Consider the following 288,358-nt stretch of genomic DNA (forward strand, 5'->3'; position numbering starts at 1 on the left):
AAGAAAGAACTCTCTGTGAACAGCAAAGGTTGAGGGATATGTTTAATAATTAATAACTCATGGTGTTGTTGTAACAAGGTACAACAACTAAAGACCTTTTGCTCTCCCAATCTGGAATCCAATGTCGACACCATTACTTCTCAAAAGAATTCTCATCGTTTATTGTCATGGCCGTTTACATCCCCCTCAAGCTGACATCACGGTGGCACTCAAAGAACTATAAGGGACTTTTATCAAACTGGAAACTGCATATTCTGAGGTCGCATTTGTTGTAACTGGGGTCTTAGACAAAGGAAATCTGATAAAAAATTCCACCAGCACTTAGGCTGTGCAATGGGTGAAGAGAAGACGCTTGACCATTGTTATTCTCCCTTTCCGGGACGGCTACAAGGCCCTCCCCCGCCACCTTTAGCAAATCAGATCGCGCCTCCATTCGGCTTCTCCCCATCTATAAGCAAAAATAAGAGCAGGAAGCACCCATGGTAAGGTCTATTCAACACTGGTCTGACCAATCGGAATCCATGCTACAAGACTGTTTTGATCACGTGCACTGGGATATGTTCTGGGTGGCCTTTGGGAATAATATCTGCGAGTACACTAACTCTGTCTCTGGGTTCATCAGGAAGTGCATGGAGGATGTTGTCCTATAGTGAGGATTAGAAACCGTGGATAGATAGCAAATGCAAATCATTGCATTTAACCACAGTAAAGTGACTGGACATGGACGAGGACAAACAGACCAGCTATGACTTCCGTAAGTCAATCAAAGAGGCAAAAATACATTACATGGATAAAGTGGAGTCGCATTTCAATGTTTCAGACATGAGACGCATGTGGCAGGGACTTCAGATAATCACAGATTGTAAAGGGAAAACGAGCCAACTAGTGAACACTGACACCTCAGTCCCAGACAAACTTAACACATTCTTCACCCGCTTCGAGGAAAACAACACGCTGCTCACGAGGACTGCAAGCTCCCGATCTCTGTAGCCGACTTGAGTTGGACTTTGAAACGTGTTAACCCTCGCAAGGCTGCTGGCCCAGATGGCCTACCAAGCAGAATTCTCAGTGCATGTGCAGACCAGCTGGCTGGACATGTGACCAACCACCTCGATTCGGTCTTATGTAGCAACATTTGAAATTGACATTTTATTAAAGTAGACTCGGTGCTACAAAATGGTATATCATACACTGCAGTTGAGGAACAATGGGAAAGTAATTCTGCTTAGAAAGTTGATAAACTTGAAACCCCACTTTTGAGAAAAAGTACACCTACCGGAGAGCTCTTCTTTGTCTTCACCTATTCAGCATCGTTCACACCCTCTTAAGCCTTAGCCCCACCCATCTCTCTTTAACGATTCACATGTGAGGACATGTGCTAAACAGAATGAGTAAGGTAGTGTAGTAAACAACTAAAGATTTCAAGACTAAAAGTGATAAAAGTAGTAGCCTACAACTCATCTCTCGGCATGTGCAGCCCATTCATTAACTCAGCCAATCATGGCTAGTGGAAAGGTTCCTGCCTTTTTCATATTTTTTCGTAATTTAACAATTCTATTCAGATTTACTGGTGGCACACACATTTGTTATTAAGACACATGAAAGTTCACATGTTTCTGCCAAAAAACGAATTTGATTAAAAAAAACAAAATTATGTTCAATTGCCTCTCCTGTGAAGTAGTGACGTGCGACATATGCCTAGCTTCCTGAAACGGGTCACATATTCAACCTCTCCCTATCGCAGTCTGTTGTCCCCACTTGCTTCAATTGATCCTGTACCCAAGCAAGCTATGGTAACTGAACTAAATGACCCTCGCCCCGTTGCACTTGTAGTGGAATAATGAGATACGGTGAAACTCGCGACCAGCAATTGGTTGGGGTGGGAGTACGGCGTAATGATTCAATCACAATTTATGACATTGTTTGGATGGCAGACTATCTGTGGGCTATCACAGGGATAAAATACATCTTATCTGTGTCCATTTTGATGAAGAGATGCTCTCACTGAAGTCCTGGGGTCGCTGATGCCAGGAAAGGTGTGACAACTGATAGAAACTTGACATGATGAAATCGGTGGTACTGTGTGAATTAAATTGTCATGTTTGGTTTGTTTCAAAATCTAATAAATAGTATTTTTAAAGTGACTCAATTGTATGTTGGGTTTACTGGTTATCAGGCACATTCTTGTTGTCTGGTCATAACAACCAAATCGAGTTTATTAGATTAGAATCTGGGTGTGTTGTTCATACCTTTGGTTTTCACTAACAAAGTGTTAAGAAATATTAATTCAGGTTGGGGGTGTGTTCCTGCTTGAATTTGGTTTAAAGGGCAGTGAATTCGCTCATACTTTGAGAACTTGCTACCAAGCTCCTGTGTGTATCAGACGCACAGTTTTTTCTCTCAGACATTATTCTGAACTGAACACGTGTAAAACCATGTTAAATCGTGGCCTATTGGTAATAGTAATTTACTCTGTGTTATTCTGTAATGTGTCATGTATTTCATGTACAATGTAATTGTTTGTGTCAATTAGTGACTAGTACATTCTATTAGTTGAATTGTGTAAATGTATTCCTCGTTTTACAGAGTCATTATTTGATTGACTATATGCCTATAATTTAGTAGTTCTATTGACAGTTGTTCACTGCACTATACACATAGCACATGTTTGGGTACCAACTTGACATCTCTGATCTGCTTTCCTCAATAAATTAACGCTAGAATATTGGTTGTCAGGATTAGCTATATTTATCTAGCTTCTTAATAATTGCATAACATAGCAAGCCAGACACATGTTCATTATAGACATACTGAGACGGTGATGCAATGATTCACTATCTTGCTAGATCCTCCAGAGACGCACAGGGCCTGTTGCATTTATTCACATAATGGAGTCAGATTGATAAAAGTAGTTTATTATTATTCAACATAATTTCTACACAACTACACACTCACCTATGTCATCATGAAGTGCTTTGAGAGGCTAGTCAAGGACCATGTCACTTCCACCTTTCCCAACGCCCTAGAGCAGGGGTCTCCGACAGGAGCTAGCAGCCCATCTAGGAGAATCTCAACAAGCAATTCTGAAAGTACATGCATTTTTTTATGTGTTCCATCACAAACTGTCATAAACATAAAGCTCCCAGCTACTATCCAATCAAAGCTACCATGACATTATCCCTCCCCTGGATAGCCACTATTGTAAAAAAGCCAAACTTAACCCCACTATCTGCCAATTAATTTCAAGCAATATTGCCCCCGTCTGTCAGTTTGGTTTGCGCATTTGTCTATCTCTCCATTTTTAGCCAGTTAGCATGCTAGTAATGATAACCGTCTTGTGGGTAGACAAAGCTTTCCCCAAAAACCTTCTTGATTATTGTTAACTGCAAAGTACCTGACAGAAATATATCAATTGGGTGTCCATTGTTTGCAAACTCTTCCATGACATGTGCTGCAGCAGTAGGCCTGACAGCACAAACAGAGCAACACATTCCTCTCTTTCTTAATACACAATTAAAGGGGTATTACACTCTAAAATCGAAATGTGTTTATTTTTTATATACCGCAAAATTGGTCTCCTGATGTGATTTAAGCATTGGCAATGGCTCAGAATAAATTACCATTGTTTTGCTATGAAAAATTGTAATATTGAGAGTAAAAAAAATGACAAAAATTCTAAAACCAGGTTTAAAAGTGTCTCTAATGCTACAAAAGGTTGAAGACCCTTGCCCTTGACCCACTACAATTTGCATACTGCCCCAACAGATCCATGGACCATGCAATCGCACTGCTCACTGCCCTATCCCACCTGGACAGGTGGAGGAATACCTATGTGAGAATGCTGTCACGTTTCTTCAAAATTGAACCCAGAAGCAGACCAGGACAAGGAGAGTAGGAAGAAGGTGAGTATTTATTTACAAGTGAATGTGAATGGGTAGATATATCCAGGTGGCGTAGCGGGCAGCGGTGGTGAGTTGATGGGAGTAAATAGGTGGATCCAATGGGGAAGCGGAATCCTCCTCCGACCAGGCGGGAATGGGGTAAATGATCCAGGTGAGTAACTGAAGACAGAAGAAACGGAGGTAAGTTTAAGGCAAGCAAGACGTACAAAACAACAAAACAAATTCTATCCAACTTGAGGCTGATACTATGGCACAACATACTGTTCATGGCTAACGATCCGGCAGGGAATGGTTGTCAGGTCCGGGCTTATGAAGAGGAGAGATGATGATCAGGACCAGGTATGCAGATAGCTGATGGGATACAGGTGCGGGTAATCAGAACTCCCAACTGGCTACATTGCCCGGCAACCAGACAGGGTGCGTTCCAGGACGCCGGAAAAAACACTCCAGGACAGAACACTGGCAAAAAACAGACTCAGGAAACGGGATTCGTGACAAATGCTGTTCATCGACTACAGCTCTGCTTTCAACACCATGTTGCCCTCCAATCGTGTCACTAAGATCATGGCCCTGGGTCTGAACTCTTCCCTGTGCAACTGGGTCCTAGACTTCCTGACGGGCCGACCCCAGGTGGTGAGGGTAGGCAACAAAGGAAAGAATGAATGGGGCAATGTATCGTGAGATTTTGAGTGAAAACCTCCTTCCATCAGCAAGGGCATTGAAGATGAAACATGGCTGGGTCTTTCAGGATGACAATGATCCCAAACACACCGCCCGGGCAACGAAGGAGTGGCTTCGTAAGAAGCCTTTCAAGGTCCTGGAGTGGCCTAGCCAGTCTCAAGATCTCAACCCCATAGAAAATCTTTGGAGGGAGTTGAAAGTCTGTGTTGCCCAGCAACAGCCCCAAAACATCACTGCTCTAGAGGAGATCTGCATGGAGCAATGGGCCAAAATACCAGCAACAGTGTGTGAAAACCTTGTGAAGACTTACAGAAAATGTTTGACCTCTGTCATTGCCAACAAAGGGTATATAACAAAGTATTGAGATAAACTTTTGTTATTGACCAAATACTTATTTTCCACCATAATTTGCAAATAAATTCATTAAAAATCCTACAATGTGATTCCCTGGATTTTTTTTCTCTAATTTTGTCATAGTTGAAGTGTACCTATGATGAAAATTACAGGCCTCTCTCATCTTTTTAAGTGGGAGAACTTGCACAATTTGTGGCAGACTAAATTATTTTTTGGCCCACTGTATACATATATGTACGAAAAAACTGAAATGTAATATTTGCATACAGTGCTGTGAAAAAGTATTTGCCCCCTTCGTGATTTCTTATTTTTTTGCACATTTGTCACACTTAAATGTTTCAGATCAAACAAATTGAAATATTACACAAAGACAACCCAAGTTTTTAAGTGATGATTTTATTTATTAAGGGGAAATCCATCTACGGACTGAACATACTCTCCTGCAACCCGCCTCACCCATTGTGGTACGATCTGCTACTTTTTATACTTTAGATTCGGAACCCCCATCAGAAGCTAGCCAGCAAACTAGCTACTAGCTAGTAGTCTGTTAGCTATTGCTAGCGGTCATCACCATTAACTCGGATATCAGCCAGCCTCAGCCCGGTCAATTCCTGCCAGTCTACACAGCGCGATATCGACCCAGAGCATGACGGACTGCTTTTTCTCTACCACATCTCTGGATTCCTACCGCAAGCTCTGAACCTTTACACCGGATCATCACAGCTAGCTAGTTGCTATCCGAGTGGCTACTCCTGGCTAACGTCTCTGTCCCGAAGCAAGCACCAGTTAGCCTGGAGCTAGCCTCGAGCTAGGCCCATCTCCCGGCTAACATCCAACACTCTACTCAGCAAACTGGATGTAGTCTAGCACAGTGCCATCCATTTTTATCACCAAAGCCCCATATACTACCCAACACTGCGACCTGTATGCTCTCATTGGCTGGCCCTCACTACATATTTTCGTTGCCATAGCCACTGGCTCCATGTCATCTATAAGTATTTGCTAGGTAAAGCCCCACCTTATCTCAGCTCACTGGTCACCATAGCGGCACTCACCAGTAGCAAGCGCTCCAGCAGGTATATTTCACTGGTCATCCCTAAAGCTAATTCTTCCTTTGGCTGCCTTTCCTTCTAGTTCTTTGCTGCCAATGACTGGAACAAATTGCAAAAATCACTGAAGCTGGAGTCTTATATCTCCCTCTCTAACTTTAAGCATCAGCTGTCAGTGCAGCTTACCGATCACTGTACCTGTACACAGCCAATCTGTAAATAGCACACCCGACTACCTCATCCCTATATTATTACTTACCCTCTTGCTCTTTTGCACCCCAGTATCTCTACTTACACATCATCATCTGCACATCTATCACTCCAGTTTCAAGTATTTCACCTCTATGGCCTATTTATTGCCTCACCTCCCTACTATTCCAAATTTGCACACACTGTACATAGATTTTTCTATTGTGTTATTGACTGTACATTTCTGTTGTTTTTGTCGCACTGCTTTGCTTTATCTTGGCCTGGTCGCAGTTGTAAATGAGAACTAGTTCTCAACTGGCCTACCTGGTTAAATAAAATAAAAATAAAATAAAAAATAGGCACCAAGTAATACTTTAAAAAATATGGAAAATAAATTAACTTTTTGTCCTGAATACAAAATAATTATATTTGGGGAAAATCCAACTGAAAACATCACTGAATTCCACTGTTCATATTTTCTAGCATGGTGATGGTATGCATGTCATCGGCAAGAACTGGGGAGTTTTTTAGGATAAAAAGAAACGGAACAGAGCAAAGCACAGGCAGAGTTCAAGAGGAAATCCTTGTTCAGTCTGCTTTACAAAAGACACTGGGAGAAATCCACCTTTCAGCAGGACAATAACATAAACCACAAGGCCAAACACAGTAAACATGGCAGTTATATTGAAGTGCCTAAGTGGCCTAGTTACAGTTTGACTTAAATCGGCTTGAAAATCTATGGCAAGACCTGAAAAATGGCTGTCTAGCAATGATCCACAACCAACTTGACAGAGCTTGAAGAATTTTGAAAAGAATAATGGGCAAATATTGTACAATCCAGGTTAGCAAAGCTCTTAGAAACTTACCCAGAAAGACTTACAGCTGTAATCACTGTCAAAGGTGATTCTAACATGTATTGACTCAGGGTGTTGAATACTTATCTAATCAAAATCAAATCAAAGTTTATTTGTCACGTGCGCCAAATACAACAGGTGTAGTAGACCTTACAGTGAAATGCTTACTTACAGGCTCTAACCAATAGTGCGGAGGAAAAAAAGTGTGTGTGTGTGTGTGTGTGTGTGTGTGTGTAGGTAACTAAAGAAATAAAACAACAGTAAAAAGACATTTGAAAATAAGAGTAGCAAGGCTATATACAGACAAGCTGATTGAGGTAGTTTGTACATGTAGGTATGGTTAAAGTGACTATGCATATATGATGAACAGAGAGTAGCAGTAGCGTAAAAAGAGGGGTTGGCGGGTGGTGAGACACAATGCAGATAGCCTGGTTAGCCAATGTCGGGCCAATTGAGGTAGTATGTACATGACTGTATAGTTAAAGTGACTATGCATGTAAGATAAACAGAAAGTAGCAGCAGTGTAAAAGAGGGGTTGGGGGAGGCACACATTGCAAATAGTCCAGGTAACCATTTGGTTACCTGTTCAGGAGTCTTGGGGGTTAAAAAAAACTGTTGAGAAGCCTTTTTGTATATTAATATATTAGTGTTTTATTTTTCATTAAAAAAAACATATTTTGAGTATATTGTTTGACAAAAAATTACAATGAAATCCATTTTAATCCCACTTTGTAACACACCAAAATGTGGAAAAAGTTGAGGGGTGTGAATACTTTCTGAAGGCACTGCACATACACTACCGTTCAACAGTTTGGGGTCACTTAGAAATGTCCTTGTTTTTGAAAGAAGAGCAATTTTTTGGGTCAGATAAATTACTTAAAAAATAGAGAACAGAGTACAGTGTAGTTACTATTGTAGCTGGAAACGGCAGATTCTTAATGGAATATCTACATAGGCGTACAGAGGCCCATTGTCAGCAACCATCACTCCTGTGTTCCAATGGCACGTTGTGTTAGCTGATCCAAGTTTATCATTTTAAAAGGCTAATTGATCATTAGAAAACCCTTTTGCGATTATGTTAGCACAGCTAAAAACTGTTGTCATGAGTTTGAAGGTAGGCCTTGAAATACATCCACAGATACACCTCCAATTGACTCAAATTATGTCAATTAGCCTATCAGAAGCTTCTAAAGCCATGACATCATTTTCTGGAATTTTCCAAGCTGTTTAAAGGCACAGTCAACTTAGTGTATGTAAACTTCTGACCCACTGGAATAGTGATACAGTGAATTATAAGTGAAATAATCTGTCTGTAAACAATTGTTGGAAAAATGACTTGTGTCATGCACAAAGTAGATGTCCCAACCGACTTGCCAAAACTATAGTTTGTTAACAAGAAATTTGTGGAGTGGTTGAAAAACAAGTTTAATGCCTCCAACCTAACTGTATGTAAACTTACTACTTCAACTGTATATGAGAGACCAATCCAAACTCATCTCTCAGGATGTCCAGCCCACTCATTATCTCAGCCAATCATGGCTAGTGGGAAGGTTGCTGACTTTGTCTGTGGGTTAAACCAACAAGGCTCATAATTTAACTATGTTATTCGCATTTACAGATGGCATACATGTTTGTTATTAAGGCACATGTAAGTTTACGAGTCCAGAAGGCATTTCCGCATTTTAATAAAGAAATAAAATTACGTTAAAATGCCACTCCTGTGAAGTTGTGACTTGCGACAAATGCCTAGTTTCCTGAAGCGGGTCACATAGTTGTTTGGAGATAAACTCATTTGGCAAAATGAGATGGCGACCCCAGGATGCTGGCCCTCAAGGCAGAATTCCTCTGTCCAGTGTCTGTGTTCTTTTGCCCATCTTAATATTTTATTTTTATTGGCCAGTCTGATATGTAGAAAAATCTTTGCAACTCTGCCTAGAAGGCCAGCATCCCAGAGTCACCTCTTCACTGTTGACGATGAGGCTGGTGTTTTGCGGGTACTATTTAATGAAACTGTACTTCTGGCCCTTCCTTGGACACTGTGCTATCTAACCTCCAAACGAGCTTCAACGCCATACAACACTCCTTCCGTGGCCTCCAACTGCTCTTAAACGCTAGTAAAACCAAATGCATGCTTTTCAACCGTTCGCTGCCTGCACCCGCACGCCCAACTAGCATCACCACCCTGGATGGTTCCGACCTAGAATATGTGAACATCTATAAGTACCTAGGTGTCTGGCTAGACTGTAAACTCTCCTTCCAGACTCATATCAAACATCTCCAATCCAAAATCAAATCTAGAGTCGGCTTTCTATTCCACAGCAAAGCCTCCTTCACTCACGCCACCAAACTTACCCTAGTAAAACTGACTATCCTACCGATCCCTGACTTCGGCGATGTCATCTACAAAATAGCTTCTACTCAGCAAACTGGATGCAGTTTACCACAGTGCCATCCGTTTTGTTACTAAAGCACCTTATACCACCTACCACTGCGACCTGTATGCTCTAGTCAGCTGGCCCTCGCTATGTATTCGTCGCCAGACCCACTGGCTCCAGGTCATCTACAAGTTCATGCTAGGTAAAGCTCCGCCTTATCTCAGTTCACTGGTCACGATGGCAACACCCACCCGTAGCACGCGCTCCAGCAGGTGTATCTCACTGATCATCCCTAAAGCCAACACCCCATTTGGCCGCCTTTCCTTCCAGTTCTCTGCTGATTGTGACTGGAGCGAATTGCAAAAATCTCTGAAGTTGGAGACTTTCATCTCCCTCACCAACTTTAAACATCTCCTATTTGAGCAGCTAACCGATCGCTGCAGCTGTACATAATCCATCGGTAAATAGCCCATCCAATTTACCTACCTCATCCCCATACAGTTTATATTTATTTACTTTTCTGCTCTTTTGCACACAAGTATCTCTACCTGCACATGACCATCTGATCATGTATCATTCCAGTGTTAATCTGCTAAATTGTAACTATTCGCCTACCTCCTCATGCCTTTTGCACACAATGTATATAAACTATTTTTATTTAATTTTTTTATATTTTTTTTATTTCTACTGTGTTATTGACTTGTTAATTGTTTACTCCATGTGTAGCTCTGTGTTGTTGTCTGTTCACACTGCTATGCTTTATCTTGGCCAGTTCGCTGTTGTAAATGAGAACTTGTTCTCAACTAGCCTACCTGGTTAAATAAAGGTGTTCTCAACTAGCCTACCTGGTTAAATAAAGGTGTTCTCAACTAGCCTACCTGGTTAAATAAAGGTGTTCTCAACTAGCCTACCTGGTTAAATAAAGGTGTTCTCAACTAGCCTACCTGTTTAAATAAAGGTGTTCTCAACTAGCCTACCTGGTTAAATAAAGGTGTTCTCAACTAGCCTACCTGTTTAAATAAAGGTGTTCTCAACTAGCCTACCTGGTTAAATAAAGGTGTTCTCAACTAGCCTACCTGGTTAAATAAAGGTGTTCTCAACTAGCCTACCTGGTTAAATAAAGGTGTTCTCAACTAGCCTACCTGGTTAAATAAAGGTGTTCTCAACTAGCCTACCTGGTTAAATAAAGGTGTTCTCAACTAGCCTACCTGGTTAAATAAAGGTGTTCTCAACTGGCCTACCTGGTTAAATAAAGGTGTTCTCAACTAGACTACCTGGTTAAATAAAGGTGAAATAAAATAAAACAATAAAATCAAAGCTGCCAGTTGAGGACTTGTGAGGCGTCTGTTTCTCAAACTAGACACTTTAATGTACTTGATGTTATTTTAAATGGACAAAAAGTTTCCTTTTCTTTCAAAAACAAGGACATTTCTAAGTGTCCCCAAACTTTTGAACGGTAGTGTATGTGTTTCAATGACATTATCAGTGTGAATCATGTGATTTTAACCAGTTAGGAGTAGATATTGCCTAATAATTATCTACTCATTGGTTGATATCATTGGGAACACTTGTCTTCCTGTATCCTTTTTACTACAACACTTAGAACTGCACCATTTTCACATAATGTTGATGTTGGAGTGGTTCTGGAGATGATATATATGAAGTTAGACATTTTAGAAATGTTCCTTTAATGAAAACTACAACTCCCTTGAGCCCATCGTCCAATATACTTAATGACTTGATTTCTCTCGTGAATTATTTGATGCCTCTCTAGAGAAATGGCGTGTTGGGCTCACCCCCCCAAAAATGAACTATTGTAAATGGTATACTCCCCAAAATATAATTGCTTAGTGAAAGAGATATTGTTTAACAAGTAATCATTTATTTTCCCCCCTCCTGTTTTCAATACCTTTTAATACCTCACCTTGCAAGGATAATGACACTGAGCCTTTTTCTCAAATGTTTTATGAGTTGTAGAAGGGAGGAATCATAAAGGGATCTTAGACCATTCCTAAAATTAACAATCTCTTTGTGGATTTTGACATGTGCTTGGGGTTATTGTCTTGCTGGAAGATCTACTTCCGGCCAAATTTCAGCCTCCTGGCAGAGACAACCAGGTTTTTGGCTTAAATGTCCCGGTACTTGGTAAAGTTCATGATGCCCCAGTTCAAGGGCCCCAGGACCAGTAGATGCAAAATAGCCCCATAACATCAACGATCCACCATCATATTTTACAGTGGTTATGGGGTTCTTTTCTGCTCATGCATTCTCATGCAAAAATGTTTTGGTTAATTTCTGTGTCTTTATCTTTTAGTAAAAGGGATGCAAATACAAAAGCTATTGTAAAATGGTTATTGATGTATGGGCTGTTATTCTTTGGACATATGACAATGCATTCTTTTGCAACTTTAGAAATACAGCTACACACAATTCCATTGATCAAGGCTACGATAATGTGTTTGAGTCACACAATCTGACAAGCTTTCAAAGGAACATTGTTGAATATAGGATATTTAATTAATGGACTAAGCATGTGAAAGCAACCAAGGACTTCGATTCAAGAAAATAAAAATTGGCCTTTTGTCCATTGACCATTTTCCTTTGAATGTTTCATTTTTCAATTGAATGAATGTAAGTACAGAATTCTATACAGTGTTTTGGAGACATTGAAATATGGGCATCACCAAAGCCTGTCTTACAAAGGCAATGTTTTAACATTTTATTTGATTTGTGTAACTTGCATTTAGTGTTTTAGGATGTCCAAGGTTGACACTTGGTATTTTAATTACTAGTTTTCCTGAACTGAACTTTTTTTAAATGTACATTGCTACTTTAAAACTTTACAGGGCGATTTCATGCCAGCGTGAGTGGAAAATATTTTTGGTATCTCAAATTGTTCTAGCAATCTTCACTTAGATACGCAATTGGGAGTAAGGATGTTTGACATGCTTTTTAATTTTGTATCAAAAAACATATTTTTTAAAAATCATGACGAAAGTGGTAATTTTATGCAATGTTTAGACATGTACATGCCCCCTTTAAGACCTTATGATCCATGAACTGTACATGATAGACAACTTTTTGGTGTCATTATAGTCAGTTCGTAGACATTTGTGCCCTAAAACTTTGTGCCCTTAACTAAAAAAATGATCTGCAATGTGAAAACGCCTTATTTTGTAAATGTTTTCATTTTCTGCAGCCACTGAAAAAAAACTGAAAATGTTATCTCACTTTTGCATATAAACTAAAAAACAACTTACTTGATATTTCGATTTTTACAAGTGGGTGGGTTTAAATGTGTAATGCCTGTGATTGGCCAAATACTTATTGACCCTACAAAATAGAAGTTCACCCTTTCTTTTAATGTAAAGATAAAGTGATATTTCTCAATTCTATTTTATACTTAAGATGATGATAGTGTTTATTGACCTATTAATGAACTGATGTTACTGTGAATGGTTAGGTAACTGATATATGCTATCTCCCTAGATAACCATTGGTAATCTGAGCATCGTAGACTATATCATTGCTGAATCATTTCAGATTGAGGGGTGCTATAACTCTGCGGTGCTATAACTGCTTGAATTGCTATTCTGTCTTGAGGGCATGAACTCAGGAAAGGAGGAGAGTGGAGGTGTCAGAGAATTACATAATTTAACAGAGGGACAATGAAGAGGAAGTGAGCAGGGTGGGAGTTTCAGATTAAGAACCAAAGGTCTGAGGCTACAGAGACGACCCACAAATAACTGGCCAGGCCACCACACATACACCTGCAGTACACTCCTTTCCCCACCACGCACTCACTCACACACCTAACATTTTGGGAAGATCTAGGGATGTATTCAAAAAGTGTCTCAGAGTAGCATTGCTGATCTAGGATTACTGATCAGGGCCCTCTTGCCCATGTAATTAGCACCAAGGCTATCAGATGGTTCTTACCATGTCACCACCCATCAATCCCTCTCAGGTTAGGGGCTGTGTCTGGACAGGGCCTGGTTAACACGGCTACCCACTCACTCACTCACTTACTCACTCACTCACTCACTCACTCACTCACTCACTCACTCACTCACTCAGGCACTGTCTAAAAATGTTTACTAGCGGTCAAATCCTTGCTTCCTCTGTCCTTCTTTCCTTCAGTCCTCACCTCCCTCTCTAAGCATATTAGGGGAGAGGATTGAAGGTTCCTCCCCTTAGGCCTCCTCCTCCGATGTGCTTTAAAGCGAGGCGAGGAATGGAGGAAACAAAGGCATATGAAGCAAGGATTTGACAGCTAGTGGGTGGGTGGACAAAATGTAATACAACCATAAAGAAAGCATAGTGATACAAATGTATTTATTAAATGGGCCTTTTCCTATAATGACATCGGCTAAATTAGGGGACTGAATTAGGGGACTCAATTAGGGGACCCATTCTGACTTCTGAACAGTGCTGAATCTGCTAATTACGTGGACAAGGGGGACCTGATCAGTAATCCTAGATCAGCAATGCTACTCTGAGACACCTTGTGAATACAGGCCTGGATCTTACCTACATTTGAGTACTTGGCAGGCAGGGGAAGGAGGCGGGGAGAGGAGTGAACTGCAGGAGTGTGTGTGGTGGCCTGGACAGTCATTTGTGAGATGTCTCTGTAGCCTCAGGCCTGATGTCATTCTCTGACCCCTCAACTCTCTTCCTTACCTGAGCTCATGCCCTCGACAGAGAGAATAGCAACACCAGCAGAGCTACAGCACCTCTCATTTTGAAATGACACCTCTTCAGAAATAATGCTCTGACAACCCATGGTTATCTAGGGAGATAGCATATATCAGTTACCTAACCATTTACAGTAACATCAGATAGAATAGATCAATAAACACTATCATTTATGTGACTATCTTATAATATTAAATCTAAAATAGAAATTGAGAAATATCACTTCATCGTGGCATTGTTGGATAAGTTAATAGATAGTGGATAAATACAATGAAGGGTGATCTCCTTTTAACTTCATTGTGCATTTGGCCAATTCCACATTTAACCCCACCCACTTGTGAAAATGTAAATTTCAAGCCTTTTTGGGTTTATATGCAAAAATGATATATACAAATTTGAAAAAGCAATTTTTGAGTTTTGGGTTCTTCACATTGCAGATTTTTCCATTTTAACTGGAAAACAATTGGCAAAAATGTGCACGGACCATCCTCCTTATAGTGTGCTCTAACATATGGAGTATGTCTCCATTCTGAAATACACATTGTCACATACATTTATTCAACATTAATAACATTAAAACTACTATTTTTGATTGTGTTCATTTTAAGACATATTGTTTGGAACTATATACTCTACTACAAGTACATAACAATTCCAGAGTGGGCTCTGTTAATTCAAATTCTGAAGTACTAATCCATTTTAGGAACATCACCAATGGGGAGAGGATATACAGACAAGCCTGGTGCTCAAATTGATGACGCGCACCTGAGAGTTGAGTGGAGATTAATGGATTTGGTTCAGTCAGTCGTCCTGCCCAGCTCTTCCCAGCTTGCTAGTTTATGCTGGCTAGCTGGCAACAACAGCAGCATGGTGCTAGTTAAAACTTGTTAAAGAAAGTGATGTTTATTTCGATGGGCGAGGGAGAAGTAACTTGTAGTAGGCCTTCTGGATGTCACCATGACATGTCAATTAGCTAGCATAACAACAAGATGTTGCGAATAAGCAGTGCAACAGTGTTGAATCGAGGTGTTTGCTAGCTTATTCACTCGGGCAACATGTCTCCCAGCACGACCCAAGATGGTTGGGTGAAGAGGCTAATGTTTCCCACTGGGGAGCGCAGTTGTTTCTCATTGGGGAGCGGTATCACAAGTCGCCAGTGGTGCTAAAGTGGCCAATTTGTTCCATCCCACTTGATTTTACTTGGAGTAGGATAATAGCCTACAGGAGAAATAACTTGTAATATTGGTATTTGGTACTAGTAACCATCTGCATGTCACCGTGATCAGGCATAGGCAAAAAATAAAGATTCAAAATATCATAAAGATCAATGTATCAAAATAAAATACTTGTATTTTTTATGTATTTAATTAGCCGACCCGAAAAACATGTACAAAACATTAGGAACATCTTCCTAATATTGAGTTGCACCCCCTTTTGCCCTCAGTACAGCCTCAATTCAGCAAGGTATGGACTCTACAAGTTGTCAAAAACATTCCACAGGAATTCTGGCCTATGTTAACTCCAATACTTTGCACAGTTGTGTCAAGTTCGTTGGATGTCCTTTGGGTGGTGGAGCATTCTTGATACACACGGGAAACTGTTGAGCGTGAAAAAACCAGCAGCGTTGCAGTTCTTGATATACTCAAACTGGTGCACCTGGCACCTAATACCATATCCCGTTCAAAGGCACATACATATTTTGTCTTGCTCATTCACCCTCTACATGGCACACACACAGTCCATGCCTCAAGACTTAAAAATCCTTCTTTAACCCGTCTTCTCCCCTTCATTACACTGATTGAAGAGCTTTTAACAGGTGACATCAATAAGGGATCATAGCTTTAAGTCTATGTCATGAAAGAGCAGGTGTTCCTAATGTTTTGTACACTCAGTGTATAAAAATAATTTTCAAACATCCTTCCTCTTACTGAAGTTTCTATGTGAGAATTGCCAGAACAATCTGAGACAGGCCAACCAAAAATAGTTTCCGCTCCCGCTGGCGTGGAATCGCCTTACAGTGGCCTTATTGTAGGCCTTTCTATTGTAGGCCTTTCAGTTATTGTAGGCCTTTCAGTGGCCTTATTGTAGGCCTTTCAGTGGCCTTGTAGGCCTTTCTATTGTAGGCCTTTCAGTTATTGTAGGCCTTTTAGTGGCCTTATTGAAGGCCTTTCTATCAAAGTTGATGATGATTGCTAGTGTTATGCCAAGGGGACACTAGATCTACAGATGCAGTTTGTTTTGGCACACAGCACAGCATGTCACACTCACCTGTGTCAAGATACAGGAGAGGAAGGCAGACACAAAATAATCTTATACCTGTGGCATTTGTAATTGAATGAAGTAAAACATCGATCCCTGCAGGTGAGTGGGGCATGCTGTGCTGTGAAAAAAAGACTGCATTTGTATTTGGACCTACTTGGACTGAATTGATGAACTAATAGTTGTTTATTGTACTTCACCTTCTAGCAAAGACATCTAATGAGACAACATTGGCTTGCGTGTTAGCATGACCAAACCGTCTACTATAATAACCTCCCTCGTCAGATACCACTACCTTTGATGTTTCTTCGGGAAGAGAGAGCCTCCCTGAGATGCTTGGACAGCCTGCCTTTGTAATAATGATCTATGTTTCTTTTGATCTGAAGCAAACATTTCAGAGAAAAACATATATTATTTTGTACTGTACATTTAAAATGATTTTTTGAAATTGTGCCTTGAGGGTCTATCTTCAGGAGAGTCTTTCATAAGAAGATCACCCAAGAGCAGAGCATGTGATTATGGCACAGTTCCTCTGTAACCATAGAAGAAGAAAGGTCAATTCAAAGTCTGTGTAATTAACGTCAGTTTATTAGTATATCAGTCTTTCTCTTTGGCATAAGAACCAGTGTTAGACAAGAGTAGAACTCGTCGGCCTTTTTAGATGTTTGATTCATTTGAAGATAGTGGATTTGTACTCAAGTGGTGTATTAGAAATCCCTCAGCATATTTCCAAGTGAGGCACCAGGTAAATGCACAAACATTATTTCTCCACTTGGTGGGTTGAACATGCTGACCTGTGTCAAACCTGTAGACAACAACAAAAAATTTTCAAGTACATTTTTCTGTAGTTCTAGCACTAAACATTATTGGTAGCTTTACTTTTGACACCTGCTCTTTGCCAAACTTGGTTATGTTTGTATTTACAGTTTCCTGTCTCTGTTTAACAAATGCAATTGTATAAATCAATCAATTGGTCTCAAAAAACATCAGAATTGGGCTGCCTGTCTAAACATAGCCATTACATATTGTATAAAGGTGCATCAACAATTGCAGAAAATTACAACTCCTTGGGCCCTGGTGTCAAATTATTAACCATTTTGCTTAACACTTTATGACTATTGCCATACAGTAAAGTGAGGCATACGAAAGAAAGTCATACATGCAGGATTTATTCTCAAGTGGGGGCAGATAAGACTCTGGAAATGTCATTCTCAGTCGTGTTCATTAGGGAAAACAAAGGAAAAATTGAAGATTTAAAAAATTGAAGATTTGATAAAAAAAAGTACATTACCGTGACTTGGAAAAATAATGTCACGTCAAAAGGAGGAAAATAATCAGTATGAAAAACATTTGTCAACATGTTGCCAGATTGACTTTAGATGCCGTATAATATTAGGTAGCTAGCTAAGATTCAGGTGAGACCAACAGATTTTAGCTAGCTGACATTAGCATTGGCAGGTATTTTTGACAAATTGTGCCAATGATAATGATAGCAAAGTTGTTTCCTGCTAAATGTTTGCTTACTTTAGCAATGTCATTGTATTTCCAGGCCACTATATTGTAATTTAGTTGAAACTGTAATTACCCACTGGGCACACAGTGGTTGAATCAAAGTTGTTTCCACTTCATTTCAATGAAATTACGTTGAACCAACTTGGAATAGACGTAGAATTGACATCTGTGCCAGTCGGTAGCCTCAGTTCAGAATGACTGGGCTTATCACGACTTTTGGCCACCACTATAGCAGGGTCGGATTGAGAAAGTTCCTAACAATGGCATGATGCGTTCGAGTGACAGAGGTGCAACCTATGAATTGGTCTATTTTCATCTGTTTGGTGCCTAATGAACACAACCCAGCTCTGTCCCACTCAAACTTGTCTAGAACTCTCCCCTAACTGTGTAGTCAGTACATGGGATTCAATTGTAGAGGCAGAGCGATGCATTCATGTTAATGATCTGCAGCCCAGACATCCAGGACTTTGTGCTAACATTAACTTTACTAGGCAATCCAAAGACTAAACTTAAGTTCTAAGTATTCATTCCTAGTATTTGGAACACTCAGGGAAAGCACACACACTACTGTTAAAAAGTTTGGGATCACTTAGAAAAGTCAACAACAAAAAAGACTGGTGTTTTGCGGGTACTATTTAATGAAGCTGACAGTTGAGGACTTGTGAGGCGTCTGTTTCTCAAACTAAACACTCTAATGTACTTGTCCTCTTGCTCAGTTGTGCACCGGGGCCTCCCACTCCTCTTTCTATTCTTGTTAGCGCCAGTTTGCGCTGTTCTGTGAAGGGAGTAGTACACAGCGTTGTACGAGATCTTCAGTTTCTTGGCAATTTCTCACATGGAATAGCCTTCATTTCTCAGAACAAGAATAGACTGAAGAGTTTCAGAAGAAAGGTCATTTTTTTTCCTGGCCATTTTGAGCCTGCTAACATAATTGCAAAAGGGTTTTCTAATGATCAATAAGCCTTTTAAAATGATAAACTTGGATTAACTAACACAACGTGCCATTGGAACACAGGAGTGATGGTTGCTGATAATGAGCCTCTGTACGCCTATGTAGATATTCCATAGACAATTTGCTGTTTCCAGCTACGATAGTCATTTACAACATTAACAATGTCTAGACTGCATTTCTGATCAATTTGATGTTATTTTAATGGACAAAAAATGTGCTTTTCTTTCAAAAACAAGGATATTTCTAAGTGACCCCAAACTTTTGAACGATAGTGTATATATATACATACAAATTATCCTTTTCTATAGATCTGGCATACAGCAAACTGTTTATCCTATTACAAACTGTATATCCTATTACAACATAGAAAAGGAAGGGGAAATGTCAATTATTATGACTTATTTAATGAGATTAAGATGGCGACGGCACAAGTATGATTTCAAGCAGGCTCGTCTCCTGGGAGCCACACACACAGACACACTCTTACACACGCAGAGCAGTGTGACAAACTTCCCAGCGCCCCTCTTAATGTGACGCTACAGTCAATTTGGGAATTGCAATAAGATTTATTGTGTGGCTGCATATGGCAAATTCTTCCGTCTCCCGCTGGATGTCTGGGACTCTTATGTAGCAAGCACCGGCGCCACGCGTACACACCACAGCGTAGTGAGAATATGTGGCGGTCCCATGCACGCGTGCGCGCACGCACATACGCGCACGCACATACGCGCACGCACATACGCGCACGCACATACGCGCACGCACATACGCGCACGCACATACACGCACGCACATACACGCACGCACATACACGCACGCACATACACGCACGCACATACACGCACGCACATACACGCACGCACATACACGCACACGCAGGCAGGCAGGCAGGCAGGCAGGCAGACACACAACAGGGTTGGGCTCAATTCTGAATTTTGGAATTGACTTCCATTCAACTCATAAGTTGAAATTAAAATTGAATTGGCCACACCCCACAGGATGTAGAATTTGAATTTGCATTTGAGTGACAGGAATTAGAATTAAATTCAGTGCAATTCAAAGAAATTCCACTCAGAACATGAGATTTGAATTGAATCTGACAGATCACACATCCAGACACCAAAGAATATATCACTTTTCTCGGGGAATAATGTTCTTAATACTCTTTTACCCTTAGTGCTAAAATAGCCAATTATATTTCCAACAAACATTTCATCTGTTTGGCTTCTTTTTGAAGGCCTCAGGGTCAATGAAGGTTAAACTAATGCATTATGGGAGAAGTAGTATTTTCCCCATATCTGACTCGTTTCAGGAAATTTGGTGTGTCGCACATCACTACTTCAAAGGAGGCATTTAAATGTAACTTTAATTTTTTTTAATCAAAATGCATTTTTTGGCAGAAATGCCTTCTGAACCATGTGAACTTTCATGTGCATTAATAACATAAATACAAATAAAATTGTTAAATTACGAGCTTAGTTGGTTTAGCCACGGAAAAAGACAGGAACCTTCCCGCTAGCCATTATTAGCTGAGACAAATGGATGGGCTGGACATGTTGGGAGATGAGTTTGGATTGGTCTGCCATGTAGCATGCTTCTGTTTATAACGTGAGTTGCTCAGTATGTGTTGATAGTCCTTCCTACCGTGCTGTTTTTGACAGATATAATGTTAGCCATTGAGAACAACAAATGTTTCGCTACTTTTTCAACAATGTTGATATGCTGTTTACCAGACGCTATCGAAAGATCCGTTGGGAAAAGTGATGGGCTACTTTCTGCACACACCATGGTCAGTATGAACCGGAGTGACTTGACACAACTCTGGCCCCCAAAAAATGTAGTTACAAACGAAACGGAGTTAAAGGTTATAGTCTGCCGTGAAGTGTTCAGCCATGAATACAGGTAAGAGTCTGGGTACGTGTTCGTGGCTCACTAGCTAATGTTACGTGTATAATCTGTGTAGTAATATTATTCAAATCAAAACTCCATTTGCATTGCTAGTTATAGCCTAATGTTAGCTACATGTAGCTAATATTGAACCTAGTTGTTAGCTTTAGCCACCTGCAGATTCATACTACAGCTATGACAATGTTTGTATTGGTAGTAGTATGAGTTGGGATTATGTGGGTTTATTGTTTAGCTAGCTAGCTATATGTCTCAAGAAAAGACTCCACTTCACCAGATGATTACAATACCCATCAAGTTAGCCAGGTGTGTCTGGGGGTGATTACAACCATCTATTGTATTTAATGAACATGTGTACATCTCTAGACAATAGTGACTCACCCACTTAGCTAGATGTGACTGGGGGGTGGTTATAGCATAGTGTCCACTTAGCTAGATGTGGCTGGGGGGTGGTTATAGGATAGTGTCCACTTAGCTAGATGTGGCTGGGGGGTGGTTATAGGATAGTGTCCACTTAGCTAGATGTGACTGGGGGGTGGTTATAGGATAGTGTCCACTTAGCTAGATGTGGCTGGGGGGTGGTTATAGGATAGTGTCCACTTAGCTAGATGTGACTGGGGGGAGGGGGGTTATAGGATAGTGTCCACTTAGCTAGATGTGACTGGGGGGTGGTTATAGGATAGTGTCCACTTAGCTAGATGTGGCTGGGGGGTGGTTATAGGATAGTGTCCACTTAGCTAGATGTGACTGGGGGGTGGTTATAGGATAGTGTCCACTTAGCTAGATGTGGCTGGGGGGTGGTTATAGGATAGTGTCCACTTAGCTAGATGTGGCTGGGGGGTGGTTATAGGATAGTGTCCACTTAGCTAGATGTGACTGGGGGGTGGTTATAGGATAGTGTCCACTTAGCTAGATGTGACTGGGGGGTGGTTATATGATAGTGTCCACTTTGCTAGATGTGGCTGGGGGGTGGTTATAGGATAGTGTCCACTTAGCTAGATGTGACTGGGGGGTGGTTATAGGATAGTGTCCACTTAGCTAGATGTGGCTGGGGGGTGGTTATAGGATAGTGTCCACTTAGCTAGATGTGACTGGGGGGTGGTTATAGGATATAACCATTTCACTGTACTGTTTACAACTTCTGTATCCTGTGCATGTGACAAATACACTTAGATTTGATAGTGAGTGTTATAGTGAGTGTTTACCAGAGACGGTAATGTGAACAACAACATGACCTGCACCTAAGTCAGATTAGGATACATGGCTAGAAATGTTTTATTTTTACCTGGAGTTTTTCCTTTTTGTAGTCTACTAATTTTGCCACTTTTAGTCTTGAAATCGTTGGTTGTTTACTAAACTATGGCCTCACATGTGAATCCTTAAAGAGGTCGGTGGGGTTAAGGTTTAAGAGGGTGTGAATGATTACGGAATAGGTGCAGACAAAAAAATAACTCTCCAGTAGGTGTACCAAAATATTCAAGCACCTTTTTCTCAAAAGTTTATCAACTTTCAAAGCATAATTACTTTCCCATTGTTCCTCAACTGCACAATATGTACATTCGTTTAGACTACACATAATATATCCTGAACTAAAATATAAACGCAATATTGAGCGGTAATAAAATGTTCCATATGCACAAAAAGCTTATTTTTGTTATATTTTGTGCACAAATTTGTTTTCATCGATGTTAGTGACCATTTCTCCTTCGCCAAGATAATCCATCCACCTGACAGGTGTGGCATATCAAGAAGCTGATTAAACAGCATGATCAATACAGAGGTGCACCTTGTACTGGGGACAATTAAAGGCCACTCTAAAATGTGCAGTTTTGTCATACAACATAATGCCACAGATGTCTCAAGTTTTGAGGGAGCGTGGACAGCTGATGCAACTGTGGGTTTGCCCAACCAAAGAATTCTGCAAAAACTATCAGAAACCGTCTCAGGGAAGCTCATCTGCGTGCTCGTCATCCTCACCAGGGTCTTGACTTGACTGCAGTTCAGTGTCGTAACCGACTTCAGTGGGCAAATGCTCACCTTCGATGGCCACTGGCACACTGGAGAAGTGTGCTCTTCACTGATACATCCTGATTTCAACTGTACTGGGCAGATGGCAGACTGGTTCTCGTCAAGGTATCACGGTATCTCTGTGCATTCAAATGGCCATCTATAAAATACAATTGTGTTCGTTGTTCATAGCTTATGCCTGCTCATACCATAACCCCACCGCCACCATGGAGTACTCTGTTCACAACATTGACATCAGCAAACTGTTCGCCCTCACGATGCCATACATGCTGTCTGCCGTCTGCCCAATACAGTTGAAACCAGGATTTCCCCACTGAAGTCGGTTGGCCTATGGTTCTTTTTAGTGCATTCATATTTTTGTTCAGTTTAGAAATTAGAGGGATGTGAATTTGACTTTATAATTGGCCAGGCCGTCTTTGTAAATAAGAATTTGTTCGTAATTGACTCACCTGGATAAATTAAGGTTAAATAAAAAAATATATAATCCGAATTGTAATTCTGTATCCTGTTTAGTACTTCAATTCAAATTAAAGCATTGAATTGGAATTGATGAGACACACACACACACACACACACACACGGGATAACTCATTATGAAGGAAAAGAACAATAGGCCATGTTGAAATCGGTTCCCAAAATTATACGAACAGAAAGGGTAATTACCAAATATTATTGGACGGCGGGTGACATGGATGGGAGATGGTATACAATTGGAATGTATTATATACTTCTGTCGGATCACCATCGAAAAACAACCAGTTTTGAAAGCAGTTCCTCCATGAAAACCCCAATTTAACCATTAATATATTGTGTTTGTGTCAATACTATTTCTGAGAAACCACCTTTTAATCAACAAATGTCAAACATTTCCTCTGATCTCAATTAATAAACACTGCACTGTTTTCTTTCTCATCACATCATATTGAAAAGGGAAGATGCTTTATGTGGCATGTTCCTTCTTAGTAAAATGTATGCATGGACTCAGTTGCTGCAACTACCTTCCTACTGTGTGTGTGTGTGTGTGTGTGTGTGTGTGTGTGTGTGTGTGTGTGTGTGTGTGTGTGTGTGTGTGTGTGTGTGTGTGTGTGTGTGTGTGTGTGTGTGTACTTGTTTAGATCAGGTTGGTATTAGTCTCTTGTTGAAGATACTGCTTAAGTGTTATAATCTCTAATAAACAAGTAAAAACATACAACAAAATGTACATGCTGTCTTCTGTCCACTGATAAACACCTAATACAAGTCAATGATTCGATTCTGAATTTGTAAGGAAATCTCAGTCTTTATTTTTTTCTGATTGTCTGTCTCACCAAGTTGTACTGACACTTTTAGAGCCAACACCGGCTAATAAATACAATGAAATGTTAAAATGCACAATTGAATTTCAAATACAATACTTGACACAAAATGTGTGGGGCCAGGAAAAATGACGTCTGCTTCTGTAGGTTGAAACTGACCGGTGGTCTGAGTGACCTTTGAATTTGTGTCAAAGGTCAGAGCACTTCAGGCAGCACTGAAGCTAAAACAACTATTTCTGCATAAATAATACAAATGTTACTAAACTGGAAATGTACTCAAATCTGGCGTCCACACAGGTGATGTTTTGTTTGTCAGAATTTTGTCATTGTTGTTTTCTAACGACAACTTCACATTAGACAGTACTGAAAAAATACCACTCATATCCAGTGCCTGTGATGCTTATAAAACTTGAAACAATGTCTTTGCATGAGGTGAACAGTACAGCTCTCCTTTTCTCTGTATTGCAAGCAAAATCAAACTTCAGTCGTAACAAAAATGTTATTTTCTACCAACCTACAAAATATAATTCGACATGGTCGTAAAGAGACACAAATCACATACAAATCAACCAGAAAACAGAGTAACCTAAACCCGCCTAAAATAGAGGTTGTAAAAGTATACATATTTTCAAAGTAGAGATGGGCATGTGAAAACAGGACTTATGGGTATATTTTAATTTACCTGAAATATCTATTTCAAAATATTCTTGCACTACTTTTTTGAAATGCTAGAGCTAATATTGACCAATATTGATGTTTTTGTTTTCTTTGCCAATGTACCAATTTTGAAAACCATCTCTGGCTACATAATTGTATACTGATCAATTCACATAAACAAATCTGATCTTCTGAATCTAGGTACAATAGAGTAAATAAAACCTACATTAAAAAAAAACTAAATATATGGTGGCCCTACCATATAGATGACTGTCGGGACCGCTCCTCTGCATTTTCCTGTATGACAAATAGAACTAGAAGAGTTCAACTTTAAGACTTATTGTGCCTATTATGATGTCCTGTGTCTTTATCAACATTTGCAGAGTCTATACAACATGTTTTATTCACAACCTCTATAGTCAAACAAAAGAGATTTCAAACCTAAAAGCCACTCCAGCTGAACGTCAGTGTACTGTAACAGTTGACCAAAATAACGAATTTGATCGTTTTTGGCCCCTTTGCATTATGGATGAATTAAAGGGGAAGTTCAGGATTGTACAACTCAATGTTAGATTATTCCTCACCCTGAAAATATTCTATGGGCCAGGAGGAACTGTAACCCATTGTTTTTTGGTTTTCTCTAAACAGCCAATACAAAATTAGGCTAGATTCAAATCAGGTTAAGTGTTAACCAGCGATAGGCAACACCCGCATGTGTGATGTTTTGTTGGTGTTGGAGCTGTCAAATCAGTGTGCAGCTGCTCTTGATCATTGTCACGAAGTCACACCCATCCCACTCGCGTTAGAAGTTCAGAACGAGAAAGTGCAGGCTATATAGTGTAGAAATAATGGTGCTCAAACTGAAAATCATTCAGTGAAAAGATGTGGATTTCTATCAGCCTAATTGAGGTGTAAATTACATCTCACATTCCAGTGTTCCAACTTGTAAACAAAGCTGCATGGGATTTTTCTTAATGCGACTCCGTGCAGCCAATGGCAATGTCTGCTTTAGGTATAATGCCAAGACCTTCTTGTGGATTTGACAGCGCTAACGCAGTTCTACCTCCGACACCACCAAAACATCCGCAATGCAGATGTTAGCTAAAGCGGCAGCTTTCTCCTAATAGGGACACCTCAGCAATAAAAACTGACTGTATAAGACTTATTGCAGCATCAGCATTAAGACTAGAATATTTCTGAGTGATGTGAATGTAGGTTTGGCACATTTGAAGAAAAACTGTACAATATCTCAGAAAATAATAATTATAATAATAGGTATTTTCTCCTCTGTTTCATTGTCAGTCTGAAAATGTCTACCACTCACTCGTATGAAATCAAAACACATTCACAAGCTGGCACAGCATACCTGAGCAAGGATATAAACCCCATCATGAACAGTAATGTAACATATTGTAAGCATTTGTGGAGAAAGGTGTAGATGTACTGTACTCATAAGAAATAATAAGGTACGATGAAAGCTAAGGATTTATATTCACTTTCAAATGTTAAAGTCCTGACAGTCCAAGGTTTTACAGGCAGTAAGTAACCTGTCAGGAAAGTGTCCATGGAAATCCAGAAACCCACAATCAAAGGAAACATATCATAAGAACGTAATCACACTTAAAATAAACATTTAACACCGATAGATGTTGAAGACTAATTTCTGATGTCTCAGTCAAGTCCATGGACTCTCCTGTAAAAAACCACACGCAGCAGAAATGTGTCAGTTATCTCTTTGTTCGAACATTCTCTTCTCATCGCCCTGACTCTTACTAGCTCTTGTCTGTGTTGGATTGTCTTGTTCACTGTCTATCTGTCTGGAGGTTGTCTCAGCCCAATCACTTGGTACGGGATTGTTCAGAAAAAGTGTTCTTGTCCAAAATGGTAGTTTGAGAAACATGGGCGGTCTGTGAGATCTTCAAATGCTCAGTGTATGTCACGACCTGTCCAGAGTCAATCAGGAGAATGCTCAGTGTATGTCACATCCTGTCCAGAGTCAATCAGAGAATGCTCAGTGTATGTCACATCCTGTCCAGATTCAATCAGAGAATGCTCAGTGTATGTCACGTCCTGTTCAGAGTCAATCAGAGAATGCTCAGTGTATGTCACATCCTGTCCAGAGTCAATCAGAGAATGCCACATCCTGTCCAGAGGCAATCAGAGAATTCTCAGTGTATGTCACGTCCTGTCCAGAGTAAATCTGAGCATGCTCAGTCCGTGGTGCATCAAATCCCGGACAAACTGTTCCGCCCCCCTTGTACTGTTGAAAAGTTGTTCTGAGCCAAACTCAGTCTCTGTCATATTGTCCTGCTTAATTTTTTTTCAAAAAGTTCAGAAGTTCTTCTGAGCAGGTTCAGTTGGCACTGACAGGCTCCCGTGTCTCGTGGTCGCTGCTGTAGTCCGATTTGTCCTCAAAGTCTTCGTACATGTCTATCTCGTCCTCCCCGTTGACCGGGTGGTCACCGGTCACCATGGCAACCGGCTCTGGCTTGACTACGCCGAATGTGCTCTGGATGACAGGGATTGCGGGCTCGGGGCTGGCCGACGCGCTGGAGCAGTCTGATGTTAGGTGTGGTGAAGGCGTGGCTGTCGCCATGGTGATGGCGCCCGGGTAGAGGCCTCCAGCGCTGTTGCTGATGGGGATCTGAGGCTGTGGCCTGAGGTAGAGAAGAAAAAAGAAAGAAAGAAAGAAAGAAAGAAAGAGAGAGAGAGGGAGAGATAAGGAAGGAAAGAGAGAGAGAGAAAGAGAGAAAGAAAAAGAGAGAATGAAGAGAGAGAGAGGGAGAGATAAGGAAGGAAAGAGAGAGAGAGAAAAGAGTGAGGGGGAGATTGAGTGAAAGAAAGAGGGAGAGAGAAATAGGGAGGGGGAGATAGGAGGAGAGTGAGCAGAGAGTGAGAGACAGAGAAAGAAAGATAGAGTGGGAGGTAGAGGTAGCGAGGGAATGAGAAAAAGAGAGAGCGACAGAGAGGGTGTATTAGAAAAACAGATTCATTCTTTACCAGACTGATTTTGAACGGTGCATTAATTCTTCAGCTATTTAAAACAAGTTGAACAGTAGCTCACTCTCTTCTTTTGGACAAGCCTTAACACAGAGCTACTGCCAGCACACAGTAATCCTGTGAACGTCAGCTAAATAACCTTTCCATAAATGGATGGAATGAAGGTAAACGCATATCACTCAATCAAGCCCTCTGGCTCCTCAAATGAAGCACATAAACCAAGAAAATTGCTGTCAGTTTCCTCACCTAACAGTTCCTCCTCCCCCTTCCAGAAAACAATTACAGCAGAGAACAGACTTAAACTACTTAAAAACAACCCGCTTTTCATTATACGGTGAGCCTGGTTGAAATTGGTTATACCTCAACTTATAGCCAAGTTATTTGATTTAGTCATGAGTGAAACGCCAGCCGCTACAGCAAATCAGGCTTTGCCTTCGCTTGACCACACACAGTAAATGACAGAGTTAAGCCTGTTACATCTACCTATACCGCCACTCTCCCCAGTTAGCACATTTGGCTCCTTGGAAGATTTGGGAATGTATGTTTTTTGTTTCACATTGGTTTATGGGAACAAAGCCATAATTTTCCTGACTGGTAAAATTGAACGTTTTTAAACGTTCTGAGAACAGAAGGGAACATTTTGCCTGTTCTGGGACTGTTTATTTTTAGGTTGCAGTGAGGTTCTGAGAACATTTTACTCTGGTTCCTTAAAAGTTTTCATGTGAGGTTTTATTAATGCTCTGAGAACGGAAATTGTAAGTTATGAAAACATACATTTTATATATATTTTTTTGTATCCTTAACCCTTTACACAAATATGAAATGCATATGCATGAGCATGGCAGCAATTGAAAGGGAACAATTTGGAGATTATGGGAAAATTATTAGACCAAAGTTCACCGTACACAAGACTGAATCCAAACATTACACAGTTGATTTTATGTGTATTTTACATTTACTGTACTTTTCACTGCATTTGTTGATAACGACATCTGAAAATAACCTGGACACATTCAGTAACATGATAAGAAAATAGAATGTGGGGTAGGTGCAACATGAGACAAAACAAATTGCCCAAGTGGCCACAAACCTCTCCAAAGTGTGCACAGTTCCTATGTCATTTCAATGCACTTTAATGACTCAAAGAAGAGTCATCAACTATCATGTGCTTTTTTGAGCTCTCCTAGCTGTGCCATTGAGGAACAAGAGCAAGCACACAATTACTGTTGTTGTTTACGTAATCCAAAAACAGACCATTTAAAATCACAATCTGGGTCAGGTGGGCATCAATTGAAAGCTTGTTCTATTGTTCTATTGTCAACATCTTACGGTATTAGGCTTTCACAAGGGAATTCAGAGAAACAGATCATCATTTTGATGCACATAGAAAGGAGTGCATTCAGGTGCGTGTTCCGTGGGGAATCTTCTTCGCAATAGACAAAGATAGGCTCATTCTCTTCAGGACAACCCAGGATATGACACCATCTCATCTTGTACATTAAACATAGTGATTATAAACTTTGACACTGTATATGACTTTTATGGTATGGAAATGTGAAGTGCACATTTGGACTCACGGGTGTTTGGTTTCCTTGTATGACATCAAATTAGTATTTATTTTAACCCTCAATGTCTCATCTTTCAAAATACATTGAGTCCTCTTAATTTACAGCATTTCCCTCACTCAGACAACAAAGGTTGGCCAAATAGCGGGAGGGATGGGGGTAACTTCTTCTCAAGGTGCTCAAGTTCAGAACAGCAGTCAGTCAAAACCCATACAGCAAAGCCTGAGCTCTGACATCATTTACTGTACAGCCAATGCATTCCAATTTAGGCACTTATCAATGACAAAATCTACCATTTTCAACCCACGCATACAGTGCATTCGGAAAGTATTCAGACCCCTTCCCTTTTTACACATTTTGTTACTTTCAATCTACACACTTACTCATCAATCTACACACAATACCCCATAATGACAAAGTGAAAACAGTTTTCAGACCCTTTGCTATGAGACTCGAAATTGAGCTCAGGTGCATCCTGTTTAAATTGAGCATCCTTGAGATGTTTCCTCAACTTGATTGGAGTCCACCTTTGGTAAATTCAATTTATTGGACATGATCTGGAAAGGCACACACACCTGTCTATATAAGGGCCCACAGTTAACAGTGCATGTCAGAGCAAAAACCAAGCCATGAGGTCGAAGGAATTGTCTGTAGAGGTCCGAGACACAGATCTGGTGTAAGGGTACAAACAAAATGTCTGCAGCATCGAAGGCCCCCAAGAACAGAGTGGCCTCAATCATTCTTAAATGTAAGAAGTTTGGAACCACCAAAACTCTTCCTAGAGCTGGCTGCCTGGCCAAACTGAGCAATTGGGGGAGAAAGGCCTTGGTCAGGGAAGTGAACAAGAACCCGATGGTCACTCTGACAGCACTCCAGAGCTCCTCTGTGGAGATGGGAGAACCTTCCAGAAGGACAACCATCTCTGCAGCACTCCACCAATCAGGCCTATGGTAGAGTGGCCAGACAGAAGCCACTCCTCAGTAAAACGCACATGACAGCCTGCTTGGAGTTTGCCAAAAGACACCTAAAGGCTTCTCAGACTATGAGAAACAAGATTCTCTGGTCTGATAAAACCAAGACTGAACTCTTTGGCCTGAATGCCAAGCGCCATGCCTGGAGGAAAGCTGGCACCATCCCTATGGTGAAGCATGGTGGTGGCATCATCAGGCTGTGTGGATGTTTTTCAGAGGCAGGGACTGGGAGACTAGTCAGGATCGAGGGAAAGATGAATGGAGCAAAGTACAGAGAGATCCTTGATGAAAACCTGCTCCAGAGCACTCAGAACCTCAGTCTGGGGTGAAGGTTGACTTTCCAAAAGGACAACGAGCCTAAGCACACAGCCAAGACAACACAGGAGTGGCTTTGGGACAAGTCTCTGAATGTCCTTGAGTGGCCCAGCCAGAACCCGATCGAACATCTCTGGAGAGACCTGAAAATAGCTGTGCAGTGACGCGCCCCATCCAACCTGACAGAGCTTGAGAGGATCTTCAGAGAAGAATGGGAGAAACTCCCCAAATACAGGTGTGCCAAGCTTGTAGTGTCATACCCAAGCAGACTCGAGGCTGTAAACGCTGCCAAAGGTATTTCAACAAAGTTCTGAGTAAAGGGTCTGAATACTTATGTAAATGTGATACTTCCGTTTTTTTTTTTTATAAATGTGTAAAATGTAAAAATAAAAATAAACTGTTTTTGCTTTGTCATTATGGGGTATTGTGTGTGGATTGATGAATAAAACAACTATTTAATACATTTTAAAATAAGGCAGTAACTAGGATTTCAAAATTAACTTTCAATAAATTCCCTGGTTTCCCATAATCCTGGTTGGAGGATCCCGGAATCAGGAGGAAATAAGTAGAAAATCTGGAACTCACCAACCAGGATTTCTGGAAAAGTTCCCAGAATTTTGCAACCCTAGCTGTAACGTAACAAAATGTGGAAAAAGTCAAGGGGTCGGAATACTTTCCGAATGTACTGTAGGTACGAGTGTAAAGGGCTACAACTTTCATTTAATGTTTCAATAGGACTTTCAATAACACTGCTAGTTTATTCTGGGTTAACTATTTGGAACTCCAACCACAGATAGGAAACATGGAAATTCATTTCCTTGGGTATTAATCATGCCAACACATTTTTATTATATTGGGACATGGCATCAGTGAGATTCAAACCTATGATCTTCTGTTCTCTATCCATTCAATAAGTCCACTGCGCCACCAGGATGAACCTAGCATGCCATGTTTTTTTAAATGAAAATAATGTTCATTTATTTGTATTTTTTTAACCTTAATTTAACATTTTAGTCTATTCAAAAATACACATTTTAAAAGAAACAAGCACTCATTAAGATCAGTGTTACTGGGTCACACACATGAACACACTTAACAAGATAGAGGATAGAGACAGTTTTGTTGATGCTGAGAAATAATATTTTAAATAACATTCTCTTCATGTTCTGAGAATGGATTTTAGAACATATGATGTTAATGTGTACAATTCAATTTTTTTTACATTCCCAGAATATTGCCAAGAACTGACATAAAAGAGAAAAAAAGAGTCATGTTTGAGAACATGACTTTAGATGGAAACCTGTAGGAAACGTTATCCTGAAGTACTGAAATTCCCACAGAACAATGTTGTTTTTTTAACGTTTTTGGAACAATTTGAGAACATGACTTTAGATGGAAACTTGAAGGAAAGGTTATCCTGAAGTACTGAAATTCCCACAGAAGAACATTGTTTCTTAACATTCTCCAAACTATTTGAAAACATTCCCAATGTCAAACAAGTTGGAGAACGTTCCTAGAACATTATGAAAATTGAAATGAAATATAACCATGCATGAACTTTTAAGAAACGTTCTGTTAAAGTAATGGAATACCATTTTTTTTCAAAAGTTCCTTAACTAACTATCATGCACCATTCCCAGAAAGATGTGGGGAGGTTGTATGCAAAATAATCATAGGATGACCACGCTCTCACCAAGCGCTAAGAAATATGGTTCTCAGAACATTGTGTGCTAGCTGGGTCTCTCTCTCAAACATCTGCTTACGTTTTATATCCTGGTAGTGTAATGTCTGTGTCCAATTTCTACCGCCCGCAAGCGCCCGCCATTGTCCTAATTTAATAAATGACAACTATTAAAAATCGTTCCAATTCAAAGCTGTGCCCCTGGTAAATCCATTGAAACGAGGCCCGCCGTGATGACTTAAAACACATCCATGCCTGTTTCCTATTAAGACCAAGCCACTAGTTTTGTCCAAAATGGCATCCTTTTCCCTATATAACGCACTACTTTTAATCAGGGTCCCGGGTCAAAACTAGTGCACTATTTAGGGAATAGGGTGCAATTTGTGACACTATCCTTGTTCTCAGCGTTGCCTACAGTTTGACAGAAGAGGATGAGAAAAGCATAATGATAAGAGACCTCATTATCGCTAAACTAGTAGATTGGATAACAAATTCAGCTCACAGCTCAGCACTATTGCTTGAGGGACATGGTCAGTCAGTACTTGGTACACTGGGAATTAGCCAAACAAAGAACAAATTCCCTTAACAAAATGAATAGGACCAGTTATAGGGAGTTTTTCCTAGCCACCGTGCTTCTACACCTGCATTGCTTGCTGTTTGGGGTTTTAGGCTGGGTTTCTGTACAGCACTTTGAGATATCAGCTGATGTACGAAGGGCTATATAAATACATTTGATTTGATTTGACCAGTTGACTCAAGTGTACCATCTGAAAATGTGAGCATGAAAAAATATTAAAGGGATTGTTGATCCCAGGATCACTGTTTACTTACCACTTTAAACTTAGTATTAAATGGGAAGGTTCAGTTGCTACATCCACTTTTGGACATATAAATTAACTATGTGAACCCAATGATTCTTGACTAATATAACTTCTAAATTCCTCATGAGCTTAGTTCAACTGTCTGTCATACCCCATCAGAACCCAGAATATAAGCTTGTTTAACTCCAACGTTTGTAAACAAAGTAAATGTCAACAAAACACTATGCAGCCTCAGAATATGGTTAAAACTATACTTATGATATCATGGATGGTCAGTCCTAACTCGGTCTATGAATTTGAGAATGGCGACAAATTTTGTCCAGCTCATCCGTAAGCTGTTTATCTAAAACAGGGGTGAGGAGAACACTTCGTTATAGTTTGAACTGCTGATTGCTGCTTTAAAGGCTAATTACACTCCAAACAGTTTTCTGACTTCAAAATAAGTCTAATGTCGAGATGAATTCACATACCACTCCATCGGTTATGTTTTTACATCTATATTCAAATGATTGAACAATATCTCTTTGTTATAGAAATGGTGCTTATCTTTTTCCATTTTAGATTGTGGCATAGAGCTGAATCTACACAACAGATGACCTGGGACATGGATTTATGTCAACAGAAGACCATTTTGAGGTTTGAAAATATCTGACACAATTGGATTATGGAGTGTAATGTCCCTTTAAGTACACTATCAGTTAGCCTAAAGAGTTTGTCCCAGTAGTTGAGTTGGAGTGTCTCTCTCTTCTTACCCCACACTGAAGAACTGCCTCATCTCCTGTCGCCGCGAGCGCATCATCTGCTTGTACTCCCCGATGCGCAGCTTCTTCCCGTCGATGATGCAGGTCCTCTTGGGCCGGGGCTTGTACTTGTAGTTGGGGTACTTCTCCAGATGGTTCTTACTGAGACGGGCCTGTTCCTCATAGTATGGCTGCTTCTCCTGGTTGCTCATGGACTTCCAGCGAGAGCCTGGACATGGATAACGGGACACACGCACCAAGAGTCAGGGTTGAAACACAAACTACAGCGTAAGGACGAACGCACACACAAACAAACACACTCACATGTTCACACACACACACACACACACTCAACGACAGCATGATGGTATTGGTGTTTGAAGAGTGTATTGGAGTCAGTTTGTCCAGTATGGTCCTGTAAATATTTTTTCACCGTTTAGTGGATTACAATTTTCTGTAAATTGATTGTTTATGTTCTAATAATGGGGTTAAATTAGCCATTGAACAGTATGTGTCAGTACTTCCACTGCACTGAATCTATACTGTCTTACTTCAATCATAGCAGGACATCTCTTCAGGTAGGAGCCTCTAATAAGAGAACCTACTCGTTTGAAAAAACAGTCTTTAGGATTGGCAGGGGATCTCTGATACATTGTGTTCTCAACATGTCTCTCCTATAAGCACCCAGCTGACAGAACAAGTGGACAGGTCCGTTACCGCAGGAATGGAGCACATCTGCTTTCTGACAACCCATTATACACACCGCAGATAGGACACACACACAGAGGAATCTAGGACTGCGTCCCAAATCGCACCCTATTTCCTAGTCAGTGCACTACTTTTGACCAGGGTCCACAGGGCTCTAGTCGAAAGTAGTGCTCTATATAGGGATTGGGGTGCCATTTGGGATGCATGTAGGAATCTGTTTACCAACGTTTATCGAAACTCCCTTATTTTTTTTACTAAGGAAACAGGAAACAGTGAGGACACTCCTTTTTTTCATCATGTCCCTCGTCTCCAGCTGTGTTATTGTCTGGGCAGCACACACTCCATCCTCTCCTGATCGCCTCTCAGGTCTAGCGTTTCCCTGGTGTCACCACAAGCAAACCGCTAGCTAGGTAAATATCCGGAATGTTCTGTCGGATAGGTGAACCCTGACCCTCAATTTATTACCCCAACTTCGAGTGATGAGGTTTGAGCTATCCAATTCTTTAGAATGATAACTTCAGTGATATTGAACAATGGTCTATGGATGAGAAAAGTGCAAAGATTGTATATCTTTAATTCAGCGTTCAGTTTGCATCTAAAATATTTTAGCAAACAAAGTCACTTAATACCATTTGCTCAAAGCTAAACATTTTAGCCTAGTGGAACACCAATTCACGACAGAAAACTATTTTCTCTCTAAGTATATACAAAGCTGTAGCTAAAGACCTAAAGACCAGGCACATAGTCCCCCTTCTAAAAAACAGCTCCTACACATTGCCAAGCAACATTCCAAGTTCATTCATGCAGTCTATGAACTATGAGGGCTGTCTCCCAAAAAGCACCATATTCCCAATATAGGAATATGGGCCCTGGTAAAAAGTTGGGCACTGTACACTGTTTGAAGTAGGCTGCCATTTGGGATGTAGATCCGACTTAAGTCTCAAGACAGTGGAGCCCTTCAGCCATTCTGTGTACAGCAAAGTTTAGTGCTCTGTGAATAGCTATCTGTGTTAGTTAGCTAGCTAGTATCAACACAAGAAGCACTTTTCACTGCATGCATCCATCACCCCAGTTGGGGTCTAAGTGGAGTGTATGTGTGTGAAAGAGAGAGAGTTCAATGTGAATACTGTATTTTGTAAGGGAAATATATCATTTTTTCCAATATAGTGTTTGCATTATTAAATTAGATTGAATAAAATAAGGTCAGATAAATTGATTGATTCATCGATCGATTGGTAGTTGAGTGATGTACAATATTTTGAATATATTATTGAATGTTTAGGTGGAGGTGGGGGGGGGGAGTAGTAGTAATGCTCTGTTTCTGTCTCATAAGCACACAGTCTGCACAGTTACCTCTATAAAAGAGCATGCCTGCAAACTATCTATTTAATGGACCACCATGTTTTGTATTTAAGAGGCCACCAACAATTTCCTCAAGGCGAGACAACAGTTCCTATTGGACAAATTCAGCTAGGACCCTCCCCATTTCTTTCCGTTTGATTCTGTTTAAGAAACATTTTGCAACAGAATTGGCGTAATGAATATGCCCCAGTGGGCAGCCAGTATGAAATGCCCTCTTGCACCAGCAGCATAGTGCAGATGCCAGCCTATAGAATAAAAGTTAGAGGGAGTTCCCCCTTTTGAGGAACTCCCCCGTGGTGTTGTGCTCCATCCTGTCAACACCAAAATTAATTTAAGAAGATCATGAGTGGGGCTTTTATTGCTCAATCTAATTCATGCTGATTATAAAAATTAAAACAGATATTCTCAAACTCGCAAACTTTTGATTGACTTAAACAGCTGCTTAAACAAAGCAAGAGCATCATTTATTTTTAAACTCAAAGCAATGAGACCCAATCAGTCCTCCACGACAACAAAATAATAAACAACATAGTAGGCTAATTAGTCCTTCGTTTTTGGGTTATGCTTAGCCCAGAAGACGGTGTGAGTCCTCAGACTTGGAGGGAAGTAAACGTCATTCCGCCACCCAAGAATAGCAGAGCACACTTTAATGATTCAAACAGCTGATCAATCAACCTAGTGCTTAGCAAACTGTAGAAGTGCTTTGCAAACTTATTTTTTTTGTGTGTTTGATAAAATATAAAGTTATTTTACAACAACAAAAAATGTAAAACAGACTTACAGCATGCTTATATAGAGAAGTGCACTCAACATGCTCGGCACTGACACAAATGACAGATTACAGGCTGAAAGAAATTGATAGTAAGAAGATTGGGAGCTGTTCTGTTAGAATTCAGCGCAGCTTTTGATGTCATTTATCATAACCTTTTGCTGTAAAAACGTAGGTGTCATGGATTTGCATCCTCTGCCTTATTATGGATTGAGAGTTACCTATCTAATAGAACACTGAGGGTTTTCATTAATGGAAGACTCTCTCATGCAAATCCAGTTGAGTGTGGTGTACCGCAGGGCAGCTGACTAGGGCCATTATTGTTTTCTGGTTTTACAAATGACCTCCACTGACCTTAAATAAAGCCTGTGTGTCTATGTACGCTGACGACTCAACAGTATACACGTTGGCGGCTACAATAAAATAACTAACGGACACCCTTAACATAGAGCTCCAGTCAGTTTTAGAATGGGTAACTAGCCATAGGCTGGTGGTAAATATCTCAAAAACAAAAAGCATAATTTTTGGGACAAACCACTCGCTCAATGCTAAACCTCGTTTAGATCTATTATTGAATAATGTGGCTATTGAGCAAGTTGAGCAAACTAAACTGCTGGGTGTAACCCTAGATTGCAAGCTGGCATATTCAAAACATAGACTCGATGGTTGCTAAAATGGGAAGAGTTCTGTCCATGATAGGGTGTTGTTCTGCCTTCTTGACATCTCAGCCGACCAGACAGGTCCTACAGGCCCTAGTTTTGTCACAGCTAGACTACTGCCCAGCTGTGGTCATGTACGGCAAAGAAGCACATAGGTAAATTGATGTTGATCCAGAACACCAGGAGCACATATTGCACTTAGATGTATAAGGAAGGAAAGTGTCAGTAACATGCATGTCAGTCTCTCCTGGCTCAAAGTTGAGGAGAGATTGACTGGATCACTATTAGTCTTTGTGAGAGGTGTTGATGGTACCGAACTGTCTGTTTAGTTGGCACACAGTTCGGACACTCATCGGTACAACACAAGGCATGCAACCAGAGGTCTCTTCACAGTCCCCAGGTCCAGAACAGATCCTGGAAAACACACAGTATTAAATAGAGCCATGACTACATGGAACTCTTCCATCCTAGGTAATACACAGCAATAAACAGCTTCTACCCCAAGCCATAAGACTCCTGAACAGCTAATCAAACGGCTACCCAGACTATTTGCATTGCCCCCCCCGCCACGCTGCTGCTACTCTGTTATTATCCATGCATAGCCACTTTAATAACTCTACCTACATGTACATAATTATCTCAATTACCTCGACACCTGTGCACCCACACATTGACTCGGTATACCCCCTGTATATAGCCACACTATTGTTTGTTTAATTCTGCTCCTTAATTATTTGTTATTCTTATCTCTTACTTTTTTGGTATTTTCTTAAAACTGAATTGTTGATTAAGGGCTTGTAAGTAAGCATTTCACTGTAAGGTCTACACCTGTTGTATTCGGCGCATGTGACAAATAACATATGATTTGATTAAAAAACAGATAAAATAACACCTTACTGCACAAAGGGGACTGAGACACAGCCATTTTATATATATTGTATTGTAATTTGCACTGTACTATGTATTACACCTAGATATTGCGTGTACTGATATGTAGGCTGTGTGTGACACATTTTAAATGTATGTAGATCGGTCCTTGACTAATAATGTTCTGTACTATGTATGATGTCATGTTTCATGTGGACCTCAGGAAGAGTAGCTGCTGCTTTTGTAGCGGCTAATGGGGATCCGAATAAACATCCATACTAAATACCAAACAATTTGACAAATCTATTTTTCCATATTTCCAGGTCCTATTCTTGAAGATAAAGGGGTACTAAATAATTGGAATGACTGGAAATCTGACAGATTGTTTTTTTAAAATGGAAAGATATTGTCACGATCGTCGTAAGGAGCGGACCAAAATGCAGCGTGGTATGTGTTCATGATGATTTTTTAATTAAAGAAAGCCCTGAATACAAACTATACAAAACAATAAACGAATAACGACCGTGAAGCTATAATGAGAACTGTGCTGACACAAGCAACTAACATAGACAATCACCCACAATGACAAAGCAGGCTACCTAAATATGGCTCCCAATCAGAGACAATGACTAACACCTGCCTCTGATTGAGAACCATATCAGGCCAAACACAGAAACAGACAAACTAGACATCCAACATAGAATTCCCACTCAGATCACACCCTGACCAAACAAAACATAGAAACATACAAAGCAAACTATGGTCAGGGTGTGAAAGATATAGCCTAATCATGGATGAATCATATTATTATATGAAGTAGAAATGGGTTAGAACATACATACAGAACCATACAGAACCAACACAAAGTACGCTCTCGTTGGCTGGCCCTCGCTTCATACTCACCGCCAAACCCACTGGTTCCAGGTCATGTACAAGTCTCTGCTAGGTAAAGCCCCGCCTTATCTCAGCTCACTGGTCACCATAGCAGCACCCACCCGTAGCACGCGCTCCAGCAGGTATATCTCACTGGTCACCCCCAAAGCCAAATCTTCCTTTGACCGCCTTTCCTTCCAGTTCTCTGCTGCCAATGACTGGGACAAACTGCAAAAATCTCTGAAGCTGGAGACTCAAAGCTCCCTCACTAGCTTTAAGCACCAGCTGTCAGAGTAGCTCACAGATCACTGCACCTATACATAGCCCATCTGTAAATAGCCCATCCAACTACCTCATCCCCATACTGTATTTATTTATTTATCTTGCTCCTTTGAACCCCAGTATCTCTACTTGCACATTCATCTTATGCACATCTACAATCCCAGTGTTTAATTGCTATATTGTAATTACTTCGCCACCATGGCCTATTTATTGACTTACCTGCCTTATCCTACCTCATTTGCACACACTATACATAGACTTTTTCTACTGTATTATTGACTGTATGTTTGTTTATTCCATGTGTAACTGTGCTGTTGTATGTGTCGAACTGCTTTGCTTTATCTTGGCCAGGTTGCAGTTGTAAATGAGAACTTGTTCTCAACTAGCCTACCTGGTTAAATAAAGGTGAAATAAAAAAATATTACATTTTTTAAAAAAGTCAAATGAAACATCTATTTATGGCTATGAAAACTCTAACATTGATTTATCCTGCAATAGATGTATTTCAATTAGTAATATTCATTTGTTTTCTTCAAATGCCTCTTAAGCAGGTTGACGTTAAGCAGGTGAGTCTTGTCTGAGGCAGAACTGAGCAATTTCCGCTAGATGGGCCAGCTGCAGAGGCAAAATTGCCTATGTTGTACATATTAATGAAAACAAAAATAGCTTTTTGGTCTTAATTTAAGGTTAGAGGTAGGCATTAGGGTTAGCAGTGAAGTTAGGGTTAAGGTTAAAATCGTACTTTGTGGCTGTTTCAGCTAGTGACCACTCTGAAGAGCTGCCTCAACAAGATTCATGATGAAAAACGCTAATTTGCGCCTTTTACGGGGTGAGTAATCTAAAAGTACCTGATTACCTTACTGAGATTTGGTAATCCCAAAGTTACTTTACTGATTACAATTTTATACAGGTAACTAGTAACAGTAACGGATTACATTTAGAATGTAAGCTACCCCAGGCTGTGTTACAACTGGCCGTGAACGGGAGTCCCATAGGACAGAGCACAATTGGACCAGCATCGCCCGGGTTAGGGGAGGGTTTGGCCGAGGGGGATATAACTTGGCTCATCGCGCTCTAGTGACTCCTTGTGGCGGGCCGGGTGCTTGCAGGCTGACTTCCGGGTCGTCAGTTGAGTGGTGTTTCCTCTGACACATTGGTTTAGCTGGCTTCCAGGTAAAGCGAGTGGGTGTTAATTAAGAAGCGAGGCATGGTGGGTCATGTTTTGGGGGGACGCATGTCTTGACCGATGCCTCTCCGGAGCCGGTTGGGGAGATGCAGTGATGAGACAAGATTGTATTGGTTCGCAATTGGATTTCACGAAAAAGTAACCTACCCAACCCTGATTATTGGGTCGCAGCCTTTTTTATTTGTTAACTATACACCCTACCGGACCGTGTCCCAGTACAGGATGATTTGCTATGTTTTCACACTCAAAACCGCTAAATTGGTTTCTGTGGTATATCAATCCACTTAATTTTTGCAAATGAAAGGCCCTGTATGAGCATAGCCTTGGATTCATGCATGTTAACATTAGAAGCCTACTCCCTAAGTTTGTTTTACTCACTGCTTTAGCACACTCTGCCAACCCCTATGTCTTAGCTGTGTCTGAATCCTGGCATAGGAAAACCACCAAAAACCCTGAAAACTCCATCCCTAACTATAAGAAATTCTGCCAAGATAGAACTGCCAAAGGGGGCAGTGTTGCAATCTACTGCAAAGATAGCCTGCAGAGTTATGTATTACTATCCAGGTCTGTACCCAAACAATTCGAGCTTTTAGGTCACCTTTCCAGAAACAAGTCTCTCACTGTTGCCGCTTGCTATAGACCTCCCTCTGCCACCAGCTGTGCCCTCGACACCATATGTGAATTGATTGCCCCCATCTATGTTCTAAGCTCGTGCTACTAGGTGACCTAAACTGGGACATGCTTAACACCCCGGCCATCCTACAATCCAAGTTTATTGACCTCAATCTCGCACAAATTATCAATGAACCTACCAGGTAGAACTCCAAATCCGTAAACACGGGCACCCTCATAGATGTCATCCTAACTAACTCGCCCTCCAAATACACCTCTGCTGTTTTCAAACAAGATCTCAGCGATCACTGCCTCATTGCCTGCATCCGTAATGGTTCTGCAACCAAACAACCACACTTCATCACTGTCAAACCCCTACCCTGGTCAACTGCCCGGCACCCTCCACAGCAACCCGTCAAAGCCCCCACCATTTCTCCTTTACCCAAATCCAGATAGCTGTTGTTCTGAAAGAGCTGCAAAATCTGGACCCCTACAAATCGGCCGGGTTAGACAATCTGGACCCTCTCTTTCTAAAATGATCTGCCGAAATTGTTGCAACCCCTATTACTAGCCTGTTCAAGCTCTCTTTCGTATCGTCTGAGATTCCCAAAGATTGGAAAGCTGCCGCGGTCATCCCCCTCTTCAAAGGGGGTGACACTCTAGACCCAAACTGCTACAGACCTATATCTATCCTACCCTGCCTTTCTAAGGTCGTCGAAAGAGAAGATAACAAACAAATTACCAACCATGTCGAATCCCACCGTACCTTCTCCGCTATGAAATCTGGTTTCAGAGCTGGTCATGTGTGTACCTCAGCAACGCTCAAGGTCCTAAACGACATCATAACAGCCATCAATAAGAGACATTACTGTGCAGTCGTATTCATCGACCTGGCCAGGGCTTTCGACTCTGTCAATCACCACATTCTTATTGGCAGACTCGACAGCCTTGCTTTCTCAAATGATTACCTCGCCTGGTTTACCAACTACTTCTCTGATATAGTTCAGTGTGTCAAATCGGAGGGCCTGTTGTCCGGACCTTTGGCAGTGTCTATGGGGGTGCCACAGGGTTCAATCCTCGGGCCGACTCTCTTCTCTGTATACATCAATGATGTTGCTCTTGCTGCTGGTGATTCTCTGATACACCTCTACGCAGACGACACCATTCTGTATACTTCTGGCCACTGTTTGGACATTGTGATAACTAACCTCCAGACGAGCTTCAAAGCCATACAACTCTCTTTCCGTGGCCTCCAACTGCTCTTAAATGCAAGTAAAACTAAATGCATGCTAGTCAACCGATCACTGCCTGCACCTGCTAGCCCGTCCAGCATCACTACTCTGGACGGCACTGACTTAGAATATGTGGACAACTACAAATAACTAGTTGGCTGGTTAGACTGTAAACTCTCCTTCCAGACTCACATTAAGCATCTCCAATCCAAAATTAAATCTAGAATCGGCTTCCTATATCGCAACAAAGCATCCTTCACTCATGCTGCCAAACATACCCTCGTAAAACTGACCATCCTACCGATCCTTGACTTCGGTGATGTCATCTATAAAATAGCCTCCAACACTCTACTCAACAAATTGGATGCAGTCTATCACAGTGCCATCCGTTTTGTCACCAAAGCCCCAGACAATACCCACCATTGCAACTTGTAATAAAAACAAAAAACAAATAAAAACAAGGCCACAGTGTATGGGGGCCATCTTTAAAAATATATATTTGTATATTGTTAGGTGTTTTATACACTTTTTTAAAGGGATACTTCATTATTTTGGCAATGAGGCCCTTTATGTAGTTCTCCAGAGTCAGATGAACTTCTTGATACCATTTTTATGTCTCTGAGTGCAGTTTGAAGGAAGTTGCTAACTAGCACTACCACAATTGCTAACTAGCATGCTAGCAGATACCCATAGACTTCCAGTAATTTTGCTAACGCTAGTTAGCATTGGCTCATGAAAGTACCTTTATATTCCTTCATACTGGAAACAGAGACATAAAATTGATATCCACCAGTTCATCTGACTCTGGGGAAGTAGATAAAGGGCCTCATTGCTAAAATGCCGAAGTATCCCTTAAAGACCGCTAGGAAATTAGAGGGTGGGACAGGCAAGTGGGAGAAAGCGTGAGAGGGATGGACGCATGGATTGGAACCTGGTCTCCAGTGGGGAGTTTTATTTGTAACATGCCAGGGAGTTTTACCACTACACCACGGCTCTGAACGAAAGAGGTCATCTTACCCAGGATCTTGCTGATGTTGGAGTTATGCATGTCGGGGAAGGTCTGCAGGATCTTCCTCCTCTCATCCTTGGCCCACACCATGAAGGCATTCATGGGCCTCTTGATGTGGGGCTCGGCACTGTTCCTGCCCCTAGCCTCCCTGAAGACCCGTGCTTCCGTAGTGCTGGCACCACCTGTGGGATGGGAGGGACATTGCGTTACTTACTCAATCATTCACTCGTTCGTGCAAAAAAAGCCACAAAATGTCACAAGTACATGTACTGCACTGTATGTCCAAGAGCTGGGACGACGCTCCGATTATCAGCCAGATAAGATCTCCATTTATTCTCCCGTGTTTACAGCTCGGATTTCAAGCTATAGCGTGATGAATGCTTCCCAATCCACCGTAGCCTGTAAACACTGGAGGTTTATGGAAAACAGGTGGGCTTCTGGGCCAGAAAAGAGAAAAGTCCCCAATCTGTTTTAACTGCTTTCCTTCTGCTTGCATACTTCGGCAGGGTGGAATTGTCTGAGACACAAACAGTACTAGTGGGTTGGAAAGAGGGGGAGAATATAGAATACCGTTTCTAGTTCCCCGTAGACATAAATCCTTCATTTGAAAAACAACAAAACGGAAACCCTGCCACTTTATTTGTATTTAGCTGAGGGATTGTGATGGGGTTATTTAACAAAGCTCATTAGGCCTTAAATTATCAGAAACAGCTGTAAATATCATAGAGTGGGCCTTTAAATGGGCAATCTGCAATTTCTGCATCACTTTTTGGAGTGATATGCACCCAATGTTTCTTGACTAATACAACTTATAAATGCCTCATGAGCTTAGTTCAACTGTCATACCCCTTCAGAACCCAGAATATAGGCTTGTTTAACTCGAAAGTTTGTAAACAAAGTAAATGTAAACAAACACTGTATAGACTCAAAACATGGTTACAACTATACTTTTGATATCATGGATGGTCAGTCCTTGCGTCTATAGCTCTCTCTTTGAATGGTGACATTTCTCCAGCCCTATCCCTCAGCTTTTTACTGAAACCGTGGTGGGGATTATGTTTTGTTATAGTTTCAACTGCTGATTGCTGCTTTAAGTGCAAGGCATCTGGTTGGAGAACATTTTGCTTGGACTGTCAAGTGTCCACTTCCGAGGCGTTCCGAGAGGAACACAATACATATGTGTCTGGTGAATACCTGTGTTCAGAGCAAACTCTCTGTCTGTGTCTATTCTATAGGGAACACAGTTGAAAGAGGCCCAAAAAATGTGGCGCCACCTCATGCATGTTAACATTAGAAGACCACTCCCTAAGTTTGTTTTACTCACTGCTTTAGCACACTGTCAACCCCTATGTCTTAGCCGTGTCTGAATCCTGGCATAGGAAAACCACCAAAAACCCTGAAATCTCCATACCTAACTATAACATTTTTCACCAAGATAGAACTGCCAAAGGGAGTGGTGTTGCATCTACTGCAAAGATAGCCTGCAGAGTTCTGTCATACTATCCAGGTTTTTACCCAAACAATTCGAGCTTCTACTTCTAAAAATTCACCTTTCCAGAAATAAGTCTCTCACTGTTGCTGCTTGCTATGGACCACCCTCTGCCCCAGCTGTGCCCTCGACACCATATGTGAATTGATTGCCCCCATCTATCTTCTGAGCTCGTGCTACTAGGTGACCTAAACTGGGACATGCTTCACACCCCGGCCATCCTGCAATCTAAGCTTGATTCCCTCAATCTCACATAAATTATCAATGAACCTACAAGGTACAACCCCAAATCCGTAAACACGGGCACCCTCATAGATATCATCCTAAGTAACTCGCCCTCCAAATACACCTCTGCTGTTTTCAATCAAGATCTCAGCGATCACTGCCTCATTGCCTGCATCCGTATTGGGTCTGCGACCAAACGACCACCCCTCATCACTGTCAAATGCTCCCTAAAACACTTCAGCGAGCAGGCCTTTCTAATCGATCTGGCCTGGGTATCCTGGAATGACATTGACTTCATCCCGTCAGTAGAGGATTCCTGGTTATTCTTTAAAAGTGCCTTCCTCACCATCTTAAATAAGCATGCCCTATTCACAAAATGTAGAACTATAAATAGATATAGTCCTTGGTTCACTCCAGACCTGTCTGCCCTTGACCAGCACAAAAACATCCTGTGGCGTTCTGTGTCAGCATCGAATAGCCCCCGTGATATGCAACTTTTCAGGGAAGTTAGGAACAAATATACACAGGCAGTTAGGAAAGCTAAGGCTAGCTTTTCAAACAGAAACTTGCATCCTGTAGTACAAACTCAAAAAGGATATGGGACACTGTAAAGTCCATGGAGAATAAGAGCACCTCCTCCGAGCTGCCCACTGCTCTGAGGCTAGGAAACACTGTTACCACTGATAAATCCACTATAATTGAGAATTTCAATAAGCATTTCTCCATGGCTGGCCATGCTTTCCACCTGGCTACACTTGGTTAGTCAACTGCCCGGCACCCTACACAGCAACCCGCCAAAGCCCCCACCATTTCTCCTTCACCCAAATCCAGATAGCTGATGTTCTGAAAGAGCTGCAAAATCTGGATCCCTACAAATCATCCGGGCTAGACAATCTGGAACCTCTCTTTCTATAAATTAACTGCCGGAATTGTTGCAACCCCTATTACTAGCCTGTTCAACCTCTCTTTCGTATCGTCTGAGATTCCCAAAGATTGAAAAGCTGCCGCAGTCATCCCCCTCTTCAAAGGGGGTGACACTCTAGACCCAAACTGCTACAGACCTATATCTATCCTACCCTGTCTTTCTAAGGTCTTCAAAAGCCAGGTTAACAAACAAATTACCAACCATTTCGAATCTCACCGTACCTTCTCCGCTATGAAATCTGGTTTCAGAGCTGGTCATGGGTGCACCTCAGCCACGCTCAAGGTCCTAAATGCCATCATAACCGCCATCGATAAGAGACATCACTGTGCAGCCGTATTCATCGACCTGGCCAAGGCTTTCAACTCTGTCAATCACCACATTCTTATTGGCAGACTCGACAGCCTTGGTTTCTCAAATGATTGCCTCACCTGGTTTACCAACTACTTCTCTGATAGTGTTCAGTGTGTCAAATCGGAGGGCCTGTTGTCCAAACCTCTGGCAGTGTCTATGGGCGTGCCACAGGGTTCAATTCTCGGGCCTGACTCTCTTCTCTGTATACATCAATGATGTCTCTCTTGCTGCTGGTGATTCTCTGATCCACCTCTACGCAGATGACACCATTCTGTATACTTTTGGCCCCTCTTTGGACACTGTGTTAACTAACCTCCAGACGAGCTTCAATGCCATTCAACTCTCCTTCTGTGGCCTCCAACTGCTCTTAAATGCAAGTAAAACTAAATGCATGCTAGTGAATCGATCACTGCCCGCACCTGCTCGCCCGTCCAGCATCACTACTCTGGACGGCTCTGACTTAGAATACGTAGACAACTACAAATACCAAGGTGTCTGGTTAGACTTTAAACTCTCCTTCCAGACTCACATTAAGCATCTCCAATCCAAAATTAAATCTAGAATCGGCTTCCTATATCGCAACAAAGCATCCTTCACTCATGCTGCCAAACATACCCTCGTAAAACTGACCATCCTACCGATCCTTGACTTCAGCGATGTCATCTATAAAATAGCCTCCAACACTCTACTCAACAAATTGGACGCAGACTATCACAATGCCATCCCTTTTGTCACCAAAGCCCCATACACTACCCACCACTGCGACCTGTACTCTCTCGTTGGTTGGCCCTTGCCTATACTCGTCGCCTAACCCACTGGCTACAGGTTATCTACAAGTCTCTGCTAGGTAAAGCCCCACTTTATCTCAGCTCACTGGTCACCATCAGCACCCACTCGTAGCATGCGCTCCAGCAGGTATACCTCATTGGTCACCCCCAAAACAAATTCCTCCTTTGGTCGTCTTTCCTTCCAGTTCTCTGCTGCCAATGACTGGAACGAACTGCAAAAATCTCTGAAGCTGGAGACTCATATCTCCCTCACTAGCTTTAAGCACCAGCTGTCAGAGCATCTCACAGATCACTGCACCTGTAGATAGCCCATCTGTAAACAACCCATCGATCTACCTCATCCCTATACTGTATTTATTTATTTTTCTTGCTCCAGTATTTCTACTTGCACATTCATCTTCTACACATCTACCATTCCAGTGTTTAATTGCTATATTGTAATTACTTCGCCACCTTGGCCTATTTATTGCCTTAACTCCCTTATCTTACCTCATTTGCACTCACTGTATATAGACTTTTTTGTTTTCTTTTGTTCTATTGTATTATTGACTGTATGTTTTGTTTATTCCATGTGTAACTCTGTGTTGTTGTATGTATCGAATTGCTATGCTTTATCTTGGCCAGGTCGCAGTTGCAAATGAGAACTTGTTCTCAACTAGCCTACCTGGTTAGATAAAGGTGACATGAAAAAATTAATTAAAAAAATTAAACAAGGGCCCCAAGTGAAGGGTCACTGGCATCCATTTAGCCTGAGCAGGATGTGCCCACTTTTAGCTCAAACCTAACTTCTTCTACTGTCCATAGTCGCTGGATGAAGTTTTGGAGTGGGTGGGGTCAGGGGTGGGGTCTTTACCTGCGCTGCAGACGGCTGTATCGGTCCGCTAATACAGGACTATTAAAAGGCCCAGTCCACTACTTTTGTGAAGAAGAAATATATATAGAAAATAAAAAAATAAAAACACACATACATACATATACACTCAGTACCGTGCAGAAGTTTTAGGCAGGTGTGAAAAAATGCTGTAAAGTAAGAATGCTTTCAAAAATAGACATTAGTAGTTTATATTTATCAACTAACTAAATGCAAAATGAGTGAACTGAAGAAAAATCAAATCAATATTTGGTGTGACCCCTCTTTGCATTCAAAACAGCATCAATTCATCTAGGTACACCTGCACACAGTTTTTGAAGGAACTCAGCAGGTAGGTTGGCCCAAACATCTTGGAGAACTAACCACAGTTCCTCTGTGGATTTAGGCAGCCTTGGGTTCTTCTCTCTATTCATGTAATCCCAGACAGACTCGATGATGTTGAGATCAGGGCTCTGTGGGGGCCATAGCATCACTTCCAGGACTCCTTGTTCTTCTTTACGCTGAAAATAGTTCTTAATGACGTTCACTGTCTGTTTGGGGTTGTTGTCATGCTGCAGAATACATTTGGGGCCAATCAGATGCCTCCCTGATGGTAATGCATGATGGATAAGTATCTGCCTGTACTTCTCATCATTGAGGAGACCATTCATTCTGACCAAATCCCCAACTCCATTTGCAGAAATGCAGCACAAAACTTGCAAGGAACCTCCACCATGCTTCACTGTTGCCTGCAGGCACTCATTTGTGTAACACTCTCCAGTCCTTCGGCGAACAAACTGCCTTCTGTTACAGCCAAATATTTCAAATTTTGACTTATGAGTCCAGAGCACCAAATGCCATTTTTCTACACCCCAGGGGCCGGATTCACAAGACTTTACTTACGAAAAAAATAGGAAGTTCATAACATAGTTCATAAATGCAATTTAAAAAAGATTTGATGTAGATTTTTCTTCCGTTCACTCACTTTGCATTTTGTTAGTTGATAAATATAAACTATTAACATGACTATTTTTGAAAGCATTCTTACTTAACAGCATTTTTTCACACATGCCTAAAACTTTTGCACAGTACTGTATATATGGGGCGGCAGCGTAGCTTAGTGGTTAGAGCGTTGGACTAGTAACCGGAAGGTTGCGAGTTCAAACCCCCGAGCTGACAAGGTACAAATCTGTCGTTCTGCCCCTGAACAGGCAGTTAACCCACTGTTCCCAGGCCGTCATTGAAAATAAGAATATGTTCTTAACTGACTTGCCTGGTTAAATAAAGGTAAAAAAATATATAAAAAAAATTAAAAAAAATATATACAGTGGGGAGAACAAGTATTTGATACACTGCTGATTTTGCAGGTTTTCCTACTTACAAAGCATGTAGAGGTCTGTAATTTTTATCATAGGTACACTACAGCTGTGAAAATCCAGAAAATCACATTGTATGATTTTTAAGTAATGAATTAGAATTTTATTGCATGACATAAGTATTTGATACATCAGAAAAGCTGAACTTAATGTTTGGTACAGAAACCTTTGTTTGCAATTACAGAGATCATACATTTCCTGTAGTCCTTGACCAGTTTTGCACACACTGCAGCAGGGATTTTGGCCCACTCCTCCATATAGACCTTCTCCAGATCCTTCACGTTTCGGGGCTGTCGCTGGGCAATACAGACTTTCAGCTCCCTCCACAGATTTTCTATTGGGTTCAGGTCTGGAAACTGGCTAGGCCACTCCAGGACCTTGAGATGCTTCTTACGGAGCCACTCCTTAGTTGCCCTGGCTGTGTGTTTTGGGTCATTGTCAACTGGAAGACCCAGCCAAGAACCATCTTCAATGCTCTTACTGAGGGAAGGAGGTTGTTGGCCAAGATCTCACGATACATGGCCCCATCCATCCTCCCCTCAATACAGTGCAGTCGTCCTGTCCCCTTTGCAGAAAAGCATCCCCAAAGAATGATGTTTCCCCCTCCATGCTTCACGGTTGGGATGGTGTTCTTGGGGTTGTACTCATCCTTCTTCTTTCTCAAAACGCGGCGAGTGGAGTTTAGACCAAAAAGCTCTATTTTTGTCTCATCAGAACACATGACCTTCTCCCGTTTCTCCTCTGGATCATCCAGATGGTCATTGGCAAACTTCAGACGGGCCTGAACATGCGCTGGCTTGAGCAGAGGGACCTTGCGTGCGCTGCAGGATTTTAATCCATGATGGCGAAGTGTGTTACTAATGTTTTTCTTTGAGACTGTGGTCCCAGCTCTCTTCAGGTCATTGACCAGGTCCTGCCGTGTAGTTCTGGGCTGATCCCTCACCTTCCTCATGATCATTGATGCCCCACGAGGTGAGATCTTGCATGGAGCCCTAGACCGAGGGTGATCGAACGTCATCTTGAACTTCTTCCATTTTCTAATAATTACGCCAACAGTTGTTGCCTTCTCACCAAGCTGCTTGTCTATTGTCCTGTAGCCCATCCCAGCCTTGTGCAGGTCTACAATTCTATCCCTGATGTCCTTACACAGCTCTCTAGTCTTGGCCATTGTGGAGAGGTTGGAGTCTGTTTGATTGAGTGTGTGGTCAGGTGTCTTTTATACAGGTAACGAGTTCAAACAGGTGCAGTTAATACAGGTAATGAGTGGAGAACAGGAGGGATTCTTAAAGAAAAACTAACAGGTAAGTGAGAGCCGGAATTCTTACTGGTTGTTGGTAGGTGATCAAATACTTATGTCATGCAATAAAATGCAAATTAATTACTTAAAAATCATACAATGTGATTTTCTGGATTTTTGTTTTAGATTCCGTCTCTCACAGTTGAAGTGTACCTATGATAAAAAATACAGACCTCTACATGCTTTGTAAGTAGGAAAACCTGCAAAATCGGCAGTGTATCAAATACTTGTTCTCCCCACTGTATGTTTTCTATTATTATGATTGTTCAGGGGCTGCTGCTACAACCTCAGCACCCCTACTTCCCGCGGCTATGCTAATGTATTATAAATATCCATTTGACCTCTCTCTTCTCTTTTCCTCTGTTCTACTATTATGCACCAAGCTACATACATACGGGTTGTAAGCATACACACAAACATCAACAGAATGCACTTACATAAAAGTATTGAGAACTGAAAGAGATAGATGCGGAAAAAGAACAACAGAAATGTAGAAAGAAAGAAAGAGACAGACAGACAAAACCCACCATGAAGATCCTCAGGTCTGGTGAGGTCAATGACCCTGTGGCCCATCTTTCCATCCTCTCCCAGGTTGCCCAGGTGCTGACTCAAACTCTCAAAGTGCATCCGCTCCTAAAATACAAAGAGGTCAAATGTCAATCAGGGTTGAGTACAGTTCGAGTCTGCCTAATAGTAATAGATAGATAGATAGATAGATAGATAGATAGATAGATAGATAGATAGATAGATAGATAGATAGATAGATAGATAGATAGATAGATAGATAGATAGATAGATAGATAGATAGATAGATAGATAGATAGAAAAAAGAGGGAAAAGAGAGAGAGCGGCCCCCAAAAAAGTATGTTTAGCCACTAAAAGAGACAATACGCCAGATCTACCCAGCGCTACCATGTAAGCTGACTCAGTGCTCCCCACCCATCCTGCCTACTGTCTCTGATTATTCTGCGCTGCCTGCCCACCATCCCGCCCTCTCCCTCAAATGAGTCCAGCATGCAGTCTGTAGCCCTCCAGCTAAAATTACCCTGCCACGCTCCCGAACTGTGCTGGAAAACAAGGGCCTCCACAATCACCACACATCCACTCATTCCTCCACCTCTCCTCCTCCTCTCCCTGTTTTCTGGTGACAAAGGCATTTTGTTTGATGGAGGGAATGGTTGCTGGATGAAGTCATGCCGCGGTAGACGCTGGCAGCGCCGATGGAACTTGGGGCCTTTTGTTTTTATATATATATATATATATGTAGGGAGCCAGGGAGGGCCAATGTCAGCACGACGTTAAGGGCTGTAATCAGACCACCACAGAACATGTGCCTGGGCAGCGCTGCACATACCACAGAATCTGCTCACAGAGAACTAAGAGAGAGGACTAACACTGGACGACCTACTGAGAACTAACACTGGACCAACAGAGGACTTACAGAGATGACTAACACTGGACCAACAGAGGACTTACAGAGATGACTAACACTGGACCAACAGAGGACTTACAGAGATGACTAACACTGGACCAACAGAGGACTTACAGAGATGACTACCACTGGACCAACAGAGGACTTACAGAGATGACTAACACTGGACCAACAAAGGATTTACAAAGAGGACTAATTTAGGACTCAGTATGACAGCAGGCCTAGAGTCAGTCCAATGTGGTCGCTTGTAAATGACAACAATGACTAATCAACATTAGCTACATAGTTCAAAGCTATAGAATACCATCTTAAAATATACTATTATTACTTTACAGGAATGGGGCTTGTCCAACATTCAACTCAATCTACATTTCGGAACTTAAAGAGACACACAAAGCTCCTCTATTGCCTGGGCTCTCCTGAACTCGATGGCTGGGCACACATTTTAACGGGTTGCTATGGCAGCGCTATAAACACTGCTCCGGCCGAGCAGTTTTATCAGCGTCATGTTCAGCTCATTACTGCGTCGACGTGTACCCTGCTCTAACTGACCCACAACATTTACTGCCTTCTCCAGGAGCTATGAAGTCCCTCACTCCTCCTCCTCCACCTCTCCCCCTTCCTGCTTTCACTGTGCCTGTCATCTCTCAATACAGATGCCTTGTCCTGTTGTCCATGGAAAGTGAAGGAGCTCACACCCTGTTTCATCCAGTTGTAGCAGCAATAATACATATTTATATCTATAAGGCCTTGATTTTGGACGCAAAAGTACTTGTATATGACTTTGCTCAAAAACTATAAGGTGCATACTGACAATGAGAATGCACACCAGAACAGCCAGTGAATACCACAACACATTTCCTGTTGGGACTGACAACAGAGACTGCTGTGTGGTGACTGGCCTGGCTTGACTCAAGTCATCCACATTTCTAATGTTCTCCTCAACGGTCCCTCCTTTCCCTGCAGTGTGGCACACAAAAGAGCTGGTGTAACGTAGTTGAGTAGTCCCGACAGCTGATGTCAACTACTGACAGAGTTAAGTAGGCTTAGTGACAGGGACGTTCTATAAAGTACCAGTGCTCTGCTGAGTAGGACACACTGAATGCTCTACGTGAGGCCAGCTCACTCAAAACTGGAATAAACTTACTCCACACACACACACAGTCACACACACACTAGTATAGACACACACACACAAGCACACACTAATATACATGTAGACACACACAAACACACACATGCACACAGAAACACACAGGCACACAGGACAAACACCCACGCACTCACACTCTGTGGCTATTTTAGTGTGCTTGCTTGGCAGCTGCGGGCCTTGTTGGAAGCAGCGTAAGCGTAACGCGATACTCAACAATGCCACTTGCTGGCCAGAGCTAGTGTCTGGGCGCAAGGCGAGCTATAATGACATTAACATGGCCAAGGCCAGCCCAGTGCCAGGACACGGCAGCAGAAAGAGGACTCCTGGATCACCGCCAGTAGTACAACTTATAGCAAAGGGAATCTTGCTAAAATTGAAGGATGACTAAGGTTAAGGCCTGCGCGCACGCGCACACACACACACACACACACACACATACACACACACACACACACACATATATGCATGCATACAGACACACCACACACACACACAGACCATCAGCATAGCTCCATATGAAGTTACACCCCACACCCTCTTCACCCCGTGGTGTATCCTTAGAACACAGTCATCTGTGTGATACCCCTTGTAGCAGAGATCAGATTAGGATCAGGTGTTTCAGTAGTTTCATACTGCCTAATCTAATGCATTTCTAAAGAATGTCCCAAAAATAGATATGAATATTGCTGGAAAAAAATGATTTTCATGAAAGCATGACGCTCAGACTCAAATATAATGAATACAAAGTACAAAGTGTAGCATCTCCATTTGATTGGATTAGTTCCATTAGTTATCTGCAGAATGGAGGTGGTGAGTCATGACAGCTTTCTCTATGAATTGACTAGGACAGAGACAATCCTGTGAGTGGCAACAACAAAAAAACTCCCTTCTACAGAAAAATAATAGATTTAAAGCTAAGAAAAGCGTGTTTGAGGAACCGTTGTTAGGTAACGAATAACACTGAACAACAAACAGTGGCCTGTGGTGTTTTAGAACCCGGAAACAATAACTTTGAGAGTTTCCAAATGAGCTTTTTATTAGGAGGAAAGGAGCCATAAAGTAAATTGCTTGCATTGCTCGGTTTGTCCTTATAAAGTGGGAAAATATAGTGTTGGTACATGTGAGAACCTATTGTTCACAATATACCAGGCTTCGTTTGATCATTTAAAATCATTGACACATTTAGACGTTTTGATTAGGATCACGTCAACCCATCTGCAAAGAACACATTCAAAACAATGATAAATAGCAGAATATCTTTCTCCACTTTATGCTAAACAACTCCCAATCAAAAGTAATGTTTAATATATACAGGAAACGTGGCCTCTAGTTGGAGCGTGGCTTCTAGTTGAAGCTGTGGCCTCTAGTTGAAGCTGTGGCCTCTAATTGAAGCTGTGGCCTCTAGTTGGAGCTATGGCCTCTAGTTGAAGCTGTGGCCTCTAGTTGAAGCTGTGGCCTCTAGTTGAAGCTGTGGCCTCTAATTGAAGCTGTGTCCTCTAGTTGAAGCTGTGTCCTCTAGTTGAAGCTGTGGCCTCTAATTGAATCTGTGGCCTCTAATTGAAGCTGTGTCCTCTAGTTGAAGCTGTGGCCTCTAGTTGAAGTTGTGGCCTCTAGTTGAAGCTGTGGCCTCTAATTGAAGCTGTGGCCTCTAGTTGAAGCTGTGGCCTCTAGTTGAAGCTGTGGACTCTAATTGAGGATTGTGGCCTCTAGTTGAAGCTGTGGCCTCTAGTTGAAGCTGTGGCCTCTAGTTGAAGCTGTGGCCTCTAGTTGAAGCTGTGGGCTCTAGTTGAAGCTGTGGCCTCTAATTGAAGCTGTGGCCTCTAGTTGAAGCTGTGGCCTCTAATTGAAGCTGTGGCCTCTAGTTGAAGCTGTGGCCTCTAGTTGAAGCTGTGGCCTCTAATTGAAGCTGTGGCCTCTAGTTGAAGCTGTGGCCTCTAGTTGAAGCTGTGGCTTCTAATTGAAGCTGTGGCCTCTAGTTGAAGCTGTGGCCTCTAATTGAAGCTGTGGCCTCTAGTTGAAGCTGTGGCAGAGGGGATTCAAAGTATTCATCGCTAAAATATTAATGATTCCTCTGACTTTGTCCTTCCCCCCTTTCAAAATGTATTTTCCCTTGAGTCTATCCATGATTGACTGATCTGATTTATATTTTGAAGATCTTTTTTTAACATGGGGGACCCCGTGGGTATAGGAGCTCCTGCTACAAAGTGGCCCATCTCCTCTCAAAGTGGCCCACCAGAGGGGCAAGGGGGTCTGAAGGCCCTCTGCCTAGACTGTGGTTCTAATTGGGTATAGACCCCCAAGTCTCTCTCACACACACACACACACACACACACACACACACACACACACCAAAACCATCACTGTCATAGACTCAGCTGCTGTCTGTTCAAAGCAGTCGACTTCTGGGTGGCCGTGGATATGAAAGAAGAGAGGATCTCGAGAGCACTGGCCAGGGTTCCAGAGAAAAAAACCAGACGCCACTATTTCCCTTCAACAGTACATGTATGAAATGAGAAAGTGACAGAATTGGGCTTGCCCCGTGTCAATAATTAGAGCGAGTTTACATTGTTCAGGCATCTGTCTGCATTTTCTTACCTTGTCTGTTGAGGCTAATGGTGCTCATTGAAAATATGTAGCGTTTGTGTGTGAGTGATCATTTTTGTTTATTTGTTTATTCGGATCCCCAGTAGCTTTTGCAGAAGCAGCAGCTACTCTTCCTGGGGTCCACAAAAAACATGACATGTATCAAAGCACGGATAGACAAGGCCAGTCACACAAAACACTGATATGCTGATAGACAAGGACATTCACACAAGACACTGATATGCTGATAGACAAGGGCAGTCACACAAAACACTGATATGCTGATAGACAAGGGCAGTCACACAAAACACTGATATACTGATAGACAAGGACATTCACACAAAACACTGATATACTGATAGACAAGGCCAGTCACACAAAACACTGATATGCTGATAGACAAGGACATTCACACAAAACACTGATATGCTGATAGACAAGGGCAGTCACACAAAACACTGATATGCTGATAGACAAGGGCAGTCACACAAAACACTGATATACTGATAGACAAGGACAGTCACACAAAACACTGATATGCTGATAGACAAGGACAGTCACACAAAACACTGATTTGCTGATAGACAAGGACAGTCACACAAAACACTGATATGCTAATAGACAAGGGCAGTCACACAAAACACTGATTTGCTGATAGACAAGGACAGTCACACAAAACACTGATATGCTAATAGACAAGGGCAGTCACACAAAACACTGATTTGCTGATAGACAAGGACAGTCACACAAAACACTGATATGCTGATAGACAAGGACAGTCACACAAAACACTGATATGCTGATAGACAAGGACAGTCACACAAAACACTGATATGCTGATAGACAAGGACAGTCACACAAAACACTGATATACTGATAGACAAGGACAGTCACACAAAACACTGATATGCTGATAGACAAGGATAGTCACACAAAACACTGATATACTGATAGACAAGGACAGTCTGTCAGTCTGTCTGTCTCTGTCTGTGTGTCTGTCTCTGTCTGTGTTTCTGACTCGTTGTGTGAGTGTGTCTGTCTCTGTGTGTGTGTCTGTGTGTCTGTCTGTGTGTGTTTGTGTGTCTGTCTGTCTGTGTCTGTCTGTGTGTGTGTGTGTGTGTGTGTGTGTGTGTGTGTGTGTGTGTGTCTGTGTGTGTGTGGCTGTCTGTGTGTGGCTGTCTCTGTCTGTGTGTGGCTGTCTCTGTCTTTGTGTGTCTGACTCTGTCTGTGTGTCTGACTGTCTGTGTGTCTGACTCTGTCTGTGTGTCTGTCTCTGTTTGTGTGTGTCCGTCTCTGTCTGTGTGTGTGTCTCTGTCTGTGTGTGTGTATCTCTGTCTGTGTGTGTGTGTCTCTGTCTGTGTGTGTGTCTCTGTGTGTGTCTCTGTCTTTGTCTGTGTGTGTGTGTGTCTCTGATCTGTGTGTGTTTGTGTCCCTGGCTGTGTGTGTATGTGTCTTTGTGTGCGTGTCTCTGTCTGTGTGTGTGTCTCTGTCTGTGTGTCTCTGTCTGTCTGTGTGTCTCTTTCTGTCTGTGTGTCTCTTTCTGTCTGTGTGTCTCTTTCTGTCTGTGTGTCTCTGTGTGTGTCTCTGTGTCTGTGTGTGTGCCTGTGTCTGTCTGTGTGTGTCTGTTTGTGTGTGTGTTTATCTGTGTGTCCTCACAGTTCTCGAGTTCTTGTCTAATCTGTTGTTTCAAGGTCATTTAGCTGTTTATTTGAGTAATAGTAGATGGAAGGGAGTTCCATGTGATCATGGCTCTGTATAATACTGTGTTGCCGTGAACTCATTTTGGACTTGGGGACCGTGAAGAGACCCCTGGTGGCATGTCTGGTGGGGTATGTATGGGTGTCTGAAGAGACGCCTGGTGACATGTCTTGTGGGGTATGTATGGGTGTCTGAAGAGACCCTTGGTGACATGTCTTGTGGGGTATGTATGGGTGTCTGAAGAGACCCTTGGTGACATGTCTTGTGGGGTATGTATGGGTGTCTGAAGAGACCCCTGGTGGCATGTCTTGTGGGGTATGTATGGGTGTCTGAAGAGACCCCTGGTGACATGTCTTGTGGGGTATGTATGGGTGTCTGAAAAGACCCCTGGTGGCATGTCTTGTGGGGTATGTATGGGTGTCTGAAGAGACCCCTGGTGGCATGTCTTGTGGGGTATGTATGGGTGTCTGAAGAGACCCCTGGTGACATGTCTTGTGGGGTATGTATGGGTGTCTGAAAAGACCCCTGGTGACATGTCTTGTGGGGTATGTATGGGTGTCTGAAGAGACCCCTGGTGGCATGTCTTGTGGGGTATGTATGGGTGTCTGAAAAGACCCCTGGTGACATGTCTTGTGGGGTATGTATGGGTGTCTGAAGAGACCCCTGGTGGCATGTCTTGTGGGGTATGTATGGGTGTCTGAAAAGACCCCTGGTGACATGTCTTGTGGGGTATGTATGGGTGTCTGAAGAGACCCCTGGTGACATGTCTTGTGGGGTATGTATGGGTGTCTGAAGAGACCCCTGGTGGCATGTCTTGTGGGGTATGTATGGGTGTCTGAAAAGACCCCTGGTGACATGTCTTGTGGGGTATGTATGGGTGTCTGAGCTGAATGTTATTTGATTATTCAGACAATCTGGAATTTCCATCAAAGATATATTTCTCATAAAAGCTAGAGAAGAAGGTAATCTCTCATCAACCCTCAACCAGGAAAGACATGGCATGCATGTCTTTCCTACATGCAGGTAGCCTAGTGGTTAGAGCGTTGGGCCAGTAACCGAAAGGTTCCTAGATCAAATCCCTGAGCTGGCAAGGTAAAAATCAGTTGTTCTGCCCCTGAACAAGGCAGTTAACCCGCTGTTCCTCGGCCATCATTGTAAATAAGAATTTGTTCTTAACCAACTTGCCTAGTTAAATAATATGTTGATGGGAGTTCTGTATGTGTAGTTAAGGGAAAGGTGTGCTGCTGTGTTTTGAGCCAGATGCAGCATTGCTAGGTCTTTCCTGGCTGCACGTGACCATTTTACCAGACAGTAATCAAGAAGGGACATGATTAGAGCCTGAACAACTAGTACAGGTGATGTTTGTGTCAAACACAACATGTTTTTAGAACAGACATACTGTATTTCTCCCCATTTCACAACAACTTTCGCAATTTTCTATCTATTTATTTAACTCGGCAAGTCGGTTAATTAAGAACACATTCTTATTTACAATGACGGCCTGATAATGGACGGTCCAATGTGTTACCTTGGAGTTTAGCTTCCTCAACTTTCTCAATGGTCTTTATGTACAACTCCAGTTGAAGTTAAGGTCATAGAATGTTTATTAAACTAAATACAATGATTTTAGTATTAGATGCATAAACACACATGTGCATGTGTATATGTGTGTGTATGCATTTGCGTGTTTGAGTGTGAGTTTGTGCATGCGTTCATGTGTGTGGGTGCATCTTTATGTGCGTCGTGACTATCACCTTGTTGCCATTGCTGAGGCTCATGCCGCTCAGGGCTGTGAGCTTGGCCTCCAGGCTCTGCTGCTGCTGATGATGAAGCTGTTCTCTCTGGATCTGCTCCCTCATCTTCCTCGCCTCCTGGATGGCCTTCATCACCGCGTCCTGGTCCCCAAACAACGCTGTGGAGTTCAGGCTGGATAGGATGTCTGTGGGTAGAAAGCATCATCCCGTCAGTGTCTGACTGTTGACGGGCACAGCAGTAGACCAATCAACATTGTTGCTGTACGTGACCTCACAGGAAAAGATCTTGACACGACTGATTCCAAATGGACCACTAGCTCCTCCTCTCTAGATATGTGTAGAGCTGAGAGGATTGGTTCCTCCTCTCTAGACATGTGTAGAGCTGAGAGGATTGGTTCCTCCTCTCTAGACATGTGTAGAGCTGAGAGGATTGGTTCCTACTCTCTAGACATGTGTAGAGCTGAGAGGATTGGTTCCTCCTCTCTGGACATACGTAGAGCTGTGAGGATTGGTTCCTCCTCTCTAGACATGTGTAGAGCTGAGAGGATTGGTTCCTCCTCTCTGGACATACGTAGAGCTGTGAGGATTGGTTCCTACTCTCTAGACATGTGTAGAGCTGAGAGGATTGGTTCCTCCTCTCTAGACATGTGTAGAGCTGAGAGGATTGGTTCCTACTCTCTAGACATGTGTAGAGCTGAGAGGATTGGTTCCTCCTCTCTGGACATACGTAGAGCTGTGAGGATTGGTTCCTCCTCTCTAGACATGTGTAGAGCTGAGAGGATTGGTTCCTCCTCTCTGGACATACGTAGAGCTGTGAGGATTGGTTCCTACTCTCTAGACATACGTAGAGCTGAGAGTATTGGTTCCTCCTCTCTAGACATACGTAGAGCTGAGAGGATTGGACAGGTATAAGCAACATAGAAAAAAGGTGGAGTTGTTACCATATTGCTTTTAGATCTCCAGCTCATTGAGATCTACACAGGTGCCTAGCGGGTAGGGGTGACGCCTTTATTTGTGGTTAGACAATGAAAGACTCATCTGTAAATTACATTTTTCCAACGGCAGTTTCTCTACAAGCACCCAATGTTCCCCACCGGGAGAGCAAACTTTACTCTACCTTCCTTGTCTAATTATCAGATGAAGAGGAAGTACTGTATGCTTGGGTGGCTGTTAAAAAAAGGCATAATATAGCACACAGGAAGGAACACACGTGAAGTGGTACGTCCCCAAAGACACTCTAGAGGAGCTAACGAAATTGTTTTGGTGTAAGGCAATGATTTAGATTGGGCTTAATCACAGATAGCAGAGGTAGAGAACTAAGGTTTATGGTCCAGGGCAGACAATGATGTGAGAGATCTCTTTAAACCAAATAACGTGTGCTGGGTTTCACTGGTTCCGCTGCCTGGGTTTTCATTGGTACTAAATACAGGGCTTTGGGCACTCGTAAAAAAATATAAAAAACTAGGTCTCCTTTGGAGTTGACTTGAACTGGAGGTGGATGCTAGGAATGTTTGTGTGCAATGTGAAGGTGTTTGCATGCATTTTGTTTATTTGTACCTGTGAGTGTGTGTGCAGGCATGTGTGTGTGTTCACTGCACCCACCCAGTGAGCCTCTGCCCATGTTGGAGAGAGGGCTGGGGATGCGCCCCTTCCCCATGGTGATGGGGCTGGTCTTGTTGCTGGGGAACAGGGTGTGTGAGGGCGAGGACGGGGAGCGGTCGCCAGTCTTGGATCGGGCTGAGAGGTTCAGGGGCTGCGTCGACCCTTCCTCCTGTGGAAGACGAGGAGAAAGAGCAGGCAAGAAAAGGCTGAAAACACCATGGACCTGTTAAATGGGCAAACAATTATTTTGACGTTGTTATGATGGCATTATGACAGACTGCTTCATGTGAAGACCTGGTGAAAATGTAGTTGTCAGTTGAAGTGTGTATACACTGAGTGTACTAAACATTAGCAACACCTTCCTAATATTGAGTTGCACCCCCTTTTGCCCTCAGAACAGCCTCAATTCATTGGGTTATGGACTCCACAAGGTGTCGAATGTGTTCTGCAGGGATTCTGGCCCACGTTGACCCCAATGCTTCCCACAGCTGTGTCAAGTTGGCTGGAAATAATTTGGGTGGTGGACTATTCTTGATACACACAGGAAATTGTTGAGCATGAAAAACCCAGCAGCTTTGCAGTTCTTGACACAAACCGGTGTACTACCATACCCTGTTCAAAGGCACTTAAATCTTGTGTCTTGCCCATTCACCCTCTGTATGGCACATAAGCACAATCTCAATTGTCTCAAGGCAGCAGGTGTTCTTAATATGTTGTACACTCAGTGTAGCTGTCGTGGTGTAAACTCTGCTGAGGAGGATCATTTCTCTATCCAACTGACTGAAGAGTCTGTCGTCCTGATTCAACCTGACTCCTCTATTCAACTGAGCCTCTGAATTATGTTGAAGCATGTCTGTCTGGGAGTTCAGATTGACAGAATAAAAACATTTGAAGCAGACAGAAAAGTTGTGTTTGTTTATACTCAGTGTAGACCAGTGTGAATGATGTGTTTGAGAGTGCAATATTGCTTTAATACTTTGGTCGTGTTCCCCAGGGCACCGTGTTGAGACCGCACATTATTCAGAAGCTGGGAAAAATAAGGCTTTGACCCTCAGATTGCTGCCTAAAAAATGTATTCACTCAATTATCCCGCTCTCAAGTTGTGGCCATTTATAAATACATTTGATCAACAAAAACTTTTGCCGTCTCGTCTCCTCCTCTCTTTCCTAATCAAAGGTTCATGACCACATCGCCGCACATTGAGTTTGTGAGGAATCCCTGGAAGGGGATAGAAACTGGAAGAGAATTCGTCAACACCACCTGACTGAGTCGTGAAAGGGAACGCTAACAAACATGGATTTAATTTGGAACCAGTCTTGGGGAGAGGAGAAAGAACATGATTTGGGAGGCTGGGAGGACATTGGGATGCCAGTGTGGAGGGTAGAGAGAGTGGAAAGGGGTTGGGGAAGGTGGACGTTTCAGGGTGGAAGTTTCAAGTTTCAAGGGAAGAGTACTACTGTAGAGCTGTGGTGAGTTCTGACTCCAGTCTATTGTGATGCTGGTTGAGCAGTATTGTAGAGCTGTGGTGAGTTCTGACTCCAGTCTATTGGGATGCTGGTTGAGCTGTATTGTGGAGCTGTGGTGATTTCTGACCCCAGTCTATTGTGATGCTGGTTGAGCAGTATTGTAGAGCTGTGGTGAGTTCTGACTCCAGTCTATTGTGATGCTGGTTGAGCAGTATTGTGGAGCTGTGGTGAGTTCTGACTCCAGTCTATTGTAATGCTGGTTGCAGTGGTGGTGAGTTCTGACTCCAGTCTATTGTGATGCTGGTTGCAGCTTTGGTTAGTTCTGACTCCAGTCTATTGCGATGCTGGTTGAGTAGTATTGTGGAGCTGTGGTGAGTTCTGACTCCAATCTATTGTGATGCTGGTTGAGCAGTATTGTGGAGCTGTGGTGAGTTCTGACCCAAGTCTATTGTGATGCTGGTTGAGCAGTATTGTGGAGCTGTGGTGAGTTCTGACTTCAGTCTATTGTGATGCTGGTTGCAGCGACCCCACATAGACACATGGCTCTCATTATTGCCTCGTCGAGTCAAGATGAGGCGTATGCTCTCGAGCTCACTCCAGTAAAGAGGTCTGGGCCCATGCCAAACAGCAGCCATCGCCAATGTGTGTGTGTGTGTGTGTGTGTACGTGTACACACGTGTGTGTTCATTCCCTTTCACTTGAATCATTGATTCAGTCAGTGAGTTATATACTGTGTAACCAAGGTCCAAAACAAAAACACACAAAGTCAATCATAAAGAGAAGGCTCACCTTAACATGAGTGACAGGACTCAACACTCTCTTCTCACTCTTCAAGCCGGGGGGCGATAGGGGGTCTGAGGAGTTGGGAGGCTGTGGCAGTGAGGCCATTTTGGCTCCAGGTGAGATCTGCATGCTGGCCAGCTGGGCGGCGTACAGCTGCTGCAATGAGAGGAAATAGGGAAACTGACAAGCTATTAACATCAGCAGCCAGCCGCTAGAGCTGGCTTAGTTCCCACCTCCCTCGCTGTGTGTCACACGCCCACACGCACTTCAGAGAAAAAACACAGAGGCCCTGTCTATAGCTGGTTGTGACTTAAAGCTAAAATGAAAAAGACACCCACAACTATGAGCATTGTTGGAGGCATGTGTTTGTTTGTCAAGGTTCAGATCCAGAGAAAACATATTTAACTCAAACCATCGCCAATCTATCTACAATTCTGATTCATTCAACAGATGGTGGTGTTCAGAGCGGCTTGCTCATCGATTGATATCAATGCTTGGATCCAGTTTGAGGTTTTGAGTGTTCCTCAAAACTTCAAGTCAGAGAAATGCTTCAAGTTAAATGTCAGAGTAAAGTTTCAGAGAAATATATTTTTTAACTCTTTCAAAGAATTAATGGAGAATAAAACCTCAATTTCAGAGAAATCCTACAAAGCTTCAGCCAGTCCAAGACACTTAGTAAATATTAAACAACCCAATCTAGAAAAGTGAAACACAGTCTCTGTCTGAGGTCCAGCAGTCTGAATCAAAGCTCTGACCACTGCCTGAAACCACTGTCAACCTCCGTTTGAGGACTTGACAACATATCAAAGCCCCAATCCTGCATGAAAACCACCCAGACATGGCTTGTGTTCAGTAAGACTTGGCCTGCCTCTCTTCCTCCTCCTCTTCTCTAATATCTCCATTTCTACACTCTTCTTTTATCTTCTCCTCTCCTGTCTCCTCTCTCACCGTTCTCCACTCTTCTCTCCTCTCCCTCATCTCCTCCCCCCTCTCCTCTCCTCTGACCTCAAGCTCTCTCTCCCCATGTCCTCTCCTCTCTTTCCCCTCTCTACCCCTCTCCCTCTCTCCCCATTGTATCATTGCCCCAGTGTTGTGAGATCTGATTTCCTCTCAGTCTAACCGCTAGGCCTCATGAGGACTCTGAGGTCCGTGGAGGAGGGTGGCAGACACACGAGAAGCAGTGCAGACGGGAGGAAGGCTGCGCCGTCTCATTCTGTGGTTCAGGCAGCGAGTTGGACAGCCTCTCTCTCTCGAGCCAATATTAAACACAAACAGAAGGGGCCCTCGCCGCGATGAAACAAAGCCCTGGTGTCACGGCGCTTATTTTCCTTGGCGAGTATGAGGAGTGCCCGGGCCAACCTCTGGCGATATGAGATCCGCTCAAGAATGTGCTTTGAATGACTGGTAGGGCCTCGCGCGTCTATCATTCACGACCACAAGAGTAACTTGCTGTGGTGATGGCTGTTGTTCATACAACTGCGGAGAAGAGGAGAGCTGAGGTTGAGGTATACACCTTGAATGTCTCCGAGGCCCAAGCACACGTACAAACACCCACACCGTCTCTCTCTACTGAGTAAGGATTATGTATGGGAATGATTTAGACAGATAGACACTGGTAGACTGAGCACACGAGCCCAAGCACACTCACACAAACTTCAAACAAACAAACAAACATTCACATTCATACCCCCACACAAACTAAAACAGAGATAGCCCCCCCCTTTCAATATGGCTGCCAAAATAACATCAGAGAAGAGCTTTGCACAGAGAGCTGACAAAAAGCGACCAGTCGAATGTAAATAGGGAGTCAAACGGTGCACCTTTCTAGTAACATAGTAAAAGACTGCAACAGTCATTTTTAGCCCCATTGAGCCTTGGAAATGTATAATTTCATAATTTTTTACTTGACCCTGACCTTGCCAACTGGCATAATGCTTTTTAAAGTCAAACAAACAAAAGCATTGAAGACAGGCCTTTTTCTCCCTTTTCCGCCCAAAAACCTGAGGGATCGATGGCCGGCTAGAAGCCAATGTGCAACGTAAACAACGGCAATCTGACCTCTCGCTGTTCAGTAAACCCTGAGGGAAGATAATGCAGTGATTTTTTTTAAATTACAAATTGACAAACAGTCTTTAAAAACAAAACTCTCTATTGGACGGGGGCTCTGGCTGTTAGTGCTAATTTGACTGAAACTAAATGATTAGTCTGTAATTTTCCTCCATCAGTGCTGGTTTTGATAGCCATGTTAGCACAATAATATGCTAAGAGAAAGGTATGATGTGCTTTATAGGGGGCTGAGTAGGAGTGCTGACCTAGGATCATTATGGGCTTTAAGATCATAATGAGTAAGTTAACATGGATTCTATACCTGCCCCTAGCGGGACTGGTACAATCCCCTTGGCTAGCTTCTTTTAGCCTCGGCTTTCTATTGATCTCAGTATCAGGAAAACACATGGGGGTTGGAATTTCTCAGCAGGTTAGCAGGGAGAGAAAGGAGAAAAAGGGACTGACTGACTGATGCTTACCAAGAAAAGGCTAAATTAACAACTTCTGGTGTGTGTGTATTCTTATGTATGTGTGTGTTTGTGTGCGTGCGTCATGCGTACTCACACAAGTTCGTGTGCGTGTGTAAACGTACATATGTGTAAAAGTCACAGTAAGCGTGTCTGTATATATAAACACAGCAAAAAAAAGAAACGTCCTCTCACTGTCAACAGCGTTCATTTTCATTTTTTTTCATGTGTAAATATTTCTATGAACATAACAAGATTCAACAACTGAGACATAAACTGAACAAGTTCCACAGACATGTGACTAACAGAAATTGAATAATGTGTCCCTGAACAAAGGGGATTCAAAATCCAAAGTAACAGTCAGTATCTGGTGTGGCCACCAGCTGCATTAAGTACTGCAGTGCATCTCCTCCTCATGGACTGCACCATATTTGCCAGTTCTTGCTGTGAGATGTTACTCCACTCTTCCACCAAGGAAACCTGCATGTTCCCGGACATTTCTGGGGTGAATGGGATTGACGTGCTCAATAGGATTGAGATCTGGGCTCTTCGCTGGACATGGCAGAACACTGACATTCCTGTCTTGCAGGAAATCACACACAGAACGAGCACTATGGCTGGTGGCATTGTCATGCTGGAGGGTCATGTCAGGATGAGCCTGCGGGAAGGGTACCACATGAGGGAGGAGGATGTCTTCCCTGTAACGCACAGCATTGAGATTGCCTGCAATGACAACAAGTGCAGTTCGATGATGCTGAGACACACCGCCAAAAACCATGATGGAACCTCCACCTCCAAATCGATCCCACTCCAGATTAAAGGCCTCGGAGTACCGCTTATTCCTTCAACGATAAACGCAAATCCGACCATCACCCCTGGTGAGACAATACTCGTCAGTGAAGAGCACTTTTTGCCAGTCCTGTCTGGTCCAGCGACGGTGGGTTTGTGCCCATAGGCGATGTTGTTGCCGGTGATGTCTGGTGAGTGACCTGCCTTACAACAGGCCTACAAGTCCTCAGTCCAGCCTCTCTCAGCCTATTGCGGACAGTCTGAGCACTGATGGAGGGATTGTGTGTTCCTGGTGTAACTCAGGCAGTTGTTGTTGCCATCCTGTAACTGTCCCGCAGGTGTGATGTACCGATCCTGTGCAGATGTTGTTACACGTGGTCTGCCACAGCGAGGACGATCAGCTGTCCATCATGTCTCCCTGTAGTGCTGTCTTAGGCATCTCACAGTACGAACATTGCAATTTATTGCCCTGGCCACATCTGCACATCTGTATGTTCACCTAGATGAGCAAGGACCATGGGCATCTTTCTTGTGGTGTTTTTCAGAGTCAGTAGAAGGGCCTTTTTAGTGTCCTAAGTTTTCATAACTGTGACCTTAATTGCCTACCGTCTGTAAGCTGTTAGTGTCTTACAACCATTCCACAGGTGCATGATCATTAATTGCTTATGGTTCATTGAACAAGCATAGGAAACAGTGTTTAAACCCTTTACAATGAAGATCTATGAAGCTATTTGGATTTTTACAAATTATCTTTGAAAGACAGGGACCTGAAAAAGGGACAATTCTTTATAAGTTTATACATACAGTCGTGGCCAAAAGTTTTGAGAATAAAACAAATATAAATTTCCACAAAGTTTCCTGCATCAGTGTCATTAGATATTTTTGTTGGATGTTACTATGGAATACTTAAGTATAATTACAAGCATTTCAAGGCTTTTATTGACAATTACATGAAGTTGATGCAAAGAGTCAATATTTGCAGTGTTGACCCTTCTTTTTCAAGACCTTTGCAATCCACCCTGGTATGCTGTCAATTAACTTCTGGGCCACATCCTGACTGATGGCAGCCCATTCTTACATAATCAATGCTTGGAGTTTGTCAGAATGTGTGGGTTTTTGTTTGTCCACCCGCCTCTTAAGGATTGACCACAAGTTCTCAATGGGATTAAGGTCTGAGGAGTTTCCTGGGCATGGACCTAAAATATCAATGTTTTGTTCCCCGAGCCACTTAGTTATCACTTTTGCCTAATGGCAAGGTGCTCCATCATGCTGGAAATGGCATTGTTCGTCAGCAAACTGTTCCTGAATGGTTGGGAGAAGTTGCTCTCGGAGGATGTGTTGGTACCATTCTTTATTCATGGCTGTGTTCTTAAGCAAAATTCAGCCACTCCCTTGGCTGAGAAGCAACCCCACACATGAATGGTCTCAGGATGCTTTACTGTCAGCATGACACAGGGCTCATGGTAGCATTCACCTTGTCTTCTCTGGACAAGCTTTTTTCCGGATGCCCCAAACAATTGGAAAGGTTCATCAGAGAAAATGACTTTACCCCAGTTGTCAGCAGTCCAATCCCTGTACCTTTTGCAGAATATCAGTCTGTCCCTGATGTTTTTCCTGTAGAGAAGTGGTTTCGTTCCTGCCGTTTCTCGACACCAGGCCATCCTCCAAAAGTCTTTGCCTCACTGTGCGTGCAGATGCACTCACACCTGCTTGCTGCCATTCCTGAGCAAGCTCTGTGCTGGTGGTGCCCCAATCTTGCACCTGAATCAACTTTAGGAGACGGTCCTGGCGCTTTCTGGACTTTCTTGGGCGCACTGAAGCCTTCTTCACAACAATTGAACCGCTCTCCTTGAAGTTCTTGATGATCCGATAAATGGTTGATTTAGGTGCAATGTTACTGGCAGCAATATCCTTGCCTGGGAAGCCCTTTTTGTGCAAAGCAATGATGACGGCACATGTTTCCTTGTGGGTAACCATGGTTGACAGAGGAAGAACAATGATTCCAAGCACCACCCTCCCTTTGAAGCTTCCAGTCTGTAATTTGAACTCAATCAGCATGACAGAGTGATCTCCAGCCTTGTCCTCGTCAACACTCACACCTGTGTCAACGAGAGAATCACTGACATGATGTCAGCTAGTCCTTTTGTGGCAGGGCTGAAATGCAGTGGAAATGTTTTTTGGTGGATTCAGTTAATTTGCATGGCAAAGAGGGACTTTGCAATTAATTGCAATTAATCTGATTACTCTTCATAACATTCTGGAGTATATGCAAATTGCCACCATACAAACAGAGGCAGCAGACTTTGTGAAAATGTATATTTGTGTCATTCTCAAAACCTTTGGCCACGACTGGACATATACAGTTGAAGTCGGAAGTTTACACCTTAGCCAAATACATTAAAACTCAGTTTTTCACAATTCCTGACATTTAATCCTAGTAAAAATTCCCTGTCTTAGGTCAGTTAGGATCACCACTTTATTTTAAGAATATGAAATTTCAGAATAATAGTAGAGAGAATTATTTTCAGCTTTTATTTCAGCTTTTATTTCTTTCATCACATTCCCAGTGGGTCAGACATTTACAGACACTCAATTAGTATTTGGTAGCATTGGCTTAAAATTATTACCCTGGTCAAACGTTTCGGGTAGCCTTCCACAAGCTTCCCACAATAAGTTGGGTGAATTTTCCCTTATTCTTCCTGACAGAGCTGGTGTAACTGAGTCAGGTTTGTAGGCCTCCTTACTCACACACGCTTTTTCAGTTCTGCCCACAGATTTTCTATGAGATTGAGGTCAGGGCTTTGTGATGGCCACTCCGATGCCTTGACTTTGTTGTGCTTAACCCATTTTGCCACAACTTTTAAAGTATGCTTGGGGTCATTGTTCATTTGGAAGACCAATTTGCGACCAATCTTTAATTATCTGACTGATGTCTTGAGATGTTGCTTCAATATATCAACATACATTTCCGTCCTCATGATGCCATCTATTTTTTTAAGTGCACCAGTCGCTCCAGCAGCAAAGTACCCCCACAACATGATGCTGCCACCTCCGTGCTTCACGGTTGGGATGGTGTACTTTGGCCTGCAAGCCTCCCCCTTTTTCCTCCCCCTTTTTCCTCTCCCTTTTCCAAACATGTTCATTGTGGCCAAACAGTCCTATTTTTGTTTCATCAGACCAGAGGACATTTCTCCAAAAAGTACAATCTTTGTCCCCATGTGCAGTTGCAAACCGTAGTCTGGCTTTTTTATCGCGGTTTTGGAGCAGTGGCTTCTTCCTTGCTGAGCGGCCTTTCAGGTTATGTCGATATCAGACTCGTATTACTCTGGACATAGATACTTTTGTACCTTTCAGGTTATGTCGATATCAGACTCGTTTTAGTCTGGACATAGATACTTTTGTACCTGTTTCCTCCAGCATCTTCACAAGGTCCTTTGCTGTTGTTCTGGGATTGATTTGCACTTTTCGCAACAAAGTACATTCATCTCTAGATACATCCACAGGTACACCTCCAATTGACTCAAATGATACCATTTAGCCTATCAGAAGCTTCTAAAGCCATGACATAATTTTCTGGAATTTTGAAAGCTGTTTAAAGGCACAGTCAACTTAGTGTATGTAAAATTCTGACCCACTGGAATTGTGATACAATTAATTATAAGTGAAATAATCTGTCTGTAAACAATTGTTCAAAAAATGACTTGTGTCATGCACAAAGTAGAAGTCCTAACCGACTTGCCAAAACTATAGTTTGTTAACAAAACATTTGTGGAGTGGTTGAAAAACGAGTTTTAATGACTCCAACCTAAGTGTATGTTAACTTCCGACTTCAACTGTACATAGCATAGGAATGCCCTCTAATAGATTCACAGCTGAGTCTCATTGAGAACACGGCCATCACTAGTCCTCAAGCCTATGCTCTAATCTCTTCAATGGGTCAGATGTTCCTTAATGTCTGCCCCAAAACATTTTGATTTGATTCTCCTATTAAACTCGGAAGTCACACAAATGTCATGCAATGAATGAAATCACACAGGGCAAAACAAATTTGCAAACCCCTATATTTAGCAAAGTGGTGGAAAACCCTTGATTCTCCGTATATCAGTGTTGCGTCAATACCTCACCTTTAGAGCTATGAAACAGAAATAGCTAATTGAGCCGGAGAGGAAAAGAGTGAGCGACGTCTTGTGATGACAAGAAGAATGTCTGCTAAGTAACTGTATTGCACTCTCATTAATGGGACACAAAGGGGGTAATTCTTCAGTTGAACTGAACTGCAGATGCCAGGCACCGGCCATAAGGACTGGAAACAATTGACCGATGAAGTCCCAAATGGCATTCTATTCTCTTTATAGTGCACTAGTTTTGATGTGAGCCGGTGCCATTGAAACACAGCCCCTGGCTCCTAAAACATTCTGCCGCTTGTTGTGCTGGTCATTATTATTTTTTTTACCTTTATTTAACCAGGTAGGCAAGTTGAGAACAAGTTCTCGTTTACAATTGCGACCTGGCCAAGATAAAGCAAAGCAGTTCGACAGATACAACGACACAGAGTTACACATGGAGTAGAACAAACATACAGTCAATAATACAGTATAAACAAGTCTATATACAATGTGAGCAAATGAGGTGAGAAGGGAGGTAAAGGCTAAAAAGGCCATGGTGGCAAAGTAAATACAATATAGCAAGTAAAACACTGGAATGGTAGTTTTGCAATGGAAGAATGTGCAAAGTAGAAATAAAAATAATGGGGTGCAAAGGAGCAAAATAAATAAATAAATAAAAATTAAATACAGTTGGGAAAGAGGTAGTTGTTTGGGCTAAATTATAGGTGGGCTATGTACAGGTGCAGTAATCTGTGAGCTGCTCTGACAGTTGGTGCTTAAAGCTAGTGAGGGAGATAAGTGTTTCCAGTTTCAGAGATTTTTGTAGTTCGTTCCAGTCATTGGCAGCAGAGAACTGGAAGGAGAGGCGGCCAAAGAAAGAATGGGTTTTGGGGGTGACTAGAGAGATATACCTGCTGGAGCGTGTGCTACAGGTGGGAGATGCTATGGTGACCAGCGAGCTGAGATAAGGAGGGACTTTACCTAGCAGGGTCTTGTAGATGACATGGAGCCAGTGGGTTTGGCGACGAGTATGAAGCGAGGGCCAGCCAACGAGAGCGTACAGGTCGCAATGGTTGGTAGTATATGGGGCATGGGTGACAAAACGGATTGCACTGTGATAGACTGCATCCAATTTGTTGAGTAGGGTATTGGAGGCTATTTTGTAAATGACATCGCCAAAGTCGAGGATTGGTAGGATGGTCAGTTTTACAAGGGTATGTTTGGCAGCATGAGTGAAGGATGCTTTGTTGCGAAATAGGAAGCCAATTCTAGATTTAACTTTGGATTGGAGATGTTTGATATGGGTCTGGAAGGAGAATTTACAGTCTAACCAGACACCTAAGTATTTGTAGTTGTCTACGTATTCTAAGTCAGAGCCGTCCAGAGTAGTGATGTTGGACAGGCAGGTAGGTGCAGGTAGCGATCGGTTGAAGAGCATGCATTTAGTTTTACTTGTATTTAAGAGCAATTGGAGGCCACGGAAGGAGAGTTGTATGGCATTGAAGCTTGCCTGGAGGGTTGTTAACACAGTGTCCAAAGAAGGGCCGGAAGTATACAGAATGGTGTCGTATGCGTAGAGGTGGATCAGAGACTCACCAGCAGCAAGAGCGACCTCATTGATGTATACAGAGAAGAGAGTCGGTCCAAGAATTGAACCCTGTGGCACCCCCATAGAGACTGCCAGAGGTCCGGACAGCAGACCCTCCGATTTGACACACTGAACTCTATCAGAGAAGTAGTTGGTGAACCAGGCGAGGCAATCATTTGAGAAACCAAGGCTGTCGAGTCTGCCGATGAGGATGTGGTGATTGACAGAGTCGAAAGCCTTGGCCAGATCAATGAATACGGCTGCACAGTAATGTTTCTTATCGATGGCGGTTAAGATATCGTTTAGGACCTTGAGCGTGGCTGAGGTGCACCCATGACCAGCTCTGAAACCAGATTGCATAGCAGAGAAGGTATGGTGAGATTCGAAATGGTCGGTAATCTGTTTGTTGACTTGGCTTTGATCCAATACACTTAGTCAATATATTGTATTCTAGTTTCCCTCTTATGACTATACTGTAAGTGCAACATATTGTTGAGGTAAAATAAATTGAAGGTGTAGAATGTAAGAGATTTGGAGATCAAGCTATCCTGTCTTCCATCTTTAGAGTGTTATAAATAGATGCATCATTTTATAGGATTGTAATGGATTTGGGATTCCCCTCCCTCTCACCCTCCTAACCAGATACATTCTCCTCTCTCCATTACCATCCCTCTCCTCTCCATTACTATCCTGTCCATTACTCTCCTCTCCATTACTCTCTCTCTCCTCTCCATTACCCTCTCCTCTCCCTTGGGGAAACGACCTGCTGAACTGTGGTGGCCGTGAGGGAGGGTGCCACTGGGTGGCCGCGGGTGTTGGTATACACCCAGGATCCGTGTTGACTCCCGGGGCTGGTAGGGCCGTCTCAAGCGGGGCAAAACTGTTTGATAGCTGGGTCAGATCTTCTCGGATAGATGGGAGGCCAAACTGCCTCCCCGACCTCCTACGCCTTGCGAGTGTCCAGTCTCCCATGGGCCGCGAAGCTGAGCTTAACATCTGTCTGTTGGATTGGGACAGATCAATGCCGCCCTACTCATCAACAGCTCAGCTGTTGAGATTGGGTTTGACTGGGTTACAGCAAGGTCGGTGTACTTAGAAAGCAGGTTTTCCTTTTCTCGCATTCGAGCTAACAGACGGAGGATCTCTTCCCTAAGATGCTTGATGGTGGTGCATTTAGGGCAGACAAATGCCTGTCCATTTTCCAGGTCCACCTTATCTTCATCTTGTGTAAAAATCATCTCACATCTGAAGCACTTGTGGGGTGTCTCACCATGTGTCTCGACGTGTGTCTCGCCGTGTGTCTCGCCGTGTGTCTCGCCGTGTGTCTCACCGTGTGTCTCACCGTGTGTCTCACCGTGTGTCTGACCGTGTGTCTGACCGTGTGTCTCACCGTGTGTCTCATCATGTGTCTCACTCTGACTCGTCTACAGTACATATGAAGCAGAGCCTGACCTGAGAGAGGGAGAACTTCTAAAGCACTACAGCGTACACCCAATGGCCACACACAGACGAGATTATTAATAATACTGCATAAGGCCAGGATACCATGATGCTCATTGAGACGTAGACATATATCATGCCACTACTTTTCTATATGATTGCGTTATTTTTGTCAAGACAAACTGAAAACTGTGTACTGTAGCACTATAACCCATATGGCCACACACAGACCACAGGGCTTAATAACAGTGCCACTTCTCCACATACATTAGCACTATACGCTTAATCTTTAGATGAGGTTAGACGTATGTCATTCTACTGAACTCTTATGTCATTTTTGTCATTACAAACTAAGAAAATGATTTTGTATCATTTTTCCAGCATTCCTAACCTTCTCTTTCCTTCAATGACGCTTACCCTATCTGTCTATAAATCTCAACCACTCCCCTTCACTTTGTTTTTGTTCTAAACAAGCGGTATAATGAGCATCTTTCTCTTTCATTCAGGTTTTCCTTCTCTCCATCTCTGAGATGTTTAAATATGAATGATTACACATGTCACGGTGCATTCATCCTCTTCGTTCTACCTCACAAATGAACACGCACACACAACACCACTGTGAGGTACAGATGCTTTGATCATTTCAAAGGCACACGTGGAGATATTCTGTCTGACTGAACAGCAGGTTCTGTTTCCCAACGACACCACACAGTGCTTTGTTAGGTCAATAACATTTAATGAGAGCTTTGCTAGGGGAAGCCATATTACAGCCTGAATAACCTGAGGCAAAGCTGTTATGTTTAACAGCTGACTGCAACGATACCAGAAATAATGATTGACGCCGGAAAGTGATAGTTTACCTACGAATATAACAATTTGAGACGTTCTGTTATTTTCCAATATGCTGTAGAGGAGGGGTGGACGACAATGTTGTAAAATTGGGGTACGCCCTTTGGGGTAAAGGCATTTTTTTTCTTTTTTTTTTGAAGCCATGTTCAATGATAACTATTATCTATAAGCTAACCATAAGTGTCAAGCACCAATAAAAATATGATACATTGCCTAGGCCAGGTGTTGTGCTAGTGGGTTGGAATACCAAAGAGATTTATCATATTGGCCTTTGTTTGACTCAGTCAACATATTTCAGATAAGGGAAGTGGTGGGTTCAATATCTAGGGTATAGAGTCTATAGGCTTGGTAAACATGGGAGTCTATAGGGGGCTTGGTTAGTTAGCATTGTTGCTAATGCCGGGCTAGTATTTTGTGGTTAGGCTGTTTAACAACTCTCATTAAGGACTTAGTGGACTAGCATGTTTCTGATAATATGTTTGTCTTATTGGGATCTACCCTCAAGACAAAATTTCCTCTGGAAAAACAATAAAAAACAAAACTGGTTCCAAATTTGGGGCAGATACTTAGTAGGCCTAAATCTGGTACTGTAAATGCTTGTTAGCATGTCAGTACCTTTCCTTTGTGAAGCAGCACATGGCGATGTAGGGTGAAGTGGCCTCTAGACGCTGATCTTGGGTCAGTTTTGCATTTCCAATTCTACTGGTTTAGGTAAGGATTGGGGTAGGGAAGCTGATCCTAGATGTGTAGCTAAGTGAAATGTTTCCCTGAAGAAGCACATGGGCCTACCTGTAGTTGTAGCGGGCTCAGTCCTGACGCGGCTGCAGCTGCCATTGTGGATGGAATGAACTGCATGGGGTAGTTATCACCTATCAGGAGAGAGACAACAAAACATACAATGAACTGCATGGGGTAGTTATAACCTATCAGGAGGAGAGAGACAACAAAACATACAATGAACTGCATGGGGTATCAGGAGGAGAGACATGGAGTATAGTTATCACCTATCAGGAGGAGAGAGACATGGGGTATAGTTAACACCTATCGGGAGGAGAGAGACAAAAAAAAATGCATAGCCCAGGCTGAGATGAGGGAGTTTACCACGCCAAGAGTAAACCTGCCCCCCTCCCCTCCAGATACTTGTTTGCTCACTCTTGCTCTTTCTGTCTCACTCTCGCCCGGTTCTAGTCTCTCTGACTGTTTATCACTCTCTGGTTCCAGTCTCTCTGACTGTTTATCACTCTCTGGTTCCAGTCTCTCTGACTGTTTATCGTTCTCTGGTTCCAGTCTCTCTGTCTGTTTATCACTCTCTGGTTCCAGTCTCTCTGACTGTTTATCACTCTCTGGTTCCAGTCTCTCTGTTTGTTTATCATTCTCTGGTTCCAGTCTCTCTGTCTGTTTATCGTTCTCTGGTTCCAGTCTCTCTGACTGTTTATCACTCTCTGGTTCCAGTCTCTCTGTCTGTTTATCGTTCTCTGGTTCCAGTCTCTCTGTCTGTTTATCACTCTCTGGTTCCAGTCTCTCTGTCTGTTTATCGCTCGCTGGTTCTAGTCTCTCTGTCTGTTTATCACTCTCTGGTTCCAGTCTCTCTGTCTGTTTACCACTCTCTGGTTCTCTCGCTCTGTCTGTTTATCACTCTCTGGTTCCAGTCTCTCTGACTGTTTATCACTCTCTGGTTCCAGTCTCTCTGTCTGTTTATCGTTCTCTGGTTCCAGTCTCTCTGTCTGTTTATCACTCTCTGGTTCCAGTCTCTCTGACTGTTTATCGTTCTCTGGTTCTCGTCTCTCTGACTGTTTATCGTTCTCTGGTTCCAGTCTCTCTGTCTGTTTATCACGCTCTGGTTCCAGTCTCTCTGTCTGTTTATCGCTCGCTGGTTCTCTCGCTCTGTCTGTTTACCACTTTCTGGTTCTCTCGCTCTGTCTGTTTATCACTCTCTGGTTCCAGTCTCTCTGTCTGTTTATCACTCTCTGGTTCTAGTCTCTCTGTCTGTTTATCACTCTCTGGTTCCAGTCTCTCTGTCTGTTTACCACTCTCTGGTTCTCTCGCTCTGTCTGTTTATCACTCTCTGGTTCCAGTCTCTCTGACTGTTTATCACTCTCTGGTTCCAGTCTCTCTGTCTGTTTATCGCTCTCTGGTTCTAGTCTCTCTGTCTGTTTATCACTCTCTGGTTCAAGTCTCTCTGTCTGTTTATCACTCTCTGGTTCCAGTCTCTCTGACTGTTTATCGTTCTCTGGTTCCAGTCTCTCTGTCTGTTTATCGTTCTCTGGTTCCAGTCTCTCTGTCTGTTTATCACTCTCTGGTTCCAGTCTCTCTGACTGTTTATCGTTCTCTGGTTCCAGTCTCTCTGTCTGTTTATCACTCTCTGGTTCCAGTCTCTCTGACTGTTTATCACTCTCTGGTTCTCTCGCTCTGTCCCTCACACTCTCTAACTCTGTTTTTCTCACCCACAAGTTATGGTAGATGTATTCCTCATGTCTATTTCCTCCATACAAAAACCCACAGCCTACTAGCCTCTCGACGAACCCGCCCAGGCCTATAATGAATTGTGGCATGAGCGTTTGTCAAAGGTTACTAATGTGTTATGTCTGTACTCATGGATCCCAGTAGAGTCCATGCACCTCTGCTCTCTCCGAGCAGTACGACTTCTAACTTCTAACAGTAAGATTCCTGATTGCGATGCACTCATGAATCCAGCAGGCTTTTAACAATCTAGCACCAGAATGTTCTGCAGAAACCCCACTGTTTGTCCTAAAAGGCTTTCCATGTCCGCCTCAATGTTAAAATAAAAATACTGTAAACAAACCAAAAAAAAGTTATAACCATTACCACAGCCATACTTCTTAGAGGGATAACTTTGTTACTCTATTTTATGGTTTTATTTTTTTTAGAGTAACATAAAAAATAAAAAAAATTAAGATATGTTATGTTCTTGCTCAAAAACAAGGACTGGTGCACTACTTTTGACCAGAGCCCTATTCCCTACATAGGGCTCTGGTCAAAAGTAGTGCACTATGTAGTGAATAGTGCTCTGTTCAAAAGTAGTGCACCATGGGAAAATAATGTAATGTGGGAAAGGAGGAGAAAAGATAGAGCAGGTGGTGATTATAGTTCCTGCCTAGAAAGGGAGTCTGTGAGTGTGTGTGTGTGTGTGTGTGTGTGTGTGTGTGTGTCTGAGCAAGTGTGTGAAAGAGTGAAATTCCATGTTGCAGATGTGCTGTGTAACTGAAATGCTTTCAGAACATCATAAACAATAACATTCCACCGTTAGTTATCTATTGTTCCTTAAATGACTAACCAGGAAGTTAACAATTCTTGGTTGAAACTATGTCACAATGTTGCAAATGAACTAATAATGATTCACAAACAAACTCATTTCTACAACACATGATTTGTTTGTGAATCATGAATCGTTCATTTACAACATTTTGACAGCAGTATATATGAAACCTCCAACATTCTCAAATTGACACACTTCATAACGTAGACAAGAATGATCAAATTGGACACGGTCTATCACAGTGCCATCCATTTTGTCACCAAAGCCCCAAATATTACCCACCACTGCAACCTGTAAGCTCTCGTTGACTGGCCATCGCTTCATAGTCGTCACCAAACCCACTGGCTCCAGGTCATCTACAAGTCTCTGCTAGCTATAGCCCCACCTTACTCAGCTCACTGGTCACCATAGCAGCACCCACCCGTAGCACGCGCTCCAGCAGGTATATCTCACTGGTCACCCCCAAAGCCAATCCCTCCTTTGGTCGTCTTTCCTTCCAGTTCTCTGCTGCCAATGACTGGAACGAACTGCAAAAATCTCTGAAGCTGGAGACCCATATTTAAGCACCAGCTGTCAGAGCAGCTCACAGATCACTGCACCTGTAAATAGCCCATCTGTAAACAGCCCATCTATCTACCTACCTCATCCCCATACTGTATTTATTTATCTTGCTCCTTTGCACCCCAGCATCTCTACTTGCATATTCATCTTCTGCACATCTACCATTCCAGTGTTTAATTGCTATATTGTAATTACTTCACCACCATGGCCTATTTATTGCCTTAACTCCCTTATCTTACCTCATTTGCACATGCTGTATATAGACTTTTTGTTTTCTTTTGTTCTACTGTATTATTGACTGTATGTTTGTTAATTCCATGTGTAACTCTATGAGAACTTGTTCTCAACTAGCCTACCTGGTTAAATAAAGGTTCAATCTTTTTTTTTTTATGACTACAACACTGTTTTGTCCTAAAATATGAAAGACTCCCTATTCCCTATTGTAGTGCACTACTTTTGACCACATTTGCCTTTTAGGGTACCAACACAGTGACCAAGCAGTTTGTTCCTTTTATGTGGCAAAAATAAATAAATTGTGTGTTGTTTAACACTGTAGGGTGTAAAGCCTTATTTGCATATTTCCCAGAGCGCCTTTCAAGTGGATTTTAGAGTTACTAGTACCACCCATGACTGTTGCATTAAATGAGTTTCAGTCCTGTAGCCGTCACCAACTAATGGCCTAGGTGAATATTTTATCATAGACAAACTCTTTATGACAATACATTACATATATCATAAGGCCATACTTTGGCAGCCTAGTTAAATCCCAACAGAGAAGTCTAAAACTCATGGTTTGCAGGCCACATTGGACAAGTCACATCATGCTGGTTTGCAGAGTGATATGCAATTCCTGTTGGAATCCAGTCAGACTGGAGATACATTTCAAATGTGAACTTTTAATCACCTGCAACCTGCATTTAGAACGACTGCCAAGGTAGGGACACTAGATAAATGAGACTACCGAAAGTATTGAAACTGGAACAGCCAACAGGGTGCAATAATTCTAACTACTAACAGAATGGGTTCGTTTAGAAAAATGTATGTATGTTATTAAACAAACAATTCAAATAATTGCAATAGAGCATGCTGGGAAATATGATAATGATTGTTTTTGAGAGTGTGATGATTGTACCTTTTATATTCAAAAATTGGCAAAGGAATTGACCATTATACTAGATTATCCACACATATACCCTAAAGATATCGAACAGTACCATGTGAGGACATACAGTTGAAGTGGCAAGTTAACATACACTTAGGTTGGAGTCATTAAAACTCATTTTTCAACCCCTCCACAAATTTCTTGTAAACAAACTATAGTTTTGGCAAGTCGGTTAGGACATCTACTTTGTGCATGACACAAGTAATTCTTACTGACAGAATATTTCACTTATAATTCACTGTATCACAATTCCAGTGGGTCAGAAGTTTACAGTACATACGCTAAGTTAACTGTGCCTTTAAACAGCTTGGAAAATGCCAGAAAATTATGTCATGGCTTCTTTAGAAGCTTCTGATAGGCTAATTGACATAATTTCAGTCAATTGGAGGTGTACCTGTGGATGTATTTCAAGGCTTACCTTCAAACTCAGCGCCTCTTTGCTTGACATCATGGGAAAATCAAAAGAAATCAGCCAAGGCTTCAGAAAAAAAACTGTAGACCTCCACAAGTCTGGTTCATCCTTGGGAGCAATTTCCAAATGCCTGAAGGTACCACGTTCATCTGTACAAACAATAGTACGCAAGTATAAGCACCATGGGACCACGCAGCCGTCATACCCCTCAGGAAGGAGACTAGTTCTGTCTCCTAGAGATGAATGTACTTTGGTGCGAAAAGTGCAAATCAATCCCAGAACAACAGCAAAGGACCTTGTGAAGATGCTGGAGGAAACAGGTACAAAAGTATCTATATCCATAATAAAACAAGTCCTGTATTGTCATAACCTGAAAGGCTGTTCAGCAAGAAAGAAGCCACTGCTCCAAAACCGCCATAAAAAAAGCCAGGCTACGGTTTGCAACTGCACATGGGGACAAAGATTGTACTTTTTGGCGAAATGTCCTCTGGTCTGATGAAATAAAAATAGAACTGTTTGGTCATAATGACCATTGTTATGTTTGGAGGAAAAAGGGGAACGCTTGCAAGGCGAAGAACACCATGCCAACCGTGAAGCACGGGAAGGCAGCATCATGTTGTGGAGTTGCTTTGCTCCAGGAGGGACTGGTGCACTTCACAAAATAGATGGCATTATGAGGACGGAAAATGATGTGGATATATTGAAGCAACATCTCAAGACATCAGCCTGGTCGCAAATGGGTATTCCAAATGGACAATGATCCCAAGCATACTTCCAAAGTTGTGGGAAAATGACTTAAGGACAACAAAGTCAAGGTATTGGAGTGGTCATCACAAAGCCTTGACCTCAATCCTATGGAAAATTTGTGGGCAGAACTGAAAAAGCGTGTGCGAGCAAGGAGTTCTACAAACCTGACTCAGTTACACCAGCTCTGTCAGGAGGAATGGGTGAACATTTACCCAACTTATTGTGGGAAGCTTGTGGAAAGCTACCCAAAACCTTTGACCCAAGTTAAACAATTTAAAGGCAATGCTACCAAATACTAATTGAGTGTATGTAAACTTCTGACCCACTGGGAACGTGATGAAAGTAATAAAAGCTGAAATAAATAATTCTCTCTACTATTATTCTGACATTTCACATTCTTAAAGATAAAGTGGTGATCCTAACTGACCTAAGACAGGGACTTTTTACTAGGATTAAATGTCAGGAATTGTGAGAAACTGAGTTTAAAATTAAATGGCTAACCTGTATGTAAACTTCTGACTTCAACTGTATGTACCTCTGAAGGTATTTTATGTGTATTTTTGGACCCCTGGGAACAATATTGTACCCTAACCGTACCCTTTTTTTCTGAGCATGTATGGACCCTGGTCAAAAGTAGTGCACTATAAAGGGATTAGTGTGCCATTTGGTTCACATCCTGGGCTGTTCAGTGTATGAAGTGAATGTGGGGAATCCTGTCAGGACCTTGTTTGACACAGCACAGTGACAATAGATATGGAGGTTTCTGCAAGAGGAGCACGATACAGAGAAAGGAAAGAGAGTGAAATACTGCAGAGAGGGAGACAGAGCCAAATCTTTACTTAGACACATGTAACTCAAATATTTGATGTGTGTGTGTGTGTGTGTGTGTGTGTGTGTGTGTGTGTGTGTGTGTGTGTGTGTGTGTGTGTGTGTGTGTGTGTGTGTGTGTGTGTGTGTGTGTGAGTGCGTGCGTGCGTGCGCATGTGTGTGCGTGTGTGCGCGTGTGCGCGCGTGTGTGTGTGTGTGCGCGCGTGCGTGCGCAGGTGTGTGCGTGTGTGTGCGCGTGCGCGCGCGTGTGTGTGTGTGTACCTGGTTTGTAGGACATGTTGTGTGGGAAGAGGAAGCCCTGCTGTGCAGCAGCGGCGGCAGCGGCCAGAGATCGCTGGTCATGAGGAAACACTGGGATCATCAGAGGAGGCATGTGACCCTGCACCTGAGAGAAACAGAGTGAGTTCAATAGTTGTCCTACTTATACATTTTCTGATTAATATTTCTAAATGTTTTTTTTCTTCTTTTCTCTTTGTTCTTCTGTTTCTAATGAATGATTCTTAGTGTATTTATGTAACACTTCCTTTAGATAGTCCAGCTGTTGATGCTCTATGGCAGGGTTCCCCAACTGGTGACCCGTGATTTAAAAATATATATATATATATTATTATTTCCATTAAATCTTTATTGTTGGACATAAAATACTGTGATATTAATTTAGGAAATCTGTTCCCAAGTATATCACCACGCACAATAGAGAGATACGCTACATTCAGAAAGACCCCTTGACTTTTTACACATTATTACTTTACAGCCTTATTCTAAAATTGAACTAATAGTTTTTTTCCCCTCATCAACCTACATACAATACACCATAATGAAAAAGCAAAAACATTTTTGTGTGTGTGTGTGCAAATGTATTAGAAATAATAACTGAAAAATCACATTTACACAAGTATTCAGACCCATTACTGAGTATTTTGTTGAAGCACCTTTGGCAGTCTTCTTGGGTATGATGCTACAAGCTTGCCACACCTGTATTTGGGGAGTTTCTCCCATTCTTCTCTCCAGATGCTCTAAAGCTCTGTCAGGATGGATGGGGAGCATTGCTCCACAGCTATTTTCAGGTCTCTCCAGAGACGTTCAATTGTGTTCAAGTCTAGGCTCTAGCTGGGCCACTCAAGGACATTCAGAGACTTGTCCCGAAGCCACTCCTGCGTTGTCTTGGCTGTATGCTTTGGGTCGTTGTCCTGTTGGAAGGTGAACCTTCACCCCCAGCCTGAGATCCTGAGCACTCTGGAGCAGGTTTTCATCAAGGATCTCTCTATACTTTGCATCATTCATCTTTCCTTCGATCCTGATTGCTCTCCCAGTCTCTGCCGCTGAAAAACATCCACACAGCATCATGCTGCTGCCACCACCATGCTTCACTGTAGGGATGTTGCCAGGTTTCCTCCAGATGTCACGCTGCACATTCAGTCCAAAGTGTTCAATCTTAGTTTCATCAGACCAGAGAATCTTGTTTCTCATGGTCTGAGAGTCTTTAGGTGCCTTTTGGCAAACTCCTAGTGGGCTGTCATGTGCCTTTTACTGAGAAGTGGCTTCCGTCTGGCCACTCTACCATAAAGGCCTGATTGGTGGAGTGCTGCAGAGATGGTTGTCCTTCTGGAAGGTTCTCCCATCTCCACAGAGGAATTCTAGAGCACTGTCAGAGTGACCATAGGGTTCTTGGTTACCTCCCTGACCAAGGCCCTTCTCCCCCGATTGCTCAGTTTGGCCAGCCGGCCAGCTCTAGGAAGAGTCTTGGTGGTTCAAAACTTCTTCCTTTGAAGATGGAGGCCACTGTCTTCTTGGGGACCTTCAATGTTGCAGATATTTTTTTCTACCCTTCTCCCAGATCTGTGCCTCGACACAATCCTGTCTCGGAGCTCTACGGACAATTATTTTAACCTCATGGCTTGGTTTTTGGTCTGACATGCACTGTCAACCGTGGGACCTTTATATAGACAGGTGAGTGCCTTTCCAAATCATGTCCAATCAATTGAATTTACCACAGGTGGAATCCAATCAAGTTGTAGAAACTAGAAAGGCTCTGAATACTTATGTAAATAAGGTATTTCTGTTTTTTATTTTAATACATTTTCCCAAAATAATAATACCCTGTTTTCGCTTTGTCATTATGGGGGCCTTGTGTGTAGTTTTTCAAGGATTGTAATTTATTTAATCCATTTTAGAAAAAGGCTGTAACGTAACAAAATGTGGAAAAGTCAAGGGGTCTGAATACTTTCCGAAGGCACAGTATGCGATCATATAAAATGTAAGCAAGGTTTGAAATTATCATGTTTTAGTCAAATGTTATATCTGTTCGGGCTTCTTGCGGTCAATTTGCAGTCTACAAATGATATGTAATAATGTTCCGGCCACCTGACCATCCGCTCAAGAGAAAAGCGTCCCACGGCTGAATGTAGTTGATGATCCCTGCTCTACAGACTATCTACTAACCCTAGCCCTGACCTTTATCCTTTCCCTGACCTTTAACCTTGCCCTGACCTTTATCCTTACCCTAACCCTTATTCTAAACCTAACTGTAACTTTAGCAAGCAGTTGCTTATCAATAGTTTGTTGATAGTATGACCATGTGTAGAACATCTACAGCTGGACTATCCAAATAAAGTCTGACCTTGAATGGTTCAACATTGTCTTTATTGTCAATACAAGAATTATTTATTATGCCAATAAAGCATTTAAATGGAAGAGAGAGAGAGTGAGAGAGAGATAAATAGAGAGAGAAAGAGAATTTAGATCAGGTGTGTCAAACATACAGTTTAAGTTTAAAAAACAAACAACTAAATATACTTTAAAATGACTAAAACCTAATCAAAACAGTGTAGAAATTATAATGGACGAACATTTATACAGTTTCTTGACTGTGTCCAGCTCACTAATAATCACTGAAATTAAAGCTAGACAGTCAGGGAGTATCGAACATTTCAAAAAGAAAATGATGGAAAGAGCACTATCTTTTGCAAATGTTTACAGTGAGGAAATAACAAATTTTCAGTGTGGCCCTCTGGACCTCGTTGCAGACCGAACCCCAGGGGCAAAATTAGATATATATCCTGTGGAACTAGCATCACATCAAAACAGCCCACAATTCACAAGCACATATCTTCCAGAGTGATGAGAGAGAGCGGTAAGAGAGTAGATACACACACACAAACCCACCTACCATGTGTATGGTTTCAACAAAGCCTATATCATTTTATCTGAGCCTGGAAGCTCTAAAAGTTAACAGCTGAGTAGTTAAAGCAATGAAGTCTCTCTCTCAAATGAAAGCTGAACCACTGCATCTCGGTCACTTCCTATTTCCCTCTTTCTTTCTCTGTCTCCCCTCTCTCTTTTTGCCCCTTTTTTTGCCCCTCACCTAGACATCCCTAATAATTGCACATTGATTATCTGATCTCAACTATTTAACAAAATATTCAGTGGAAAAGGTAACATGGTGGTCTGGTCAGATAGCAGTAGAAGTTGAGACTATGAGGGGAATATGTGTGAGCGCAGTTCAACTGGTTAAATGAGTAGTCTCTAGAGTGGGAAAGAGCATGGGTAAAGGGGAGCACAGAGAGGAAACACAAACATCCCAGCCTTCCGTACTGTAAAACTTAAATTAATAGCCCAGGAGTTTATTTGCTTCAATTGCTGAACTCAACAGGCGCTTATTAGAGACAAGCTTCTATTTGAGCCAGGCGTCTATTTAATGCACACAGCTTTTATGCATTTGCTCTCTGTTTAATTCCAGCATTCACTTCCATCAGTCTTAATTTAATACTTCCGGCGCTGACAGAGATGGCCGCCTCGCTTCGCGTTCCTAGGAAACTATGCAGTATTTTGTTTTTTTACGTGTTATTTCTTACATTAGTACCCCAGGTAATCTTACGTTTTATTACATACAGTCAGGAGGAACTATTGGATATAAGAGCAACGTCAACTCACCATCATTACGACCAGGAATACGACTTTCCCAAAGCGGATCCTCTGTTTTGCCCACCACCCAGGACAATGGATCGGATCCCAGCCGGCGAACCAAAACAACGACGCAGTAAAAGGGGCAGACGAAGCGGTCTTCTGGTCAGGCTCTGGAGACGGGCACATCGCACACCGCTCCCCAGCATACCATTCGCTAATGTCCAGTTTCTTGACAACAAGGTAGATTAAATCCGAGCAAGGGTAGCATTCCAGAGAGACATAAGAGACTGTAACATTCTTTGCTTCACGGAAACATGACTCACTCGAGACACGCCATCGGAGTCGGTACAGCCAGCTGGATTCTTCACACATCGTGCCGAAAGAAACAAGCATCAATTCTCTTCAATTATAATCACAGCCTGGTATATCCCATACCTGGTTCAACGCTGGTCCGACCAATCTGATTCCACGCTTCAAGATTGCTTCGATCACCTGGACTGGGATATGTTCCACATGTTCCACATCAAACAACAACATTGACAAATACGCTGATTCAGCGAGCGAGTTTATTAGCAAGTGCATCGGCGATGTCGTACCCACAGCAACAATTAAAACATTCCCAAACCAGAAACTGTGGATTGATGGCAGTATTATAGCGAAACTGCGCGAACCACTGCTTTTAATCAGGGCAAGGTGAACGGAAACATGACCGAATACAAACAGCGTAGCTATTCCCTCCGTAAGGCAATCAAATAAGCTAAGCGTCAGTATAGAGACAAAGTAGAGTTGCAATTCAACGGCTCAGACACAAGAGGTATGTGGCAGGGTCTACAGTCAATCACGGATTACAAAAAGAAAACCAGCCCCGTCGTTGACCAGGATGTCTTGCTCCCAGACAGACTAAACAACTTCTTTGCTCGCTTTGAGGACAATAGAGTGCCATAAACACGGCCCGCTACCAAAACCTTCAGACTCTCCTTCACTGCAGCCGACATGAGCAAAACAGGTCCAGACGGAATCCCCAGCCGCATCCTGAGAGCATGAGCAGACCAGCTGGCTGGTGTTTACGGACATATTCAATCAATTCTTATCCCAGTCTGCTGTTCCCACATGCTTCAAGAGGGCCACCATTGTTCCTGTTCCCAAGAATGCTAAGGTAACTGAGCTAAATGACTCACTTTCGTCATCATGAAGTGCTTTGAGAGACTAGTCAAGGACCATATCACCTCCAACCTACCTGACACCCTAGACCCACTCCAATTCGCTTACCGCCCCAATAGGTCCACAGACGAGGCAATCGCAACCACACTGCACACTGCCCTAACCCATCTGGACAAGAGGAATACCTATGTGAGAATGTTGTTCATCGACTAATTCTAGTCGATGAACAACATTCATCCCAATTTCTAGGGAGTTTTTCCTAGCCACCGTGCTTCTACACCTGCATTGCTTGCTGTTTGGGGTTTTAGGCTGGGTTTCTGTACAGCACTTTGAGATATCAGCTGATGTACGAAGGGCTATATAAATACATTTGATTTGATTTGATTTGACTACAGCTCAGCATTTAACACCATAGTACCCTCCAAACTCTTCATCAAGCTCGAGACCCTGGGTCTCGACCCCGCCCTGTGCAACTGGATACTGGACTTCCTGACGGGCCGCCCCCAGGTTGTGAGGGTAGGTAACAACATCTCCACCCCGCTGATCCTCAACACTGGGGCCCCACAAGGGTGCGTTCTCAGCCCTCTCCTGTACTCCCTGTTCACCCACGACTGCGTGGCCATGCACGCCTCCAACTCATTCATCAAGATTGCAGACGACACTACAGTGGTAGGCTTGATTACCAACAGCAATGAGACGGCCTCCAGGGAGGAGGTGAGGGCCCTCGGAGTGTGGTGTCAGGAAAATAACCTCACACTCAACATCAACAAAACAAAGGAGATGATCGTGGACTTCAGGAAACAGCAGAGGGAGCACACCCCTATCCACATCGATGGGACAGTAGTGGAGAGGGTAGTAAGTTTTAAGTTCCTCGGCGTACACATCACGGACAAACGGAATTGGTCCACCCACACAGACAGCGTGGTGACCTCAGGAGACTGAAGAAATTTGGCTTGTCACCAAAAGCACTCACAAACTTTTACAGATGCACAATCGAGAGCATCCTGTCGGGCTGTATCACCGCCTGGTACGGCAACTGCTCCACCCATAACCGTAAGGCTCTCCAGAGGGTAGTGAGGTCTGCACAACGCATCCCTGGGGGCAAACTACCTGCCCTCCAGGACACCTACACCACCTGATGTCACAGGAAGGCCATAAAGATCATCAAGGACAACAACCACCCGAGCCACTGCCTGTTCACCCCACTTTCATCCAGAAGGCGAGGTCAGTACAGGTGCATCAAAGCTGGGACCGAGGGACTGAAAAACAGCTTCTATCTTAAGGCCATCAGACTGTTAAACAGCCACCACTGCTGCCAACACACTGACTCAACTCCAGCCACTTTAATAATGTTTTTTTTCTTTTTTATGTATCACTTAGCCACTTTAAACAATGCCACTTCATATAATGTTTACATACCCTACATTACTCATCTCATATGTATATACTGTACTCTATACCATCTACTGCATCTTGCCTATGCCGTTCTGTACCATCACTCATTCATATATCTTTATGTACATATTCTTTATCCCTTTACACTTGTGTGTATAAGGTAGTAGTTGTGGAATTGTTAGGTTAGATTACTCGTTGGTTATTACTGCATTGTCGGAACTAGAAGCACAAGCATTTCGCTACACTCGCATTAACATCTGCTAACCATGTGTATGTGACCAATAAAATTAGATTTGAGTTGATGTAATTTCCTGAACTAATACATTGTCATTTACACACTGTGTTACATTTATTTTGTCTTCGTATGCTTCCATAAAAACTTTTTTTTTTACTTTTCCTTGACAGAATAATTATTCTCTTCTTTGATTTTGCCTTTTCGGGACAATTTCTGGGGGTCTCTTTTCCCAAAGTTGTTGACTTGTTGTGCTTGCTAGTTAGCTAGCAGCAGTTCTCAGCTGTTAGCAGTTTGACAATAAAAGTTTCTTACTGGCAATGCCATCATTTTTTTTTGTCATTACAGAATTACTTAATGTAACAAATCAAACATTAAACCTCAAACAATTCATGTTAACCTCGTAAACAATTCATTTAGACACAGAGTTTATTTGAAACAGGGGTTTATTTCCCAAAATGTTGCCCGGCTATTAAAAGGGACAGGCGGTTATTTGAAATTCAGCGTTTAATTTCAGTTTTACGGTATGCTTCTTTCAAATACTCTTTCTTGATTGCCATCGCATGGAAAGGGAAAAACATGTTCTTTCATATTTCTACATGTGTGTGTGTGCGCGTGTGTGTGAGTGAGAGAGAGAGTGTGAGTGTTTTTCTAAGAACACAGTCACCATCAGATTCCACTGAACACTGTGAATCGAGATCCTGGAGGTTCTATAAGGTTCACACACACACACACGGGAGGCCCAGACACACACACACACACACATGTCTTGTGACACCACCGAGAGACTAGGGCAAGAATGAAGGGAGAAAAAAAAGTCTGTGTGTCCAAGCGGAGGGGGGGGAGAATGCTCCATTCATTGTGTTCCTCTGGGAATACCTTCCCTCCACCAAACACAAAGCACAGGCCTTCTCCTAGAGGAGAGGGATGAATGGACTGGCCTACTCTCCCCCAGCCCTAAAAAAACATAGAGCCCCCTTCCCCAACTACCCACCAGACACACACATACTCAAACACATGCGCATGCACAGATGCATTTAGGCACACACAAGTGTGCACACGGTATTAATGGTCCTACTGTGTAAAGACTGGGGTGTGGTGGGCACAGTAAAGGCTGTGGATGAGAGAGAAAGAGAGAGAGAGGGGGGGGCAGAGAGAGAGAGAGAGAGAGGGGGACACAGAGAGAGAGAGAGAGAGAGAGAGAGAGAGAGAGAGAGAGAGAGAGAGAGAGAGACAGACAGACAGACAGACAGACAGACAGACAGACAGACAGACAGACAGACAGACAGACAGACAGACAGACAGACAGACAGACAGACAGACAGACAGACAGACAGACAGACAGACAGACAGACAGACAGACAGACAGACAGACAGACAGACAGACAGACAGACAGACAGACAGACAGACAGACAGACAGACAGACAGACAGACAGAAAGAGCAAAAGAGAGAGAGAGAGAGAGAGAGAAATGAAGAGAAAGACAGAGGGATAGTGGGAGAAATAGAGAGATTCCTGTCCGTTCCCATTTGATTTATGTGGCTAGTTTAGCTTGGTAGGCAGAGCTACAGTTTGTATGCTTTCAAACCACAGATTATCATCATCTTTTAAATCATAATACACTAAGCCAGTGTTTCCCAATCCTGGTCCTGGGGACCCAAAGGGCACGCGTTTTAGTTTTTGACCTAGCACTAACACACCTGATTTACATATCCTCTGTCACTGTGTGCATTGACAGCAGCATTAGCTCTAGACAAATCCCTTACAAGCCCATTACCATAATGGTTCACACCATTCTTGTCATTTTCCATAGTTGCTGAATTTGTTTCAACATTGCAGTTGGCCCAACGGCTTTACGAGCCATTGTGTCCACTACTGGTTGCTGAGGTGGCATCTATTGGTCATTTGTGTGCACTATTAGGTCTTAATGTGGCTTTAGTGGACTAACAGCACAGACTTCACCTCACGGCAGCAATTCTTATACTGGCTATTGACAAGAGAGCTCACTTCATTTTACACCTGATTGGTAAGGAGCGACGACATTACCTACTGGGTAGAATGGACAAGGTCAGGTTTAAGGGCAGAAAGAGAATAAAACTATTCTACATATGAGGAAATAAAATAGAAAATACAAGGTGAAGATGAAAACATTTGAAAAGACTGATGAGAGCGAGAGAGAAGAGAGACGAGAGAAGAGAGAAGAGAAGAGAGAAGAGAGAAGAGAGGGTCTTAGAGAGGGTGTTAGAATAGGGAGGCGAGGAAGAAAAAAATAAGCTATTTAAAAAATATCAAGAATGGGAACAAAAAGAGATGAGAAAAAGCAACGCGAAGGGAAGAGGAGGAGCAGATGAAGATCTTCCAAGAGGAGGTGAAGAACAAGGGAGGGATGAGGAACACACAAAAAAAGTGAGCAAAAATGTAAGCAAGAGGAGGTAGGTGAAGAACAGAGAGAGGGCAGAATGAAGCGATGAAAAGAGGAGGTAGGTGAAGAACAGAGAGAGGGCAGAATGAAGCGATGAAAAGAGGAGGTAGGTGAAGAACAGAGAGAGGGCAGAATGAAGCGATGAAAAGAGGAGGTAGGTGAAGAACAGAGAGAGGGCAGAATGAAGCGATGAAAAGAGGAGGTAGGTGAAGAACAGAGAGAGGGCAGAATGAAGCGATGAAAAGAGGAGGTAGGTGAAGAACAGAGAGAGGGCAGAATGAAGCGATGAAAAGAGGAGGTAGGTGAAGAACAGAGAGAGGGCAGAATGAAGCGATGAAAAGAGGAGGTAGGTGAAGAACAGAGAGAGGGCAGAATGAAGCGATGAAAAGAGGAGGTAGGTGAAGAACAGAGAGAGGGCAGAATGAAGCGATGAAAAGAGGAGGTAGGTGAAGAACAGAGAGAGGGCAGAATGAAGCGATGAAAAGAGGAGGTAGGTGAAGAACAGAGAGAGGGCAGAATGAAGCGATGAAAAGAGGAGGTAGGTGAAGAACAGAGAGAGGGCAGAATGAAGCGATGAAAAGAGGAGGTAGGTGAAGAACAGAGAGAGGGCAGAATGAAGCGATGAAAAGAGGAGGTAGGTGAAGAACAGAGAGAGGGCAGAATGAAGCGATGAAAAGAGGAGGTCGGTGAAGAACAGAAAGAGGGCAGAATGAAGCGATGAAAAGAGGAGGTAGGTGAAGAACAGAGAGAGGGCAGGATGAAGCGATGAAAAGAGGAGGTAGGTGAAGAACAGAGAGAGGGCAGAATGATGCGATGAAAAGAGGAGGTAGGTGAAGAACAGAGAGAGGGCAGAATGAAGCGATGAAAAGAGGAGGTAGGTGAAGAACAGAGAGAGGGCAGAATGAAGCGATGAAAAGAGGAGGTAGGTGAAGAACAGAGAGAGGGCAGAATGAAGCGATGAAAAGAGGAGGTAGGTGAAGAACAGAGAGAGGGCAGAATGAAGCGATGAAAAGAGGAGGTAGGTGAAGAACAGAGAGAGGGCAGAATGAAGCGATGAAAAGAGGAGGTAGGTGAAGAACAGAGAGAGGGCAGAATGAAGCGATGAAAAGAGGAGGTAGGTGAAGAACAGAGAGAGGGCAGAATGAAGCGATGAAAAGAGGAGGAGTGGGAGTTTGAGGTCATTAATTAGTCTGGTTAGTTTTGCCCGGCCTCTGAGGTTTGGGCCTGACTTTGTGGCCCTGAGGAAATGTGTGCGTGTGTGTGGCTTGAGTGTGTAACCGGGAGGCTGTCGGAAGCTTTCTTTTAACCCTTGGAAGTTCCCTACTGTTTCTACAGAACATTTAAAACCACATGACAGGAAACCGGTGTCACTTTGAACTGGGCACTCCCTCACAATAAAACACAGGACTGACAAACACTCATTACACCCAGAGAAAGAAAAACAACATATTCTACGTAAACGGTTGTACGTTTGGATTCATAAAAAGGAAAAAGTTTGGTCATTTCCATTCATCCAAATTGCTATGAATGAAGGACTTACAGTAAATGCCTCTAATCATCTTTCATCTGTTTAACAAGTTACTTCTGGGAAGTAAAGATCTGAACGGGGGTACAGAATTTAACACAGGATCATGCTGATGTCATCTGGATGGCCCCAAGGTACAGTACAGGCCAAGACTGAATCCCAAATGGCACCCTATTCCCTATGGAGTGCACTACGTTTTTCTTTCTTTCTCCAAAGTAGTGCAAAATGTAGGGAATAGTGTGCCATTTGGGATACAGCCCAGGGTATGAACCCCAAACAGTAGCCCTTGGTCAGTCCCTTAGAGCATTGGGCCCTAGAATAAGTAGGTCTGGAGGTGATAAGTAGTAGCAGACTGGCTGTTCTTGTGGTGCTGCGCTGCCAGTGTGTTTAACCCTTTACACTGCTGGAAATTAGCCTAAAGCATTTATATTATATATTTACTGTACTTTTCACCACTTTGGTTGATAATAACATCTGAAAATACTCCGGATACATTCAGTAACATAATAAGAAAATGCACTGACATTTTGGAAGACAGGAAAGAAACTATTACAACGGTTTGAGTGAGAGGTTTAACTGCTGTCTCTTCTGCACAACATCTAGTAAAGTCATTTCAATGCACTTTTATGACTCAAGCAAAGATCCAACTATAAGGTGCTTTTTTTGAGCTCTCCTAGCTTTGCCATCGAGGAACTGAAGCAAGTACAATTGTAGGGTTTTTGTTTGGAACACAGTCCATTCAAGTGTGTGTTACTCAGCAAATTTTCTTCAAAATAAGACACACATTGTGTTCAGGACAACCCAGAGTATAACATGTGCCATCTTGTAACTGTACATCAACATAGTGATCATAAACGTTCATACTGTAAATGGCTTGAGTTCTCTCTTGTTTACTTGTATGACATCAAAGGTATTTATTATAATCCTCAACGTGATTTGGACACAGAGGAACAAGAAGCTCTCAATGCAGCGCCGTCGATGTGGATGGGGGTGTGCTCGCACAGTTGCTCCTGCACCACACCGCCAGTTCTCTAACAGTTCTCTGACCTCCTCCCTGTAGGCTGTCTCATTGTCGTTGGTGATCAGGCCTACCACCGTCGTGTCATCAGCAAACTTGATGATGGTGTTGGAGTCATGCGTGTCCACGCAGTCGTGGGTGAACAGGAGGGGACTAAACACACACCCCTGTGGGGCTCCCATGTTGAGGGTCAGTGTGGCGGAGGTGATGTTGCCTACCCTCGCCACCAGGGGGTGGCCCGTCAGGAAGTCCAGGATCCAGTTACATAGGGAGGTGTTCAGTCCCAGGGTCCTAAGCTATGTGACAAACTTGGAGGGGACAATGATGTTGAAAGCTGAGCTGTAGTCAATGAAAAGCATTCTCATATAGGAATGCCTCTTATCTAGGTGGGTGAGAGCAGTGTGGAGTGCAATTGAGATTGCGTCTTCTATGGATCTGTTAGGGCGGTATGCAAATTGGAGTGGGTCCAGGGTGTCTGGGATGATGGAGTTGATGTGTGCTCAATGGCATTGTTCAATGCAATCTAAGTTTACATAGCTCTTTCAAATGACTTAGCATGTTTAAGAGCGTTAGAAATGCATTGAGAGGCACTGTATGACACACCTGGTTGAAAATACTATTTGAAACTATTTCAAATACTTAATCTGTGCTCGATTGAGCTTGCCTGTAACAATAGAGAAGATAGAGTCTGAAGTCTGAAAGGTGTAAAACCCCGCCCACCTGACACTCCAGGGAGGCTAAAGGAAACGCTGAAAGTATTTCAAATAGTATTTGAACCCAGGTCTGCTGTATGCACTTCTTGACAGCTGCAGACGTGCCAACACCAAACTTCTCTCAACAACATTAAAACACACCGTAAGGCAGTGTGATCATAGAGAGTAGTATTTTTACTGTCTCACACACACACACACACACACACACACACACACACCCTCTCTCCCCTGAGGCCCGGTCCTAATGAACTCAGATCTGTGGTTTATTAAAAGCAGAGGGGGGCATTGTAAAAGAAAGTCTTGTTAAAAGCACAACACCTCCAGAGAACAGGGGCCCTTGCTCACTGCCTCCCCCAGCCACAGTGAGCCTGTGGCTGACTCTCTGGGTCAGTGTCTTTACAACCAGTCAGAACCAGTGGTGAAGACGGATCAGTTGGAAAAGTTAATTTTGTGAAAAGGGAGAATGAGAGAAAACTCTGCAGCAGTTTACGATAGAAGGAATGAGAATGAAAGAGACAAGCGGGAGATATTCGTAGGTGAGTGTGAAAGAGTGTGAGAAATGGAGTGGCAGCAAGTACTGTAGCAAGAGGCAAATAGATGAACAGTATGATTGAGCGAACTAGAGGAGAAAACATGCGGAGAAAGGAAGGAGACGGGGTTGATAAATAGAAGAGGTAATAGAGAGAAGCTGATAGTAGGGATTCAATAGTCTATTGATCAAGACATGATCAATGACCCAGCAAATGAAGCCCCTATAAACAGGTCAATTACAGGGATTAGTGTGTGTGTGTGTGGACATTTGTGAGTGCTTTCTTGATCACCAACGATGATGAGACAGACTATAGGGAAGAGATCCGTGACCTGGCAGTGTGATGTCAGGACAACAACCTCTCCCTCAACATCAGTGACACAAAGGAGCTGATCATGGACTACATGAAACTGAGGGCCGAGCCCACCCCCATTCACATCGCTGGGGCTTATAGTGGAGCGGGTTGAGAGCTTCAAGTTCTTCAGTGTCCAAATCACTAAGGAATTAACTAAGGAGTGTCCGCCATAAGAGTGGAAGATTGTGAGTTCCATCCCTGGCCGAGACATACCAAAAACTATAAAAATGGGACCAGGCACTCAGCATTAAGGAGATAGATTGGAGGTAAGGCTGCCTCATACTACAGAAACAGGATTTAGGCTCCTCCTCCATTCCGGCTCACACAAGGCAAGGCTACTTACTTATACACCAACACAGTCGCGATGTAGGCACGTCAATGCCTCTTTCCCCTCAGGATGCTGAAAAGATTTGGCATGGTCCCTCAGACCCTTAAAAACGGATATAGTTGCACCATTGAGAGCATCTAGACTGGCTGTTTCAGCGCTTGGTATGGCAACTGCTTGGCATCTGACCCAAAGGCGCTACAGAGGGTAGTGCATGAGGCCCAGTACTTCACTGGGGCCAAGCTCCCTGCCATCCAAGACTTCTATACCAGGTGGTGTCAGAGGAAGGCCCTAAAATTGTCAAAGACTCCAGCCACCCAAATCATAGACTGTTCTCTCTGCTACTGCACAGCAAGTGGTACCAATGTACCAAGCCTGGAACCAACAACACCCTGAACAGCTTCTTCCCCCAAGACATAAGACTGCTAAATGGACAGCTAAATAGCTAACCAAATATCTATCAGGACCATCTGCATTGTCCCTTTTTGCACTAACTCTTTTGACTCATCACATACGCTGCTGCTACTATTTATTATCTATCCTGTTGCCTAGTCACTTTACCCCTACCTACATGTACATATCTACCTCAATGACCTCGTACCCCTACACATTGACTCTGTACTGGTACCCTGTGAATATTGGCCAATTATTCATTTCTCATTGTGTATTTATTCCTCGTGTTATTTTTTTTCTATTATTTAAAAAAAAATGTCTCTCTGCATTGTTGGGATGTCCCTTAAGTAAGCATTTCACTGTTCGTCTACACCGGTTGTTTACGAAGCATGTGACAAATACAATTAGATTTGATTGATACACGTGTGTGTGCATGTGGACGTGTGTGTGTATGAACACATGACTAAGATAAGAGAGAATTAATAGGTACAGTGAACAGTCAGCACTGACCTGTATCTGCTGCTGTAGAACGTTAGTCAGCACTGACCTGTATCTGCTGCTGTAGAACGTTAGTCAACACTGACCTGTATCTGCTGCTGTAGAACGTTAGTCAGCACTGACCTGTATCTGCTGCTGTAGAACGTTAGTCAACACTGACCTGTATCTGCTGCTGTAGAACGTTAGTCAGCACTGAACTGTGTCTGCTGCTGGAGAACGTTAGTCATCACTGACCTGTATCTGCTGCTATAGAACGTTAGTCATCACTGACCTGTATCTGCTGCTGTAGAACGTTAGTCATCACTGACCTGTATCTGCTGCTGTAGAACGTTAGTCAGCACTGAACTGTGTCTGCTGCTGGAGAACGTTAGTCAGCACTGACCTGTATCTGCTGCTATAGAACGTTAGTCATCACTGACCTGTATCTGCTGCTGGAGAACGTTAGTCATCACTGAACTGTGTCTGCTGCTGGAGAACGTTAGTCAGCACTGAACTGTGTCTGCTGCTGTAGAACGTTAGTCATCACTGAACTGTATCTGCTGCTATAGAACGTTAGTCAGCACTGACCTGTATCTGCTGCTGGAGAACATTAGTCAACACTGACCTGTATCTGCTGCTATAGAACGTTAGTCATCACTGACCTGTATCTGCTGCTGTAGAACGTTAGTCATCACTGACCTGTATCTGCTGCTGTAGAACGTTAGTCAGCACTGACCTGTATCTGCTGCTGTAGAACGTTAGTCATCACTGACCTGTATCTGCTGCTATAGAACGTTAGTCATCACTGACCTGTATCTGCTGCTATAGAACGTTAGTCAGCACTGACCTGTATCTGCTGCTATAGAACATTAGTCAGCACTGACCTGTATCTGCTGCTGTAGAACGTTAGTCAGCACTGAACTGTGTCTGCTGCTGGAGAACGTTAGTCAGCACTGACCTGTTTCTGCTGCTATAGAACATTAGTCAGCACTGACCTGTATCTGCTGCTATAGAACGTTAGTCAGCACTGACCTGTATCTGCTGCTATAGAACGTTAGTCAACACTGACCTGTATCTGCTGCTATAGAACGTTAGTCAGCACTGACCTGTATCTGCTGCTGTAGAACGTTAGTCAGCACTGACCTGTATCTGCTGCTGGAGAACGTTAGTCAGCACTGACCTGTATCTGCTGCTGTAGAACGTTAGTCAACACTGACCTGTATCTGCTGCTGGAGAACGTTAGTCAGCACTGACCTGTATCTGCTGCTGGAGAACGTTAGTCAGCACTGACCTGTATCTGCTGCTGTAGAACGTTAGTCAGCACTGACCTGTATCTGCTGCTGTAGAACGTTAGTCAGCACTGACCTGTATCTGCTGCTGTAGAACGTTAGTCAACACTGACCTGTATCTGCTGCTGTAGAACGTTAGTCAACACTGACCTGTGTCTGCTGCTGGAGAACGTTAGTCAGCACTGACCTGTATCTGCTGCTATAGAACGTTAGTCAGCACTGACCTGTATCTGCTGCTGGAGAACGTTAGTCAACACTGACCTGTGTCTGCTGCTGGAGAACGTTAGTCAGCACTGACCTGTATCTGCTGCTGTAGAACGTTAGTCAGCACTGACCTGTATCTGCTGCTGTAGAACGTTAGTCATCACTGACCTGTATCTGCTGCTGTAGAACGTTAGTCAGCACTGAACTGTATCTGCTGCTGTAGAACGTTAGTCAACACTGACCTGTATCTGCTGCTATAGAACGTTAGTCAGCACTGAACTGTATCTGCTGCTGTAGAACGTTAGTCATCACTGAACTGTATCTGCTGCTGTAGAACGTTAGTCATCACTGAACTGTATCTGCTGCTATAGAACGTTAGTCAGCACTGACCTGTATCTGCTGCTGTAGAACGTTAGTCAACACTGACCTGTATCTGCTGCTGGAGAACGTTAGTCAGCACTGACCTGTATCTGCTGCTGTAGAACGTTAGTCAGCACTGACCTGTATCTGCTGCTGGAGAACGTTAGTCATCACTGAACTGTATCTGCTGCTGGAGAACGTTAGTCAGCACTGACCTGTATCTGCTGCTATAGAACGTTAGTCAACACTGACCTGTATCTGCTGCTGTAGAACGTTAGTCAGCACTGACCTGTATCTGCTGCTGTAGAACATTAGTCAACACTGACCTGTATCTGCTGCTGTAGAACGTTAGTCAGCACTGACCTGTATCTGCTGCTGTAGAACGTTAGTCAGCACTGACCTGTATCTGCTGCTATAGAACGTTAGTCATCACTGACCTGTATCTGCTGCTATAGAACGTTAGTCATCACTGACCTGTATCTGCTGCTATAGAACGTTAGTCAGCACTGACCTGTATCTGCTGCTGGAGAACGTTAGTCAACACTGACCTGTATCTGCTGCTATAGAACGTTAGTCATCACTGACCTGTATCTGCTGCTATAGAACGTTAGTCATCACTGACCTGTATCTGCTGCTATAGAACGTTAGTCAGCACTGACCTGTATCTGCTGCTGGAGAACGTTAGTCAACACTGACCTGTATCTGCTGCTGTAGAACGTTAGTCAGCACTGAACTGTGTCTGCTGCTGGAGAACGTTAGTCAGCACTGACCTGTATCTGCTGCTGGAGAACGTTAGTCAACACTGACCTGTATCTGCTGATATAGAACGTTAGTCATCACTGACCTGTATCTGCTGCTGTAGAACGTTAGTCAACACTGACCTGTATCTGCTGCTGTAGAACGTTAGTCAACACTGACCTGTATCTGCTGCTGGAGAACGTTAGTCATCACTGACCTGTATCTGCTGCTGTAGAACGTTAGTCAGCACTGAACTGTGTCTGCTGCTGGAGAACATTAGTCAACACTGACCTGTATCTGCTGCTGGAGAACGTTAGTCAACACTGAACTGTATCTGCTGCTGTAGAACGTTAGTCAGCACTGAACTGTGTCTGCTGCTGGAGAACGTTAGTCAGCACTGACCTGTATCTGCTGCTGGAGAACGTTAGTCAACACTGACCTGTATCTGCTGCTATAGAACGTTAGTCATCACTGACCTGTATCTGCTGCTGTAGAACGTTAGTCAACACTGACCTGTGTCTGCTGCTGGAGAACGTTAGTCAGCACTGACCTGTGTCTGCTGCTGGAGAACGTTAGTCAGCACTGACCTGTATCTGCTGCTGGAGAACGTTAGTCAACACTGACCTGTATCTGCTGCTATAGAACGTTAGTCATCACTGACCTGTATCTGCTGCTGTAGAACGTTAGTCAACACTGACCTGTATCTGCTGCTGTAGAACGTTAGTCAACACTGACCTGTATCTGCTGCTGGAGAACATTAGTCAACACTGACCTGTATCTGCTGCTATAGAACGTTAGTCAGCACTGACCTGTATCTGCTGCTGTAGAACGTTAGTCAACACTGACCTGTATCTGCTGCTGGAGAACATTAGTCAACACTGACCTGTATCTGCTGCTGGAGAACATTAGTCAACACTGACCTGTATCTGCTGCTGGAGAACATTAGTCAACACTGACCTGTATCTGCTGCTGGAGAACGTTAGTCAACACTGACCTGTATCTGCTGCTGGAGAACATTAGTCAACACTGACCTGTATCTGCTGCTGGAGAACATTAGTCAACACTGACCTGTATCTGCTGCTGGAGAACATTAGTCAACACTGACCTGTATCTGCTGCTGGAGAACGTTGATCTTGTGCTGCTGCTGCATGAGCTGCTGCTGTTGCCTCGCAATCTGAGAGGGCAGGAGTGAGAAAAGAATGAGACATGAATGAGAAAAGGAGATGTGAGATGTTGAGGAGACAAAGACAAACCACAGAACAAAGGGAATGCCATGCAAACATTCTTTAAAGTTTGAGTTTTGAGTTTGAACACAGCAAGCTAAGGATACAAGACCGACAGAACAGAGTGAGAAAAGAATGAGACAAAAACAAGACATTATAAAACAAGAGAACGACTAAAGACAAGATGACGTGAAAGAATGGAGAACAAAGAGATGATATGAAAGAAGGGCATTTGAGCTTAAACAAATATAAATTTTTCACATTTAAGGTGATAGAACAGAGAGAGCAGCAACAGGAGGGAAAAGAGAAAATCAGGGGAAAGGGCTGAGTCAAAAATGAGACAAAGATGTATATATTGGGGGACGAGAGTGAACCTAGTGGATTATGTAACACTGGCAGTAACACGTATTCAAGAGACGCTATCGGCAATGAGATTGACATGTTTACGGCTGACTGGCACAAGCCTGACTCCCCCTCGGCTACCTGTCATCAGGGGCAATGACTGACAGCTAGAATTGCCCAACCACACAAGGTGGAGTGTTTACTCCAGCTACTCAGTGAGAAAAAAATAGAATACAAACTGCTGGCCCATTGTTTATATTTATTGTGATGGATTTAATTACAGGCTGTTCATTGCGGGACGTCACCCACCCAAACATGTGTCAGGATTCATTTAGGCATGCCTTCTCAGTGGCGTCAATATAGGTCATTATTCCATCATGTCTGAACAGCTAAATAACAGGCTAATATTGGAATGTGTCCGTCTACTGCTCATGCTCACTTTTCTTTTGTGATGTGATGGAATGTGTTGTCTCATAATAGGGTGATGGGAATAAAGAACTTGTCCAAACATAATTTGTCAACACACATGTTCAGACTCATCGCACGCACGCACGCACGCACACACACACACACACACACACACACACACACACACACACACACACACACACACACACACACACACACACACACACACACACACACACACACACACACACACACACACACACACACACACAAACAGTACACACACACACACACACACCTGGTCCTGCTGCTGGCGGGCCAGCTCCATTTGCTGCCTCTGTTTCTCCATCTGTGACGCAGCCATCTTCTTCTGCTCGTCGTGGGCCGCCAGGAGCTGCTCCCGCAGGCTGATAAGCTGGCCGATCATGGTGGACAGCTGCCGCTCCTTCTCCTCCAAACTCTCTGGGGTACCTGACGGAGAGAAAAAAGTGAGAGCGAGAGAGAGAGTGGGGGGAGAAGGAGGGAGGGAGGGGAAAGAGAGAGAGAGAGTGGGGAGGAGAAAGAGAGAGAGGGAGGATGGAGAGAGAGAGAGAGAGAGAGAGAGAAGGGGGGAGAAGGAGGGAGGGAGGGGAAAGAGAGAGAGAGTGGGGAGGAGAAAGAGAGAGGGGGAGGATGGAGAGAGAGTGAGAGAGAGAGAGAGAGAGAGAGAGAAGGGGGGAGAAAGAGAGAGGGGGAGGATGGAGAGAGAGCGAGAGAGGGGATGGAGAGAAAGAGGGGATGGGACAGAAGAAAGGAGGGTGAGAAAGAGAGGGCAGGGGAGAAACAGAAAAAGAGAGGGGGGAAACAGAAAGAGAGAGGGGGGAAACAGAAAGAGAGAGAGGGGAGAAACAGAGAGAGAGAGAGAGAGAGAGAGAGAGAGGAGAAACAGAGAGAGAGAGGAGAAACAGAGAGAGAGAGAGAGAGAGAGGAGAAACAGAGAGAGAGAGAGAGGAGAAACAGAGAGAGAGAGAGGAGAAACAGAGAGAGAGGAGAAACAGAGAGAGAGAGGAGAGAAACAGAGAGAGAGAGGAGAAACAGAGAGAGAGAGAGAGAGAGAGAGAGAGAGAGAGAGAGAGAGAGAGAGGAGAAACAGAGAGAGAGAGAGAGGAGAAACAGAGAGAGAGAGGAGAAACAGAGAGAGAGAGAGAGGAGAAACAGAGAGAGAGAGAGGAGAAACAGAGAGAGAGAGAGGAGAAACAGAGAGAGAGGAGAAACAGAGAGAGAGAGAGAGAGAGAGAGAGAGAGAGAGAGAGAGAGAGGAGAAACAGAGAGAGAGAGGAGAAACAGAGAGAGAGAGGAGAAACAGAGAGAGAGAGAGAGAGAGGAGAAAACAGAGAGAGAGAGGAGAAACAGAGAGAGAGAGAGAGAGAGAGAGAGGAGAAACAGAGAGAGAGAGGAGAAACAGAGAGAGAGAGGAGAAACAGAGAGAGAGGAGAAACAGAGAGAGAGAGAGAGAGGAGAACAGAGAGAGAGAGGAGAAACAGAGAGAGAGAGGAGAAACAGAGAGAGAGAGAGAGAGAGAGAGAGAGAGAGAGAGAGAGAGAGAGGAGAAACAGAGAGAGATGAGAAACAGAGAGAGAGAGAGAGGAGAAACAGAGAGAGAGAGGAGACACAGAGAGAGGAGAAACAGAGAGAGAGAGGAGAAACAGAGAGAGAGGAGAAACAGAGAGAGAGAGAGAGGAGAAACAGAGAGAGAGAAAGAGAGAGAGTGAGAGAGAGAGAAAGAGAGAGAGTGAGAGAGAGAGAGAGAGAGAGAGAGAGAGAGAGAGAGAGAGAGAGAGAGAGGAGAAACGGAGGGATGGGGGGATAGAGTGAGGAGAAAGAAATAAAGAGAGAAAGTAGTATGAAAGAAAGAGGGGGGAGGAGAAAGAGCAAGAGAGAGAAAACATACATCTATGACTCACCTCACATAAGTGAGATATGAATGTATACATGATCATTTTCTATCTGCTATATTCCATTCAAGGTCTCCCTTCTCTGAACTGTGCCACTTTTGTTGCCGAGATGTCTCCTTCCTACAGTTGGTATAGAAAAGGGTGGACTGTATCTTAGACTAGGTAAAAGAGTGATATTAGTGCATCTGTAGGGATGCATCCAAAATGACACCTTATTCCCCACGTAGTGCACTACTTTCGACCAGGGCCCATAGGGCTCTGGACAATTATAGTGCACTATATAAGGTACAGGATGCCATTTGGCATGCATCCAGATCTGGTTAACAATGGTTCACTTTTCCATTCCATTGATCCATTCTCCACTGCATGTAAAGAGTAATACATTTCCCATTATACTGTACATTATAAATATATGTTATTAAATTAAATAAGAATACTTTATGAATCCATACAAGACAGATATTTTCTTCAAGGGCACAACAGCAGCAGATCTTTCTATGATTTGTATCTAGCAACCCTCTAATAGCTGGCTCAAAACTTCTCAGATTCTTTCCACCCGGTCCTGGAATCAAACCAGCAACCTTTCAGTAGCAACCCTGCCCCTATTAACCTAGGCTAACTGCCACTCAAATTGCAGATGGTCAAATACATTAGACATCATCCAATGTTCACCGGAATTGCGGTGTGCTTGTTAGGCATTCGGGAATCAACGATGTCTCTCTCACCCGTTTTCAGTGGGAAGTGTTGGCAAAAAGGATTTCCATACAGTAGCTTTCAGTAGCTTTCAGTAGCTTTATCCAGATGGATTCTTGTAACTAAGAGAACAGTGTATCTACAATAAGTGCAAGAGTGGAATACACTTGAAGACTCTCTGTTCCATCTATTGACTATGATGGTCCAAAAGTAGTGCACTATGAAGTGGATATGGGGCCATTTGGGATACCACCTTTATGAAACTCTTTCTGTAACGATAAAAGCCTGAGGATGGATGAAGCCCAGGGGAAATTGACATAATCCTCTACCTTCCTTCTTCTATAAGTGCAATGAGTAATAGCGTCGGAGGGAATGGTGGCCATTTTACGGGCTTGTATATTTTTCTTAGGCTATCGTAACTTTTTTGTACACATTGTTTCCGCCATCATTTCCTATGACCGGAAAGAGCTTCTGGACATCAGAACAGCTATCACTAACCTCAATTTGGACAAGGAGTCAGAGGCGAAAGACACATTGATTATCGCGGACCAGGCCCAAATCCCGAGACTCGAATGAGGAGACGGCGCTATAGAGACCGGCGTGCGGGATACCTGACAAGACTACATCGAATAGTGAATAAATTGCCTCTAACCCCCGTGCTATTGGCGAACGTGCAATCACAGTAGAACAACCTGGATGAGCTCCGTTCGAGACTATCCTGTCAACGTGATCTGAAGAACTAATATTCAATGTTTCTCTGAGTCGTGGTTGAAAAAGGACATGGTAAATAGAAATCTAGATGTTTTTTTCAATTCATCGGCAGGACAGAACGGCTGTGTCGGGGAAGCTTAGAGGAGGGGTTGTGTGTCTCTTTGTTAACAACAGCTGGTGCACAATCTCTAATATTAAGGAAGTCTCGAGGTTCTGCTCGCCTGAGTTAAAATACCTCATGATAAGCTGTAGACCACACTACTTACCAAGAGAGTTTTCATCTATATTTTTCATAGCTGTCTATTTACCACCTCAAACCGATGCTGGCACTAAGACCATACTCAGCGAATTGTATAGGGTCATATGCAAACAAGAAAATGCTCACCCAGAGCCGGAGCTCCTAGTGGCCAGTGATTTTATTGCAGGAAAACTGAAATTCGTTTTACCTCATTTCTACCAGCATGTCACCTGTGCAACTAGAGGTGAAAAAACTCTAGATCGCCTTAACTCTATACAAAGAGATGCATACAAAGCTCTCCATCTCATTCCATTTGGCAAATCTGACCATAACTCTATCCTCCTGACTCCTGCTTACAAGCAAAAATTCTAACAGGAAGTACCAGTGATGCACTCAATACGGAAATGGTCCGATGAAGTGGATGTTAAGCTACAGGACAGTTTCGCTAGCACAGACTGGAATATGTTCAGGGATTCTTCTGATGGCACTGAGGCGTTTACCACATCTTTCACCGGCTTCATTAAGTGCATCGACGACGTTGTCCCCACAGTGACGTACGCCCATATCCCAACCAGAAGCCATGGATTACAAATGACATCCACACTGAGCTAAAGGCTAGAACTGCCATAACCCGGACGCTTATAAGAAATCCTGTTATGCCCTCCAACGAACTATCAGACAGGCAAAGTGTAACTACAGAACCAAGATCAACTACACTGGCTCTGACGCTCGTCGGATGTGCGAGGGTTTGCAAACTATCGCAGATTACAAAGGGAAACCCAGCCGCGAGCTGTCCAGGGATGAGAGCCCACCAGAATATCTAAATACCTTCTATGCGTGCTTCTAGGCTAGAAACACTGAGCTATATATGAGAGCACCAGCTGTTCCAGAAGACTGTGTGATCACGCTCTCCGTAGCTGACATGTAACCTTTAAACAGGTTAACATACAAGGCAGCAGGGCCAGACGGACTACCAGGACGATTACTCAGAGCATCCGCTGACCAGCTGGCAAGTGTCTTCACTGTAATACCTACATGTTTCAACCAGACCACCGTAGTCCCCGTGCTCAAGCACGCCAAGGTAACCTTTCTAAATGGCTATCGCCCCGTAGCCCGTTCTGGTCGTTCTGTTGCAGTCCGTTCTGTAGCCATGAATAACTTTGAAAGGCTGGTCAGGGCTCACATAAACACAATCATCCCAGACACCCTGGACCCACTCCAATTCGCATACCATCCTAACAGATCTACAGATGACGTAATCTCTATTGCACTCCACACTGCCCTTTCCCACCTGGACAAAAGGAACACCTATTGGAGAATGTTGTTCATTGACGACAGCTCAGTGTTCAATACCATTGTGCCCTCCAAGCTCATCACTAAGCTAAGGACTCTGGGAATAAACACCTCCGTCTGAACTGGATCCTGGACTTCTTGACGGGCCACCCCCAGGTAGTGTGGTTCGGCGACAACACATTCATCATGATGACCCTAAACACAGGGGCCCCTCAGGGGTGCGTGCGTAGTCCCCTCCTGTACTCACTGTTCACCTACAACTGCGTAGCCATGCACAACACCATCATTACATTTGCAGACAACACAAAGGTTATAAGCTCCATCACCGGCAACAATGAGACATCCTACAGCCTACAGAAAACGGAGGGCTGTTGTGGAACGGGTCGAGAGCTTCAAGTTTATCGGTGTTCATATCACTAAGGAACTATCATGGTCCACACATATCAACACAGTGGTGAAGAGGGCACAGCAATGGCTCTTCCCCCTCAGGAGGCTGAAAAGATTTGGCATGGGCCCTTAGATCCTCAAAACGTTCTACAGCTGCACCATTGAGAGCATCTTGACTGGCTGCATCACCGCTTGGTATGGCAACTGCTTGAACAGTTTATTTTATGCTAGTGGTTGTATTAATTTGGGATCTATCGCATCCCACAACTGTCCCAGACTATGAGAAAGACCCGAACACATGACGGAGAGCCAAGTGAGTGAGAGTTGGGTGCTTCGGCATGCAGCAGGGAGAAGGGAATTGTAATTATTATAGTCAGCCCAAGGGCACAACGACCACTAGCCTCAAAAGACATGGATTTTTTTTTAAGGGGCATTACGGCCACACAAAGGGGATGCAGCCAGGAAATTGTGAAATTGTGAACTAAAGACTGATGAAGTGTGCAAAGCCTGCGCAAAAAAAAAACAAAGCAGAGCTCATGCCTTTCATGGGACTTTTTTCAAATCAGAGTCAAATCATCTAGCTTTAGAATGTATTAAAAATCTAAACATATAGCATCACAACTAAAGTTACATAAATAACTCTAAATTAAGCATATAGGGGTACCTATTTCTTTGTTAGCCGCTCAACACTGAATAGCAGCATGTGCACACTCCCTCAAATCGATTGGAGAAGATATCCTTTCTATTTCATTCAGCTATCTTCAATTGTATTCTTCAAACTATAAAATAATATAAAATAATGCCACAGAATTCTACACAAATCTTGTCTGCTAAATTAACTAGTGTAGCCCACAGCCATAATGCAAAGCCAGATCAGGGCCTTACAAGGACAACATTTTCTTCACATCATATTTATTTAGACCAGTTTAAACTGGTCACGGCCGGTTGTGGCACAGCCCGGGAACAAACCCGGATCTGTATTAACGCCTCTAGCACTGCTTGCGATGCAGTACCTTAGACCGATGCGCCATCCGGGAGGCCCTAAAGGTGTTTGTTAATCAACGGTTAATTACCGTGAGACCTGCGGTTATTTGCTTGACAATCACCAGCTGACATGACCACCACAGCCCTAGGTCCGACCCGGTACTAGATGGGTGTACCTAATAAACTGTCAAAAGATGATAGATAGTCAATGAACCTCAACTGCTTCTGTATATTAGGCTGGTTCCTTCCCTAAACCTTTATCAATTAAAAATCTAAAAAACGGCACAGATTCAAACCCAAGACTGGTACACTAACGTTACCGAACACTCTATTACACAGGTTTTCTCAGGCCAACGGGAGGAAAAATCTGGGAGAATATTGTAAGATTCGTCAAGACTAAAGATAACTGTGAATGAACAAATATGTTGATGGTGTTGCGTGTGATTCACAGCAAAACAGTCCTATATCTATCCATCTATCTCTCTGTGGTTAGTCCCCGTTCCATGTCGAGCATTAAGAAGTGTCGGCCGTTTGAATTGAATCACAGTGTTTTGAAGTGAGGACACAGCTGGTGGAACAGAGTGCTCTGTGTGTAAGAGAGAGTGAGTGAGAAAGAGAGAGAGAGAGAGAGAGAGAGAGAGAGAGAGAGAGAGAGAGAGCGAGAGAGCGAGAGAGAGAGAGAGAGAGAGAGAGAGAGAGAGAGAGAGAGAGAGAGAGAGAGAGAGAGAGAGAGCGAGAGAGAGAGAGAGAGAGAGAGAGAGAGAGAGAGAGAGAGAGAGAGAGCGAGACGAAGAGTCGGAGAGCGAGACAAAAAGAGAGACGTAGAGAAAATTAATACGAGAGAGAGAGAGCGAGACGAAGAGTCGGAGAGCGAGACAAAAAGAGAGACGTAGAGAAAATTCATACGAGAGAGAGAGAGCGAGACGAAGAGTCGGAGAGCGAGACAAAAAGAGAGACGTAGAGAAAATGAATACGAGAGAGAGAGAGACAGCTCCAGCTGCTTAAGTATGAGAGTTGAAGTGAGGAGGCTCAATGTCAATCCTGTTCCAATTTGTGTTTCTGTGTATTTTTTACGTTATCTGCAGAGGAAATGCTGCCCTTTCTAAGTGGGCAATCTAAATGGCATTTTCAGAGCGCCGCTAAGAAGGAGCAGATTGATGAGGAATGAGAGGGTTGGATTCAGAAAGCTCATCAAGCGTGAATCCCAAATGGCACCCTATTCCCTATATAGTGCACTACTTTTGTCCAGGACCTATTGGGCTCTGTTCATAAGTAGTGCACAATGTAGGGAATGTGGTGCCAGTTGAGACGTAGTCATAATGTTATCTCCCTCAATCGAACTTTCATCCTAGCGGCTAGAGTGTTGGGGCAGTAACCAAAAACAATCTGTCGATGTGGCCTTGATCAAGGTATATAACCCTACTTTGCTCCAGGGGCGCCATACTACCATGACTGACCCTGTAAAACAACACATTTCACTAAAGGCTTTTTTTTCTTTTTCTTTTTTTACAATGCCAGGAGGATTTTCTTTAAACCAGCGCAAATTCTGTATGAAACATGTTGCGTAAGATGTTTTTAGATTCTTGGATGATTTTGCAGCAGGATATCAGTTATTAATGATCTTTTTTTATTGTTTTATCAGATATAATAAGCCTGTGCCGTTGTTACTCAGACACTGAGGAGGACTGAAGTATGGTGAAATTAACTGGGAAATGTTTCAAATAAAATAATTCCCATTCAGTGTGTGTATGTGTCTGTCAGTGGAGGCTGGTGGGAGGAGCTATAGGAGGACGAGCTCATTGTAATGGCTGGAATGGAATAAATGGAATGGTATCAAACATATGGTTTCCGCATTATTCCATTCCAGCCATTACATTGAGCTCGTCCTCCTATAGCTCCTCCCACCAGCCTCCACTGGGGTGTGTGTGTGGGTTTGTGCGTGCCCATGGTGGGTATGGGTAGGAGGTAAAGACAGTCATCTCTGAAAGTCAGCTTTCATACAATATACAGCCTCACGGCCAATCCTAAAAGCATGCATAGAACTGTATAGATGTTAACCACACTAAAACACTTGTTCATTCATCATTCAACACGCTGTGGGTCTTAATGCGTTTAAGCCTCCTAGTTTGCATGCTAATGAAGCAGTAGACCTAAGCAGTAGACTAACGGATGAGACTTTTTCTCTCTCTCTCTAAGTGTGTGTGTGTGTGTGTGTGTGTGTGTGTGTGTGTGTGTGTGTGTGTGTGTGTGTGTGTGTGTGTGTGTGTGTGTGTGTGTGTGTGTGTGTGTGTGTGTGTGTGTGTGTGTGTGTAAAAGCATAATTGATGTGATATTCAAGTGTAAACTAGATCCAGCTAAAACATGCCTGTGTGTGATTCTATGTAACCGTCCTCCACCTGTGTCTATTCACAAGCTATTCCCAATGGGAGTTTGAATTGAATTCAACACACTGAAATCAGTTAGCTTTCCTAACTACAAATTCAGATTGGCTTACTTTGCACATAAGAGCATTTACCCCACCTCGTGTATAGGCTTGTCAAAGTTACTTCTGAGGAATACACACATTAGAAAGTGGACTGATTTGACATACATTTAATCAAAGTTATAATTTCAACCTGGACATGAAAAGAATGCTTACACAAGTATTCAGACCCTTTACTCAGTACTTTGTTGAAGCGCCTTTGGCAGCGATTACAGCCTTGAGTTTTCTTGGGTATGACGCTACAAGCTTGTCACATCTGTATTTGGGAAGTTTCTTCCATTCTTCTCTGCAGATCTTCTCAAGCTCTGTCAGGTTGGCTGGGGAGCATCGCTGCAAAGCTATTTTCAGGGTTCAAGTCCTGGCTCTGGCTGGGCCACTCAAGGACATTCAGAGTCTTGTCCTAAAGCCACTCCTGCGTTGTCTTGGCTGTGTGCTTAGGGTCGTTGTCCTGTTGGAAGGTGAACCTTCACCCCCAGCCTGAGATCCTGAGCTCTCTGGAGCAGGTTTTCATCAAGGATCTCTCTATACTTTGCATCATTCATCTTTCCTTCGATCCTGACTGCTCTCCCAGTCTCTGCCGCTGAAAAACATCCACACAGCATGATGATGCTGCCACCTCCATGCTTCACTATAGGGATGTTGCCAAGTTTCCTCTAGACGTGACGCCTGGCATTCAGGCCAAAGAGTTCTATATTGGTTTCATCAGACCAGAGAATCTTGTTTCTCATGGTCTGAGAGTCTTTAGGTGCCTTTTGGGCAATTCCTAGTGGGCTGTCATGTGCCTTTTACTGAGGAGTGGCTTCCGTTTGGCCACTCTACCATAAAGGCCTGATTGGTGGAGTGCTGCAGAGATGGTTGTCCTTCTGGAAGGTTCTCCCATCTCCACAGAGGAATTCTAGAGCTCTGTCAGAGTGACCATTGGGTTCTTGGTCAACTCCCTGACCAAGGCCCTTCTCCCTCGATTGCTCATTTTAGCCGGGCGACCAGCTCTAGGAAGAGTCTTGGTGGTTCCAAACCTCTTCCATTTAAGAATGATGGAGGCCACTGCTTCTTTGGGGCCTTTGATGCTGCACAAACATTTTGCTACTCTTCCACCAGATCTGTGCCTCGACACAATCCTCTCTCAGAGCTCTACAGACAATTCTTTCGACCTCATGGCTTGGTTTTTGCTCTGACATGCACTGTCAACTGTGGGAACTTATATAGACAGGTGTGTGCCTTTCCAAATCATGTCCAATCAATTGAATTTACCACAGGTGGACGCCAATCAAGTTGTAGAAACATCTCAAGGATGCTCAATGGAAACAGTATGCACCTGAGCTCCATTTCGAGTCTCATAGCAAAGGGTCTGAATACTTATGTAAATAAGGTCTGTTTTAAAAATATATAAATTAGCTAACATTTAAAATAAAATAAAACGTTTTTTGCTTCATCATTATGGGGCATTATGTGTAGATTGATGAGGATGTTTTTTATTTAATCTATTCTATAATAAGGCTGTAACGTAAAAAAGAATGTGGAAAAAGTCAAGGGGTCTGAATACTTTCCAAATGCAGTGTAACTACAAGAGAGTGTGGGATACCCCATGAATAACGGCCATCTTTGATGCAAAGTCTCACCTTTGACCTCTCCTAGGAGTTTGCTGGCATTCAGTCTTTCCATCCTGTCTTTCCAGTCTTTAGACAGAAGTCTCTCCATACAGGTCGTCTCTACAGGAGGAGAGAGGAGAGGATCACACAAGATAGTATCCTGGTTCTGTCACTCAAGGTACATGTTATTGGCTAAGCAGAATGCGATGGAAACCACTCCACTAAATCTCTCAATGGGTCTCTTTAGATTCTCTGAATATTATGTTCAGCATTCATCTCTATGCCCCCAGTGTGTATGAGAGAGAGAGAGAGAGATACCGGAGACGTCAAGCAGTCAAGACGGCATTCTTCTCTTCCAGTATGGAAACCCCCCAAAGGGATTTTCTAGATAAAAAATGGTTAAGTGGACAATGGCTCATCTGTGGGACTAGATCCTAACAAAAGGACAAGTATTCATAAGCACATGGGCATTTGAATGGCTTAATTTTTAGTTTGAGAGGTCTGCGCATAGGCTATTGTGGTCATGAGGCTCTCAAAAGGCTTGAATACAACTAACTTGGAGTGTGTCCCAAATGGCACCCTATCCCCTATGTAGTGCACTACTTTTGACCAGGACCCTATGGGAATAGGGTGCCATTTGAGACACAAGTTATTCAGCCCCATTAAAGCCTAGCATGTTAACACTGGATTATGATTATTGTAAATAAGTTCATGCTGTGCGGGATCACATGGGATGAACACGAACAATGGTCAATTAAAGGGAGGCAATGGATGCGTTCCCAATGGCACCCTATTCCTTATGTAGTGCACTACTTTTAACCAAAGTAATGCACTACTTTTAACCAAAGTAGTGCAATACTTTTAACCAAAGTAATGCACTATGTATGAGATGCAGCCCATAAGAAACAAAATGTAAATGCTTACAAAAGAGGCGAACTTCAAAACATATTTCAAATTCCAAAAGGCCTTTCCCACCCTGTGTACTCAAAACATGGAAGTCCAATTCCTAATAACAAGATGCAATTTTGCCGTCAAAATCCCCTGTAATTTGTTGATAATTTGTCTTCTCAACCTGAAAGGACGCCTAGCTTGACATATACTGTATATATTTGGTAGACTATTTACAACCAAGGGAAGAGTGTCTTTCTCCCACTATGAGAGCTAAACATACAGTCTGTTAGGCCTCACATAAAACACAATTAGAGGGAGGATTTATAGACGCACTTAGGGAAAGAAAATACAACCTGTATCTCTACTCTACGTCTGTGCTTTGGCGCTGTACGAGGGAAACGTGGGTGTCTGTGAGTGTGGGGGGGGTTTATACGATTTATACCCCCCACGCTGATGAACATCTGAAGAGAGGAGGAAGAAGGGAGAGCGAGACGCAGGAGGATGGAGAGGAGAAGAGAGGAGTAAATGAGGATGGAGAGGAGAAGAGAGGAGTAAAGGAGGATGGAGATGAGAAGAGAGGAGTAAATGAGGATGGATAGGAGAAGAGAGGAGTAAAGGAGGATGGAGAGGAGAAGAGAGGAGTAAATGAGGATGGAGAGGAGAAGAGAGGAGTAAAGGAGGATGGAGAGGAGAAGAGAGGAGTAAAGGAGGGTGGAGAGGAGAAGAGAGGAGTAAAGGAGGATGGAGAGGAGAAGAGAGGAGTAAATGAGGATGGAGAGGAGTAAATGAGGATGAGAGGAGAAGAGAGGAGTAAAGGAGGATGGAGAGGAGAAGAGAGGAGTAAAGGATGATGAGATGTGTTTTACCCTAGATGGGTTTCTATCTCTCCCTCCTTTCTTAACCCTACAGAGTGAGGATCAAGTGATGTTTAGATTGGGGAATGGATAAAAATACCACACTGTCCACACCTTCCCAAAGTAGAGGAGCTATTCAGGTGATGAACGACTTGCGAACAAAGTCCAGAGAAGGGGAGAGAGGGAGAAGGGGAGCGAGAGGGATAGAGGGAGAAGGGGAGAGAGAGTGAGAGAGAGGGAGAAGAGGAGAGAGGGAGAAGGGGCGAGAGGGAGAGAGATAGAAGGGGAGAGAGAGGGGGAAGGGAGAGAAGAGGACAGAGAGGGGGAAGGGAGAGAAGAGGACAGAGAGGGAGAGAAAAGGAGAGAGGGAGAGAGAGAGAAGGGGAGAGAGAGGGAGAAAGGGAGAGAGAGAGGGAAAGAAAGAGGGAGAGGGAGAGAAGAGGAGAGGGAGGGAGAATGGGAGAGAGTGGGAGAAGGGTAAAGAGAGAGAGAGAGAGTGAGAGGGAGGGAGGGAGAGAAGGAGAAGGGGAGAGGGAGTGGGAGAGAGGGAGAGGGGAGGGAGAAGGGGAGAGAGAGAGGGAGAAGGGGAGAGAGAATGGGAGAAGGGGAGAGAGAGGGAGAAGGGGAGAGCGAGGGAGAACGGGAGGGCGAGGGAGAGAGAGGGAGCGAGAGAGAGAGAGAGGGAGCGAAGGAGAGAAAATGAGGGAGGGAGAAGTGGAGAGATAAGGGGAAGGGGAGAGATAAGGAGAAGGGGAGAGAGAGGGAAGGAGAGAGAGAGAGGGAGTAGGGGAAAATGGAATGAAGAAGGAAGAAACGGAGGGTGATGAAGAGAAAGAGAAGAAGGAAGAAGAAGAGATAGGAGATGAGTGGGGGAGGAGGAAGGAAATAGGGAGGAGAAGAGGAAAAAGAGGAGGACCAGGAAGAGGAGATTGAGGTGGGAAGAAAGTCCCAAAGTGCTTCTATTTTTCTCATACACACACACACACACACACACAGACACACACACACACACACAGACACACACACACACACACACACACACACACACACACAGGCAGAGCTGTCATTGTAAATCTGTTGGGCCCGCCAAGTATCAGAGATTGTGCTTGGTGTAAACAGACTTTTTATCACCTGGCTGCCTCAGCGTTGTGCCAAAAGCACGTGTTTATGGTGTTTAACAGAAACCACAGACGTGTGACGGTGTGCAGCAGGCAAGCATCAACAGTCCTGGAGGGAGGACACTGCCAGGAGCTTAGAGCCAACCTTAACTGCCTACAGCAGCCTCCCATGAGATCACCACTTGTAGAGAGGAGAGATATCATCCTTGTCTTTCTCTTGCTCCATCTCTCACATACACACCTGGTAGCAAGCACGCAACACACAGCAAACACACACCAACAGTTGACCTAAACACTGATTTAAGGATGTGTGTGTGTGTGTGTGTGTGTGTGTGTGTGTGTGTGTGTGTGTGTGTGTGTGTGTGTGTGTGTGTGTGTGTGTGTGTGTGTGTGTGTGTGTGTGTGTGTGTGTGTGTGTGTGTGTGTGTGTGTGTATGCTAAAGAGTGGATCTCTCCTTTCCTCTCTGACCTAACTCCTGGTGTTTCTCCTTTCCTCTCTGGCCTGACTCCTGGTGTTTCTCCTTTCCTCTCTGGCCTGACTCCTGGTGTTTCTCCTTTCCTCTCTGGCCTGATTCCTGGTGTTTCTCCTTTCCTCTCTGGCCTAACTCCTGGTGTTTCTCCTTTCCTCTCTGGCCTAACTCCTGGTGTTTCTCCTTTCCTCTCTGGCCTGACTCCTGGTGTTTCTCCTTTCCTCTCTGGCCTGACTCCTGGTGTTTCTCCTTTCCTCTCTGGCCTGACTCCTGGTGTTTCTCCTTTCCTCTCTGGCCTGACTCCTGGTGTTTCTCCTTTCCTCTCTGGCCTGACTCCTGGTGTTTCTCCTTTCCTCTCTGGCCTGACTCCTGGTGTTTCTCCTTTCCTCTCTGGCCTGACTCCTGGTGTTTGGGCATACAGTATGTTGAGTTTTATGCTTTCACTCTGACATAAACCCTCTGTCCAGTTGTTCTTTCTCTCCCTCTCCAACTGCACTATTGGGTACTGACCCCCTCCCACCTCTAAATAAAGTATAGTGTATGTTTCTGACACCCTTCTGCAATAGAAGTGGGGCAACAGTAGCTGGAGTAGCTGGGGAAACAGTAGCTGGGGCAACAGTAGCTGGGGAAACAGTAGCTGGGCCAACAGTAGCTGGGGAAACAGTAGCTGGACCAAAAGTAGCTGGACCAACAGTAGCTGGGGCAACAGTATCTTGGGCAACAGTAGCTGTGGAAACAGTAGCTGGACCAACAGTAGCTGGACCAACAGTAGCTGGGGCAACAGTAGCTGGGGCAACAGTAGCTGGGGCAACAGTAGCTGGGGCAACAGTAGCTGTCGTTGTCATTTCATTTCTCTACTCAGTCCATTTGATGTAGTAGGGGATGAGAGTTGATTTGGCTGGTGGATCCTGACAGCTCTCTAGTTAGGCGTCAGTGCTCTAGGCATCATGCATTAACCATGGTGAGGAAAACATGTGCGAACACACACACATGAACACATAAACAAACAAACACACACACACACACACAGTCGCACACACACACACACACACACACACACACACACACACACACACACACACACACACACACACACACACACACACACACACACACACACACACACACACACACACACACACACACACGCGAGTAAAACAGGCCGGGTGTGTACTGTAGCCAGCTAGCCATTACAAAATCTAAATGCTGTAAAACCATTAGAGGCCCAAGTCAGATGTGTGTTGTGTGTGTTAGCACGGTGTCCGTTACTGAGACACTATTTTCATCTGTCAGATGACACCTGCTCTGCATCTCGCTTTTGTTGGATCTAGCGGCCACGGGCTCCAGGGTGACGTTTCCCTTAGGTACAGATCTAGGATCTGCCAACCTTACCCGATCTTACCCTTAACCATTAGTGGGGTAAATGCAAAATTGACCCAAGATCAGCATCTTGGTGCAACTTAATCCTGGCCACGGTTGGACAATGCCTGCAAGCAGCTATTTTACAGAGGGTGGATGGGGGCTGGCTGAAGGGTGTTGTAGCATACTAGTCTCTCTGTACTACTGATCAACCATTGACCCGCAAGCTTCCAACTTTCTACATCAATTTTACCAACACGTCTCCTGCACACTAGGGGCAGTAAAACTGTAGACCACTTTTATTTTAGTCACAGAAATGCATCCAAGGCCCTACCTCATCCTCCCTTCGGCAAATCTGACCACTATTCTCCTGCTTCTTGTTTACAAACAAAAGCTCAAACAGGAAGTACCAGTGATGTGCTCAATACGGAAGTGGTCTGATGAAGCAGACGCAAGGCTACAAGACTGTTTTGCTGGTACAGACAGGGATATGTTCTGGGATTTTTTTAGATAGCATTGAGGAGTTTACCACATCAGTCACGGGCTTCATCAATAACTGCACAGATGATGTCGTCCCCACAGTGACTATACGAACGTATACAAACCAAAAGACATGGTTCACAGACAATATCCATGCTGGGCCAAAGGCTAGCACTACTGCTTTCAAGGAAAGGGACCCAGAGCATTGACGCTTACAAGAAAGCCTGCTATGACCTCCGACGAGGCATCAAACATGCAAAAGGACCATTTTGGAGGACGGCTCCAACGCTTGCAGACTATAACGTATTACAAAAGGAAACCCAGCCGTGCCCAGCGATGCAGAAATCCCAAAAACCTATGTTTCTTTTCATTATATTTGTTTAATTCTGCATCATTGTGAAGGGCTTGTAAGCAAGCAATTCAAGGTAAGTCTAAACCCATTGTAATTGGTGCATATGTCAAATACAATTATATTTTAAATTCAAAACCATTGGATTGGTGTATGAAGGGAAGAGAAGACGCCTAGAATTTTACAGAAGGGTAGAAGTGTAGAGAAGGGTAGAAGTGTAGAGAAGGGTAGACGTGTAGAAGTGTAGAGAAGGGTAGACGTGTAGAAGTGTAGAGAAGGGTAGAAGTGTAGAAGTGTAGAGAAGGGTAGACGTGTAGAAGTGTAGAGAAGGGTAGATGTGTAGAAGTGTAGAGAAGGGTAGAAGTGTAGAAGTGTAGAGAAGGGTAGAAGTGTAGAAGTGTAGAGAAGGGTAGACGTAGAAAAGGGTAGAAGTGTAGAGAAGGGTAGACGTGTAGAAGTGTAGAGAAGGGTAGAAGTGTAGAAGTGTAGAGAAGGGTAGACATGTAGAAAAGGGTAGAAGTGTAGAGAAGGGTAGAAGTGTAGAGAAGGGTAGACGTGTAGAAGTGTAGAGAAGGGTAGACGTGTAGAAGTGTAGAGAAGGGTAGAAGTGTAGAAGTGTAGAGAAGGGTAGACATGTAGAAAAGGGTAGAAGTGTAGAGAAGGGTAGACGTGTAGAAGTGTAGAGAAGGGTAGAAGTGTAGAAGTGTAGAGAAGGGTAGACATGTAGAAAAGGGTAGAAGTGTAGAGAAGGGTAGAAGTGTAGAGAAGGGTAGAAGTGTAGAGAAGGGTAGACGTGTAGAAAGGGGTAGAAGTGTAGAGAAGGGTAGAAGTGTAGAGAAGGGTAGACGTGTAGAAAAGGGTAGAAGTGTAGAGAAGGGTAGATGTGTAGAAGTGTAGAGAAGGGTAGAAGTGTAGAAGTGTAGAGAAGGGTAGACATGTAGAAACGGGTAGAAGTGTAGAGAAGGGTAGAAGTCTAGAAGTGTAGAGAAGGGTAGAAGTGTAGAAAAGGGTAGAAGTGTAGAGAAGGGTAGACGTGTAGAAGTGTAGAGAAGGGTAGAAGTGTAGAAGTGTAGAGAAGGGTAGACATGTAGAAAAGGGTAGAAGTGTAGAGAAGGGTAGACGTGTAGAAGTGTAGAGAAGGGTAGACGTGTAGAAAAGGGTAGAAGTGTAGAGAAGGGTAGACGTGTAGAAGTGTAGAGAAGGGTAGAAGTGTAGAAGTGTAGAGAAGGGTAGACATGAAAAAAGGGTAGAAGTGTAGAGAAGGGTAGAAGTGTAGAGAAGGGTAGAAGTGTAGAGAAGGGTAGAAGTGTAGAAAAGGGTAGAAGTGTAGAGAAGGGTAGAAGTGTAGAGAAGGGTAGACGTGTAGAAAAGGGTAGAAGTGTAGAGAAGGGTAGACGTGTAGAAGTGTAGAGAAGGGTAGAAGTGTAGAAGTGTAGAGAAGGGTAGACATGTAGAAAAGGGTAGAAGTGTAGAGAAGGGTAGAAGTCTAGAAGTGTAGAGAAGGGTAGAGGTGTAGAAGTGTAGAGAAGGGTAGACATGTAGAAAAGGGTAGAAGTGTAGAGAAGGGTAGAAGTCTAGAAGTGTAGAGAAGGGTAGAAGTGTAGAAGTGCAGAAGTGTAGAGAAGGGTAGAGAAGGGTAGAAGTGTAAAAGGGTATAAGTGTAGAGAAGGGTAGAAGTATATAAGAGGGTAGAAGTGTACAAGGGTAGAAGTTTAGAAAAGAGTATACCTATAGAGAAGGGTAGACATTTAGAAGGTTAGACGTGTAGAAGGGTAGAAGTGTAGAGAAGGGTAGAAGTGTAGGGAACAGAAGGGTAGAAGTGTAGAGAAGGGTAGAAGTGTAGGGAACAGAAGGGTAGAAGTGTAGAAGTGTCGAGAAGGGTAGAAATGTAGAAGTGTCGAGAAGGGTAGAAGTGTAGAGAAGGGTAGAAGTGTAGGGAACAGAAGGGTAGAAGTGTCGAGAAGGGTAGAAGTGTAGAGAAGGGTAGAAGTGTAGGGAACAGAAGGGTAGAAGTGTAGAGAAGGGTAGAAGTGTAGAGAAGGGTAGAAGTGTAGGGAACAGAAGGGTAGACGTGTAGGGAAGGGTAGAAGTGTAGGGAACAGAAGGGTAGAAGTGTAGAGAAGGGTAGAAGTGTAGAGAAGGGGAGAAATGTAGAAGTGTCGAGAAGGGTAGAAGTGTAGAGAAGGGTAGAAGTGTAGGGAACAGAAGGGTAGAAGTGTAGAGAAGGGTAGAAGTGTAGAGAAGGGTAGAAGTGTAGAGAAGGGTAGAAGTGTAGGGAACAGAAGGGTAGAAGTGTAGGGGACAGAAGGGTAGAAGTATAGAGAAGGGTAGAAGTGTAGAGAAGGGTAGAAGTGTAGGGAACAGAAGGGTAGACTTAGAGGGAAATGGGGAAAAAATGGTTGCTGTGCTACATTGGCAGTTGCAGATAGAAACGTATTGTATAGAGCTGACATTAGTCCTTAGTCTACGTGACATAGGCATATCAGTTATAATACTGTACAATACATTACTCTATGAATGTTCTGTAACTTTGAATCCCACTGAACGAACATCATCCTTTTCTGCGTAGACCTCAGTTAAGTGTTACAGTCATGGGGTCCGTTGTACTGTAGCACAATTAAGTACAAAGAAACTTAACACTAAGCTTTAAACCGTGGGTTTAGATTCACTCTCGACTTGCTTATTTCACCTGACATCTCCCAATGCAAATACAGACAGTACAAGGAAAGAGAACGTCTCATCGTCATCTTTCAGAATAGATCACATCTCCGCACCCCTTCAATATGGGTCCTTTAGCTTCCGTTTCCACTTTAGTTGTGATTTGAGGAAACCCTATAGAGTCTCGCCTCCCCCAATGCCATGTGAGGCAGAGATACAATAGAAGTCTTGTTGTGGGAGGCCATAGGGTAACAGGGATTTGGGGTGGTGGTGGTTCAGATCACAGGTGGTAACAGGGTGTTGGGGTGGGTTGTTGGGTTCACAGGCGGTAGGAGAGGTGGGGGAGTTCAACAACTGAGTGCAGCACAGTGTTACTGATGTTAACACGTACAAATAGGAGCCCACCAGAACAGCACAGAGAGAGAATAGCCCACCAGAACAGAACAGCACAGAGAGAGAATAGCCCACCAGAACAGAAAGCACAATAGTCCCCTAGAACAGCACGGAGAGAGAATAGTCCACCAGAACAGAACAGCACAGAGAGAGAATAACCCACCAGAACAGAACAGCACAGAGAGAGAATAGCCCACCAGAACAGAACAGCACAGAGAGAGAATAGCCCACCAGAACAGAACAGCACAGAGAGAGAATAGTCCACCAGAACAGAAAGCACAATAGTCCACTAGAACAGCACAGCACAGAGAGAGAATAGCCCACCAGTACAGCACAGAGACAATAGCCCACCAGTACAGCACAGAGAGACAATAGCCCACCAGTACAGTACAGAGAGACAATAGCCCACCAGTACAGCACAGAGAGAGAATAGCCCCCTAGAACAGAACAGAGAGAATAGCCCCCAGAACAGAGAGACAATAGCCCACCAGTACAGCACAGAGAGAGAATAGCCCCCCAGAACAGAGAGACAATAGCCCACCAGAACAGAACAGAGAGACAATAGCCCACCAGAACAGAGAGACAATAGCCCACCAGAACAGAATAGAGAGACAATAGCCCACCAGAACAGAACAGAGAGACAATAGCCCACCCGAACAGAACAGAGAGACAATAGCCCACCAGTACAGCACAAAGAGAGAATATCCCCCCTAGAACAGAACAGAGGGAATAGACCCCAGAACAGAACAGAGAGAATAGCCCCACAGAACAGAACAAATAGCCCCCCAGAACAGCACAGAGAGAGAATAGCCCCCTAGAACAGAACAGAGAGAATAGCCCACCAGAACAGAACAGAGATAATAGCCCCCCAGAACAGAACAGAGAGAGAATAGCCCCCTAGAACAGCACAGAGAGAGAATAGCCCCCTAGAACAGAACAGAGAGAATAGACTAGAGACCAGAACAGAGATAATAGCCCCCCAGAACAGAACAGAGATAAAAGCCCACCAGAACAGAACAGAGAGAGAATAGCCCCCTAGAACAGAACAGAGGGAATAGACCCCAGAACAGAACAGAGAGACAATAGCCCACCAGAACAGAGAGAATAGACTCGAGAACAGAACAGAGCAAATAGCCCCCCAGAACAGAACAGAGAGAATAGCCCCCCAGAACAGAACAGAGAGAATAGCCCCCCAGAACAGCACAGAGAGAGAATAGCCCCCTAGAACAGAACAGAGAGAATAGACTCGAGAACAGAACAGAGCAAATAGCCCCCCAGAACAGAGCAGAGAGAATAGCCCCCCAGAACAGAACAGAGAGAATAGCCCCCCAGAACAGCACAGAGAGAGAATAGCCCCCTAGAACAGAACAGAGAAAATAGCCCCCAGAACAGAACAGAGAGAATAGCCCCCCAGAACAGAACAGAGAGAGAATAGCCCCCCAGAACAGAACAGAGAGAGAATAGCCCACCAGAACAGAACAAAGAGACAATAGCCCTCCAGAAGAGAACAGAGAGACAATAGCCCACCAGAACAGAACAGAGAGACAATAGCCCACCAGAACAGAACAGAGAGACAATAGCCCACTAGAACAGAACAAAGAGACAATAGCCCACCAGAACAGAACAGAGAGAATAGCCCACCAGAACAGAGAGACAATAGCCCACCAGAACAGAACAGAGAGACAATAGCCTACCAGAACAGAACAAAGAGACAATAGCCCACCAGAACAGAACAGAGAGAATAGACTCGAGAACAGAACAGAGCAAATAGCCCCCCAGAACAGAACAGAGCAAATAGCCCCCCAGAACAGAACAGAGAGAATAGCCCCCCAGAACAGAACAGAGAGAATAGCCCCCCAGAACAGCACAGAGAGAGAATAGCCTCCTAGAACAGAACAGAGAGAATAGCCCCCAGAACAGAACAGAGAGAATAGCCCCCCAGAACAGAACAGAGAGAGAATAGCCCCCCAGAACAGAACAGAGAGAGAATAGCCCACCAGAACAGAACAAAGAGACAATAGCCCTCCAGAACAGAACAGAGAGACAATAGCCCACCAGAACAGAACAGAGAGACAATAGCCCACCAGAACAGAACAGAGAGACAATAGCCCACTAGAACAGAACAAAGAGACAATAGCCCACCAGAACAGAACAGAGAGAATAACCCACCAGAACAGAACAGAGAGACAATAGCCCACCAGAACAGAACAGAGAGACAATAGCCTACCAGAACAGAACAAAGAGACAATAGCCCACCAGAACAGAACAGAGAGAATAGCCCCCCAGAACAGAACAGAGAGAATAGCCCCCCAGAACAGCACAGAGAGATAATAGCCCCCTAGAACAGAACAGAGAGAATAGACCCCAGAATAGAACGAATAGCCCCCCAGAACAGAACAGAGAGAATAGACCCCAGAACAGAACATAGAGAATAGACCCCAGAACAGAACAGAGCAAATAGCCCCCCAGAACAGAACAGAGAGAATAGCCCCCCAGAACAGCACAGAGAGAGAATAGCCCCCCAGAACAGCACAGAGAGACAATAGCCCCCTAGAACAGAACAGAGAGAGAATAGCCCCCTAGAACAGAACAGAGAGAATAGCCCCCCAGAACAGAACAGAGAGAATAGCCCCCCAGAACAGAACAGAGAGAATAGCCCCCCAGAACAGAACAGAGAGAGAATAGCCCACCAGAACAGAACAGAGAGACAATAGCCCACCAGAACAGAACAGAGAGACAATAACCCACCAGAACAGAACAGAGAGACAATAGCCCACCAGAACAGCACAAAGAGAGAATAGTTCCCAGAACAAAACAGAGAGAATAGCCCACCAGAACAGAACAGTGAGAATAGACCCCAGAACAGAACAGAGAGAATAGCCCCCCAGAACAGAACAGAGAAAATAGACCCCAGAACAGAACAGAGAGAATAGACCCCAGAACAGAACAGAGAGAATAGACCCCAGAACAGAACAGAGAGAATAGACCCCAGAACAGAACAGAGAGAATAGACCCCAGAACAGAACAGAGAGAATAGACCCCAGAACAGAACAGAGAGAATAGCCCACTAGAACAGAACAGAGAGAATAGACCCCAGAACAGAACAGAGAGAATAGACCCCAGAACAGAACAGAGAGAATAGACCCCAGAACAGAACAGAGAGAATAGCCCACTAGAACAGAACAGCACACAAGCAGCTGGCTTGTTCTGTAATCTGTAAGTGGATCATCAAACCCTCTCACAGCTACTGTCACAGTCTCCTGCTTTCAAAACTACATTTGAACCACTTACATTGTGTATTTTACGCCACACACTGGGGCCTGCTAATCACGGCTACAAAATGTATTCGGTAAATAAACATTAACATTTGTTTGAAAAGAGAAAAACATGTTTGGTGTATTTGAGGGAGTTGTGATCTAGTCTAGCTGGTACTGCAGGGAGGTGTGTTCATGTGTGTGGACTGAAGGGGATATGGAAGAGATAACCATATACTCGTTTGGTCAACTGCCAAGTCATGGAATAGGCTACTGGGCATCCCATGTGGCTTGATGTAATTAAGGCCCTCTGTCACAAATCATTACAGCAGAGATCCCTATTCATGACAGGGGAAGACAGGGAACCAGACCACAAGACCACCAAACAGAAAGGTGGAGGAGGCTGGGGGATGTTCAGTCACACTTGTAAAATACACACACTCAAATGTACACACACACACACACACACACACAATCACTCAAGCAGCCAGTCCTATAGGGAAGGGCAAACAGACTGGCAATGCCAGGCCTCGATTCAAATAGTCAGTTTAATTATCCTCTAGGCTTAACCCTATTCTTATCTGTACCATGTTGACCACTGTACCTCTACCCACAGTACCACTACTATCACCTCCCTGCACCCAGTAAAGGCCGACACACACAAACGCACATGTACGCTCACACAAGCACGTTAACATACGAGCGCACACACAAAAGTCCCTTACCGAGTAGAATGGGATATGTCACATACTGTGGGTTCCACAAAGGCAGAGTGTGATTATATCATGACATTTAAACAAATCACCTCAGGAAGGTAGGCTAACTGCGAAAGTTGGTCCCCTCCAAAATGACTCCAGCATCCAAAAAGTGCACTGTGCCCTCGTGCCATTAGATGAATGGAAAGAGACAACTGTTACAAAACACCAAGAAGTTTTGGCGATTGTCATTGGGTCTACAAATCAAATCAAACATTATTTGTCACATGCGCCAAGTACAACAAGTGTAGACCTTACCGTGAAATACTGAATACAACAGGTGTAGACCTTACCGTGAAATACTGAATATAACAAGTGTAGACCTTACCGTGAAATGCTGAATACAACAGGTGTAGACCTTACCGTGAAATGCTGAATACAACAAGTGTAGACCTTAACGTGAAATGCTGAATACAACAAGTGTAGACCTTACCGTGAAATGCTGAATACAACAAGTGTAGACCTTACCGTGAAATGCTGAATACAACAAGTGTAGACCTTACCGTGAAATGCTGAATACAACAAGTGTAGACCTTACCGTGAAATGCTGAATACAACAAGTGTAGACCTTACCGTGAAATGCTTACTTACAAGCCCTTAACCAACAGTGCAGTTCAAGAAGAGTTAAGAAAATATTTACCAAATAAACTAAAGTAAAAAATAATAAAAAGTAACACAATAACATAACAATAACGAGGCTGTATACAGGGGTACCGGTACGAAGTCAATGTGTGGGGGTACAGGTTAGAGGTCATTTGTACATGTAGGTAGGGGTGAAGTGACTATGCATAGATATTAAACAGCGAGTAGCAGCAGTGTACAAAACAAATGGGGAGGGTCAATGTAAATAGTCCAGTGGCCATTTGATTAATTGTTCAGCAGTCTTATGGCTTGGGGGTAGAAGCTGTTAAGGAGCCTTCTGTTCCTAGACTTGGTGCTCCGGTGCCACTTGCCGTGCAGTAGCAGAGAAAACAGTCTATGACTCGGTGACTGGAGTCTCCGACAATTTTATAGGCTTTCCTCTGACAGTGCCTATTATATAGGTCCTGGATGGCAGGAAGCTTGGCCCCAGTGATCTACTATGCACTATCCTCTGCATCGCCTTACGGTCAGATGCCGAGCAGTTGTCATACCAGGCAGTGATGCAACCCGTCAGGATGCTCTCGATGATGCAGCTGTAGAACTTTTTGAGGATCTGGGGACCCATGCCAAATCTTTTCAGTCTCCTGAGGGGGAAAAGGTTTTGTTGTGCCCTCTTCACGGCTGTCTTGGTGTATTTGGACCATGATAGATCATTGGTGATGTTGACACCAAGGAACTTGAAACTCTCGACCCGCTCCACTCTTGAAACCAAAAATAATTGATGAGTCTTGCTGACAAAATGACTTTTTTTTGTAGAAAGTAACGTTGGGACACCTAAATTAAAAAGGGGGTGAGATACGGGACGGTCCCGGGATGACAAGTGCAGACAGATGGATGGATGTTTTATTAAACCATGACACAGAGGAGGGGGTGTTCGTTTAATTTGAAATCAGCTTTTATTTGAACATTTACCACTGTAGCAGTACAAACTGCATTTAAAAACAGAGAACAGTTAAATAGCATTATTTGGAGACCACCACCAAGTTTGACTTTGTTGCATTTAGGGGGGACGCATGTCTCTAATTTGCACTCTGCACAAAGGACTATTGTACACTGACACATACCCTCTGGATTACCCATCCCCCTTACGGTTAGGCTGTGTCACAAATAGCACCATATTCTCAATATTGTGCACTACTTTTGAACCAGAGGCCTATGGACCCTGGTCAAAAGTAGTGCACTACATAGGGAATAGGGTGCCATTTGAGATTCAGACTCAGCGTGTAACCGACATGACCTGCTACACTCATAATGTACTTTAAAGGAATCCTTAGCACCTAAACGGGGATTTGGTTAGACGGAATGCTAAATTACTCAAATGTGAATGTAAAATGCAGAAGCACGCCTCTTTTTAGAGAGGTATTTCCAGTTACACTGAAACATACAAAGTGCCTTCTGAAAGTATTCACACACCCTGACATTTTCAAAATTGTGTTGTTTTACAAAGTGGGATTTAAATGGATTAAATTGTCTTTTTTGTTGTTAACGTCTGCACAAAATACTCTGGAATGTCAAAAGTGGAAGACCAATGATAACACTCATATATTTTGATTAGATAAGTATTCAACCCCGAGTCAATATATGCTAAAATAACCTTTGGCAGCGATGACAACTGTGAGTTTTGCTGGTCCAGTTCTGAAATGTGCAACAGTTGCCCATTATTCTTTTCAAAATTCTTCAAGCTCTGTCAAGTTGGTTGTTGATCATAGCTAGACAACCATTTTTAGGTCTTGACATAGATTTTCAAGCAGATTTAAGTCAAAACTAACTCGGTCACTCAGGAACATTGACTGTCTTCCTGTCAAGCAACTCCAGTGCAGATTTGTCCTTGTGTTAAAGGTTATTGTTCTGCTGAAAGGTGAATTTATCTCCCAGTGTCTGGTGCAAAGCAGCCTGAACCAGGTTCGCCTGTGTTTTGCTCCATTCAGTTAATTTTTTATCCTAACGATTACAAGCATACCCATAACATGATGCAGCCACCACTATGCTTGAAAATAATGGAGAGTGGTACTCAGTAATGTGTTGTATTGGATTTGACCGAAACATAACACTTTGTATTCAGGACAAAAATATAATTGCTTTGCCATATTTTTTGCAGTATTTCTTTAGTGTCTTGTTGCAAACAGGATGCATGTTTTGTAATATTTTTATTATGTACAGGCTTCCTTCTTCTCTCTCTGTCAATTATGTTAGTATTGTAAAGTACCTACAATGTTGTTGATCCATCCTCAGTTTTCTCCTATCACAGCCATTCAACTCTGGAAAACCTCCCTGGTCTTTGTGGTTGAATCTTTGTTTGAAATTCACCTTACAGATAATTGTATGTGTGGGGTATAGAGGTGAGGTAGTCATTCAAAAATAATATTAAACCCTATTATTGCACACAGAGTGAGTCCATGCAATTTATTATGTGACTTGTTAAATTAGATTGGGTATGTCATTTTAGGCAAAAATTGAAAAAACGGGACCAATCCTTAAGCAAATTGTTTAGTCCTGAACGTATTTAGGCTTACCATAACAAAAGAGTTGATTAATTATTGACAAGACATTTCAGCTGCAGATGTTTTATTAATATGTAAAATGTTATGGGTTATTATGGGTTATTATGGGCTATTATGGGTTATTATGGGTTATTATGGGTTATTATGGGTTATTATGGGTTATTCAGGGGTGTGAATACTTTCTGAAGGCTCTGTATGCCAAATGGCACCCTATTCCCTGTATAGTACACTACTTTGATGAGGATGGAATATGGCTCTGGTCAAAAGTAGTGCACTAGATAGGGAATAGGGTGCCATTTGGGACGTAACGTTGGACTGCAGGCAGAGCTAGCCTTGGCTAAACTAGCTGTGGATGTATGAGAGGTTGCTGGACAACACAAGCAAAACCATGGCAGGGGCTAGTGCTAGTCTTATACCACTAGTGGTGCACTACTGTATTTAGCCTACTCTGCACTTCACTCTCTTCTGTGTGTTTTGAAGGTTAAGATACACTATTTCTCCAAAACTGAATAAATCATTTAGCCTCTAGCCGAAAACGATCTGGTGTGAATCGGTTGTGTTCCATGTCAACAGTCAAACCAGTTGTTGGGAGATGCCGTGTAAAGGTTCTGTCCAAAACAGCGGTGAACATTGCCAATGAGAGCCCATACTACCATTGCATGTGTGTGACTGTGTCAGTCCGAATTTTAGCAAAACATGAGAGATCTGTCTTGCTATATCGCTACATCTGAGAGATGCATGTGTCAACCCCCATAACTCTGCATGTCATCAACTAAAGGCTGCAACGAACCCCCGTTCTCATTTCTGAAACTGACTGAAGGGACTTAAACCCGCATTGCGTGAAAGAATTTAGTTATTTTTATAGAACAATTATTTTCTACATATTTTTTTTAACTGAAATATAGTTTATTCAAATCATTTATAGTGATAAGGTTAACCCAAGGCAAACTAGGACTCGTTCCTGTGTTACAAAAATAATTTATTGTAGTATAAGGAGTGACTATACTTTTAGTCAGTAGCCGAGCTGCTACAGAGCCACACTGGGGTCAGAAAGGTTTTTAATTCACTACAGTAAGTCAGACTAGGCAGGGTCTAAGCGTAGATAGAAAGATCAAGTGCTTGCCAGGCGCCAGAGCTGCTCTGGGCACGTTAGATGGCTGACAAAATTGGCACAGGGGCACTGTGCTGATGCCAGGGCCACTGGAGGCTGTGGCTATACTATTCGTAGTAATCAGCAACGACACAAGATGAGGGTTTAATGACAGTTCAATCTTGTTCAGACTTGGGCCCTGTTCAAAAATAGTGCACTATTTAGGAAATAGGGTACAATTTGAGATGCGGACATTGATATGTGTTCACCTGGTGACAGTGTCCTCACGCAAAATGCTCAGTCATACGGGCAGGCTAGAGGAATGCAAATCCATGTGGATTGAAGCGCTGTGTAAACTCTCTTGACTGGAACTTGATGTATGCAGTAGGTTTGTCAGTTTCTTTTCACGTAAGTACATTTCTTTCCTCTGTTTCTCTCGTGTCATTTATTTCTCTTTCTTCCTTTCCTTATCCTCCATCTATACGAAGAACCACTGTTACATAAGTTCCATGCTTTCTTCTCCCATTCAGCGTGGGACATTTGTACATTCCAAACCCTCTTTCCCACCTGTTGTTCAACAATGTAGTTTTTGTCAATGTTAAGATCAATTTGATAGTAGTGTGTCTCTTGTGCTTTTTCGAATGCTGGCATTTCCAACATAAATAAAGACTTGGATATATTTATGCTAGGTATATCGTTCACCGAGTTCTGTGGATAAAAATAATTCACTTACAAAAAAACATAAACCAACTGTACAAATCGGGTAAACGGACACAGTTTCCTCAGGGCTAATAGAGCTTTTACAGCTGAAGTGGCTAGTCTGTGAAGACCACTGTGAAGACCACTGCCTCCTCTACAAGGGAAGGCCATTTCCATTCATTAGAACTGACACAGGCACTTAAGGCACTCTGAGAAGCTGACGGCTAACAGTGAGCTGAGAGGAGGGTAGAAGCTGATGACTAACAGTGAGCTGAGAGGGGTAGAAGCTGATGACTAACAGTGAGCTGAGAGGGGTAGAAGCTGATGACTAACAGTGAGCTGGGAGGGGGGTAGAAGCTGATGACTAACAGTGAGCTGAGAGTGGGTAGAAGCTGATGGCTAACAGTGAGCTGAGAGGGGTAGAAGCTGATGACTAACAGTGAACTGAGAGGGGTAGAAGCTGATGACTAACAGTGAGCTGAGAGGGGTAGAAGCTGATGACTAACAGTGAGCTGAGAGGGGTAGAAGCTGATGGCTAACAGTGAGCTGAGAGGGGGGTAGAAGCTGATGACTAACAGTGAGCTGAGAGGGGGTAGAAGCTGACGGCTAACAGTGAGCTGAGCTATAGAGACCGCACTTTAACCCCTGGCTACGGATTACACTGGGGTCAGGTCAGTTAAGCCAAGTGAGCGCTTGGTGGCTAATAGGGTTTATTCCATTTGATCATAGCAAATCCCACCTCAGGAAGACACCCTTGATGAGCCTTTTTAACAGGAAGAGGCGCTATAAAGAGAATAGGGCGCCATTTGGGATGCAGCGGAGCTGGACAGGGCAGGCTTAGAGGGAGGAGGGAGGATTTTATTGTCAAAGAGATAACTGACTATTTCTAATATCACCAAGAACACAGACACTAATGTTTTTGAAAGTGGTGGGCTGCTCACCCACAAGTCCACAGTTCTCATACAACTCACCTCATGTCCTGTACCCACAGTGACCCTCTCACTACAACACACCTCATGCCCTGTACCCACAGTGACCCTCTCACTACAACACACCTCATGTCCTGTACCCACAGCAACAATCCTGTACCCACAGTGACCCTCTCACTACAACTCACCTCATGTCCTGTACCCACAGTGACCCTCTCACTACAACACACCTCATGTCCTGTACCCACAGTGACCCTCTCACTACAACTCACCTCATGTCCTGTACCCACAGTGATCGTCTAACTCACCTCATGTCCTGTACCCACAGTGACCCTCTCACTACAACACACCTCATGTCCTGTACCCACAGTAACCCTCTCACTACAACTCACCTCATGTCCTGTACCCACAGTGATCGTCTAACTCACCTCATGTCCTGTACCCACAGTGAGCCTCTAACTCACCTCATGTCCTGTACCCACAGTGAGCCTCTAACTACAACACACCTCATGACCTGTACCCACAGTGACCTGCTAACTCTATGGGGTGGCAGGTAGCCTAGTGGTTAGTGCGTTGAGACAGTTACCGAAATGATGTTAGTTTGAATCCCCGAGATGACTAGGTGAAAAATCTGTCAATCTGCCCTTAAGCAAGGCACTTAACCCTAATTGCTCCAGGATCGCTGCCAATAATGGCCCAGACCCTACTCTCCAAGGGAGTGGGATATGCAAAAAACACATTTCCATTTCACAGCACACACTTGTGTACAGGTTACACAAATATAAGCACCCCCTATTTGACCTCTGACACGCAGCAGTGAGCTGACAAACAGCAGCTCACTAGACACACCACTAACCCACTCTAGGCAGTCTGTAAAAGCAGTGCACGCCACAAAACCATAAAGTAATAGACAGTTCAGTGGTGCTAAACGTTGTTTCATTGGTTCATCACTAGGGGAGAGTGGGGTAAGTTCGGCATCACTCCGTCAAGGGAAATATAGTATTCTTTCTAACAAAGATATCTACATACAGTGCCTTGCGAAAGTATTCGCCCCCCTTGAACTTTGCGACCTTTTGCCACATTTCAGGCTTCAAACATAAAGATATAAAACTGTATTTTTTTGTGAAGAATCAACAACAAGTGGGACACAATCATGAAGTGGAACAACATTTATTGGATATTTCAAACTTTTTTAACAAATCAAAAACTGAAAAATTGGGCGTGCAAAATTATTCAGCCCCTTTACTTTCAGTGCAGCAAACTCTCTCCAGATCAGTGAGGATCTCGGAATGATCCAATGTTGACCTAAATGACTAATGATGATAAATACAATCCACCTGTGTGTAATCAAGTCTCCGTATAAATGCACCTGCACTGTGATAGTCTCAGAGGTCCATTAAAAGCGCAGAGAGCATCATGAAGAACAAGGAACACACCAGGCAGGTCCGAGATACTGTTGTGAAGAAGTTTAAAGCCGGATTTGGATACAAAAAGATTTCCCAAGCTTTAAACATCCCAAGGAGCACTGTGCAAGTGATACTATTGAAATGGAAGGAGTATCAGACCACTGCAAATCTACCAAGACCTGTCCGTCCCTCTAAACTTTCAGCTCATACAAGGAGAAGACTGATCAGAGATGCAGCCAAGAGGCCCATGATCACTCTGGATGAACTGCAGAGATCTACAGCTGAGGTGGGAGACTCTGTCCATAGGACAACAATCAGTCGTATATTGCACAAATCTGGCCTTTATGGAAGAGTGGCAAGAAGAAAGCCATTTCTTAAAGATATCCATAAAAAGTGTTGTTTAAAGTTTGACACAAGCCACCTGGGAGACACACCAAACATGTGGAAGAAAGTGCTCTGGTCAGATGAAACCAAAATTGAACTTTTTGGCAATAATGCAAAACGTTAAGTTTGGCGTAAAAGCAACACAGCTCATCACCCTGAACACCATCCCCACTGTCAAACATGGTGGTGGCAGCATCATGGTTTGGGCCTGCTTTTCTTCAGCAGGGACAGGGAAGATGGTTAAAATTGATGGGAAGATGGATGGAGCCAAATACAGGACCATTCTGGAAGAAAACCTGATGGAGTCTGCAAAAGACCTGAGACTGGGACGGAGATTTGTCTTCCAACAAGACAATGATCCAAAACATAAAGCAAAATCTACAATGGAATGGTTCAAAAATAAACATATCCAGGTGTTAGAATGGCCAAGTCAAAGTCCAGACCTGAATCCAATCGAGAATCTGTGGAAAGAACTGAAAACTGCTGTTCACAAATGCTCTCCATCCAACCTCACTGAGCTCGAGCTGTTTTGCAAGGAGGAATGGGAAAAATTTTCAGTCTCTCGATGTGCAAAACTGATAGAGACATACCCCAAGTGACTTACAGCTGTAATCGCAGCAAAAGGTGGCGCTACAAAGTATTAACTTAAGGGGGCTGAATAATTTTGCATGCCCAATTTTGGCATGTTGGGTTATTTTGACCTAGTCAGTTGGGTTGCATGAATTACCCAAAATGCTGATTTGTTGGAATTACCCAAACATGGGTTAATGTAACACTCAGTTGGGTATTTTTTTACTCTCATAATGGGTTGACCGAGCAGCTGGGTCTTTTTTCACATAAACATTAAGGTTCTAGATCTTATTGGCCAACTGTGAATGTAAATGTCATTCATGTTCTTCATGTCAAGTTTACATGCAGCAAATTCAAATTTCAGATTTTTTTTTTTACACATTCTTCTACAATATTAAGATGATTTATTGCATATTATAATAAGGTATACCATGTTATTGCCTAATAATGTATACCACCTTATTGTATCCCAACAATGTGATAAGCATAGGCTTTTAGAAAACTCATACACTTCTGTAAGCATCGTCAAAGTTACAAAACTTAAATGTTTAACCTTAACGTCATAACTATGAAACAAAACAGATGAACATGAATGGCATTTACTCTCATGGGTGGCTAAAAATAATTATCTGAGAGCCACACCCCTACAAAACTACACCTCCAGTCTTCTGATCTGACCTACTGGATCATATCTCAATACCCCAGCTCCAAAAACCCAACATCCAGCATCCATAACCCAACACCCAGCATTCATAACCCAACACCCAGCATCCATAACCCAATACCCAGCATCCATAACCCAACACCCAGCATCCATAACCCAACACCCAGCATCCATAACCCTCCATAACCCAACACCTAGCACCAAAAACCCAACACCCAGCATCCATAACCCAACACCCAGCATCCATAACCCAACACCTAGCACCAAAAACCCAACACCCAGCATCCATAACCCAACACCTAGCACCAAAAACCCAATACCCAGCATCCATAACCCAACACCCAGCATCCATAACCCAACACCCAGCATCCATAACCCAACACCCAGCATCCATAACCCTCCATAACTCAACACCCAGCACCAAAAACCCAACTGTTTTTAAAGAAAATAACCCAGCTAAGTGACCCACCGCCTGCAACCCAGCAATTGAGTCAACCAAACAAGCCCACATTTGTTTTAGTGCAAGGCAAACATTTTGACCTGGTCAGCCCACACAGCTACAAGTATGCCCTTTCCCGCTGGGTTTAGAACCTCATATTGAAGCTTATAGAGATCCTAATGGATGTATAAAAAACGTTAAACGTTAAACACAATATCTTCATTTGACTTGGTGAAAATAAGTCTGCTTTTTTCCATGTGGTTTCTTCCTTCACATACTCCACGGGAAAAAGGACCTCTTCCTAAATATTTCGTAAAATAATTACTTTTGTATATGGTTTCCGAGAAACAAGGGAGGCTCAACTTACCCCACTCTCCCCTACCAGATCTGCCTTTTTACAATGATGCCTCTGCACACCCAGCTAGAAAGACTCCCTCGTTCTCTGTCTTTCCAAACATGTATGAATAAGGCCACAGTAATGTACGAGTAGAAGCAATATAAAAGCAAAATAGAACCATTGCTGCAAAATGATTGTCCTTAATATTGTTTTTATGAATAATCGCAGAACAGGTCAAGGGCAATGGGTCAGAATTGAGAAATCGCTCTGAGTGGGAGAAGAATGACAAAAGCGTAGGTGGCCTAAAAAAGTGAACCCTTGAAAAAAAGAATAAGGAAGAAAAAAGGGTTCGGTAGTTTTAGAGATGTGTTTCTGTAAAGAGACAGCACTTCAATCTGGATCTACAGTTTACGTTTATGGCTGCATTTGCATTTGTGGAGCGATGTTCGCAGAGCCAATCAATTCATTAATGTAGAAGTCTCTCAGCCTTAGTGATTTATTTATTGATCTCCTGCTATCTTAAGCCAAACACATCACATAAAATGAACCCATCTGCTAATCTCACTGGGCAGGGTCAAATGCCAAAAACGTCAACGAAACGCATCATCCACAATATATAATATACAACGCATAAAGGGCTGAAATTCTAAAGGTTAGAATGAAGTGCAATGAGGAATCATCGCTGTCACTGTAACTCATTTAATCCTGATCGTAGACTTCACACAGAGACATGTGACTTATAGCCAACGGATGGATGAATAGATGGATGGATGAATCCTAATCTACACTGCAGTGTTTGGGTTATTGTTTGTTGTGACTGGTGGGTCCTTGGGGAGTGAATAGAACATGTAAAAAAGGATAACTATTGTACATTTCACCATTGCCATTAAAGAATGTATAGGAACAAAACAGAGTCATTTGGGAAGCTACAGTAGATTAGTGTTTTGATGATATTAATTAATATAATTTTACACCTATGAATTCTGTTGACTACTATTTCTATTATAAAAACACATATATATATATATTTAAGCAGGTATTCACATTGAGGTCAGAAGACCTCTTCCCAAGGGAGACCTGGCCAAGAGGGGCAGCTCAGTCAAATGTATCCCCTATATGGGAGTGGAAAAACTTAAGACACACAAATTGACTAAAAACAGATGGGGGAACGCTGACACTGCATCAAGACACTCTCAGCTCTGTGTGCTTTGTCTCCCTGCCTTAGCATCGATGTACATCACTTCTGTTAGACAGGCAGATGACACACACACACACAGACACACAGACACACACACACACACACACACACACACACACACAGAGAAAGTGGCTCACTCACAGTAAACCAAAGACTATCTACAGTAAAGTAGAAGCTGTGATGAAGCGGTGATGCCTGTGGCTATTTGGCTCTAGAGATCACTACTCTACACTGCACCATATCAATAACAAAGTGAAGCATTAGGACGATACATCAGTGGGGCCTCTGATATCATGACAATTACCATGTGTAGCATAGCAGTACAGAGAGATGTAAGATCTCCATAGCTGTGGGGTATAGGGGCATGCAGGAGCATGCAATGGGAGTCAACCACTGGCCTGATGTGAGGAGACAGATCTGAGGGGGAGAAAAGGGAAACTAGCGATTTCACTTCTCACAGATCTGTGATCTATGGGTGGGGGATTTGGCACTTGTAATTGAATGGTTCAAAGTTCCTCTGAAGAGGATATAGACACAAAGGAAAAGCTAAACATACTGTATGTACGCAGTACGCACACACACATACAGGAGAGCTCACACACACACACACACAGTCTTGTTTAACTAACCTTGTGGGGACCCACAGTTGATTCCCATTCAAAATCCTATTTTCCTTAACCCCTAACTCTAAACCTAATTCTTACCCTAACCCTAACTCCTAACCCTAACCTTTAACCCCTAAACCTAACATTCTAACCATAACACAATAGCTTTTTTCCTTTTGGGGACCGACAAAATGTCCCCAGTTGGTCAAATGTTTGTTTGTTTACTATTCTTGTGGGGACTGCTTGTCTTCAAGTATAGTTAAACATGTCCATGTACAGAAGAGCACACACACGTACAGAGGGGAGTAAAGGCCTTCTCCTACCGTCCTGCTCGGTCTTTGTCAGCTCCACCAGTTTCTTTTGTTTCAGTGTGTCCACCACGTCGGCCAGGCTTCCTTTGCGGCGCTCCAGTGTTCCGAACGTCGATCCGCCTAGCTGCTCGCCCCGCTCCCGAGAACACTCCTCGGGCTTTGGTGGAGAGGTAGAGTTATTCCGGTAGGAGTACAAGGAACAGCCCTTGCTGCTACCATTGTCCTATAGGAACAAATACAACATGGGGCGACAGATAGCCTAGTGGTTAGAGCGTTGGACTTGTAACCAAAAGGTTGCAAGATCAAATCCCCGAGCTGAAAAGGTACACATCTGTCATTCTGCCCCTGAACAAGGCTCTAGAGTAACCCACTGTTGTGATTGAAAACAAGAATTTGTTCTTAACTGACTTGTTTACTTGAATAAAGGTCAAATGGGGGTTTGGAAATTCTCTGACTTCTTAGTTTACCTCATCTAAATATTAATGGCCATTATTTAAACGAATAACTAACTCACCACCAAGTAAAGTGTAACTTAAACTACAATCACTATTTATATAATTGCTTTTTAAATGTGACTTTTCACCACCTCTCTATTGACTAATGTTTGTGGTTGTTGCTGTTGTGGGTGTTGTTCAAATCATTTAATGTTTGTGGTTGTTGCTGTTGTGGGTGTTGTTCAAATCATCTAATGTTTGTGGTTGTTGCTGTTGAGGGTGTTGTTCAGATCATCTAATGTTTGTGGTTGTTGCTGTTGTGGGTGTTGTTCAAATCATCTAATGTTTGTGGTTGTTGCTGTTGTGGGTGTTGTTCAAATCATCTAATGTTTGTGGGTGTTGTTGGTAAAATCATCTTCTTCGAGCCGAATCTAGACTCCTGTATTGGCAGCCAGAGTATGACACCTTGGCACGGCAGTGGGGAAGGGAAAAGGTGATATCTACATCCCATGGCTGCCTTTTCCCTATGTAGTGTACTACCCATAGGGCCTTCAGTCAAAACTAGTGCACTATATAGGGAATAAGGTGCAATTTGGGACAAAGGCCATAACTCATGGGTTTCGCAACAAAGGCAGTCCCCTTTTGGGCCTGTGCCAAGAACACAGATATCCACTCCCTCCATCTTGTGATTGACGAATTAAACTCAACGCAGAAGAATGCCACAGGTCATAGCCTGTGTGGCAAGGGTAAGAGGTACACACCTGTCATGCATGGAGATAGTAGTGGTTTTCAGGTTAAAAACAGCCAACTCTATACAGCAAAGACAAATCCCACAGGACTGACTATGGCCATTTTTTGTGTGGAAATGACAAACTTCAAAAGCCTTTTTAAACCACAAATACACTACAGGTTTTACATTTTCCCGCAACAGGGTGATCCAGTTAAGATCCTACATCTGTACACTTATGACATCATAGGTCAAAGGGCATTCATGGGGCCAGTAATACTGTAGCTCAGCGATAGAATGGTTCCCTACTCCATATAATCCACTACATTTGACCAGAGCCCTATGGGTCGTGGTAAACAGTACTGCACTATCTAGGGATAGGGTGCAATTTGGGACATAACCATACTGTTTTTAATAGTGAACCGACATTGTCCCTTAGCACACACTCTAGCACAGGTGGCCCGACGAGAGGTTTATTTCTGAATGTCGTCTCCTCCTCTTACAGAGTGAGGGGATCTCCAAGAACATTAGATGGCTTATGTTACAAACACAAGGGGCTTTGGCATCTAAAGACGTCCTTGAAACTGTTCCAAGAGGCATTTGTCTTAAAGAGGAAGATTCCTCTATAATGGGGATCAGTGACAGTGTCAATCTTATGAAGAGTGTGTGTGTGTGTATGTCTCACCGTCTGAGTAGAGCCTATACTCTTCCACGCCAACTCAGGCTGGCTGTCTCTGATTGGCTGGTGCTCCTCTGGGAGGGGTTTGCTGTGCAGAGTGGGTGAGGCCGGCTGGTCCTGGCTTTCTCTGTCCTCATTGGCCCAGCCCACATCGTCCAGACCCATCGCTTCCTCTTCCTCCGTCGCTGGGGGAAACGGAGATGTGGCTTGCTTGGAAGACATCATTCTATAAAAAAAACAATGAAAAAATGTATGACTTTTTCTTCCACATTCATTCATATCTGTATCTTGTTATGCACCTGTTGGGGAAAAACCACAAAACACTCCTTAACACTGAATATTCAGGATTAGAGTGGATGTTGGGATGATACTGTAGAATCCTCTCACACTTGAAGGGAAAGACAAGAAAATACCCTTTCTTCTACATTACAATCACACTGATGGACAGAAGTGAACCACAGGAAGACTTCCTTGTTTTTATTTTCCTCCCCTTGTGTTGTTTTATTTGTTAAGCACTTTGAAATGCCTGTAAGAAATGTGCTCTATAAATATAGTTTGCTTTGATTCATCTTATGTTGCCGATGGCAGATGGAATTTTATCAGTGTTATGACTCCATCACCTACTGATTCCTAGAAGTTCGAATATTGAGGTCAATCATTAGGAAGACAATCAAGCTTACACTGCAAATCTTCTCCAGCGCCTGTCTTTCATTTATTATTTTGTATTTTTGTATTTTACCCCCTTTATCTCCCCAATTTCATGATATCCTATTGCGATCTTGTCTCATCGCTGCAACTCCCGAACAGGCTCGGGAGAGGCAAAGGTCGAGTCATGCGTCCTCCAAAAAGATGACCAGCCAAACTGCGCTTCTTAACACCTAATCCAGAAGCCAGTTTGATCAATGTGTCAGAGGAAACATCGCCCAACTGACGACCGAGGTCAGCCTGCAGGCGCCCGGCCCGCCACAAGGAGTCGCTAGAGCGCGATGAGCCAAGTAAAACCACCCCGGCCAAACCATCCCCTAACCCGGACGACGCTGGGCCAATTGTGTGCAGCCCTATGGGACAGAGTTTTCTCTATGTTCTTCTCCAGTGTTACCCTTTCTCCAAAGGCCATTTTGAACATGATACATTCCCCCCCATCCCCACCCACCGGCACGCACACACACACAGTAATACACCCATTTGTGGTAGGATAAGCTATTAGACAGTGTACAGATGCAGGATCTTAATATAGAATAGAACATGGAACTGACAGAGATGGTCGCCTCGCTTCGCGTTCTTAGGAAGCAGTATTTTGTTTTTTTATGTGTTATTTCTTACACTGTTACCCCATGAAATCTTAAGTCTTATTACATACAGCCGGGAAGAACTATTAAATATGAGAGTGTAACAGTATAACTTTAGTCCGTCCCCTCGCCGGGCTCAAACCAGGGACCCTCTGCACACATCAACAACAGTCACCCACGAAGCATCATTACCCATCACTCCACAAAACCCATAAAAGCCACGGCCCTTGCAGAGCAAGGGAAACCACTACTTCAAGGTCTCAGAGCAAGTGACGTCACCGATTGAAACGCTATTAGCGCGCACCACCTCTAACCATTTCACATCCGTTACACTCACCCCCCTTTTGACTTCCTCCTGCAGTGATCCGGATCAATGCATCATGGTAACAGTATAACTTTAGTCCGTCCCCTGGCCGGGCTCGAACCAGGGACCATCTGCACACATCAACAACAGTCACCCACAAAGCATCGTTACCCATCACTCCACAAAAGCCACGGCCCTTGGGGAGCAAGGGGAACCACTACTTCAAGGTCACAGAGCAAGTGACGTCACCAATTGAAATGCTATTACAGCGCACCAACGCTAACTAGCTAGCCATTTCACATCCGTTACAATCCACTTTGTCTCTATACTGACACTTTGCTTGTTTGATTGCCAGTGGGTCTGTGGGTCTGGCGACGAATAGGTAGCGAGTGCCAACCGACTAGCGCATACAGGTTAGTTAGCACAGTGTCCAAGGAAGGGCCAGAAGTATACAGAATGGTGTCGTCTGCGTAGAGGTGGATCAAGGAATCGCTCGCAGCAAGGGCGACATCATTGATACTATATACAGAGAAAAGAGTCGGCCCGAGAATTTAACCCTGTGGTACCCCCATAGAGACTGCCAGACATCCGGACAACATGCCCTCCGATTTGACACACTGAACTCTGTCTGCAAAGTAGTTGGTGTCCCAGGCGAGGCAGTCATTAGAAAAATCAAGGCTATTGAGTCTGCTGATAAGAATACGGTGATTGACAGAGTCGAAAGCCTTGGCCAGGTCGATGAAGACGGCTGCACAGTACTGTCTTTTATCGATGGCAGTTATGATACCATTTCGTACCTTGAGCATGGCTGAGGTGCACCCGTGACCGGCTCGGAAACCAGATTGCACAGCGGAGGGATAGGGTGGGATTCGAAAAGGTCAGTGATCTGTTTATTAACTTGGCTTTTGAAGACTTTAGATAGGCAGGGTAGGATGGATATAGGTCTGTAACAGTTTGGGTCTAGGGAGTCACCCCCTTTGAAGATGGGGATGACCGCGGCAGCTTTCCAATATTTAGGGATCTCGGACGATACGAAAGAGAGGTTGAACAGGCTGGTAATAGGAGTTGCAACATTGCCGGCGGATAGTTTTAGAAAGAGAGTGTCCAGATTGTCTAGCCCAGCTGATTTGTACTGGTCCAGGTTTTGCAGCTCTTTCAGAACATCTGCTGTCTGGATTTGGGGGGGGGGGGGGCTGTTGGCTGGATTTATCAGTGGTGACCGTGTTATCTAGCCTCAGTGCAGTGGGCAGCTGGGAGGAGGTGCTCTTGTTCTCCATGGACTTTACAGTGTCCCAAAACTTTTTGGAGTTAGAGCTACAGGATGCAAATTTCAGCTTGAAATTGAAATGAAATTGAATTGAATATGATGTGTTAGTGCACGTTTTCAGAAGAAGTTCAAAAGAAAATGAGAATGTGTTCTCAGTCAATTTACCTGGTAAAATAAAAAAACATTTTATTAATCTGCTGTGCAGGAAAAGTCTTAGCAACAAAAGAGCGATCAAATTAAGATCCAACATCTGTATCACTTGTCGATCACTCATCACCTTGCAGCAGTGAAAACACAGTAGGCTTAATTCAAGTGGGTTTCTGTGGAAACCTGTATTTCCTAAAGCAAAGCCTCAGACCTGCAGCATTGAAAATACAGTAGGCTTGATTCAAGTAACCCTGTACTTCCTCCACCTGACCTTACCACATCAATAAAGAATTTGCTGTAATTAATTTACACACAAAACCCCTCAAATCTCCATATTGTTTAGTGTTCCTTGCCAAAACAAAAGTTGAATGCCGATTCTCCACTTCTCCCAAAATGTACACTTGCAAACTTCCTGTCATGAATTTGACAATGGTATGATGGTTACACCGATCCTATGATATTAAATTAATGACAGAGTGTGTGCAAGTGCACGCTTGGGGAGAAGTGTGGAGAATCAGAACTCAAATGGGATTAAAAGGTGGGAACATGAGAGTTGTGTTTTACACCAAAGAGAACCAACCTCAGTTTCTAAAATGTAAAGCAGATCGCCACTTCAGTATTAGCACCCCATCAATCACGCAGGATGGTTTATGTCTGAAGTATTCCATCTCCTGGGCCACCTAATACCTAAATCTAACCCTTACTCAACTATCTAAGAGAGAGAGAGAGAAAGAGAGAGAAAGAAAGAGAGAGAAAGAGAGAGAGAGAGAGGTTGAGAAAGAAAGCTAAAGAGAGAATGTGATCAAATGGGAAGGAAAGGGAGAGAAAGAAATGAGAGAAAGAGAGAAAAAGAGAAAGAGAAAAAGAGAAGGGGGGGGGGTCCTTGAGACTGACTCCCGCAGTAGCAGGTGTCCACAGTGATTTGATAGGAGCATATACAGTGGATCAGAGGTGGGGGGTCTGTAACTGTCAACTGGAGAACATTATACATCATAAGTGCTGAAAGGAAACCTGGGGAGCGGGGACAGTGTCAGCACTAGCAGTGTGTGTGTACTTGTGTTTGTGCACGTGTGTGTATGTATGTGTGTGAACGTGCGTGTGCTTACGTGCGTGTTTGTGTGTGTGTACGTGTATGCTTACATATGTGTATGTGTTCAAAGGGTGTGTAATGATTGTGTGATTGTGGGCAAAGCCAAACTTAGACAGAAGTCCATTGCAAAGATGACATCTGACACCAGTCCTGACCCTACCGTGACACTGACGATAGCATCATTGGTTAATTACACCACCAAATACCTCTACTGTTTTCATCTAAATTGCTGCCATGCTTACTTCCAACTTAATATATTGTTTTTTTTTTGTTTTTTTTTCATTCGTCCATTATTGATAAAGTCCCACATTTTTTTGCATGTCAGCAATCAAGTTTTCAAAATATATAACTTTCCAATTACAGAACTACAGCTGGTATGAGATTAATGGTATGATGCATTAATCTCAGCACCACTACAATGTCAACATATGTGACCCGATTCAGGAAACTAGGTTTACGTCGCAAGTCATTACTTCACAGGAGAGCTATTTGAACGTTAAAAAAAACTGAAGCATTTTTTCACAGAAATGCCTTCTTGAACATGTGAACTTTCATGTGCCTTAATATCAAACGTGTATGCCATCTGAAAATGCAAATACAATTGTTAAATTACGAGCCTAGTTGGTTTAGCCACAGAAAAAGTGAACAACCTTCCCGCTAGCCATGATTGGCTGAGATATTGAGTGGGCTGGACATGCCAAGAGATGAGTTTGGATTGGTCTACCATATAGCACATGTCTGTCTATTGGAGCTGGTCAGTATGTTTAGGTAATCCTGTTGAAAACTGCTTTTAAATATTTTTTAATTGCGTAGTAAAACTGCATACACCTAATGTCAAGTTATAGTGTACTGTTAGCTTGCTAACGTTATGTGTATGCTCTTCACTTTCTGGAAGACCGAGTTTTGAAATCAGTGTAATTTGAGTATGATAGCTGAGGAGATGGAGAAAAGACAAGTTTGGAATACATCGTCAAACTAAGGCAACAATGCATGGCATCAGACAGGAGATGTGTCCAACCATGATTTATACTGGTAAGATTTTCCGATATTACACATTTCTAATTTTGACAGAAAGTGGTTTGATTTCAAGTGTACTGTTAGCTAGCTAACGTTATGTGTATGATCTTATTATTCGTATCTCAGACACATTTGCTTGACTAGTTATAGCCATAGAACCTGGTGGTTAACTACCTGCAGATTCATGCAGGGTAGTAACGTCATGAGTTGTGATTATGGTCCATTGTTTAGCTAGCTAGCTAGCTACATGTCTTAACAAAATACAAAGTATTTTCCTTTCAAGATAATGTGTACTATTAGCTAGTGTCGTGATGTTGCCCTCTTTGGGTACAGCAAGCCCTATCCCCCTCTCCCTGCCTCCCCCTTGCCTCCTTCAACTAACTGCTGTGGTCAGAGAGAGGTCGTAAATTCCTGAGGAAAGGATCTCCTCATGGCCACACAGTATAGAGATAGAGTGAAGTTTCATAGAGAACAAAGGAATTTCTTCCACCTCACAGAACTTGAGGTCCGAAAAACGTTTACGTTCCGGAGAAGGTATAAAAGATTGGTGAGGAATCCAGCTACGAACTGGTCCGTTTGGTACAACTTGGGGAAGCTCATGGGAGACGGTGTTGCCACATTACCGTAACGGTGTTTATATAATAGCCTCAGATATGAGATTTACATCTAATTGTTGTATGAGATGAATGAGTGAGTATGATACTGTTTGTAAAATTGTGTAATGTGATTTTGGACTGTATAATGAAGGAAACTCCAATTCCCTTTTGAGTTTAACTAAATCAGAGGACCGCCCATGAGCCCAGTTAGGGTCAGGCATCCTGCGACAGATCCTTTTCTGCAATTTCCGAATAAAACCCAACATTGAGAAATTCTCAGTAGACCATGATTCTCTCAATCACGGGAGGACGAAGGTTGCAGACCATTGCTGAATCTTTTAAACATACCACGTGGTTAAACTCTTAAACTATCGATACCGAGAGAATAAGAACAAGTCTTTGATATTAATTACTAGTCTGCAACTAGGAATTTGGTATCATTGAACGCGAAGAACAACAACCGCCGAAACATCCATTCTACAACAACATGAATGAATGTCGCTCTGAACAAAGCACTCTAACCACGACAGAGAGAGCGAGAGAGAGAGAGAGAGAGAGGATGAAAACTCTCCAACAGAAACTAACTTTTCAACAAAGATCCCGACGACACACTGAGCGTAAATATATATATTGATTGCAATTGTTCCCGAATGAGTGAGCGTTCATATGCAAAGGATTAGCATTTCAATTGTTATGATTATCAACTTTGTAGGGTCTCATCTCAGTCAACCCCCACTTCCCTTTGTGTCCACCAAGCCGCGATACCGGTTTATCCCACTAGGGAAATGCCGTTATCATTTCCTTGTAACTATATCTAATGTTTGTTTATGCCTTTCTGTGAATTACTTAGTTAGTAATAAATACATGATTTAAGACAATTGATGTATGGATGACTCATAGTGAAGATTGGGTTCATGCAGATAACCAACAATTGACGACATTTGGAATGAGACTAACGTGAGGTAAAATAAATAATTCATTAATCAGAAGACTATTGATCAGATATGAAAATATCTGAAAGGTTATATTTGGGAATTATAACTTTGTAATCTGAATATTTTCCTTGGTGCCCCGACTTCCTAGTTAATTATGGTTACATGATTAATCAGTTTGATCGCGTAATACTAATTACAGAGAATCTTTGATAAAAACTAAGTCTTCAATTTAATGATAGTAAAGACACGACACTAGCTAGCTAACATTAGCTGGCTGGCTCACAAACTAATGTTACGTCATGCGTTGGGATTCATTGCTCACCTAGCTAGCTACATTTCTTAGCAAAAGTCTTAGTGTGCCAGAGCGCAGAATAACTGATGCATTTTTGAACACTCAACACCCGTTGAATCTGTCCGGTGTCAGTAAACATCAGCAACAAAGCGTAATTCAATTATTGCCAGCAGCACAGTTACAGTCACTAACACTCTGGATAACATGAAAAAAGCCTAACCTACCAAGCCTAACTCTACCAGGGCGAATAAAATGGTCAGAGTGGGTGTTCTCTCATTATGTGTCTGGAAGTAGCTAGCCAATGTTAGCCAGTTAGCTTGGGTGCTTGGTTGTAGTTGTGAGGTCAGAGGTTTCGGAACAACCCTACTTATTGGCCAGAGCGTCCAGGGTGCGCTCTGAATGCGAAACCACAGATAGAGCGATAGGGCGAGTAATGTTCAGTGAGCTGTTCTCTCTCTTAGATGTCTGGAAGTAAGATAGCAAGAACGGTTGGATCAACCATTAAAGAGATGGGTGGGGATAAGGCTTAAGAGGGTGTGAACGATGCTGAATGTGTGTAGACAGAGAAGAGCTCTTCACGAGATACCAAAACATTCAAACACCATTTTCTCAAAAGTGAGTTTACAAGTTGATCAACTTTCAAAGCAGAATTACTTTCCCATTGTTCCTCAAATGCAGTGTATGATATACCATTTTGTAGCTCCGAGTCTCTACTTTTATCCAATGTAAAAACAGAAATTGAAATGTTGCTACATAAGACCGAATCCAGGTGGTGAGTCTGGATATGTGTCTGGATATGTGAAAATGGCGGGTTTCTATGTTTTGTAGTCAAAGAGATAATACGTTTATCTGATGCATTTGATGATGACATCATCCAACCGTGATTGGGAGTCCAATAGGGCGGCGCACAATTGGCCCAGCGTCGTCCGGGTTTGGCCGGGGTAGGCCGTCATTGTAAATAAGAATTTGTTCTTAACTGACTTGCCTAGTTAAATGAAGGTTAAATTAAATAAATACAAAAATGTAATCCCGAGACACTGATGACATCATCTGGTGTGTATCATATTTTATTTTTTTAAATATATGAGCAGGCAAAGGTTAAGTAACTGATATGGAATATGCACTGAATCCAGGCCCATAGACTAGCACATAAACTGTACAGAAACAAAAACAAAAACCAGAAGTATGTGCCAACTGCCAATGCGATTCCATACAAAATCACAATCCTTCATGCAAGGAGCCAGATAGTCTGGCCCACCAGTCAGAGTTAGCTATATGAACTTTCATGCCCCCTGCTTAGCAGAATAGAGATGGCAGACAGACAGACAGACAGACAGACAGACAGACAGACAGACAGACAAACAGACAGACAGACAGACAGACAGACAGACAGACAGACAGACAGACAGACAGACAGACAGACAGACAGACAGACAGACAGACAGACAGACAGACAGACAGACAGACAGACAGACAGACAGACAGACAGACAGACAGACAGACAGACAGACAGACTAGAAGAGTTCACATACAGACCCATATGGCTACTGACTACAGACAAAAATCATAACTTGCTACAACGTTTCGTCGGCTAACACACTTCGCGAAACTAAGCCTTCCTTGACCCAACAGTCCCAATCTCACAACCACACCCCCCAGGAGAAAGACGAAGAAGGGGGGAAGCAGAAGGGTGGAGGAGAAAGAAGGGGGGTTATATTTAGCTGACAATATTGCTGCCTGTTTATGGGAGCTTAAGAGCTTCTTAGAACTGAGATCTCATATGGCCCAGAATGCCTGGACCTCATAAATCGCGGCCACTGATAAAGTTTCATCACGCAACAGACCCCAAGCTGTTTGTTAGCGTTAGCGAGACCATCAAGCCTCATGTGATTAGTTAGCATTAGCCAGACCCCATCACAGAAAATAGACATTTTCATTGGCAATACAATAGTGGCAAAAAAGAATACAATATCAAGAATGCATTGCTGTTTAGTCTTCAAATGGACACTAAGGTCATCTAGCTATAACAATTGCAGATAATATGTGATGAAAGATGAACAGGAAATCAACAGTTCTACACAGTATCTACATCTGAAGTAAACTCCCATCTACACACACCTCTACTCCACTTAGCTTGGTGAAACGGCTGTTGATATACATCTGATGAGACACACAGATAGAAAGAGACGGAGAAACACCCTGAGACGTCAGCCATTATTTCACTGTAAACTAAATATTACTACACTTTGCCTGGAGGAAGCCTCGGGAGAGGAAAGTAGAAATTGAGTGATTACAGTCGAGGCGGCGGCGGACATTTTCCCTGAAGTAGAAATCATTCCCGCCGGGAGCCCAACTAAATAATGAGCCTTGCTTCCTGGAGGGACTGATGAGACCATGATTAGACAGTGGTCCAAACAAAACACTCTATTCATCTTTTTCACATGATTACCGACTAGGCCAACCTTGGCCAACATTCCCGAACGGCCACCGCACCTTTCCAGTCGATACACTATTAGAGTATTGGAACAAATTGCTTCTAGGAAGTTTCTTGGAAGGTCGAGCCAATGTATCAAATGCATTGTATCTTCATGACATGAGATGACAAGAGTGATAAGGAAACCAGAACACTGTGAGACAGAGTCAAATGTTAAGAAAAATGACTACTGATATTCCACGAAAACAAGGAGCTGCCACAAAACAATCTAATTTCATTGCTGGATAAAGAAAATGGGGCATATTTTCTACTCACAGCTCTACATTATGGATGCTTCTGGTTAATGTAGTTTTTTACAACTCCTGCCATAGAAAATGTCTAAATGTCTATATCAATGGATATTGTTTGCTGTAGGAGATGACAGGGGAGCATTTTAACTCCCCACAAAAAGTCCAGGGTAATTTATAATCCCTTTGTGAGGGAAAAAAGCGAAAGAAAAAGGGGGTGGGAATTTGGCAAGAGTTCATCATTCACTACTTCTCCTCTCCTGGAACCTGGAAACCTGGCTATTCTGGAGAAACAATTGGCCATTGTGGACCATGGAGACAGAGGGACCTGTCTGTGACAGAAGAGAGGGAGAGCGAAGGCCCCTCTTAGGAAAACACAAAGTGCCATTCAGCCGCCGGAGTCCCTTCTGCCACTTGTGGAGCGACGAGGGTGGCAACAAAGGCCTCTGATTCACCCAATTGGGTGTAAAATCTTCAGCAATTCCCGTTGAAGTGAGCTGAGTAAGTGGGAAATGTCAGAAAGAGAGGGAGCTAGAGAGAGAAAGGAGAGGATAAAAAAGAGAGATATTCTTGGTCTCCTGGACAATCCCAATAAGCATGAGGTGAGTCGGGAGAATGAGGAAAAGGAGGCCAGTACAGTGAGTTAGGAGAATGAGGAAGAGGAGGCCAGTACAGTGAGTTAGGAGAATTAGGAAGAGGAGGCCAGTACAGTGAGTTAGGAGAATGATGAAGAGGAGGCCAGTACAGTGAGTTAGGAGAATGAGGAAGAGGAAGCCAGTACAGTGAGTTAGGAGAATGAGGAAGAGGAGGCCAGTACAGTGAGTTATGAGAATGAGGAAGAGGCCAGTACAGTGAGTTAGGAGAATGAGGAAGAGGCGGCCAGTACAGTGAGTTAGGAGAATGAGGAAGAGGAGGCCAGTACAGTGAGTTAGGAGAATGAGGACGAGGCGCCCAGTACAGTACCAACATGAACTCTACAGACCATCCCAACACAGGAGGTTGTTGGCACCTTCATTGGGGAGAACGGGCTTGTGGTAATGGCTGGAGGGGAATCATTGGAATGGTATGAAATAGATGAAACACATAGTTTCCATGTGTTTGATGCCATTCCATTCGCTCCGTTCCAGCCATTATTGTGAGCCATCCTCCTCTCAGCAGCCTCCACTGAATCCCAAACACAATAGGTTCTCTTCCTATTACAGTGTCCAATAGAGAGTCCATCCAAAAATGGCATCCTATTCCCTATATAGTGCACTACTTTTCCCCAACTATAGTGCGCTATAAAGGCAATAGGGTGCCATTGGGATGCAAAGATCTATAAGTTTTTCATTGGTCAGTCTGGGCCCTCTTTAAATGGTCATTGATCGGCCTAAACAGAGGTTACTGTCATTCAGACATGTTGGAACGCAGACACACACAGGCCCTGCTTTCTCCACAGAGATTACCCCATTCCTCGCCCTTTTCCCCAAATAGAAACCTTCACTAGCAACCTGTCAGTTGCACCGAAAAATGGGCCAGTTTTGTCAGCCAGAGGCGGTGCACCAATGACAAGAAAAGCAGTTGTATTTCCTGTCACACCACCCTATAAATTGTATTTGTGTGGGGAGGGAATGAGGAAATGAACTTTAGCACTTCGTCCATTATGGGGCTACTCTTAGGGCGGTTGCAAGGTGGCTAACAAATAACACCACTAATTCACTGCATCATGGCATCGCATCAGATGCAACTGGGGCTACTTTCATGATCTAATGAAGGAACTTGTGAAGGAATTGGATATTGTGTATGGTGGCTACGTCAATTGTGCGTATATTGTGTGTTTGGTGATTCGTCAATAAAACACTTCAAAACCAAAGGAGCTGCATTCATTATTCTACAGGTCAATAGAAAGTTAGTGTATCGTCAACAGTGTGTTGCAATGGGACCTCTATGTATTTACCTTATTGGTAAAGGAGTCCCGACCTATCGCAAGGACCAATTCATCTGGCCCCTAGTGAATGGAGGGCCTGGTCGACAGTGTGTTGAAAGCTGACCGCTTGCGGGATGGGTGGCAGGGGAAACTTAATCAAAACTTACTGAATCAATACTTGGTAGCAAAGTCCACATCTTATGTAGAGTACTGTACATCTATTGTAATGAGACTGGGGCCGTATCAATCATCTCAGAGTAAGAGTGCTGAGCTAGGATCAGGTCCCCCCCCATCCATGTGATCTTATTCATTGTGATCCAAATACAAAACTGATCTTAAAGGTCCTGTGCAGTCAAAAACATGATTTCCTGTGTTTTATTTATATATTTCCACATGAGGTTGGAAGAATACTGTGACATTTAGACAATTATGATAATGCCCTTTCAGTGTAAGAGCTGTTTGAAGACCACCTGTAATTTCAGCCTGTTTTGGTGGGTTGGATTTCCGTCCTGCTTGGTGACGTCACCAGGCGATAAATTCGTTTACAGATCAATAAGATAGTTCCAAACCTCTGTGCCAATAACAGCTAGTTTTCAGTTTTCCCCTCCCCGCTCAGACCATTCCCAGACAGTCCGAGCTAAATTCTTGCTTGAGGACTTGCTCTTGCTAAGAAGCCATTTTTTTTTAAACAATCACAGTAAGGTACTTAATTGTTACCCAAAAATGATTTGATATTGAGAGAAAAATGCTTGCATTGGACCTTTAAATCAGAACTCCAATTCAGAGATGATTGATACATAGGACCCCTGGCATTGATAAGTTACCAATCCCCCACGGCTGCCATCTTTCTTGAACAGATCCAGCTCAGGCCCTCAGGAAGACGAGGTCCAATCCCACCTCAGAACCTCGCTCCGCCCACCAGAGACTCTTTACTCTGTTGCTCTGCATTTCTCTCAAAACTGGCATCCTGCATGTTTGCTTTAGCATTTGTATTATATTGTCAAAACACATTTCTATAAGTATAATTCCAGGTTAAAATGTGCGCGATGCCACGAAACAGTAAATCACAACAGATGGACACCTTGATCTGGTACGATCATGCTGATGCATAGTCATCTAAAAGGAAAATCTCAGTGAAAATGTAATGGAACCCTCGAAAATGTTAAAAGACTGAATCTGGTTTTTTTTTCTCTCCACACACACATGCACTCTTATGCAGGGTCTCTATGTGCAGGTCCGTCCCCCAGGAACGGTCTTGTTGACCAACACCTTGCCTTGCGCTTTTATTTCCCTGGCATTGGAACACACCCAAGTTAACACAGACACAGCATACAGTATATCTGCTTTATGGTTTTAGAGTAAAACCATTCAAGACCAAAGTCAACACGCAACGGCGCTAAAGGGCCGTCTGTCTGTCATTCTCTATTGCTGTAGTCAGTAGCCTTAGTAGATGGCAGAATATTATACAACACTGTATTGTGGCAAATAACATTTGATTTGATTTGAATATTGACTCCTAATGTCAATGTAGCCTCCAATGCCTGTGCTTAGACATCCTTCCATTAAACACAAATTGACAAAAACTTGAGAAGATAGAAATAAACGCTTTAGGGATTTTGCTACGATCACAAAACACAGCAGAAAGAGAAATGCTATGTTTTAATCTTTGGTCAGTTTGCTCATTTCAGGCTAAAATATGAATACTTTAAAATAAAAAATAAATTGCATGTGAGAGTCATACAGATATTGGATAAGTCATTGATACTACTGTGCTGGGAGTGTACCCAGTCATTACGCAACTGGTCTAACACTCACCCAGTACCTAGTCATTAGGAATCTAATCTAACACTCACCCAGTACCCAGTCATTAGGCATCTAATCTAACACTCACCCAGTACCTAGTCATTAGGAATCTAATCTAACACTCACCCAGTACCCAGTCATTAGGAATCTAATCTAACACTCACCCAGTACCCAGTCATTAGGAATCTAATTTAACACTCACCCAGTACCCAGTCATTAGGAATCTAATTTAACACTCACCCAGTACCCAGTCTATAGACAACTAGTCTAACACTCACCCAGTACCCAGTCATTAGACCACTAGTCTAACACTCACCCAGTACCCAGTCATTAGACCACTAGTCTAACACTCACCCAGTACCCAGTCATTAGACCACTAGTCTAACACTCACCCAGTACCCAGTCATTAGACCACTAGACTAACACTCACCCAGTACCCAGTCATTAGACCACTAGTCTAACACTCACCCAGTACCCAGTCATTAGACCACTAGTCTAACACTCACCCAGTACCCAGTCATTAGACCACTAGTCTAACACTCACCCAGTACCCAGTCATTAGACCACTAGTCTAACACTCACCCAGTACCCAGTCATTAGACCACTAGACTAACACTCACCCAGTACCCAGTCATTAGACCACTAGTCTAACACTCACCCAGTACCCAGTCATTAGACCACTAGTCTAACACTCACCCAGTACCCAGTCATTAGACCACTAGTCTAACACTCACCCAGTACCCAGTCATTAGACCACTAGTCTAACACTCACCCAGTACCCAGTCATTAGACCACTAGTCTAACACTCACCCAGTACCCAGTCATTAGACCACTAGTCTAACACTCACCCAGTACCCAGTCATTAGACCACTAGTCTAACACTCACCCAGTACCCAGTCATTAGACCACTAGTCTAACACTCACCCAGTACCCAGTCATTAGACCACTAGTCTAACACTCACCCAGTACCCAGTCATTAGACCACTAGTCTAACACTCACCCAGTACCCAGTCATTAGACCACTAGTCTAACACTCACCCAGTACCCAGTCATTAGACCACTAGTCTAACACTCACCCAGTACCCAGTCATTAGACCACTAGTCTAACACTCAGCTGTCCTTTATGTCCTGTAGAGGCTTCTTCCTCTCTTATCAGCTCTCACCTCTGACCCGTGACCCCTAGTGCTCTGCCCAGGGTCAACACAATGTCACTCGGAGGCGCAATTAAGCTCGTTACACAAGTTTAAGCCTGTTGGGCGACCTTAACTTACCTTAACTTAACAGTGGAGTAAACAATCCTATTACTCTAATAATATAGACGAAGCCAAGAGCCCTTTTCCATTCTTAAATAACCCTGTCAGGCTTTGCTGCTGGTTGCTGGCTGTCAGACACTGTGTAGCCAACAACAGTACAAAAGCCTTCTTAGAGGGATTGAACTAGTGATTCCAGGAACCTTTATTGGAGCATCTGTTAAATGACCGAAATGTAAATGTACATTTAAAGATACAAACATTTTATATTAATATTAAATCCAAGTTTGTTAACAAAAACCCTTTAAAAGGAGTCTAAAATGTGATCTATTGAAAAGTGTGGATGGTTATACAATTAGAATAAAACTTGGGTCTATACTGTATGTTATATGGTCCAATGGTAAATGTGTTATTAGATCATTCAATTTGGGCTAGCGACTGATATAGAGATGAGAGCGTGAGTACAGACAGGGACTAGGAGGCTGACTGCAACAGCTGCCTCCACACATATTTCAGAGCGACTGCATTAGCCCTGAGGCTAAAGCCTAGACAAAGTGAGCTTTAATAAATTATTAGACCTTCCCTAAAGTTAAAACAATCACCAAGTGTTCATAGTGAAGCTAAGTCAAAGATGCTATGTGGTGCATTTTGCATTTGTTTTCGTCAGACACACACACACACATCCATATGTATCATTCAGGACACATTGAGTAGAGCTGACATGAATGCCACAGAGGGCCCAAATCTCTTTCAGTCAAGAGAGGGTCACAGATAACTGAAGTTGAAATATGTCCATTCTCACTGCTGTTGGGTTCCAGCTGCTGACAGGTGTACCCAATAGGGCCGGGACAATACCAGTATGGCGATACTCGTTTGTATCGTGGCAAGGAAACAAAACACAAAGCGGATTTAACTTCTTTAGGGAAACAGCCCTAATGTTGGAAGCAAACATCATTATGTTGTCATCCAGCCAAAATTGTTTTCCAAGCTAAAGCACACAATATTTTACATACAGCAGGTATTTAAAGGACCAAGAGTTTGGTCTGTTTCAGATTTTCATTTTTGCCATGGAAAGAATATTGCGATACTTGTATAATCCCAGGCCTAACACCCAATATATTCACAGACGAATATACTGTTTCCATAGCCTGAAAAACACTTCCATTACATTATCATGACAAAACAAGCTGAAGGTCAATGGCTATGGCAATATAGCAGTGATGCTTATGCATTTTCCCCACACCATGTAGATGTATATTTACACAGCGCCTTCGGGAAACAATTCACACCCCTTTACTTATTCCACATGTTGTTGTGTTACAGCCTGAATTAAACATGGATTAAATGTTGTGTGTCACTGATCTACACACAATACCCCATAATACCCCATAATGTCAAAGTGGAATTTTGCTTGTAGAAAATATTTGAAATTAATTAAAAATGTAATGTTGAAATGTCTTGGCTCAATAAGTATTAAATCCCTTTGTTATGGCAAACCAAAATAGAGTAAGTTTAGGAGAAAAAATGTGCTTAACAACTCCCACTCATTCCATGTTCAATAATAGTGGTTAACATGAATTTTGACTACCCCATCTCTGTACCCCAAACTTAAAATGTAAGGTCCCCCAATCGAGTACTACATTTCAAGCACAGATTCAACCACAAAAGACCAGGGAGGTTTTTCAATGCCTCACAAAGAAAGGCACCTATTGGTAGATGTTTTTTTTAAATGTTAAAGATACAGGTGTGCTACCTAACTCAGTTGCCAGAGAGGAAGAAAACTGCTAATGGATTTGACCATGAGGCCAATGGGGATTTTAAAACAGTTACAAAGTTTGTTTAATGGCTGTGATAGGATGGAATGGATGGAAGGATGGAAAAACAACATTGTAGTTATTTCACAATACATGACAGAGTGAAAAGAAGGAAGCCTGTACAGAATAAAAATATTCCAAAACATGCATCCTGTTTGCAACAAGACACTAAAGTAATTCTGAAAAAAATTTCTTTTTGTCCTGAATACAAAGCATTAAGTTTGGGGCAAATCCAATACAACACATCACTGAGTACCACTATTCATATTTTCAAGCATGGGGATGGCTGCATCATGTTATGGGTATGCTTGTTTCTTAGGATAAAGAGAAACGGAATACAACTATAAGCACAGGCAAAATCCTAGAGGAAAAACTGGTTATGTCTGCTTTCCAACAGACACAGGGAGACAAGTTCACCTTTTAGGATAATAACTTTAAACTAAAGGCCAAATCACTGGAGTTGCTCACCAAGTGGCATTGAATGTTCCGGAGTGATCTAGTTACAGTTTTGACTGAATATATTGGCTTTAAAATCTATGGCAAGAACTTGAAAATGTCTGTCTAGCAATGATCAACACTCAACTTGACAGAGCTTGAAGAATTTTTAAAAGAATAATGGTCAAATATTTAACAATCCAGGTCTTAGTCCAAACACGACTCCAACACCATCATTAAGTTTTTGACGACACAGCAGTGGTAGGCCGGATCACCGACAACGATGAGACAGCCTATAGGGAGGAGGTCAGAGAACTGGCAGTGTGGTACCAGGACAACAACCTCTCCCTCAATGTGAGCAAGGCAAAGGAGCTGATCATGGACTACAGGAAAAGGAGGGCTGAACAGGCCCCCATTAACATCGACAGGGCTGTAGTGGAGCGGGTCGAGAGTTTCAAGTTCCTTGGTGTTAACATCACCAATGATCTATCATGGTCCAAATACACCAAGACAGCCGTGAAGAGGGCACAACAAAACCTTTTCCCCCTCAGGAGACTGAAAAGATTTGGCATGGGTCCCCAGATCCTCAAAAAGTTCTACAGCTGCATCATCGAGAGCATCCTGACGGGTTGCATCACCGCCTGGTATGACAACTGCTCGGCATCTGACCGTAAGGCGATGCAGAGGATAGTGCATAGTAGATCACTGGGGCCAAGCTTCCTGCCATCCAGGACCTATATAATAGGCACTGTCAGAGGAAAGCTCATAAAATTGTCAGAGACTCCAGTCATCCAAGTCATAGACTGTTTTCTCTGCTACCGCAGCTACTACCCCCAAGCCATAAGACTGTTCAACATATAAAGTTTGATTTGATTTGATTTAGAGAAGACACACAACTCCAAATGTGCTTCTACAAAGTATTGACTTATTTACACCCCTAACACCCCTTATTTACACCCCTAAACACCCCTAAAACACCCCTAAAATACACCCCTAAAATTTGTACACCCCCTAAAATTTCAAAAAACAAGTTTTCACTTTGTCATTATGCAGTTTAATGTGTAGATGGGTGAAGAAAAAAATGTTTAATCCATTTTGAATTTAGGCTGTAACACAACAAAATGTGGAACGAGTCTAGGGGTATGAAAACTTTCTGAAGGGACTGTACCTTGGGCCAAATCCTATCAATGCCAAATCCATGTTACAAGCTTACAAACAGGTGGCTTTTAGATAGCTCTAGAGGCATAATCCTAGATTAAGACTGACAACAGGTCTTCACTGGACTGGGAATACATCTCCATTGTAGTTCCAGACGGTCTCTTATCTCAAAGCTCACAGCACGCGTTGTTTGTCACCGGGAAAAAAACACAGCAACATTTGTCTGTTTGTTTGCATCAAACAGCTATATTATTCACCACAAAACTGCTTTCTAAAAGGAGATAAACAAAAATAATCTTCATTAAATTATTGAATGGCATGAAAGCATAATGTCCGCAGGCGGTCTCCGATTCGAGACATGGTACATTTGTTCTAGTTTTTAGACAGTAAATAATGAACTTAGTTTGAGAATGAATAGTTTACACACAAGAAGCAACGCAGGCTTTTCAGGGAACACGATTCACAATGGAGAGACATTGGGGAGACTGATGCATGTTTAAAGTACCTCGCTACACAAAATGACGTAAAATGATCTGAGATCAGCACTCCTACTCTGATGGAATACAGGTCCACACAGTAGCAATAGAAAACGGCACTGCTTTCTACCAAGAAAAGGAGTCTCACCCACTTTCTTACTTTCTTTCCTCTTAATCACTGGTCCCAGACTAAAACGTAGATGGAGAGGGCAGGAGTAGCTGATGGTGTATGTAAGCAGAGTTAGATAATGCTTGGATGACTTGAGGTCAGGTGAGGAGGAGAGGCAGATCAAGAAGGCTGAGGAGGCACTGAGAGAAGTACCTTTAGACCCTGAAACTCTAGTTCTCTCCCCTCCCAGAACAGTTGTTGTTGGGTTGCGCGTCAGCAGTGTCCCCTTGGCATGGCCAGCTGTCAGAATGCAAGCTAATCCTCCAAGGTATCCCCCTGCCAGGCCAGGACATTGTATAGCCTCCGTCCCCCACTGCTGCCCTGGCCTGCACCACAGTCTCTCTGTCTGTGTGCCTGTCTGCGTGGGGCACGTTAAAGGTTTATTATGGGGGATCAGACAAAGGCCTGCACAAACACACATTTAGGTTTGTTAGTATATACATACAGTACAGACAGACCTGACAGAACAGACAGACAAACAGAACAGACCCAACAGAGACCAGACACGACATATCGAAAGACAGACAGACGACAGACCAGAGACAGACAGATTCACAGACAGACAGACGCCCTCAAATACAACACACACACACAGATTTAAAGCCTGCCTGGCGTTGAGAGGTGTAAGAGTGAGATGGCAGGCCAAGTCATCCTGGCTCCTACACAAGGTAGCCATTGTCCCCTGTAGCCGCAGATATGCTATACATTGTACAGAGCACAGGTTGAACTCATACAGCCATAGGCGCTGGCTAACCCTAGCCTTTTTATTCACATGGGGCCAGGACCTCAAATCACCATCGACCTCAGGAAATACTCTAGGGCTTTTGTTTATTGAGTAACACCCATAGAGATCCTATTAAATTATTAGAGGGGCCACGTCATTTAAGGACATGTATCCTAAACCCTCAAAGTTCCATAATGGGGTGACAATGGCAGCCATCTTTGTCAGGGAGAAATCCAAAACCAGTCTATCCCTTTTATACACAGACCAAAATCCCACTTATTTACCAGGCCTGCATTTTTATACCAGCTTTTTCCTATATCTGAAAGGGGTAGGGGGTAAAAAAACGTGGAAAATAAAAGCCACATAGAGACCTAGTCATGGTTCCTGCATTTTCACAGACCCTGTAACCAAAATGCAGGTATCGGGCTGTGTGAATATCTCCTTTTTTTAAAGTAAATGTATTAACACTTCCATTGTTTAACACCTCACTAATTTGAACTGCAAACCACCCACATGGTTCAACAACATACCCCACCCAGCACTGACACATAGCTCAGGGGAGGCAAACCGGGATCTTCTTCTAGTCCTATTTTAAAGAGTTACAAAACCTAAAATGCTTGTGTTCTTACCTTGACAGCAGTCTATGGACAAGATGACAAGATGCTTACCCACTGCCATCAATCATTAATATGAGTATTTCTTGTGCAGAGCCTTGCTCTAGTGGAAACACTCTCTGGCACCTGCTGCATACAACTTTCCACCAGAGAACAGGGATCCATCTCTACTTCCAATCTTCCCACTGTTTCTCATCCTATTTGCCTGTCTCCCCATCTAATTTCATTACAGATTTTTACCTTGTCAGCTCGGGATTCGATCAAGCAACCACTGGGCTACCTGCTGCCCAAAATTACTTGACCAGTGACTTGACCAGTGAGAACTAATTAACTCAAACTACTGGGTGATTCTCATGAAACCAGTTTTAAACCTGTCTGTAACAGATTGAGTTACAAAACCATGATGCATTTGCAAAAATCAACTATTATTCTGAGGACTAAATACATTTCCGACAGAATTTTGTAAACTTTCACCCCAAATTCTCATTACTGAAATGTGTCCGGATTATATTCTCTATTTGAATAAAACACAAATTATGTTGCTGTAGTTTGTCCATCTGTCTCCCACGGTATGCAACTGTCTCCCACTGTCTACCTCAGTCTCCCACTGTCTACCTCAGTCTCCCACTGTTCACCGCTACTGTTACGTATTCACATGGCATCCAAGGGTACATTGGGAGTGAACAAAGTGGAACTATCATATTCTGAAACAGTGGCATACAGTAGGAGACCGTGGTAGACTATGGGAGACTGTGGGAGACTGTGGAAGACTGTGGGAGACTGTGGGAGACAGTGAATATAGTGGGAGACAGAGCGAGACAGTGGGAAACAGTTGGAGACAGTAGAGACAGTGGGAAACAGTGGGAGACAGAACGAGACAGTGGGAGACAGTGAATATAGTGGGAGACAGAGCGAGACAGTGAATATAGTGGGAGACAGAGCGAGATAGTGGGAGACAGTGGGGGACAGAACGAGATAGTGGGAAACAGTGGGAGACAGAGCGAGACAGTATATAGTGGGAGACAGTGGGGGACAGTGAATATAGTGGAATATAGTGGGAGACAGTGAGAGACAGTGGATATCTGCCCCCACTACGCTGTGAGTAAACTTTACCTTTCAAATAAACAGGAGATCTGATACTGCAGCTCACAATTGGGTGTACCTTGTGTACCGTGTGTAGTGTGTACAGTGTGTAGTGTGTACCGTGTGTACAGTGTGTAGTGTGTACAGTGTGTACCATGTGTACAGTGTGTACAGTGTGTACAGTGTGTACCATGTGTACAGTGTGTACCGTGTGTACCATGTGTACAGTGTGTACCGTGTGTACAGTGTGTACAGTGTGTACAGTGTGTACCGGGTGTACCATGTGTACAGTGTGTACCGTGTGTACAGTGTGTACAGTGTGTACCATGTGTACAGTGTGTACCGTGTGTACAGTGTGTACAGTGTGTACCATGTATACAGTGTGTACCGTGTGTACAGTGTGTACAGTGTGTGCAGTGTGTACCGTGTGTACTGTGTGTACAGTGTGTACCGTGTGTACAGTGTGTACAGTGTGTACCGTGTGTACAGTGTGTACCATGTGTACAGTGTGTACCGTGTGTACCGTGTGTACAGTGTGTACCGTGTGTGCAGTGTGTACAGTGTGTACCGTGTGTACAGTGTGTAGTGTGTGTACCGTGTGTACAGTGTGTACCGTGTGTACAGTGTGTACAGTGTGTACCGTGTGTACCGTGTGTACAGTGTGTACCGTGTGTACAGTGTGTAGTGTGTGTACCGTGTGTACAGTGTGTAGTGTGTGTACCGTGTGTACAGTGTGTACCGTGTGTACAGTGTGTACAGTGTGTAGTGTGTACAGTGTGTAGTGTGTACAGTGTGTACCGTGTGTAGTGTGTACAGTGTGTAGTGTGTGTAGTGTGTGCAGTGTGTAGTGTGTACAGTGTGTACCGTGTGTACCGTGTGTACAGTGTGTACAGTGTGTAGTGTGTACAGTGTGTACAGTGTGTACAGTGTGTACAGTGTGTAGTGTGTACAGTGTGTAACGTGTGTACAGTGTGTAGTGTGTACCGTGTGTATCGTGTGTACCGTGTGTAGTGTGTACATTGTGTAGTGTGTACAGGGTGTAGTGTGTACAGTGTGTAGTGTGTACAGTGTGTAGTGTGTACAGTGTGTACAGTGTGTAGTGTGTACAGTGTGTAGTGTGTACAGTGTGTACAGTGTGTACCGTGTGTACAGTGTGTAACGTGTACAGTGTGTAGTGTGTACAGTGTGTAGTGTGTACAGTGTGTACAGTGTGTAGTGTGTACAGTGTGTAGTGTGTAACGTGTGTACCGTGTGTACCGTGTGTAGTGTGTACAGTGTGTAGTGTGTAACGTGTGTACAGTGTGTACAGTGTGTATCGTGTGTACCGTGTGTACAGTGTGTACCGTGTGTACAGTGTGTACAGTGTGTACCGTGTGTACAGAGTGTAGTGTGTGTACCGTGTGTACAGTGTGTAGTGTGTAACGTGTGTACAGTGTGTACCGTGTGTACTGTGTGTACTGTGTGTACAGTGTGTAGTGTGTGTACTGTGTGTACAGTGTGTACAGTGTGTACCGTGTGTACAGTGTGTAGTGTGTACCGTGTGTACAGTGTGTACCGTGTGTACAGTGTGTACCGTGGGTACAGTGTGTACAGTGTGTACTGTGTGTACAGTGTGTACAGTGTGTACTGTGTGTACAGTGTGTACAGTGTGTACCGTGTGTACCATGTGTATTCCAAACTTCAAAGATGACAACATAAATCTCTCTGCATATTAGAATTTCACTTGTCCCATCTATTTGACATGTTACAGTGCATTTGCACACTACACAGGTGAGGAGGATGTCAAACTGGGACTTTCCAACAGCTACAAAGTCCAAATCCAACCATTGATGACTCTTTATTTCTCTCTCTCTCCTATATTTCTCTCTCTCTCCTCCTATTTCTCTCTTTCCCTATATTCTTTATCTCCCTCTCACTCTTTCCCTATATTCTTTCTCTCCCTCTCACTCTTTCCCTATATTCTTTCTCTCCCTCTCCCTCTTTCCCTATATTCTTACTCTCCCTCTCCCTCTCCCTCTCATTCTCCCTCTCCCTCTTTCCCTATATTCTTTCTCTCCCTCTCCTTCTCTCTCTTTCCCTATATTCTTTCTCTCCCTCTCCTTCTCTCTCTTTCCCTATATTCTTTCTTTCTGTCAGTCAACATGTTGTTTACTCTTTAAGACGATATTGGTCCACAGGTCAGGTGAAATTTCAGAGAACTATTAGAATAGTGCAAGGATTACTTACCGATTAAGGGGCTTAAGTTCAACTAGTTAAGTTTAAATTTAGTAGGTGGAAACTCCATTGTGTTGAAGAGAGGGGCCGAAGAAGAAAGAGAGAGCCTATTTGCCTTGTCAACCTTCCTGTTCTTAATCTACTCTGATCCTGTTGGAGGTTAAATTCATTAGACCACTGTTAGTTACACACTTCACTCTTGACAGTGATATAAGACCATGGCTGGTTCATAGTTACACTAGGGTGCCTGCCCACACACTCACACACACACAGGCACACACACACACAGGTACACAGGCACACACACACAGGCACACACACACAGGCACACACACAGGCACACACACACACACGCACGCACACACACACACGCACACACACACGAAAGCACACAAGGGAACACACACACACACCAAACAAGCACAGACACCACCGCACCACACACACACGCACCACACATGCTCGCACACACACACTTTTCCTCGGATCACAGTCTCCATGTATACTGTATATCCATATGGTTAATTGACTTCGACAAAGAACAAAGGCGACGATTAAGGGATTGACGGTTCCACACAGTCACTGATCAGGGGGACTTAGTCATGGCTTTGAAAGAGGTCATCACTCCCTGCACTATGATTACCAGACCTTTTGCCAAGGAAAAGTCTGCATTGCTTAAGTCCTAGTAGTTCCTCCCTGTTTCCTTCTGTTTGATTCATAATGGACACAACCCAGATGACCTTCGAGGATATGGAGGATGCTCCTTCTCCTGCACTTTGTAAAGTATGTGTCTTGCGACATCCCAGTGGGCACAGACGTCAGTTCAATGTCTAGTTTTTATTAACATGTGGTTGAGTTGTCAACTAATGTGAATTCAACGGGAAACCAATCAAAAATGGCACCATGTATTGGAGATTGTATTTAGATTAAAAGTTGGGTGAAATAAATTCCCCTACGTTGATGACTTCTTGCAAATCCAATCTATTTTACACATTGACTCAACGTCATCATTTAGATGTTTTTTGTTACCAAAACAAAGTTTATTGGTTGTGTACACAGTTTAGCAGATGTAATAGCAGGTGCAGCTAAATGCTTATGTTACTAGCTCCTAACAATGCAATACAATGTCAAACAAGTACACAAATTATACAAAAAAAATGTAATTAAGGAATGTCATAACGAATCCAATTAACAACCCAAATAGCACTGTAACAGTAATCCAAATGCAATCTATACGTATATAAACCGGATGATTTTACACAAGATATACTAGGAATGATATGTACAAGAATCCAGCATATTAAACATATTCGGTGTGTATAAACAGTGTAACTAACATACCATGTGTACAGTAGTAGAAATATTAGAATGAGCTATGTCAAGAATACAGTATTTATATACATAGTACAAAAACCCATAGCAAAATGGATAGAATTGCAGGAAATTAGCTTCCAGACCAGAGACTGGAATATAAATACGGTGAGCTCCAAAGGTATTGGGACAGTGACACGATTTGCTCTTTCGGCTCTGTACTCCAGCACTTTGGATTTTAAATAACACAATGACTATGAGGTTAAAGTGCAAACTGTCAGCTTTAATTTTAGGTTATGTTCATCCATATCGAGTGAACCGTTTAGAAATTACAGCACTTTTTGTACATTTTAGGGGACCAAAAGTATTTGGACAAATTCACTTATACTCCATGTGTTTTAAACTAGTAAAAATTTAAGTATTGGTCTCATATTCATAGCATGCAATGACTACACTGTATTCACTAACCTTCACAACCTCGCCCTGACCCAGTCTGTAATACCTACATATTTCAAGCATAGTCCTTGTGCCCAAGAACGCCAAGGTGACCAGACTAAATGACTACTGCATCGTAGCACTCACATCTGTAGACAAGAAATGCTTTGAGAGGCTGGTCATGGCTCACATCAACATCATCATCCCAGAAACTCTGGACCCACTCCAATTTCCATACCGCCTAAACAGATCCACAGATGATGCAATCTCTGTTGCACTCCACACTGCCCTTGCCCAACTGGGCAAAGGGAACATCTACGTGTATATGAGAATGTTGTTCATTGGCTTCAGCTCAGCAGCGTTCAACACCATAGTGCCCTCCAAGCTAATCACTAAGCTAAGGTCCCTGGGACTGAACACCTCCCTCTGACACTAGATCTTGGACATCCTGACGGGACACCCCCAGGTGACAACAACACATCTGCCACGCTGAACCCCAACACTGGGGTGCCTCAGGGCTGTGTGCTTAGTCCCCTCCTGTACTCCCTGTTCACCCACGACTGCGTGGCCATGCACGACTCCAACACTATCGTCAAGTTTGCCAATGACACGACAGTGGTAAGCCTGATCACTGACGACAATGAGGCAGCCTATAGGGAGGAGGTCAGAGACCTGGCAATTTGGTGCCAGGAAAACAACCTCTCCCTCAACGTCAGCAAGACTAAGGAGCTGATCGTGGACTACAGGAAATGGAGTGCCAATCCCATTCACATCGACATGGCTCTAGTGGAGCGGGTTGAAAGCTTCTAGTTCCTTAGTGTCTACATCACTAAGGACCCATCATAGTCCAAACACAGCAACACAGTTGTGAACAGGGCACGACAATGCATCTTCTATCTCAGGAGTCTGAAACTATTTTGGCATAGATCCTCAGATCCTCAAAACGTTATACAGCTGCACCATTGAGAGCAGGCCGTGGCTCGGTTGGCTGAGGTCCTTGATGATCTCCTTGGCCTTCTGGTTTGGCAACTGCTCGGCATCCGACCACAAGCCGATACAAAAGGTAGTGCGTATGGCCCAGTACATCACTGGGGCCAAACTCCCTGCCATCCAGAACCTCTATACCAGGCGGTGTCAGAGGATGGGCCTACAATTGTCAAAGACTCCAGCCACACAAATCATAGACTGTTCTCTCTGCTACCGTACCGGAGCGCTAAGTCTGGGACCAAAAGGCTCCTGAACAGCTTCTACACCCAAGCCATAAGACCCTTTTTGACTCTATGCACACACACTGGACTCTTCCCACACACTCACACATACTGTAGATAATGGGAGGGTGAACAGGCCATGGCGCGGGGTGGCTGAGGTCCTTGATGATCTCCTTGACCTTCTTATGACACCGGGTGCGACACAGGATGTCCTGGAGGGCAGGCAGTATACCCACGGTAATGTGCTGCACCACCCTCTGGAGAGGCCTGCAGTTGCGGGCAGTGCAGTTGCCGTACCAGGGTTAAGGTCTGATTATAAAGGCATAAGGCCTCTAGTGGTGTGGGGGCTGTGCTTTGGCAAAGTGGGTGGGGTTATATCCTTCCTGTTTGGCCCTGTCCGGGGGTGTACTCGGATGGGGCCACAGTGTCTCCTGACCCCTCCTGTCTCAGCCTCCAGTATTTATGCTGCAGTAGTTTATGTGTCGGGGGGCTGGGGTCAGTTTGTTATATCTGGAGTACTTCTCCTGTCCTATTCGGTGTCCTGTGTGAATCTAAGTGTGCGTTCTCTAATTCTCTCCTTCTCTCTTTCTTTCTCTCTCTCGGAGGACCTGAGCCCTAGGACCATGCCCCAGGACTACCTGACATGATGACTCCTTGCTGTCCCCAGTCCACCTGGCCATGCTGCTGTTCCAGTTTCAACTGACCTGAGCCCTAGGACCATGCCCCAGGACTACCTGACATGATGACTCCTTGCTGTCCCCAGTCTACCTGGCCATGCTGCTGCTCCAGTTTCAACTTCCACCTGACTGTGCTGCTGCTCTAGTTTCAACTGTTCTGCCTTATTATTATTCGACCATGCTGGTCATTTATGAACATTGAACATCTTGGCCATGTTCTGTTATAATCTCCACCCGGCACAGCCAGAAGAGGACTGGCCACCCCACATAGCCTGGTTCCTCTCTAGGTTTCTTCCTAGGTATTGGCCTTTCTAGGGAGTTTTTCCTAGCCACCGTGCTTCTACACCTGCATTGCTTGCTGTTTGGGGTTTTAGGCTGGGTTTCTGTACAGCACTTTGAGATATCAGCTGATGTACGAAGGGCTATATAAATAAATTAGATTTGATTTGATTTGATTTGATAACCACTGATCTGAAAGGATCGGCATTATATAGGCATAACGACTGATCTAGATCCTCCCGAGTGACGCAGCAGTCTAAGGCACTGCAGTGCTTGAGGCATCACTACAGATCCGGGTTCGTTCCCGAGCTGTGTCGCAGCCGGCCGCGACCGGGGGACCCATGAGGCAACACACAATTGGCCCAGCATCGTCCAGGTAATGGGAGGGTTTGGCCGGCCGGCCAATACTACTTGAGTAAAAGTCTAATAGTATTTGGTTCTAAATATACTTAAGTATCATAAGTAAATGTAATTGCTCATTTCAAATTCAAATCATTTCAAATTCCTTATATTAAGGAAAGCAGATGGCACCATTTTCTTGTTTTAAAAATGTATCATTTACAAACGATGCATTTATATTTAGTGAGTCTGCCAGATCAGAGGCAGTAGGGATGACCATGTGTTCTCTTGATAGGTGTGTGAATTGGACCATTTTCCTGTTCTGCTAAGCATTCGTCATGTAAAGAGTACTTTTCGGTGTCAGGGAAAATGTATGGAGTAAAAAGTACAATATTTTCTTTAGGAATGTAGTGAAGTAAAAGTTGTCAAAAATATAATTAGTAAAGTAAAGATACCCCAAAAAACTACTTAAGTAGTACTTTCAAGTATTTTGTACTTTACACCACTGCCGGCCGGGATGTCCTTGTCACATCGCACTCTAGCAACTCCTGTGGCAGGCCGGTCACATGCACACTGACACAGTCGCCGGTTGTACGATGTTTCCTCCGACACATTGGTGCGGCTGGCTTCCGGGTTAAGTGAGCAGTGTGTCAAGAAGCAGTGCAGCTCCGTGTTTTGGAGGACGCATGGCTCTCTACCTTCGCCTCTCCCAAGTCCATACGGGAGTTGCAGTGATTTTTATTTGTTATTTATCTGTTATTTTACCGGGTAAGTTGACTGAGAACACATTCTCATTTACAGCAACGACCTGGGGAATAGTTACAGGGGAGAGGAGGGGGAGGAATGAGCCAATTGTAAACTGCGATTATCAGGTGACCGGGATGGTTTGATGGCCAGTTTGGAAATTTAGCCAGGACACTGGGGTTGACACCCCTACTCTTACGATAAGTGCCATGGGATCTTTAATGACCGCAGAGAGTCGGGACACCCATTTAACGTCCCATCCGAAAGACGGCACCCTACACAGGGCAGTGTTCCCAATCACTGGCCTGGGGCATTGGGATATTTTTTTTAGACCAGAAGAAAGAGTGCCTCCTACTGGCCCTCCAACACCACTTCCAGCAGCATTTGGTTTCCCATCCAGGGACTGACCAACCCTGCTTAGCTTCAGAAGCAAGCAAGCAGTGGTATGCAGGGTGGTATGGGGACAAGACTGTAACTACCAATTGGATATCATGAAATTGGGGAGAAAAAGGGCAATAAATAAAGGTATAACCACTGACCTGAAAGGACTGGCATTATAAAGGTATAACCACTGGTCTGAAAGGACCGGCATTATAAAGGTATAACCACTGACCTGAAAGGACTGGCATTATAAAGGTATAACCACTGGTCTGAAAGGACCGGCATTATAAAGGTATAACCACTGGTCTGAAAGGACTGGCATTATAAAGGTATAACCACTGGTCTGAAAGGACCGGCATTATAAAGGTATAACCACTGACCTGAAAGGACCGGCATTATAAAGGTATAACCACTGGTCTGAAAGGACCGGCATTATAAAGGTATAACCACTGGTCTGAAAGGACTGGCATTATAAAGGTATAACCACTGGTCTGAAAGGACCGGCATTATAAAGGTATAACCACTGGTCTGAAAGGACCGGCATTATAAAGGTATAACCACTGGTCTGAAAGGACCGGCATTATAAAGGTATAACCACTGACCTGAAAGGACTGGCATTATAAAGGTATAACCACTGGTCTGAAAGGACCGGCATTATAAAGGTATAACCACTGGTCTGAAAGGACTGGCATTATAAAGGTATAACCACTGACCTGAAAGGACCGGCATTATAAAGGTATAACCACTGGTCTGAAAGGACCGGCATTATAAAGGTATAACCACTGACCTGAAAGGACTGGCATTATAAAGGTATAACCACTGGTCTGAAAGGACCGGCATTATAAAGGTATAACCACTGGTCTGAAAGGACTGGCATTATAAAGGTATAACCACTGACCTGAAAGGACCGGCATTATAAAGGTATAACCACTGGTCTGAAAGGACCGGCATTATAAAGGTATAACCACTGGTCTGAAAGGACTGGCATTATAAAGGTATAACCACTGGTCTGAAAGGACCGGCATTATAAAGGTATAACCACTGACCTGAAAGGACTGGCATTATAAAGGTATAACCACTGACCTGAAAGGACTGGCATTATAAAGGTATAACCACTGGTCTGAAAGGACTGGCATTATAAAGGTATAACCACTGGTCTGAAAGGACAGGCATTATAAAGGTATAACCACTGGTCTGAAAGGACCGGCATTATAAAGGTATAACCACTGACCTGAAAGGACTGGCATTATAAAGGTATAACCACTGGTCTGAAAGGACCGGCATTATAAAGGTATAACCACTGACCTGAAAGGACTGGCATTATAAAGGTATAACCACTGACCTGAAAGGACCGGCATTATAAAGGTATAACCACTGGTCTGAAAGGACCGGCATTATAAAGGTATAACCACTGACCTGAAAGGACTGGCATTATAAAGGTATAACCACTGACCTGAAAGGACTGGCATTATAAAGGTATAACCACTGGTCTGAAAGGACCGGCATTATAAAGGTATAACCACTGACCTGAAAGGACTGGCATTATAAAGGTATAACCACTGGTCTGAAAGGACCGGCATTATAAAGGTATAACCACTGGTCTGAAAGGACTGGCATTATAAAGGTATAACCACTGACCTGAAAGGACCGGCATTATAAAGGTATAACCACTGGTCTGAAAGGACCGGCATTATAAAGGTATAACCACTGACCTGAAAGGACTGGCATTATAAAGGTATAACCACTGACCTGAAAGGACTGGCATTATAAAGGTATAACCACTGGTCTGAAAGGACTGGCATTATAAAGGTATAACCACTGGTCTGAAAGGACAGGCATTATAAAGGTATAACCACTGGTCTGAAAGGACCGGCATTATAAAGGTATAACCACTGACCTGAAAGGACTGGCATTATAAAGGTATAACCACTGGTCTGAAAGGACCGGCATTATAAAGGTATAACCACTGACCTGAAAGGACTGGCATTATAAAGGTATAACCACTGACCTGAAAGGACCGGCATTATAAAGGTATAACCACTGGTCTGAAAGGACCGGCATTATAAAGGTATAACCACTGACCTGAAAGGACTGGCATTATAAAGGTATAACCACTGGTCTGAAAGGACCGGCATTATAAAGGTATAACCACTGACCTGAAAGGACTGGCATTATAAAGGTATAACCACTGGTCTGAAAGGACCGGCATTATAAAGGTATAACCACTGACCTGAAAGGACTGGCATTATAAAGGTATAACCACTGACCTGAAAGGACCGGCATTATAAAGGTATAACCACTGGTCTGAAAGGACTGGCATTATAAAGGTATAACCACTGGTCTGAAAGGACTGGCATTATAAAGGTATAACCACTGGTCTGAAAGGACTGGCATTATAAAGGTATAACCACTGGTCTGAAAGGACCGGCATTATAAAGGTATAACCACTGGTCTGATAGCTAACGTTAGCTGGCTGGCTCCCTAGCTGACTTTATTTGTATCCCAGAGCCATTTGCTTTGCTAGTTAGAGCCTAATGCTAGCTAGCTAACATTGTACCTGGTTGCGTGACGTGTTTACCTAGCTAAGTTAATTGTTTAGCATGTCTTAAGCTAAAGCGTACAACACCTGTTGAATATGGCCGGTGTCAGTAAACGTCTGCAAAAACGAGTAATGAAATTGTTGCTAGCAGAGCTGGTTAGGCTGTTTTCATATTATCAAGTGGTAAACAAATCATCGGCCAGAGCGTCAAGTGTGCGCTCTGAACGATCCGAGAGCAAAACGAGATGGGTGGGGCTAAAGCTTAAGAGGGTGTGAACGATGCTGAATGGGTGTAGACAAAGAAGAGCTCTTCACGAGATACCAAAACATTCAAAGGCCATTTTCTCAAAAGTGAGTTTACAAGTTCATCAACTTTTAAAGCAGAATAACTTTGCCACTGTTCCTCAAAAATGCAGTGTATGATGTACCATTTTGTAGCTCTGAGTCTCTGCTTTTATCCAATATAAAATAAAAACATTTCACATTTTGCAAAGGGCATAGGGTGCCATTTAGGACATAGACATCCTTTCAATGGCAGTGAGCCAGGGAGATGATGTATCAGAAAGTTAAGACCCAAGTGCAGACTATGTGAAGTAACAATGTTTAATGTAACAACCCGGGGCAGGCAAACGACAGGTCAAGGCAGGTAGGGGTCGATAATCCAGAGTAGAGGCCAAGGTACAGGATGGCAGGCAGGCTCAGGGTCAGGACAGGCAGGGGTCAAAAACCAGGTGGACGAGAAAAAAGAAACTGGAAAAAGCAGGCGCTGAGACACAAAACGCTGGTAGGCTTGAACAAACAAGACGAAGTGGCAACAGACAGACAGAAAACACAAGTATAAATACCCAGAGGATAAGTGGGGAAGATGGGCGACACCTGGAGGTGGTGGAGACAAGGACAGGTGAAACGGAACAGGGCGTGACATGATGAATCGTTTACCAATATGGACACCTAGAGTGGTGACAGTGACAGCCCTGTGAGACCTTGTAGCACGGGTGCCATGGCAGATCTGAGAGGCCAGGTGAGGATTAGAGTGAGTTTCCACTAGACGCTGATATTGGGTCACTTTCCCTACTAATGTTTATGGTTAAGATCGAGGGAAGGGACGTTGATCCTACATCTGTACCTAGGGAAACTTTACCGCGGAGGGTGGCCAGCCTCTGTGGCTTGGAAAAGAACAGGTGTGTTTGATCCTGACCTTTCACCCCCTCAGTTAAAACCAGAAGCAATTATTAACCTGAGTGGTGGCTGCTCTGATGGCATTTCTTAATGGTAGCCTTTAGAAGTATGTCGGCTTCAGGAGACACCAGTTGTTACCTGGCATTTTGGTGAAAGTAAGTTAAACGTGTGCACGTGCACACACACGCGCACACACACACACACACACACTTCTCCCTAGCATAATTTTCAGGGGGGGGGGCGAAGGCCCCCAAAGCAACATAGGCCCTCTGACATCAAAATAACTGTCATACAATGGTAGGAGAAACACTGCACTAACCGAATGGAAAGAGCATTTCACAAAAACAAATACAATCTCCTGCCTTTGTGTTTTGACAGCCACTGCCTGTGCTTGGTACAGATCATATAATGGGCATTATGTATTCTACAGAGGAGTGACACAAACACATTCCCTACAGTACATTTCTTAAGTCTGAGTCTCCCCTTAAGGAGATATGTGACATATGCCACAGGGTGATATGCGGAAGGTGACATATGCCACTGGGTGAGTACCTTCCAAGCTCATATCATTAAGCTCGGGGCCCTGGGTCTGAACCCTGCCCTGTGCAAATGGGTCCTGCACTTCCTGATGGGCCACCCCCAACAACACCTCTACTACGGTGATCCTCAACACATGGGCCCCACAAGGGTGCGTGCTCATCCCCCTCCTGTACTCCCTGTTCACCCATGACTGTGTGGCCACGCACGTCTCAAACTCAATCCTCAACTCAATCCTCAAACTCAATCCTCAAGTTTGCTGACGACACAACAGTGCCTGATTACCAACATCAATGAGACAGCCTACAGGGAGGAGGTGAGGGCCCTGGCGGAGTGGTGCCAAGAAAATAACCTCTCCCTCAACGCCAACAACGAAGGAGCTGATCATGGACTTCAGGAGACAGCAGAGGAAGCACGACCCCATCCACATCGACAGGGCCACACTGGAGGAGGTGAAAAGCTTAAAGTTCCTCGGCGTACACATCAATGACAATCTGAAATTCCACACTCACATAGACAGTTAGGTGAAAAAGGAACAACAGCGCCTCTTCAACCTCAAGAGGCTGGTACGGCAACTGTACCGCCTGCAACTGCAGGGCTCTTCAGAGGGTGGTGCGGTCTGCCCAAAGCATCACCGGGGGCACACTGCCTACCCTACAGGACATCTACAGCACCCGGTGTCACAGGAAGGCCAAAAAGATCATCAAGGACCTCAGCCACCCGAGCCACAGCCTGTTCACCCGCTACCATCTAGAAGGCCAGGTGAGTACAGGTGCATCATAGCTTGGACCGAGAGACTGAAAAACAGCGTCTATCTCAAGGCCATCGGACTGTTAAATAGTCACCAATAGCCGGGCTCTGCCCAGTTCCCTGCCCTGAACTCCGTAACTGTCACTAGCCGGCTACCACCCGGTTACTCTACCCTGCCCTGAACTTTAGTCACTGTCACTAGACGGCTACCACCCAGTTACTCTACCCTGCCCTGAACTTTAGTCTCTGTCACTAGACGGCTACCACCCGGTTACTCTACCCTGCCCTGAACTTTAGTCACTGTCACTAGACGGCTACCACCCGGTTACTCTACCCTGCACCTTAGAGGCTGCTGCCCTATGTACATAGACATGGAATCACTGGTCACTTTAATAATGTTTACTGTTTTACCCACTTTATATGTATATACTGTATTCTAGTCAAGGACTATCCTATTTAAATATTGCTGTACATATACTATTCTATCCTATGGATTCTTCAGATATACCACATATTCTATCCACATACTGTCCATGCCATCATATATTTAAGCAATTGTCACACTGACCATAGTTTGCATTGTTTGTTTCTATGTTTTGTTTGGTCAGGGTGTGATATGAGTGGGCATTCTATGTTGTATGTCTAGTTTGCCTGTTTCTATGTGTTTGGCCTGATATGGTTCTCAATCAGAGGCAGGTGTTAGTCATTGTCTCTGATTGGGAACCATATTTAGGTAGCCTGTTTTGTATTGTGGGGTGTGGGTGATTGTTCCTGTTTCCAGTGTTCCTGTGTTGGTATTCACGTTACGGGACTGTTTCGTCTTCGTTCTTTTTTGTCGGTTCATTGTTTTTGTTTGTTGTTTAAGTATCCCATTAAAAATGGATAATCATCACGCTGCATTTTGGTCCTCCTCTCTTTCTCCTGAAGACGATCGTTACAGCAATAAGGCACCTCGGGGGTGTGGTATATGGCCAATATACCACGGCTAACGGCTGTTCTTATGCACGACGCAACCCCCGAGGTGCCTTATTTCTATTATAAACTTATTACCAACATAATTAGAGCAGTAACAATACATTTTCTTGTCATACCCGTGGTATACGGTCTGATATACCATGGCTGTCAGCCAATCAGCATTCAGGGCTCAAATCACCCAGTTTATATATAAGTACAGTATATATATATATATATTGCATTTTTCTACACCCGCAATAACATCTGCTAAATATGTGTATGCGACAAATAACATTTTATTTGATATGTGTAATGTGACATATGCCACTGCGTGACATGTGTAATGTGATACAGTGCATCTGAAGTCATCTGAGAAGATGAGAGGGGCGAGCGAGGCAAGGAAAGATGTTTGAAGGCTGTCAGTCATCATTGAGGATTGTTGATGTTGAAGATGACGATGAAGATGATGAAGAGCATGATTATGGTGATGATAATGACAATGATGACGGTGATGATGGTGATGAAGATGGTAATGCTGATGATGATGGCTATGATGACTGCTATGATGATGATGATGACTATGATGATGATAACGACAATTATGACATTAATGACATTAATGACAATAAGGATGACGACGACGGTAATGACAACAGTGATGATAATGACCATGATGATGAGTATTGACATGGCAGCGAGCACAACAACATACTTCGTGCCACGAACACTCCAATGAGGATCAGCTAACTGATGACATATAGCGAAAAGTTCCTTCCCCTCTGACATGGCACCAGGGCCACAAAGAAGACAACTATTATTACTTTAAAACTGGGATGAACCATATGGCACTTTTCTTTCATTTCTCCCAGCTCTACATTTCATATATTTCTCTTGGTAAAACCATTTAAATCTATAGGACTTCAATATTGACAGCTTAATTTGGGCTTTGCAGCAATACAACCATGAAGGCCTGATTCACACGGTCTCCTCTGAACAGTTGATGTTGAGATGTGTCTGTTACTTTATTTGAGCTGCAATCTGAGGTAGAGTAAACTCTAATGAAATTATCCTCTGCAGCAGAGGTAACTCTGGGTCTTCCTTTCCTATGGTGGTCCTCATGAGATGCAGTTTCATCATAGTGCTTGATGGTTTTTGTGACTGACCTTTATGTCTTAAAGTAATGATGGACTGTCATTTCTCTTTGCTTATTTGAGCTGATCTTGCCAAAAAATCCACAAATTAACTTTTAACAAGGCACACCTGTTAATTTAAATGCATTCCAAGAGACTACCTCATGAAGCTGGTTGAGAGAATGCCAAGAGTGTGCAAAACTGTCATCAAGGCAAAGGGTGGCTACTTTGAAGAATATATACTGATTTATTTAACACTTTTTGGTTACTACATCATTCCATATGTGTTATTTCATAGTTTTGATGTCTTCACTATTATTCTACAATGTAGAAAATAGTACAAAATCAAGAAAAACCCTTGAATGAGTAGGTGTGTCCAAAATTTTGACTTAATTACGAAAAGAGAGAAAGCCCATTAAAAGGGATACTGTAACGTATACAAGGAGAAAGTCCATTAAAAGCCTACTGTAACGTAGACAGGGAGAAAGCCCATTAAAAGGGATACTGTAGCGTAGACAGGGAGAAAGTCCATTAAAAGCCTACTGTAACGTAGACAGGGAGAAAGTCCATTAAAAGCCTACTGTAGCGTAGACAGGGAGAATGTCCATTAAAAGCCTACTGTAGCGTAGACAGGGAGAATGTCCATTAAAAGCCTACTGTAGCGTAGACAGGGAGAATGTCCATTAAAAGCCTACTGTAGCGTAGACAGGGAGAATGTCCATTAAAAGTCTACTGTAACGTAGACAGGGAGAAAGTCCATTAAAAGCCTACTGTAATGTAGACAGGGAGAAAGTCCATTAAAAGCCTACTGTAGCGTAGACAGGGAGAAAGTCCATTAAAAGCCTACTGTAATGTAGACAGGGAGAAAGTCCATTAAAAGCCTACTGTAATGTAGCGCTGACAGGTTTCTGGAGTGGTGCCTGCCTGTGTGTCTTTAAAAGAGGCCTTTCTACGCCACACTGAAAGCTCCTATTGAGTGAATACAGAGAAACACCCTGACCAGAGTGGTGGTCCAGATCCATACGGGGAAGCTATCAAAAGCACTCTGTATGTGAACGACGAAGGCAAACTAACGGACACGTGCAAAGTCAGGTACAGTTTGTTCACCTGAAACGTGACAACACGCAGAAATAAAAAGGAGTGTGCGCCACTGACATGACCATTTATACAAGACAGGTGCATTCCTTTGTGGCATAACATATGCACCAAGAAATCCCATGCTTTAAAGGGAAAGCATCTGCTTTTTCCCCCGACTTCCCTAAGGCATTGTCAATTCCTCCAAACAGTTTTTAAATTCTTTACCTGGTTATTTAGCAACATCCAGAATAAGCTTAACTTAAATCAAGTGAACTATCCCTTTAAGATAATGTCTTACAGAGTAGAAATTAGAATAGACTTAACACTTACAGCAGTAGAGAGACTTCAACACCTTCAGCTCACTGGTGAGTCAGAATTGGATTCATGAACGTCTCCTAAAAAAGAGCAAAAACAAGAGATCATTTAAAACCAACAATCATTGGTGGAAAAAGTATCCAATTAACATACTTGAATAAAAGTAAAGATACTTTAATAGAAAATGACTCAAGTAAATGTGAAAGTCACCCGGTAAAATCCTACTTTTTAAAAAGTATTTGGCATTACATATAGTATCAAAAGTACATTTTAATTGCTAAAATATGCTTAAGTATCAAAAGTAAAAGTATAAATAATATCTAATTCCTTATATTAAGCAAAGCAGACAGCATCATGTTCTTGTTTTTAAAATGTTTGGATAGCCAGGGGCACACTCCAACACTCAGACCATTATTTACAAACAAAGCATTTGTGTTTAGTGAGTCCACCAGATCAGAGACAGGATGACCAGGGACGTTCTCTTGATAAGTGTGTGAATTGGACCATATTCCTGTCCTTCTAAACATTCAGAATGTAACTAGTACTTTTGGGGGTCAGGGAAAATGCATGGAGTAAAAAGTACATTTTTTTCAGGGATGTAGTGAAGTAAAAGTAAAAGTTGTCAAATGTAAATAGTAAAGTAAAGTACAGATACCCAAAAAACAACTTAAGTAAAAAATATTTGAAAGTACTACTTAAGTACTTTACACCTCTGCAAACAATCACGTCATTACATTGATATTAAAAATGTATACACATATGGACAGCATATAATGATTACAGGGTCATATCTTGCACACTTGCCTTTATGCCATGTTTACATTTGTTCATGGAGTGTGATTTGTGTATTCTTTATTGGCCAGAGAAGAGATAGGAGAAGAGTGTAACATAGGCAGTGGGTCGGAATCGAACCCACGCCAACACTGACCACTAGTCCTCCCAGGCCACACAGAATTGTCACTTAATCTGCTATTGTTTTGATTGTAATGAGAAATATCTCATTGGATTCAGTGTGTATAATTAGGATTCGCACAGTGTGTGCCTCTAAAAACTAAATGTCAAAGCATTTTTTATAAATTACGCTTCTTCTAGTTGTTTATCTTACGTCTCCATCTATAGCTATGCATATAGGCAAGCAATGTGCTTCTATACCTGCTGCCTATCCAACAGAGAGCCTCAATGTTGGACAGGAGAGGCAGTGTAACGTAATGGTGCACACAGGCAGCACATAAATGACAACGCACACTGTATGCAGGCACACAAACCCAGCAACACACCCAACATTAAGATCATTGAACACAGCTTTGAAGTTGGACGTTTGTTAAGCCTTCTCGTAACGTGATTACTGTCGAGGGCCGCCGAGATAGGTCACTCTGTCCTCAGAGTGCACTACATAGGGAAAAGGGCTCTGGTCAAAGGTAGTGCACTACATAGGGAATAGGATGCCATTTGGGACTGCTCGACACTGCTCTCACACATCAGTGGAAACATACCAACTAGTCGTGTGCGACTATTTAGCTTCTAAAGAGCCTTTCTCCCGCCTGTGGCTCTGCTGGTTACCGCAAGTTACTAGGGTCGACCTCAATTGATCAACACGCATTTCAAACTACCTGGGTTTGTGGCGCCACGGCAACAAATAAATACATCATAGCAGGAGACAGAGAGAGAGAGAGAGAGAGAGAGAGAGAGAGAGAGAGAGAGAGAGAGAGAGAGAGAGAGAGAGAGAGAGAGAGAGAGAGAGAGAGAGAGAGAGAGAGAGAGAGAGAGAGAGAGAGAGAGAGAGAGAGAGAGAGAGAGAGAGAGAGAGAGAGAGAGAGAGAGAGAGAGAGAGAGAGAGAGAGAGAGAGAGAGAGAGAGAGAGAGAGAGAGAGAGAGAGAGAGAGAGAGAGAGAGAGAGAGAGAGAGAGAGAGAGAGAGAGAGAGAGAGAGAGAGAGAGAGAGAGAGAGAGAGAGAGAGAGAGAGAGAGAGACATCAAAGTAAACTTTATACTGAAACTAAGAGCAATGCATAAACCGGTCGAAACAAACATGCCTGGGATTTTACAATTTGAAGCTAATTAAGAACAATGAAGGAAAGAAGCAAATACAAGGCACATTATATTTTATTCATGGCTTAAATCTAGAAAATTATTTTCTCTTAGAACCAACTTATTTTCTCTGAGGGCACAATTTAGAGCAATTCAAAAACAAGAACAACCCAGAGCCCTTGTGTTCTAGGGAGATCCTGGGTCAGTTTTGCATTTCTATTACTAATGGTTAAGGATAGGATTGGAGGAGGGCATGCTGATCCTAGATCTGTACCTAGCCAACACTTTACCCCCGGAGCCTGTTTCAAAGTCAGTTTCAAAACAATCACTGCCACATAAAAAAATATGTTTTGCCCTAAGTCGAGGTCCCTCGACTGCCGTTCACACTCTCAACCTGTCAGCTCGTCTGAACACGTTCCAAATATCTGCAGAACCAGTTATTCTCTCTTTCTCTCCTCTTTTTCTCCACCGCTCAACACACCCTCGCCACTCTATCATCTGCCGCTGGTGGCCTCAACACCTGGAGGACGATTGTTAATCAGAAAGACAGCTGGCTACCCAGGAAGACAAGAACAAGCCACGTAACGGTGTGTGTGTGTGTGTGTGTGTGTGTGTGTGTGTGTGTGTGTGTGTGTGTGTGTGTGTGTGTGTGTGTGTGTGTGTGTGTGTGTGTGTGTGTATGTGTTTTCATGTGTTTTCATGTACATGTGTGCATAAAGGCGATGGAGAGAGGCTCAGAACACTGCTATGATAACCTTATTAATTTAGGTCTATAAATTTGCTCAGGAAAACCCAGAATAACAAAGGAAGGCCTTCTCCTCAGAGAATATCCAGCAGATCATTTAGTTACTACCCACTGGACCCCTTCCAGTCTCACTCAGCCACAGCTGGTCGCAGCATTGGGCTGACAGTCAGGATCCACACACACAGACAGACAAACACACACACACAGACAAACACACACAGACACACACCTGCACTCTCATGCACATGTAAGCACAGACATAAACACACTCATCTCATGCACATACACACAGACAAACTGACACAACCAGTTCCCCCCCCCCCCCCCCCCCCCCACACACACACACACACTTCCCACATCCACTCTAAGGTCTTGACATGCAAGGGAGAGATGAAGCTGTCCTGGGCCTCCCCTGACAACTGGGATATGGCTGCTACCTGTTTGGCAAGGGTTCCGGCAGCTGTAAAATATTACTGTCCATGTTAGGCGAACGTTCAGGCAGCTATGGAACACACCTGTCTGAGTGAGGATCTGGCAATGGTGAAATGAGAGGGTAGACTAGCTAGCTACATGTTCGGCAAAAGTTCAAGTAGTAAAATTATACCTTTTGTCAAGATACAGACAGGGACTAGGGAAACACAGCACAGTGGAACAACCAGAAGAAATCTGTGGAGAGAAACACACATGGTGCAACACATGAATACACGCATTCACACACACATCCAGCACACCAAAACATCCATGTGCTGTTTCGTCCCAGTTGTCAATGCCGCTCAGAAAAGGGGAGACAAAGAGACACTGTGAGACTGAGAGCGTCTCGATAACGCTTGCAGCCCATGAGCTTCGACATTTCGAGGTCAATGAGGCTTTGCGATGTCAAGCACAGCTCTACTCAGATAATGTATGTTGCACCGCAAGCTAATCACCTGGTCAATTAAACTAGAATAGAAGTCAATTGATCCATAAATGATGAGCTGGTCAGTGGATCCACTGAGAACTCACTATTTGTGCTACTGGTTGATGTCCCGTTTTCAAAGCCACTCTTTCACTCATTGTGAATGCAACCCCCAATAGCTGGGGTTTCAAGCTACCAGGGTTGTGTTCATTAGGACTGTAGAAACATGCTTTCTTAAAACATTGTTTTTAAATAGTATCTCTCAGTTTCGGAATGCTTTCTTGGTGCCCACTGAACACAACCAAGATGTGAGTATGGATGAGAATTCCAAGTCAACACTTTAATGAGGGGAACAAGGTAAGGGATGCCTTGCATGACTGAAAAGCTTTGGAGCACGCTCACAAAAGACCTAGTTAACACTAGACTGGCTTAACTGACAACAAGCATTATTGAAGCAGTTGTTAACATGAAATATTGCAGAGGTGAGGGGCAAGTGGCAACACATCAGTCTCAACCTCACCCTCGCTCGGTACACTTAGGCAAGATTACATTATGCTCGCTGCCATTGTTCCCCTGGTCTTCAAGACAAAGCCTGTTCCACTTTGCAAATGCTCACCGAACGTTGTAAAAACAAGGGTGAATGTCAGAGAGAGTCATGAATAGGATTTCTCTTCTTTTGTTGGTTCTGGAGAGGTATGCACAAGTACATCACTGTGTGAGAGAGAAGAAAGGAGGACCTGTGAGGGAGTCGGTCGAGGAGCCCTGTGAGGGAGTCGGTCGAGGAGCCCTGTGAGGGAGTCGGTTGAGGAGCCCGACAGTCTTCGCATTAAAATACCTACCATTTGAAGAAGTGGATTCTTGGCCCTAAACAGAGTTCTGGGAAAACAGACCCCTGACAGACCCCTGACACACCCTGAAAGGCAGACCTATGAATTCCTACAGACCGTAAATCAGAGTGATAACAATACCAAAAGAGATGCACCTTAACTTGAAACCTTTGAAAGTACGAATACAAAAGTCAGAGGGAGAAAAACACAAAGAAACAGTTCCTGACCTGTGTGGAGATATCAGAAGAACCCATAAAGACCACAAAACACAACCAAGGGAACAGATGCCAGACCTCTAAAGATTTGACAGCACTGTATCGAACTGAGGTTATACAGCATCAACCTTAGGTCGACTGTGTCATGGCCCCAACAACTATTTAAACTGTCAGGGCAATTAGCAACCACCATGCTTTAATTTACAAGGCCAGAGCAGGCCTGTAAATAATTGCTGTGTGCTATAAATGTAAATGAGTCCAGTGGGGAACAGGGGAAACTAAAGTAAATTTTGTGCAAATCTACACATTTTGCCATGGGGTGTAGAGAAAATGGTGCAGTTTTAAAGCAAGTTTGCTGCAGATTTAGCATTTTTATAACAATAATAACTATAACTATGGGGTGAAAAGGAAAATGAGCTGTTTTACAGCAAATTTCCTGCAATTCCGATAATTTGACCATGATTACTAAATTTAGATAGCTGGCCGCTAGACTAGTTGCCCATCCCTGGTCTAGCTAATTCTCCAGTGGGCTTAATCTGCGAGACAGGGAAATTATTTAGTGGGGAACAAATCCACCATATGATGGAATGCAAGGAAGGAGGTGTACAGTGTGTTGAGGAGTTGAGACGGGGGAGTTAGAATATTCTTTGAGATGGGGGAGTTAGAATATTCTTTGAGATGGGAGAGCTAGACTAGTCTTTGAGATGGGAGAGCTAGACTATTCTTTGAGATGGGAGAGCTAGACTATTCTTTGAGATGGGGGAGTTAGACTAGTCTTTGAGATGGGGGAGTTAGACTAATCTTTCTTAAACCTCTTGAGTGTAGGGGGCAGTATTTTGTTTGGATGAAAAACATACCCAAATGAAACTGCCTATTTGTCAGGCCCAGAATCTAGAATATGCATTTAATTGTCAGATTAGGATAGAAAATACTCTAAAGTTCCCAAAACTGTGAAAATATTGTCTGTGAGTATAACAGAACTGATATTGCAAGCGAAAACCTGAGGAAAATCCAACCAGGAAGTGCTGTTTTTCCTGAAAGCTCTCTGTTCCATTGCCTGCCTTCGCTCCATTTAAAGGGATATCAACCAGATTCTCTTTCCTATGGCTTCCGCATGGTGTGAACAGTCTTTAGACATAGTTTCAGGCTTTTATTTTGAAAAATGAGCGAGAAAGATCACATCGAGTCATTGTATGGCTGGGTGCCAGCAGCATTTTGCATGCGCATCAGCTTGGAGCAGACATTTCTCTCTCTCTCCTATTGAAGAAGCTTTTGTCCCGGTTGAAATATTATCAATTAAATATTGTAAAAACGACCTGAGGATTGATTATAAAAAAGTTTGACATGTTTCTATGAACTTTCCGGATACTATTTGGAATTTTTGCCTGTGATGTCATGACCGCTCGAGCCTTTGGATTTCTGAACATAACGAGCCAACCAAATGGAGATATTTTGGATATAAAAATAATCTTTATGGAACAAAAGGAACATTTATTGTGTAACTGGGAGTTTTGTGAGTGCAAACATCTGAAGATCATCAAATGTAAGCGATTTATTTTATTGCTTTTATTGACTTTCGTGACCAATCTACTTGGCTGCTAGCTGTTTGTAATGTTTTGTCTACTGAGAGGGATGTCCTTACATAAACGCTTGGTATGATTTCGCCGAAAAGCTTTTTTGAAATCTGACATGCCAGGCGGATTAACAACAAGCTAAGCTGTGTTTTGCTATATTGCACTTGTGATTTCATGAAAATTAAATATTTTTAGTCATTTAATTTGAATTTGGCGCTCTGCAATTCAGCGAATGTTGACGAAAATAATGGGGATGGGTGCATCAAGAGGTTTTAAGTCAGGAAATGTCAGACAAGCGTTTTCACTGTAAAGTTCCACCTCGTCTTTAGAGTGGGGTGCTGAAGCTGCTTTCTCATATCAGGAAAGGGGTGAGGACTGTACTTTGTGGTGCCCCAGTTTTCAGCATCGCCACAGTCTCGTCACAGTCTCTTCACAGTCTCTTTACTGTCTCTTTACTGTCTCTACTACCTTTTTTCTAAAGACAAGCTTCTAGGGTGCTGACCAATACTTTAATGAAGTGAAATGCAAATTTGGCGGAACGACCCTAAGGAGGTTAAACAGGTTAAGTAGGAATGGTTGTGCTTGAGAGGGTGTGATTGGATAAGAGGCCAACAAAGATATATCGATCCTCAAGGTATCCACTTTGCTAACTTCATCATTCCCACGGATCCTAATATTGTGTGTACGTGAAACACGTGAGTTCTTCACTCTTCTGATTGTCTGTTTGGGGGGGCTTTCAATTGCCCATGGGAAACTTGCCTGTCAGAAAGGGGGCGTATGTGTTTTGAAGTTGTTCGACACCATCAAAAGCACCCATCATTATTATGTTTCATCTGACCCCACCTCTTATAGAAGTGTGTTACACAATGACATAATAATTTATGGCTGCTCTTTTTCACCAATCTGTCTCACAAACGGTTGGCACTTAACCCTTTTCCTGTGTGCACCATGAACAAGCAGGCACAGAGCCCATTGTGTGTTGAGAGTGGCGGGAAACACACGTGAAGTTTAACAATGTAGGGTACGAGTCAAGCGAGCAACACTTCAACACAGAGACCTAGGCTGCCACAATAGAGTCTTTATGACATAAGCTTCTTGTCACTGTGGCTCTTTAGAAAAGCAGATGGGATTTTTCCTACAGCATGCATCCAGCAATAACAATTGACATCACAAGCCAGCCTATATTTGCCATATTAAAAAGGGGGACACAGTGTAAGCTCCCTGAGAAGGAGGCTACACTGCACAGCCAGCTGAGGCAGCTATTTTCCTGTCCTCCTGAAGGGAGGTCCTTACAGAGAGAACCAAGAAGTTGGGAGGCTACAGAAAAGTACTTCTCCTATAGCTACACTTGCTTTTAAATCTTTGTAAGTCCGGCAAGCCAGAGGAACCACTCTGTGGTCGAATGGTAGGTGAGTTGGTTAGTGGTTTCTCATGGTGAATGCTAACACAAGGCTAACGTTACTGCGGGTGCTGAAAGGCCTGGTAACACAAGGTTAGCATTAGCGGTGCTAAAAGCACAAGAGTTAGGTCCCATGAAATGCCTGTAATTCTATTCAGATGGGCTGCTGTACACACTGCTACCGTTACAAGAGGGGGGGGGGGGGTTGAGTTACCCTTTGATACAGTGGACCTCAACTTCCATCAGTCATATCGTATACATGAGGTCACATGCAGTCCAGTAGCAGTCCAGCCCCGTCAGCTGTACTGGTGCCAAAGCCCCTGTTCAATACTCTGTCATCCAGAAACAGTCTGCCTCAGCAGCCCAGCAACTAGGATTCCTGCTTACATGGCTGTACAGTATACTGTACACAAATAAGGCATGTGAGAAACATGTAGCCTACTACTTGTCTCTTGAACTGTGTCCCATCGTTGGACTCATAAAACACAGACTACCATGTTATACACCTAGTCATGCTCAAATGTAGGGTTGTCAATCAAAGTGTACTAGTGCATTTCTATTCTGGGTTTCCCAGCCCCATCCCTTTCCCCCTGGCCACTCCCCCTCTCAGGCCTCCAAACAAAGCCAGTCTTATTGTGGGCCCCATCCCTTTCCCCTGGCCACTCCCCCCCTCAGGCCTCCAAACAAAGCCAGTCTTATTGTGGGCCCCATCCCTTTCCCCCTGGTCACTCCCCCTCTCAGTCCTCCAAACAGAGCCAGTCTTATTGTGGGCCCCATTCCTTTCCCCTGGCCACTCCCTCTCTCAGGCCTCCAAACAAAGCCAGTCTTATTGTGGGCCCCATCCCTTTCCCCTGGCCACTCCCCCTCTCAGGCCTCCAAACAGAGCCAGTCTTATTGTGGGCCCCATCCCTTTCCCGCTGGCCACTCCCCCTCTCAGGCCTCCAAACAGAGCCAGTCTTATTGTGGGCCCCATCCCTTTCCCCTGGCCACTCCCCCTCTCAGGCCTCCAAACAGAGCCAGTCTTATTGTGGGCCCCATCCCTTTCCCCCTGGCCACTCCCCCTCTCAGGCCTCCAAACAGAGCCAGTTTTATTGTGGGCCCCATCCCTTTCCCCTGGCCACTCCCCCTCCCAGGCCTCCAAACAGAGCCAGTCTTATTGTGGGCCCCATCCCTTTCCCCTGGCCACTCCCCCTCCCAGGCCTCCAAACAGAGCCAGTCTTATTGTGGGCCCCATCCCTTTTCCCCTGGCCACTCCCCATCTCAGGCCTCCAAACAGAGCCAGTCTTACTGTGGGCCCCATCCCTTTCCCCATGGCCTCACTCTCCCTCCCAAGCCTCCAAACCGAGCCAGTCTTACTGTTTTTAATTATTATTTTTTTTATCTTACCTTTATTTAACCAGGTAGGCAAGTTGAGAACAAGTTCTCATTTACAATTGCGACCTGGCCAAGATAAAGCAAAGCAGTTCGACAGATACAACGACACAGAGTTACACATGGAGTAAAACAAACATACAGTCAATAATACAGTATAAACAAGTCTATATACAATGTGAGCAAATGAGGTGAGAAGGGAGGTAAAGGCAAAAAAGGCCATGGTGGCAAAGTAAATACAATATAGCAAGTAAAACACTGGAATGGTAGTTTTGCAATGGAAGAATGTGCAAAGTAGAAATAAAAATAATGGGGTGCAAAGGAGCAGTTGAGGTAGAGGTAGTTGTAGTGGGCTAAATTATAGGTGGGCTATGTACAGGTGCAGTAATCTGTGAGCTGCTCTGACAGTTGGTGCTTAAAGCTAGTGAGGGAGATAAGTGTTTCCAGTTTCAGAGATTTTTGTAGTTCGTTCCAGTCATTGGCAGCAGAGAACTGGAAGGAGAGGCGGCCAAAGAAAGAATTGGTTTTGGGGGTGACTAGAGAGATATACCTGCTGGAGCGTGTGCTACAGGTGGGAGATGCTATCGTGACCAGCGAGCTGAGATAAGGGGGGACTTTACCTAGCAGGGTCTTGTAGATGACATGGAGCCAGTGGGTTTGGCGACGAGTATGAAGCGAGGGCCAGCCAACGAGAGCGTACAGGTCGCAATGGTGGGTAGTATATGGGGCTTTGGTGACAAAACGGATTGCACTGTGATAGACTGCATCCAATTTGTTGAGTAGGGTATTGGAGGCTATTTGGTAAGTGACATCGCCAAAGTCGAGGATTGGTAGGATGGTCAGTTTTACAAGGGTATGTTTGGCAGCATGAGTGAAGGATGCTTTGTTGCGAAATAGGAAGCCAATTCTAGATTTAACTTTGGATTGGAGATGTTTGATATGGGTCTGGAAGGAGAGTTTACAGTCTAACCAGACACCTAAGTATTTGTAGTTGTCCACGTATTCTAAGTCAGAGCCGTCCAGAGTAGTGATGTTGGACAGGCGGGTAGGTGCAGGTAGCGATCGGTTGAAGAGCATGCATTTAGTTTTACTTGTATTTAAGAGCAATTGGAGGCCACGGAAGGAGAGTTGTATGGCATTGAAGCTTGCCTGGAGGGTTGTTAACACAGTGTCCAAAGAAGGGCCGGAAGTATACAGAATGGTGTCGTCTGCGTAGAGGTGGATCATAGACTCACCAGCAGCAAGAGCGACCTCATTGATGTATACAGAGAAGAGAGTCGGTCCAAGAATTGAACCCTGTGGCACCCCCATAGAGACTGCCAGAGGTCCGGACAGCAGACCCTCCGATTTGACACACTGAACTCTATCAGAGAACTGTGAGAACTGTGACTGTGGGCCCATCCACCTCCCAGGCCTCCAAACAGAGCTTCTTACTGTGGGCCCATCCCCCTCCCAGGCCTCCAAACAGAGTCAGTCTTACTTTGGGCCCATCCCCCTCCCAGGCCTCCAAATAGAGCCAGTCATACTGTGGGCCCATCCCCCTCCCAGGCCTCCAAATAGAGCCAGTCATACTGTGGGCCCATCCCCCTCCCAGGCCTCCAAACAGAGCCAGTGTTAATATGGGCCCCTCCCAGGCCTCCAAACAGAGCCAGTCTTACTGTGGGCCCCTCCCAGGCCTCCAAACAGAGCCATTCTTACTGTAGGCCCCTCCCAGGCCTCCAAACATAGCCAGTCTTACTGTGGTCCCAGCTCTCACCACCACCTCATAATGACCACAGTTTGATTAAAGGCCTCTCTCCAAGCTGTAAACCACGGGAACAGCCTGCATTGACAGCTGGCCACCGACCAATGAGCGTCAGCTATAGGGGCATGCTGGGTGGAACCAGCATCCTTCCCCAGGCGTTCTGACCACATACCCGTTTGAGGCCTCACACCCTGAGCGGTGCCGCCCCGCCCCATTAGTAGTGGCCACTGTGCGAGTGGAGAAGTGTGGGCTGGTAAAGCTGAAGGCTGGAGCTTTTCATCCAGGCACCAATATATGTTGCACAACATCTCGACATGACCACACATACTATGGCACATATCAATACATATTCCATCTTTGTGGCGAGACCCCACCCACACAAGGCCCTGTCTCTACAAGACCTTGGAATACTTTTGTGTGTGTGTGTGTGTGTGTGTGTGTGTGTGTGTGTGTGTGTGTGTGTGTGTGTGTGTGTGTGTGTGTGTGTGTGTGTGTGTGTGTGTGTGTGTGTGTGTGTGTGTGTGTGTGTGTGTGTGTGTGTGTGTGTGTGTTTTATGCCAGTGTATCCATCTGTGTGTATTATTCCCTGTGTGGTGTGTCCCAGCTTCAGCAGCCCTTTCAGATGGTCAGAGAAGCTCATGGTAACTGCATGGGAGGCCAAACCACAAACCCTCGCTACAACATTTCAGCACATTTCCCTTTTTCAACCACATCCAGAATAAGACTAACTCTAAATGTACAGTATGTTAATACCACAGAGAACAAATCACAGGATCTTGTAAAAGAGCCATTTGTCAATGGTGCACTGCTCAGGCTGGAGGTTCAAATCCAGCTCTGCCAACAGGATTCATGGAACACATACATTTAAAAAAGCTCTTAACTCAACATCTAATTCTTGCAAACCATTGTTAACAGTATGTTCTTGAACACAAACGGTATTAACACTAGTAATAACATGATGATAAATAGAAATACCTCTTAGACAGCCTTGCAGGTGGTAACCACTGTGGTCTGCAATGATCGAGCCAAAAGCAGCGTTGCTCCCAGCGACTCAAGAGAACTCTCGAGGTGACACACACATGTCCACCTGGAGACGATGTGGCGCAGACAGACAAACATCAACACCTTCTCACTCTTTGTTGGCCACGTCTGGTGTCAGCCTTTTGACCGTGCATAGAGCACACAATGAAATGCGTGGGAGTGGAGCCTTACAAAAGCTAGTCTATGTTTTGTTATTTGATATGGTAACTTGTTCACAGCTTTCTTCTACAGCGCCTCTTTTGTTCCAGAAGGAAGGCCATTTTTCTTCGCCTGACACATGGGAAAGGAAGCCAAGCTTAGCTTCATTATGATTTGTTTTCCATTTTGATCCAAGTCAAGTGTTCATATTTTCCTAGTTTCCCTTTCTGCATTCTGTCGGCTGGCGTGCTCGTGGAAGACGGCGTCGGGGAACGTAAGCTTCCTGGTCTGGAGACCATTCATAGCCTGTTTACAACCTGTTCATAGCAGGTTCATGCTGCATGTCTCATTCCTGGAGACCAACCATAGCCTGTTCATAGCCTGTTAATAACCTGTTTATAGCCCATTCATGCTGCATATCTCATCATTCCTGGAGACCATTCATAGCCTGTTCATACCCTACTTATAAGCTGTTCATAGCCATTTCCAGTTGCAGGTCTCATCATTTAGGATTGTTTTGACTGGAAGTTGAAGACGCAAAGCAAAGTTCTCTGAAGTAAATCTGCTGCCACCTTCTGTCTTCCAAACAGCTAATGAGGTATTATGACAATCTACTAATTAAGACATTTATGCTGCAGTGGAATAAGAGGGCTTTACGTTTCACTGACGGCCAGTCAATATTCAGTCACTACTCAGTCACTACTCAGTCACTACTCAGTCACTACTCGGCCATCTCACTCTGTCAACAATCCAAAAGTCAGCACACCATTGGCTAAAACCAAGGAGACCAACAAATTCAGCAGTTTTCTTCCAGAGGAATTTTTTTCCAGAGCTCTTTGACACATGCCTTTGTCTGCACCTCACAAGTTAAGACATCAGTGCCTTTGTCTGCACCTCGCAAGTTAAGACATCAGTGCCTTTGTCTGCACCTCACAAGTTAAGACATCAGTGCCTTTGTCTGCACCTCACAAGTTAAGACATCAGTGCCTTTGTCTGCACCTCACAAGTTAAGACATCAGTGCCTTTGTCTGCACCTCGCAAGTTAAGACATCAGTGCCTTTGTCTGCACCTCACAAGTTAAGACATCAGTGCCTTTGTCTGCACCTCGCAAGTTAAGACATCAGTGCCTTTGTCTGCACCTCACAAGTTAAGACATCAGTGCCTTTGTCTGCACCTCACAAGTTAAGACATCAGTGCCTTTGTCTGCACCTCACAAGTTAAGACATCAGTGCCTTTGTCTGCACCTCACAAGTTAAGACATCAGTGCCTTTGTCTGCACCTCACAAGTTAAGACATCAGTGCCTTTGTCTGCACCTCACAAGTTAAGACATCAGTCAATGACTGATTGAGAAAAAATTCTGTATTTTCTCTTTTACAATGATTCCGTCTTTGAAAAAAGCACAAATAAAAATGTACGATGACGGGAGTTCCAGAGGCCTCATTTATAAACTGAGCAAACGTACAAAATATACCCCAAAATGTGTGTGCCACAGTTTTCCTGCAAATGTTGACGTGAGCATGTCCTTTCCTGCACACAAACTTTTAAACCATGCGTACGCACACCTTCTAATCTAGTGGATGAATTATTGTATTGTAAGTATTACACTACATACCAACGGGGGCTATGATGACAGGCGTATTCATAAAATACATAATGCAGCCATTTGCCATTAGTGAGAAGAACTAAAATAAATTTGAGGGTGTTATTTTTTTTTATTTAAACTAATTAGACATAATAATATATTTTATTTTATTTTCATAACCATTACAGAATATATTCCTTACATTTTCTGGCCGTGATGGGTACATATTCCTGAAGTACCTATATAACAAATCAACATGCGCATCTCTCGTTTAATTGGGTCTATGTAAATAGATAGGCTATACATTGACTGTATGTGATCTCATAGGCAGTGTGGTTTATGGCCTACAGACACATTTAACAGGTGAACATCAAGACAGTTGATATTCTACTTTGAAGTATGTATGCTACTACTGTGTCTAGCCTACTGAAACTTCAAATTGTTTTAAATAGCCTTAGACAATATTTCAGAATTCGTGGGCAGTCCAGCCTATTTAGGTTGGGGGGAAAAGTGAATGCAAAACATTGTTGAATTCAAAAGTTCTGCTGACAGGTCCACACCTATTTGCCATCCTTTGTTTTCTTTTTCAGACACTGTCACGGTCCTTTATCAGATACAGCATAAATTACTGCTCATATAATATATTTGACAGTATGGGTAGGCTACAGCACTGCTGTGCGATAGGAGTGTGACATCATGGCCTATTTCATCTCAGAGCCTATACCAAGGCAAGAAACACAATAATCTATTGATAAACCAAATATTGAACAACATGTCATCCTTTGTATAGAAGTGTGAGCTGTAGCCAGGCGTTCTGGTCTCCGATATACAGTCGTGGCCAAAAGTTTTGAGAATGACACAAATATTAATTTTCACAAAGTCTGCTGCCTCAGTTTGTATGATGGCAATTTGCATATACTCCAGAATGTTATGAAGAGTGATTAGATGATCAATTAATTGCAAAGTCCCTATTTGCTATGCAAATGAACTGAATCCCAAAAAACATTTCCACTGCAATTCAGCCCTGCCACAAAAGGACCAGCTGACACCCTGTCAGTGATTCTCGCGTTAACACAGGTGTGAGTGTTGACGAGGACAAGGCTGGAGATCACTCTGTCATGCTGATTGAGTTTGAATAACAGACTGGAAGCTTCAAAAGGAGGGTGGTGCTTGGAATCATTGTTCTTCCTCTGTCAACCATGGTTTCCTGCAAGGAAACACATGCCGTCATCATTGCTTTGTACAAAAAGGGCTTCACAGGCAAGGATATTGCTACCAGTAAGATTGCACCTAATTCAACCACTTATTGGATCATCAAGAACTTCAAGGAGAGCGGTTCAATTGTTGTGAAGAAGGCTTCAGGGCGCCCTAGAAAGTCCAGCAAGCGCCAGGACTGTCTCCTAAAGTTGATTCAGCTGCAGCTGCTGGTGTCAAGAAGGGCAGCAAAGAAGCCACTTCTCTCCAGGAAAAACATTGGGGACAGACTGATATTCTGCAAAAGGTAAAAGGGTTTGGACTGCTAAAGACTGGGGTAAAATCATTTTCTCTGATGAATACCCTTTCCGATTGTTTTGGGCATCCGGAAAAAAGCTTGTCCGGAGAAGACAAGGTGAGCGCTACCATCAGTCCTGTGTCATGCCAACAGTAAAGCATCCTTAGACCATTCATGTGTGGGGCTGCTTCTCAGCCAAGGGAGTAGGCTCACTCACAATTTTTCCTAAGAACACAGCCATGAATAAAGAATGGTACCAACACATCCTCCGAGAGCAACTTCTCCCATCCTGGAACAGTTTGGTAACGAATAATGCCTTTTTCAGCATGATGGAGCACCTTGCCATAAGGCAAAAGTGATAACTAAGTGGCTCAGGGGAACAAAACATCGATATTTTTGGTACATGGCCAGGAAACTCCCCAGACCTTAATCCTATTGAGAAAAACCCACAAATTCTGACAAACTCCAAGCATTGAGTATGCAAGAATGGGCTACCATCAGAAGTTAATTGACAGCATGCCAGGGCGGATTGCAGATGTCTTGAAAAAGAAGGGTCAACACTACAAATATTGATTGACTCTTTGCATCAACTTCATGTAATTGTCAATAAAAGCCTTTGACACTTATGAAATGCTTGCAATTATACTTCAGTATTCCATAGTAACATCTGACAAAAAAATATCTAAAGACACTGAAGCAGCAAACTTTGTGGAAATGAATATTTGTGTCACTCAAAACTTTTGACCACTACTGGACAATCAATCTTGCAGAATGCACAGACAGGCATCCGATATTGACAGCATGTTTGTTTTAAATAGTCACTGTAAATTATTTTTCCAGCTCCCTTCAGAAATGTGATCAAATATGTTATTTCCCTTCCTTTTATAAACTGCCGTGGCCTAATTCCTATTGTGCCAAAGTATACACCATAAAAGGTGAATGGAGGGTGTTTTCTGGACAGAGTTTTATTGTTCTTTCATGAGCGCACAGTTTATGTATGGCGTTGGCTTATGTATGGCATGGGCTTATGTATGGCGTGGGCTTATGTATGGCCTGGGCTTATGTATGGCGTGGGCTTATGTATGGCGTGGGCTTATGTATGGCATGGGCTTATGTATGGCGTGGGCTTATGTATGGCATGGGCTTATGTATGGCCTGGGCTTATGTATGGCCTGGGCTTATGTATGGCGTGGGCTTATGTATGGCGTGGGCTTATCTATGGCGTGGGCTTATGTATGGCGTGGGCTTATGTATGGCATGGGCTTATGTATGGCGTGGGCTTATGTATGGCGTGGGCTTATGTATGGCGTGGGCTTATGTATGGCGTGGGCTTATGTATGGCGTGGGCTTATGTATGGCATGGGCTTATGTATGGCGTGGGCTTATGTATGGCGTGGGCTTATGTATGGCGTGGGTTTATGTATGGCTTGGGCTTATGTATGGCGTGGGCTTATGTATGGCCTGGGCTTATGTATGGCCTGGGCTTATGTATGGCGTGGGCTTATGTATGGCGTGGGCTTATGTATGGCGTGGGCTTATGTATGGCGTGGGCTTATGTATGGCGTGGGCTTATGTATGGCGTGGGCTTATGTATGGCGTGGGCTTATGTATGGCCTGGGCTTATGTATGGCGTGGGCTTATGTATGGCGTGGGCTTATGTATGGCGTGGGCTTATGTATGGCGTGGGCTTATGTATGGCGTGGGCTTATGTATGGCTTGGGCTTATGTATGGCCTGGGCTTATGTATGGCGTGGGCTTATGTATGGCGTGGGCTTATGTATGGCGTGGGCTTATGTATGGCGTGGGCTTATGTATGGCGTGGGCCAAGTTGATGAATCTATATATTTTTTAGACGTACGTATTATTTTCATGGCGCACGCAGATATTTAGTGTGATATTTACAAAACGGTTATAAATGAGGCCCCAGACAGTACAGTGGTGAGTATAAATACATGACACTGATCTGGTTTGCTCAAACCATGTGAGTATCAGCGGTGTTTGAGTGCCTGTAGATCTCCCACAAATTCAACTAAGGATCTCAAAGCCAATTCCACTTTATTTTTAATCCCCTCTAATCAGGGTCGGATTTTTTTATATAACCTTTATTTAACTAGGAAAGTCAGTCAAGAACAAATTCTTATTTACTATGACAGCCTACACCAGCCAAACCCAGATGACGCGAGGCCAATTGTGCACCGCCCTATGGGACTCCCAATCACAGCTGGTTGTGATACAGCCTGGATTCGAACCAGTGTGCCTGTAGTGACACCTCTAACACTGAGATGCAGTGCCTTAGACCGCTGCACCACTTGGGAGCAATTGATTAGATTTAATTTCACTCTAATTTTAGCATTGAGGTTTAGATCTGTTTTACAAGGGAGCCCTGCATATACACAATTTACAAATACAACATAATACAAAAATGACCAAACATCTCCAATGAACAATTCGATTGCAAAGTCAGAGCTAGTAACAGGGAACTTTGTCATTCATCATTGGATTGGCTTTGGGTTACTTCATTATTTCCTGTGGGCTTTACACGGAATCCTCCAGGTATTATCTTTGAAAGCCTAAATAAACATGGTGGCCGATGATTAAGATGGCTGCTGATACAGCGGTTTTCTCCCTGTTGGGTGGTGCTGGAAGTCACAGTTTGGAGGTTGTGTTGATACTGCCACAGTCCTTTGTTGAGGCCTGTTGTCTAAAACCACTCAAAAGTACTGCTACATTCTCCCTATGCTGCAGCCTGCAGGCACGGCCATGTGCCACTTTTAGTTTCAGAAATGCTGGGAACATGTTCAAGGATTCCCTCAAAGACAAGACTACCATGGATTTAATGTTTTCAAAGGGGGACAGGGGTCAAAGGAGAGCGATAAGGGGATCACAAAGAGGAGAAATACGTGTTTTGGAGACTAGAGACACAGGAGAATTACTGCTATGGGTTGGGGAATGAAAAAGCACTGGTTTGGTTTCTGTGAGTTTAAGGGGTATGTTCTTCCAAGATATCTAATGGCGAAGTACATTTAGGGAGAGGGGTGCATACACACTTAACCTACAGGGCACAAACTGGGTAGCCCTTTCCTGCAGTCAATGAAGCACCCTTTTTGGCCTCATGGGTGGAATGTTATTCATGTTTTTCATAATTTCATAATTAATAAAGTTATTATATTTTACGACAAAAATACGGTGTCTCTATGTCTAACAGTTTTATTGTTCAGTCTTCTGTGATGTATATAAAGTGTAATATTAGGATGCAAACTCCAAATGGAATACTTTTCAACTCTATATCTGACATGGTAGATAATACAGGTTTCTTTTTTTTTAAGCACATAACCATATATGTGTGAGGTGTATACTTTTTGTTTCAAAGTAGATTTGTTTAGGGCTACCAAGATTCACTCTGTGTGGCCCGGATTTAGCTCACTGCAGTAAAAGGTTCAATCAAGGTTGTTTCAATGTGATTTGTCAATGTATTGGGACTTCAGAAAATATTCACACCCCTTGACTTTTTCAAAATGTGTTACAGCCTGAATTTGACATTTATTAAATTAAAATTTGTCACAGGCCTACACACATTAGCCCATAATGACAAAGTGGAATTATGTTTTTTGACATTTTTATAAATGAATTAAAAGCTGAAATGTCTTGAGTCAATAACTATTCAAACCCTTTGTTATGGCATGACTAAATAAGTTCAGGAGAAAAAAAGTTGTGTAACAAGTCATATAATAAGTTCCATGGACTCACTCTGTGTGCAGTAATAGTGTTTTTTTATGACTCTCTCATCTCTGTACCCCACACATACAATTATCTGGAAGGTCCCTCAGTCGAGCACTGAATTTCAAACACAGATTCAACCAAAGACCAGGGAGGTTTTCCAATTCCTAGCAAAGAAGGGCACCTATTGGTAGATGGGTAAAAAAAAGCAGACATTAAATATCCATTTGAGCATAGTGAAGTTATTAAATACACTTTGGATGGTGTATCGATATACTCAGTCACTACAAAGATAAAGGCGTCCTTCCTAACTCAGTTGCCAGAGAGGAAGGAAACCGCTCAGGGATTTCACCATGAGGCCAATGGTGACTTTAAAACAATTTAAAACAATTACAGATTGTGATATGAGAAAACTGAAAATGGATCAACAACATTGTAATTACTCCACAATACGAACCTAATTGACAGAGTGAACAAACTAAGCCTATACAGAATAAAAATATTCCAAAATATGTTGAATTTGTACCTTGGAAACAATGTCAGATCTTCAACGATCTGGAGAAAAAAAAAGACTGGGCAGCACCTCCTACTGGAGATCTTCAGTTATTCATTTGGTATCGTATCCAGGACTTTAACCAAATCCCAGCCTTGCTTAGCTTTCATATTTGTCACTGACTACTTCCAATGTGCTATGGTCAGAAGGATGGTTGAGAGATGTCTTAATAACTAAATATATACGCTGTTGCCAACAGTCATTCCAAAGAGTAGGTTTAACAGGGCCTATTATCTGTTACCATAGTACTTTATAAGTCACAGAAGAACACCTGCTCTTTGCATGACAGACTGATCAGTTGGGGGGGTATAGTATCATCATTTATACTATTTAGGCTTATATAGAATTTGTTAAGTCATCAACATCTTTTGTTTCAAGTCAACAAAGGGTTCAACTAAAAATACACTATACATAAAGGGAAAGGGAAAGGGGGATTCCTAGTCAGTTGTACAACTGAAAACCCGACCCCAAGGTGTGGAGGCCTGCCTTGATCGACATCCAGGCCTAGGGTTTCAAGCTTTGGTTGATTTCAAATGTAATCTTGAAGTTAATCATTAATATTTTGGATTCATATCTCCATCTAAACCAAAAATAAAACCTAAAGAATAGGACTAAATCAAACTATATTTAAAGTTTGATTAGGTCAATTTTGTCTTATTGTTAACTTATATTTTTTGCCTGAGATGGAAACATGATTCCAACATATCAATTATTAATTTGTAAACAAACTGGATATTGAATTATGTTTGGTTGTCAAAGTAAACAAATATAACACATTTAAAGAGATGTATCTTCTGATTGGATAGTTCCATCTGTGCCACTGATTTAGTCTGGCTTTAATTCCAGCTCGTCTACAAATTGATAATTGATATGTTGGATTCACGTCTCCATCTCAACCAAAAAATCTAACTTTAAATGCACTTTACATGAAGTTTGAATTGATTTAGTCCTATTCTTTAACTATGATTATTGGTTGAGATGGAGACGTAAATGCAACATAACATGTTATTAATTTGTAGACCAACTGCTAATAAAGCATTGTTCATACTGCAGGCCTTAACGCTCAAATCAGTTTTGTTTTTCAAATCCATTTAGGAATATTGACTGTCCAAACAGCAAGTTACAAATGACCAAATCAGATTTGTGTCTTCAGACTGTAGTAATTTGCTGACATGGCTACGCTGGTTGTCATTATGACAGGTGTCTACGCAGTGGTTGTGCTTTTAAATGGTTGAAAGCGCAGCGATAACAAATTGAAAATTCAACGAACTTCTGGCTGTCTTTGAGTGGGAGAAAAAAATGGTTACAAATCTCCAACTAAATATGACCCACATTTCCACGTTGAAATGACCTGGTGTGCCCAGTGGGAAGTAGCTCTTGCAGGACGAAGCCCAAGCACAGTTTGGGTTGTCATTATTGCTGGTTTGTCAGGTACGATCCCATTCAGACTTATAATTGGATGGTTGGGGAGCAGGTGTTAGAGCAACAGCCCCCAAAAGGATAGGTCATCATCAGAACCATTGAGAGTAAGCAGGAGAAAGAAAATGGGCAAAATGGGAAATCGGGCTCCAAGGTCATATGGTGGAGGGAAAATAGAAAGCAATACAATCCCCCCCCCCCCCCCCCCCCCCCCCCCCACACACACACACACACAACTGGCATTGTGGTTGAAAACCTTACAGGCATCTGCGGCTGTATTTCAAGTGCTCATTCACTAGAGCTTCGACCTTTATTTTTCGGCAGCAAGACTGCAATTTGGGTGTGTCGTAGAGCCGCAGATAAGTATAGGCTGGCGAATATGTAGCCTACTTACGACGTGGAGAGAAATACTTACGGCTAAATGTTTAATGTCTGTTTGTACAACATGTCCAATTTAGGTGTCTTTTGAAGGAGCCTGACAAATAATTGTGACTTTCTGACTTTGACATCCTAGAATAAAGCTGTTTGATTATTTCCAATTTCAAGGTGACTGACATACTTTATCTAAAAACAACATGCAGAAAAAATGTACTTGATTTAGCTCATAGAAATAGAATATATACATCGTGTTTCAAAGCAGCATGAGATTAATCTAATTAGGACAAGCCAAACAAAATGACAACAAAAGAACAGGGTCCGAATAATGAGGAAAAACAAGCAACATTAATAAATATGAATTCTTTAACAAATGTATATTAGTCATTATGAAAACTATTACGTGTCTCAGTGAAACATACCTGGTGTCCATTGCTATGTTATTACCATGGTAATAACCATCAAAGGCTGCAGGCAAGCTGCTAATGAGAGCAGCCAATTGTGCCAATCTAAGTCCATAACTTGCATTCTCTCTCTCACAGCTGTTAAACACCCTCACCTGTAAATCGCCTGCAACTGTTTGCCCCTTTTCGTGTTGCTAAGAGAACGTCACCCTAGATGAAAGAGAAAGCCAAAAGGTCCTTTCACTACATCTACTCTTTCACTCTGCTGCAAATGGAAACTCTTTTGACGTCAGCGTTTATTTTCATTTTGTATTTAATTTTAATTTTATTTAACCTTTATTTAACTAGGCGAGACAGTTAAGAATACAGTCGTATTTACAATGACGGCCTTATCAGAGATTTCTGAAAATAACTCTTCATCCTTATTCATTTACAAGTCACAGCAAATGTTTCAATGATTTTGAAGTTCTGATATAATCTGAGGGAAACAAGCTCAAAAACACAGTGTCTTGAAGGCCAACTGCAGTGAACTTAGAGAAAAAGATCAGAACTGTAGTTTTATGGCCTATTATATGTTCTACACAATCACAATGCAAATTGCATCTTTCAGTTAGATTGGGGAAAACATTTTCTAAAACCACATTATTAAATAGAAGACTTATATAGGATCTCTGACTGAAACAACATGATCCTATCATTTTTATATAATAGGAAAAATAAAATGGAAGTCCGAATCATAAGTAAAAATGACAGCTATTGGGTACAATATAGCTTAAGGACAACATCTCTCTGGAATGTTCATGTGACAAGGGTCTATGGGAGAAGATCCTCTGGTGTTTCTCAAAATTGGTAAGGACCTGAACTCATGTCTAGCCTAATGCATATTGAACTCATGTTTAGCCTAATGCATACTGAACTCATGTTTAGCCTAATGCATATTGAACTCATGTTTAGCCTAATGCATATTGAACTCATGTTTAGCCTAATGCATACTGAACTCATGTTTAGCCTAATGCATACTGAACTCATGTTTAGCCTAATGCATATTGAACTGCTTTACATGTAATGCTAATATTTTATAAATGCTCAGTATCGACACAGTAGGCCTATCTTCAACTGAACTTCAAGATTGAAAGCATCAAAACATCCCCAGTGAGCAGACAGCACTGCACAGCTAGCGGTACATTTTATTCTGTTCACCAGCATAAAAACTCAGCACAACTCGAAAAGTATTAGTTTAATCAAAGATATCCAGAAATGGCTTTTGATATACATTTATCCACAACAACAAAAACACAATTGCTAATCATAGCCTAAATATGAGACAATGAGTCACAGTTCTCAATGCAAGGTGTATTACTTTACTTTAAAGTATGGATAATTTTAGGCCTATGTGTTTTTTAAATATAGGCATAAATAGTTGGACATGATAGCCTAATTTGGGGAAAGTTACAAGCGCCAAACCTATAAGCACTTGTATGATGGGACCAATTAAATTAAATACATTCATGTTTAGGTTTATAGGCTACTGTAAAAGTTCAGTGCGAAAGGATAACGAATGCTTCATTTGTGTCAAATTATATCATAATTGACTGCTGAATGAACGACAAATGAACGGTCAACTCAAATGGTCGCTATAATGCAACAGTAGGTTGGCTAAATCCAGGCGAGTTGCAAGTGCGCAGTGACTCTAAGGTTTCCCAGACAGTGGATAGCACAGCCCTTGTATAAATGCCGTCCCGGGACAATGTGCTGAATTGGCAGCCTATTTATAAATCTGCCATTTGGACGTGTACGGCACTCTAATGCCACTTTACCTTATGAGGGAACTTCAACCCAGAGCACCTGCTCAAAACAAAATGCCATACGAGATCAACTTCAGCCCCGCGGTCCGTGGACGGTCCCGTCGTCAGATTGTTTTTCAAACAGACACTATTTTACAACGGGAATGTGCTTCTCAATTGGTCAACCATACATTGAGTACAAACAGTTAACCTTCGCTGAAGAGTATTGGCACCGTTTAAATCAGGATAAACAATCGAAATGTGTCCAAATGGCAATAAAGCTACTGCATTTCAATTCTAGATGATTTAGAATACAACTTGAGTGGAACGTTGTGCCCTTTATAGCCTAACTGGTTGTCACTCCCAGTGTCAACAGGTTTAAGGGACGAAAAAAAGAAATCTTTCAAGCAATTATCCGGATATTGCCACAATCAACTACATTTCCTTTTTAGTGGTTTTAAACATCACTTGCACGCGTCGTGCATTCATTTGGCGTCAGTGCATACGAGGGCTCTCTATTAAAACGTTATCACTGCGTGTGCAGCACTCTAGACGCGTTATCTGAGAACTTGAGTGCGTCTAAATTTGTGGAACACCCTAAAGTGATGACCTATCTCCCTTTTCCAGAAAGGCTACGGTGGTTATGTGCGCCTTGTCCTCCTATACCCTGACATGTAAACGTATCATTTAGTTCACCCCATGAATCCTCACCGTGACTTTCACTCTCACCAATTAGACTGTTGTCAAGTGCAAGGCAAGATGTACACTTCTGACTTTTTGGGAAATGATGTATGGAGCGTGAATAAATTAACGCTGCTCTTTATAACATGCATAAGATATGACATTAATGATGCATAATACATTACATTTCGTTATTTGCTACCATATGCTTAATAGGTGTTGTATTGCTAGTAGGCTAGTCAAAAGCAAATTTAGAGAGAAAATGAATCCAGTCTATAGGCTCCAGGCTGTTTTCAACTAAAACACGAAAAATATATTTACATGTAGGATATATAGCCTAGAGGCAATCTATTCCAATTGAAAACAACTTACTTAAATAAGTTCTCCTTTCGTCGCACCGTGTTCTCCGCTGGGACCAATGTCTTGTTTCTTCAGTATTGTCTCCCAATGGATCCGATTTAGAACGAAGGGTTACGTCTATTTTAATTTATGACTCACAACGCATTATTTTAGGGTCCGTTTCTGTGACCCGAGAGAGTAAACTTGTGAGAGAGTAATGGTTTACTCCGCAGACAGCATTAACAATATTTCCATTTTCCAGTTGATTAGAACTGTATCAAATTCCTTCTGATTTGGACATGCCGCCGAAGCAAACCGGACTCGCGAGCGCACTGCGAATCAACTCTGAAAGGCATTTACACTTAAGGTGGTGGCAAGAAATGCGCACGTCGTTTCCAATGAATAGTACCACTATGTGGCCGAACAGGAAACTACCTCCTACTAAAGTAGACTACAATAACTTACCAGCCATCTGCACGCCGCAGGGCTCGCTCGCAAAGCTTATAGTTTAGCCAAGTAGTTCAGACTAAAGCACTCAACTAACGTAGCTATATTCACAACATTGACAAAATATCGCTATATTTTGTCAATTCAATACCCAATGAAAAAATCTATTTCAATGATAAAACCTGAACCTCTTAATAACCTATGATGCAGGGGGTTTCGACTGGGGAAAACAGACAGCCAATCAAAGCATCATATTAATATAAATGTTGAGATATAACATCAACATAGCCTATGGCTATTGTTACCTTGGCTTGATGTAGGGCCCCATCCAGTCTGTGGGTATCCCGTTGTGTTATCAAAGGACAATCATATCACTGTTGTCTGTATCCGTGGAAAATGCAACAAGGTAAACTTGTGTGGCCATGGGCCACTGAATTAAATCTCCGGTGCGCAAAGTGAGTTTCGCTTGTCAGAATTGAGGCGCGTTGACAACTTAATTTATCCGTCTTCAGCTAGTCAATCTTGGCTATCAACTTGAGCGGCCATGTCATATACAGTTTAAGCATTTCCCGTCGTGCAACAATCTCTCAAAGTGAGGCGAAGTGAGAGAGTGTTCAGTGTTGTCGGAACGGACAGGACTCCCTCTCCCCGGTAGATGCAAAGAAAGGAGAAAGTAAGAATGAAGAATCAGAAGGAGAGAGACAGAGGGAGAGAGAGCTGTGTGAGAGTGCTGTGTGTTAGAGAGAATGTGTGTGTGCAACGTTTTATAAATAGGTCCATTAATGATTCATTTGTGCTTCAAAATACTATAACCACGGTGCATAACTTCATTGGCTCTTTTGCTTTATCAGCAAAACAAGTTCTCCTTTTGGTTATTTATAATAGGTGAATTATAAAATCTGGCTCTTATAATAAACGATTTGATAAGGAAATCAAACCACCGCTACTTTAGAAATGCCAATGCAACCAGACTTGCGTTGGTTGTTAAATGTCAACGTCATTCATGGTACACATTTGACAAAGTGGCCATCTAAAACAAATTTTGTTTTGGCGGGTGACTTGTTTAATTCATTCGTTTGTATTAACACTTTTGGATACATTTCACTAAGAAGAATAAAATATTTGTCGAATAATTATATTTTAATATAATAACAGCGCTAATACGAGGTGAAATTATGTTTGGCCTCTTTCTAAATGTTGGCTAGATAAATAGCCTACTCCAATATAATAGGCACGTTTCACAAACTTTTTAAAGTAAACTCATAGCCTATGAGCAATTCAAGAATTTTAATACATTTGTTATTCATCGACATTTTTTAAATTCATTGTCAACCCGTTGAATCAGCTGTTATTAATATACGAGACGCTTCTGGAAAAGGTCAATCACGCCTATTTGGGGTCTTACTGGTTGAAACAGCGTTGTTTCAATGTATTTTCAATAAAATTACATTGAACCAACGTGGAATAGACGTTGAATTGATGTCTGTGCCCAGTGGGACTGTTCTGCAATTTCGACCCAATCACGGACGTTTTCGTTGCTAGGCCTACTACTAAACTTTTATAAAGGTTACTGTTATCAGATGTTGTAAACATCACCTTCTCTAAATGATAGTCTATAGTTGGATCCATATGCAATGATAAAAATGTATTGAAAGAATAAAAATACAAAATTGGTTAGTCAAGACAATTTTGTTTTCATTGTTTTCTAATGACTTCAAATTATGGTTATGACTAGTAAGGGTTCTTTTTTTCCTTCAAAGATGATGGATTACTAGACTATTATAGCGCATATGGAGTTCAAACTTGAAATATGAGTTCCGTTTGAAGATATGCCTGGTAAAATTGTGGAACAATTCAGTTACTCTTACGCCACCCTGTGGTAAAATTAGACAGCACAGCTCAAATTTACCAGGGTGTCTATGAAATTAGGGCCCTGCGTTTTGGTTAATCATGTCACATGACCTGGATTTGAACTTTTATTTAAAGCTGTTTCATCAGCCTGTCTGCTTTTCTTTTTATGTCAGATGGTCCAGCAACATCCTCAGGCAATTGCTTTAATTCTTGCCCTAAAATAATGGTTAATGGTTAAAATCCAGGTCATGTGACACGGTTAGCCAAAACACAGGGCCCTATGACCACTGCCCAGTAGCAAGCAAACTTTTGGCCGATGTTTCAAAATGAGAATATGTAGTATGGAGAGCATTTTCGTTGAGATGTAGGGTGGTAGGCCTATAGGCATAGCCTCAATGGGTCAAATTCAAACAGTCCCATTACAAGTCAGAATGTTGAATAAACTTCATTCGAACTTACTCTACCTGGGCTGTAATCATTAGTCCAAACAGTACACAAGAGTTTCTATTGGACACATTCAGGTAGGGCCCTCCGTTTCACTTAAGAAAATATTTTGCCACCGTTTGAAAAATATAACCCAATAGTCCACTGATTGTCCTTATGTCATTGGACATTTTCGAAGAAAAAAAAACATATCCACAGGAAAGTATTATTAAACAAACTTCAAATCGCAGGTCTGAGTGTGGCTCTCACAATCTGTTTCTTCATCACCTGAGGCACAAGGGGCGGCAGCGTAGCCTAGTGGTTAGAGTGTTGGACTAGTAACCGAAAGGTTGCAAGTTCAAACCCCTGAGCTGGCAAGGTACAAATCTGTCTTCTGTCCCTGAACAGGCAGTTAATCCACTGTTCCTAGGCTGTCATTGAAAATAAGAATTTGTTCTTAACTGACTTGCTGGGTAAAAAAGAACTAACTACATGATGCATGCATACTAACTGAAGTCTTGAAGGTGTTTACATGATTTTTTGATACACCTCCAATTGATTCAGTGATGTCAATTATCCTATCTGAAGCTTCTGAAGCCATGACATCATTTTCTGGAATTTTCCAAGCTGTTTAAAGGCACATATATAGTGTATGTAAACTCCTGACCCACTGGAATTGTGATACAGTGAATTATAATCTGTCTGTAAACAATTGTTGGAAATATTACTTGTGCACAAAGTAGATGTCCTAACCAACTTGCCAAAACTATAGTTTGTTAACAAGAAATGTGTGGAGTGGTTGAAAAACGAGTTTTAATAACTCCAACCTAAGTTTATGTAAACTTCCGAATTCAACTGTACATATTACCTCAATTACCTCGATGAACCAGTGCACCCGCACATTGACTCTGTACCGGTACCCCCCTGTATATAGTCTCGCTATTGTTATTTTACTGCTGATCTTCAATTACTTGTTACTTTTATTTCTTATTCATTTTTTTAAACTGCATTGTTGGTTAGGGGCTCGTAGGTAAGCATTTCACTTATAAGGTCTACAGCTGTTGTATTCAGCGCATGTGACTAATACAACTTGATTTGATTAGTTTTTTATTTATTTAGTAGTGTCGAGGTTAGACAGTATATGAATGGCAGCAGCTGTAGTAGAAACATGCAGAGGTAAAAGGCTACAGTGCTACTGGCACGGCAGATGTTACCTTGGCTTACCACAGCAGCTCTGTGTGCTTTCTTGTACACGTGTCCATAACAGGAGCGGATGCTGATGACTGAAAGAGTCAAGATGAGGCTGGGTGGGCTGAAGAACAGTACATTTTGCTCTGGAATAAAACAAATAGACCCTTCTACAATTCGAGGTTCAAGAATAGTCCTGCAGTGGCTTTGTTAACAGAACCTTGTCCCAGGTTGATCACTACCAACACTGACACTCAAAACCCAGCTTAGCCCCAAGGCAAGCTGCAGATGCCTGGAAATTATTATGCTCAGGTAGTAGATGCTGTGGCACATAAACACATATATTTCTATTGCCATGAGGCCCAAAGTCATCTGAGAGCTCAGGAAGACAGCTGTCACACCACTGAAATGTGTTGTGCACCATCCCCTCAAAACTCACTGTGGGGGGGGACAGAAAATAGTATGACACAGGGAATAAAGCTCTAATAAAGCTATACAAAATATTACAGATGACTTAACAAGGCATAGGACAGCTGTCAGAAGCGTTCTCTAAGTCTCAACAGTCCAATGGGTAGTGTGAAAGGGCTAAGTGAACTTAACAGGTAGTCTAATGCAACCTTTGTTCCTGGGGGTAGGAATGAACGTTTCATGATGACACTACAAAGAGCTGTTCATTGCCAGAGAAAATAGAAAAAGAATGACAAGGGTCCAAAAAATTTATGTTTCCCCGGCAACGATGTGCCAGACAAAAACAGGCAGACGGATCAAACATGCCTTGCTCCTCTTCTACCATTTTCATGTTGAGAAGGAGTGAGACGGAGAGAGAACATGCGGTTCTGTTGAGTTTTGTGGAAACCATGCTGTAGACTGACTGAACAGTAATAGTATTAGCAGTATTAGCATTAGTCAGTCCTAGGATCTTAGAGGGATAGTTAAGAGTGTCTGCTCTTTTCCACGGACTCATCAGATCTGATACATTGCTTATGTCTTCTACTCAATGTGCAGCGATGTGTCTCAATCTAATACTCAATGTATCATGTGAGGATACTCATCAACGGCTGAACTAAAACACAGTAAACAATTACCAAAATTCTTAGCCTCCTCAGAGGAGTGTTGGATACCCCAGTGAATGGGAATTCTGAAAAGGGGTAGAGGGCTGCGCTCTCAGGAAGACATTTGAAAATGCTCACGCTCTTACTGGAATTAACATGTGAATGGTGGTTGGTCTGTTGAAAATGCATGAACTGTATACTGAATGTACTTTCAAACTATCTGAAGAAGTCCTTCAGAAGCTTTAAAGCAAGTGGTTGTTTTCCTGTAAGGATACCTTATCTTGGAGAGGAAAACAGCAACTATCAGAAATTAGTAACAGGAGACATTTTTCCCAAAAATGTATAGGTAAGATAATAACTTAAACCCACAGGGAAATGTTGTTTGCAAACACATTCACTGTCAAACACATTCACCAGAGCCAACCATGTGCTGGGGTAGTTCATTGCATGTCTCAGGCCCTTGGCCTGTGCTGCGAGAGGGTGGACAGGGTGGAGTTAGCCGTTTGACAGTGGTGAATGTGCTGCTAAAAAGATCAGGAGGCAAATCCCAAACAAACCATTGCCAGCTAGGGTCAGCTAGGCTGTACCGGTAGGCTAGTCTACATGATGAGATTATTATAGATTTTTATTTGTCAAACAGCAGTCAAGCATCGATCATCATGTCACCAGAATAAGACCCTCAATATTTATTGGAAAGGAGTAGGCTATCAAGATCACCGTACACTCACTACCCTGTGAAGTTCATCATAACTTATTTTATCTGTAGCCTAATCAACTGCATGGTTTCCCAAATTGTAGTGGGAGGACCACACACCATATCATTTTGGAATATTCGCATGAACATCTGGATGGAAATTCAGCTGCTGCCATTCACACTATAAAACATTATTTTGTTATTCTATTCCAGTTTAGAACATTAGAACAAGTTTGCGGCGCTGTTGTCCGTTTCGGGGCTTGACACCCGCTGACATACATAAAAGAAGAAGACAACACGGAAGTGGAATTAGAGGGATGTTTGTTTTTATTTTGCAATATGCTCGTTCCTTGTGTGTATTTTAGACGCAGCTAACTGAATATCTAACCTTCAGTCCACTGAAAATGGCTAAATTACAGTCTTTGGGTGTGTTTGTTAATACGCGTTTAACAGTGGCTACCGTAGAGATTATGGGGGCAGTAGAGAAAGTGGTAGCGGAGTACCAGGAGGAGATTTCCCGATCTAAAGAGGAGAATGACCGGCTACGGAGACTGCTGCGGATCAGACCGGAGATGAAACGATGTAGATTAGACTCCCTCCAGTTCTCGCTTACCGTCTCCGAGGAGGAGGTTAACCCTGTGCAGCAGCAATGTGACCAGGAGGAATGGAACTCCAGTCTGGGGGCGGATGACCCCGAGCCCATGCAGATTAAAGAGGAGGAAGTCGGGACCACTCAGGAGGCAGTGCAGCTTCAAGGACTGGAGGCTGACATCATAGAGTTCATATTCACTCCTCCCTGTGTGAAAAGTGATTGCGGTAAGGAGGACCCACTTTTGAGTCTTCCCCAAACCGAGACTATGGAGAAGAGAGAGCGTGACTCTAAACCATTGGATCTCAAACCTTTTGGCACTGTGACCCACCTTGACATTACCAGTGACCCTCCAGATAATCAAGACAATGTCTCCAGTCACAGCTCAGCCGTAATTAACGATCCAGTAGGATTTGACATAAGCCCACCATTGGATCCCAACACACCATTAAGGAAACCTGGTACTAAAGCCAGCACCACGTATAACAGCCCTCATATACTCCCCATGCCCAGAGTTAGGGTCAGAACCACAGACAGAGGACTGTGTCATCCAGAGACATTTGAGAGAGCCTCCCAAGATGCGCTGGTAGGGGGCCAGTCAGTCAGGAGTGCAGCGAAAGCACATGGTGTATGCCATGTTGTTTAGGTACTGTCGGAGGAAGAAGGATAGCGCCAATGCCCGACTGCCAGCATACAGAGCCCACAACAGAGTGTTTAGTCAGGAGCAGGAGAATCATCTGGAAGATTATCTGTTGAGGGCTGCAGATATATACTTTGGATTGAGTCCTAAAGAGGTAAGCTTACAATAGTGCTGGTGGTTGATTAGCATTAAAAAAAGACTAACTATAAGATTTAAAAAGGTCATATAGAGGTTCATGACAGTTCATTATTAATATTGCCTTTATTTTTCAGGTACGTAGACTTGCATACCACCTTGCCCAACACTACCACTGCAAGTACCCTGAGACCTGGGTTACCAAGGCGATGGCAGGGAAAGACTGGTTCACCTCCTTCCTCAAAAGGCACCCCGGGCTCTCCATCTGCCAGCCTCAAGCCACCAGTCTGTTGAGGGCGACAAGTTTCAATGCAACGAATGTTTCTCAGTTCTTCAACAACCTTTCTACTATTCTGGGCCGCCACAACTTTGAGGCCAAAGATGTGTGGAACATGGATGAGACCAGCACCACAACAGTCCAAGTTCCGGACAAAATCATTGCCAACAGAGGGAGGAAGCAGGTCGGACCAACAACATCTGTAGAGAGGAACAATGGTTACTATGGCACTAGTGGTCAATCCTCAAGGAAACAGCATTCCACCTCACTTCATCTTTCCCCACAATAAGTACCTTGATCACTTCCTACGTGATGGGCCTACAGGTTGCATGGGCACTGCTAGTGGTTCTGGCTGGATGGGAGAATGACTTCCTGGCCTTCTTGCAACATTTTGTGAAGTACACCAGGATGTCCCCACAGTCTCCACAGCTGCTGCTTCTGGATAATCAAGCCTCTCACTCCAGGGCATGGACTACTGCAAAGCCAATGGCGTCGTGCTGCAGGTGCAGGTACTGCAGCCCCTGGATAGAAGTGTGTACGGCCCCCTGAGAAGATACATCAACAGTGCCATTGATTGCTGGATAAAGACATACCCTGGCAAAACGGTCTCCATATATGACCTACCAGGAATTGTGGCAACAGCCCGACCATCTGCTGTGACACCAGGCAACGTCATGGCTGGATTTCACTGTACCGGCATATGGCCATTAAACCCTACTGTCTTTACAGAAGCCGACTTCTCACCTGCTCATTGTAACAGGTCGTCCTGCCCCCACCACCACAGAGGAGCTAGCACCATAGCTGCAGTACCTGGGGGCTGTGGTGGCTCTTCACAGGCCCAGCCTAGGGTGGAGGTCAACGCAAGTCCTGTGGGGCAGTCTGTCTCTCCTGGGCAGGGGGAGGTCCAAGCCTATTCCACCTCTGGGGATCACCTCCACACTGTCTCAGATCCATCTACACCTGAAGATCTCTTCTGTGATTCTGCACTGAGTCAATCCATCCCCACAGATGACGTCAGCCTTGTCTAAACGTCAGACTGTTACTATGGTTACGCCATGGATCTGTCTGAAAGAAGTCGCTGTAAAAAAGACGCAATAGTCTACAAGACAGAATGTTGAATACATTGATATTTAAACGTACTTTACCGGTTTTCCGTGCTGTTGGTCATTTTGGTGGTAGGAAGTGGAGATGGGGTATCCACAGGAAAGGGTTGTTTACACAACTTATTACGGAGCCGGTAGGTTCTGTTGCTTGTATATTCCATCTCCTGATGCATTCCACGCGATGCACAATTGGTTAATAATAGCCCAATGTAACCGAATGTTGTCGACCAAGTCCCGTTCCCTCGCAGTCACGGTGCTTGGGAAATTTGCCAGCTGATTGCATGGGACAACGTTGGGTCTGTTCTTCAGTTAAATTCTGCCATTGTTTACATATTGTGCATGTCGCGTGCGAATTGCGTCAGCATAGAAAATACAAACCGTCATACAGACCAGCGTACTGAAAGTCGGGTTACTAACACTACACTGAATATTTCTTCTCAGATTACCTCCTATATAAGGACAAAATCAGCAGACAACGGGTAACGTACGTTCAAATGAAGTTAATTCAACAGTCTGACTTGTGATGCGACTGTTCACAAAAAATGAGCCTACATGTTGGAGACGAGAGAGGAGTCTTTCACTCTCAGATTCGGAGAGGTTAACTTCAGCCCTGTAGCTGTCCGACCTTTTCCGAAGGCGAAGGACGACCACCATTCTAACCGATACCCCTGTCAAGGTGCCCTGGAGGATGAGAAAACAGGTGATACCAAAAGCCAAGCGCAGCTTGCAGAAACAGTGTGGCAAGAGCGCTCAGAAGAGAGCAACTCATTCGGATGAACTGGAAGTTGTGCGGAAGATTTTGGCTCATCCATGCCAGGGCAGATCTGGGCGCAGTGCTTGTTCAGTCAAGGGTGGGCACACAAGGCCTACACTGAAGGAGACGAGATCTACATCTGTCACTGATAGACAGAGTAAACAAATTACAGGTTTATTCACTTTTGTTTTGCACTATTTCATTTTAATTTCCTCAAACAATTGACTAATTTACAACAAGTGTTTGTTCCACACTTGTGTTAACATTTTGTCTTTGTCTGAAGGTGTTACTTTTTGCACTCTTAGTTCAGAAAAACAGTTCTATATTTCTAATTTTGTAATTTTATACCTCTTCTATTGCCTGATGTATTTGTTTTACTTTGGGGGGGGGGGGGGGGGGTGTAATTTAGAAGACGTTCTTATCCTGAGCGATTTACAGGAGCAGTTAGGGTTAAGGGCATTTCGACAGATGTTTCACCTAGTTGACTCGGATTCGAACCAGCAACCTTTCGGCTCTTAACCGCTAAGCTACCTGGGTGCTGTTTTAGACAACATTGTCTTTTGTGGATCTATCTCATTCTCTTCATTTAAGTCTTAAAGCTGCAATATGTAACTTTTTGGGCAACCCCCAAAAATTCACATAGAAATGTTAGTTATAGATCTGTCATTCTCGTTGAAAGCAAGTATAAGAAGTGGTAGATCTTTTCTAAGTGAGCTATTTCTATGCTCCCCATTCTTAGGTTTTGTTTTTGCTTCTTGTTTTCGGTTTTATACACCAGCAAACTGCTGAAAATACAATATTTTTGGTAATTGAAAATTTATACTGAACAAAAATATAAACGCAACAGGGATAGGCCCAACCTCTTGGGAGCCAGGCCCGCCCACTAGGGAGCAAGGGCCAGCCAATTAGAATGAGTTTTTCACCATAAAAGGGCTTTATTACAGACAGAAATACTGCTTAGTTTCATCAGTTGTCTGAGTGGCTGGTCTCAGTCGATCCCGCAGGTGAAGAAGCCGGATGTGGATGTCCTGGGCTGGTGTGGTTACACGTGGTCTGCGGTTGTGAGGCCGGTTGGAGTTACTGCCAAATTCTCTAACACGGCATTATGGTAGAGAAATTAACATTCAATTCTTTGGCAACAGCACTGGTGGACATTCCTGCAGTCAGCATGCCAATTGCACACTCCCTCAAAACTTAAGACATCTGTGGCATTGTGTTGTGTAACAAAACTGCACGTTTTAGTGGCCTTTTACTGTCCACAGCACAAGGTGCACTTGTGTAATAATCATGCGGTTTAATCAGCTTCTTGATATGCCAATCTAAACAAATTCGTGGCCACAATTTGTGAGAAATAAACCTTTTGTGCGTATGGAACATTTGTGATCTTTTATATCAGCTCATGAAACATGGGACCAACATTTTACATGCTACGTTTATATTTTTGTTCAGTATATTTGTATCTCTGTGTCTCTCTCTCTGCCCCCCCCTCTCTCTGCCCCCCCCCTCTCTCTGCCCCTCTCTCTCTCTCTCTCTCTCTCACATTACATCATTTCACAAATAGTTTAACCTTTACTCATTCAGTTTATACAAGAATTAGATGCAAACTCTGTAATTGAGAAATATACACATTCAGAGATATAGTTATGTGTGCTTCCTGTCCTCTCTGAGGTCACAATGAAACACACTCGTCATATCTGTCCTTTAAGTGTCCATGGACCATTCCAACCTTCTCACAAATGGACATTTTGTTTCAAATTCCCATTTTAGGGATTTAGGAGTTCGCCATGTGAAATCCTTTGTTCTTTCTGTGTCTCTCCTTATGCATGACCAGGGGGAGAGAGTCTCTGGCAGGAATTTATGTCCTGAGATAACAGAACCTGGGTGTAGGAGAGAGAGAGAGAGGGAAGCCATGATCTAGACCCAGAAAGGGCCACGTCATGACATACTCAAAGTGGAAGATTCATTCTAACATTTAAAAAAATGTATACAAAATAAAACACTAACTTCACCATCTACCAATCAGTGCCCTTCTTTACGAGGCATTGAAAAACCTCCCTGGTCTTTGTGGTTGAATCTGTGCTTGAAATTCACTACTCGATTGAAGGACCTTACAGATAATTGTATGTGTGGGGTACAGAGATGGGGTAGTCATTCAAAAATCATGTTAACCCCTATTATTGAACACAGAATGAGTCCATGCAACTTATTTAACTTGTTAAGCAAATGTTTACTCTTGAATGTATTTAGGTTTGCCATAATAAATGGGGTTGAATACTTATTGACATTTCAGTTTTACATTTTTTATTAATAAAAAAAAAAAAGAATCCCCCCAAAAATGTCACTTTGACATAATGGGGTATTGTGTGTAGATCAGTGACACTCTCAATTTTAAATTAAGCTGCTGTAACACAGCAAAATGTGGAAAAAGTCAAGGGGTGTGAATACTTTCTGAAAGCACTGTAGATGCCATGTCACAATACATTGGAAAGTTACATTGAAACAACCTTAATTGAACCAGTTTGTGCCCTGTGGGTTTTGTGTGTTTGCGCCTCTCTCCCTAAATGTACTTCGCTATTAGACATCGTACACAAACATGCCCCTTAAATACTTTCTGAAGGCACTGTAAGTCATATTTAATAGAAATCGGCAAACACTGGCCAGTTAGCTTAAGGCAAGTGGTTGTTTTCCTGTAAGGATACCTTATCCTGGAGAGGTAAACAGCAATTATCAGCAATTAGTAACACACAGGGAGGAGCTAGTTGCCCTGAAGGTAAAATAATGACTTTTGTTTGGAAACACATAATCAAGCATAGACAATGACATTTACAGATAATAATACAGATATAATGTTCAGTTCATGAGCAATTCAATGATTCATCTGCACACTATGTACATCAGTACATTGTCAACTATTTATTTTATTTATTTATTTTATTTTACCTTTATTTAACCAGGTAGGCAAGTTGAGAACAAGTTCTCATTTACAATTGCGACCTGGCCAAGATAAAGCAAAGCAGTTCGACAGATAAAACGACACAGAGTTACACATGGAGTAAAAACAAACATACAGTCAATAATGCAGTATAAACAAGTCTATATACAATGTGAGCAAATGAGGTGAGAAGGGAGGTAAAGGCAAAAAAAGGCCATGATGGCAAAGTAAATACAATATAGCAAGTAAACTATGATGTTAACTCGTGACTATAAGGTTCTATCTGACATGTTGGTAAAAAACGACTTATTCACGTAGAGTTGCTAGGTGGTCCTTTTTTAAAAGTAAAATAAAAAAAATCTGTGCAAATACCTTTTAACTTTGTGCTTATAAGGTTCCAGCTGCAATCCAATCACACGATGCTGGGTTGTCAATCAAAGAAAACTGTATGTAAGGTGATCCAGTGCTTTGAGAACATATTCAGACCCCTGGACTTTTTCCACATTTTGTTATGTTACAGCCTTATTCTAAAATGTTTTAAATCGTTTCCCCCCCCCCCTCAATACCCCATAATGACAAAGCAAAAACAGGTTTTTAGAAACTGTAATATCACATTTACATAAGTATTCAGACCCTTTACTCAGTACTTTGTTGAAGCACATTTGGCAGTGATTACAGCTTCGAGTCTTCTTGGGTATGAAGCTACAAGCTTGGCACACCTGTATTTGGGGAGTTTCTCCCACTCTTCTCTGCAGATCCTCTCAAGCATTGTCAGATTGGATGGGGAGCATTGTTGCACAGCTATTTTCAGGTCTTTCCAGGAATGTTCGATTGAGTTAAAGTTCGGTCTCTGGCTGGGCCACTCAAGGACAATAAGAGACTTGTCCCGAAACCACTCCTGTGCTGTCCTGTTGGAAGGTGAACCTTCGCCCCAGTCTGAGGTCCGGAGCACTCTGGAGCAGGTTTTCATCAAAGATTTCTTGATGTACTGTGCTCTGTTCATCTTCCCTCGATCCTTACTTGTCAACCAGTCCCTGCCGCTGAAAAACATCCGCTGCATGATGCTGCCACCACCATGCTTCACCGTAGGGATGGTGCCAGGTTTCCTCCAGACGTGACACTTGGCATTCAGGCCAAAGAGTTCAATATTGGTTTCTTTAGACCAGAGAATCTTGTTTCTCATGGTCTGAGAGTCCTTTAGGTGCCTTTTGGCAAACTCCAAGCGGGCTGTCGTGCCTTTTACTGAGGAGTGACTTCCGTCTGGCCACTCTACCTTAAAGGCCTGATTGGTGGTGCAGAGAGGGTTGTCCTTCTGGAAGGTTCTCCCATCTCCACAGAGGAACTCTGGAGCTCTGTCAGAGAAACAATCGGGTTCTCGGTCACTTCCCTGACCAAGGCCCTTCTCACCCGATTGCTCAGTTTGGCCTGACGGTCAGCTCTAGGAAGAGTCTTGGTGGTTCCAAACTTCTTCAATTTAAGAATGATGAAGGCCACTGTGTTCTTGGGGACCTTCAATGCTGCAGAAACGTTTTGGTACCATTCCCCAGATCTGTGCCTTGACACAATCCCGTCGCTGCGCTCTACGGACAATTCCTTCGACTTCATGGCTTGGTTTTTGCTCTGATATTCGCTGTCAACTGTGGGACCTTATATAGACAGGTGTGTGCCTTTCAAAAACATGTCGAATCAATTTAATTTACAGATGGACTCCAATCAAGCTGTAGAAATATCTCAAGGATGATCAATGGAAACAGGACACATCTGGGTTATTGTATGTAGACTGATGCTGAAAATGTTTTATTTAATCCATTTCAGAATAAGGCTGTAACGTAACAAAATGTGGAAAAAGTCAAGGGGTCTGAATACTTTCCGAATGCACTGTATATGTAACAGTATAGCTTCCGTCCCTTTCCTCGCCCCTACCTGGGACCCTCTAAACACATAGACAACAGCCACCCTCAAAGCATTGTTACCCATCGCTCCACAAAAGCCGCGGCCCTTGCAGCGCAAGGGGAACAATTACTTCAAGGTCTCAGAGCGAGTGACGTCACCGATTGAAATGCTATTTGCGCGCACCCCGCTATCTAGCTAGCCATTTCACATTGGTTACATATGCATACATGACATTCTAGATTATTCTGTACTTCCAACTTTATTGCAACAGTTTGGGGAAGGCCCATTCCTGTTTCCTCATGACAATGCCCCTGTGCACAAAGCAACATCCATACAGAAATCAAGATTGTTGTCTAAGAACTTGACTGGCCTGCACAGAGCCCTGACCTCAACCCTATTTAACACCTTTGGGATAAATTGGAACACTGACTGCGAGCCAGGCCAAATCGCCCAACATCAGTGCCTGACCTCACTAATGCTCTTGTGGCTGAATGGAAGGAAGTCCCCACAGCAATGTTCCAACATCCAGTGGAAAATCTTTCCAGAAGAGTGGATTTGGATGATTTTGGAATGAGATGTTCGACGAGCAGGTGTTCATTTACTTTGTGTATCTATCCCATATCAGAACTCTATCCAGCTAGCGGCGCTGTTGTCAGTTTCAGGCTAGCTACCCGCTGACAAACACTAAAGAACAAGACAACACGGAAGTACAATTGGAGGAAGGTTTGTTTTGAATTTGCAATATGCTCGCTTCTTACGTGGATTTTAGACGCAGTTAACGGAATACCTAAGTCTCAGTCCACTGAAAATGGCAAAATTACAGTCTTTGAGTGTGTTTGTTAATACGCGTTTAACAGTGGCTACCGTAGAGATTATGGGGGCAGTAGAGAAAGTGGTAGCGGAGTACCAGGAGGAGATTTTCCGATCTAAAGTGGAGAATGACCGGCTGCGCAGACTGCTGCGGATCAGACCGGAGATGAAACGATGTAGATTAGACTCCCTCCAGTTCTCGCTTACCGTCTCCGAGGAGGAGGTTAACCCTGTGCAGCAGCAATGTGACCAGGAGGAATGGAACTCCAGTCTGGGGACGGATGACCCCGAGCCCATGCAGATTAAAGAGGAAAATGCGGAAGTCGGGACCACTCAGGTGGCAGGGCAGCTTCAAGGGCTGGAGCCTGACATTGTAGAGTTCATGTTCACTCCTTCCTGTGTGAAAAGTGATTGTGATCAGGACGACCTACTTCAGTCCTTGACTCTTTCCCAAACCACGACTGTGGAGAACAGAGAGAGTGACTCTAAAAAATTGGATCTCAAACCTTTTGGCACAGTGACCCAACTCGACACTCCTTATGACCCTCGAGATAATCAAGACAATGTCTCCAGCCACAGCTCAGCTGCAAGCAGTGATCTAGTAGGATTTGACATAAGCCCACCATTGGATCCCAACCCACCATTGAGGAAACCCAGCACCACATCTAAAACACATGACTGCGGGAAAATATTAAATTGCAAGGGGAGCCTGAACAGGCATATGCAGACCTCCACAGGAGAAAAATCATTTAGCTGTAATAACTGCAGGAAAAGCTTCAGTCGCAAGGATACCCTTAACATGCATATACGGACTCACACAGGAGAGAAACCATTTGTCTGTGGTGATTGCGGGAAAAGCTTCAGACAGAAGGCTACCCTTAACAGGCATATACGGACTCACACAGGAGAAAAACCATTTAGCTGTGGTGCCTGCGGGAAAAGCTTCAACCATAAGGGAAACCTAACTGTTCATTTACTGACTCACACAGGAGAGACACCTTTTACCTGTGGGGACTGCGGGAAAAGCTTCAGACAGAAATATAGCCTTAAAAAGCATACATCGACTCACATAGGAGAGACATTTAACTGTGCTCACTGCGGGATAAGCTTCAGACACAAAGTGAACCTGGATAGTCATATACTTGCTGTCCACAAATAAACAAAACAGAATGAAAACAAAAAGAAGAAAATGTAACAAAGATCTGGCAGGAGTTGGTAATACAAATGCAGGATATGGACATCACTGTTAGGAAAGCAAATAAATTCTAGATCACTCATGTTGTAGGTTTAAGGTATTTACTTTTGTAAAATGTTCTATGTAAATAAAATGTTATTCGAATTACGATATTATGATCAAACAGTTAAAAAGGGCAATGGAAACACTTTAGGAAGTAAATCTAAGCAAAGATATGTAATCAATCAACAATTATCTTGCAATACTTTAACATAAAAACATCTCTGTATTTAGTATTTTGATCTTCGAGGTTAATTTGAGCTATTGTCGGCGCCATTTTCAATTGCCATAGTAACGACTGACGCCAATGCGTCACTGGCAGGAATCAGTCAATTGTCTGGTATTGAGTTTTCGCGCGGAGAGGGAATCGAAGAGTACAAGGACATGATGACAACAACGATTAGTAATTCTGACATGAACTGTATAGCGCCAGGCTGTACGAATTGGCTCCAATTTAAAAATATATATATCGGGTAGGTACCATCGGCTGTCCAAGGACCTTTTGAACACGTGGCTCCATATCCTAAAGAAAGGAAGGACGTGCCAGCTCGATCTAGCAAGGTCTGCAGGCAGCACTTCGCCGAGAAGGACTTTGCTACGAAGGGCGCGTTCGATGCGGCAACCGGGAGTTTCAGAATGTAAAGGAGTCCTAAACCTACGTTGAAGCCCTATACTTGCCCCCCCCCCCCCCCCCAGGTTCAGTTGTCTTAATCTTAATAAAACATTTGTTTGTTTTCAGGATGATATTGTCATCCATGAAAAGGTTTTCATCCTGGAGATTGTGCAAGAGGTACATGCAAATCCATGTTATTTATAAGGCTATTGTTTGTTTATTTCAAGACACAATCTGTCATTCCTGATGCCATTTTCAATATATAAAATTGACAATATACAGAATATAACTAAAGCTTAAGATGCCTTAATATTTTTACACCAACAGAAAATAACAGTTAGTACAGCATGCCAAACAAACCCCTGGTTGCCAGATTGTTCCTGTGCTGCGGTGGAAAAGAGCTCCACCGGGACCATAACTAAAGAACTCGAGGCCCAGCTAGATTGCTCTCACCACCATCAGTATACAACCGAGTCCTGCCCCTGTTGGCCACAGAGCTGACAGAGAGTGAGATGGGTGAAGACCAGGAGTCGATGTATGAACCTGAGAGCTCAGACACACAATCATCACAGTGCGAACCAAGAGATACAATCGAAGAGTGTGCAAGATCAGAAATACATAGTCTTTGATAGCAAGCTGAAGGAGTTGTTCAATGTCTGCCATGAGCCAGGATGTCGAGCTGGTGTCATCAGTTCATCCCTGAAAATAAATGGTTTTGCCATCACCATGGAGACAGTGTTGTGGGCCACAGGAGGAAGTGGGAGTCCTAGACCAGAGTGGGGAAAGTTGTTTGCAGGTCGTGCCATTGGCAGTCTGTCTTCCTTACTGGTGGCTCCCACTCCACATTTGTGGAAACATGTCACCTCCTCAGCCTGGTGCCCATGTCGCTGCGTCAGTTTGCAAACCAACAGCGCATCTACATTGTGCGAAAGGTTAACCACATGTGGACCCACCACACGTAGGCCATTCTGGCTACAATTGGTGACAGTCCACTGATTGTATCTGGAGACGCATTGTGTGATTTCTCCAGGCCACTCTGCTTCCCACCTGATCCTCCCCCATGAGACTGTGCATGTTACCAAGGTGAAGAATATTTACTGTTTGGAGACGGAAGGATTAGAGAGATGCCTGCAACACATTGAGGTAAGCTATAGCCTAACCTATATTTTTTTTAGCTAGCCTGAGGGTTGGAAGTGTGTATTTGGTGGATGTATGACGAGGATGTAGGTACCTTTTTTTAGGATAATAATAATAAAATCATTACTAACAGGCCCATGGATGCAGTATTAAAACCTTGGCCACTGACAGGCATCCAAGTGTGAGGGTGCACTTGAGGGGCTCATATCTGGCATGAGTATGACCTGTGGCACATTGCCAAAGGTATGAGGAAACAGCTGGTGGCCATCGGGAAGCCAGAGGTACTTTCATATATTTTATAGTAAAATCAGAGCTATATGATTATGATGATTCAAGTCAGTGACTCCGGGGTCTCGTTTACTCCCTGTGTCTCAGGTACTGCCATGGGTGAGGGCATTAACTCACCACTTGTGGTACTGTGCCACCACTGCTGGTTGAAGTGTCCAGGTGCTAAAAGAAAAGTGGATCACCACAGTTCACCTCATCACCAATGAACACCAGTGGGTCACTGGAGGCACACTGAACTGCCTGCTCTCCACCAGTCTTTCACATTGATGTTGGGTGACTTTGTCACTCCTGGCGCAAAAATTCAAGCAGCTCGGCTTGGTTTGATGGCTTGTGACCATCCATCTTCCTCTTGATCACATTCCAAAGGTTTCAATGGGTCTTGATCTGGTGGTCCTCCATCCACACCTTGATTGACCTGGCTGTGTGGCATGGAGCATTGTCCTGCTGGAGAAACCAATCCTCAGAGTTGGAGATTTTAACAGTCTGATGGCCTTGAGATAGAAGCTGTTTTTCAGTCTCAGTCATCAGCTTTGATGCACCTGTACTGACCTCGCCTTCTGGTTGATAGCAGGGTTAACAGGCCGTGGTTCTGGTGGTTGATGTCCTTGATATTTTTGGCCTTCCTGTGACAATGGGTGCTGTAGGTGTCCTGGAGGTTGTTGAAGGATCTCAAGAAGGTTTTTAAAAAAACGTATCAACCGTTTCTGTACATATGCTGCAACATTTTGATCAAATTAATGAGCACATTTTAACCCCTTTTTTGCCTTCCTATGTGAACTACAACCAATTAATTTAATAAAATCAGTAATATAATAATTCTAGTAGCCTATTTATTAATCTCAAGTTAAATGAATTAGATATTTTATTTTCTAGGTGATGAAGTGTGGCTGGTGAACTCAAGTGTACATGCCCAAGAGGAACATGTTCGGCCAGCAGGGGATGGTCGCTAAATTCCAAGTGCCTACCTTGAACCGCAATTATTCAGTGGACAGACAGCAGGTTACAACAGAGGGAGTGCTCCGTTTAAAGCAAGAGTTCTCCAAGGCTGCCAGGGCGTTAGTGGTGAAACCCAGCAAGGAGGAGAAGACATGATGTTTCCGGTCTGAGCTCCTACACAGCATCGTTGACTGCTGTGCCAATATTATGTCAGATGTAGACAGAGAGAGGAATTACCTACAATGATTTGTGTAACTTATATCTGTCTCTAAGACCATCCCAGCGGACTCTCCTGAGTGCCCAAAGAGAGAGTGGCGGTCACTTTGGGGGAGCAGACTAGTGTTCCGAAAATGGAGAAGGAGCAGGCCATTCGACAGCAAATTCAAAGATACACCCATCCATGGAGGGAATTGAAGTGGATTTTTTTTTTTTTTTACCAGTTTCAACAGACATGCTACCTTGTCCCGGACCTGCGGTTTCAACTCTGTTTTTCAGTCTCTCGGTCCCAGCTTTGATGCAACTGTACTGACCTCGCCTTCTGGATGGTAGTGGGGTGAACAGGCCGTGGCTGTGTCGAGTATATGTAGACGGGAGGAGTATTATGTGCCAGCTGAGCCTAAATGCTGCTATTGTGGTGGTGAACATACACCTGCATTTCTGAAGTGTCCTGTTAGGGTGATGGAGGTGGTAAGAATAAGGGCTGTCCAGAATGTCACCTAGCCTAAGTTGTTGAGCAGTGAAAGAAAAGTGTGAAGTTGAAGAAATAATGGTAGTAGGCGGAGAGACACAAGATGATGTTCCTTGTCAACAGAGGGATCCTGACATGTATGTTAAGAAGGTGGACGTTGTAGCGTTTATTGGTTTGGTTATCAACTGCACATCACAAACAGAGGAAATCTAAGAAAATAGGCATTGTGAGTGTGACTGTCGCTGAATGTTCCATCCTCACAGGCACCTGTAGGAATGCAATTTGAATGTAACTGAAGGAGTGGGATGGTTGTTCGATTATTTTTTTAAATGATCCCCCTTCCTGCATTTGAATATATTATTTTTGTTTTGTTTCAAGACCCCGTACAGTAGGTGGCGGCAATATACCAATAGGTGTAGTCTGCCATAACATTTTAAAGAAGAAAACAACGCAACCGGAAGTTGGAATCGCTAGTTTCCGTTTGGGTTCACAACTGCTTGTTGATGGTGGTATAGCTAGCCAGCTACTGCTATGTCAATATTTTTGATTTAGCTAGCTAAAACAAACGTTTTTACGAAGAAAATGAGTTCTGAAGGGAATCGACACGGGACGAAAAGACCTGGTTCTCCGAATGAAGTATGTTAACTATAGTTACATGCATTGAACGGGACAGGCCTTGCAGTTCAGCTAACCGGCTAGCAAGGCCCGTATCTGGTTTGCTTTAGCAAAGAAGTATGCAGTCAACTTGCATCCTAACTAGATATGCAGCCTGTAACATATTGCGTCCTAGATCAACAAAGCCATAGAGTAAAACAGTTAACTATTTAACGCTGGCCAACAAATCACAAGTGTTATTTTTTAGCTAACTTATTCACCTTAAGGTGGCCAGTTTGACACATCATGATGAAGCTTGCCAGAAAGATAGCAAGTCAATTTAATAAACATTTATTTTGATATAAATGAACTCGAGGCTGTTACTACTAGGCATATGACGTGGCTAGTTAGTGTTATATTAAGATGTGTGACTTTAGCTAATCCAATTGGGGGGGGGTGTGTGATCTTCGAGCCGAAGGTGCAATAAAAGGCCTAGGCTACGTTCTGTTGGGATCCCATTTCCTGTGTACTGTAGGCAATTCTGTGTTGTTCTTGCAGGATGGACCTACTCCATGGGCAGCTGCAGATCTGGGGGACAACGAGAGGAAGCAGAAGTTTTTGAGGTTGATGGGCGCAGGGAAGGTTTGTTTGGTCATATTCTATGTAGACTTTTTCCCAACCCTCTCATCAGGGACCACTAGACGCTTCACATATGTGGCCCTTACTGGAACACCTGATTTCAAATGTAGCTAAGTCAACAAATCACCAAGCCCCTGATTAGTTGAATCAAGTGTGCCAGTCTGGTATTGGACTATTATTACTGTAACGCAGTTAACTGTTAATTCAACTTGACAGTTACCTCTATTCCAGTATTAGATTGAGCCAACATTTTATCTTAGGCTACAATTTATAATCCATATAGCATCGTCAAAGGAGGAACAGAGCTTGTATTACAGAATTATGTCTACTGTATTTGGTCCTGCAGAAAGAACACACTGGACGTCTAGTCATTGGAGATCACAAATCAACATCCCATGTCCGCAGCGGTGAGTAACCCTCTTGAATTATAGAAAAAGGCTTGTCAAGGTACTGGTATCTTGGCAACCCTATTCTACACCCCTTTCAAATGCTTTACTCACAGATGTATCCATCTCATCTAATCTAACCTTTTCCCATATCAATGCAGTACTATCTGGGACCAGATAGCACTGTATTTGGTATGATTGGTGTTTCACTAGTTTGTCCTCTGCAGGGGCGGAGGACCGGAGGATGAACTCTGAGCTGGAGTTGCAGTACCAGCAGGGGCTGGACGGGAAGCTGTCAGGCAGGAACAGGAGACACGTCGGACTGGGCTTTAGTGAGGTGAGAGATCACGGACGGACAGATTTTATTTATTTATTTCACCGTTATTTAACCAGGTAAGCTAGTTGAGAGCAAGTTCTCATTTACAACTGCGACCTGGCCAAGATAAAGCAAAGCAGTGTGACAAACAACAACACAGAGTTACACATGGAATAAACAAGCGTACAGTCAATAACACAATAGAAAAAAATAGTCTATATACAGTGTGTGCAAATGGCTTGAGGAGGTAAGGCAATAAATAGGCCATAGTAGCGAAGTAATTACAATTTAGCCGATGATGTGCAAGTAGAGATACTGGTGTGCAAAAGAGCAGAAAAGTAAATAAAAACAATGTGGGGATGAGGTAGGTAGATTGGGTGGGCTAAGTTGAACATCGATCCTAGAAAAGATGGCTGACAAATTGTTCCATTCTGATGAATAGGGCTTCTATGACATCAGCCAATCAATCTGCTGTTCTATTATCTATGGGGTTGAATGGCTGAAGCAAGTTTGGATTCGCTTTCATTCTATTTAGCTGGGTTGTGTTCGTTAGGAACTAAACAAGGAAAATCTCCAAAGCCTGGAAGGTACTGTCTGAATTTGTCTAATAAAAACGTGTTTTCTGTTGCAATGAACACAACCCTGGCCTGTTACATGACATGATTAGACCGTGATGTAATACTGATTGATTGATACATTAAGATTTGAGTTACTGATGGTGCTTCTCATTAGACCTGTATGTTTGCATGGCTATGTAAGATTAATGACAGCACAGCACATGGAAGTGCCACAACGTGCGATTGGCTCAAATTAGAGGCATAATTTATACAGCCAAAATGTAATGTACTTACCCACATGTTGCCCCAGTCTCCAGATCTTCATTTTGTGACACTTCTGTTCACTCCACAGCCGGACCCAGCCCCACCTCTACCACCCGTAGAGGGCCAAAGCAAGGCAGAGCAACCAGCCAGTCCCAATGCCCCAGACAGCCCCTCAGAACCCCAGGGCTCACCAGACAAACCCTCCTCACCAAACCCAGAGGACAGCACGAAAGACAAGAAAGAGGACAAGAAACACACCTTCAAAATGGCCTTTGTGAAGTCATCCTAAGACTGGGAGAAAAACAGTCACTTTTTTTCTAAAGTCAAACCACAGATTTGTACATAAGTCGTTCTTTTGTGTCTCTGCAGTACTCCCAAGCTGATACATGGTAACTTCGTGGTTTAAGATGGCTTTTATGTTCCAATGCTGAGCAGCAAACCAGTAGTGCACTACTGAAGGAGGTCACAATCATTGAGACAGATTTCCCGTGTTGTTTCCTTGTCAATTTTTGTTAGGATTCCTGACTGAAAGAGGGACTACGACGTGTTATAAATGGTTCTGAGACGAAGCTCATGAGTTATAAAAATGTACTTAAACTACAAATTGAATATCAATAAACTGAAGTGTACCACAGTAGGGATGAATATTTTCTCAAATCTACAAAGGTGGCTATTTCAAAGCATTTAAAAATATAATCACTATACCAGGGTTCTCCCTGCGCTACATTGCCGGCTTGTCTGGGCCACTATGTGAAACTCATATTTAGTAATGATAGAGTAACTTTGATCAGCAATCACATTTTTTTGTGAATTGTGAAACAGACCGTTCAGTGCATTTCAGCAGTAGGATATCTCGGAGTGTGAACCCCGAGTAGGCTGTAGCATCATAACTGCAACGGCAGTCAAATGACCGAAGATACTAAGCTTGCTAGAAAACCTCCAACGAATGACATATCCTATTTGGCAATATCGAGTTGATAATTAGCCTATGCAGATCAGTGCATGAATAACAGAGATGAGAGGATATTGTTAAAATAAAAAATCCATCTACTCATACAATTTGATCACACATTATCTACTGAAGCTCTGATGGGCAGCAATACGAGACAGCGCAGAAGCGTTATGCATAATGTTGAAGAGCTTTTAAAGACAGGACTGTCCAGCCAGCAATCCCAGTTAATTTGAGTTTATTCTGATGATCGACAAGGAAGCACATTAGATGGGCAGGACAACAGTATGTTGATGGCTGTAGATTTGTGATTCGTCTGTTAGCCCCTGCTAGCTTATTTCCATGCTAATGCGACCATTACAATTAAATGGGGAGTCAGGATGTTGGATTTCAGTGGGATTGTGATAGGAAAATAGCCTAGGCTCTATAAGGCTACTGCGTGAGTCAATAGATAACTAATACACTTGGTTTAGGCTACATTGCATGCTACATGTTTCTGATCAGTGAAAGATGATTATCAGACAAGTCAGAGGCTTCTGTTCAGGAGTAGGACAGAATACTCACGCGAGTGAAGATCAAAATCCACTTATATACATGCTAGACACATTTTCTGATCAGCTAATATATAAGCAAACTAGAATAAAGATGATCAATTTACCTAACATTTCCCTCAGCCTAGTTACCAAATATCCACAAAGATTCTGTGAAAACAAAAATCTGACGTTGATTGATATATCTAGACGAGTCCCCCATACTTGTCTCAAAGCAGCGCAAAGGCTCTGTCCCAATCAAAAAGGTGCTGAAATGATAATGTAGGTGACCACACAGGACTATTGCTTTACATTTGTATAACGGTTGCACATGATTTAGGGATATACAGTATAAGCAAGAATTTGATACATGCCTTCAATTGCATTAGCCTATATTTTAATCATTCAGTTGATCATAACTAAGGTGAGTTTCTCTCTCTGTGCCTTTTCTAGGTCCAATGGCTATTTCCTCGTCTCCTCACTGTGCTGCCACCCTCCTCGTTCTCAAAACCAATTTAAATCATTATACTTATTTTTCTAGAAATCTGGCTTTTTTTTCCAGGTTGGGGCTCACTTAATTTCTGTGATGTCAGGCCTGGGCTCGGGCTTCAAGCTTTACGGACTTGGGTCGGACCGGGATCTAATTTTCAGTTCTGATGAGAACTCAAACTGCATTCAGATCTGGTGTGCGGTCGAGCAATGTCAGTTATGTGTGTTTTGAATTGATGGCCACTTTGTGTGAAGTAAATATGCCAGGCTAAAAGGATTCCATGCAACAACCTGTATGGATAATGTGCTTTTTTGTTGTTGCCAAATCTGCTGCGCATGTGTATTTTGTGGAAATGCATTAGTGAGACAATGTTGTAATTTTCCATGTCTTGTCATTACATTTTTGGGAGAAATGTTAAGAGTGATCCCTTTAATTGTCAATTGCGGTATAAAGCCGATTTTCAGCACTATGGCTGGAATTGAGCCCAAAATAAACATGCTCGTGTTTGAATCGTCTTGCATTTACTGTTTGAAGTGAGTTGATTTATGACACATTGACCGTATACGAGTGTGTTCATGATTAAATAGAGAGAGAACTGGACATGAGGTAACATGTTTTGTTAAAACCTTTATTTCCAGAAAACATCATTATGGTTTATTTCCCTTTTAAATGACACATAATACAATACAGTTGATTGGAAAAAGCGTTACATGGCAGTGCTGAGCTACAAAGGTTGCAATTTGGGGCAAGATTGTCTTTCATTAGTCAAAATAAAATAAATATATGATTCATGTCATAATTACATTTCCATCTCAACAACCTATAAAACATTGCTTAGAACTTGTTTTAGAAATATAGACCACACTTCAAAAACACAGCTAATGATTCAGTTGCAAAAACTATTAGTGTTAACAATTACACACAACATTAAAGTGCAAAACACAACTCCACAAACGTAACATTAGGTACACGCACAGTTTCAATGCTCTTGTTGAGTTTCGAATAACTCTTGGTTCTTTAAAAGAAAACTTGATAATAAGGTTTTAACTCCAATAAAAAGTATTATAAAACATCACTCTGGCATTAATTGCTGAAAATGATTAGTATTAGATCCTTTGCCCATCAACTATTTTCATTCACGGATGTCCTGTCGGTGTCTTGGCGTCTGTGTCAATGGTCAGTCAGTGCTCAGCTGAGCTTTGGCTAAAAGGGGGAGAAAAAACATGTTAATGACATTGAAAGTTCCACCCTCTTTCCAAAAAGCCTAAGTAAGCAGTGCTTGTTTGTGTGGTAACAATACACCACAACCTTTTTACATTCTAATCATGACCCAACAATATTACCATCACCTAACCCAACAACATCACCTAACCCAACAACATCACATGACCCAACAATATTACCATCACCTAACCCAACAACATCACCATCACCTAACCCAACAACATCACCATCACCTAACCCAACAACATCACATGACCCAACAATATTACCATCACCTAACCCAACAACATCACCATCACCTAACCCAACAACATCACATGACCCAACAATATTACCATCACCTAACCCAACAACATCACCATCACCTAACCCAACAACATCACCATCACCTAACCCAACAACATCACCATCACCTAACCCAACAACATCACATGACCCAACAATATTACCATCACCTAACCCAACAACATCACCATCACCTAACCCAACAACATCACATGACCCAACAATATTACCATCACCTAACCCAACAACATCACCATCACCTAACCCAACAACATCATCATCACCTAAACCAACAACGCCACATGACCCAGCAACACCACCTAACCCAACAACATCACCATCACCCAACATCATCACATGACCCAACAACATCACCTGACCCAACAACATTTGGACACCAAAAACCACCATGCTTCAGAAAAGAAACCACCAAAGCACTCCAGGTTGTGAGAGCAGAAATGACACCTAAAGACAACAACTATCCCACTGGGCACAGACGTCAGTTCAACGTCTAGTTTAGAAGTTGTTAAGTTGGTTGAAAAATAAATACATATTCTTAAGTTGTTTCAATGTCATCACATCGATTTTTGGGGGGTTGAAATGACGTGAAAACAAGGCTGATTCAACCTTGTGCCCCAGTGGGATGCCAACACAAACATCACAGAGGCACCTTAAGGCCACGACACTCTAGAGAATATGCAGTGTACCATCACTAGATCTGTTATTCAGAATCTCGCTGTCTGCACAACCAGGGGCAATGAGAGAGGGTCACATTACTGTGTTGTACAGTGAAGATGCCCCTACACGCTGTTCTTGGGTCAGTTTTGGTCCAATTCTCTACACTAATGGTTAAGGTTATGATGAGGGAGAGGGAAAACTGATCCAAGATCTGTAGCTTCACCCAGGAGTGTGCTGCATTTGTCTCCCTTTCTGTTCCGATTCTCTTCTTCCAGGAGTGTGCACTGGCATACTCCCCATCATAGATTTGATTCAAGCGTTGGCTGAAGGAAGTTTCCACCATTGATAAATCCATACTTCTCACTTTGGGAGAAGGGTTGAGAATCAGGATACTAACTGGGTTGGCTTCTCTGAAGAGAGCACAATGTCCTACTAGATACTCCATCTATAGCTATATTAAAGGAGTGTTTTATGAAGGAGGGATCAAAGATACTGTAGGCAGTTCAGTGGGAAAAAGGTGTGTTTGTGTGTGTACAGCATGCAGAGTAGCCTGTGTGTATAGACTGTGTGTGTACACTGTGTAGTATATACACTGAGTGTATTAGGTACAGTGGGGCAAAAAAGTATTTAGTCAGCCACCAATTGTGCAAGTTCTCCCACTTAAAAAGATGAGAGAGGCCTGTAATTTTCATCATAGGTACACTTCAACTATGACAGATAAAATGAGAAAAAAAATCCAGAAAATCACATTGCTAGATTTTTTATGAATTTATTTGCAAATTATGGTGGAAAATAAGTATTTGGTCACCTACAAACAAGCAAGATTTCTGGCTCTCACAGACCTGTAACTTCTTCTTTAAGAGGCTCCTCTGTCCTCCACTCGTTACCTGTATTAATGGCACCTGTTTGAACTTGTTATCAGTATAAAAGAAACCTGTCCACAACCTCAAACAGTCACACTCCAAACTCCACTATGGCCAAGACCAAAGAGCTGTCAAAGGACACCAGAAACAAAATTGTAGACCTGCACCAGGCTGGGAAGACTGAATCTGCAATAGGTAAGCAGCTTGGTTTGAAGAAATCAACTGTGGGAGCAATTATTAGGAAATGGAAGACATACAAGACCACTGATAATCTCCTTCGATCTGGGGCTCCGCAAGATCTCACCCCGTGGGGTCAAAATGATCACAAGAACGGTGAGCAAAAATCCCATAACCACACGGGGGGGGGGACCTAGTGAATGACCTGCAGAGAGCTGGGAAAAAGTAACAAAGCCTACCATCAGTAGCACACTACTCCGCCAGGGACTCAAATCCTGCAGTGCCAGACGTGTCCCCCTGCTTAAGCCAGTACATGTCCAGGCCCATCTGAAGTTTGCTAGAGAGCATTTGGATGATCCAGAAGAAGATTGGGAGAATGTCATATGGTCAGATGAACCAAAATATAACTTTTTGGTAAAAACTCAACTCGTTGTGTTTGAAGGACAAAGAATGCTGAGTTGCATCCAAAGAACACCATACCTACTGTGAAGCATGGGGATGGAAACATCATGATTTGGGGCTGTTTTTCTGCAAACGGACCAGGACGACTGATCCGTGTAAAGGAAAGAATGAATGGGGCCATGTATCGTGAGATTTTGAGTGAAAACCTCCTTCCATCAGCAAGAGCATTGAAGATGAAACGTGGCTGGGTCTTTCAGCATGACAATGATACCAAACACACCGCCCGGGAAACGAAGGAGTGGCTTCGTAAGAAGCATATCAAGGTCCTGGAGTGTCCTAGTCAGTCTCCAGATCTTAACCCCATAGAAAATCTTTGGAGGGAGTTGAAAGTCCGTGTTGCCCAGCAACAGCCCCAAAACATCACTGCTCTAGAGGAGATCTGCATGAAGAAATGGGCCAAAATACCACCAAGAGTGTGTGAAAACCTTGTGAAGACTTACAGAAAACGTTTGACCTCTGTCATTGCCAACAAAGGGTATATAACAAAGTATTGAGATAAACTTTTGTTTTGACCAAACACTTATTTTCCACCATCATTTGCAAATAAATTCATAAAAAATCCTACAATGTGATTTTCTGGATTTTTTTCTCATTTTGTCTGTCATAGTTGAAGTGTACCTGTGATGAAAATTACAAGCCTCTCTCATCTTTTTAAGTGGGAGAACCTGCACAATTGGTGGCTGACTAAATACTTTTTTGCCCCACTGTACACCCATCTAGTACTGGGTCGGACAACCCTTTGCCTCTAGAGTATGTAAACGTTGCTCAATTGGTATCAAGGGACCTAACGTGTGCCAGGAAATCATTCCCCACACCATTACACCACTGCCACCAGCCTGTACAGTTGACACCAGGCAGGATGGGGCCATGGACTCATGCTGCTTATGCCAAATCCTGACTCTGCCATCAGCATGATGCAACAGAAACCGTGATTTGTCGGACCATGCAATGTTTTACCACTCCTCATTTGTCCAGTGTTGGTGATGGCGCGCCCACTAGAGCCGTTTCTGCTTGCTTTTAGCTGAAAGCAGTGGAACCCGGTATGGTCGCCTGCTGCAATAGCCCATCCGTGACAAGGATCGATGAGTTGTGCATTCCAAGATGCCATTCTGCACACCAATGTTGTACTGTGACGTTATTTGCCTCAAAGTCTCTTAGGTCACTCGTTTTGCCCATTCTAACGTTCCATCGAACAGTAACTGAATGCCTTGATGCCTGGCCACTGAGTGTGTATGTGTTTACACGTGTCCATGTGTGTGTGTATGAGCTGACCTGTGAACTGCTTGCTCTTGATGGAGGCTTCAGAGGCCAAGGCGTGAGACACATTCATAATCCTCTTCTGCTGCTGCATGGCTAGGTCCAGATCAGTAAAGTCCAGTGGGACAGCCACACCAGACGACGGATGTGTGTTCTGAACACTGACACACAGGTGGGAAGGGAATACGAACATGAGGAAAAAGAGGCCGAAACCCAAAGAAAGTACAGTCTGTGTCCCAAATGGAACCTTCTCCCCTACCAATTCGTCCCTGGTCAAAAGTAATGCACTACGTAGGGAATAGGCTCTGGTCAAAAGTAATGCACTGCGTAGGGAATAGGCTCTGGTCAAAAGTAATGCACTACGTAGGGAATAGGCTCTGGTCAAAAGTAGTGCACTATGTAGGGAATAGGCTCTGGTCAAAAGTAATGCACTACGTAGGGAATAGGCTCTGGTCAAAAGTAATGCACTACGTAGGGAATAGGCTCTGGTCAAAAGTAATGCACTACGTAGGAAATAGGCTCTGGTCAAAAGTAATGCACTGCGTAGGGAATAGGCTCTGGTCAAAAGTAATGCACTGCGTAGGGAATAGGCTCTGGTCAAAAGTAATGCACTACGTAGGGAATAGGCTCTGGTCAAAAGTAATGCACTGCGTAGGGAATAGGCTCTGGTCAAAAGTAATGCACTATGTAGGGAATAGGCTCTGGTCAAAAGTAATGCACTATGTAGGGAATAGGCTCTGGTCAAAAGTAGTGCACTATGTAGGGAATAGGCACTGGTCAAAAGTAGTGCACTATGTAGGGAATAGGGTGCCATTTGGGACGTACACAATGTTTGCGATCACTTTTTTGTGTTATGATCTAAAGTTTTTGTAGTTAGCTTAAGTTTGAAGTCACAACTGGGATTGAATCAGCCACAACCCAACAGTGGATCCAGTGGACCCAGAGACCCAGGATTAGGGACATTACGATACTTGTGATATGTTTTCTTCTCCCAATAAGAAGTACCTAGATTTTCACAAACAACAACTACTATTTCTTATCAAGAATCTGCCAGATCACTCTAAATTTGCGACTGAATTAATTTTTGTAATAAAAAGTTCTAAAATAAATAGATTTTTATGAAACTAAGTCAAGAGTACTTAGATTTGGCCAGGATGTTTATGATGCGTTCTGCTCTGCGTTGACGCTCCTCCATCTGCTCCTGGCTCAGAGGCTCCCCGGGGTCTGACTCCACATAGCGCTCTGAGATAGGCACCTTCTGGGGCTTGGACAGCTACATCCAGTCATAGACATCCAGTCAACCAACACATCCATATTAAAGTGCAATTCCAACACTTTTCAAACTCATTTTCATAATCTCCAGCACAATACCAGTGTCTACATATGTGAAAACGGCACAATTCTAAGTTTTTAGAAGAAAACATTTGAGTAAAAGAATTCTACCCGATGACATCATCAAAAGTTTAAACATTTTAAGAAACGTTATTTTCAAAAACACAGATTCGTGGTGAAGTGGGGAGCAAGACAATACCCTGCCCTGTGATGTCACAGAGAAGCATTTTGTAGGGCTTTTCTTCTTCTCTTGTTAACCACAGATCATAGAAACTTACTTATTTCAGTTAAGTAGACACTGGTTTGGTGCTGGAGATAATGAATATTAGGTTGAAAAGTGGCGGAATTGCAATTTAAGGCTTAGAACAATATTCAGAAATCATCTGTTTACAGTGCCTTCAGAAAGTATTCATACCCCTTGACTTATTCCACATTTTGTTATTACAGCCTGAATTCAAAATGGATTACATGTACTTTTCCCTCACCCATGTACACATAATACCCCATAATGACAAAGTGAAAACATATTTTTTTAAATGCTGGCAAATGTATAGAAAATGAAATACAGAAATATCTCATTTACATAAGTATTCACACCCATGAGTCAATACATGTTAGAATCACCTTTGGCTGCGATTACAGCTGTGAGTCTTTCTGGGTAAGTCTCTCTGTACCTGTTGGAAAGCAGACTGAACCAGGATTTCCTTTAGGATATTGCCTGTGCTTAGCCCTATTCCATTTAATTTTATCCTAAAAAAAACTCCTTAGTCCTTGCCGATGACAAGCATACCCATAATATGATGCAGCCACCATCATGCTTGGAAATATGAAGAATGGTACACAGTGATGTGTTGTATTGTATTTGCCTCAAACATAATGCTTTCTATTCAGGACATAAAGCTAATTTCTTTGCCACATATTTCTTCTTTCTTTTTACTCTGTCATTTAGGTTAGTATTATGGAGTAACTACAATGTTATTGATCCATCCTCAGCTCTCTCCTATAACAGCCATTCAACTATGTAACTGTTTTAAAGTCACCATTGGCCTCATGGTGAAATCCCTGAGCAGTTTCCTTCCTCTCCAGCAACTGAGTTAGGAAGGACACCTTTATCTTTGTAGTGACTGGGTGTATTGACACACCATCCAAAGTGTAATTAATAACTTCACCCTCCTCAAAGGGATATTCAATGTTAGTTTTTTTCTTCTTCTACCAATAGTTGCCTTTCTTTGTGAGGCATTGGAAAACCTCCCTTGTCTTTGTGGTTGAATCTTTGTTTGAAAATCATTGCTCGACTGAGGGACCTTACAGATAATAGCATGTGTGCGTTAGTCATTCAACAATCATGTTAAAGACTATTATTGCACACAGAGTGAGTCCATGCAACTTATTAACTCAAGACATTTCAGCTTTTCATTTTTAATCAATTTGTAAAAGATTTCCACTTTTTCCACATAATTACACTGACATTATGGGGTATTGAATGTAGGCCAGTGACAACATCTACATTTGATCATGATAAAAATTCAGGCTGTAACACAACAAAATGTGGAAAAAGTCAAGGGTTGTGAATACTTTCAGTAGGCACTGTAAATGGTCTGTTGGGGTCAGATAAATTCAAACTTTGCGGTTCAGCATAATGCTATAAGGTTCTACAAAAACAAGGTTATGTGATTGCAGTTGAAAGCATTAGTTCACTTTGCATCTTAATTGTGTATGTGGTGAATGGTAAGTCTACAGAGCTACAGTACAGAGCTACGGTATGAGCTACAGGCTAGCCTCTAAATCAAAACCATCCACATCTGCATAGTCGTAAAGGGGATGTTCGGTATTATACAGTTTGTAGTGGCTGTTTAAAGAAGGATGGATTACAGTTTCTCCAGGCCCATAGACTACTTTTAAGGTGAGGTAAAATACTGAACTTCCCCTTTTTAACCACTTATGTGTACAGGTATAATATTCATCAATAAGAGTGTTGATAGGAGAAAATCGATTAGCCATTCATGAACGTACCTCACGACTGAGGTTCAGGTTGTAGTCGAGGGGCTCCATGTCAGTTCCCCTCATGGGCGTGGCCATCACCGTGAGCCACTCATCTGATTGGATCCTCTCCCTTTCCTTCAGCTCTCTACGCCCCTCGTCGCTCTGGCCCTCGGCACCCAGTCGCTCCACCACCTGAGCTTTCTGCTCCTGCTGCAAATCAAAGTCCTGCTGCTCTCGCCTCCACTAGGGGGGGACAAACAACAGTTACTTTATCTGACCACTAGAGGGGGGGGGGGGATTTCTGAAACAGTTTGGGGCCTGGGACCCCTTTTGTGATAGCAAATTCATCAGGGACCCCCTGCATAACACACAACTCGAGTGAGATAAAATAAAAAACATACATACAACATGATTTCCGCAGTGCATGGCCAGAAAAATAACGGATCATTTTAAAGGCCCATTGTATCTGACCACTAAACCAGGGCAAAAAAATACCATGAATACCATTATTTTAATGATTTTCACAAACCTTAATCCTTAGAATGGTCCTTTGGAGGAAGGACTGTTGACATATATACTACCTTTCAAAAGTTTGGGGTCACTTAGCAATTTTTTTGTCCATTTAAAATGACATCAAATTGATGAGAAATACTGAGTAGACATTGTTAATGTTGTAAACCACTATTGTAGATGGAAAAAGCTGATCTTTAATGAAATAGGCGTACAGAGGCCCATTATCAGCAACCATCACTCCTGTGTTCCAATGGCACGTTGTGTTAGCTAATCCAAGTTTAGCATTTTAAAAGGCTAACTGATCATTAGAAAACCCTTTTGCAATTATGTTAGCACAGCTGAAAACTGTTGTTCTGATTAAAGAAGCAATAAAACGGATCTTATTTGGACTTGTTGAGTATCTGGAGCATAAGAATTTGTGGGTTCGATTACAGGCTCTAAATGGCCAGAAACAAAGACCTTCTTCTTTTGAACGGTAGTGTATATCCAAAAGAAAAAATGGCTTTCCTGAAAATTAAATCTATCATTGTATTTTTTTGTTTTCCTGGTTTCATGAGGAAATTTGAATTACATGAATTACATGAGATGAATTACATCAGAAACAACCACCAAACGATATTGATTAACCTGTGAGCACAAACCAACACACTCTCCTTTGCTTTTCCAAACCCATAAACACATTTGTGTTTTGAGTAAATAACTGTTTGTATGAGTGTATTTGTTTGTGTCCAAGCTCTTAAACCCACGCGTGCATAGTTCCCACTGCAGCGGGTGTAGGCCTCATCAGCATGTATTCCCATGCTGTGAGGAGAAAGTGCATCACATGCGTCATTGTGCTCGGTGGACGGAGGAAAATCACATCACAGGGAAAATGCATGCATACATACTCATCAAACCCCCTGCCAAATGGAAAAACACAGCCAGAAGAGATTTTGTAGAAGCAACGTTACTTTATTCTCGAGTGCAGATCTCTACATTAGAATATAACAGGAGTGAAGGAGTTGTGATTTTTTTGTTTTACAGATTCACTTAACAATGAGCTGTCCATTATTTCCCTTCCTTTGTGCTATTTTCACATCCTTGCTGATTTAAAACAAATTGGGATGGGGTGAAAGAAATATGGTGGAATTTACACCTGCCTTGATGGTAGGCTTTCGGCAGCCATTTTGCTTATCCCTTTCCTGTCCTTTCATCTGCAGTGAATAAGATAAAATAGGCCAATTAAAAGGTACTCAGACTGGAGTACTCGCTCACTATGACCTTGACCGTGGAAGTGGACCGTTGTAGCGGTCATCCACAGCCAAGTAGAAACGTCTTTGTTGTGGTCTTAAAGAGGCTGTGCTAATGTTGATGTAGCACCAACTAAAAGGTGTGAATAAGAGACTGTTTGATGTGGCATGGTGTGGTATAAGATGAGCAGATTCAAATGACCTAAAAGAGAGTCTAAAATGAGAAGTAGTGTAAACTCTGGCTATTATGGTGAAGAACTACAAAATAAAACTCTGTAACCAGCAAAAGCTGATTAAGTAAGTATTGCCAACTGTAAGTAGGAGCTGGGAACACAAAGGCTGATCAGTAATGCAGTTAGAAGCTATTATTGATGAGCTCACAGCAATCTGGTTAAGATTGTGTGTTAGATAATATATTAGACTTTGTAATGTGATGTCCCTCGTCTTTTGACGATCATAGGCTCAATTAATCTGATTCTGTGGTAGCCATAGCACGCCATAAGACAACCAGGGTGGAAAAAGTGAGGTTGATGGGCAATTTTGTGAGAAGAAAATAATTAATCAGCAAAAAAAGGCACTTTCATTAGATTCATTCGTGTAATGCTAAAGATTGAGGGAGCAGGTATGTTTGGTAATGACTGAGGGAGCAGGTATGTTTGGTAATGATTGAGGGAGCAGGTATGTTTGTTAAAGATTGAGGGAGCAGGTATGTTTGGTAATGACTGAGGGAGCAGGTATGTTTGTTAAAGATTGAGGGAGCAGGTATGTTTGTTAAAGATTGAGGGAGCAGGTATGTTTGGTAAAGATTGAGGGAGCAGGTATGTTTGGTAATGATTGAGGGAGCAGGTATGTTTGGTAATGATTGAGGGAGCAGGTATGTTTGGTAATGATTGAGGGAGCAGGTATGTTTGGTAATGACTGAGGGAGCAGGGACATTTGGTAATGATTTGTACCACTTCCTCGTTGATTTGTTCAAACATGGTACACATTTCCCCATCCCCATTTCATCAAATCTCTATAAAATATAACTTTACAAATGTATAGGCTACTGAAAATATCCTTCAGTAAATTAATAAAAATGTATATGTACAGAAATGTAAATGTACATAGAATGGCCTTTTCTTCTCTTGTGACAGAGAGGGAGGGAAGGCAGAGATGCCCACCTCTTCTCCTTGATATACATTCAGTGTGTCAGTGAGGTAACACACAGGGGCACAAGTGATGGGGTAAACTCAACCCCTACACCTTAATATGGGGAACAGCGCTGTCTTACAGTCCATCTCTGACAGATATCCCCTCCCCTACTCCCCAAAGCGGCCTCCACCACGCACAGTCTGACTGCTCTGCAGCCCAGCCTAGCTGGCCCCGGCTTAGCACCAGCCCCACGACCCTTAGCATGATGCTAACTTTACTAATGTTACTGCCATTGGTTACACATGGGGGAGAGAGTGGGAGAATGGTGTTAAAATAAGCCGTTTAGCATGTTAGTGCTTGTGGCGGTGGCTCCTATGTGAGGGGTTCGGCAGGGGCGTGACAGTGGCAGTGGTCCCTGCTTCTGCTGCGGGGTTGGGGAGGGGGGGAACGTACTGAGCCCAGGTCAGTGGAGGAGAGAGGCCTGGTAGTGGATGAGGAACGATGGGTGGTGGAGTGACGTTCTCCCTGGCTGAGGTTCCTCTTGCGCTCGCGGACCAGGGCCCTCTGGTGTCTCTTCATACGCTCCAGCTGCTCCTCAGCACTCATGCGGCTCCGTGGGGCCTGGGCCAGAGACTGGGGCTGCTGGTCGGAAGAGTACAGCTGCTCCAAGGCACTCTTAGGTCTCTCCTGGGACAGATCGTAAGAGAGGGAGATAGTGAGTGAGAGAGAGAGAGAAACATAGTGAAAGAGATATGAGATGGGTAGTGCTATAGACATGTGATATGAAGAGGGAGAAAGGAAAGGAGAGGAGGAAGACAGGAAAAACAAAGGAAAAAACAGACGCATCTTCAACACAAATTCAGTATTTAGTCTTAGGACAAGATAGCAGAGTTTCTCAACTCCACAATGTACAAGTACAATGAAGTTGACTGGCGACGAGTGTGGGCGGACTGCACCTTTAACTATATTGAGTCGCTGTCAATCGATACTTGTAAAAATGTCCTTGTACTTACACTAAATATAGAAAAGTCTGTGGACACCACTTCAAATTAGAGGATTCTGCTATTTTTGCCATGCCCGTTGCTGACAGGTGTATAAAGTCGAGCACACAGCCATGCAATCTCCATAGACAAACACTGACAGTAGAATGGCCTTACAGAAGAGCTCAGTGACTTTCAACGTGGCACCGTCACAGGATGGCACCTTTCCAACAAGTCAGTTCGTCAAATTTCTGCCCTGCCAGAGGTGACCCTGTCCAACTGTAAGTGCTGTTATTGTGAAGTGGGAACGTCTATGAGCAACAACGGCTCAGTTGCAAAGTGGTGGGACCGCCGAGTGCTGAAGCATGTTTGGCCGCCTCTCCTTCCAGTTCTCTGCTGCCAATGACTGGAACGAACTACAAAAATCTCTGAAACTGGAAACACTTATCTCCCTCACTACCTTTAAGCACCAACTGTCAGAGCAGCTCACAGATTACTGCACCTGTACATAGCCCACCTATAATTTAGCCCAAACAACTACCTCTTTCCCAACTGTATTTAATTTTAATTTATTTATTTATTTTGCTCCTTTGCACCCCATTATTTTTTATTTCTACTTTGCACATTCTTCCATTGCAAAACTACCATTCCAGTATTTTACTTGCTATATTGTATTTACTTTGCCATCATGGCCTTTTTTTGCCTTTACCTCCTTTATCTCACCTCATTTGCTCACATTGTATATAGACTTGTTTATACTGCATTATTGACTGTATGTTTGTTTTTACTCCATGTGTAACTCTGTGTCGTTTTATCTGTCGAACTGCTTTGCTTTATCTTGGCCAGGTCGCAATTGTAAATGAGAACTTGTTCTCAACTTGCCTACCTGGTTAAATAAAGGTAAAATAAAAATAAAATAAAAATAAAATAAAAATGTAGAAATTGTCTGTCCTCGGATGCAACACTCACTACCGAGTTCATTGGCAAAGTAGACAAACTTAAGCAGGAAATGCCAACAACGAACAGTGAGCAATCTTATTCATGCATAAAAAAACTAATAATGAATGAAAAGCATTGCAAGTTAGAATTTTGTTAAGTTAGTGTGGGAGAGGTGGAAAAATTATTATTATCAATCAATAATGACAAACCTCCTGGCATTGACAACTTAGATAGAAAGCTACTGAGGATGGTAGCTGACTCTATAGCCACTCCTATCTGTCATATCTTTAATTTGAGCCTAGAGGAAAGTTTGCAACAGCTAATGGAGATCCTTATAAAATGCCAAAAAACCAAACTGCCTCTGGAAGCAACATCAGCATAAGAACGGTTCGTCGGGAGCTTCATCAAATGGGTTTCCATGGCCGAGCAGTCCACGTGCACAAAGCGAGGTCAATACATAAATGGTTTGTCGAGATCGGTGTGGAAGAACTTGACTGGCCTGCACAGAGCCCTGACCTCAACCCCATCAGACACCTTCTACATCGGCATTGCTTTCTGTTTGGGGATTTAGGCTGGGTTTCTGTATAGCCCTTTGTGACATCTGCTGATGTAAAAAGGCCTTCATAAATACATTTGATTGATTGGAACACAAACTGGCCGCAGCAATGTTCCAACATCTAGTGGAAAGCCTCCCAGAAGAGTGGAGGCTGTTATAGCAGCAGAGGGGGGACCAACTCCATATTAATGCCCATGATTTTTGAATGAGATGTTCGACGAACAGGTGTCCACATACTTTTGGTAATGTAGTGTATGTTTGTCCTGTGTAAATGTGAGCTTTTTTTTTGGTGCTGAAATCTGTAGTTTTTGATAAAATAAGCATTTAATGTGACGTCTGTCTAACTGTGCCCTGTAATCCACTGTTTTCCAATGGAGTAGGAAGTTATGACTTCTAGCGTGCAATACCACTCACTACTTTATAAATATCCATTCTTAAACGCTTACTGTGTACTTGTGCTTGTCCTGATTGTTAGAGATGTCAGTTGGATTTGGAATCCATAGCCGTACAATAACGGAATCCTCCTTCCCCATTAATAAACATTTATCAAAAACTACAGATTTCAGCACCAAAAGAAAAGCTTGCATTTACACAGGATAAATATGGTTACAAGGAAACATTAAAGCAGGGGTGTCAAACTCATTCAATTTTTTCCTTTCAATTAAGACCTAGAGAACCAGGTGAGGTTAGTTCCTTACTAATTAGCGACCTTAATTCATCAATCAAGTACAAGGGTGGAGTGAAAAACTACAGACACTCGGCCCTCTGTGGAATGAGTTTGAAACATGCATTAAAGAATGGACATTTGGACCACAGAGAGTTGTGTCAAAAGTTGTGCACTATATATATATATTTTTAAACCTTTATTTAACTAAGTCAGTTAAGAACAAAGCCTAGGAACAGTGGGTTAACTGCCTGTTCAGGGACAGAACGACAGATTTGAACCTTGTCAGCTCGGGGATTTGAACTTGCAACCTTCCGGTTCCTAGTCCAATATAGAGAATATGTTGCCATTTGGGATGTAACTCATATCTCGTTCCATCCCCTGTGTGGTGCACTACTTTTGACCAGAGCCTATTCCCTACATAGTGCACTACTTTTGACCAGAGCCTATTCCCTAAATAGTGCACTACTTTTAGAAAGCAGCCTTTGTGTGGTGACTCACCCTCCCTGCTGAGCCAGCCACTCCTCTCCTTAGGGTCACGTAGGAGGAGATATTACTGGATTGGTTCAGCTGCGACGATGAGCCTGACAGACCTGGGACGGACAGGAAACAGGAAACACTGTCACAGTATGCTTGGGAGGAAACCCACCCTGACACAGCACCGCTGCCCTGAAAATACACAAAGTGGCAAGGAGTGGAATGCAAGCCTCAACCAGGTCTGGATTCCAGGCTAGCTGATGATACCTTTGTTTGGGAGGGTCTGGTAGCCCCCCTCAGACCCTATGCTGCTCCGGACCATCCCCGGCAGCTCTGGTTCACTGAGGTACGACCGCAGCTCCACCTGAAACGACCGCAACAGAGGTTAACGCAACAATCACACTGCAGACATCACACTAGATCAGTGAGGTTTGAGTCAACTTAATACTCAATACAATACATGTTGCTCTTAATTAGGACTGTGGTGGTCAAGACATTTTGTCAGCTGGTAACTGTCATTCAAATAACTGCTGGTCTCACCGTAATTGACCGTTTATGTTCATTAACACATTTAGCATCTCTGGGCTTCCACACATAACCTGGGGCGGCAGGGTAGCCTAGTGGTTAGAGCGTTGGACTAGTAACCGAAAAGTTGCAAGTTCAAATCCCCGAGCTGACAAGATACAAATCTGTCATTCTGCCCCCGAACAGGCAGTTAACCCACTATTCCTAGGCCGTCATTGAAAATAAGAATTTGTTCTTAACTGACTTGCCTAGTAAAATAAAGGTAAAAAAAATAAAAACAAGTCACTGATTCTGACCTTTGGAACATCTAAGTTCTAAGTAATGAGTCTAATAAATCCATTTAGTATAGCCTACACCCGGGGTTCCCAAACCTTTTCACTCAGGGCCCTGTTTCCAGCATTGAGGAACATCCCGCGGGCCCCATGTGCGTGGCACACACCCCACCCCACATCTATTTCTATGGGCACTAGTATTGTTCGTGACAAACTGTTCACACCCCTCCCCTTGGTGGAGAGAATATGTTGTAGGTTTAACGTTTATTTCCTGGATTTCTACACATTTTACCATGTCTAATGTGTATTCATGTGATATTTGGTGACAAAATTTACAACAATATATATGGGCTAAAAAAACGTGCCATGGGCTAGTTGATCTGGACATTTCTGATCAGTTGTAAATATCTCTCTAAGGTTTGTAATGACTGACATGACAAGAGGAACTGATGATGCACTGATGATGCACTCACTACCCACCTGGTGCATTCTACTATTACAACTTTCAAGAGTAAGTTTAAAGCCTTCAACAACAACAAAACAACTTGCGCCCCCCACAGTGTGGAAATGGAAACCCCTGGCCTATGATTGTTTTTAAAGCAGGTCAAAATAAACATTGTGATATGAAGAAAATGTAGTCAATTTCAGAAGAACAGAATAGCATATTCTGAGTCATCCTAATGTTAGGCCCTGATGTGGCTATGCCAAATGGCTACACTAGTTCATTTAGCAGATACGATTGGCACGTCATCCGTCTCTCATTCACACGTCATCCGTCTCTCATTCACACGTCATCCGTCTCTCATTCACACTTCATCCGTCTCTCATTCACACTTCATCCGTCTCTCATTCACACGTCATCCGTCTCTCATTCACACGTCATCCGTCTCTCATTCACACGTCATCCGTCTCTCATTCACACGTCATCCGTCTCTCATTCACACGTCATCCGTCTCTCATTCACACGTCATCCGTCTCTCATTCACAGTTTGACAAGCACTTGATAAAATTCTCACCCATCAGACTATTCTCAATTGTATCTGGTCTTCAGATTTATAATGGCCCACCCCCCAGGTAGGCTACACTGGTTGTAAAGCGGATTAATGTGCTTACTGTTAAGAATAAATATAGCAGCACGAGAAAGCTGGGATCCTCTTTTAAATAGTTGCCAGTCAAAACTCTGTTTTCACAGGTGATTGAGCAGGGCTCTTGTTTCACTAGGCTCTGTAGGCTCTCCAACCCTGTTCCAGGGGTCTTGTTTCACTAGGCTCTGTAGGCTCTCCAACCCTGTTCCAGGGGTCTTGTTTCACTAGGCTCTGGGCTCTCCAACCCTGTTCCAGGGGTCTTGTTTCACTAGGCTCTGGGCTCTCCAACCCTGTTCCAGGGGTCTTGTTTCACTAGGCTCTGTGCTCTCCAACCCTGTTCCAGGGGTCTTGTTTCACTAGGCTCTGTGCTCTCCAACCCTGTTCCAGGGGTCTTGTTTCACTAGGCTCTGGGCTCTCCAACCCTGTTCCAGGGGTCTTGTTTCACTAGGCTCTGGGCTCTCCAACCCTGTTCCAGGGGTCTTGTTTCACTAGGCTCTGGGCTCTCCAACCCTGTTCCAGGGGTCTTGTTTCACTAGGCTCTGTAGGCTCTGGGCTCTCCAACCCTGTTCCAGGGGTCTTGTTTCACTAGGCTCTGGGCTCTCCAACCCTGTTCCAGGGGTCTTGTTTCACTAGGCTCTGTAGGCTCTGGGCTCTCCAACCCTGTTCCAGGGGTCTTGTTTCACTAGGCTCTGTAGGCTCTGGGCTCTCCAACCCTGTTCCAGGGGTCTTGTTTCACTAGGCTCTGTAGGCTCTGGGCTCTCCAACCCTGTTCCAGGGGTCTTGTTTCACTAGGCTCTGTAGGCTCTGGGCTCTCCAACCCTGTTCCAGGGGTCTTGTTTCACTAGGCTCTGTAGGCTCTGGGCTCTCCAACCCTGTTCCAGGGGTCTTGTTTCACTAGGCTCTGTAGGCTCTGGGCTCTCCAACCCTGTTCCAGGGGTCTTGTTTCACTAGGCTCTGTAGGCTCTGGGCTCTCCAACCCTGTTCCAGGGGTCTTGTTTCACTAGGCTCTGTAGGCTCTGGGCTCTCCAACCCTGTTCCAGGGGTCTTGTTTCACTAGGCTCTGTAGGCTCTGGGCTCTCCAACCCTGTTCCAGGGGTCTTGTTTCACTAGGCTCTGTAGGCTCTGGGCTCTCCAACCCTGTTCCAGGGGTCTTGTTTCACTAGGCTCTGTAGGCTCTGGGCTCTCCAACCCTGTTCCAGGGGTCTTGTTTCACTAGGCTCTGTAGGCTCTGGGCTCTCCAACCCTGTTCCAGGGGTCTTGTTTCACTAGGCTCTGTAGGCTCTCCAACCCTGTTCCAGGGGTCTTGTTTCACTAGGCTCTGTAGGCTCTGGGCTCTCCAACCCTGTTCCAGGGGTCTTGTTTCACTAGGCTCTGTAGGCTCTGGGCTCTCCAACCCTGTTCCAGGGGTCTTGTTTCACTAGGCTCTGGGCTCACCAACCCTGTTCCAGGGGTCTTGTTTCACTAGGCTCTGGGCTCTGGGCTCACCAACCCTGTTCCAGAGGTCTTGTTTCACTAGGCTCTGGGCTCTCCAACCCTGTTCCAGGGGTCTTGTTTCACTAGGCTCTGTAGGCTCTGGGCTCTCCAACCCTGTTCCAGGGGTCTTGTTTCACTAGGCTCTGGGCTCTCCAACCCTGTTCCAGGGGTCTTGTTTCACTAGGCTCTGGGCTCTCCAACCCTGTTCCAGGGGTCTTGTTTCACTAGGCTCTGTAGGCTCTGGGCTCTCCAACCCTGTTCCAGGGGTCTTGTTTCACTAGGCTCTGTAGGCTCTGGGCTCTCCAACCCTGTTCCAGGGGTCTTGTTTCACTAGGCTCTGTAGGCTCTGGGCTCTCCAACCCTGTTCCAGGGGTCTTGTTTCACTAGGCTCTGTAGGCTCTGGGCTCTCCAACCCTGTTCCAGGGGTCTTGTTTCACTAGGCTCTGTAGGCTCTGGGCTCTCCAACCCTGTTCCAGGGGTCTTGTTTCACTAGGCTCTGGGCTCACCAACCCTGTTCCAGGGGTCTTGTTTCACTAGGCTCTGGGCTCACCAACCCTGTTCCAGGGGTCTTGTTTCACAAGGCTCTGGGCTCTCCAACCCTGTTCCAGGGGTCTTGTTTCACAAGGCTCTGGGCTCTCCAACCCTGTTCCAGGGGTCTTGTTTCACTAGGCTCTGTAGGCTATGGGCTCTCCAACCCTGTTCCAGGGGTCTTGTTTCACTGTTCCTAGGCTGTCATTGAAAATAAGAATTTGTTCTTAACTGACTTGCCTAGTTAAATAAAGGTTAAAAAAATTTTTTTTAAAGGCTCTGTAAGCTATGGGCTCTCCAACCCTGTTCCAGGGGTCTTGGGCCTATAGACTAGGCTTAAAGTTATTTGGCCACTTTAGCTGTGATACAAACCTTCTCAAAACATATAGGCCCATGGGCTAGGCTTCATGATGCAGGCGACTATGATATGAAAAAGTCACAAAAATGCATGCACTGTATCTTGCCTTACGCCTTGATCACACAGATAGTGTGTTGTGCAAAAGTAGTACGCATTATCATTTGGATGTGTGCAACAAAAGTTCAACATTCACCTTCTGCTACCGTTTCTGTCAAGCCGTCTACACATACAGTTTGATGCATACGTTCGATAATTCCAACATATACACCTCACAGAACGCTCTGCAACTACTTCTGCAACGCAATGCTGCAAGGCAAACGCAGCGTTCCATTGGAAACTAATGTACTTCTGGTGTACCACAATGCAATGACACCATTGGTGTGATCGAGGAATTAGACTGCACACGCTGGCATCATTCACAAGTCATAATATTCTCACCCATCAGACTATTATCAATTTAATGTTGTCTTTACATATACTAGATAATATATGTGTGACATTAGTTTCGATTTAGAATGGGACATTATCATGCAGCTGTTGGAACAGGGGCAGGGAAAAAGACTGCATAGCGACTGGAGGACGTTTTTCCTGCGGTTCATTTTCATGCCAGCCAGGTTGGCTACTCCGGTTGCGAAGCAATGTGCTTAATATTAGGAAAGTTGAGAAATAATTATAGTAGGCCCAGCCTATAGAAAGCTAATGGGATCCTCCTCTTTTTAATAGAGGCCATCAAAACTCTGTTTTCTCATGCAATTGCATAGCATATAGAAATGTTTATAATGGGCATATAAGAACACTTATTTCATTCCATGCATCAACCAGCTACGAGGAGCTGGCTCTCAGTGGGCAACAGGTGATCCTATTCCGCTCAAACTCAATGCCAGGGCTCTCATGAAGTGTTTGATTTGATTTTTCAAATGCATTTTTTGGAGAAGCCTAGTTACCATGACTCAACGGTCACGTGGTTTTTAACTGTGGCCATGTCTTGTGACTGCTGGTGTAGCAGTAATATGGTCACCATAACAGACATACTCTCATTTTTACATTTGAGTCATTTAGCAGATGCTCTTATCCAGAGTGACATCCAGGAGCAATTGTGATTAAGTGCCTTGGTCAAGGGCACATCAACAGATTTTTCACCTAGTCTGCTCGGGGATTTGAACCGGAAAACTTTCAGTTACTGGCCCAACCCTCTTAAATTAACCGCTACCTCTCAGTGAAGTAAAGGATGCATTTCATTTCAAAACATTGTCACCTTTTCCTCAACCCTCATTCCCTCTCCTTCAGGAAAGGTGTGTTGGCAACTAATTTCCACCATATTGGCTATTCAGTTCTTTCAGATGCATAGTGATTAGTGCATGAAAGAAGAGGAAAGAGGACAGCTGTTTGGAATAGAATGGCTGTGTGACAGTATGATAGTCACTTAGCCATGACAATATTATTGTCCCGTGAAACTGGCTTCGATGGTGACAGCTGAAAACAGCGGTGATTTGATACAGTGCCGCAATTGACTGTTCCACTTCAGAAACGGCACCCGCTGAATAACTGTTATCTGCAGCATACACCTTAGAAGTACAAAAAAAGTCTAGTCTTAAAAATGAATGACCTAAAAATAAACAACTTAATTAAATACATTTAAATAATGGCTTGTCCTGACCTTACAGTCTCCGTTGACACACCCTCCGACCTCACGGTCTCTCTTCCGCTCGTCTGACTGGCGTTTGAGCCCTCGAACCGACGTGTGTCTTACGACCGCTGCTGCCTCTTTGGGGAGGGGTGGGATGGTGGGGGGCGGGTCTTCATAGTCGTAAAGGCGGGGCAGGGGTGGCCTGGGAGGAGCCTCATCTTCTGCCTGTACCAGAGCCACACCCATACAGGAAGTCAGTCACAATTAGTACTTAGCAAGAATTTCAATTGCATTTCCTTGATTCCTCGCATCCTTTCTCCTCATCTCCTCAAAACCGTTAGATGAGAGGGGGGAACCTCTGACTTTCTCATCTAATGGGTTTTGAGGAGAGGGGATGTGAGAAATCAAGGAAATACAATTGAGATTCTACCTTATTGGAAAGTACCACAAAGTTCATTGGAGGTAGAGGCCTGCGGGCAGGAACCTTGGAGCCTCTGCTCCAATGAGCATTGAGAGGGAGGGGAGAAACTGAAGAATCAAGGAAGGGAGGAATCAAAGATTTGTCAGCTAGTAATGCTTTCAGACACCACCACTGATTAGGAGGGAGTCATTTTACTAACTCAGGTCTATCTAGTTTCATATTCAGATGACTGTTTCATGTATTCTACTAACTCAGTGCTATCTAGTTTCAGATTCAGATGACTGTTTCATGTATTTTACTAACTCAGGTCTATCTAGTTTCATATTCAGATGACTGTTTCATGTATTCTACTAACTCAGTGCTATCTAGTTTCAGATTCAGATGACTGTTTCATGTATTTTACTAACTCAGTGCTATCTAGTTTCATATTCAGATGACTGTTTCATGTATTCTACTAACTCAGTGCTATCTAGTTTCATATTCACTGTTTCATGTATTCTACTAACTCAGGTCTATCTAGTTTCATATTCAGATGACTGTTTCATGTATTTTACTAACTCAGGTCTATCTAGTTTCATATTCACTGTTTCATGTATTCTACTAACTCAGGTCTATCTAGTTTCATATTCAGATGACTGTTTCATGTATTCTACTAACTCAGGTCTATCTAGTTTCATATTCAGATGACTGTTTCATGTATTTTACTAACTCAGGTCTATCTAGTTTCATATTCAGATGACTGTTTCATGTATTCTACTAACTCAGGTCTATCTAGTTTCATATTCAGATGACTGTTTCATGTATTCTACTAACTCAGGTCTATCTAGTTTCATATTCACTGTTTCATGTATTCTACTAACTCAGGTCTATCTAGTTTCATATTCACTGTTTCATGTATTTAACTAACTCAGGTCTATCTAGTTTCATATTCACTGTTTCATGTATTCTACTAACTCAGGTCTATCTAGTTTCATATTCAGATGACTGTTTCATGTATTTTACTAACTCAGGTCTATCTAGTTTCATATTCAGATGACTGTTTCATGTATTTTACTAACTCAGGTCTATCTAGTTTCATATTCAGATGACTGTTTCATGTATTCTACTAACTCAGGTCTATCTAGTTTCATATTCAGATGACTGTTTCATGTATTCTACTAACTCAGGTCTATCTAGTTTCATATTCAGATGACTGTTTCATGTATTTTACTAACTCAGGTCTATCTAGTTTCATATTCAGATGACTGTTTCATGTATTTTACTAACTCAGGTCTATCTAGTTTCATATTCAGATGACTGTTTCATGTATTTTACTAACTCAGGTCTATCTAGTTTCATATTCACTGTTTCATGTATTTTACTAACTCAGGTCTATCTAGTTTCATATTCACTGTTTCATGTATTCTACTAACTCAGGTCTGTCTAGTTTCATATTCACTGTTTCATGTATTTTACTAACTCAGGTCTATCTAGTTTCATATTCACTGTTTCATGTATTCTACTAACTCAGGTCTATCTAGTTTCATATTCACTGTTTCATGTATTCTACTAACTCAGGTCTATCTAGTTTCATATTCACTGTTTCATGTATTTTACTAACTCAGGTCTATCTAGTTTCATATTCAGATGACTGTTTCATGTATTCTACTAACTCAGGTCTATCTAGTTTCATATTCACTGTTTCATGTATTCTACTAACTCAGGTCTATCTAGTTTCATATTCACTGTTTCATGTATTCTACTAACTCAGGTCTATCTAGTTTCATATTCACTGTTTCATGTATTTAACTAACTCAGGTCTATCTAGTTTCATATTCACTGTTTCATGTATTCTACTAACTCAGGTCTATCTAGTTTCATATTCACTGTTTCATGTATTCTACTAACTCAGGTCTATCTAGTTTCATATTCACTGTTTCATGTATTCTACTAACTCAGGTCTATCTAGTTTCATATTCACTGTTTCATGTATTCTACTAACTCAGGTCTATCTAGTTTCATATTCAGATGACTGTTTCATGTATTTTACTAACTCAGGTCTATCTAGTTTCATATTCACTGTTTCATGTATTTTACTAACTCAGGTCTATCTAGTTTCATATTCACTGTTTCATGTATTCTACTAACTCAGGTCTATCTAGTTTCATATTCACTGTTTCATGTATTCTACTAACTCAGGTCTATCTAGTTTCATATTCACTGTTTCATGTATTCTACTAACTCAGGTCTATCTAGTTTCATATTCACTGTTTCATGTATTCTATTAACTCAGGTCTATCTAGTTTCATATTCAGATGACTGTTTCATGTATTTTACTAACTCAGTGCTATCTAGTTTCATATTCAGATGACTGTTTCATGTATTCTACTAACTCAGGTCTATCTAGTTTCATATTCACTGTTTCATGTATTCTACTAACTCAGGTCTATCTAGTTTCATATTCACTGTTTCATGTATTTTACTAACTCAGTGCTATCTAGTTTCATATTCAGATGACTGTTTCATGTATTTTACTAACTCACGTCTATCTAGTTTCATATTCACTGTTTCATGTATTCTACTAACTCAGGTCTATCTAGTTTCATATTCACTGTTTCATGTATTTTACTAACTCAGTGCTATCTAGTTTCATATTCAGATGACTGTTTCATGTATTTTACTAACTCAGGTCTATCTAGTTTCATATTCACTGTTTCATGTATTCTATTAACTCAGGTCTATCTAGTTTCATATTCAGATGACTGTTTCATGTATTTTACTAACTCAGTGCTATCTAGTTTCATATTCAGATGACTGTTTCATGTATTCTACTAACTCAGTGCTATCTAGTTTCATATTCAGATGACTGTTTCATGTATTTTACTAACTCAGGTCTATCTAGTTTCATATTCACTGTTTCATGTATTTTACTAACTCAGGTCTATCTAGTTTCATATTCAGATGACTGTTTCATGTATTTTACTAACTCAGGTCTATCTAGTTTCATATTCAGATGACTGTTTCATGTATTTTACTAACTCAGTGCTATCTAGTTTCATATTCACTGTTTCATGTATTCTACTAACTCACGTCTATCTAGTTTCATATTCACTGTTTCATGTATTTTACTAACTCAGGTCTATCTAGTTTCATATTCACTGTTTCATGTATTTTACTAACTCAGTGCTATCTAGTTTCATATTCAGATGACTGTTTCATGTATTCTACTAACTCAGTGCTATCTAGTTTCATATTCAGATGACTGTTTCATGTATTTTACTAACTCAGGTCTATCTAGTTTCATATTCACTGTTTCATGTATTTTACTAACTCAGGTCTATCTAGTTTCATATTCAGATGACTGTTTCATGTATTTTACTAACTCAGGTCTATCTAGTTTCATATTCAGATGACTGTTTCATGTATTTTACTAACTCAGGTCTATCTAGTTTCATATTCAGATGACTGTTTCATGTATTTTACTAACTCAGGTCTATCTAGTTTCATATTCACTGTTTCATGTATTTTACTAACTCAGGTCTATCTAGTTTCATATTCAGATGACTGTTTCATGTATTTTACTAACTCAGGTCTATCTAGTTTCATATTCAGATGACTGTTTCATGTATTCTACTAACTCAGGTCTATCTAGTTTCATATTCACTGTTTCATGTATTTTACTAACTCAGGTCTATCTAGTTTCATATTCACTGTTTCATGTATTTTACTAACTCAGGTCTATCTAGTTTCATATTCACTGTTTCATGTATTTTACTAACTCAGGTCTATCTAGTTTCATATTCAGATGACTGTTTCATGTATTTTACTAACTCAGGTCTATCTAGTTTCATATTCAGATGACTGTTTCATGTATTTTACTAACTCAGGTCTATCTAGTTTCATATTCACTGTTTCATGTATTTTACTAACTCAGGTCTATCTAGTTTCATATTCACTGTTTCATGTATTTTACTAACTCAGGTCTATCTAGTTTCATATTCACTGTTTCATGTATTCTACTAACTCACGTCTATCTAGTTTCATATTCACTGTTTCATGTATTTTACTAACTCAGGTCTATCTAGTTTCATATTCACTGTTTCATGTATTCTACTAACTCAGGTCTATCTAGTTTCATATTCAGATGACTGTTTCATGTATTTTACTAACTCAGGTCTATCTAGTTTCATATTCAGATGACTGTTTCATGTATTTTACTAACTCAGGTCTATCTAGTTTCATATTCACTGTTTCATGTATTTTACTAACTCAGTGCTATCTAGTTTCATATTCAGATGACTGTTTCATGTATTTTACTAACTCAGTGCTATCTAGTTTCATATTCAGATGACTGTTTCATGTATTCTACTAACTCACGTCTATCTAGTTTCATATTCAGATGACTGTTTCATGTATTTTACTAACTCAGTGCTATCTAGTTTCATATTCAGATGACTGTTTCATGTATTCTACTAACTCACGTCTATCTAGTTTCATATTCAGATGACTGTTTCATGTATTTTACTAACTCAGTGCTATCTAGTTTCATATTCAGATGACTGTTTCATGTATTTTACTAACTCAGGTCTATCTAGTTTCATATTCAGATGACTGTTTCATGTATTCTACTAACTCACGTCTATCTAGTTTCATATTCAGATGACTGTTTCATGTATTTTACTAACTCAGTGCTATCTAGTTTCATATTCAGATGACTGTTTCATGTATTCTACTAACTCACGTCTATCTAGTTTCATATTCAGATGACTGTTTCATGTATTCTACTAACTCAGGTCTATCTAGTTTCATATTCACTGTTTCATGTATTCTACTAACTCAGGTCTATCTAGTTTCATATTCACTGTTTCATGTATTTTACTAACTCAGGTCTATCTAGTTTCATATTCAGATGACTGTTTCATGTATTCTACTAACTCAGGTCTATCTAGTTTCATATTCAGATGACTGTTTCATGTATTTTACTAACTCAGTGCTATCTAGTTTCATATTCAGATGACTGTTTCATGTATTCTACTAACTCACGTCTATCTAGTTTCATATTCACTGTTTCATGTATTTTACTAACTCAGGTCTATCTAGTTTCATATTCACTGTTTCATGTATTCTACTAACTCAGGTCTATCTAGTTTCATATTCAGATGACTGTTTCATTTACAGCACCTTCAGAAAGTATTCACACTCCTTGACTTTTTCCACAATTTGTTGTGTTACAGCCTGAATAGAAAATAGGTTAAATGGAGATGTTTTTGTCACTGGCTTACACACAATACCCCATAACGTGGAGCTATGTTTTACAAACTAATAAAAAATGAAAAGCTGAAATGTCTTGAGCCAATATGTATTCAACCCCTTCGTTATGGCGAGCCTAAATAAGTTCAGGAGTAAACATTTTCTTAACAAGTAACATAATAAGTTGCATTGACTGCGTGCACTAATAGTTTAACATTATTTTTTAATGACTAACTTATCTCTGTACCCCACACATACAATTATCTGTAATGTCCCTCAGTCGAGCTGTGAATTTCAAACACAGATTCAACCAATAAGGCAAGGGAGGTTTTCCAATGCCTTGCAAAGGGCACCTAAAAAAAAACAGACATTGAATATCCCTTTGAGCAGGGTGAAGTTATTAATTACACTTTGGATGGTGTATCAATACACCCAGTCACTACAAAGTTACAGGCGTCCTTCTTAACTCAGTTGCTGGAGAGGAAAGAAACCCCATGGTGACTTTAAAACTACAGAGTTTAATGGCTGTGATAGGAGAAAACATACCCATAACATGATGCAGCCACCACTATGCTTGAAAATATGGAGTGTGGTACTTAGTAATGTGTTGTATCGGATTTACGCCAAACATAACACTTTATATTCAGAACAAAAAGTGAATTGCTTTGCCACATTTTTTGCAGTATTACTTTAGTGTCTTGTTGCATGTTTAGGAATATTTGCATTCTTTACAGGCTTCCTTCGTTCTACTCTATTAATGAGGTTAGTATTGTGGAGTTGCTACAATGCTGTTGATCAACAACTCTAACATAATGTACAAGTATACCCCCTGGACAGGACGCTAAGTCCGTAGCAGGGTCTTACCCCCAATCTATCTCCTTAATACTGAAGGCCAAGCGGAGATGCATCAGGTCCCATTGTTACAGTCTCGGCCAGGGATTGAACTCAACACCTTCCAATCTCAGGGCGGACACTAAGCACAAGGCCACTGAGTTGGTCATTGTACAGGTTCTAATCCCCCAGTAAACCCAGATTTACAAACTGAACTTCCACTCACCCACTTTGGCACAGGGTTGTGAGGCAGTATGTAGGAGCTGAGAGGAGGGGGCCTAACCTCCCCTAGTGGGGGTGTAGGGCACTGGGAAGGCACTGCAGGGTCCAACACCGAAGGCACTAGTTTCCTCTCTGGAAAAGAAAAAGCACAAGCAAATGAATAAGAGTGCATACGTATTCACATTCATATCCACACACAGGCCAATAATTAACTTATGACTGTGCTTTTCTGTCTGTCATGGTAAGTGTTAGAATAAGAAGGTATATGGAGACTAGATTTGGCTATTTGGTATGGAAAACTACTATGGTTGTTTGTCTCCCATATAGTGTATTGTAGTTAGGAATTCCCCCAAGGGGACGAATAAAGTTGTTATATTTGAATTCAATATAGTAAAACATAGTTGGCGGAAGTCTCTGGGCAGTTGATAATTCTCCCACCTGGGTTCTGCACTGAGTTGATGGTGATCTTGTAGTTGGCTTTGCTGGCGCTCAGCCCTGCCATCACGTCTTCCATTCTCCACAGCTCCCGCTTTATCTCAGATTTCTCCCGCTAGAATTTCAAACACACGCTTTAGCTGGTTGCTACTGTGCTCTAAAACACAACAGTATTTTCACTCAGAACACTCTTCAAGACAGTGAATAACAACACTGTGTGCGCACTGAGCTGTGATGTTGAGGTGCAGTACCCATTCTGACCTGAGAGGTGGTGGTGTAGTTCATGGTGGTCTGTAACGCGGTCCTCAGCTGTTCCACTGAGCTCTCTAGCCTGCTGTACTCCTCCCAGGCCCGGGACATCTCCTACACAAAACACAAGGCAGCGAGGTAAGAGTTTTCATGAACACATAACGTGGAATGTGTCAGTCTGAACGACACAGAAGACCATACACTAGGATCTGCATGTACCTAACACACACACACACACACACACACACACATACACACATACACACACACACACACACACACGAAGATGCCCGATTCACCATGTTGGGCTGATCCGAACCGTACGGTGCTGGCTCAGATAGTTTATTTTCATATTGTCGTTTCCAGCACGGTGCCAGTAACTATGGTGGATATGTAACCAGGCCAGTACTTAGTGTGAATCAGGGTACACACCCATGCACATAAGAGGAGGCTGGTGGGAGGAGCTATAGGAGGACGGCTCATTGTAATGGCTGAAAGGGAATATATGGAATAGTATCAAACACATGAAACTCCGTTTGACTCTGTTCTATTAACTCCATTCCAGCCATTACAATGAGCCGCCCTCCTATAGCTCCTCCCACCAGCCTCCTCTGAGTGTCCCACACACACTCACAGGTGTTTGATAATCTTACCGTGGACACTCTGGAGATCTGGGCCCTGATGTGCACCACGTCCTCCTGTAGGAGTCTCTGCTGGTAGGCTATCTTTTCCAGGTGGGCCGGCCGGTCTCTGTACTGCTCCATCTGTTGGCGGGACAGGTCCAGAACTGACTCCAGCTTGTCCTGATGGGTCAGGGGTTAGAGGTCAATATCAGAGACAGCAGGGTCGAGGTAAATTCCATTTCAACTCAGTACGGGAAACTCACACAATGCGAGTATTTGTGGAAGAAAAACCATACAAAAGAATATCCTTTAACCTCAAATACCATCCACAAGGATATTTTTTAACAACTCATACATTGAATGGACATTGACTTCCTATAATGGCTGATTACAAATGAAAATGGACTCCAACGCTGTGAGACTTACTGTATGAGAGTATAGAGATGAAGTGTCAGTACCTTATTGTTCTTCAGAGAGCTGATCTGGACCTCCAGTTCCTTCAGGTTCTTGTCCTGCTCACATAACCCACTGAGTTTCACCTGTAGGCCAGGGAGAGACAGAAAGGGCCGTTACTGTCCACAGTGGCTCTCAATCTTTCCTATAACCCCTATCACATCACCCAGGTGAAGAGTGTGTGTCATTATCCTCTGTGTATTCATCTCACCCCTACTCTCACATTTAACCTGCTTGCATATGAATGTGTGTGTGTGTGTGTGTGTGTGTGTGTGTGTGTGTGTGTGTGTGTGTGTGTGTGTGTGCGCGTGTGCGCGTGTACGTACATCCTTCTCTCCTGTCTCATTAGCTGATAATTATGCAGAGTGAATCCATTACGTAAATACGCCACATCCCACGTGGCACTTCTGTCAACATTTCCAAGAACCTCTGAGCCCTCTTAATTAATCCCTGATTAAGAGTGTGGCCCCAAATCGCACCCTAATCCTTATATAGTGCACTACCATAGGGCCATGGTCAAAGTAGTGCACTATATAGGGAATAGAGTACCATGTGGGATTCACACGAAGAAACCCAAACGTCATGACGAAGGTTCAACTCATCTTCCCCTCTCAATGTATCAAACGACTGTCATCTCACGAGGGCAGTAAGATCAAACACAATGCTCCGTCTGAACTACTAGTATTCAATCTTATTCAAGTCCTTGCATAAAGATGTAGCATAATAATTATTTGTAGTTTGGAAACGAGAGAAAATTGCTATATTAGGATGCATGCTTTCTGTCGCAGACCCAAACATATGTTATAGTGTTTAATCTCAATTTGCCATTCTGTTGAATACATCATTTTTTTGTTTGCAGTAAGATTGCTGTATTGATGCCATGGAATATTCATTGTGGACAGAAGAATAACAGCATCCTTATAAATGGTTAAAGTCCAACCATGACAAGCTACAAAACCACAACTCTAACTCCTTTTGTGGTAGTTACACTCTGATAGGAGAAAAAAAAATAAAAAATTCCTCCTGAAGTTGAGGTAAATATCCCCCCCCCAAAAAAGGACACATCATAGACGACTCTTATTTTCTTATTAGACAGCTCTCTCTAAGGGTCTATGGTAGTACCTCCTCATCTTATCGAGTGTGTTCTCTCTAAGGGTCTATGGTAGTCCCTCCTCATTTCATGTAGAGTAGACCGCTCTCTCTCAGGGTCTATGGTAGTCCCTCCTCATCTCATCTAAACTGCTCTCTCTAAGGATCTATGGTAGTCCCTCATCTTATCTAGACTGCTCTCTCTAAGAGTCTATGGTAGTCCCTCATCTTATCTAGACTGCTCTCTCGAAGGGTCTATGGTAGTCCCTCCTCATCTCATCTAGACTGCTCTCTCTCAGGGTCTATGGTAGTCCCTCCTCATCTTATCTAGACTGCTCTCTCCAAGGGTCTATTGGTAGTCCCTCCTCATCTTATCTAGACTGCTCTCTCTCTCTAAGGGTCTATTGGTAGACCCTCCTCATCTCATCTAGACTGCTCTCTCTCAGGGTCTATGGTAGTCCCTCATCTAATCTAGACTGCTCTCTCTAAGAGTCTATGGTAGTCCCTCCCCATCTTATCTAGACTGCTCTCTCTAAGAGTCTATGGTAGTCCCTCCTCATCTCATCTAGACTGCTCTCTCTCAGGGTCTATGGTAGTCCCTCATCTAATCTAGACTGCTCTCTCTAAGAGTCTATGGTAGTCCCTCCCCATCTTATCTAGACTGCTCTCTCTAAGAGTCTATGGTAGTCCCTCCCCATCTCATCTAGACTGCTCTCTCTAAGAGTCTATGGTAGTCCCTCCTCATCTCATCTAGACTGTTCTCTCGAAGGGTCTATGGTAGTCACTACTCATCTCATCTAGACTGCTCTCTCTCTAAGGGTCTATTGGTAGTCCCTCCTCATCTCATCTAGACTGCTCTCTCTCAGGGTCTAAGGTAGTCTCTCCTCATCTTATCTAGACTGCTCTCTCTAAGGGTCTATTGGTAGTCCTTCCTCATCTCATCTAGACTGCTCTCTCTAAGGGTCTATGGTAGTCCCTCCTCATCTCATCTAGACTGCTCTCTCTAAGAGTCTATGGTAGTCCCTCCTCATCTCATCTAAACTGCTCTCTCTAAGGGTCTATGGTAGTCCCTCCTCATCTCATCTAGACTGCTCTCTCTAAGGATCTATGGTAGTCAGTGTCTCATCTCAGCTAAAGCAAAAACTCAATGTCCCTAAAGCCAAAACTCAATGTCCTTTTGCGAGAACAGTGGAAAATGTTATTGAGTGTTGCTGGTGGGAGAGAGAGAGAGAAAGAGAGTGTGTGTGTGTAATGTGGAAAAGTGCTCATACTTACATCAATGTCACTCTCAGCTATTTTGACAGGTTTCGTCGCTTCTTTCAACGACTGATTTCCAACCACCTTGGAACCAGAAAACAAAGACATTTTCAAATAGTGTTGCTCTGTGTTTATCGGCTGTTGAGGACACTGAACGGTTCCCCTGAAAGCACAACGAGGAGACCGTCAGAGTGAATTCCTACTCTGTCATCATGGTACAAAGAGCCACTGACAGGTGTACAATATGACACAGACACATAAAGAAGCTCTTTCCATGAACACATCATGATGACCATGACCATGGGTTTTCTTTCAGTTGAGAAAATATATCATCATATCTTTTCATAGCAATAAGATGGACAACAAACCAAACCCCCCCCCAAAAAAGACAGCTCATTCCTTAGAAAACTCTGAGCACTGGAAATACATGGATTTGTACAACCATTTTATTGAATTCCTAGAGTATATTCTGACCCAACTAGGATGTTGCTAACCATGCTGTGTTTTGTTGTAGTGGGAATACATGAAGGAGACCAACACGATGGTGCAAGCTGCTAGCTTTTCAACCACCGAACCAACCACAGCAACCACAGCACATGCACTGCAGAGCCATCCCAGAACCACCAATCACGTTGCTGAGGAGTCACGGGTCAGGGGTTACAGAGGGGTCAATGCCAAGCCAGTGCCCACACACAGCCATGGACATAGACACGCAGTGTTAAGCGAAGGGATGGTCTCTCTCATAAAAATGTATACACACACGCTCATACACTCAATCACACAATCTTGCGCTCGAGCGCACACACACACACACACACATTTACACATTGCTATATACACACAGACGCCACAACAAACACAGACGCACGCACACACACAGAGACATACACAAAACATCCAGATGCACATACAGTGTGTCCACAGTGCTTACGTTCCATAGTGGCCTGAGAGGCCCGGCAGTGCAGTGCAGTAGCACACTGTGAGCCATGAGGATCAACGGCTCTAAACTTTTGATCTGTGTCAAATAGGAGATAGAGAGCCACTGTTACAAAATGGCTGCCGTTCGCTATGAGCAAGATATAAATTTGACCAATTGAATACATCAGTTTATAAACCAACTGTTACGTCATATTTACAACAGTATGGAGTCAGCATTATGGTCGTCTAGTGGTTGTGAAACCCACCCGTAGCATGTTGGCTGGACTTCATCAGTGACCTTCACCTTCTCTGTGATTTAAAGCCAACTGTAGTTCACAGACTCTATTGGTTAAGATGGTTGTATTTGAATGGTGTGTTGTTGTGCAGAAATTGGTGCTCTGGGCAGAGAAGAATATAATGTACTCTCTGGTACAATGGTGCTGTGACCCGGGTCACATAGTAAGGCTTGGTTGGTAACACCACCAGCGTTTTTCATACATCCAGCAACTCAACCTTTTGTCCTTTGGTTTGATAGAAAGGTTGTATTATCGACACCCAAGACACCAGGGCCGTGTTCATTAGGCTCCAAACTGAAGAAAACTTACTGAAAGAGGGACATTTTTGTTTTGCGTTGCAATCATTAAAAAGGAGTAGAAGGAGAAGTATTAGTAGTAGCAGTAACAATATTAGTAGTAACAGTAGTAGTAGCAGTAACAGTAGTAGTAGTAACAGTAGTAGTAGTAGTAGTAACAGTAGTAGTAGTAGTAGTAACAGTAGTAGTAACAGTAGTAGTAGTAGTAACAGTACCAGTAGTAGTAGTAGTAGTAGTAACAGTAGTAGTAGTGGTAGTAGTAGTAGTAGTAGTAACAGTAGTAGTGGTAGTAGTAACAGTAGTAGTAACAGTAGTAGTAGTAGTAGTAGTAACAGTAGTAGTAGTAGTAACAGTAGTAGTAACAGTAGTAGTAGTAGTAACAGTAGTAGTAGTAGTAGTAACAGTAGTAGTAACAGTAGTAGTAGTAGTAGTAACAGTAGTAGTAGTAGTAGTAACAGTAGTAGTAGTAGTAACAGTAGTAGTAACAGTAGTAGTAGTAGTAGTAGTAGTAGTAGTAGTAGTAGTAGTAGTAGTAGTAGTAGTAGTAACAGTAGTGGTAGTAGTAACAGTAGTAGTAGTAGTAGTAGTACCAGTGGTAGTAGTAGTAGTAGTAGTAGTAGTAGTAACAGTAGTAGTAGTAGTAGTAGTAACAGTAGTAGTAGTAACAGTAGTAGTAGTAACAGTAGTAACAGTAGTAGTAGTAGGCCTAATAGTAGTGCCAGTTACTTTTGGTGGGTTCTACAACCCTGCCGCGTTTCATAAAATTTGACAAATCGGAAATGGACATTATAGACCTCGGTGGAGCGGTCATCTTGGAACACAATGACTATTCCTTCAGAAACTGTCTGTAGAGGTTGTTTTCTGATATCTGTCTTCACCTACTGATTACTAAAACAACATACTGCGTACTAATCATACTACATATGATTTTCAACATACTGTTTAGTATAGATGTGCTAGGACCCATAATTGAAGCTGCATCGGATTTTCGAGGTCCTAGCACAAGACCAGAGCCCACAATGTTCTGTTTAGTCTTCAAATACTTTAATGTTCTGAGAGATATGAGGAAACAAAGGTTTTACAACAAGGGAGAAGTAGATTCCAACAACAGTATCTGCTAGGCTGTATTCCATGTGGTTGAAACTGGCGAGCCAGAGCAGTTTGTCGAGCTTGTGACGAAGTCACACTCCTTAATTTGTGAAGACTCGGCCACCGACAACAATGTTAACAATGCATCCCATTGTTCCTAGGCAGTTAAAACTTGATTTACATCTGTAGTTTATAAGTAATGACTTAGTGGCGGCCAGCATGCAGGCTCTTTCAACATGATGGCAAATTCAGCACTCTGATTGGTGTGTGCCCACACCCATACAAGATGCTTCTTTCCATCAGAGGCATGTGCGCAGAGAAAATGAAACACAAAAAAAATGGAAAGGGTTAAAAAAATGTTTATATTCTGAGAAATGAGGAAACAAAGGTTGAATAAAAAGACAGCGCTAGATTACTAAAATATAAAGCAGCTGTATCTTCTGATTGCTGATTTGTAAAACAGAGGTCGACTACGACTTCATACGCTCTAAGATTGTCTAATTTAAGTGGTCAAACTTCCAGAGTTGAGAGAAAATGTTGGAAGTCTGGGAGTTTTAATAAATGGTACATTTGTTGAAGATATCCCATTAAAGTGGACAAGGTTTTTCAAGAGGACAAAAAGCTTAATAGTTCAAATAGTTATCAAAAAGTTGCAAATAAGCACACTGGTCCTGATTAGTCGACACGTTTTAAAGTTTGAATGGCGTTTCTAGCTTAATTGGTGTATGAAAAATAGCCTTCCAAAGAATAAGAAAAAGTCTGAAATAATTGATACAATATTTAAGATCCACTCCGGGATGACGTTTCCCCTAGGTAAAGATCTAGGATCAGCATCCCCTACCCCAATCCTAAAATTTGCCATTTAATGGGGAAAATGCTAAACTGACCCAAGATTAGCGTCTCGGGGCAACTTCCTCCTACACCGTGAGAAAGCCAGGTGAGTGTGTTAGAGAACTTTGGCCAGGTGTTAGGCCTACAGGTAAGGGGGAACACACAGAAGAGAAAGAGAGGGAAGAGAAGGAGAAAGAGGGAAGAGGAGGAGAAAAAAAAAGAGGGAGGAAGAGAAAGAGAAGGTTGAGAAAAAGAAGGAAAAGGTTGAGAAAGTGATGGAAAAGGTTGAGAAAGAGATGGAAAAGGAGGAGAAAGAGATGGAAAAGGAGGAGAAAGAGATGGAAAAGGAGGAGAAAGAGGAGGAGAGAGAAGGGAGAGGAGGAGAATGATGAAAAGGGGGAGAAAGTGATGGAAAAGGAGGAGAAAGAGGGAAAAGGGGGAGAAAGAGGGAAGAGGAGGAGAGAGAGATGGAAAAGGAGGAGAAAGAGATGGAAAAGGGGGAGAAAGAGATGGAAAAGGGGGAGAAAGAGATGGAAAAGGAGGAGAAAGAGATGGAAAAGGGGGAGAAAGAGATGGAAAAGGAGGAGAAAGAGATGGAAAAGGAGGAGAAAGAGATGGAAGAGGGGGAGAAAGATGGAAAAGGGGGAGAAAGAGATGGAAAAGGGGGAGAAAGAGATGGAAAAGGAGGAGAAAGAGATGGAAAAGGAGGAGAAAGGGAAGAGGAGGAGTAAAAAAGGGAACAACAGGAGGAGAGCGACTCTCCATCGCCAGTTCCCACCTTCAAGTCTAGATACTCCAGGTCCTTCTTCAGTTGCATGTAAGTATCGTCAACCTTCAGGGTGGAGTGGAGAGAAAGAAGTGTCAAGCAAAGCGTTAAGGCATTCCAGTATGGAAGTGTACAGAATGATGACAGCTATACGCTTCCATATTAGAGATCTAACTGTATAGTCCATAATATTTGCTTTAATGAATCATTGATAATAATACATTGGATTTACACTGAGTGTACAAATCATTAGGAACACTTGCTCTTTCCATGATAGACTGACCAAATCAAATCCAATTTTATTTGTCACATACACATGGTTAGCAGATGTTAATGCGAGTGTAGCGAAATGCTTGTGCTTCTAGTTCTAGTTCTAGTTCCAGGTGAATCGAGGTGAACACTATGATCCCTTATTGATGTCACTTGTTAAATCCACTTCAATCAGTGTAGATGAAGACATGGATAATGTGTGTGTGCCATTCAGTGGGTGAGTGGGCAAGACAAAAGATTTAAGCGCCTTTGAACAGGGTATGGTAGTAGGTGTTTAAAGAACTGCAACACTGCTGGTTTTTCCACGCTCAACAGTTTCCCGTATGTAACAAGAATGGTCCACCACCCAAAGGACATCCAGCCAACGAGACACAACTGTAGGAAGCATTGGAGTCAACAGGGGCAGCATCCCTGTGGAATGCTTGAGACACCTTGTCGAGTCCATGCCCTGATGAATTGAGTCTGTTCTGAGGGCAAAAGGGGAAGATGTTCCTAATGTTTTGTACAGTGTATATAGCGCTACTCAATAACGTCAAATCTACCATAATGGGTTATAGATGCATAATAATGATTTGTACATTCTTCTATAATCATTCATAATGGGTTATAGAATGCATAATAATGATTTGTACGTTCTTCTATAATCATTCATAATGGGTTATAGATGCATAATAATGATTTGTACGTTCTTCTATAATCATTCATAATGGATTATGAATTAAGGGTGAGATGATTGTAAGCCTATTTTCAAGAATAGGCAATTGGATAATCGTCAACTGTGAGGCTTGTTATAAGAGGAGTAAAACATTCAATTGCGAAAAAGTCGAACAAAACCCTAATGTCATCCAAAGCACACGCACGCACACGCACACACACACTCCATCCATGAGCTTCTCTATGTTATGCCACCTGAGACGCAAGACGTGCAAATAAGAAATTGAAGCTACAAGCAGCAGCTCCAACATCACAAGCCCAAATACGTCTCCTAGCAACATCTCAGCCACACACTTCAAAAACACAAAAACATTTGCGAGAGACATCAAAGCCCAGGCAGATAAAAAAAATGTTTTAACTGCACCTAAAGCCAACCAGACCAGGATGACAGTATGGAAGCTAACTAGAACAACATGCTAACACACAGTACACAGCGACATGAGAGCCTAGCGGGGAAAACAAAAACCCCATGTTACCATGGCCTTATAGAAAGACACTATGGGTGGCAGCCAGCCAGGCCACACAAACAGCCATGCGCCCAGGTTGAGCTCACATCAGTGGGGTAAAGAAGGCCAGGTGTACTGGGGGCCCCCACCTGGCTGCTGCGGCCCGTGGGGCCTGGGGGGCCTAGTAAGGACCCCAGAGAAGAAGGGCCGGAGGAGAAGAGGGGGTTGTTGTTGGTGGGGTGGAGGTGGGGGCCAGAGGGGCTGTAGTTGAAGTGCTGCATCTGGGTTACCGTGTGGTGGCGCGCGGAGGCCATCTTTGCCTGATGCCTCCGGAGCTGAATGAGCAGGAGGGTGAGTTCCTCCGGCTGCGTGTGTAATAGCAGTGTGTCCCACGGGGGTCAGAGGGAGGGAGTGGCGGAGTTAATATCCCAACGCAGATAGACATCCCAACGCAGATAGACATCCCAACGCAGATAGACATCCCAACGCAGATAGACATCCCAACGCAGATAGACTACCCAACAGTTAGCCAAAATACTCAGAGCTGTATAGAATACAGTTAGGTTCAACTGCTCGGTCCTGTTAGCACCAAACGTTCCATGATAATTACATTTAGGGTTGGCACAATTTCCGAATAATAGTGTAATCGACAATTATCGACAGTAACCGTGAACCCCCCCCAAAAAAGAAAAGCTTTCATACATTCAGTGTAGAAGGGGTGGGAATTCAACTTCCTTTTCAAGTAGATCTAGTTTACCCAATAGCAGTTTCACATTTTTACATGAAGAGGGTAAAGCTGTGTTGCATTCATTAGGTATTTTGTATGCATTATAATAAATGATAAGCTCAAAATATTTGTTGGCAAAAATGACAATAACTGTGGTCATTTGCATGGCAATTAATTACTACATCAAATTCCATAATCGCCACAGCCCTAATTACATTCCAACTTTGCAATCTTACTGGAGACTTCACAAAAGTCAAACAAATTGTAGTGGAGGACACCTTACCAGTTTTGCAGGCAGTGTTATTTTGGCTAGCAAAGTGATATAGCTAGCTAACTAACTAGCTAAGTTGTTTCACCCCACTGTTAGCCAAGTTAGCTAGCTAAAGTTATTAACAGTAAGTTAGCCACCGCTCCTACACTCTTCTGCTAGATACAGTAAAATTTTTGTGTCACTAACATGTCTTAAAAAATAACAAAGTGTCTCCGGCTGTGTTTAAATTTTACCGATAAGGACGCAGTCCACTTTCCAAGTGTATTGCCTTGGAACTATTGATCCCGACACGGAGGCCAGTCAAATATCTCTATCTACATCTGAAAACTGTATGAACCAGAATGTTGCTGGTTCACGTCCCATAGCTGTCCTAGTAAAGAAGTACTGTAAGTAAGTTAACCCGATGGCAAGGTGTCCACGTTATTCAAGAAACACTCGATCCCCGACTTCATGTTATTATCTAACACAACATGTTTGGGTTGTGACTGGGTGTGTGAGGCCGTACCGTCTTCCCGTGAAGGCTGGGCGCGCTGACTGTGTGTGTGATGTAGCAGGAGGGAGGGATGGATCGTCTGTCGATGGTGGCAGCCTGGTGAACACACACACACAGACACACACAGACACACACAGACACACACACAGACACACACACAGACACACACACACAGACACACACACAGACACACACACAGACACACACACAGACACACACACAGACACACACACACACACACACAGACACACACACAGACACACCAGTTAAACAGTCCATTAAGCTGCCGTTATTACACCTGCATAATACTGTCAGAAAAATGACAAACCTGTCATTATACAAATTCTTACGTTGAGCAGCTGAGACTTGGCTCTCCGGGGGGAGCCAGCCACAGGCACATCCAGCGCGGGCCTCTCTCCCAGGGGCATTACTACCACCCGGTCAGCAGGCATATGGGGCCTCCGTGGGGGGGACAGGGCCCTGGAGCCCCGTGGGGGTCCCAGTGGGGGGATGTCAGAGGGATCAGGGGGTACCGACACACAGCGGGGCACCTCGGAGCTGGGCCGTGGGGCTGGGGGGGGGACCGTGGAGGGGGGCCGGTGCCCGAAGGGGTAGTCCGGGGAAGGTGTGTAGAGGGGGGCGGTGGGGCTGCCGTGGCGGAACTGGTGGCGCTGCTGCCACTCATACAGCTGCCATACGGTGCCAGGCCCACCGATGCCACCCCCGTCCCTGGCAACGGTACCCTGGGAGTTCGGGGGTCCGAGGCGGAAGTGGCTAAGGCGGTCCTGGGCGTATTTGTACTCCCCGTGGCGTGCAGCCGTGGGGGGGCTGTGGCGTGGGGTCTTTGGTAGTGTCTGGTAGGCCTCCAGGCCGATGAACGTGGGCTGGGTCGGAGGGGTGTGGCGGGGCAGGGTACTCCCTCTAGAGGGGGTACTAAAGGATGGAGAACAGGTCAGAGGTCAGACAAAGGCAAGATGGTGAACTGTGTGTCATCGTGTTGCTGATCTACATTTTTCTGGCTTAGCAGAGTCTGAGTACAGTAGTGAAACTAAGTGTTATGAAGCTTTGACTGACACATGTTTGCATTATTCCCAGAGCCCCACTAGAGGGAGATGTTGGCTCTGGCTGTATACACCCCGTAACCTTTATGTCCATGACGCACATAAATCAACCAAACCTAAACACCGAACATTATCTAGTAGAATGATTTTGCGCGCGTGTGCCTGCATGCGTGTATGAAAGTATTTGGTTGAATGCACCACAACATTTGTGAGTGTGCTGTGTAGGGTAGGCCAATGATAAACACTCATATGAGTGGTGGTGTGACGTGAACCGTGACCTTTACCCTTTGTGCTCGACCCTCTGCACCTTGACCCAGTGTTCCACCTGCTCCAGGGCACTCCTCCTCTGCACCTGCCTGTGAGTATCCATCACCTGGGGGGGCAGGGTGGCCCTCTGGTACGTCCCCGTCCCCATCCCGTTGGGCTCCAGGGTGGGTGTCCCGTTCCTCAGACAGGCCCCGGAGGGTGGGGTTGAGGTGGTGTACGACGGGGCGCGCATTTGCGCCCTGGAGGAGGGCGCAGATGTAGTTGAGGAGGCTGAGTATGGTGGAAGGGGAGAGAGACTGCTAGGAGGGATGGCGTCCATTTCAATTTCCATGTTCCCACCACCAAGGACAATTTCTGAAGCAATGGGATTGGGAGTGTCGTTCCAGAAGCTACAGTGCTGCTCGGTTTCTCGGTGGATGTCAGCCGGTTGGAGGACCACTCCATCGCTATGGAGATGGAGGTCGACTGGGGGATGGGGGGCGGTCTCAGTGTAGTTGTTGACGTGGTTGGTTTGTGGTACTGCCTGGCGCTCTGACACGCTGGGCATTTCCGATATCTCCGATGTTTCCGAAGGTCTAGGAAGAGAACGAGAGAGCGAAGTTTTAGTTTGGCTCTCGACTCATAGCAACACAATTATTGCCATTGTATCAGGACAGTGTAACTAGGATTTGCACAATTCCAGTAACTTTCCCAAAACTCCTGGTTTGGAGGATAATTGTACAACCCTAGTAAGAACATTGATTCTATCTCCACATGTTTCATACCTCTAACCGCTCACAGGAGTTCTGTTTAGAGCCCGACTGATATATCGGTTCACCAATATTGGCCTTTTACTGCGGACGATAATTCCACCAATAACCAATATTCAATAAATAACATGAAATAAGGCAATCTCATGCTAATCTGAATACTTGCTGTCATTATAGTCACATGTATGAAATCAACAATTGAAGCATAGTTATTGGACAATTGCTCTTTTGGATAGCAAATCATGATTACACTTTTTCATTTCCCTGCTGTAAAACAGTATATCGGCAGATATATCGGTATTGGTAAGTTTTGTCCCCCAAAAAACGAAATTGGTATCGGACCCCAAAAAAACTATATGGTCAGGCTCATGTTATGTTAGATCTAACTTTCAGTAGTTCACTAGAGAGTCATTATTTGATCACTTCATATCTCCAATGACAACTAAGTGCAGTGTTAACATTAGCATAGCATTTCAAATCAAATCAAATCAATTTATATAGCCCTTCGTACATCAGCTGATATCTCAAAGTGCTGTACAGAAACCCAGCCTAAAACCCCAAACAGCAAGCAATGCAGGTGTAGAAGCACGGTGGCTAGGAAAAACTCCCTAGAAAGGCCAAAACCTAGGAAGAAACCTAGAGAGGAACCAGGCTATGTGGGGTGGCCAGTCCTCTTCTGGCTGTGCCGGGTGGAGATTATAACAGAACATGGCCAAGATGTTCAAATATTCATAGGATGGCATTTAGCCCTGATTGACACTAACATGAATGAAGGGCCCATCAAAGTAGGATACAGGGCCCTAGCCTCCCGGCTACAGGGAAAAGCAGGTAAATCCCCCCATCTAGAGGAGGAAAAAAACTGGGCTATTTAGCATTAGCATATTAGTGTGGCCTAGCCTGGGTCTCTCACGCTCGCTAAACTGACAGCCACTTGTGCTAAGGCAAACAGCTCAGCGTGGCTAAAGGACTGGCAGGGAATGAGCGGTCATATTTGCGCTGATAGACACAATCATTTCCCTCCACTGACACATGAATAATAGATATGAGCCTCTCATTAATCAAATACAGCGTTCCAGGATGGCTCATCAAATATAGCGCTCCAGGATGGCTCATCAAATATAGCGCTCCAGGATGGCTCATCAAATATAGCGCTCCAGGATGGCTCATCAAATATAGCGCTCCAGGATGGCTCATCAAATACATCGCTAGACTAGAGTAGACAGAGATACCCTACCCTAGACAGAGATTCCGTACCCTAGACATAGATACTCTAGCCTAGACTAGACAGAGATACCTAGCCTAGACTAGACAGAGATACCTAGACTAGACAGAGATACCTAGCCTAGACTAGACAGAGATACCTAGCCTAGACTAGACAGAGATACCTAGCCTAGACTAGACAGAGATACCTAGCCTAGACCAGACAGAGATACCTAGCCTAGACTAGACAGAGATACCTAGCCTAGACTAGACAGAGATACCTAGCCTAGACAGAGATACGCTAGCCTAGACTAGACAGAAATACCTAGACTAGACAGAGATACCATAGCCTAGACTAGACAGAGATACCATAGCCTAGACTAGACAGAGATACCTAGACTAGACAGAGATACCTAGACTAGACAAAGATACCTAGACTAGACAGAGATACCTAGACTAGACAGAGATACCTAGACTAGACAGAGATACCTAGACTTGACAGAGATACCTAGACTTGACAGAGATACCTAGACTTGACAGAGATACCTAGACTAGACAGAGATACCTAGACTAGACAGAGATACTCTAGCCTAGACTAGACAGAGATACTCTAGCCTAGACTAGACAGAGATACTCTAACCTAGACTAGACAGAGATACTCTAACCTAGACTAGACAGAGATACTCTAGCCTAGACTAGACAGAGATACTCTAGCCTAGACAGAGATACTCTAGCCTAGACTAGACAGAGATACGCTAGCCTAGACTAGACAGAGATACTCTAGCCTAGACAGAGATACCTAGACTAGACTAGACAGAGATACCTAGACTAGACAGAGATACCTAGACTAGACAGAGATACCTAGACTAGACTAGACAGAGATACCTAGACTAGACTAGACAGAGATACTCTAGCCTAGACAGAGATACTCTAGCCTAGACTAGACAGAGATACCCTAGCCTAGACTAGACAGAGATACCCTAGACTAGACTAGACAGAGATACCCTAGACTAGACAGAGATACTCTAGCCTAGACAGAGACACCCTAGCCTAGACAGAGATACTCTAGCCTAGACAGAGATACTCTAGCCTAGACTAGACAGAGATACCTAGACTAGACAGAGATACCTAGACTAGACAGAGATACCTAGACTAGACAGAGATACTCTAGCCTAGACTAGACAGAGATACTCTAGCCTAGACTAGACAGAGATACCTAGCCTAACCTAGACAGAGATACTCTAGCCTAGACTAGACAGAGATACTCTAGCCTAGACTAGACAGAGATACTCTAGCCTAGACTAGACAGAGATACTCTAGCCTAGACTAGACAGAGATACCCTAGACTAGACTAGACAGAGATACCTAGACTAGACTAGACAGAGATACCTAGACTAGACTAGACAGAGATACTCTAGCCTAGACAGAGACACCCTAGCCTAGACAGAGATACTCTAGCCTAGACAGAGATACTCTAGCCTAGACTAGACAGAGATACCTAGACTAGACAGAGATACCCTAGACTAGACTAGACAGAGATACCTAGACTAGACTAGACAGAGATACCTAGACTAGACTAGACAGAGATACTCTAGCCTAGACTAGACAGAGATACCTAGACTAGACAGAGATACCTAGACTAGACAGAGATACCTAGACTAGACAGAGATACCTAGACTAGACAGAGATACCTAGACTAGACAGAGATACTCTAGCCTAGACAGAGATACTCTAGCCTAGACTAGACAGAGATACTCTAGCCTAGACTAGACAGAGATACTCTAGCCTAGACAGAGATACTCTAGCCTAGACAGAGATACTCTAGCCTAGACTAGACAGAGATACTCTAGCCTAGACTAGACAGAGATACTCTAGCCTAGACTAGACAGAGATACCTAGCCTAACCTAGACAGAGATACCTAGACTAGACAGAGATACCTAGACTAGACAGAGATACCTAGACTAGACTAGACAGAGATACCTAGACTAGACTAGACAGAGATACTCTAGACTAGACTAGACAGAGATACTCTAGCCTAGACTAGACAGAGATACTCTAGCCTAGACTAGACAGAGATACTCTAGCCTAGACTAGACAGAGATACTCTAGCCTAGACTAGACAGAGATACTCTAGCCTAGACTAGACAGAGATACTCTAGCCTAGACTAGACAGAGATACTCTAGCCTAGACTAGACAGAGATACTCTAGCCTAGACTAGACAGAGATACTCTAGCCTAGACTAGACAGAGATACTCTAGCCTAGACTAGACAGAGATACTCTAGCCTAGACTAGACAGAGATACTCTAGCCTAGACTAGACAGAGATACTCTAGCCTAGACTAGACAGAGATACTCTAGCCTAGACTAGACAGAGATACTCTAGCCTAGACTAGACAGAGATACTCTAGCCTAGACTAGACAGAGATACTCTAGCCTAGACTAGACAGAGATACTCTAGCCTAGACTAGACAGAGATACTCTAGCCTAGACTAGACAGAGATACTCTAGCCTAGACTAGACAGAGATACTCTAGCCTAGACTAGACAGAGATACTCTAGCCTAGACTAGACAGAGATACTCTAGCCTAGACTAGACAGAGATACTCTAGCCTAGACTAGACAGAGATACTCTAGCCTAGACTAGACAGAGATACTCTAGCCTAGACTAGACAGAGATACTCTAGCCTAGACTAGACAGAGATACTCTAGCCTAGACTAGACAGAGATACTCTAGCCTAGACTAGACAGAGATACTCTAGCCTAGACTAGACAGAGATACTCTAGCCTAGACTAGACAGAGATACTCTAGCCTAGACTAGACAGAGATACTCTAGCCTAGACTAGACAGAGATACTCTAGCCTAGACTAGACAGAGATACTCTAGCCTAGACTAGACAGAGATACTCTAGCCTAGACTAGACAGAGATACTCTAGCCTAGACTAGACAGAGATACTCTAGCCTAGACTAGACAGAGATACTCTAGCCTAGACTAGACAGAGATACTCTAGCCTAGACTAGACAGAGATACTCTAGCCTAGACTAGACAGAGATACTCTAGCCTAGACTAGACAGAGATACTCTAGCCTAGACTAGACAGAGATACTCTAGCCTAGACTAGACAGAGATACTCTAGCCTAGACTAGACAGAGATACTCTAGCCTAGACTAGACAGAGATACTCTAGCCTAGACTAGACAGAGATACTCTAGCCTAGACTAGACAGAGATACTCTAGCCTAGACTAGACAGAGATACTCTAGCCTAGACTAGACAGAGATACTCTAGCCTAGACTAGACAGAGATACTCTAGCCTAGACTAGACAGAGATACTCTAGCCTAGACTAGACAGAGATACCTAGACTAGACTAGACAGAGATACCTAGACTAGACAGAGATACCTAGACTAGACAGAGATACCTAGACTAGACAAGAAAAAATACCTAGACTAGACTAGACAGAGATACCTAGACTAGACAGAGATACCTAGACTAGACAGAGATACCTAGACTAGACAAGAAAAAAATACCTAGACTAGACTAGACAGAGATACCGTAGCCTAGACGAGACAGAGATACCTAGACTAGACAGAGATACCTAGACTAGACAGAGATACCTAGACTAGACAGAGATACCTAGACTAGACAGAGATACCTAGACGAGACAGAGATACCTTGACGAGACAGAGATACCATAGACTAGACGGAGATACCCTAGACTAGACGGAGATACCCTAGACTAGACGGAGATACCCTAGACTAGACGGAGATACCCTAGACTAGACGGAGATACCCTAGCCTAGACGGAAATACCCTAGCCTAGACGGAGTTACCCTAGCCTAGACTAGACAGAGATACCCTAGCCTAGACTAGACAGAGATACCTAGACTAGACAAAGATACCTAGACTAGACAAAGATACCTAGACTAGACTAGACAGAGATACCTAGACTAGACAGAGATACCTAGACTAGACAGAGATACCTAGACTAGACAAGAAAAAAATACCTAGACTAGACTAGACAGAGATACCGTAGCCTAGATGAGACAGAGATACCTAGACTAGACAGTGATACCTAGACTAGACAGAGATACCTAGACTAGACAGAGATACCTAGACTAGACAGAGATACCTAGACTAGACAGAGATACCTAGACTAGACAGAGATACCTTGACGAGACAGAGATACCATAGACTAGACGGAGATACCCTAGACTAAACGGAGATACCCTAGACTAGACGGAGATATCCTAGACTAGACGGAAATACCCTAGCCTAGACGGAAATACCCTAGCCTAGACGGAGTTACCCTAGCCTAGACAGAGATACCCTAGCCTAGACTAGACAGAGATACCTAGACTAGACAGAGATACCTAGACTAGACTAGATAGAGATACTCTAGACTAAAATTCTTTCCAATGTGTCAAGTAATTATATTTTTGTTTTCTCATTATTTGGTTGGGTCTAATTGCTGTCCTAGGGCTCTGTTTGTGGACCAGATTGCTTAGGGGACTCTTCTCAAGGTGCATCTCTTTGTGATGGCTTTGTTATGGAAAGTTTGAAAATTGCTTATTTTTAGGCTCTTTTCTGGATTTTGAAAATTAGCGGGTCTAGGCCTAATGCTCTGAATGCATTATTTGGTGTTTTACGTTGTACACAGAGGATATTTCTGCAGAATTCAACATGCAGAGTCTCAATTTGCAGGCTGTCTGTCTGTCTGGCTCTCTCTCTCCAGCAGAGAGACAGAGCTGCAATCTCTTGGGCTCTGTGTGGGTGTTTGTTTGTGTACCAATGCAATTTGTGAGCATGGTGAATGCACTCTCTGCTGCAAAGGCATATACACGCATCGACACTCACAATCAATGAGACTGACAGACTGGCAAACAAATGTGTCTCCCTTTCCCCAGACAGACATATTCAGAGAGACACGGAGTTAAGAATTGCCACGCACGCACCAGTCTCTCACTCACTCACTCACTCACTCACTCATAAAAGTGCAAATTCCCAGGCAGAGTACCTCTTGGTTCCATGGTGAACTTCCCCTAGGTACAGATCTAGAGATCAGCTTCCCCTCCCCAGATATTAACCTTAACCATTGGTAGGGATAATGCTAAACTGACCCAGGATCTAGGCCAGGGCCACTTTAACGACAACTACCTCTTGAGGCTGGCGGTGTGGTTCTGCATCAGCGCCGCCTGGTTCATGGCCTTCACCCAGCCGTTCATGTCTTCTTGTGTGTCGGCGCTGAAGAAATAGGTCCGCATGCCGCTGTGCTCCGCCTGCGAGCCAATCACAGAGCTCCGGTTGTAAATATATGAGCGCATGCCTGTGTGGCTGGCCTATGGGAGAGGAAAGAGGGAGGGTCAGAGTAAGGAAGAGTGATGGATGTGGGATCAGGCCAAAGGGGTAGATAGCAGGGTTGGGGTCAGTTGAGTTTTGCCTACTATTTTTTTCAATTCATGAACTGAATTGAGAACTGAATTGACCCCAACCCTGGTAGATATGGATAAAGAAGTGTTGAACAATTAAAAGAGACAGGGACATTAACCAATGTCTGCCCATGGAGACACAAACGCGTTCAAGTCAGCCAATAGAGAGAAAGAGAGACGTCAGCATCAGCCAATACAAACACAAACATATCCGTGTTGGACAATATAGAAACTGAGATACTATAAGGACCAGCCAATAGACATAGAGACAAGAGGCCAGCCAATTGAGAATGGAGAAAGAGAGAGACATCCAGACTGACCAATGGACAAAGAGCAGCATGAGTGACATAACAAAATAATATCAAGGTCCAATCCAACCCACAACAGAGGACACTGTAAGCCAATCAACAAGAAGTAAGCCTAGAAAGAGCCATTGTGACATGGCCATACCAACATGCTGCTGAATTGTTTGTACTTCTGTTTATACATACATGTCTTATGCTGGTCTTTATGGCTTGTTCTGATTCTCCACACGTTTCCTAAAGTGTGCACTTGAAGACTTCCCATCATGGATTTAACAATGGTGGGGAAACCACATACAGTCAACGTTTCCACCAATCCAATGTGTTTCAAATCCATGACAGGGAGTATATGCAAGTGCACACTTTAGGGAGAAGGATGGCAAATCAGGACTCCAATCAGTCCACATCCCTATGGCTGAGTTCCAATTCTCTAAGCCTTCATCCAGAAGTGTGCACTTGTTCACTCCCCCTCATGTATTTACAAGCATTGGATTGGTGCAAGCATAGTTGGGAGGGAGTTTCTACCATATTCTACCAGTCTGTTCCTTTTAAATACATGAGGGGAGAGTAGACCAGTCTAGTGAGGGGAGAGTAGACCAGTCTAGTGAGGGGAGAGTAGACCAGTCTTGGTGAGGGGGGTGTAGACCAGTGTAGTGAGGGGGGACTAGACCAGTGTAGTGAGGGGGGAGTAGACGAGTGTAGTGAGGGGGGAGTAGACGAGTGTAGTGAGGGGGGAGTAGACGAGTGTAGTGAGGGGGGAGTAGACGAGTGTAGTGAGGGGGGAGTAGACGAGTGTAGTGAGGGGAGAGTAGACCAGTCTAGTGAGGGGAGAGTAGACCAGTCTAGTGAGGGGGGAGTAGACCAGTCTAGTGAGGGGGGAGTAGATCAGTCTAGTGTGGGGGGAGTAGACCAGTCTAGTGTGGGGGGAGTAGACCAGTCTAGTGTGGGGGGAGTAGACCAGTCTAGTGTGGGGGGAGTAGACCAGTCTAGTGTGGGGGGAGTAGACCAGTCTAGTGTGGGGGGAGTAGACCAGTCTAGTGAGGGGATAGTAGACCAGTCTTGGTGAGGGGGGAGTAGACCAGTCTTGGTGAGGGGGGAGTAGACCAGTCTTGGTGAGGGGGGAGTAGACCAGTCTTGGTGAGGGGGCAGTAGACCAGTCTTGGTGAGGGGGCAGTAGACCAGTCTAGGTGAGGGGGCAGTAGACCAGTCTAGTGAGGGGGGAGTAGACGAGTGCACACTTTGGAAGATAAAGCCCTTTGGGGGTCAACAACTGTCTTGTTGTCTATGGAGAAGCAAATCTTCTGAGCTGAGAGGGTTTTAGTTAGAAGATGGCCATCACTGCAAAAGGCAATTAGTGAGGCAATCACTCATGTCCTCACCATTATGTAGCAAATAAGAGCCAATCTATCTGGGGTGTATTCACAAGGATTCAATTGGAGGCTAATGGGCTGAAATGGGGAGGGACCAACCTACATTTGTCCAATAAGTAACACTTGTTTTTTTAGTTAATCAGTTGCAAAACATTTTGCTACGGATCCAATATTCGTCCTTTAGTCCAGGGCTCTTCAACTCTGACCCTATGAGGGCCGGAGCCTGTTGGGTTTCTGTTCGACCTGATAATTAACCCTATGAGGGCCGGAGCCTGTTGGGTTTCTGTTCTACCTGATAATTAACCCTATGAGGGCCGGAGCCTGTTGGGTTTCTGTTCTACCTGATAATTAACCCTATGAGGGCCGGAGCCTGTTGGGTTTCTGTTCTACCTGATAATTAACCCTATGAGGGCCGGAGCCTGTTGGGTTTCTATTCTACCTGATAATTAACCCTATGAGGGCTGGTTTCTGTTCTACCTGATAATTCATTGAACACACCTGGTGTCCCAGGTCTAAGTCAGCCTCTGATTAGAGGGGAACAATGAAACTGTCTTGGAGGTCCAGAGTTGAGTTTGAGGGTTTATGCAAGGGCCGTGTTTTAAATGCCACCCTATTCCCAATTACTGCACTTCTTTTGATAAGGGCCCTGGTGTGATTTGGAACCAGACGGCAGCCCATGAAAATGCTTTGTAATGAACAGTAATTGAACACAAATTTCTTTCCCTCTTTGATTCATTCATTAAAAATGTATGCAGTTTAATTCACTTTGTGGAGAGGAAGTGGGAAGTGTCTCTGTAAAAGGAAGCAGAGGTGTAATGTAATTTGGGTGCCATTTCTTCATTTGAGTGTTAGTATCTTATTAATGTGGATTTTGCCTGACTCGATGATTGATAGAAACAGGGCTTTTCGAGTTGAGGGTGTTGTTAGTGACACGACAATACTTACAACAGCATACACACATATATTCACACTCACACACACTCCTTCAGGTTGACAGTGTAATACTAAGGCTCTTAGCCCCAGGCAGTGGTTCTGGAAGGTCAGGCCAGAAGGCTGCCTCTCCCCCCTGGGGAGGTCTTAAATCTGCTCCGTGGCTTGGCCCGGCCTAGTCTGGGTTAAGCCTATAGTTTACACTTCCCCTCTCCTAACCATTTGTGGGGGAAATGCAAAACTGACCTGAGATCGGCGTCTAGAGGCAAAGTGCCCCTACTCCATACAGTATAGCAGCAGAAGAGATAACGTAGCTACTGGCCAGGCCACAGTGTAAACCAGCTGTCTAATCCCCTTCACTCACCATCAGCATATTGCTAGCTTATGGTAGCATCTTCAGTTCTCTGGACAAGCTTCTAGCTGTAAATTAACTAGTTCAATAGCTGGACAAGCTTCAAGCTGTTAATTAACTAGTTCAATAGCTGGACAAGCTTCTAGCTGTTACTTAACTAGTTCAATAGCTGGACAAGCTTCAAGCTGTTAATTAACTAGTTCAATAGCTGGACAAGCTTCTAGCTGTTACTTAACTAGTTCAATAGCTGGACAAGCTTCTAGCTGTTACTTAACTAGTTCAATAGCTGGACAAGCTTCTAGCTGTTACTTAACTAGTTCAATAGCTGGACAAGCTTCTAGCTGTTACTTAACTAGTTCAATAGCTGGACAAGCTTCTAGCTGTTACTTAACTAGTTCAATAGCTGGACAAGCTTCAAGCTGTTAATTAACTAGTTCAATAGCTGGACAAGCTTCTAGCTGTTACTTAACTAGTTCAATAGCTGGACAAGCTTCTAGCTGTTACTTAACTAGTTCAATAGCTGGACAAGCTTCTAGCTGTTACTTAACTAGTTCAATAGCTGGACAAGCTTCTAGCTGTTACTTAACTAGTTCAATAGCTGGACAAGCTTCTAGCTGTTACTTAACTAGTTCAATAGCTGGACAAGCTTCTAGCTGTTACTTAACTAGTTCAATAGCTGGACAAGCTTCAAGCTGTTAATTAACTAGTTCAATAGCTGGACAAGCTTCTAGCTGTTACTTAACTAGTTCAATAGCTGGACAAGTTTCTAGCTGTTACTTAACTAGTTCAATGGCTGCCCTGTTGTTCATAGGTGGATGTACAGCACATGCTCACCTACACCCTCACTGTCTTGTACAGCTAACCTTCTGGGGACACACAATTCAGTCCCATTCAAAATCATCTTTTCCCTAAACCTAACCCATACTCTTACTTTAACCCTAAAACTAACACTAGCTCCTAACCCTTAACGTAATTCTAAACCTAACACTAATTCTAACCTTAACCATAAACCCCTTAGAAATAGCATTTGACCTCATGGAGACCAATAAAACGTCCCCAGTTGATCAAATCTTTGTTTGTTTACTATTCTTGTGTGGACTTCTGGTCCCCACAATAATATTTAAAAACACTGACACACACACAATCTTTCTATACCATCTGCTACCCTGTAACTTTCCAATAACTGCTGTGTCTTTTCAGACCAATATAACTGTGCAGACACGGAACTACACAGAGCCTGGTCTCCAATAACAGCCCTAACCACAGCCTCTTCACTGTAGCAAGAATGCCGAGTGGGACATTCAGTGCACCGTGTGACCGTCACACCTCCACTGCTCACCCTGGGCAAGTCTCTCTCCCGCTCTCCCTCCTCCTCAAAAATAGCCTGTAGTCCCAGACAGGAAGGTTAAAAATAGCAGCAGTCCTCTTCTTCCTCTCCCCAGCCCCTCTCAGACAAGCAGGCCTTTTTTTGTCCCTTCTTTCTAAATCCATTATATTCCAGGTCAGCATAGGGCCTGGGTCACGTCCCAAATGGGAGCCTATTCCCTACATAGTGCACTACTTTTGACCAGAGCCCAATCAAAAGTAGTGTAGGGGCTAAGGTGCCATTGGCACGTAGCTCTGGTCTCTAAACTGACAACAACAACTCAAACTCTCACATAGAAATACGTTTACCTCCAATGAATACATGACTCGTTCAAATACGTTCCGGAATCCACCATGTTGAACAGTTTCTACTCGTCTGCATAATGGAAATGAAGATTGGAACTGTATAGGATGTGAATATTGTGTTTAATAAATGTTGCCTGGTCCCAATTCGGTTTGTGTTGCCTTGACAACTACTATTGCTTGACTAGGGCCATAGGAGTCAGCTAGACAACACAAACATGTGATTCCAGAACAGCAGGCATTTGAGGAGAACATACATCTTATTCCACTGAAATAAAAATCTATCAAATAGTCAGTCAATCCTCCTCCATGAGTGGTATGTTGGATATGAGAGCAAACAGAGGAAGTATGAAGGTTTAGCCAACACACATAACGAGATATGAGCAATGAGATCATACAAGAAGGAGATAACAGACTAAATGGAGTAACCAAGACACATCAGTCTCCAAACAAGCATGCTCCAAACAATAAGAACCATATACACACTGTCGTGGTATATATTTCCTATTGTCTGGCAAAGGACATGGCAAAAGTAACTGTAGTACAAGTGGTTGAGAGGCCAGTACCTATTTATGAGTGGACGGTGAACTTGTGTTTCATTGGACGACCTTGCACACTCACAGGGGTCCCAGTGAGGCAGCCCACCAATAGGAACAAGAGAGGGAACAGAGTTCAGCGAATAGGGGACAGGGGGTCACCAGCCTTCTAGCTAGGTTGGTTGCCTCAACAGTGGAGGGGAGGGGTGGGAAAGGGAGGTTCTAACCATGGGGAAATATTTTTGGGATGAAATAGTAGTACTAACTCACGGTAGTGTTGAATGGTTGCAGCACAAACAAACTGACAGAAGAACAGAAAACAGACATCTACAACAGTTCCAGTCCAACCTCCTTTCCCCCTCCTAATCATTTCACATTGAGATATGGACCAGCTTGTATGTATTGGTAGCCTGAGAGTGACTAGCTTCATTGGTTAGTAAAGAATGATGGCCTTCATGTACATGACCACCCTGTTCTGCCTATAGGGTGGTCTCTAGCAGGGTAACTAGGGTTACAGGTATTAACGGGGGAGGGGGCACTACTCCTGACATTCTCCCAACTCTTCTATGGCACCAACAGAATCTTGGAACAGAAAGTAGAAAACACATGCAAGCCATTTTCTATGGGACTCTGGCTACCTCCCTCACTCAAGCCATTCCAGGGTCAATTCCAACCTGACCAGTATTTAGCCTGTTAGAGTGCAACTGCAAACTGGGTCATAAGAGTCTTTCTCACTGCAGCAGCTTGAGTCAACAGTGGCGTTAGCAGTAAACAACAAACATAAACAGTAAACAACAACAGTAAACATCAACAGTAAACAACAACCATCGACAGTAAACAACAACCATCGACAGTAAACAACAACCATCGACAGTAAACAACCAACAGTAAACAACCAACAGTAAACAACAACAGTAAACAACAACCGTAAACAGTAAACAACAACCATAAACAGTAAACAACAACAGTAGACAACAACCATCGACAGTAGACAACAACCATCGACAGTAGACAATAACCGTAAACAGTAAACAACAGTAAACAACAACCATAAACAGTAAACCACAACAGTAGATAACAACCATCGACAGTAGACAACAACCATCGACAGTAAACAACAACACCGCCAGATGATGAACCAACTATAACAGGACAACCGGATAGCAGTGCTCCTAGGGTCCCAAAATTCCCAGGTTCTCTCAAAATCCTGGTGGGAAGATTCCCAGAATCAGGAGGGAATAAGCAGTAAAATCAGGAAAGTTAGCAGACTTTCCCAACCCTACTGACAGCAGTGTTCCTCAACTCTGGACTGTCCTTGGGTAACACCAAGACTGCACAATTTTGTTCCAGCCCAGCACAAGCACACCTTGTTCAAATAATGAGGGGTTAGATGATTAGGAATTAAATAGAATCAGGTGTTCCTGTGATGGGCTAGAGTTGAGGAACACTGCCTTGGGGACTCAACAGGTTTGACCTGCGGGGGTCTGGGTAGGGAGGAAACATTGAATCAATGCCAACAGCCAGAGGGGCAGGAGAGACTGGGGGACATTACTAGGAGACACTGGCCTATATTATACCTGCCGTCTGGCATACAGTCAAGAGAATGAAACTTAAACCCCCATCGACTCAGCATGACAAAAGAGGCAAGCCTGTATGTAGTGTGGAAAGAAATGTCACAGAACCACACTGGCTTCCTGTGGGAATGAAACCACTAGCAGAGAATATTAGAGAAAGATGTGCTTAATCTAGAACCAGATATACAGCTAGAATCTCAGCCTCTGTCACCGATATATGTCATAGCGAGTAGGATGTCCTAAAATGTACACCGTGTTCTAGGTCTGTAGAGAAAACCTATGGTTAGAAACAAGGCATTTTTTATAAATGTAGTGTCTTCATTTAATAGACAAGCATATTACAAAGTGACCAATACAGAAAATCATCAATAGCCAATGGGTTGGGAGGATGGATGCAGTTAAATATCTGATTGGATATTATCAATCCTTGATTGAGAGAATTCTTCTTGTGAGCATAGTGACCTCACGGGGATGCACTGCCTCTAAGCCATCGGTTGGTCAAATTGCAGTCAATATGAAGCAGAGTCCATTTGTGTCAGGCCACAAAATGCTAGTGTTAAGTAAATGCAAAAAAGTTGGCTGTATTTTTAACAGTAGGCATAAATATTAACCTGTGAAACATAAAGCAATAGAACATTTAATTAGATGTAAAATAAAGAAAAAAATCCTATAAAGATAAACTCTTGGTCGTACCTTGAAGGCGTACTTGCGGATGATGTGGTCTTCAGGTTCCACGGCTGAGATGACATAGCTGGGCAGAGGAATACTACCCAGGACTGACTCTTCCCTACTGTCTGTTAGCAGAGAGAGAGGGAGAGATAGAAAGAGGTGGGAGATAGAGAGATGAAGGGCAGAGAAATGTCACTTACAGCCCACTAGTAACATTTCCCTCCTCCATCACTATAGCCCCCCCCACATGGCAGAAAAACCTCTGAATCGCTCTCTGTCCATCCAGTTGGCATGGCCCGTTCATACCACTAAATATCTCTCTGTCCATCCAGTTGGCATGGCCCGTTCATACCACTAAATATCTCTCTGCCCATCCAGTTGGCATGGCCCGTTCATACCACTAAATATCTCTCTGCCCATCCAGTTGGCATGGCCCGTTCATACCACTAAATATCTCTCTGCCCAGCCAGTTGGCATGGCCCGTTCATACCACTAAATATCTCTCTGCCCAGCCAGTTGGCATGGCCCGTTCATACCACTAAATATCTCTCTGCCCAGCCAGTTGGCATGGCCCATTCATACCACTAAATATCTCTCTGCCCAGCCAGTTGGCATGGCCCGTTCATACCACTAAATATCTCTCTGCCCAGCCATTTGGCATGGCCGGTTCATACCACTAAATATCTCTCTGCCCAGCCAGTTGGCATGGCTGGTTCCCGTCCGGCATCAGTTATTGTCATGCCACTATGTGACCATTCTGAATACAGAGCCTAGTCATATCTTAATTAACTCACACAACTCTCACGGGGGAGTGTTTCCACCGCTGTACACTAGAATTTGTGTGTGGGGTGTGTGTGTGTGTATGGTGCGGGGCTGTGAGTGTGCGCGCTTGCTGGATTAAAGAGTAATTGGTTAAAAATACATTCAAGGAGCTTTGAAGGAGACATTCCCCACATGGGGCCTCCGGACAGCGCTTTTATCTGCCCCTTACACAAACACACTGCAGAGCAGACCAGACCTGTCTGGGACAATGAGGATAGATTACATCCTAGCAGGACACCGGGGAGTGACACAACATCTTCACGTTTAACCCACCACACACGTGTGTGTGTGTGTGTGTGTGTGTGTGTGTGTGTGTGTGTGTGTGTGTGTGTGTGTGTGTGTGTGTGTGAGAATGGAAGAAGTATGAAGAGCAAGATTAATGAAGAAGGAGACTGTAAAGAACAGAAATGGAGCTGATGGTGACTGAAAGAGATGAGATTGAGTGGGATGAAGATGGAGGGAGAGAGAGGGAATGAGAGGGAATGAGAGGGAGAGTCAAAGTGAGAGAAAGATTGAGACAGATTCCACAGAGCCCCAGGACAGCAACACAATTAGACCCAACCAAATCATGAGAAAACAGAAATAATTACTTGACACATTGGAAAGAATTAACAAAAACAGAGCAAACTAGAATGCTATTTGGCCCTAAACAGTGCGTACACAGTGGCAGAATACCTGACCACATTCACAAGGCTCAGCTTATTTCCAGGCGCGTTAGGCAAATACTGTCATTCACAAGGCTCAGCTTATTTCCAGGCTCGTTAGGCAAATACTGTCATTCACAAAGCTCAGCTTATTTCCAGGCTCATTAGGCAAATACTGTCATTCACAAAGCTCAGCCAAGATCGGCGTCTAGTCTTGAAAAAGGCATTTGCTGAAACATCGACTATAAATAGCTTATTTTATGGTAAAAGTCTTGCCTTTCTATCAGAGCCAATATAACTTTAATAGGATAGTTTGATATGATGAACATTTGATGCAAAACAGATCATCATTTTTTTGTTTATTAGGATGTCCATTAGTTTCGCAGAATCAGCAACTACTCTTCCCGGGGTCCCCCCCAAAAAGTGGGTATGTATGTGGGGTATGTATGGGTGTCTGAAAAGACCCCTGGTGGCATGTCTTGTGGGGTATATATGGGTGTCTGAAGAGACCCCTGGTGGCATGTCTTGTGGGGTATGTATGGGTGTCTGAAAAGACCCCTGGTGGCATGTCTTGTGGGGTATATATGGGTGTCTGAAGAGACCCCTGGTGGCATGTCTTGTGGGGTATGTATGGGTGTCTGAAGAGACCCCTGGTGGCATGTCTTGTGGGGTATGTATGGGTGTCTGAAGAGACCCCTGGTGGCATGTCTTGTGGGGTATGTATGGGTGTCTGAAGAGACCCCTGGTGGCATGTCTTGTGGGGTATGTATGGGTGTCTGAAGAGACCCCTGGTGACATGTCTTGTGGGGTATGTATGGGTGTCTGAAGAGACCCCTGGTGGCATGTCTTGTGGGGTATGTATGGGTGTCTGAAGAGACCCCTGGTGGCATGTCTTGTGGGGTATGTATGGGTGTCTGAAGAGACCCCTGGTGACATGTCTTGTGGGGTATGTATGGGTGTCTGAAGAGACCCCTGGTGGCATGTCTTGTGGGGTATGTATGGGTGTCTGAAGAGACCCCTGGTGGCATGTCTTGTGGGGTATGTATGGGTGTCTGAGATTAATGTTATTTGATTATTCAGACATTCTGGAATTTCCATCAAATTTACATTTCTCATAAAAACTAGGAGAAGTAGTTCATCTCTCTTCAACCCTCAACCAGGAAAGACATGGCATGCATGTTGTTGATATTACTTCTGTTTCTGCACTTCAGGGCAAGGCGTGCTGCTCTGTTTTGAGCTTTGCTAGGTCTTTCTTTGCTGCATTTGACAGTAATCAAGAACCTCCTCCGAGATCTTGAAGGTATTGTGTTTGGGAGAAAACGTGGAGTTCATGTTTGAGAACTCTGTAGATGCTTTGTTTGTAGCTTTAGTTAGAGCATTTGAGTTGTAATGTTTGGTAGGCCCAGTGTTGGTTGCCTTTGTTTGGTAAACTTGCCACTGCGGTGGATAGTTGGTTGTGTTCTGAGTTGAAGTATATTGTTTAGTTTCCAGGACCCTGCCGAGGCTGGAGACTCTTGCTCTACTAGCTGTTGGGACATCGGTCTGAGGTGAGTACAATCGGTTGTGTACCTCAGTGTGAGATTTGGATAGGGTAGTGAAACTTGCTACTCGGCACTATAGCCTTTCTTAGACTGTTGGAAAAACATTCCAGGTGAAGCTGGTTGAGAGAATGCCAAAAGTGTGCAATGCTGTCATCAAGGCAAAGGGTGGCTATTTGAAGAATCTCAAATATATTTTGATTTGTGTAACACAGTTTTTATGTCTTCACTATTATTCTACAATGTAGAAAATAGTAAAACTAATGAAAAACCTTTGAATGAGTAGATGTTCTTAACCTTTTGACCAGTAGTGTAAGTATTCAGACCTTTTATTCAGTACTTTGATGAACCACCTTTGGCAACGATTACAGCTTTGAGTCTGCTTGGATATGACGCTACAAGCTTGGCACAATTGTATTTGGGGAGTTTCTCCCATTCATCTCTGAATATTCTCTCAAGTTTTGTCAGGTTGGATGAGGAGCGTCGCGACACAGCTTTTTTCAGGTCTCTCCAGAGATGTTCGATCAGGTTCAAGTCCGGGCTCTGGCTCGGCCACTCAAGGACATTCAGAGACTTGTCCCGAAGCCACTCCTGCATTGTCTTCGCTGTGTGCTTAAGGTCGTTGTCCTGTTGGTAGGCGAATCTTCGCCCCAGTCTGAGGTACGGAGCGCTCTGGAACAGGTTTCCATCAAGGATCTCGATGGACTTTGCTCCGTTAATATTTCCCTCGATCTTGACTGGTCTCCCAGTCCCTGCCGCTGAAAATCATCCCAACAGCATGATGCTGCCACCACCATGCTTCACCAAAGGGATGGTGCCAGGTTTCCTCCAGACGTGATGCTTGGCATTAAGGCCAAAGAGTTCAATCTTGGTTTCATCAGACCATCAGTTCATCAGTCTGGGAGTCCTTTAGGTGCCTTTTGGCAAACTCTGAGTGGGCTATCATGTGCCTTTTACTGAGGAGTGGCTTCCGTCTGGCCACTACCATAAAGGCCTGATTGGTGGAGTGCTGCAGAGATGGATGTCCTTCTGGAAGGTTCTCCCATCTTCACAGAGGAAATCTGGAGCTCTGTTAGAGTGACCATCTGGTTCTTGGTCACCTCCCTGACAGAGGCCCTTCTCCCCCGATTGCTCAGTTTGGCCGGGTGGCCAGCACTAGGAAGAGTCTTTGTGGTTCAAAACTTCTTCCATTTAAGAATTGATGAAGGTGACTTTGTTCTTGGGGACCTTCAGTGCAGCAGACATGTTTTGGTACCCTTCTCCAGATCTGGGCCTCGAAACAATCCTGTCTAGGAGCTTAACGGACAATTCCTTCAACCTCATGGCTTGGCTTTTGCTCTGACATACACTGTCAACTGTGGGACCTTATATAGACAGGTGTGTGCCTTTCCAAATCATGTCCAATCAATTGAATTTACAGGTGGACTCCAATCAAGTTGTAGAAACAGCTCAAGGATGATCAATGGAAACAGGACACACCTTAACTCAATTTTGAGTCTCATAGCAAAGGATCTGAATACTTATGTGAATAAGGTTTCTGTTTTTCATTTGAATAAATTAGCAAAAATGTCTAAAAACCCGTTTTCGCTTTGTCATTATGAGGTATTGTGTGTAGATTGATGAGGACAAATATTAATTTAATCCGTTTTGGAATAAGACTAACGTAACAAAATTAGGAAAAAAGGTTGAGGGGTCTGAATACTTTCCGAATGCACTGTAAAGCCATAGCAAGTGAGTTTCTTCAATAACAAATTATGATCAATAACATCAAAGGCTGCATTGAAATCTAACAATAGAATCCAACTATCATCTTATTATTTATTTTAGCCAATCATCAGTCATTACAGTACAAGTTGAGAACCTTTCCCTATATGTATGGTGAAAGTAGGTAGTTAACTTGTTCTCTGAAAAATGTAATTTTATTTGTTCAAACACAATTCACTCCATCAGTTTGCTAAGAACAGGGAGCAAACGGATTTGGCGGGAAAAGGGGTCCTTCCACGCCTGTACACACACACACACACACACACACACACACACACACACACACACACACACACACCTTTAGGCTTAGGTTAAAACTTCTTAAGGCTAGGGGGCAGTATTTGGAAGTTCGGATGACTGACATGCCCAAAGTAAACTAGGATATGAAGAAGCTAGGATATGCATGTAATTGTAGCATTGGATAGAACACACTCTGAGGTTTCTAAAACTGTTAAAATAATGTATGCGAGTGAGTATAACAGAACTGATAAGTTTTCTTTTTAGGTCACAGTCCATTCAAATGCTTGTCTATGGGATATTCCTCCCAGATTGCAGTTCCTATGGCTTCATTAGATGTCAAGTCTTTAGAAAGGGTTCTAGGCTTGTTTTTTGAAAAATGAGTTAGTAGTTGTCTTGTAGTAGTTGTCTTGTCTTGTGGCGCGCGTGGATGAGGGTGCGCACTTCGTTATTTATCTCTGGTATTGAACACAGTTTATTCCGTCTTAAATTTGATTGTTTATTTACACATTATGGTACCTGAGGATCGATTAGAAACGTTGTTTGACTTGTTTGGATGAAGTTTACTGATAACCTTTGGGATTCCTTTGTCTGCATGTTGAAGGAGTGGAACTGGTGGAAGCAAACGCGCCAACTAAAGTGACTTTTTTGGGATATACTTTATCGAACAAAATGACCATTTGTTGTGTAGCTGGGACCCTTGGGATTGCTAACAGAGGAAGATCTTCGAAGGGATTTATTTTATCGCTATTTCTGATTTTTGTGATGCCTCTGCTGGTTTGGAAAATGTTTTTAATGCTGGTGTATGCGGGGCGTTGTCCTCAGATAATCGCATGGTATGCTTTCACCGTAAAGCCTTTTAAAAATCTGACAAAGCGGTTGGATTGAAAAGAAGTTAAGCTTTTAAATGATGTAAGACACTTGTATTTTCATGAATGTTTAATATTACGATTTTTTTATTTTGCGCTCTGCAATTTCTCCGGATGTGCCACCCATGCAGTCTGCTACCATTGTCAACAGTTTCCACATCTAGGTAGTCTATACCTGGAGGCTTATCATTATTGCTGGATAACAACTTCAATGAACGATGCAGTTTTCTGCCCATTTATATAATTTAAGGTACTCCATCGTCTCCATCAGTTTTGCTCTGTACTGAAAGTGCTCCATCTTGAAAACTGGACTGCTGGAAATGTATTACCAGTGCACTATTCAACAAAGCCTGAGTGTCTGTTTTTGCTCTATTGCCAACTCCTTGTCACTCATTTGGTATTACAACTAGTGACAAGGAGTTGCGATAGATCACAAGCAGACTGGCACACAGGCTAGTAAGTACCTGGTTAATTCAGGAACGTACAACCCATTCTGTGCTCACACCTTGGTGCCAAGTCAGTGCTACAGAAACAGAGCTATAAAGTCATCAAGTCTACACTTACATACCAGGTCAAATCCCCCCTAGAGCACGCACACAATCGTCTCACCTTTGTAGTAGAACAGGCAGTAGTCAGCCAACACAAACCACTTCCTCTTCCAAAGCCTCATCCCAGAGCTGTCCTGAAAAAGAAAGGGAAATTTATTGGCCTGCTACATCTGCCATTGCTTTTTATTTTTTACACTTTTTCAAACTCTCACAGGCAGGGGAATGAGGGAACCCACTTCAAAACAGCTCTGGTCAAAAGTAGTGCACAACATAGGGAATAGGGTGCTATTTGGAAGGAAGACCGTGAGAACAGTCTACAAATAGACTTGAACAATATGATCCATACACCCAGCCAAGGCTGCACGATATGGGCAACAACAAAAAATCTAATTGCAATTTTATGACCAAATATTGAGATATTAATCAAAACACTTGGGTGACTGGAATCATAAAAATAGTTGTTATTGTTTGTAGCAATCTGTTGACTGCATTTTACCTAACAGAACAGCATACAAACGTACAACCTTAGTGGCAAACAGAGAAGGAGGAGGAACTGTACTGCTTGAGTGACAGGGGGCAGTGCTTGGTGTGTGTGGGAAGAAGCCATAAGAGGAGAGAGGGAGAATCTCTTGCGATATGGATATTGTCAATATTGCAATTTCAATGTGAATTCAATTAATTGTGCAGCCCTATACAAAGATATCGGTTTATCTAATCTCTGTTGTCTTACAAACACCCATCAGCTAATGAGCTCTATCTTATACTTCCCACTATCAGCCAATCAGTGTTGTCCTACAAACCAATATCAAACAAAGAGCTCTATCCCTACATGTCCCAGTGCCAACTAATCAGTGTTGCCCTACAAACATCAACCAATGAGCTCTATCCTATATCTTCCACTATCAGCCAATCAGTGCTGTCCTACGAACACCTATTAACCAATGAGCTCTATCCTGTGTGTCTATGTTTCTCAACAAATGTTTTGCACCACTTTGTGTCAACCAATGAGCTTTGTTACCTGTCTATCACCTTCACTGGCTTGATTACCTTGTGTATATGTCCCACTATCAGCCAATCAGAATTGTCCTTCAGACACCTATCAACCAATGAGTTCTATTCTGCTTGTGTCAAGCAACCCAATGCATGCCCATGTGATGTGTCCATGACCCCTGTTGCCATGGTAGCCTATGATAGACAGCAACAAGTAAGTGTGTGCGTATGTACGTGTGTACAAGAGTATGTGTGTACATGTGTGTGTTTCTCACCTGTTTGTAGAGCCATCCTCTCACCACCACTGGGACGTTGGGGTTCCTCTTGATGGACTGCTCTCGCTTCCCAAAATGTAGCACCCTCCCACTGGACCTGGAGCCCTATAGGACACACACATCCATAGTGGTTGGTTATCTCACCCTCCCACTGGACCTGGAGCCCCATCGGACACACACATCCATAGTGGTTGGTTATCTCACCCTCCCACTGGACCTGGAGCCCTATAGGACACAGTCTATAGGGGTCGTGATAATTAGCTGTATAACAGTCTATAGGGGTCGTGATAATTAGCAGTATAACAGACTATAGGGGTCATGAAAATTAGCTGTGTAACAGTCTATAGGGGTAGTGATAATTAGCTGTATAACAGTCTATAGGGGTAGTGATAATTAGCTGTGTAACAGACTATAGGGGTCATGATAATTAGCTGTGTAACAGTCTATAGGGGTCATGATAATTAGCTGTATAACAGTCTATAGGGGTCGTGATAATTAGCAGTATAACAGACTATAGGGGTCATGAAAATTAGCTGTGTAACAGTCTATAGGGGTAGTGATAATTAGCTGTATAACAGTCTATAGGGGTAGTGATAATTAGCTGTGTAACAGACTATAGGGGTCATGATAATTAGCTGTGTAACAGTCTATAGGGGTCATGATAATTAGCTGTATAACAGTCTATAGGGGTCGTGATAATTAGCTGTATAACAGACTATAGGGGTCATGATAATTAGCTGTGTAACAGTCTATAGGGGTCATGATAATTAGCTGTATAACAGTCTATAGGGGTCGTGATAATTAGCTGTATAACAGTCTATAGGGGTCATGATAATTAGCTGTGTAACAGTCTATAGGGGTCATGATAATTAGCTGTATAACAGTCTATAGGGGTCGTGATAATTAGCTGTATAACAGTCTATAGGGGTCATGATAATTAGCTGTATAACAGTCTATAGGGGTCGTGATAATTAGCTGTATAACAGTCTATAGGGGTCATGATAATTAGCTGTGTAACAGTCTATAGGGGTCGTGATAATTAGCTGTATAACAGTCTATAGGGGTAGTGATAATTAGCTGTATAACAGTCTATAGGGGTAGTGATAATTAGCTGTATAACAGTCTATAGGGGTAGTGATAATTAGCTGTGTAACAGACTATAGGGGTCATGATAATTAGCTGTGTAACAGTCTATAGGGGTAGTGATAATTAGCTGTGTAACAGTCTATAGGGGTAGTGATAATTAGCTGTGTAACAGTCTATAGGGGTCGTGATAATTAGCTGTATAACAGTCTATAGGGGTCATGATAATTAGCTGTGTAACAGTCTATAGGGGTCGTGATAATTAGCTGTGTAACAGTCTATAGGGGTCGTGATAATTAGCTGTGTAACAGTCTATAGGGGTCGTGATAATTAGCTGTATAGCAGTCTATAGGGGTAGTGATAATTAGCTGTATAACAGTCTATAGGGGTCGTGATAATTAGCTGTGTAATTTGGGTGATTTTATTTGGCCCCCAAGTGTTCTTTCCTCTTCTTTTTGTCATTGTTGGACACAAAAGGCCATAAAAACACCAGCAAATCAGCTCCAAGTGATTGTAATTTAAGGAAATCTGTTCCCAAGTATTCCCACGAATAATAGAGACATGATAGTATACAAATGTAAGCAAGTTTTGAAATGCTGTTTTAGTCAAATATTAGATATGTTTGGGCTTCTTGCGGTCAATTTGAAGTGTACAATTTATTTGCAATTATGTTCCTGCACTCCGACCATCCGCTAAAGAGAATAAATTGTCCAGTGGCTGAATCTAGATGATCCCTGGTCTACAGCAATAATGAACATAGTTACAGCTGAACATGTTAGATGTAGCTGTCAATAGGACAGGGAACCCACAATTAAAGTTCCTACAATTAAGTCTGATACAGTCCAAAGTATTAATATGATGCGCTATTATCTCTCTCGGTCCACCTGTATCATCTCTCTGGGTCCACCTATATCATCTCTCTCTGGGTCCACCTGTATCATCTCTCTGGGTCCACCTGTATCATCTCTCTGGGTCCACCTGTATCATTTCTCTGGGTCCACCTGTATCATCTCTCTGTATCATCTCTCTCTGGGTCCACCTATATCATCTCTCTCTGGGTCCACCTGTGTCATCTCTCTCTGGGTCCGCCTGTGTCATCTCTCTCTGGGTCCACCTGTATCATCTCTCTCTGGGTCCACCTGTATCATCTCTCTGTATCATCTTTCTGGGTCCACCTATATCATCTCTCTGGGTCCACATGTATCATCTCTCTGTCATCTCTCTCTGGGTCCACCTGTGTCATCTCTCTCTGGGTCCACCTGTATCATCTCTCTCTGGGTCCACCTGTATCATCTCTCTGTATCATCTCTCTGGGTCCACCTGTATCATCTCTCTGGGTCCACTTGTATCATCTCTCTGGGTCCAACTGTATCATCTCTCTGTATCATCTCTCTCTGGGTCCACCTGTATCATCTCTTTCTGGGTCCACCTGTATCATCTCTTTCTGGGTCCACCTGTATCATCTCTTTCTGGGTCCACCTGTATCATCTCTTTCTGGGTCCACCTGTATCATCTCTCTGGGTCCAACTGTATCATCTCTCTGGGTCCAACTGTATCATCTCTCTGGGTCCACCTGTTTATGGGGTGGACATGATTTACCTCTGTGGAGCCGTGCTGTAATGAAAGGCAACTAAAGGACTCTCAGACCATGAGAAACAAGATTCTCTGGTCGGATGAAACCAAGATTGAAGATTGAATCTGGAAGAAACCTGGCACCATCACTACGGTGAAGCATGGTGGTGGCAGCACCATGCTGTGTGGATGTTTTTCAATGGCAGGGACTGGGAGACTAGTCAGGATCGAGGGAAAGATGAACGGAGCAAAGTACAGAAAGATCCTTGATGAAAACCTGCTCCAGAGCGCTCGGGACCTCAGACTTGGGTCAAGGTTCACCTTCCAACAGGACAACGACCCTAAGCACACAGCCAAGACAGTGCAGGAGTGGCTTCAAGACAAGTCCCTGAATGTCCATCCGCGATGCAGTGCCTTAGACCGCTTCGCCACTCGGGAGGCCGTAAGCAATTAAATGTAACAAAGTCAGATGTAATGATTGGCTATGAGGTCCCTGATGATCTTCTTGGCCTTCCTGTGACACTGGGTGCTGTTGATGTCCTGGAGGGCA

General features: G+C 43.1%; 3 protein-coding genes and 1 long non-coding RNA gene across 14 annotated transcripts in view; 2 read left to right on the forward strand and 2 right to left on the reverse strand.

Annotated features, from left to right (window-relative positions):
* Positions 1–24,010: 24,010 nt before the first annotated feature.
* On the reverse strand, positions 24,011–198,758 carry LOC109897717 (transcription factor SOX-6). 4 transcript variants are annotated; one of them, XM_031833045.1, is made up of 17 exons: positions 198,441–198,757; positions 177,461–177,522; positions 174,100–174,164; positions 136,932–137,151; positions 135,098–135,308; positions 110,760–110,849; positions 100,717–100,889; positions 99,551–99,619; positions 81,665–81,788; positions 75,206–75,285; positions 63,138–63,287; positions 60,838–61,051; positions 59,281–59,465; positions 51,188–51,293; positions 43,368–43,541; positions 33,813–34,029; positions 24,011–27,364 (listed from the first exon to the last, which is right to left on the reverse strand). In XM_031833045.1, the coding sequence occupies exons 4-17, from the start codon at positions 137,148–137,150 to the stop codon at positions 27,061–27,063; spliced, it is 2,316 nt and encodes a 771-aa protein (XP_031688905.1). In that variant the 5' UTR covers position 137,151; positions 174,100–174,164; positions 177,461–177,522; positions 198,441–198,757; the 3' UTR covers positions 24,011–27,060. The 4 variants fall into 4 exon arrangements, with proteins under 4 accessions (XP_031688905.1, XP_031688904.1, XP_031688906.1 ...); XM_031833044.1 differs by lacking the exon at positions 177,461–177,522; XM_031833046.1 differs by lacking the exon at positions 177,461–177,522 and having other exon boundaries at positions 60,883–61,051; positions 198,441–198,756.
* Positions 198,759–204,366: 5,608 nt separating this feature from the next.
* LOC116375791 (uncharacterized) lies at positions 204,367–209,575 on the forward strand. Its single transcript, XR_004211157.1, has 2 exons — positions 204,367–205,445; positions 205,564–209,575. It is a non-coding gene; the product is annotated as an uncharacterized LOC116375791 (long non-coding RNA).
* A 3,500-nt stretch (positions 209,576–213,075) lies between these two features.
* Positions 213,076–223,326, forward strand: LOC109897727 (small acidic protein-like). 3 transcript variants are annotated; one of them, XR_004211156.1, is made up of 9 exons: positions 213,076–215,067; positions 215,169–215,219; positions 215,370–216,185; positions 216,313–216,460; positions 216,555–218,727; positions 219,244–219,327; positions 219,671–219,731; positions 219,872–220,047; positions 220,936–223,326. XR_004211156.1 is itself a non-coding variant. In XM_020492282.2 (5 exons), exons 1-5 carry the CDS (start codon positions 218,674–218,676, stop codon positions 221,134–221,136), a joined length of 510 nt encoding a protein of 169 aa, XP_020347871.1. In that variant the 5' UTR covers positions 218,541–218,673; the 3' UTR covers positions 221,137–223,326. The 3 variants fall into 3 exon arrangements, 1 of the variants encoding a protein (XP_020347871.1); XR_004211155.1 differs by having other exon boundaries at positions 213,076–215,219; XM_020492282.2 differs by lacking the exons at positions 213,076–215,067; positions 215,169–215,219; positions 215,370–216,185; positions 216,313–216,460 and having other exon boundaries at positions 218,541–218,727; positions 219,938–220,047.
* Positions 223,327–223,418: 92 nt separating this feature from the next.
* Positions 223,419–288,358, reverse strand: part of LOC109897714 (pleckstrin homology domain-containing family A member 7) — a 201,775-nt gene continuing 136,835 nt past the window's right edge. For 3 of the 6 annotated variants that reach the window (XM_031833042.1, XM_020492246.2, XM_020492248.2), the window contains 22 exons: positions 285,154–285,258; positions 283,950–284,022; positions 277,491–277,591; positions 269,794–269,975; positions 262,709–263,266; positions 261,714–262,296; positions 261,376–261,459; positions 258,455–258,508; positions 254,265–254,330; positions 251,906–251,986; positions 251,478–251,627; positions 250,837–250,938; positions 250,579–250,690; positions 250,145–250,272; positions 243,468–243,662; positions 237,837–237,933; positions 237,594–237,685; positions 234,407–234,640; positions 231,108–231,320; positions 228,902–229,035; positions 227,778–227,923; positions 223,957–224,019 (listed from right to left, as the gene is read on the reverse strand). In XM_031833042.1, coding sequence (XP_031688902.1) covers positions 223,994–224,019; positions 227,778–227,923; positions 228,902–229,035; positions 231,108–231,320; positions 234,407–234,640; positions 237,594–237,685; positions 237,837–237,933; positions 243,468–243,662; positions 250,145–250,272; positions 250,579–250,690; positions 250,837–250,938; positions 251,478–251,627; positions 251,906–251,986; positions 254,265–254,330; positions 258,455–258,508; positions 261,376–261,459; positions 261,714–262,296; positions 262,709–263,266; positions 269,794–269,975; positions 277,491–277,591; positions 283,950–284,022; positions 285,154–285,258 — 3,516 coding nt within the window. In that variant the 3' untranslated portion in view covers positions 223,957–223,993. Of the gene's footprint in view, positions 224,020–227,777; positions 229,036–231,107; positions 231,321–234,406; positions 234,721–237,593; positions 237,686–237,836; positions 237,934–243,467; positions 243,663–250,144; positions 250,273–250,578; positions 250,691–250,836; positions 250,939–251,477; positions 251,628–251,905; positions 251,987–254,264; positions 254,331–258,454; positions 258,509–261,375; positions 261,460–261,713; positions 262,297–262,708; positions 263,267–269,793; positions 269,976–277,490; positions 277,592–283,949; positions 284,023–285,153; positions 285,259–288,358 lie in introns of all 6 variants that reach the window. The other 3 variants (XM_020492245.2, XR_004211154.1, XM_031833041.1) reach the window with 3 other exon arrangements.

Source organism: Oncorhynchus kisutch, linkage group LG10 (genome assembly GCF_002021735.2).
Source record: "Oncorhynchus kisutch isolate 150728-3 linkage group LG10, Okis_V2, whole genome shotgun sequence".
Taxonomy (NCBI): domain Eukaryota; kingdom Metazoa; phylum Chordata; class Actinopteri; order Salmoniformes; family Salmonidae; genus Oncorhynchus; species Oncorhynchus kisutch.

What these genes read in the sequence shown, in the direction of transcription:
- LOC109897727 (XM_020492282.2), top strand. Translation starts at nt 218,674, where the DNA reads ATGAGTTCTGAAGGGAATCGACACGGGACGAAAAGACCTGGTTCTCCG. An exon ending in GGTTGATGGGCGCAGGGAAG is followed by an intron (nt 219,328 to 219,670) that starts GTTTGTTTGGTC and finishes TTGGTCCTGCAG; the next exon opens with AAAGAACACACTGGACGTCT. An exon ending in AACATCCCATGTCCGCAGCG is followed by an intron (nt 219,732 to 219,937) that starts GTGAGTAACCCT and finishes TGTCCTCTGCAG; the next exon opens with GGGCGGAGGACCGGAGGATG.
- LOC109897717 (XM_031833044.1), bottom strand. Translation starts at nt 137,150, where the DNA reads ATGATGTCTTCCAAGCAAGCCACATCTCCGTTTCCCCCAGCGACGGAG. An exon ending in TGAGCCCGCTACAACTACAG is followed by an intron (nt 63,288 to 75,205) that starts GTAGGCCCATGT and finishes CTCTCATTGCAG; the next exon opens with CAGCTGTACGCCGCCCAGCT. An exon ending in CAACATCAGCAAGATCCTGG is followed by an intron (nt 34,030 to 43,367) that starts GTAAGATGACCT and finishes ATCCATGTCCAG; the next exon opens with GCTCTCGCTGGAAGTCCATG.